Source organism: Leucoraja erinacea, chromosome 6 (assembly GCF_028641065.1).
Source record: "Leucoraja erinacea ecotype New England chromosome 6, Leri_hhj_1, whole genome shotgun sequence".
In the NCBI taxonomy this organism is placed as follows: domain Eukaryota; kingdom Metazoa; phylum Chordata; class Chondrichthyes; order Rajiformes; family Rajidae; genus Leucoraja; species Leucoraja erinaceus.
In genome coordinates, this window is record NC_073382.1 from 65500766 (window position 1) to 65759949 (window position 259184).

At 42.0% G+C, this 259184-nt stretch overlaps 2 protein-coding genes and 1 long non-coding RNA gene across 7 annotated transcripts; 2 read left to right on the forward strand and 1 right to left on the reverse strand.

Annotated features, from left to right (window-relative positions):
* The first annotated feature begins 41543 nt into the window (after positions 1-41543).
* Positions 41544-80006, forward strand: tyr (tyrosinase). Its single transcript, XM_055637261.1, has 5 exons — positions 41544-42883; positions 54618-54834; positions 60630-60777; positions 73645-73826; positions 78776-80006. The coding sequence occupies exons 1-5, from the start codon at positions 42050-42052 to the stop codon at positions 78991-78993; spliced, it is 1599 nt and encodes a 532-aa protein (XP_055493236.1). The 5' UTR covers positions 41544-42049; the 3' UTR covers positions 78994-80006.
* Positions 80007-93382: 13376 nt separating this feature from the next.
* LOC129698249 (NADPH oxidase 4) lies at positions 93383-222276 on the reverse strand. Of its 4 annotated transcripts, none has more exons than XM_055637262.1 (18): positions 222002-222271; positions 221735-221830; positions 197432-197542; positions 190419-190503; positions 180148-180245; positions 175457-175484; positions 173361-173433; positions 173164-173244; positions 168282-168480; positions 161099-161263; positions 156354-156416; positions 134703-134763; positions 132458-132539; positions 115583-115702; positions 108129-108237; positions 101170-101238; positions 96103-96203; positions 93383-94012 (listed from the first exon to the last, which is right to left on the reverse strand). In XM_055637262.1, the coding sequence occupies exons 1-18, from the start codon at positions 222056-222058 to the stop codon at positions 93892-93894; spliced, it is 1719 nt and encodes a 572-aa protein (XP_055493237.1). In that variant the 5' UTR covers positions 222059-222271; the 3' UTR covers positions 93383-93891. The 4 variants fall into 4 exon arrangements, with proteins under 4 accessions (XP_055493237.1, XP_055493238.1, XP_055493239.1 ...); XM_055637263.1 differs by having other exon boundaries at positions 197432-197538; positions 222002-222269; XM_055637264.1 differs by lacking the exon at positions 101170-101238 and having other exon boundaries at positions 222002-222276.
* LOC129698250 (uncharacterized) lies at positions 141934-165924 on the forward strand. 2 transcript variants are annotated; one of them, XR_008723653.1, is made up of 4 exons: positions 141934-142213; positions 148335-148413; positions 164601-164736; positions 165480-165924. It is a non-coding gene; the product is annotated as an uncharacterized LOC129698250 (long non-coding RNA). The 2 variants fall into 2 exon arrangements; XR_008723654.1 differs by lacking the exon at positions 148335-148413.
* Positions 222277-259184: the final 36908 nt, after the last annotated feature.

Here is a 259184-nt window from a genome sequence, read left to right on the forward strand (position 1 = left end):
TGCTGGACCCAAACCAAACAGTTACGAAACAGTTTGCTTTCCCACAGAACTCAATGTACTTCATTACCATGACTAATAATGTAATGAATCTGTTGTTATCATCAACACTCTAGTTTCAATTTCATTTAGTGCAGGTTTCAGAGTGAAGAATGTAGTACTATTCTTGTCAAAATCTAGCCAACATTAGAAGCAGCAAATTTCTTAAGTTAAACATAAGCAAGGAAAACGCAAATCACAGTTATGTTCAAAAAACAGGTCATTCAGAATCTGGAACAAAACAGTACCCAATACTTATTCCTACCCTAAATTTTACATTGAACTCTCCAACTTCAAATAATAATCTCGTCCTCTCCTTCATTCCTATGCTCCCCCACCCCCACTCTGTGCACTCTCATTTCTCCCATCATCTCACACTTCCTTCCCGTCACCCTGCTCCTTTCCCCTTCTTTGTACTCTCATCTCACATCCCCAAGTCCTCCTTATCCTTGTCATCTTTCATTCCCTCAAGCTTTATATTTCAACTCTCTCCTATACTCTTTATGTTCTTTTCACCTCTAACCTTTGTCACATACTTCATCCAGCTGCCAATGAAAACCCATTTACCTATATCCACCTATCACTTGTTAGGCTTTATACTGTCCCAGGCTTTGCCATAATCCCACCCTTTCTATTTTCTAGCTCTTTCCCCCTTATTCCAATCAGTCTGGAGAAGGGTCCTAATCTGAAACATCACATGCTCATTCCTTCCTCAGATGCTGCCTGGCCTACTGAGTTCTTGTAGCACTTTGCGTTTTGCTCAAGATGCCAGCATCTGCAGTTTGTTATGTTTCCTATTCTAAATCTATCTGATGAATACTCAAGTCTTCACATTTTATTGGCTTCTTCAACTTGCAACTGCTTCATAACTACACATTTATAGTTAAGAAGTGTAGTGTTTGCCTCAAGGAGTATCTTTGATAAATTGGAGTCCTTAATTAAGTTTTCTGCTGCCAGGTCTCATAAATGAGACAATTCAGTATTCATACTGGAGAGAATTTACAGGCCAGGTTAAAGGAAGGATCCACATACGAGCCACATAACGTGGGTGACAAGCAGCTAGGACAAGGGGATCATATTTACCTGGTTGCTGAAAGTAGATGTGACATTCTGTTTTTGTGGCAACATGTTCAGATACTCAGTTGGCAAACCAGCTGATACACAAAGGCCAGTGAGTAACCAGTCAGCGATGTTTCAAGAAGTAAATAGCACATATGAGATGTTGCAAACAACACCAAGCAAGATGGAAGAGATTATTTTCAACCTAACTCAAAGCATTGATCAATGTTCTAATGCACCCTCACTGTGGTCACCAACAGTCTGAAACTCACCATGTGATTCCCAATTCAGAAGTCCTGCACCCTGTCCTCCATCATACTGCTTAGAGAGTGTAACATCAGATCCATGGAAGGAGAATCTACCATCCTCTAGGATGTCAGTATTCCTGCTTTCTACATTTACCAATCTTTCTGTCAGCCAGTCAGACAGCACAGCTTGATGCAAACCACAACAAAGTGGCAAAGCTAGGCCTTCAATCTGGAGCCACTTGAGGTCACTCTGCAGGTTCATTGCATTCTTCCCAGTCTATGCAATTGCCTGAATTGGGAATGATGTACGAGGGACAGGCAACAAGAGAATGTGCAAGATAATTTCATTAACTGTGTCATCATTGTCTTTATTGATTGAATAGTCTTTGATCTGAATTACGCTTGGCATTGGTATTAATGTCTGCAGTAATGAGGAAAATAGCTGACTATCTGACTACCCACATATGAAGTTGATAACTTTTGGAAGGGAGAGAAGCAACAGGGCTGTGCCAACAAATTGCACTGTCAGCAATCTGAGCATCCAGTAAAAAGACTAAAATGGATGCATCAGCCAAAAGGTTACACATAGTAGAATTATATAATCATAGAACAATATATCACACAGGGGATTTTAAGTAATCTTAGCACTGCATAGTCCCTTTAAATATTGGTGAAGGTCTCTCATTGTGTCTATGGTTATATTCTGATGAGTCAGATTAGAGTCAAGAGACAAGAGTCATGAATGTTTTATTGTCATGTGTCCCAGATAGATCATTAATAATAGCCTATTGAAGTTCAGAGTTTATTTGAGGTTATAGTGTTCAATAGCCTGATGGCTGCAGGGAAGAAGCTGTTCCAGAACCTGGACATTATAGTTTTCAGGCTCCTGTACCTTCTTCCCGATGGCAGTGGTGAAATGAGTGTATAGCCAGATTGGTGTGGGTCTCTGATGATGCTAGCTTCCTTTTTGGCAGCAACTCTGATAAATCCCTTCGATGGTGGGGAGGTCCAGGCAGCGATGATGGAATGGGCAGTGTTCACAACTTTTTGCAGTCTTTTCTGCTCCTGGGCTTTCAAGTTGCTGAACCAGGCCGTGATGCAACCAGTCAATATGCTCTCTACTGTACACCTGTAGAAGTTCAAGAGAATCCTCCCTGACATACCGAATCTCCAAAATCTTCTCAGGATGTAGAGGCGTTGATGTGCTTTCTTTATAATTGCATCAGTGTGCTGGTTCCAGGAAAGATCTTCGGAAATATGCACACCCAGGAATTTGAAGTTTTTGACTCTCTCCATCATCGTCCGGTTGATATAAATGACTGCGGCCTGCGGCCAACCCCATATTGAAGCCACGGTCTCCGGTAGGGAAGCACCGATTTGGGACATACCTTGTCTGCACATCTGGCTGCCCGTAGCGGCGACGGCGTTTGGTTGTGGTCTTGACCACAGGGGAAAATGGAGGAGGATTGACTGAACTTTGTGCCTTCCACCACAGTGCCGTGTTGGGTCCCAGCATTACACGGGAGGGCTGGTCCCCCAATGCAATATTCCACCTCTCCACCAATTCCAATATTGGTGGCCAGTGGGGGGAGGCGCTTTCTGGAGCGCTTGTATGGGTTGTGGGCTGAAGGGATTGGTTTCCAGAGGGCTAGTATGGGCATTGTGGGCCGAATGGATTCTAGGGCTTGCGGCTCAGTCACTCAAGCCTGTTGTGCTGGCAGCTCACTCACTCACAGCTGGTGGGCTGGCAGTTGACACGATTATTCCTTGAAATTCCATTTCAAACAGGGTGCAAGGCCACCAAATTCAAGTGCAGTTTCATACCATTTCAACCAGGGTGCAAGGCCATTAATGACAGCGAATCATGACAATCCCTCCTCTATCTTTCAGAGACTAATCCACGCCCACACTTCTGGATTTTATAGTCCCTCCCCTTCCCACCAGAAGGAGCGTGGCCTTCATGGCGTGATTGACAGGAGAGACAATCTCAACATTTTTAAAACACTAATAACTCTTTTATTTTTCATCGATGGGAAAAATCTTCGGCACCTGATGAGCGGGCAAGATGGGCAAAAATCACAGCCATACGTGGTAGCGTTTTTTCTAAAATCAATATAAAGTGCAAACAGGAAGTGGTCAAGATTAGACTTTTAATTATATAGAAGGCAAGGCAACTTTAATTAGGCAATGCCACTTAAATTAGGCAAGGCAACTTTAATTACGCAACACAGCTTTAACATTTCCAAACCAAAGGCAACGGAGCTTTAGCATTTCCAAACCAAAGGCAACACAGCTTTAGCATTTCCAAACAAAAGCCAACACAGCTTTAGCATTTCCAAACTATATTTTCAAACCACATTAAGGACACTGACAGGTCAGTAAAACCACTCAGTTGAGTTGACATGTGTTCAGTGTTATTCACAGCTCAGACTGAGAGACATGACCCTCTCGCTCACCCATCTTGCTGAGACTGACTGAGGCATTCAACGCTTCCGGGTTTTAAGGTCCCTCCAGAAGGGGCGTGGCATGGCATTCAGGAGAGAGAATCTCACATTTTTTTATACACTAATAACCCTTTTATTTTTCATCGATGGGAAAAATCCTCTGGTCCTGCGCAGCAGAGGGGGACTGAGTAAGATGGCCAAAATTCACAGCCGTAAGTGGCAGCAGATTTTCTAAAATCAATATACAGAACAATAGAAAGTGGTCAAGATCAGACTTTTAGTAATATAGATTATGTGTAATTTCTTTTAATTGTACTGCTGCTGGCAAGTTCATTTCACTGCACTTTACTGTACACGTGACGAATAAATCTGACTTGACTTGACTTGATTGTGGGTCCTCATCTTTCCTCTTCCAAAGTCCACAATCAGTTCATTGGTTTTATTGATATTGAGAGCCAGGTTGCTGTGCTGGCACCATTTGGTCAAAAGGTGGATCTCACTTCTGCACTCTGACTCATCACCATCTGCATTTCGTCCAACAACGGTGATGTCGGCGGCAAACTTGAAGATGAAGTTTGCCCTGTGTCTGGCTACACAGTCATGAGTATAGAGTGAGTACAGCAGGGGGCTGAGCATGCAGCCTTAAGATACTCCCGTACTGATTGTAAATGAGGAAGAAGTATTTCTGCCAATTCCTACAGACTGTGGTCTGTGGATGAGAAAGTCGAGGATCCGATTGCAGCGGGATATGCAGAGACCCAGTTCCGAAAGCTTTTTTAAAAATTAAAAATATTTATTAAAATATTAAAATAATATATACAGTTCGGAAAAAAACAAAACAAAACAGAACTCACCTACATAATACACGACAAACAATAAACTATTATACAACTATCTTACGCTCCTTGTGAAGGATGCAGTCAACCCCTCGCGGTGCCCAACGGTCTTAGAAATCCCCCAGGGCACCTGTGGACAGTGCATAGTTCCTCTCTAACCCCACCTGAGCATGGACGTAACCCCGGAAAAGGGGCAGGCAGCCGGCTCGGGCAGAGCCCTCTTCCGCCTGGCATCGTGACTCACGGATGCAACCCAACCAGGACATCCTCAGCCCTACCCTCTCCCCTACGCACAGGGTGTCTGAAGATGAGGATGGTGGGTGACAAGTGCAGCCTGAAGGCAAGGAGTAACCCCTTTAGATAATGGAACAGTTGGTGCTGGTTTACACCAAAGATAGACACAAAATGTAGGAGGAACTCAGTGAATCAGGCAACATTTTGGGAAAATGAAGTGTCTCGACCCAAAACGTCACCTATTCCTTTTTTCCAGAGAGATGTCGCCTGACCTGCTGAGTTACTGCAGCATTTTGTGTCTATCTTCTACACTAATTTCCATGACTGATGAAGCCCACTATGCCAACATTTTTCTCACCAATCTATCCACCTGCAACGCCACATTCATAGAGCTATATAATAGGCACGGAAATCGCTGTCAAAACATGGGGGGGGGCACAATTTCTTTGCAGCCGCATGCGCACTTACACACATGCACGCGCGCGCATGCGCACACCGCGAGGCTTCGGTTGTTGGCCCTGTGGACGGTAACATGGAAGCTGACCTGGTTGGTGACCGACTCCGAACTCCAGCAACGGCAACTTCGTCCGCCCCGAATTGTGGGGCTTGAATCAGTCCATTCACGGGGTCTGTCATCGGCTGGTGGGGGCTTCAACATCAGGAGCCTCGATCACCTCGATGCAGCAGTTTTATTTTAAGCTGCGCCGGCGCTGACAGGCCCCACGAACGGGCCGATTCAGCCCTTAGAAAGCGTTTGATAAAGTCCGGATTACAAAACATAGGGGAGATTGTCCCCCATCTCTCAAAGATGTACCCCCCCCCCCCCCCCCCCCCCCCCCCCATCCCCCCCCCTCAGGATATCCACCCATGCGTTCATGTAATCCTAGATCCCTCTGCTCCACAACATAGCCCAGAGCTATACTGTTCGTGGTGAAATGCCTGCATTAGTTTGACTTCCTAAATGCAGTACCTCCTATCTGAATTAACTCCATTTGCCATTCCTTGGTCCACCTGCCCATCTGATCGAGCCTCTGCTGTAATTTTTCATAACCATTTTCAATGTCTACAATACTACCTATTTTAGCATCATCAAACTTACTAATTATGCCTTGTACTTTCTCATTCAAATTATTGATAAAGATGACAACGTGTCCAACACAGATCCCTGAGGTGCACCATTAATCGCATGCCTCCAGTCTGGAAAAAACACTTTCCAACCCCACCCTCTGCTTCCTACCCTCTCCCCTAAGCACAGCTAATCAAGTATCCAATTAGCTTGCCCTCTCTGGATCCCATGCTTTTTAACCTTCCAAAGCAGCCTTCTACGCAGAATCTTATTATAACCATATAACAATTACAGCACGGAAACAGGCCATCTCGGCCCTACAAGTCCGTGCCGAACAACTTTTTTTCCCCTAAGTCCCACCTGCCTGCACTCATACCATAACCCTCCATTCCCTTCTCATCCATATGCCTATCCAATTTATTTTTAAATAATACCAATGAACCTGCCTCCACCACTTCCACTGGAAGCAGGTTCATTGGTATGGCCTAGATGGTTTGATTAGGGATGCTAACGATCCCTAATCAGCCCTGTCTTTCCAAATGCATGTGTATCTTACACCTCAGAATCCTTCTTAAAATAAAGTTACAATGAAGAAGCACGAAGAAACTGCCAGACAATTAGTATTAATGTTATGAACCCATTCTCTAACACTATCAAGTCTTATCGGTTGCTTGAACAAATTTGTCTTATTGCCGTCGACATAATGAGCTACATTATATAGTCGAAAATAAAGTAGTAATGATGCAATTCAGGTGATTGAAAAATGATCATTTCTGCTTCTAATCTTTGCAATTGCTTCCTTAATAATCTCCTCAATTTACAGTGAGAGGTTATCTTCCTGTCTGGCATTAAATCTCACACAACCCTGGCTAATTAGATTATTTTGCAACATTCTCGCTGACCCCATTGCTTGGGAGAAACAACCTTCAGCATCTCGCCAGAAACATTGTTCTGAAATGGTACAGACTGACAATTTTTTTGTCTGTATCAATATGAAACACCAAATGCAAAGAAACAAAGATTGCTGAAAAGGAATGTATTTGGCAAGTTCTCCAACTCGCATAACAAAAGAAGCTGTTAAATGAAACAAAAATAAATTATCTTCATTTAATTTAAAGTTAGACAACCTCACCAAAAAAGAGAGAAAGAAGTCTGGAGAACACATCTTCATTTCAAAAATTGATTACTGTACGAAGACGTATAAACATTGAGTCGTTCAGCTTCGTATATAAGTTCTTTATTAGCAGAACACATCGTGTAAATACACATAACTGTTGTAGGTTCAAGATGAATCTGAAGAATAGCCGAACCAGCACAACCAGATGACATAGTAGAAACCCGAACTGGATTACGGATTGGGTGTACAACAGTAAAACCAGACATGGATTAAATCAGTGAATAGTGATTTATCTTCATCCTCTTCTTAAGCATTAGCCCACAAACTAAATAAAAGTATATAAAACTAAAGCTTACAAACATCACAATATAAGGAAGTCAACATTATCTAAAACAACAGCTAAGCAGTGGAGGATATGAAATGAGCAAGGTGAATATAAGGGGCCTGTCCCACCAGCATGCGATTGCATGTGTCTAGCGCGACCAAACGGAAGCAGAGTTCGCGCTGAGTTTGCGGTATGTACGCGCTAAGTACGCGGTAAGTACGCGCAAAGTTCGCGCGTGGCGTAATTTACGTCAAACTCACCAATCAGCTGGGCAGGAGGCGGGCCGACTGAATTTGGACGTCGCATGGCATCGGGCGGTGACGTCTTCGCGCAACGGCATGCCGGGCGGTGGCGTCATCGCGCAACGCCACACGCTAGGCGTTCGCCATCAAGACGCTGCGTACGACGTCAAGACACCGCATACGGCGTCGAGACATTGCGTACACCTATCGAGATGTTGCGTACGGCTTCAATGTGGCTGCGTGCCGACAGGCCATTGACGCGCAGGATTTTCGGACAGTGCAAGATTTTTGGTGCCCTGTGCGATGTCGGGACCAGCCCCGCCCAACTCCATACCCCTCCGCAGATCGAAGTGGGACTGGCCCCGCGAGGCCGTACGCCTCAAGCGACCCTGTTTGGTCGTGCAAGATGCATGCAATCGCATGCTGGCGGGACAGGCCCTTAAACAAACAAAGAAGACGTTAATCAATTAAAGTCCATGATAAGCGTCTAAGCACAGTCTTTGTACTTGGGGTTGGGCTTACAAACCCGTCCTACATGTGTACGGTCGGGCCCTCTGCCGTACTCTTTGCAGGTGACAGCACTGTAGGTGATGATTCAATCCGCACTGGTTTCGTAAAAGCCTTTTCCACAGGGGACTGCACAGGTGACATTACAGGTGAGTTTATAGGTGATTTCACCATCAGCACCAGCGGCTCCTTCGCTGGTGTAATGACCAACTCGCGGTCTTTCGACACCTGTCCCCCATTAAACCAATGGTACCTCCATCAGTCCATAACACGCCATCTGGGACATCCGTGTAACCATACAAATACTGCTGCGATGGCACCGGCTCATTCATATGTGACATGTAGAATATGTTTTCTATTCAGCCTGTAGATTCCTCCTTCTGATTGGACTAAATCGGACCGCGGCTCATGGCAGGTTCCTTTTACTACGCCCATGCGATCATACCCCTTCTGGGTCTGCAGGCGGACTGTCTGACCCTCCGACAGTGGCTAAAGTGGACGACTTGACTGGTCATAATACACCTTCTGAATCCATCATTTGTTTTGCAGCTGAGCCTGAACTGTTTGAGGCTCGTAAACGTGAAGCTGAAGTAGTTGCCTTGCAATGGGAAGAATGATGCGAGTCTGTCTGGACATCAGGCATTGCTCTGGTGAACCCAGCATGAAACGTTGCGAAGATTAAGGAGCTCAAGAAATACATTGAACCCACCCCTTTTGGATCTCTCCATGACCTGCTTCGCACTACGGACAAACCTCTTGGCCAACCCGTTCGACTGCGGATATTCCGGGCTGCTGGTGATGTGTTTAAAATCCCAGCACTTAGCAAAGTCTTTGAAACATTGACTTGCAAATTGTCCAGCATTATCCGACATGAGGGTGTGAGGAGCCCCATGGACCGAGAAATGTCTTGCAAGTTTCTGAATTACCGCTGCTGACAAAATTATGTGAAACAAATCGATTTCAAATCACCCGGAATAAGAATCCACCAGGAATAGATATTGATTACCGCGCCAATTGAAAATGTCAGTAGCCACTATAGCAGGACAGAAAAACATACTTTTCGCTAGCTAACTGTTGCCTCCACGACAGGGGTGTCCTCTATGTATAGCGTTGAAGTACTTCTGCTGTAGCGTAGCCGGGATCACTGCTTTGTGGCCTTTCATAATGACCCTGCTCTTGATTACCAGTTCATCTCTGAGGGGAAAATATAGCTGCACTGACAGTGGTAGTATATGCTGCTTGTCTGGCCATCATGTTAAATGATGGATGCAAGTGTCTGTAAAGTGTCGTCCTCAGCCGTGCATGCCACTAACATGTCCAAACAAGATGAACGAATATAGTCGACCATCATCACATCAAAAGTATCCTCGGCTGCATGCCTGCCATCAGTTTTCCTGGGCGCACGGGACTGGGTGTCAGCCAGGTACATGTCCTTGCCACGCTTATAAATTAGGGTAATATCATATTTTGGAGACGTAGCATCATTATTTGCAGCCTCACTGGGGCAGCATGTATAGGTTTATTCAAAATAAACCAGTGACTGGTGATCTGTCTCAACGGTGCCAGCCTTGCCGAAAATATAGTCATTACATTTTTTTCACGTGAAAACCACCACCAACAACTCTTTCTCGATTTGTACATATCATGTCTCTGTATCTGTCATAGTCCTTGAGGCATAACAATAGGCTGGTGTCCCTGCAGGCACAGTGCGCCGAGGCCCTACTGGGATGCATCGCAGGTCAGCATAGCTGCTTGATTGACATCGAATTATGCCAGAGTGGGAGGGCATGATATTTGCTGTCTGAGAGTTTCGAAAGCTCATTGCTGCTGCTCGTCCAAGCGGTGTCCTTGTGAGTAAGTGGTCGCAGTGGAGCTGAGAGTTTGCTAAATTTCGGAATTAACTTGCCAAGATAGTTTACCATACCCAGAAACCTCTGAAGGCTGGTAACATCAGTCGGCATTGACATTTCACTGATGGCTGCCATCTTTGCAGAATCAGCTTTGAGGCCGTCACTGGTGAAAACATGTCCCACATAGTTCACCTTGTTGACATGAAACTTGTACTTGTGGGGGTTGACTTTCAAATGTACATCCCTGGCACGATCGAGCACCTTCCTTAAATTGTCATGTGCTCCTGCATGTCCTTCCTCGCCACAATAATGTCATTGATGATAATCGCACAGGGGTATCTGTAAAAGATCTGCTCCATAGGGCGTTGAAACACTTAATTGGCCGAATTAATACCAAACAACATCCGCAGAAATCTGTAACGTCTGAAAGATGTGCTGAAAGAAGTGAGCAGAGATGATTTATTGTCCAGGGGGATTTGCCAAAATGAACTCTTGGCAAATCTTGGCAAATCTGATATGATATGATATGCCATTTAAATTGTCACTATATATGTACAGTGAAACTGAAAGCTGCTCGTACTCAGTGCCATACATCACAATTTAGCACAAAAAAAAAGAAACACATAAAAACCTTGTTGACAGAAGGGAGAAGGGGGGGGTTGGGGGGGGGATGGGGGGGGGCACGAGGTGCACAAATTTCTGCGGCGCTACATACATATATACATATATACATATATACAGATGGAAGTCCGGGTGTTGGGCAGTGAAGTCAGTGCATGTGTGAATTTGAATTAATAGTAGTTATAATTCTCGGAAAGCAACTATATCTAGGACCGAGAACATTGTTGCCTTGCCCATGTGTGTGGTCACCTCCTCCACAGTGTGCATCGGGTGATGAGGTTTCTTGAGTGCTGTGCTTAAGTTAACACATATACGTATCTCCTGCTTGTTCTTCTTGGTGGCAGCTACCATTGAGGACACCCAGTCAGTGGGCTCCATAACAGGTGTAATAACCCCCAGAGCTTCCATCCTATTGAGCTCTGCCTTAACTGGGTCTCGCATGGCAACCGGGATGCGATGAGCAGGGTGGGCCACGGATCACACATCTGGTTCAATAATCATTGAGTACGTGGCAGGCAGCTTGCCAAGTTCATTGCTGAAAAGATCATTGTAATCCGCAAGGATATGCTGTGTAGAATCGGAAACCGGCGCAAGCTGATGCACGGCCTTGCCAAAGGAAACCAGTGCCATGTCTATACAGACATCTATACCAAGGAGAGGCACGACTGTGCCTTTAACTATGAAAATTTGTCATTTATACAATTGTGCCGCTAGGTGGCACTGCAGCTCCACCACGTCAAAAGGAAGCACTTCGCTACCTCCATGTGCTAGAAGAATTGCGTTACTTGTTTTTAATTTCTCTGCCTTCCGAAGTCTCGAAAATTCAACTTGAGACATCACATTGCACCTCGCACCTGTGTCTATCTTTGCAACAACAGCCACATTGTTTATCTTTTACATGACCATGGGATCTCGGTGTTTATCAAGTTGTTCTCGGATAGAATATGTTTTGAGACAAACTCCATCCACTGAAGGCATATTCTCAGGAATGTTTACAGTAGCACCATCAAATAAGTCGTGTGGAAGCTCAGAGTGTCGCAAGTGCACAACTTATTTTGTCTCATTCTTGCTGGAATGCGATCTGCAGCATCTCCAGAAAGGGTTTCTACATTTGCAACTATGACAAATCTGCCTAAAAGCCAGTCATTTCTCCCGTTTGGCAATATGAGAGTTTCCACGATTACTACAATCGTTAATAAATCTTATGCCAGACCTACCAGGCTGGGTTTGTGTCGCTTCATTCTGTCGACATCAAGACTTCAGAATCGGTACAATACTCAAAGTCTATTGGACAATACTCATAGTTTACTGGATAACAGTGTTCTGTAATTCGGAGACCTGAACTATCTGCAGAAGGCATCCCAAGATGATGCCCAAAGAAGGGTCTGCAAAAACCTGCAAATTCACTTGAAAAACAATTGAACTAAAATCAGTGCCCTCTCCCTGGCCAACATCCCCAGATCTGAGGTCCTCCTCACACTCTGTTAGCTGCATTGGATTGGCTATGTTGTCCAATGCCTTATGCCAGACTCCAAAAATAGATGCTCTCTTCTGAGTTTTATTGTAAAAAAAAGATTACCAGAGGCCTGAAGGGAAAAAAAATCAAAGATGTGCTCAAAGAAATGCAACATTCTCACGGACTCTTGAACATTTCTAGCCCATGACCATTAAAGAAGGAGCATTCGGATCATGTTGAGAACCTTAAGCTATGCCTTGGGAGACAAAGAAGCTCTCCAGAAACAATGGACCACCACATGACGTGGACATCATCCGCCCTATCAGACACTACCTGCCCTATCTCACGAGGTGTCTGCAGTTCCCACATCGGCCTCATCAGCCACTTCAGAACACACAAAACCAGAGCGGAAACACTGAATGGCAATTCCATGGAACTGCCTAAGAAGAGGTTGCATATACCTTCCATGACTCATGTTCAAAATGAGCCATTGACCTGAAAATCATTTCATGGACACAGATAGTTTTTCTCATCAGGCGATCTAGGCTTCAGTAGCTTACAGGCTCCTTGGTATTGCAACAATATCAGAAGAATAGGAAATGCATTATAATTATTTACAGACCAACATTAATTGCCATATTTGTCAAACTTTCTTAATAACCCTTTTGAACTAATGCCATTGTGAAGTCTGTTAAGGTATGTATTTTGTTCTGCACTGTATTCATGTTTAATAGTGCCAGCAATCCATTTCAAGTGAAGGAATGACATGTGCACAAAATCACTACACATTCTTACACATTGACCATAGCACTGCCAGAGGAAACTGCTCTCACATGTTTCTGGTTTGTTCTAATTTCACAAACATTTCTATTTCATGACTCTCCAATGCCATAATTCATAAGGTACAATGACAGTGCTGTTCCAACAGTGTTTCAAGTGGCATTGACAGAATGGTGAACATAGCTCCATTTCCAGTGAGAACCTCAGTAATAACCTTACCCTCCGTAATAACCCTAGTGCGTATGGGAGAGAACACAATCCCTCCTCTGCATTAGCCAGTGTTTAAACGACTCCCTGAATCTGTTTCAAGTTTGCTTTAATTTCGTGATTCGCCAGTTTCTTACTGTAACAGACCGTGAAACCACCACTTCCTCCATTTCATTAAGCTGTCAAACAGTGACCCCAATAAGACTCTTGATATCAATTTTGTTTGTTTTAATGGAATATAATGTTGCACTGCAAACCTCTCCATTCTGTCTGCTGTCACTTATGTAGATTATTTATTATGTCGAACATGCTTCCAAGCAACTGTGGCTTTTTCATTTAACACGATCATCCCTGTTAAGTGCTCTTTAGGAAAATGTGATGCATTACATTTCAGTTTCAAAATGCCAGGTAAAAACAATCGAGGTAATTTCAAAATGTTGTGATGGAAATTCACCATAATTGCTTGCACAAGAAAATCATTAGGCTTTCATGAATGAGAAGGTAACATTCTTGCAATGTTTCCATGTATGGTGCTTGAATGAAAAAAATAATTGGCACAGAAAAGCAAAAGGATTTTTTATTTTGAAGGCATCAGGATTGATATTGCTATCGCAGAAACATAAATCAAATGTAATAGAAGCATTAATAATCCGCTTGCTCCTTGATATCTCTCTACCATTCTCTCTATCATTCAATAAAGTCATGGCTGACCTTCTGCCTCAGCTCAACCCTATCCCTCTAATATTCAAAACACATTCCATCTCCGCCTCAAATATACTCAGTGAGTGAGCCAGACTCACTTCATGGTTAGTGAATTTCAGAGATTCTTCATCTTCCAGATGAGGAGGTTTCATCTCATCTCAGTCCTGAGTGGTTAACACCTGATTTTGAGACTGTGCCCTGGTGTCTAGACACCTCGGTTCAATAACATTAAAAATCCACCCTCGCCCTATATCTTTTACTCATATATTCCAAGGAAAATATGTCATAGCCCCACCCTGCTAAGCCCCATTAAAATGTTGTATATTTCAGTGAAATCACCGCTGATTCTGCAAAATTCTGGAGAAACTGGGCCTCTTCTGCATACTGTGTCCTCAGTGGACAACTCCACCCCACCCTCCACACCCACCCAATGCAGGAATCAATCTGATGAACCTTCCTTGCAATTCACCTATCGCAAGTACATCTTTCCTCTGCAGAAGGAACAAACCTGTGCACAACATTCCACCTGTAGTCCTCCCAGGGACCTAGAAACATAGAAACATAGAAACATAGAAAATAGGTGGAGGAGGAGGCCATTCAGCCCTTCGAGTCAGCACCGCCATTCATTGCGATCATGGCTGATCGTCCCCATTCAAGAACCCGTGCCTGCCTTCTCCCCATATCCCTTGATTCCACAAGCACCTAGAGCTCTATCTCTCTCTTAAATCCATCCAGCGATTTGGCCTCCACTGCCCTCTGTGGCAGGGAATTCCACAAATTCACAACTCTCTGGGTGAAAAAGTTTTTTCTCACCTCAGTCTTAAATGGCTTCCCCTTTATTCTAAGACTGTGGCCCCTGGTTCTGGACTCGCCCAACATTGGGAACATTTTTCCTGCATGTAGCTTGTCCAGTCCTTTTATAATTTTATATGTTTCTATAAGAGTACCCCTCATCTTTCTAAACTCCAGTGAATACAAGCCCAGTCTTTTCAATCGTTCTTCATATGACAGTCCCGCCATCCCGGGGATCAATCTTGTGAACCTGCGCTGCACTGCCTCAATCACAAGGATGCCCTTCCTCAAATTAGGAGACCAAAACTGTATGCAATACTCCAGATGTGGCCTTACCAGAGCCCTATACAACTGCACAAGACTTCTTTACTCCTATACTGAAATCCTCTTGTTACGAATGCCAACATTCCATTAACTTTCTTCACTGCCTACTGTACCTGCACGCCAACTTTCACTGACCGGTGTACAAGGACACCCAGGTCTCGCTGCACCTCCCCCTTGCCTAACCTAACCCCATTGAGATAATAATCTGCCCCCTTGTTTTTGCCACCAAAGCGGATAACATCACATTTATCTATATTATACTGCATCTGCCACGCATCTGCCCTCTCACTCAACCTGTCCAGGTCACCCTACAACCTCCTAACATCCTCTTCACAGTTCACACTGCCACCCAGCTGTGTGTCATCTGCAAACTTGCTAGTGTTGCTCCTAATTCCCTCTTCCAAATCATTAATATATGGTAAACAGTTGCGGCCCCAACACCGAGCCTTGTGGCACTCCACTCGCCACTGCCTGCCATTCTGAAAAGGATCCATTCATTCCTACTCTTTGCTTCCTGTTTGCCAACCAATTTTCTATCCACGTCAACACCCTACCCCCAATACCATGTGCTCTAATTTTAGTCACCAGTCTCCCGTGCGGGACCTTATCAAAGGCTTTCTGAAAGTCTAGATACACTACATCCACTGGCTCCCCTTCATCCATTTTACTTGTCACATCCTCAAAAAATTCCAGAAGATTAGTCAAGCATGATTTTCCTTTCATAAATCCATGCTGACTTGGACTAATCCTTTTACTGCTATCCAAATGTCCCATTATTACCTCTTTAACAATTGACTCCAGCATCTTTCCCACCACCGAAGTCAGGCTAACTGGTCTGTAATTCCCCGTTTTCTCTCTCGCTCCTTTCTTGAAAAGTGGGATAACATAAGCTACCCTCCAATCCACAGGAACTGTTCCTGAATCTATTGAACATTGGAAAATGATCACCAATGCGTCCACTATTTCTAGAGCCACCTCCCTAAGGACCCTGGGATGCAGTCCATCAGGCCCTGGGGATTTATCATCCTTCATTCCCATTAGCCTACCCAATACTATTTCTCGCCTAATGAAAATTTCTTTCAGTTCCTCAACCCCCTTAGATCCTCTGTCCTCCAGTACTTTTGGGAGATTGTTTGTGTCTTCCTTAGTGAAGACAGATTCAAAGTAACTGTTCAACTCTTCTGCCATTTCCTAGTTACCCATAATAATTTCACCTGTGTCTGCCTTCAAGGGACCCACATTGGCCGCTACTCTTTTTCCCTTAACATATCTAAAGAAGCTTTTACTGTCCTTCTTTATATTCCTGGCCAGCTTCCCTTTGTACTTCATCTTTTCAGCCCGTATTGACCGTTTTGTTTCCTTCTGTTGTCCTATGAAAGTTTCCCAATCCTCTGGCATCTGGCTACTCGTTGCTGTGTTATACATCTTTTCTTTTAGTTTTATTCCATCCCTAACTTCTCTTGTCAGTCTCAGTTGCCTCCTACTCCCCTTAGAATCGTTCTTCCTTTTTGGAATTAAATGATCTTGTGTCTTCCCGATTGTGGCCAGAAATTCCTGCCATTGCTGTTCCACCGTCATTCCTGCTAGTATCCCTTTCCAGTGTACCTTAGCCAGTTCCTCTCTCATGCCTTCATAATCCCCTTTGTTCAACTGCATCACTGCCACTTCCAATTTAACCTTCTCCTTCTCAAATTGCAGATTATAACTAATCATATTATGATCACTACCTCCAAGCGGTTCCTTTACCTCGAGTTCTCTTATCAAATTTGGTTCATTGGACAACACTAAATCCAAAATAGCCTTTTCTCTCATCTGCTCCATTACAAGCTGCTCTCAGAATCCATATCGGAGGCATTCTACAAACTCTCTTTCTAGGGTTCCTGAACCAACCTGATTTTACCAGTCTACCTGCATTTTGAAATCCACCATCACCACAGTGGCATTAACTTTGTTACATGCAAGTTTTAACTCCTGCTGCAACTTACACCCTACATCAGGGCTACTATTTGTGGGTCTGCAGATAACACCAATTAGTGTCTTCATGACTTTGCAATTCCTCAACTCAATCTACAGTGACTCTACCTCATCAGTCCCTATGTCTTCCCTCGCAAGGGAATGAATTTCTTTCCTCACCAGAACAGCAACCCCCCCCCCCCCCCCCCCCCCCCCCCCCCCCCCCCCCCCCCCCCCCCCCCCCCCCCCCCCCCCCCTCCTCTGCCCGCCTGCCTGTCCTTTCTATAGGATGTATAACCCTGAATATTAAGTTCCCAGATCCGATCCTCCTGCAGCCACGTCTCGGTAATCCCCACAATTTCGTATCTACCAACCTCGATCTGAGCCTCAAGCTCATCTACTTTACTTCTTATACTTTGCGCATTCAAATACAGTACTTTTAATTCCTTACGCATCTCACCATTCACATCAATCCCAACTACACTTGGCCATGCTCTCCTATCCCTTTGTAAGCTTTCTGTCCCGTTAATTCTGGGGTCATTAACTGGCAAGTTCTCACATTCAAATCCTATTGTAATAAAGGCCAACATGCCATTTGCCATCCTAAAACTACCTGGTGTACCGTGTATGCAGATACATGAACGAACATGAACGTTTAATGATTTATGTACAGGGATAATAAGGTATCTTTCCTAAAAACCAATAACTTGCATTTTCTAATAATTTAATCTGAAAAATGTCTCTGATTATGAATGGTAGGCAAACTAATTTGGTGTGAGGTCTAATGAATTGAGGATTCATTAATGGACAGATAAAGGAAGAGTGCTCATTTTTTTATTGTCCAGAGGAGGTAGCATTTGATGGCTCTGAGCCTGTTCCTGCTGGAATTTCGAAGGATGAGGGAGGGATCTCATTGAGACCTACTGAATGAAAGGCCTGGATGTAGTGGATGTGGAGAGGATGTTTCCAATAGTGGAAGAGTCCAGGGCCAGAGGCCACCACCTCAGAATAAAAGGACAGACAATTAGAATGGAGATGAGGAGGGATTTCTTGAGGGTGCTGAATCTGTAAAATTAATTGCCACAGACAGCAGTGGCAGCAAAATCATTTCTAAACTAGAGATTGATTGGTTCTTGATTAGTAAGATCATCAAAGATTATAGGGAGAAGGCAGGAGAATGGGGTTGAGAGGGAAAAATAGATCAGCCATAATTGAATGGCAGAGCAGGCTTGATGGTCCGAATGGCCTATTTATGCTCCTATGTCTTATGATCTTGTTTATTAATTTCCCTATGGCTTATAGAGAGCCCATTTGGCCCATTGAATCTACGCCATCTCTCAGAGCAACCCTATAATCCCACTTCCCCACATGTTTTCACTTCAACCTATACCTACACCAATGATAATTTACAGTATCTAATTAACCTAGTAGCCAGCATATCTATGGGATACCTAGTCTATGGGATACGGGAATAAAAGGCTGGAGCCTTCATGAGAAACCAAGCAGAAACATTTGATTATGGGTTCGTCAGATAGTGTTCAACATGAGCATTCTGCGAGGCCTCAATGGCCCCAAAGACACAATGGATCCTGTGAGGTGGTTTCCCAAGCAGATGGTCAGAGCCATTTGGCAGAATGTCTCATTGTCAGAGCTCAGCAACACAGTCCTTTCCATGTTCTCCACAGACGCTGCCTGACCCACTGCCTTACTACAGCATTTTGTGTCCTTTTATGCAAACCAGAATCTGCAGTTTTTACATTTTGGCTGCTCCTCTGCAAAATCTCCTCAGGGTATGCCTACTTTGCAAAAGTAATCCTCTGAGGATGAGGGGTGATCTTATAGAAGTGTACAAAATCATGAGAGGAATAGAATGGGTAAATGCAGTCTTTTGCCCAGAGTAGGGGAATCAAGAACCTGAGGACATAGGTTTAAGGTGAGGGGGTAAAGAATTAATAGGAACCTGAAGGGTAACTTTTTTACACAAAGAGTGGTGGATGTATGGAACTAGTTGTTGGAAGAGGTAGTTCAAAGTTCAAAGTTCAAAGTAAACTTTATTGTCAATTAAATTATGCAACAGTAGTTAGAGGATTGAAATTACGTTTCCCCATACTCCAAATGTGCAAGCAATATTAAAAACACAGACAGACAACATACCAATAAAAATAGACAATAGACATTACATTATTTAAAATATTAAAATATTCATAGTGTGCCAAAATGTAGCAAAAACTTTGAGGTATTTTAAAAAAAGGTGCAACAGTGAAAGGTGCAATATAGAAAAAGTGCAAGTTTCGTACTGGAGACATTGAGCCAAAGTTATTTTCACAGTTTGTTTGTCTTTGTTTGGGTACTGTTCATGGAATTTTCTTAAGTGTATTGAGTAGTCTGATGGCCTGAGGGAAAAGGACTAGTTGAGGCAGGGACTATCATTTGAAACATTTAGTGTTAGAAGGAACTGCAGATGGTGGCTTAAACCAAAGATAGACACAAAAAGCTGGCGTAACTCAATGGGACAAGTAGCATCTATGGAGAGGAGGAACATTTCAGGATGAGATCAGACAACATTTAGACAGGTACATGGATAGGACATGAACAATGCTTAGAGGGATATCGTCAAACGTAGGCAGTTGGACTAGTGCAGCGAGCACATATTGGTCGTTGTGGGCAAGTTGGGCTGAAGGGCCTGTTTTTATGCTGTATGACTCCATGACTATGATTCTCTCCAATGGGAGTTCTCTGAGACCCTCTCTCACTGGTGGTACACTGTGAAATCGACAGAAGGATGGAGGGTTGGGTGTTTATGCGTGCTATTTTCGTGATATTTATTTTAATTTATCTTTTAATATTTTATCTTGTATATATCGTTAGCTTTTAGAAATGTTTGAATGGTGCACTGACTGGCTGACATTTTTTAATTTCGTTGTACATGGTTCATGTTACAATGACAATAAAGAAACTATTCTATTCTATTCTATTCACTGCTTCCTCCCTGTGATTGCTGCAACTCTTCATGCTCTCCACATATGCTGCCTGACATCATGAGTTACTCCAGCACTTCGTGGCTTCATCATCAGAACTCACCAGCAAGTAACAAAAACTCACTTAACCGGCAGACCATCAGAGTCTCATTCTCACCTCATTCTGGCCTTGAGATCCAGTGGCTGCAATGCGGATGGGACAATCAACTACCTCCGTAGACTGTGAATTTATCAAGAAGATCTGGAAAGCGATGCAAGGGTCCTTGTCAAGGTCAATCCTAAGAAGCCATGCAACAGAAGACTCTCTGATCCACGGTCTATTCCCAGGGTTGTGTACAGAATCAAGCAACAACTGCTGCTGGAACTCAGTGAAACATGCACTTTGATTTCTCTTTCATTGTAAGAAGAAGTCTGTAAAGGGCCTGTCCCACCAGCATGCGCCTGCATGCATCTAGCGCGACCAAACGTGGTGGCTTGAGGCATACGGCCTCGCAGGGCAGGTCCCACTTCCAACCGCAGAGCCGTCTGGAGTTGTGCGGGGCTGGTCCTGACATCATACTCACCAATCAGCTGGGCAGGAGGCGGGTCGACTGAATTTGGACGTCGCACAGCGTCGGGCGGTTACGTCATCATGCAACGGCACGCCGGGCGGTGATGTCATCGCGCAGCGCCACGCGCTAGGCGTACGCCGTCAAGACGCTGGGTACAGCATCGAGATGCTGCGTACACCCGTCGAGATGCTGCGTACGCCTGTCGAGATGCTGTGTACGGCCTCAATGCGGCTGCGGGCCGACAGGCCGTTGTTGCGCGGAATATTTGGGCAGTGTCAGTTTTTCGGAGCCCTGCGCGATGTCGGGACCAGCCCCGCACAACTCCATACAGCTCCGGCGATTGAAGTGGGACCGGCCCCGCGAGGCCGTATGACTCAAGCGACCACGTTAGGTCGCACTAGACGCAAGCAGTCGCATGCTGGTGGGACAGGTCCTTCAGACAATGCAGCCAATTGGCACTTTCATGGGAATACACATTGTGGTACGCGTCACAGCTCAGTGTTGCCAACACACAGTCTTCGTGGGCAAGGACTTCAATCTAAGGTCCTACTGCAACCAAACAACGAGCGATGTTCTGTGGAACAGCCACTTAAATACACATGTATATTGAAGAAAGAGGCAACATGAGTGGGTTTGATGGATTGTAAGTATTGGTTTGATAGCAGAATGAATGTTTTGATTTGATGACAATATGCATGTAAAACAAGACATGTACTGATTTATTGTACCTCCTATATATTGTATCTCCTGTATACTTCAATTAATAAAGTTTGTTTTGAAATAACAAAATGTAGTCACAGGGAAAGTATGCAAACTCCACACCAGAAGACAGTATTGAGCTTAGGTCATTGCTGTGAGACGTTTCTACTACTTGTAGCGTCACTGTGTTAACCTTGCGATGTAAATTATCCTTAATAGTAAATATTTGAATGCAGGAACAGAACAAGAAATATGGATATAACTTACATGACCATCACCTTATATCTGACGGATATTATTCTTTGAGAATAATTCCACTGGACTATTTTCTCTCCAAGGTTGCAAGATTAATTTAAATTCTATCATCTCAAGTACACCTTAATTTGCAGAGAGGCTCTGTACTCCTCTACATACATTCCCATGACAACCACACATTAATTTTTGGCTGCCCACATTACAATCCTCCTCTACAGATTATCGTTTTGATTCCACATTTGCAGGTTAGGAAGCTTTTTATTGGAATATTAATCTAACAGCTGCAGCTGGTATAGTAACACTTTTCTTTAAAAGTCATTCATTTATGGGATCACTGGCAAAGGCAACAATTACTGCCCATTTCAGGGAATTATATTCTTGTACCGCTTGTTCTCTTGACTCAACAACACTCTCCAGTGCACTACCATTTACTGTGTGAGTGTTTAAGAAGGAACTACAGATGCTGGAAAATCGAAGGTACACAAAAATGCTGGAGAAACTCAGCGGGTGCAGCAGCATCTATGGAGTGAAGGAGATAGGCAACGTTGCCTTGCCTATCTCCTTCACTCCATAGATGCTGCTGCACCCGCTGAGTTTCTCCAGCATTTTTGTGTATTTACTGGGTGAGCGGTTCTGGTTTAACTTACCAAAATGCAACATCTCACTTTAGTTAAGTTTAGAGATACCGTGCAGAAACAGGCCCTGACCAACGATCCCTGCACATTAACACACACCTACACACACTCGGGCCAATTTACACATACCAAGTATACAAACCCAAGCCAATTAACCTACAAATCTGGAGTGTGGGAGAAAACCAAAGATCTCGGAGAAAACCCACATGGTCACGGGGAGAACGTACTGTACAAACTCCGTACCGACAGCACCCATAATCTGGCGCTGCAAGCACTGTAAGGCAGCAACTCTACCGCTGCGCCACCATGCCCAACTTATCCAAGTTAAATTTCACCTGTCATTCCTTGGCATATGTTTCCAGTTCATGTACATCCAGTTGTATTCTTAAATAACTTCTGTACTGTCCACTCCACCACCAATTTGGTGTCATACACAAAATGTATTGATCATCAAAATGTTAGACATTGTATTGCCACTGCTGCTCCCTTTGCCTTGACAGTAAATCTAAGAATCTGCTAAGGGCCTCTCATGTTGTAGCTTCAAATATCTCTCTATCTTCCTTTCTTCCACCCACAAGTCTATCCTGTCCATTCTATCCACTGTCCACTCCTGCTGACTGAAAACTTACTGAATCTTTCCCTTACTGGATCTTTCCTGGACATAGGTTTAAAGTGAGGGGGTAAAGATTTAATAGTAACCTGAGGAGCAGCTTTTTTAGAGAAATGGTGGGGGGTGTATGGAACAAGGTGGCAGATAAGGTAGATGAGGTAGGTACTATAGGGTAGGTTTAGAGGGAAATGGGCCAAAGGCAGGCAGGCTGAACTGATGTAAATGGGGCATGTTGGTTGGAGTGGGCAAGTGGGGCCTAAGGGCCTGTTTCCACACTGTATGACTGTATGACATTACTGGACGCTGGGTCAGAATCCTGAATTAATGAATGAATGAATAAATGATTGAATGAATGAAAACTTTATTGTTGCATGTGACAGTGAAATTCTTTGCTTGCATACCTTGCCAAGGTATGCAATACTCGCCCATGAAGGGCACTAACAAGGTTACAAATCCCCCCCTCCTCTGCGCCAGTTTCTCCTTTGCTCTTCTTGGTGCCCCGTCACCAGGAACACAGTGGGACCTCCCTCACCACATGCAGCGGAGTGGCCACGAAAGCCACCCAGCACCACCTTGTCCAGTGCAGGTGGGGAACAGTAATAACCGCTACCGCTGGCGCTGATTCCCACATTCAGAGATTGAGAGCAGAATGGGAGGTGTGGGGTGTTGGGGTGGTGGTGTAGCAGGGTGAGGAAACCCTGTACTGCTCTGAATTATACTTTAGGGTGAAAGGACAACGACCTTAAATGCTATCTCCATTTCTCCTTCCAAAGGCACTAACCTGCTGAGGGTACAAAGTTTTTTTAACAGCTAAAAATGTATTTATGTTAGTGCAAGCTAAATATAATAAAGGCTGTTTGTTACATTGTTTAATAAAGTTAAGTGTCAATCTAATTAACTGCTTGTCAATGGCATTGACTTGTCAATGTCAAAGGCTTGTCACTTTCAATGGCTTCCACAGTGTAACTAGCAGCATGTGTTCTTAAATAGAAAATTCACTAGTACTGAAATCCATTATAAAGAGGTCTATAATAACAAGGGCTTACTGTATATCTTCTGCACCGGATGATATGGAGATTGGTTATCCCTCCAGAGGTATGGCAGCATCTGATTGGTAATTCATGGCTTCACTTGCTTTGGTTAATGGAGCATTCAATATCTACTTATGGAGTTGGCATCAGGAGTCAGCATAGCTGCAAATCACTATTTTGGAATACGTCCATCTGTATCCAATAACCTTACTTCTTCTCACTCTCTCTCTCTACCAGCATTAACATTCTATTGCTTTTGTGACTTCTAGGAGCTAGGTCATTGTAAATCTTGCATTGGCTCATGTTCCTCTGTCGAACATTTCAGTATAACTCAAACGCTCCCTCATCTCTTTCTGAATCATTGGGCTATTTTAACTGGCCCATTTAACCTTGATTTTCCTCTCTCCCAGCTGCAGGGCCAGGTACCTGATTCTTGCTGAAATCCCAAAGTATATTTGAAATCCCTTTAATAAACTGTGGTCAGATTCTGTGGTCAGGATCATGTGAACATCCCATCTGACCAACTTTCAGAGGTCCTTGCTCTAGGGATGTTAAACTCATCTCATTCACTGCAGCAAATCTGATAATACAATTGCCCTCCATTTTCTTTGACCAGGAATAGACATATAAATTAAGTATCCTCTAGCATTTCATTGCCTTTATGGTGCCTTTGATGTAAAATCTATATGCATGGATGCTGAGCACAATGATCAAGCAGCTGGGTTCTATGTTAACAACATCTCCTGGGATATCGTAACTGTACAGCATTACAATAAGATCATTGCCACAGGAAAGGGGAAGAGAAAAAAATTACAACAATTATCGAAATAATTTCAAATGTGTTATATAATGGTGAAAAAGTGTATTTGGAGTGGATTTGCTGAACCATACAAAGCAGTGTGAAAGGGAGAAGGCGCCATCTACTGACAACCTGTAAAAGATGTTACATTTAAAGTGAAAATCTTGGAGTGGATGTAACAGCATGAAAATGTGGGATTCTTTAGAAAAGCATAACTTTGAACATCATTGTGATTACTTGTAATGTACTTGTTGTTTTCTTTTTGTTTTTTTTGTCATTTATCTGAATCCTTCAGTCAATAAAAGGTTAATTTAATAAAATGTTAAATTTTATACAGTATATATTCAAAAGCAATTTAAACAAAATACCTACTATAATCCAACAACATTTTTATAGCAACTAAAAAAAGACATTTTATGATGCTTGACAGGTGTACGGGAAGAAACACAAAATGCTGGAGTAACTCGGTGGGACAGGCAGCATCTCTGGAGAGAAGGAATGGGTGACGTTTTGGGTTGAGACCCTTCTTCAGACACTGCCTGTCCCGTTGAGTTACTCCAGCTCTTTGTGTCTATCTTCGGTTTAAACCAGCATCTGCAGTTTCTTCCTTCACATTACCGTTAAACAGGAATCAACTTAGAGTAGATGACCAGAAAGTTAGACAAAGGGTTAGATTATAAGGAGCATCCTGGGAAGGAAAGAGAGGTAGAGACAGTGAGAGAGTTAAGGAGGATGATCTATCTCCTAGGAGCTGAGCAGCTGAAGGCACAACTGCCAATGGGGGAGTGATTAAAATCAGCATTAAGCAAAAAGCTAGAATTCGATCAGAAATGTAGGATATTGGAGACATTTAACATGCAAGAAATGGAACAAGTTCTGTTGTCAAGCTGGTAAATTTGTGTATGAGACCAATGAACAGGAGCAATAAATAATGAATGTATTACTGAAAAACAATTTTTTCAAAATAAATTATTACATAAAACACACAATAATGCCAGAAAGTCCCAGACCAGTGAATTCACCACTTCAGGCAGCTTATTGTTAAGTTGTTCCTGAGGAATAATACCACATCTTCCCTTCATTGTTTGTGTCAAAATTGACCAGTTTGAGTTTAATGTTATGCACCTGCAGAATTAACTCGGTTTTTTTCTCTTCATAAATGCTTTCTGCCCTGCTGAACAATTCCAACATTTTCTTTTATTTCAGATTTCCAGCAACTGCTATGTTCTGCATTTCACAGTTCCAACATAGTTAATTTGTTTTTATTTCTCAATGTATTGTTGCCATTCATCTCCATCTACTTGCATGCCCAGGGAACAGATCAGCATGATTGACAAGTATTTACTTCCTCTTCTTGGACAGCACCTATGACATTTGTCTCATTGGGATTATCTTGGTCTCTACCCTATCACAGACTTTCTCTGCCCTCCCACCCTTCCCCCTTCACTACAACTCAACATATGCTCTTTTCTCACTTGTCTAGTTCTGTGACAGGTCATTCCCTTGAAATGTTAAGGGGCCTGTCCCACTTAGGCGATTTTTTCGGCAACAGCCGGAAAATAGGCTGTCACCACATGGTCGTGGGATGACGCAGGGTGATGCCTGTGTTGTCGTGAGTTGTCTCCTCAAGTGTCGTGACTTTTTTCTTGTCGCCGCTGGATTTTGAAATGTTCAAAACCTTTCGGTGACAGTGGGCTTGACGTTGCCTGTCTTCTCCTGTCATAGGTTGTCGTAGGTTGTCACCAGGATGATGCAAGGTGACATTGGTTGTCGCCGGGTGATGACCTCGGTGAATTCCATTGGCAACAACCTACGTCATCCTGCGTCAACCGGCGACTAAATTGTCTTCAGTTGTTTTCAGTTGTCACTGACAGGGTCGTTACTTGTCGTAGCTTGTTGCGGGTGGACGTAGGTTGACTTTGGTTGTCGTAGGTTGTTGCCTGTGTGGACGTAGGTTGGCGTAGGTGTGACCGTAGGTGGACATCCTAAGTAGTGACGATTGGGTCGCCGGTTGTCAGTAGCTTGCCATAGCTTGATGTCGACTAGGTGGTAGATTGTCAGAGACATTGTCGTAGGAAGGGTCCAGTCATTGCTTTTTCGGCCACCTGCTACGACTGTGATAGTCGCCGGTAGTCGTCAAAAAAATCATCATAGTGGGACAGGTTCTTTACTCTGCAACTCTGTCCAATGAAACTGAATATCTCCAACATTTTCACCTTTATTTCAGGTATCCAGCATCTGCAGTTTTTTTTTCTTTCTGCCTTCAAGTAAAGATATTGATTGGCAACCGGTGTATTAGTAATCAAATTGACAAATCTTACAATCTACCCCATTATGGACATTAGACTTTTTCTCTGGAACTGTTACACTTCATTGCTGTAAAGCTATATTCTGCACTGGTATTTTTCTCTATACACTACTTAATGTTTGTGTGTATGACTTGGTTGTACTTATGTATAGAAGGATCTGATTTAATTGCCTGGTAGGTAAATAAAAGCATTTAACTGTACTTTTGTACACATGGCAATAACAAAATACTAATACTGCACAAATTGTAGCATTGTGTTAAAAAAGCATAAAATATTGGTGCAGATCAAAAAGCAACTAAGTTTATATGATGAATGGAAGAAAAGATTAGCTATTGTGGTTCTTGTTCAATTTGAAGCAAGAATGTGATATGTTAATATATGGTATGGATGTGAGATGATGGATTAATTTGTGATTCTGGTGACTGCTTTCACCCCCAAGAGAAGATAATCACTGTCACTTCTTACACTCACACAAGGAACAAAGACACTTATGCAGAGATTGAGAATGAAACACTCTGCATAGTATTTAAAATCAAAGAATTGTACCGAGTTTTACCATACATTGCTTTACTGATAATAAGCCATAACATGCAAGATTAATTCCCAAACTAAGCACGTATTATCGCATCATTGAGTATGCAAAGGTTGGTGATCCTTCTAGCACAGTACAACCATATCGAGTACAGAAGTCAATGATCCAATGGTCCAAATGTTCTTTATTATCACAAGCAAGGTACAGAAAAATCATTTTTTTGCATAGTTAATCATTTAATACTATACATAAGCAAAATCACAGATTATGTATAAAGTGTATAGAAATAGTTCACTGGAACCATATACAAGAGTTGCCAGGTTTTGGTGCCAATTTCAAAGTCCAGGTTGTTTTAAGTGCAGCTGGCCATAAAGGCCTGTGAAATTCAGAATGCCATGTATCAACGACTCTTTGAGAACAAAAATATAATCTTAACTGCAGGGGATGAGGATTTTCCCTTGATGGCATCTCTAATTGCTGCCAGAACCAGAAAGATCCGGTCTTGCGATAGATCTAAGCACAGGCATTGAGAGAAAAGGCAGAATTTAACCAACATACAGAGAAGAACTGAAATCTTTCCATAATCATTGCAATGTTGTCATGTGGGCAGAGATGCACTCAATTTTATGCTTTTCTTGTAAGTAAAGTCTCCCTTTTTGGATATTGATGTACTGTATCTAAACACATCATGATATCACTATACAAAAGAACACAAAGTGCCTGAGTAACGTGGCAGGTCAGGCTGCAACTGGAGAACGTAGATAGGTGACGTTTCAGGTCGAGCCTACTTCAGATTGAACATCACTATATGATGTCACTATAATTTGAATGAAAGCTCAGTCACCTGGACATTTTTAAAGGGTTTAGGAGCATTTTGTTCAATACTACCTACCTTGAATGTATCTACAACAGACTGCCTTACTTAGGAAAGACACAACATACTGGAATAACTCAGTGGATCGGGCAGCATCCATATGCCACATCACAATTCCATGTTCCACCTTCTGCTGCCCCTTCTGTAAAGGATGTTTATTTAGCATTCCATCCTCCATTCCTAGTACATGTCACTGAGGAAAAAAAAAAACATTTCCTGAGAGGACTCACGGTCCCACCATCAGTGGTAAATATCCAATGCTGACTATGAATTAAAAGCTCAAACTCTTTCGCAAATCCAGCAACCATTTCTTCTTAATATATAGTTCATCATGAGGGAGCAGATGTAGAGTTGAATCTTTCATTATGGCCATAAGCTGTAGGAGAAGTGAGTAGACAGCTTATTGTCAGTTACAAGGCTCTGACTACTTAGGTGAAATAAGCAATTACACTCAATGGCTAAAATACTTCACTAGCAAAATAAACCATATTTTGCGTGTTAGTTTACATAGGGGGCAATTAAATGAACATACTCTCTAATATTATACCTTCACTGCCATTCCGCTCCTTCAGTGGTCTCACCCCACCCTTCCCAATCGCAGGAACCTCATCCATAGCAACAGGACATTATCATTCCTCCTGATCTGGCCCTTTGTGTCTCCTGATCCTAATTGCTCCTCCTTTGATGACTGTTCTTTCAACAGTGTCAGACCTAACTGCTGACATTTTCTGCGTTGAACTCTCTCCCTCCTATTCTTCTTCTAAAAGAGGTTTCATTAAACTTCCTCACAAAACATATGGATATAGTTATGGCTCAGTGTCGCCTGTTCAAATATTTGCTTGAATCAATGAATTGTATGACTTTCAACTAATACTCATGTTGTTCTTTTCTTAGATATATTGCAACAGAATAACATAATTATTAGAATAAAAACTCCTCTTCCATACTGACCAATCTGAGGTATTTAGCCTAATTTAGAAAAATGTTGACAGGTGGAAGATGGTGATGAAGGAATGGTTAAATATTTCCATGTGTAGATGGATGTGAACTACAGGGTTACTTGCAGGTGGTGTACGTCTCTTCCCCTTTCCTTCCTCCTTCCAATTGATCGAGGGTGTGGGTTTAGGAGGTGTACTCAGTACATCCTTGGTAAATAACAGCAACTTTAGATGGTATAAACTGCAACCACAGAATGCCTGTGGTAGAGGAAACAGGCTCTACCTGTTTTACACAGCCGTGTAAAATGATGGATGGAATTACCTGTGCTTGTATTAGTCTTAGGAAGGAACTGCAGATGCTGGTTTCAACCGATGATAGACACCAAAAGCTGGAATAACTCGGCGGGTCAGACAGCATCTCTGGGGGGAAAAAATAGGTAACATTTAAGAGACCCTTTTTTAGACTCTTCCGTCTGAAGAAGGGTCTCTATCTGAAACATCACCAATTCCTTTTCTCCAGAGATGTTGACTGACCCGCTGAGATACTCCAGCTTTTTGTGTCAACTCCACTATCTTAAAGAGCCCTATCTAGCTCTCTCTTGAAAGTATCCAGAGAGCCGGCCTCCACCGCCCTCAGAGAATTCCACAGACTCACAACTCTCTGTGTGAAAAGGTGTTTCCTCATATGCGTTCTAAATGGCTTACCCCTTATTCTTAAACAGTGACCCCTTGTTCTGGGAACACATTTCCTGCCTCTAGCGTGTCCAAACCCTTAATAATCTTATATGTTTCAATAAGATCCTCTCTCATCCTTCCAAATCAAATCAAACATTCTGTGAAAATGTGCAGCCCCAATCCATGTGTAAGCAGTATCTCAAATCTCAAATTCAACTACATGACTGTTTACTAAATTCACAAATCTGATATCCAGATGTACACTTGCTTTAACCTCACAGCATGTTTATATTTGAATCTGATGGTTTAGTTTTGCAATTTGTTCACCAAGCTAATTTTCATAGCATTATTCTGGGTGAAACTGGAACACAATTTTGAACATAGTTGAACAAAGGGGGCTATGAAGGCATGAGAGAGGAGCTGGCCAAGATAGACTGGAAAGGGATACTAGCAGGAGTGACAGTAAAACAGCAATGGCAGGAATTTCTGGGCATAATCCGGAAGACGCAGGATCATTTCATTCCAAAAGGAAGAAAGATTCTAAGGGGAGTAGGAGGCAAACGTGGCTGACAAGAGAAGTTAGGGATAGAATAAAACTTAAAAAAAGATGTATAACACAGCAAAGAGTAGCTGGAAGCCAGAGGATTGGGAAACTTTCATAGGACAACAGAAGGAAACAAAACGGACAATACGGGCTGAAAAGATGAAGTACGAAGGGAAGCTGGTCAGGAATGTAAAGAAGGACAGTAAAAGCTTCTTTAGATATGTTAATGGAAAAAGTGTAGCAAAGTCAAATGTGGGTCCCTTGACGGCAGACACGGGTGAAATTATTATGGGTAACAAGGAAATGGCAGAAGAGTTGAATAGGTACTTCGGATCTGTCTTCACTAAGGAAGACACAAGCAATCTCCCAGATGTACTGGAGGACAGAGATTCTAAGGGGATAGAGGAACTGAAAGAAATTTGCATCAGCCAAGAAATAGTATTGGGAATGCTAATGGGACTGAAGGATGATAAATCCCCTGGGCCTGATGGTCTGCATCCCAGGGCCCTCAAGGAGGTGGCTCTAGAAATTGGTGATCATTTTCCAATGATCGATCGATTCAGGATCAGTTCCTGTGGATTGGTGGCTAATGAAAGGAGCGAGAGAGAAAACGGGGAATTACAGACCAGTTAGCCCGACCGGTGGTGGGAAAGATGCTGGAGTCAATTATTAAAGAGGTAATAATGGGGCATTTGGATAGCAGTGAAAGGATTAGTCCAAGTCAACGTGGATTTATGAAAGGGAAATCATGCTTGACTAATCTTCTGGAATTTTTGAGGATGTGTCAAGTAAAATTGATGAAGAGGTGCCAGTGGATGTAGTGTATCTAGACTTTCAGAAAGCCTTTGATAAGGTCCCGCACGGGAGACTGGTGACTAAAATTAGAGCACATGGTATTGGGGGTAGGGTGTTGCCATGGATAGAAAATTGGTTGGCAGACAGGAAGCAAAGAGTAGGAGTGAATGGGTCCTTTTCAAAATCGCAGGCAATGGCGAGTGGAGTGCCGCAAGGCTCGGTGTTGGGGCCGCAACTTTTTACCATATATATTAATGATTTGGAAGAGGGAATTAGGAGCAACACTAGCAAGTTTGCAGATGACCCAAAGATGGGTGGCAGTGTGAGCTGTGAAGAGGATGTTAGGAGGTTGCAGGTTGGCAGCAAAAATAAGGGGGCAGACTATTATCTCAATGGGGTTAGGTTAGGCAAGGGGGAGGTGCAGCGAGACCTGGGCATCCTTGTACACCAGTCACTGAAAGTTGGCTTACAGGTACAGCAGGCAGTGAAGAAAACTAATGGAATGTTGGCCTTCATAACAAGAGGATTTCAGTATAGGAGAAAAGAGGATCTTCTGCAGTTGTATAGGGCTCTGGTGAGACCACATCTGGAGTATTGTGTCCAGTTTTGGTCTCCGAATTTTAGTAAGGACATCCTTGTGATTGAGGCAGTGCAGCATAGGTTCACAAAATTGATCCCTGGGATGGCGGGACTGTCATATGAGGAAAGATTGAAAAGACTAGGCTTGGATTCACTGGAGTTTAGAAGGATGAGGGGATATCTTATAGAAACATATAAAATTATAAAATGACTGGACAAGCTAGATGCAGGAAAAATGTTCCCAATATTGGGCGAGTCCAGAACCAGGGGCCACAGTCTTAGAATAAAAGGGAAGCCATTTAAGACTGAGGTGAGAAAAAAAAATTCACCCAGAGAGTGGTGAGGGAATTCTCTGCCACAGAGGGCAGTGGAGGCCAAGTCACTGGATAGATTTAAGAGAAAGTTAGATAGAGCTCTAGGGGCTAGTGGAATCAAGGGATATGGGGAGAAGGCAGGCACGGGTTATTGATTGGGGACGATCAACCATGATCACAATGAATAGCGGTGCTGGCTCGAAGGGCCGAATGACCTCCTACTGCACCTATTTTCTATGTTTCTATGTTTCTACGTTTCTACGTTTCTATTTGTTCCAGCTATTATTTTCAATCATGATAGTCAAAGATGTCAAATGCATTCCAAAACCTAATTGAACCAAAAAAAGGCTAAATATCAAAGTTTGCAACAAATCCTAACTTTCATGCAGTCATGTCTAATACAGAGCCGAATCAAACTGAAGGCCTGTTAGCACTTGTTTGAGATCTACTGGTTAGCTGCAGTACATGTCATGCAGTCCACCCTTCACCTGCATATTGCATTGCAGAATTTAATTTAGTTTAGATATACAGCGTGGAAAGAGGCCCTTTCTGCCCACCGGGTCCGCACCGACCAGCGATCCCCGCACATTAACACTATCCCATTCGGGATAATTTTTTAGATTTCCCAAGCCAATTAACCTACATACATGTACGTCTTTGGAGTGTGGGAGGAAACCAAAGATCTCGGAGAAAACCCACGCAGGTCACGGGGAGAACGTACAAAATCCATACAGAAAGCATCCGTTGACAGGATCGAACCCGGGTTTCCACTCTGCATTCGCTGTAAGGCAGCAACTCTCCTGCTGCGTTACTGTGCAGGTTGTTCCATGAGTGCATTTGATTTCCGCATCCACCTCATAGATTCCAGGGGCATTCGTAATATCCTCTGATGAATGGCTGAATAGATGTTATATATGGCTGCTCATCTCAATGTCAGCCAGAGCGAGTGAATCTAGTGCAGAACATTTGATTTGAATACATTTGTTGACCTTCACTAATAGTGTAAGCTGCACATTTTAACGGAGTGTTTGATTTGAAGCCAAATTGAAGAGCAATTTATAAGCTCAACAAGGACAAAGATACTGCCCTCCTATATATCTCCTCAAAGACATTAGGAAACATAAGCAGTCACAAGGCTATCAGAGTGCCCAGGGTGAGAGCTTTGGTTTCCCTGACCCATTTGCTACAAAGGAATGTGTCTGCTTTCACAGCCTTATTTCAGTGACTCCTTGTGGCATTAATAATCTTACAAAATAAAGTCTCTGATGATCTTCACAATAGCCCTTTGTAATTTTCTGAATGTGGCAACTTTTATATCTCATCTTCCAAATTACAAGGCCCAACACATCCAATTTACAAAAAAAGATGAAGAATTCAAAATTAACATTGAATCACCGATATTCTGATGTAGGTTCAAGTATAATAATGATTGATGTTAACATAATTACTGAGATTAATAATATTTAAATTATTTGCATTTCTGATTCATGAAATGCAATCCCACAAATGCATTGCATTACTTGCATTGAATCTAATTTTAATATATGATATTATATATCAAATTGAAACCTGAAAATATTATAAATTATTAAATAATCCTTGCAGGCCTTAAAACATTCAATATCTAGTTCTCAGTAGTAATTATTAGTTCTAATATTTATCTACAAATAGAAAGCTCATTTTCTGCTCATCTATTGTAAAAGTCTAACGAAATTAAACTTAATTTTTAAACGTTGACTTTTAGATTGTCTTCCACTGTAATTTAGCCATGAATTTTCTGATGAATAATGCACCAAGTAAAAACATTAAACATTTATTTTACAGTGCAAATTAGATGATAATAATAATGTTTTGCTAAAACCAGTATAACAACTCTTTATTGATGTAAAGAGAAATGTCAGCTATAATAATATCAAATTAAAGTGTAGTAATCCATTTTTATATAATTTACATCACTGTGTTTGACAACAATATACAGGAATGATTTGCTAAAGGTTCAAAATGGCACAATTTACTTCAATCATTCAATCAAAATAATATAGATATTACAAAGCTGCAATTACCTGGCTGCTAGGCCATCATCTGTGAAGAGACAGGTTACTATTTACTGTGTAACACCAGGTTAAATTCTAGCTACTTTTTCTCCATTCTCCACATTTGTAGCCTGGCCACAAAATCACATGAGAAAATAATAGCAGCAGTAGGCCACCATTCTTCTATACGATCATTCACAATCCATCTGAACAATTACATATTTCCTGTTAACAACTGAAATCTTTTTTATTATCTGAGAGGTTGTGGCTGAAAATTATAGTCTTTGTCTATTGGATATTCTAAAGAAACTCATTTGAGGTAACATGCTTTTATTTATCTGATATGACTTTGGCACGGACTAGAAGGGCCGAGATGGCCTGTTCCCGTGCTGTAATTATGATATGGTTATATGGTTATGTGACTTGGAGTCTATTAACTCAAACTACTAAGGGAATTTTATTTCAAAGTCACGTGAGTGACTACGTGAAGAGCCCGCCAGCCCGCATGCGCGTCAATACGTCGATGCATGGCGCGGGAATCGGAGCAGTTCGAAACTGCTCTGGCAGGTAAGCCAATTTTGTTTTCAGGAACGGGCCGCTGCAGTACAGCGGGCACGGAGTAGCTGACGGCCGCAGCTGCTGCTGCCGTTGGAGCTCTGAACGGGAGCAGGCGGCCGGATTTGGAGGCTCCGTAAGGAAGCTGGCAGATTTCAATATTGCAGCTGCCGGCGCGGCCAGGTCAGCGACCGCTGCTAAGGATTAGCAGCAGCCGGGGGTTTAAAAATAGCCTCGGCCAGGACAGCGACCTGTTGAGGTATTCCAGCACTATGTGTATTTTTTTTTTAAATCTCTTTAGCTCTTCACCCTTTCTCCTTATGCCCATAATGTAATGAAGGGGAAAAAAATGTCTGGAGGAACTCATTGCATCTGTGGAAGGAAATGGACATATGACATTTCAGGCTGTGACCTGCACCCATAATACGATTCTGCTCTCCGTATTCCAATGAGAGACATTTGTTTCAAAAATCAAAATATCCCTTGAGTCTCTTGCTTTGGAATGGAATGCCTTTATATTGTCATGCAAACTAACAAAACTTTGTTCTCTGCAGTCATGACAGCAAAAAAAAAAACACAATTAACACAGTTTCACACAAACATCCATCACAGTGAATCTCCAAACACCTCCTCACTGTGATGGAAGGCAAAAGTCTTATCTCTTCCCTGTTTTTCTCCCGCGGTCATGCAGTCAAACTGCTGCATCGAGGTGATCGAGGCTCTTGATGTTAAAGCCCCCGGCGGGCGATGTTAAGTCCCGCGGCTGATTAAGCCGTGCCAGGCGATGAAAAGCCCTGCGACAGGCCAATCCAAACCCCGTGATTCGGGGCGGTTGAAGTTGCCATTGCGGGAGCTCCCGAAAATCATTCTCCTACCAGGGATCTGCGAGCTCCCGATGTTAATGTCCACAGGGCCTGCGGCCACAGCATCCAAAGCTCCGAAGTCGGGTCGCAGCCACAACGCCACCACAGCCTCCGAATTCAGCCAGCTCTGTGGTGGTAAGTCCACAGGCTCTACGACCAGAGCCATCAGATCAATTGGAGGCCGCCAGCTCCACGATGTTAGGCCCCAGCGAAAGGGAGACATGACAAGGAAAAGGTCGCGTCCCCATTCAAGGAAGAGATTTTTTTTAAAGTTTACCCCACATTTACACAACTAAAAATAAACCAAGGGAATACCCCTAACATGACAAAGAAAAAGACAAAAAGAAAAATGACAAACGGACTGCAGGCGAGCTGCAGCTGCTTAGGCAGAGCCACCACTAATCAAACATTATCAAACAGGACCAATGATGCTACTTTCTGAGGTTGTGTCAAAATGACAGAGAGCTCATTGGGCAGGCAGTGACAAGATATCGGGATGTTGTGTTGGAGTAGAGGTCAGGCCCCTTCCTGTCCTTTTGCTGGGCATCACTGATTCTTAATACTTGAACTGTAGGAAATTGAGTCAGTGTAGGCTTGAATTATTTGCCACTGATACATTACGGCATGTCACAGCAAGGCCACCTAATCAAGGACCAGCCTCACCCTGGTCACTCCTTGTTCTCCTCTCTCCAGATTCAGGGACAGTTTCTTCCCAGCTGTTACCAGGAAACTGAACCAGCCTATTACCAACTAGAGAGCAGTCCTGACCTACCATTGAAGACCAGCGGACTACCTTTAATCAGACTTTATTGGACTTTACCTTGCAGTGAACGTTATTCCCTTTATCCTGTGATTGTACACTGTAGACGGCATGATTGTAATCATGCACAGTCGTTCCACTGACTGGATAGCATGCAATAAAAAAGCTTTTCACTGCACATGACAAATAACAAACCAAACTAAACTAAACCAATTCAAGAACATTATACTCCACCAACAACCACTCAAGTTTGGTTTTGCCTGCCGAACAGCAAGGACAGAGGTTAAAATCAAAGAAATTCTGCTTTGGGTTGCAATGCAGCCAATAGTAAGATTGTTAATATTCAACTCATTATAGGGCCTGTTTCTTCTCCATCCCTCTCGGGAAGAATGTAAATTTATCAAAGGGCTTTGTGTTTGGTCTGGATAATCCTGGAAAATTAAATGCTGCCATTGTGATCAAATCCATCAGCTTCTGAAATACACAGAGGCCACAAACATGGGGTTGTGGATAGATATCAGAGATTTAGGGCTTTCCTTTGTCAACATTTTGCCCAGGCAGCTGTTGACTTCTTTCTGTCTCTACATGGCTCCCAGATCTAATTCTGAATGAAGGGATTCAAAGTAACATTAGCAAATTTGCAGATGACACAAAGCTGGGTGGCAGTGTGAACTGTGAGGAGGATGCTATGAGAATGTAGGGTGACTTGGACAGGTTGGGGGAGTGGCAGATGCATGGCAGATTAAGTTTAATGCGGATAAATGTGAGGTTATCCACTTTGGTAACAAAAACAGGAAGGCAGATTATTATCTAAATGGCGTCAAGTTGGGAAAAGGGGAAGTACAACGGGATCTGTTGGTCCTTCTTCATCAATCTATGAAAGTAAGCATGCAGGTACAGCAGGCAGTGAAGAAAGTGAATGGCATGTTAGTCTTTTTAACAAGAAGAATCGAATATAGGAGCAAAGAGGTCCTTCTGTAATTGTACAGAGCCCTAGTGAGACCACACCTGGGTATTGTGTGCAGTTTTAGTATCCTAATTTGAGGAAGGACATTCTTGCTATTGAGGGAGGGCAGCGTAGGTTTACAAGGTTAATTCCCGGGATGGCGGGACTGTCATATGCTGAGAGAATGGAGCAGCTGGGCTTGTACATGCTGGAGTTTAGAAGGATGAGAGGGTATCTCATTGAAGCATATAAGATTGTTAAGGGTTTGGACATGCTAGAGGCGGGAAACATGGTCCGATGTTGGGGGAGTCCAAAACCAGGGGCCACAGTTTAAGAATAAGGAGTAGGCCATTTAGAATGGAGACGAGGAAACAATTTTTCTCACAGAGAGTGGTGAGTCTGTGGAATTCTCTGCCTCAGAGGGTGGTGGAGGCAGATTCTCTCGATGCTTTCAAGAGAGAACTACATAGTGCTCTTAAAAATAGCAGAGTCAGGGGATATGGGGAGAAGGTAGGAATGGGGTACTGATTGGGGATGATCAGCCACGATCACATTAAATGGTGGTGCTGGCTCAAAGAGCCGAATGGCCTACTCCTGCACCTATTGTCTATTACCTATTGTCTGGAATCTCTCAAATCCTACCCCTCCACTCATCCTCTCCACGTTTACCACTGTCAATCATCTAAATGTTATCACATGTCCTGTCCTGTTATATCTTTGATGAATCATGCTATCCTCCATTTGATTTGCAGGAACACCTTGGGATTGGCCCTTTAGATTTAAAACCACCTCTGGTAATTCATATATGATTTATGACATCATTACACCAATGCCTCATTTCCTTAGCTTCTACGATCTCCTCAGTAAAAACACCTACCCCCAGAAAACAGGACTTACTTGGGCTCAGCACCCAGCTGCCATCAATTGGCAGCTTCACCTTTTCTTATTGGGTGCTGTGACTCTCAGAGCCAAGCAATAGAGCACTTTTAAACCTTCTCACTGCTGCCTTGCCCTGCCTCCTGGCTCAAAACCTACTAGCTCAGCTGCTCACATGGCACTCTCACCACATCCCTCATCCCCTCCCACCACTGTTCCTATTTGCCCCCATTATACCCTAATCTGATTCCTCACCTTAAGAAGATTCCATCACCTACAGCCCACCATCTCCGTTTATCACCTCCCAGTCTCTCCCACCACCTCCACCTTACCTCCCCTAACTCCATCTGCCATCCCTGCCTATGGCTTGTCAGATCTAACCCCATCCCTTCCCTTCACCTACCAATCATGGCCATCTCCCCTCTACTCCCTCAATTCAGATGACCAGCACATCCTGACCAGAACATCAACTGTCCATTTCCCTCCACAGATGATTATGTCCTCCAGATGTCCTACATCCTCCAGCATTACTTTTTCCATTTGCTCCAGATTCGACTGTACTAGTTCTTGACGATGCATAGCTTTTACACATGGTTGGGTCAACGCTGGAGAGGTGACTGTACTCTGCAGCTTGGGTTTAGGGTGACTAGTCCTGGAAACAAAGTGCTATAACCTTTCCTGTATCTGTGTTTTCTCCTGTTTGTTGCTGTTGGTGAAATCATATCCAAACCTTTGTCACTTTCGCAGATGGTGGAACGCTAATACTCTCCTCGCTGAACTTTCATCTTCCTTCCATATTATCTTCAACCAGTCTAAAGCTCAGCCAACATGAATTTTTGTGCGATACCAATTACTCATCATCTCCAAGTTTCCCCAGAGCCATCCTCTACCCCATATTCCTATTTGCACCCACTATCTTCTATGCACTCAGTTAATGTTGACAAAACTTAGGGTTGTCTTCACTACAATCCTTGAAACTCTCTCACGGTGGTACAGCAAGTAGAGCTCCTGCCTCGTTGTGAGGAGTTTGCATGTTCTCCTTGTGACCGCATGGGCTCCCTCCGAAAGACGTGCGGGTTTGCAGTTTAATGGCCTCTGTAAATTGTCCCGTGTGTGTAGGGACTTAGTGGATGGGAAAGTGGCGTAATAGAGAACTGGTGTGAACAGGTGATTGGTGGCCGGTGTGGACTCGGTGAACCAAAAGGCCTGTTTCCATGCCGCATGTTTGTCAATTAAATAACCCACAACTTTTCAATTCCCCATACTCCTGGTAAATAGGGCTCTTAAACATAGCGGAGTCAGGGGATATGGGGAGAAGATAGGAATGGGGTACTGATTGTGGATGATCAGCTGGCCATAACATTGAATGGCGGTGCTGGCTCGAAAAGATGAAATGGCCTACTCCTGCACCTGTTGTCTATTGTCAATTGTCTAAATCTGTTAAATGCCACGATTTGATCAAGTTACCGAACCCTTTCCTATTTCGGCATATCCATCCCAATATAAGCTTTAGATTTGCTAAATCTATTAAAGTAAATTGCACAACTTTTAAAGTAATTTTTCCATCGCCTTGACCCGCTAGCCCTTATCCCCTGGGGCAAATCCACGTGGATATCGGCTAGCGGGTCCGGGAGAAACCTACGATGGAAAAAATACTTTAAAAGTTGTGCAAAACACAAAGTGTTAGAGTAGAGCTCAGTGACAGGCGATGCTGTGGGTCTAAGGCCTTCTTCGGATGTTCATCCAGCACGTTATTGTTTTGCTCATGATTCCAATAGGTGGTTTGCACGTAAGGTCACTGGGTCATAGGGCTTGATGCATGGAGCCGGTTAATCTATCTGGAGGACATCCGTAACTTCCGGTATATGTTATTAATGCAAGAAACGCATATTTTCCTACCTGTTAAAAAACGGCAAAATGTTGAATTTTTGCGTTGAAAAAAATTGTGGAAGTCGGGGTAAATGTGAGACACATGTACCCAACTTCAGAATTCCAAAAGTGAAGCGAAATGAAGGTAAAGAGAAGCGAGAGCTGAAGGGACAACAGCAGCTAAAGTGCTTGGCGAACATTGACCGTGCAGATATCGGAATTGAAAATATTGGGAATTATCGCATTTGCTCACTGCATTTCATCAACATTAAGACATTATTTGTGTTTTTTCTTGATTCCTTGGGTATCTAAAAAGTCTCAGAAGTGATCAGAATGGCTGTAAATTTTTCTTCAGATGCGTTTTCATTTTGTATGTAAAAACCCACTTGAGAACCATGGGCGATTTAAAAAAATTACAGCCAGACTTATCACTTCTGAAACTTTTTAGATGCCAAAGGAATCAAGAAAAAACATAAATAATGCCTTAGTTGATAAAATACAGTGAGCAAACGGCCAATGTTCGCCAAGCACTCTGGCTGTTGTCCCTTCAGCTCTCTCTTCTATCTACCGTCATTTCTCCTCACTTTTGTAATTCTGAAGTAGGTTAAATGTCTCTCACCTTTATCCCGATATTCATAATTATTTACAGCGCAAAAATTGACAATTTCAGCGGATTTTAACGGACCCGCTATGCTGGAAACAATGGTAAGTGCTTACCTGCAGTTCATCGCGTGTACTCCATTTGGAGTTGCATAGCAACAGTACGGGTCATGGGTCGTGAACCCACTGCCCTGAAACCTCCCTATATCTGCAATTCCTTGAGTTTCCTACAAAGGTCTAGGCATAAGCTCCCGCGGTCTAGGCATAAGCTCAGGGGCGACCACGCCCAGACTGTGGAACAGCATCCCCCTCCTCATCAGAACTGCCCCCTCCATCGACTCCTTTAAGTCTAGACTAAAAACTTATCTGTTCTCCCAAGCCTTTCCTGACGCCCTCTGAGCGAGGACTATTTATATATATGTATGTAGCTTGCTTGTGTGTACTATTCTTATAACAAATGTAAAGCACTTTGGTCAACAAGAGTTGTTTTTTAAATGTGCTATATAAATTAATGTGACTTGACTTGACTTAAAAGGAAATTTAATTTTGGACCATTTAATCTTTTCACGTATGCATGAATTAAACCCATAAATATCCACTTCTCGCCTACTCGTCCGTCTTTGCGGGCTCCATTCCTCGTTCATGAAGTGTACAATTACCTTGACATGAATACAGGATTGTCCGTGTTAGCAACTTTATTCTAAATTGTCATCTGAGCCCCGACAAAGTAATGGAATGACATTTAAAAGGTCTAATTAATACCGCCCGTCCCGCTGAGTTACTCCAGCATTTTGTGCCTATCTTCAGTGTAAACCAGCGTCTGCAGTTCCTTCCAACACAAGAAACATTCTTGTGCGAGGCTTCGTTAAACTTCAAATGCACCCTGTGGTCCAGAGCCCGAGGATTAAAGAAACTCGTGCTCCTGCGCCATTCAAGCATTGCGCTTGTGATCCACAATTCGCTTTGTGCCTTAAATGTCAGCAACACCGTTCAGATACATCAACTCGTCCTCCTGAGTTGCACCAGGGCAAATTCTTAACATTCTCTGATGCGTTGGACTGAACACGGGATGCTCGTTTTTTTTGCATTAGATTAATGAATTTCACAGCCATCGCGGACCTTATTCTGCACAGAACCACTAACTGCAGAGGAGAATAGCCCGCTTACATTCTGTGGTACAGTATGAAGGGACGTATTTCCTACGTGTCTTGTGCTATCTCCAAGTTATTTTGAGTAGACCGTGAATGTTGTTATCTAACCATCCTTAATTCCATCTTCCTTGTGGCTTCCTTTGAAGAAAGTTTGAGTTACAAATTATTTAGCCGTAACGTGCGCCGTTGCGTTTGATGAATCGATAGAGTCTTCTCTGTGGAAATGTGAATAATTATGTATTACCGTCTAGAAGTAGTTCAACTATTATATAAGCCGTTGAACTAATCATTGTTGAGAATCACACAGATTTTGAGCGGGAAATGAAAATAAAAGGCATTGTAAACCCTCACCAGATGTGCGCTGTGGTGATGATTTGCGTAATCAGGGAAGAAAAGCTCTTTTCATTAATCCTGGACATGTGATGCGAGGTTGAGATATAAGTCGAAGTATTTGAATCCTTGCTCTGAATCGAGGCAGAATGAAACCACCCCAAAACGTGGTTCTTTGGTTTCTTTGCGTTCAGAGCCTTTGCAGACTCTCTCTTCAACAATTCCCCCGTGCGTGTACCTCTCCAGATGCACTCGCCAGCAAAGAGTGTTGCCCAGTTTGGCGTGGGGACAGTTCCCCGTGTGGGGTGAGGTCTGGAAGAGGTTCGTGTGAAGACGTGCTGCTGATCTCCGCTCCTTATGGAGCCCAGTTCCCGTTCGAGGGAGTGGATGACCGGGAGAAGTGGCCGACGGTCTTTTACAACAGGACTTGCCGATGCAACCAAAACTTCATGGGCGTCCATTGCGAGGACTGCAGGTTTGGCTTCGTCGGTGCCAATTGCGCAGAGAAACGCATGTCCATCAGGAAAAATATATTGGACCTGAGTGTCGAAGAGAAGGACCAGCTAATTGCCTATCTCAACCTCGCTAAATACACCATCAGTCAGACCTATCAGATCGCCACAGGGACTTATGCCCAGATGCGCAATGGCGCAAGTCCCATGTTCAGAGATGTGAGTGTGTATGATCTGTTTGTTTGGATGCATTACTACACGTCCAGAGACGCGCTGCTGGGTGCGACCGGCCTTTGGCCAGATATTAACTTTGCCCACGAAGGCCCAGCCTTCCTTACCTGGCACCGAGCCTTCATGTTGCTGTGGGAAAACGAACTGAGGAAGACAGTAAATAATTACAACTTCACCATCCCTTACTGGGACTGGAGAGATTCCGAATCGTGCACCATCTGCACTGACGAGTATATGGGAGGCCGCCATACCACAAACCCCGACCTTCTCAGCTTGGCTTCTATCTTTTCCGCATGGCAGGTACTACACAAATACATATTTTACCTCCACATTTATTAGTGCAGTGCAAGAGAAAGTAACTTAAACCGTGCATGTTCACAATTGCAAAATATTATTTCTATATATTGGTCTATTTTTCTTCCTTGTAGGTAATAAAGTGACCTGTGGCGTATTCGCTGATGTTTTATATCCTGCAGTATTTTATTATGTGGACAATATGTGAACTGACTCTCAGCTGCTCCAGTGTTGGTGGTGAGGGGGGTGGGGGGTTGGTGGAGGGTGGGGCTCATGAACATGAGTAACTGCAAAGTGTTCCCTGCGCTGGTTTTATGCCACTGTCCCACTTAAGAAACCTGAACGGAAACCTCTGGAGACTTTGTGCCCCGCCCAAGGTTTCCGTGCGGTTCCCGGAGGTTTTTGTCAGTCACCCTACCTCCTTCCACTACCTGCAACCTCCGGCAACCACCTGCAACCTCCGGGAACCGCACGGAAACTTTGGGTGGGGCGCAAAGTCTCCAGAGGTTTCCGTTCAGGTTTACGTGAGACAGGGACATAAGACTGAAACCCATACCATCAACATTCAGAGGCAGGTTCACTCTCTTGAGACCATTGAATATCGGAAGTATTGCTATAGTTGCGGTACTGTGTAAGCGTGGACTACAGTAACAAGTCTTGTTTTAGTACTATTACATTCAAATAGTAATAAACATGATTATATTTATAAATATATTCATATTTATTCATATTTAAATATAATATTACTCAAAACGAGACTTGTTACTGGAGACCACGCATGCACAATACCTTAACTATAGGAGATTCCTAATTTGCCTTTCCTTTCATCCACAATTGTCAGGCATTTTAAACGTATTGGAACAAATTATTTCTCTGTATAGTCTGTCTAATCTGCCTTGGTAGTGCGCCATAGGATCTGAAGACATGTACACAATATAGAGTGAAGATATCCAACTCACCAGCATGGCCCTCTACCATGTCACTGCCTTTAAATTATCAGACTGTTTATCTAAACACCATTATTGAATTTTATCCAGTGAAATATTAGAAAGTGCATAATCATTGACTGCCCAATTCGCTATAAAAATCTACTCCTTAAGCTTTGGCTCTACCCATCTCCTTCAGCCTGTAGGAGGGTCTCGACCAGAAACGTCATCTATTCCTTTTCTCCAGAGATGCTGCCTGACCCACTGAGTTACTCCAGCTTTTTGTGTCTATCCCTTGGAATTATATTTGAAGTTGACTAGTTGTTTGCATCCTTGCTGTGATATTTGATCTTTACCAAGCATCTGACCCACATATCCATGTCAGCAACAAGCGATCCTATTTTCTCCTCCTTGTTACCACATCCACCCTGTTCTTCCACTATGAAACCCTGGTTTCTAGCATTGATTGCTCCAATACACAGCAGACTGGCCTCCCATCATTTCCCTCTAAACCTCATCCATAACTGTGTTGCTTGAATTTTCACACATTTTAAGTGTGGTTTACCACATGTCCAGTTCTGTTGACATTGGCTTCTGGTTATTCAACAGCTTGAAATTTAAAATTACTTTCACATTTTAAATCTATCTAGGGCCACTCTCCTCCTTATCTCTGGAATTTCCTCCAACTGTACAAGCATCCAAGAAATCTGTTTATTATTATTACACGTTCCGAGCTATAGTGGAAAAATGTATTTGGCATGCTATCCGATAAATTGTCCATTTGAAAGTAACATCAATCCATGTGGAATATTGTGTAACAAATACAATTATATCATGCAGAATATTGTGTTATCTGGTCCTTTATTTCTGTTTGTGCGAATCCACGAATGTTATGGTTCTACACTAAGCATGAAGCTCGGGAGTTTATTTCTGGTTCTCAGACCTGTTGTCTTTTAAGACACCCCTTAAGTCCTCAGTGACATTCAAGCTTGTGCTCAGCTATTCTGGTGTGGCCAAACATAGACTGGATCAAAATGTGATTGATAATGTACATGTGAATTGCCTTCAGAAATGCCAGATAAATGCAATCCAGTGCAATTATCAGATTATTTTTTATTATTATCCATTTCATCATTGGTAACACCATCATTTATTGCTTGACTGTAGTGCCCTTGAACGAAACAATGATGAGCTGCCCCTTGGGGCTGCTACAGTCCTTCTCATGAAAGTGCTCCCATTGTTCTCTTGATTGGGGAGATCCAGGATTTAGACCAGCTGGGAAGAAACTGTCCCTGAATCTGGAGGTGTGCATTTTCACAACTCAATACCTTTTGCCGATGGGAAAGGGGAGAAGAGGGAGTGGCCAGGGTGTGACTCATCCTTGATTATGTTGTTGGCCTTGCCAAGGCAGCATGAGGTATAAATGGAGTCAATGCAAGTGAGGTTGGTTTGTGTGATGGTCTGTGCTGCATCCACAGTTCTGCAGAAACTGATGAGGACACTTTAGCTATGTGACATCAAGACCTTTGACCATTTAGGAATGTGTGCAGTCTCAACATCTTAACAGTAGCCATGACCCTTCTGCTCAGCTGACTCTAGAATCAAGTCTCTCATCTCTGCTACCATCGGGAAGAAGGTACGGAACCTGAGACACATGACCTCTAGGCTCAAGAATGGCCTATCAATTATCTAACTCGAAGAACCACACTGTACGAACCTCAGCACAATTCTCTCTCAGCACCAAACTACAATGCGTTTTGTGCAATGGTTGCACTATGTCCTTCAGCTTGCACTATTATGGTCTTTTTGCCTAGTATAACTGATAGTTTATTATATTATTGTTTATTGTATATCTATTTGCTTTGTTGTGTTAACATGCCTATAATGCAAGAATTCACTGTCAGTCCTGGTATGTGTACCAGTTCTTGACTTTGACATCATACTGTTAAGATGTCAAGACTGGATTGCTTAATTGTTATATACAAAAACCGGAACAATGACTGTCCCACGACTCCATCCCCTGAACAATGGATCTGTCTCCAACAGGTACACTGGTTAACATAATGACACGGGAAATAATACTGAGATCTCAATAGGGAAAAGCATGTGCATCTCTCTTGAACTGTTATCACTATTCATAAGCCCCTTAGCAAGTGCACTGCTCTTTCTGAAATTCAAAGGCAGGATTTATTTGGTCCTCTCAAAACTCTTCCCATAAGAGAATATATACTTTAAATAAAAGAAACTATAAGAAAAATAAAATATTCTTTCAGAAATTAGATGATGCATTCTCAACCAGGATAACAGTTGTTTGCCTATCCATTGAAATCATAAGGACTATGATGATAGATCCATTACCATGGTCTGCATGTCCATGGAGCTCACAACAGACCCCAAGGTTAACAGCATTGGTTCTGTCCATAGTCTAAACACTTGACACAATATGAACACAACCAGCTTCCAGGGTCTCAACATGAATGTCACTTATTCATTTTCTTAAGAGATGCTGCTTGACCTGTTGATTTACTCCAGTATTTTGTGTTTATCTTCGTAAATCAGTATCTGCAGTTCCTTCCGACACTTGCTTCCAAAATTGCTAGCTGACTTTTGTGGAAGGCACCGCAGTACAATGAGATGGGCTGCACTCAAACAGCAATCACCTTCCAGAGTCTGGGATATATTTGAAGTGTATCTTTTAATATATTTGGAGGGGAGAGCTTAGCTGAATGAATGGAGAATGGGGAGAGGGAACTGAATTATGGTGTGAAGGCTGGAGAATGGGGTTAGGAGGGAGATATAGATCAGGCATGATTGAATGGCGGAGTAAACTTGTTGGGCCGAATGGCCCAATTCTAATCCTATCACTTATGATCATATGATCTATGAGTACCACTGGCATAAGATTCCATAGCAAGCAGTGGCTTCACAAGATACTAAGAATGATCGATGGCTCAGTAGGCGTCTTTGATTTCACATTCCTTGTGCTGAGTTTTAGATAGTGAGAAATATCTCTCCTGCCTTTCAGAAGAAAAGTAATTATATTCTAATGTAGTGTAGTGCATGAAATCAGGATACAGTTGCATCGTAAGTGTGGTGGAAGTGATAGTCAATCTTAACTTTGATATGTAGGAAAGAACCACAGATGCCGGTTTAAATCGAAGGTGGACACAAAATGCTGGAGTAACATTTTCTTCAAACTGAAGGGTCTCGACCCGAAACGCCACCCATTCCTCCTCTTCAGAGATGCTGCCTGTCCTGCTGAATTACTCCAGCGTTTTGTGTCTACATTCACTTTGATCTGTTCTGTTCATTCGTGTATTCTTATCAAGGTGGGTGGTATGCTGGTTTATAGTGTACGTGTAATAATATACAAGATGATCAGTCTTTTGTACTTGCAGAAGGCAGTTAATACTACTGTCCCACCTCGACGTACGTGCATTTCTCCCACTATCCCCCCCTCCCCCTTTCCTCTCCCCCAGTCCTCCTAGATCTCTTCTTCTGGATTCACATTTCACTCTTCTTCACTCCATGTCTTTTTCTTTTCATTTCTGGCCTTTGTCCACCCATCTGCCAATCGAACCCCTCCCCTCACCTGTATCCACCTATCACTCGCCAGGCTTTGTCCCACCCCACCTCCAGTTTTCTACCCTCTTCTACAATCAATCCGAAGAAAGGTCCTGACCTAAATGTCGCTACCCATGTCCTGCAGATATGCTGCCCGACCCAGAGTTACGCCAGCACGTTGTACCTTTTCTGGAAATCAGCATCTGCAGTGCCTTATGTCCCAATATTATTGTCTGCACTCCTATTATAATGTAACTAAATATTGGGCAATCAAAACAACATGCTGATTTTATGAAGGAAGTATGGTCACTGTTATATTAGTGGAAACGTCACAGCCAATTTATCCCCAGCAAAGATGGACTAGAATTGCTGCAGTAAATCAGCTGGTGAGGCAGCATCTCTGGAGAAAAAGGATGGGTGACATTTCGGGTCGGGACCCTTCTTCAGACTGAAAGTAGAGGGTGGGGGGAGGGTGAAGAGCTAGAGGTGAGAAAGGTTCTGCAGCTGGTTCCTCAGCCAAGTGAGTGAAAGTGAATAGATGATTTTGGTCAATGCCGTTGATGCAGAAGTAAATAGTGGGGATGTGTTGAGAAGAGCACACAAAGGTTTTTTTTTAAAAGAGCAGGAGAGGACCTGAGGGAAAAAGTTGCAACTCTGCGTCCATAATAAATCACACACCATGAACTAACAGATGAATTGGACTCGCTTTATAATTTATATTGTGCTTTGGGTGATATTATAAAGCAGGTGGTGGCACTGCAATGCTTGATTAACCTTTGCACATTTTATCTGAATGCTGAGTGGACACAACATTTATGCTCTCATCTCATTACCTTTCTTTTAGTGTCCAGCCAGCAGAAACCATGCAGTTTTGTGAACAAGACCATATCCAAGCAATTTAATTTGATGAATGGCTGGCACTAGTTGAAAGGAACTGGCAAAGTTAGGCTTGCATTTCATACAATCATAGACAGGTACAGCACAGAAATAGGCTCACTTGATCCATGCTGATCCTGATTTCAAAATATGCTTATCCCATTTGGCTGCATTTGGCTTGTATCCCTCTGTTTCTCTATTCCTTTGATATCCAAATACCTGTACCTTCTAAATATTGTCATGTTATCTGCTACCATTTCCACAGCTCATTCCAAATATTCACCACTGTGTGGAAAAACTCATCTCAGATCTTTATTTTTTTTTCCTTTCATCTTAAACCTGTTCCCTCCAATTGACTCTCGAGCCGCAGAAATAAAATCTGCTATCTACCTGATTTATGTCGCTCATAATTTGATAAACCTCTATAAGGCCACCATTGGAATGTCTAAAGTGGGTTATGATGATCAATGATTCATTCATCGACCAGGACCCACAGCTATTGGACTTTTGTAGTACCGTATCCAGAGCAACTTATATTTCGATTGGGCAGCTTACAACCCAACGGTATGAATATTGATTTCTCTAACTTCAAGTAACCTTTGCTTTCCCTCTATCTCTGACCCTCCCCAACTAGTTTCACTGTCCTTCTGATTCATTTTACTGGTTTTATGCCTCCTTGACACCTTCCACTCAGCTAACAACGATCATTCTACATTTCCTTATCATCGCTGGCTTTGATCTGTCATTTTCACACCTTACCCTTCCATATCTCTAGACTCCCTCTTCCTTGACTCTCAGTCTGAAGAAGGGTCTCAACCTGAAATGTCACCCATTCCTTCTCTCCAGAGATGCTGCCTGTCCCGCTGAGTTACTTCAGCATTTTCTGTCTATCTTCGGTGTAAACCAGCATCTGCAGTTCCTTCCTACACTTATCCATTTTTTAAGAGTTTGACTCCTGCCACTGATCAACATAGCTATCTTCTCTCAATGTATTTGCAGACTGTTCCAGCAAAACCTGTTTGGCCCTTGAAAATAAAGGACTTCTCCCCTACTTTGCTTCTCACCCAAGAAGACTCCCAGACTGAAATCTATTGCAGTCCATCTTCCCTTTAAAAATTGAAGGCTGTCTTTAAGTTGTGCTAAGAGATCCTAGCCACTCACATCATAGGGGCCTCTGCTGATAGCATTACAGTTTGTGACAATCATGGCAGGCTGCCTGCATTGGATAGGAAAGGGTTAATCACATAAAGCCATCCCCATGTCCAGTTTCCATTTCCCTAAAACTGGTTTCAAGCTCTTTTAAGGATTAGGGGGAAGTCTTTTAGGACCAAGATGAGAAAATCATTTTTTACACAGAGAGTGGTGAATCTGTGGAATTCTCTGCCACAGAAGGTAGTTGAGGCCAGGTCATTGGCTATATTTAAGAGGGAGTTAGATGTGGCCCTTGTGGCTAAAGGGATCAGGGGGCATGGAGAGAAGGCAGGTACAGGATACTGAGTTGGATGATCAGCCATGATCATATTGAATGGCGGTGCAGGCGCGAAGGGCCGAATGGCCTACTCCTGCACCTATTTTCTATGTTTCTATGTTTTTATTAAGTGCATTTTCTGCAATCATTGAACAGTTATGACTTCCGGTGTACTTTCACGTGGCCTAGTAAATTACCAGTGTGAACTTTGACCAGTAAAATGCATTCATCCCTGCTTAGTTGTAATGAAAAACTGAATGATTTGTATTGACCATAAGTAAAGATTGAATTGAGATCAATTTAGAGTTCTACCACATTTAGGTATACCAATTTATTTAATGGTGGCTTTATAATTCCATGAATGTAGGTCAGTTCATGTTCAGAAGTCCATACATCTAAATATGAAACAAGAGAGTTGTCCAAGTTTCATTGATCTGCATGGTAAAGAGAACTGCCAACTGTCTAGGCTTTTCAGTTGTCCTTTAGAGTCATACAGCACAGAAACATGCTCTTCAGCCCACCCTGTCTATGCCAATCAAGAAACCCTATCTAAGCTTGTCCTATTTGACCTCATTTGGCCCATATCCCTCTTAACGTTTCCTATCCACGTACCAGTCCAAGTGTCTTTCAATTGCTGTTATAGCACTTGCCTCAACCACCTCTGGCAGCTCATTCCATATATCCATCACCCTCTGAGTGAAAAAATTGCCCCTCAGGTTCCTATTAAATCTTGCCCCTCTTATCTTAAACCTATGTCCTTTGTTTCTTGATTCCCCTATCCTACGTAAAAAACTGTGCATTCAGCCCATCTATTCCCCTCATAATTTTATACACCTCCATAAGATCACCCCTCAGCACTCCAAGGCATAAAGTCCTAGCCTGCCCAACCTTTCTATATAGTGTAACTCAGGCCCTCAAGTCTGAATATTGTGACATTGAAAAAAAAAATCATCATGATATCCATTTAAACAGGTAAGTATATTGGGACAGTTTGTTTTATAGGAAAGATGTGGAAGAGAAATGGAGTACATTTAAAGGTGAAATTTTAAGAGTACAGAATCTTTATATCCCTGTTTGGTTGAAAGGAAATCCTAAAAATTGTAAGGAGCCATGGTTTTCAAGGGAAATTGGACACTTGGTTCGGAAAAAGAGGGAGATCTACAATAATTATAGGCAGCATGGAGTAAATGAGGTGCTTGAGGAGTATAAAAAATGTAAAAAGAATCTTAAGAAAGAAATTAGAAAAGCTAAAAGATATGAGGTTGCTTTGGCAAGTAAGGTAAAAGTAAATCCGAAGGGTTTCTACCGCTATATTAATAGCAAAAGGATAACGAGGGATAAAATTGGTCCATTAGAGAGTCAGAGTGGACAGCTATCTCCCGAGCCAAAAGAGATGGGGGAGATATTGAACAGTTTCTTTTCTTCGGTATTCACCAAGGAGAAGGATATTGAATTATGTGAGGTAAGGGAAACAAGTAGAGTAGATATGGAAACTATGAGGATCAAAGAAGAGGAAGTACTGACACTTTTGAGAAATATAAAAGTGGATAAGTCTCCAGGTCCGGACAGGATATTCCCTAGGACATTGAGGGAAGTTAGTGTAGAAATAGCAGGGGCTATGGCAGAAATATTTCAAATGTCATTAGAAACAGGAATAGTGCCGGAGGATTGGCGTACTGCGCATGTTGTTCCATTGTTTAAAAAGGGGTCTAAGAGTAAACCTAGCAATTATAGACCTGTTAGTTTGACGTCAGTGGTGGGCAAATTAATGGAAAGAATACTTAGAGATAATATATATAAGCATCTGGATAAACAGGGTCTGATTAGGAACAGTCAACATGGATTTGTGCCTGGAAGGTCATGTTTAACTAATCTTCTTGAATTTTTTGAAGATGTTACTCGGGAAATTGATGAGGGTAAAGCAGTGGATGTTGTGTATATGGACTTCAGTAAGGCCTTTGACAAGGTTCCTCATGGAAGGTTGGTTAAGAAGGTTCAATGGTTGGGTATTACTGGTGGAGTAGCAAGATGGATTCAACAGTGGCTGAATGGGAGATGCCAGAGAGTAATGGTGGATGATTGTTTGTCAGGTTGGAGGCCAGTGACGAGTGGGGTGCCACAGGGATCTGTTTGGGTCCACTGTTGTTTGTCATGTACATCAATGATCTGGATAATGGTGTGGTAAATTGGATTAGTAAGTATGCAGATAATACTAAGATAGGTGGGGGTGTGGATAAAGACGTAGATGTTCTAAAGTCTACAGAGAGATTTATGCCAGTTGTCCAAGTTTGGGCTGAAAGATGGCAGATGGAGTTTAATGCTGATAACTGTGAGGTGCTACATCTTGGCAGGACAAATCAAAATAGGACGTACATGGTAAATGGTAGGGAAGTGAAGAATGCAGGTGAACAGAGGGATCTGGCAATAACTGTGCACAGTTCCCTGAAAGTGGAATCTCATGTAGATAGGGTGGTAAAGAAAGCTTTTGGTGTGCTGGCCTTTATAAATCAGAGCATTGAGTATAGAAGTTGGGATGTAATGTTAAAATTGTACAAGGCATTGGTGAGGCCAATTCTGGAGTATGGTGTACAATTTTGGACGCCTAATTATAGGAAGGATGTCAACAAAATAGAGAGAGTACAGAGGAGATTTACTAGAATGTTGCCTGGGTTTCAGCAACTAAGTTACAGAAAAGGTTGAACAAGTTAGGGCTTTATTCTTTGGAGCGCAGAAGGTTAAGGGGGGACTTGATAGAGGTTTTTGAAATGATGAGAGGGATAGACAGAGTTGACGTGGAAAAGCTTTTCCCACTGAGAGTAGGGAAGATTCAAACAAGGGGACATGACATGAGAATTAAGGGACTGAAGTTTAGGGGTAACATGAGGGGGAGCTTCTTTACTCAGAGAGTGGTAGCTGTGTGGAATGAGCTTCCAGTGAAGATGGTGGAGGCAGGTTCGTTTTTATCATTTAAAAATAAATTGGATAGTTATATGGATGGGAAGGAGGGTTATGGTCTGAGCGCAGGCAGGTGGGACTAGGGGAGAATACGTGTTCGGCACGGACTAGAAGGGTCGAGATGGCCTGTTTTTGTGCTGTAATTGTTATATGGTTATGTGGTGATATGGTTTTCAGATGTAACATTTTGAAGAATATAGTAGAAGCCATAACATATTTGCAGTGGTTTTTTGAACCTTAGGAGGTGAGCACAGGAGTGGATATATTTAAATGATTTGAATGTTACAGTTTCATCTAGATTTCCAGATTTCTCATATCAAAAATATCTGAAGCTGTTTGTAATCTTGAGGTTGAAACTAATTATCTAGGTTGCATGAGTTAAAATAACATCATGGAAAAAGTCAGGAAACAATAACTCTTTCTGAAGCTTAAATATTGTTCTAAACTTGGAATTTCAGGTCCAAAATGTTACAATCAAATGGAAAATCCAATTTTGAAGGACCAACAATTAAAATCACTCAAAATAGTAGTTTATGTCGTTTTGGTTGCTTTTATAATGAGGCAGAAGACAAGTATACAAAAAAAATACTGCTAACTAAGAAAACAGAGTAAAAATAATTCAGAATAATTTATGTGTAAAGGTTTGCCTTTATGATTTTTGTAGGTTAGTGGACAATTCTATAAAATTGTTTGCTAGTTCGAGATCCTCCTTTGTCAGGCCCTTGAATCAGGAGGATCAAATCCCCACATCTATCAATGCCACATTGAACTTCTGTGGCAAACGCATGGGTCACTGCTATTGACCACAATTTGCTAAATGCCTTCATGAGTGAAAATGCTTTGGAAACTAACACTGAAAATTGATAACCTTGCTGTCAGTCATAAATAGGTTATGGTGTTAAGAAGGCACACTCACATGTTCTAGCTAGTCATAGAAAAAAAGCAATTCTTTCAGGTACTATTTGATGATTTATAAATAATATCCTGGAAATATGACATTCCTGAAACTCAATCATTGTCATTCATTGCACCCCTGAATCTATCAAATACGTAATTCTCTTGAGATCTTTTAATTTTATGTGTAAATATAGAATTATTGTTCTGGCTAATCTTTCTGGATCATTTCTGGTGTCAATTCCTCACTTATCCTTTGCTCGATTCCTCAATTCCTCTCTCATCATTGGTAACAAATGACTACCACGGTTTTCACCTGGGACTTCTACATAGCACTCTGGAATCTTGCTCTCAGTAAGGCCACATTGTAGATCACAAGCACAAAACCCCATGAGCAGAAATGCAATGGATAATGGATGCCATGGAAATTGTTCATCTATGGTGCATATATGCATACTGTAAAAAATAGATGATTTCTTGATGTTTCACTAAAAATATACATTAGCTATGTAGCTTGTTCCTTGCTCTTATTAGCAAGTATCTGAAAAATCCTCTATCCATGTCCTCCAGAGATGCTGCTGAGTTACTCCAACAATTTGCATTCTTATTTTTGTAAACCAGCATCTGCATTCCCTTGTATCTAAGTATCCATTAGAGTCAAGTATCAAGTATTTTCCTTTAGAAGAAGAAGAAAGCTATAGGTCTTACAAGCACTTGATCAAAGCCAAAAGCAAGGAGTTGGCAGTTTTGTCAATCGCATAAAAAAATTCCAGAAACTATAGACATAGAAGGATTGAGGGAGTATGTAAGCCACGTTCCCCTTACAACATTTTAAACTGGACTCCTCTAATCTCTAGGAAGTCCAATATTTATTTTGCAAGATGTCTGTATGTGACAGGGGACATAGTCAATGGCATTTGCATCATGTTGTGTTAAGCGCATGTAAATTCTCCAATGTTATTGCAAATGTATAGCATTGACATTAACAAAAGTAAAAGGTATATGTTCTTTTTCATGATATTACATTTTTAAGAAAAGCTGTATTATTTTGACGCAGGTGATTTGCACCAGAGCACAGGATTACAACCGCCGTAGAGTTCTGTGCGATGGCTCTCCTGAAGGACCCCTTCAGCGAAATCCAGGGAACCAGGATCGCCAGAGAACTCCAAGGATTCCGAGCTCATTAGAAGTGGAATTTTGCTTAAGTCTCACCGAATACGAAACTCCACCCTTTGATAAGTTCTCCAATTACAGCTTCCGGAATACATTGGAAGGTTTTTAATTTATGTTTTATCGTATTATAGATTCTGTGTGATTTGGAAAGTATTTTGTGACATAGATTGTCAAAATGACATTTACATGCTTGATATAGTTATTTGGTCAGCACCTTTGTTGAAGTGAATCTACCATCTATGCGCCAAAAAATCAGGAATAAAAACATATGGAAGAGCAGGATATTGTTTTCAAACCAGAAGACTTGGATAGATTTTATACAAGGCCAAGGCAGCTGCTATTTTCCCAAGGAACATGCTCTTTAAATTGCAGCTAATGTGTAGCAAAGACTCCCTGGTCAATTCTTCTCTTCCCACCCAAAGCACCCCCCCCCCCCCCCTGGTACTTTCCCTTGTATTCGCAGGAAATGCTACACTTGTCGCTTTACCTCCCCCCTTGACTCCATCCAAAGGACCCAAGCAGTTTTTCCAGGTGCGGCAGAGGTTCACCTGTACCTCCTCCAACCTTATCTATTGCATCCGCTGCTCTAGCTGCTCTACATTGGTGAGACCAAGCGTAGGCTTGGCGATCGCTTCACCCAACACCTCCGCTCAGTTCGCAATAACCAACCAGATCTCCCGGTGACTCAGCACTTCAACTCCCCCTCCCATTCCAAATCCGACCTTTCTGTCCTGGGCCTCCTCCATGGCCAGAGTGAGTCCCACCGTAAATTGGAGGAGCAGCACCTCATATTTCACTTGGGAAGTTTACACCCCGGCGGTATGTACATTGACCTCCAATTTCAGGTAGTCCTTGCTTTCTCCCTCTTTCCCCTCCCCTTCCCAGCCCTCCCACAGCCCACTGTCCGCATCTTCCTTTCTTCTTCCTGTCCTCCCTTCCCCTCTTCAGTCTGAAGAAGGGTTTCGACCCAAAAAGTCACACATTCCTTCGCTCCATAGACGCTGCCTTACCCGCTGAGTTTCTCCAGCATTTTTGTCTACCTTTAATTACTTTAATAGTCAGTTTGTTTTTTGGTGCAATTTAATAGGGAAGCAAAAAGGTTTCAGTTGCATTTGTATGCATTTTTATTGCCCTTCCATAATTGGCTTGATGACTAACTGGTGCATTTAGTAGATAGTACACATTGTAGCGACTCTGCTTCAGTGATGGAGGGAATTAAGGGTTGTTCATTGGGTGACAAATTAAGTCACTGGATTGTGCCAAAAAATGTTGGCATTGCCAACAACAAGTGGATAGTTCCCCAGCACACTCCCACCTTAGGTTTTGTTGGTAATTAAAAACCTTTGAGGGGGTCAAGAAGTGGATCACTTGCCACAGGATACACAATCTCTATTCTGTTGTTGTAGTCATGTTTTTTATATGTGTGTTTTGGTTGAGGTTTTGTTCACTTAATGGCCCTGGTCATTGTTTAGAATTGGAATGTTGTTGGAGCCACATCCTTTTCTGTTTAAAAGCCCCCCTACGTCTCAAGACTAGAGTGTTAATCTGATTCTATTTTGCTCCTTGGCATCAATGCAGCCCTGTGTTGGTTCTTCAGCAGCTTGGCTTCTCTCTTTCAGTTTTTTTCCTGACAGTCTCAGGTCGGAGTTCAGGTTGTTAATGATGGAGTTCAGGTTGTTAATGAGTGAAGGGCCAGTCCCACGAGCATGCGACTCCATGCGGTAAGCGCGTCCTAACGTGGTCGCTTGAGCCGTACGGCCTCACGGGGCCGGTCCCACTTCGATCGCCGGAACTGTATGGAGTTGCGCGGAGCTGGTCCCGACATCCAAAAAACTGACCATATTAAAAAATTCCGGGCGGCAACGGCCTGCCAGCCCGCAGCCGCCTCAACACCGTACTCACCGCCTCGACGGACGTGCACAGCGTCTCGACGCATTACGCAGCGTCTCGACGCATTATGCAGCGTCTCAACGCCATACGCAGCGTCTTGACGCCGTACGTCACGCGCAAACTTCCCGCGGACTTCGCTCGAACTTCACGTCACTCACTCGACCTCCGCGCGGCCCCCGCTTCCGGTTTGGTCATGCTCACCGCATGCAGGCGCATGTTGGTGGGACCGGCCCTGTACAGGGATCACTCGACCTCTGCGCAGCCCCCGCTACCGGTTTGGTCGCGCTTGCCGCATGCAGGTCGCATGCTCGTGTGACAGGCCCTTGAGAGGCGAGCTGGATGGGTTTGTGGAGCAATTGCTACTGAGAAAGCTCTCCGGGCTATATTTCACAAGGAAGATCAGGCATTTCCACCGACACCCACATTGTATCGTAATACAATTTATCCACTTTTATCCCAACATCACGCCAAAGTTTTAGCTTTGTCCAGCAGATTTATTTACAGGGTTGACAATTCCAAACTATTAAACAGGGTACAGTTTCAGCTGTCATGGTGCAAGAAATGCAAGAATACAATTAAAGATGTACCTTTGAAGCCATGAGTTTCATTGTTGCTTGGCATTGACTTAATCAGAGAACTGCAGATAGACACAAAAAGCTGGAGTAACTCAGCGGGACAGGCAACATCTCTGGAGAGAAGGTATGGGTGACGTTTCGGGTCGAGACCCTTCTTCAGAATTGTAGATACAAGTTAATACACAAAAGAACACAAAGTGCTGGAGTAAATCAGCAGATCGGACAGCATCTCTGGAGAACATAGATAGGTGACGCTTTGGGTTTCATCATTGAGAAGCATTGCCTGACTTTACTCGTGAAGCCTAAAGAGATTACTGGAGAATCAAATTCGAACTAGGCAGATGCTTTTGAAGGGTCATCACTCAACCATGAAGCTTAGAGTTATGATAGGAGACAGGGTAATTGTTATAAACGACACTGCTCCTGGAAGAGTTATAAATTCTGCTCCAGAAGATTTATCAAAATAAATTGCTCTCATTTGATGCTTTTGTACAATCTCAAATGCAAATTGCACAGAGGTAGGTTTGCAGTCAGTTAATGCGGTCAACCATATCACTCTTATGTGGAGTCAGACAGACATCTGAGTCTTCAGAGTGTGAAGAAGGTTTCTGTCCCCAATCGTCACCCATCCTTTTTCTCCAGAGATGCTGCCTGAACCACAGAGTTACTCCAGCATCTTGTGTCTATCTTTGGTATAAACCAGCATCTGCAATGATAGACAGACAGACAGACAGACAGACAGACAGACAGACAGACAGACAGACAGACAGACAGACAGACATACATACATACATACATACATACATACATACATACATACGTACATACATACATACATACATACATACATACATACATACATACGTACGTACATACATACGTACATTAATACATACACACATAGATACATAGATAAAGTAGTGAACAGGCTCTTTGGCCCATCAAGTCCCCACTGACCATCAACCACCTATTTACACATCCCATTAATTTCTCTGCACATTGCCATCAACTCCCCCCAGATTCGACCACTCTCCTCCACACCGAAAAACAAAGTAAATCAGGAATTCCCACATTGAACATACCATTTACATATCATTGACCCACTAGTTTTCATGAACCAAATGGCCCTATCTCTGTGGGTGGCGGTATCTGTCTGAAATAAGGAGATATTCAAGCTTCTATTGGTAACTGCTGCTCTTGTGTTAGGAGGTCTAAAACACACGAAGAAGCCAACATGGTTTCAAGGTCAGTTTTTGTCACATGTACAGTGAAATTTGAGTTACCATACAGCCACATTAAGTGATAAGCAACAAGACACACAGCCACATAAAAGTTAACATAAACATCCATCACAGTGGATTCCACATTCCTCACTGTGACGGAAGGCAATAAACTTCAAACTTCTTCCTCTTGTTCTCCCGCGGTCGGGGCAGTCAAACGATCTGCAGTCGGGGTGATTAATGCTCCCTCAGCCGACGATCGAAGCCCCTGCCGGAGTGATCGAAACTCCCACGTCGGGGTGGTCGAAACTTTCTCCCTGGCATGGAGCTCCCGAATCGGCCTCTTCTTTCTTTGCCCGGCAAAGGGATCGCAAGCTCCGCGATGTTAAAGTCCCGCAGTCTCCTGCGGCTTGGAGTGCCGGGTCGGTCTCCAGGAAAGGCCGCCAACTCCACGATGTTAGGCCGCAGTGGCGACGGAGATACGGTACCGAAAAAATTGCATCTCCGTTGAGGTAAGAAATTGAAAAAAGGTTTTCCCCAGCCCCCCCACCTCCTGCAGTCTAGGGAACTTTGTGAGACATAGAAATAAAATAGTAAAAAGTAAGATAGGGTAGCAGGGAACTATTTGCAACTCCCAGCAAGGCCTAAACCTTTTAAAAGTTGCAAACTGTTCCTTCCAACTCCAGCTAGTCTTTATATGACCATTGGTTCGGCTTCCCAACATATAATATGACTGTGCAAAATGTATTCTGCGAGTCAGTGTTCCACAATCGACACTGAACGCTGAATTACACATGTAACATGTGCACAGTTCCCTGAAAGTGGAATCTCATGTAGATAGGGTGGTAAAGAAAGCTTTTGGTGTGCTGGCCTTTATAAATCAGAGCATTGAGTATAGAAGTTGGGATGTAATGTTAAAATTGTACAAGGCATTGGTGAGACCAAATCTGGAGTATGGTGTACAATTTTGGTCGCCTAATTATAGGAAGGATGTCAACAAAATAGAGAGAGTACAGAGGAGATTTACTAGAATGTTGCCTGGGTTTCAGCAACTAAGTTACAGAGAAAGGTTGAACAAGTTAGGGCTTTATTCTTTGGAGCGCAGAAGGTTAAGGGGGACTTGATAGAGGTTTTTAAAATGATGAGAGGGATAGACAGAGTTGACGTGGAAAAGCTTTTCCCACTGAGAGTAGGGAAGATTCAAACAAGGGGACATGACTTGAGAATTAAGGGACTGAAGTTTAGGGGTAACATGAGGGGGAACTTCTTTACTCAGAGAGTGGTAGCTGTGTGGAATGAGCTTCCAGTGAAGGTGGTGGAGGCAGGTTCGTTTTTATCATTTAAAAATAAATTGGATAGTTATATGGATGGGAAGGGAATGGAGGGTTATGGTCTGAGCGCAGGCAGGTGGGACTAGGGGAGAATACGTGTTCGGCACGGACTGGAAGGGTTGAGATGGCCTGTTTCCGTGCAGTAATTGTTGTATGGTTATATGGTTAAACCATCTTCATTGGTTTGGAATGTATTTGCAGGAAAAGCAGGCCTGAAAATGCAAACAGTGAGTCCTTAAGTTAAGGAAATGCTGAAACCTCCACCGTCACCAAATGAGGCTGCACAGGAACAGACACTTTGACCCACAACATCTGTGCCGAACATAATGACAAGGCCAACTCTTATCTGCCTGTACATAATCCCTATCCCGCAATTCCTTGCATATCCAAGATATTATGTCTCAGGCAATCGATGAACACAAACAAGCTGCCTCAGGTGTTGTTGTCCTTCTTATTCATCTCTTGCAATCTTGGAGCATGAACAAAATCACTAAAGGATTCCACTCAGTATGTAACGATGTAAGTGGAGGCAGCTATCAGGAAGAATGAAGGAAGATGCAAGAAAAAGATAAATCACATAAAATAGATCTGGCCTTGTTGTCAACAGAAAGAAATAATGCATTTGATAAAATCTATCAGAGCATAATGCTTCTCTGCAACGTTACTATTTCTTCACAAAATGCGGTGATAATTTATTTTCTTCACAAAGAGTGATGTCTATTTTTTTCCTTTCTCAGTTGGCTTCAGGATGAAAGAATGTTTCCTAACCCACTTATTATCCGCTCTGGCATTTATTCGCTATTACTTTGCTGAAGTGATTAATGTTAATTGGTATAATCGGCTTAGTTATTAATTCAAACCAATGTGACTTCTTGAACAGGTTTTGCCAATCCAGATGACGGTATAGCTAATGTATCACAGAGCAGCTTGCATAATGCCTTACACATGTACATGAATGGGTCAATGTCTCAAGTCGGTGGTTCTGCAAATGACCCCGTCTTTCTACTTCATCATGCTTTTGTTGACAGGTGAGTGTATTCAAGAGGTTTCTCCCATTTTTCCCGTTTTCTCCCATTTCTTCATTTATTGCATTTAAAATATGGATTGATTTAACCTTTGGTTGTTCTCTTTCCCATTGTTCCAACTATCAGTCCGCCTAACTGCACCCTCACAATCTCCACTTTTAATCTTTTTACCTCCCATATACTTCCTGGCCATTCTCCAGGTACCACACCAGAGGTTTAGGACACAAAGTCAGGGTTGCTTGTCAGCTGGTTATGGAATTACTATGTGTAACTGGTTCATAAGTGATGTGGTAGGATCAGAATTAGCCCATTCGGCCCGTCACACCTACTCCGCCATTCAATCATGGTAGAACTGGCAAAATATTGAGATGCACCACTGTTTGAACTGTTTGATTCTACTACCAGATAGTCCCACAGTACATATTACACACAGCCGATCAAATATCAATTGAAAATCATCAAGAGCTGATAGTATCGTTGATGAAGTTTTAAAACTTGACAGAATAAGGGGTGAGCCATTTAGAACTGAGACAAGGAAACACTTTTTCACACAGAGAGTTTTGAATCTGTGGAATTCTCTGCCTCAGAGGGCGGTGGAGGCCGGTTCTCTAGAGACTTTCAAGAGAGAGCTAGATAGGGCTCTTAAAAATAGTGGAGTCAGGGGATATGGGGAGAAGGCAGGAATGGGGTATTGATTGGGGATGATCAGCCATGATCACATTGAATGGCGGTGCTGGCTCGAAGGGCTGAATGGCTTACTCCTGCACCTATTGTCTATTGTCTGAGACAAACTCACAGTCTCATTTCCCTTTGCAATGAAGAGGAATATGAAGCAGGAGATCTCAGGGAGTCTGTAATCATGACCATCTCCCTGAAAGGAATGAAATCTGTGTGCAGTAATGGCAGAACAGTCTACCACAGCAATAGACATCATCAGGGCCCTTCTCTACAACCTTCTCAAAGTGGCTATGTAGCTAATCCCTAAATTGTAGTCTGGATCCCATGAACCTACAGATATGGCAGACATGATAAAGTCATGGTCAGAGTGTCATACAGCCTGGCTTAACCCGCCCATGCCGACCAAGATACCCCATCTGCACTTGTCCCCCATCCCCTTGTTTGGCCCATGTTCCTCTAAACATTTCCTATCCATGTAGCTGTCCAAATATCTTTTAAATATTGTTGTATTTAAATATTGTTGTCTGCTTCAACTACCTCCAAATTCCCTCCACCCTCTGTGTGAAAAAAAGTTGCTCCTCAGGAAAAAAAGTTGCTCCTCAGGTTAAGGAAGTAGCCCCAGAAATAGTGGATGCATTAGTGATAATTTTTCAAAACGCTTTAGATTCTGGAGTAGTTCCTGAGGATTGGAGGGTAGCTAATGTAACCCCACTTTCTAAAAAGGGAGGGAGAGAGAAAACGGGGAATTGTAGACCAGTTAGTCTAACGTCAGTAGTGGGGAAACTGCTAGTATCAGTTATTAAGGATGGGATAGCAGCACATTTGGAAAGTGGTGAAATCATTGGACAAAGTCAGCATGGATTTATGAAAGGTAAATCATGTCTGACGAATCTTATAGAATTTTTCGAGGATGTAACTAGTAGAGTGGATAAGGGAGAACTAGTGGATGTGTTATATCTGGACTTTCAGAAGGCTTTCGACAAGGTTCCACATAAGAGATTAGTATACAAACTTAAAGCACACGGTATTGGGGGTTCAGTATTGATGTGGATAGAGAACTGGCTGGCAGACAGGAAGCAAAGAGTAGGAGTAACCGGGTCCTTTTCACAATGGCAGGCAGTGACTAGTGGGGTACCACAAGGCTCAGTGCTGGGACCCCAGCTATTTACGATATATATTAATGATTTGGACGAGGGAATTGAATGCAACATCTCCAAATTTGAGGATGACACGAAGCTGGGGGGCAGTGTTAGCTGTGTGGAGGATGCTAGAAATGCTGCAAGGTGACTTGGATAGGCTGGATGAGTGGGCAAATGCATGGCAGATGCAGTTTAATGTGGATAAATGTGAGGTTATCCACTTTGGTGGCAAAAACAGGCAATTAGTGGCCGATTAGGAAAAGGGGAGATGCAACGAGACCTGGGTGTCATGGTACACCAGTCATTAAAAGTAGGCATGCAGGTGCGGCAGGCAGTGAAGAAGGCGAATGGTATGTTAGCATTCATAGCAAAAGGATTTGAGTATAGGAGCAGGGAGGTTCTACTGCAGTTGTACAGGGTCCTGATGAGACCACACTTGGAGTATTGCGTACAGTTTTGGTCTCCTAATCTAAGGAAGGACATTCTTGCCATAGAGGGAGTACAGAGAAGGTTCACCAGACTGATTCCTGGGATGTCAGGACTTTCATATGAAGAAAGACTGGATAGACTCGGTTTGTACTCGCTAGAATTTAGAAGATTGAGGGGGGATCTTATAGAAACTTACAAAATTCTTAAGGGGTTGGACAGGCTAGATGCAGGAAGATTGTTCCCGATGTTGGGGAAGTCCAGAACAAGGGGTCACAGTTTAAGGATAAGGGGAAATCTTTTAGGACCGAGATGAGGAAAACATTTTTCACACAGAGAGTTGTGAATCTCTGGAATTCTCATGCCACAGAAGGTAGTTGAGGCCAGTTCATTGGCTATATTTAAGAGGGAGTTAGATGTGGCCCTTGTGGCTAAAGGGATCAGGTGGTATGGAGAGAAGGCAGGTACAGGATACTGAGTTGGATGATCAGCCATGATCATATTGAATGGCGGTGCAGGCTCGAAGGGCCAAATGGCCTACTCCTGCACCTATTTTCTATGTTTCAATGTTTCTATTAAATATTTTCCTACTCAGCTTAAACCTATGTCCTCTGGTTCCTGATTCCTTTCCTCTGGGTAAAAGACTGTGCCTTCACTCTCTATTCTCCTCATGATCTGATACACATCTATAAGATCACCACTCAGCCTCCTGCACTCCGATGAATAAAGTACTAGCTTGCCCAAAGTCTCCCTATAGCTCAGGCCTTCAAGTCCTGGCAACATTCCTGTAAATTTTCTCTGCACTTTTTCCAGCTTAACAACATCCTTCCTGTAGCAGGGTGACTGAAATTGAACATAATACTCACAAACTGTAATATAACATTTCAACATCTATACTCTACCCAGGCTGATGAAGGTTAATGTATCCAAAGTTTTCTTGACCTCCTTCTTTGCCAATGACACCACTTTCAGGGAACTGTGTACTGCACTCTTAGATCCCTTGGATCGACAACACTCCCGAGGCCCCAATAAAGTTTAGGGAGCATAGACACGATACATAGTGTTACTTGACTTCAGAAAAGTATATAATACTCAATCTGTCAAGATTTGGCTGCTTTCACATGTTTGGCTCCATCATGTATCTGCTATGCTATATGATGGCATGCATGCCCCAATCTTAACCAATGGTGCACCAAAATATAAACTGCTGAAGGATTTCAATGATACAGGCAGCATCTGAGGAGGGAAATGGACAGTTTACATTTAGGGTCAGGATCCTGCATCTGAACTGGATAAATTCTTCCAGCAGTGGTGAAATAGAAAATTGTTCAACTTATTTTTGGCTCCACTTCAGAACCCAAGGTCACTCCAACCTCGCTGATCACAAATGCTGCTTGTAATGCATATGTTTGAAGGCAGTGCTCCAAATCATGTCAACGTGTTCAGTGTAGCATAACAGACAATATGAGAGAATGTATTACTAAATAACTGCAGGACAAAGATCCTCCACTAATCTTCTCTCCCTGCACTACACCGCAACAATGAAAGTCCACAACAAGACTCAATAAAATGTAGCAACTGCCCATAAGTTGGGAACCGTTGCTCTGCAAAGGCAGACATCAATGATGAAATTCAAGTTGGGCTGAAGGGCCTGTTTCCATGCTGTGCGACCCTACAACTATCTACAGTGTGCCGTCATGGCCTCTGTCTGCCCAAAGAAAAGATTGAAGATCAGGCCCTCAAACCCAGTAATAAAACTGGCCTACCAGGCCGCAGTAATCTCAGTCTCCAATGTGCTCCTGAGATACGGATTACTATAACAGACTCTTCAGTGGGCTGGAGGTTCAGTACTATCACTGGAGAATTAAGTGAATCAATTCTATTAAGCCATTTAAGACTGAGGTGAGAAAAAACGTTTTCACCCAGAGAGTTGTGAATTTGTGGAAATCCCTGCCACAGAGCGCAGTGGAGGCCAAATCACTGGATGGATTTAAGAGAGCGTTAGATAGAGCTCTAGGGGCTGGTGGAATCAAGGGATATGGGGAGAAGGCAGGCACGGGTTATTGATTGGGGACGATCAGCCATGAATGGCGGTGCTGGCTCGAAGGGCCGAATGGCCTCCTCATGCACCTATTTTCAAAGTTTTTATGTAATACGAGTTTCCTTTCACAGGCCAGCACCTCCAGCATTGAGGCCCTAGGTACAGTCAGCCGCTCCAATGAGCAGGCCACTACATTTGCATGCGTGCCTGATGTCAGACTCCCGAAACATCCGTTCTGTTCTGAGTTCTATCACAGAGAAAGGCAGCAGGACAAAGAAACGTTTTGAGGATGTTATTAAAATCTGCTTAAAATAGATGCATCATTTAATTAATGATCAATTAATTAATTAATTAATTAAGCAGCTCCATAGATGCTGCTGCACCCGCTGAGTTTCTCCAGCATTTTTGTGTACCATCATTAACATGGGAATCCTTGGCCATTGACTGCTCAAAAAGAAGGAAAGGCATTTGGGGATGGCACTAAGATCCTTGAGTCTCTTTGTCCAGAATACCTGGAATATTGTTTTTCGTAGAGAGAGATGTAGTTGATACAAGAGTTACTGCTTCCCTTAAACAGAGAGGGACATTTCTTAATGGTGGAAAGGTCAGGAACCAGAAGACGTTGAATGAAGATGATTGGTAAAAGCAACAAAAGTGATAGGAGGAAAAATGTTCTTAAACTGTGGGGTTAAAACTCAGCCAAGAATAGAAGAGGCTGATGCAATAACGGTGTTCATTGGGAAGTTTAGTTTAGTTTATTATTATCACATATTTTTGTTGCATGTTATCCAGTCATTGGGAAGACCAAACATGATTACAATCAAGCCGTCCACAGTGTACAGATCAGATAAAGGGTATATTATTTAGGGCAAAATAAAATCCAATAAAGGCCGATTAAAGATAGTTCTAAGATCAGCATAGTTAGTGTATGATATGCTGCTGTTGAAATAAAGATTTAAAAGAGTGGTGGTATTATGCGGAGCCCGTTGGCTATTAAAGTTAGAAGGATTGCTTTTGCTTTTGCATGGACCCAATAGCTTCTCTCTGGGCTCTAACCTTTCTGCAATACTGTGATTATTATTTTTTTAAATGTTGTGAATAAATTGGCTGGAGAGTTTGTACTTCAGAAGAACTTCACCGTCAAGGTTGCATGTTGGATGCTATGAGATTGTGATGAGATCCTCGACACCCGTCGCAAAAAGCCATAGGCGAAGAAAAGTCTGAGATAACAGATAACAGATCCTGCCCTTGAGTTTGAGTGCATTTAACATTGTTGTCAAGAGGCATTGGATCTGCAGCTCACATTGAATCCTTACGAGTGAAGTTCGTTGTATAATGTGTGCCCTCCAGCTTTGCCAGGACACTTTCAGATTGCAGATTGATCCACAATTTAAATTCTTATGTAATTCAACACCACAACCCTCAGCCTTACCTTGAGCCCCAAGCACCACACATACCCACTGAAGGATGTTGTATCATTGTAAAGTATTTTTCAGGTTTGTATTTCCTTCATAGAAACATAGAAACATAGAAAATAGGTGCAGGAGGTGGCCATTCGGCCCTTCTAGCCAGCACCGCCATTCATTGTGATCATGGCTGATCGTCCCCTATCAATAACCCGTGCCTGCCTTCTCCCCATATCCCTTGACTCCACTAGCCCCTAGAACTCTGTCTAACTCTCTCTTAAATCCATCCAGTGATTTGGCCTCCACTGCCCTCTCTGGCAGGGAATTCCATAAATTCACAACTCTCTGGGTGAAAACGTTTTTTCTCACCTCAGTCTTAAATGACCTCCCCTTTATTCTAAGACTGTGGCCCCTGGTTCTGGATTCGCCCAACATTGGAAACATTTTTCCTGCATCTGGCTTGTCCAGTCCTTTTATAATTTTATATGTTTCTATAAGATCCCCCCTTATCCTACTAAACTCCAGTGAATACAAGCCTAGTGTTTTCAATCTTTCCTCATATGACAGTCCCGCCATCCCAGGGATCAATCTTGTGAACCTACGCTGCACTGCCTCAATCACAAGGATGTCCTTTCTCAAATTAGGAGAGCAAAATTGTACACAATACTCCAGATGTGGTCTCACCAGAGCCCTATACAACTGCAGAAGAATTCGTAAGATATACCTGCTGAATAACATTAACATTTCTTTAAATATCATTTTGCACTGATGAAGTACTTTCTAAGATCAATGTCGATCAGATTATAAAAACCTTGGAAAGATGTGACCAACCTATTGTATAAATAAGGATTTCCATAGCCCACTGGGGAGGTATCTATTCATCTCAGTCTTAAGTATCTGACGGGTTATTGTGAGGACATGTCTCCTAGTTCAAGATTATCCACTTACTGTTCTCTCAGTGTCTAAACTCTGTTAGTCACTCACCAAACAAAAGATAGTGAACGTTAGATTGCTACTCTTGTCTGCTTCTTGCTGATTGTTCAGTCATTTATTCCATTTTGTTTTTATTACAATGCTTCATGTTTCACAAGTTGCTTCAAAAAGATAGTACCATCAGTTACCATCAGTTTAGTCTGAGGGAAATTAAAGCCTTGTTGAACTAGGAGCTACAGACCATCATACGGTTTTGTTTCTGAGTTTAAATTGTAAAGAAGAGCTCATTTTTGCAGAGGTAAAACTCTAGAAATTAACTGGCTTTCTGCATTACTGCCAAGTTGCAAATATTGGGAGGTAACGTGGAAAGCATAGATATTGTAGCATTTCTATTAGACTTGTAGGCAGCATTCTCAGATAGGAAGATAGCATTCTCTTGAGTAAACTCTGTTGAATGAAAGTGTAAATCAAACATAAAACTGCAGATGTTGGATAAAAATATCAAAACATAATTGTTAGAAAAACAGCTAGTTCAGCGGCATCTGTGGAAAGACAAATACTCAATGTTTTGGGTATGTGTTTGACTGACTAAGGGCACAAAATAGTCATGAATGGTAGAACAAGCATAGGAGGTTAAATGCTTCTGTTTCCGCATGCCTCCATTCATATGAAGCAGTTTTAAGCTTGCATGATTACTGATGATAGGTGAGGTTGTTGTAGTGGGGGTGGGATACAAATGGGCTTCACAGTGCACAAGTCACTCAAATCCAACAGACAGGTGCAGTAAGATATTGGGTGACACAGTGATGCAGGCAGTCGAGCTGCTGCTTTACAGCGCCAGAGGCCCGGATTCGATCCTGACCATGGCTGCTGTCTGTATGGAGTTTGTACATTCTTCCTGTGACCACATAGGTTTTCTCCAGGTGCTCCAGTTTCCTCCACACTCCAAAGACATTGGCTTTGGTAAAATTGTAAATTGTCCCCAGTGTGTAGGATAGTATTAGTGTATGGGGTGATTGCTGGTTGGGGTGGACTCGTTGGGCTGATGGGCCTGTTTCCCACTGTATCTTTAATGTCTCAAGTAAATTATAATCAGGGAGACAAATGTTATCTCAACCTTTATTAACTGATGAAGGCCATCTTTACCACCATATCTACCTGTGCTGTCACTTTCAAGGAACTATGTATCTGCCCTCCTAGATCCATTTACTCTAAAACCTCCTCAGAATCCTGCCATTAACTGTGAAGGTCCTGCCCTGGTTAGACTTTCCAAAATGCAACACTTCACATTTATTTGCATTAAACGTTTTTAAACATTCTTCTGCCCACTTGGCCAACTGATCAAGATTCTGCTGTCACCTTTGATACCTATCTTCGCTATTTACAATATCACCCACTTTAGTATCATTTGCATGTAACTTCTCATCCAAATCATTGATATAGATGACAACAGCAATGGGCCCAGCATCAAACCCTGAGGCACCCCTTTAGTCACAGGCTTCCAATCCGAAAAACAACTTTCCAACATCACCCTCTGCTTCCTTCCATGAAACCAATTTTCTACCCCCAGTCAGTAAACCACAGTCCATGGTCTGAGTTTGGCATCAAGGAGCTTGGATAAAATTGAAGACTGAGAACAGCAACAGAAAGAGCTAGCGATTGGAATCATATTTCTCACAAAGGAAAATGGCTGTGCTTGTCGGAGGTCAATCATGCTTCAAGTGTTGCTCCCACACACCCACTGCCCTAGCAAACTCCTTCCCAATGAATACATACATCCTCATTGCTTCATTATTGCTGGATCTAAATTCTGGAACACACTAACCAATACCATTGTGGAAGTACCTTCACCAAAAGGACTGGAGCAGTTCAAAAGGGTGGATCGCCTCATTGTCATGCAGGACATCACTGCACGAGTGCCCTGAGCAGGGTGGTAGATCCAACTATCTCCAGCTGCTTCAGCAATGATCCCTTACATCATTTTGGTCTCCTAATCTGAGGAAAGACATTCTTGCCATAGAGGGAGTACAGAGAAGGTTCGCCAGACTGATTCCTGGGATGGCAGGACTTTCATATGAAAAAAGACTGGATAGACTCGGCTTGTACTCGCTAGAATTTAGAAGATTGAGGGGGGATCTTATAGAAACTTACAAAATTCTTAAAGGGTTGGACAGGCTAGATGCAGGAAGATTGTTCCCGATGTTGGGGAAGTCCAGAACTAGGGGTCACAGTTTAAGGATAAGAGGGAAGTCTTTTAGGACTGAGATGAGAAAAACATTTTTTACACAGAGAGTGGTGAATCTCTGGAATTCTCTGCCACAGAAGGTAGTTGAGGCCAGTTCATTGGCTATATTTAAGAGGGAGTTAGATTTGGCCCTTGTGGCTAAAGGGATCAGTGGGTATGGAGAGAAGGCAGGGATGGGATACTGAGTTGGATGATCAGCCATGATCATATTGAATGGCGGTGCAGGCTCAAAGGGCCGAATGGCCTACTCCTGCACCTATCTTCTATGTCTATCATGTCTTCAGAGATTGAGAAGTTCATTGATGATTTCACAATGTTCAATTCTGTTCATAATTTCTCAGCATCTTATCCAAGGTAAGGAATGAAATGTTTTGGGTGACAGATCACTCAAGGTAACTGCTTTGTCCTGAGTGCTGGTGGCTACACTCATTCAGCCAATGAGATTGATGGACTATCCACAACACGTCTTAACATTCCCATCGCTGAATATCCACCATAAACATCCTGGGTTTACCAGCAACTCAATTGAACCAGCCCCATACATTCTGTGACATCAAAAAGTCAAATGCTGTGTTTCCTGTGTTGAGTGACCCATCTCCCTCAACCAAAGCTACAAGTCAGGATCTAAACTTCAGCATCAATCTCATGGACTGGATGAGTGGAGCGACCAGCACTTGGGATTAGTTTCACACCATCAGGACAAAGCAGTTACCTTGATTGATCTGTCCCCCAAAACATTTCACTCCTTCCCCCTCTGTGGCACAAAGACTACTCATTTACACAATATACTGCAGTTATTCATGTGTTGCTCTCACACACCCACTGCCCTTGGGAACTCCTTCCCAATGAATGAACATATCACAATTTCTTCATTATTGCTGGATCTAATTTATGGAACATTGTAACCAACACCACTGTGGAAGGAAAACACATAGAAACATAGAAAATAGGTGCAGGGGTAGGCCATTCGGCCCTTCGTGCCAGCACCGTCATTCAAAATGATCATGGCTGATCATCCAAAATCAGTACCCCGTTTCTGTTTTCTCCCCATTCCCTTTATTCTGTTAGCACTAAGAGCTAAATCTAACTGTCTCTTTAAAATCTCCAGTGAATTGGCCTCCACTGCCTTCTGTGGCAGAGAATTCCACAGATTCACACCTATGGGTGAAAAGGTTTTCCTTATCTCAGTCCTAAATGGCCTACCCCTTATTCGTAAACTGTGACCCCTGGTTCTGAACTCCCCCAACATGGGGAACCTTTTTCCTGCATCTAGCCTGTCCAATCCCTTAGGAATTATATATGTTTCTATAAGATTCCCTCTCATCCTTCTAAATTCCATTGAATACAAGCCCAGTCGACCCATTCTTTTCTCATATGTCAGTTCGCCATCCTAGGAATTAACCTGGTGAATTTATGGTGCACTCCCTCAATAGCAAGAATGTCCTTCCTCAAATTAGGAGACCAAACTGCACATGATTCTCCAGGTGTGGTCTAAACAGGGCCCTGTACAACTACAGTAGGACCTCCTTGCTCCTAAACAAATCTTCTCGCAATGAAGGCCAACATGCCATTAGCTTTCTTCACTGCCTGCTGTATCTGCTTGCTTACTTTCTGTGACTGATGTACAAGCACACCCAGGTCTCGTTTCACCTCCCCTTTTCCTAATCTGACACCATTCAGATAATAATCTGCCTTCCTGTTCTTGCCACCAAAGTGGATAACCTCACATTTATACACATTATACGGCATCTGCCATGCATCTGTCCACTCACCGAACCTATCCAAGTCACACTGCAGCCTCATAGCATCCTCCTCGCAGCTCAGACTGCCACCCAGCTTTATGTCATTCGCAAACATGGAGATGTTACATTTAATTCCCTCATCTAAATTGTTAATATATATTGTAAATAACTGGGGTCCCAGCACCGAGCCTTGCGGCACCCCACTAGTCACTGCCTCCATTCTGAAAAGGACCCGTTAATTCCAACTCTTTGCTTCCTGTCTGCCAACCAGTTCTCTATTCATGTCAATAACCTACCCCCAATACATGTGCTTTAATTTTGCACACTAATTTATTGTGTGGGAACGTGTCAAAGGCTTTTTGAAAGTCCAGATACACCACATCCACTGGCTCTCCCTTATCCATTCTACTTGTTACATCCTCAAAAAATTCCAGAAGGTTAGTCAAGCATGATTTCCCCTTCATAAATTCACGCTGACTTTGACCGATCCTGTCACTGCTTTCCAAATACACTGCCATAAGATCATTAATATTCGACTTAAATATCTTCCCCACTACCATTAACCCCACGGGTCCTAAAATTCCCCGTTTTTTCTCCCCTTTCTTAAAAAGTGAAGTTACATTGGCTACCCTCCAGCCCACAGGAACTGATCCAGATTAGAGAGAACATTGGAAAATGATCCCCAATGCATCCACAATGTTTAGGGCCTGGAGCAGTTCAAAGGGGGGCTTGGTGGACAGGAACATCGGGAGATCGCAGGTCCCTGGTGGGAGTCCGCTTTTCGGAGATCCCGCAACGGCAACTTCTCCCGCCGGAATCGCGGGGTTTAAAGGACTCGGAGCGGGGCCTAACATCGCCCCGCGTGGCTTAAACGCCGTTGCAGTTGGAATGCAAAGGGAAGAGATAAGATTTTTGCCTTCCATCACAGTGAGGAGGTGTTGGAGATTCACTGTGATGGATGTTTGTGTATATTGTGTTCAGTGTGGGTCTTGGATTTTTTTGTAATGTTAAGACTGTAGAAATGCAATTTCGTTGAAACCAAGCTGTTTGAATGATAATAAAAGGCATTCTATTCTTCTTCTATTCTATTCTGAGCTAAACTGCAGTTAATGGGAATCAATGGTAAACCGTCCACTGGTTGGAATCATCCTTAACACAAAGGGAGATGTTTCTGGCAGTTGGAGGTCAATCTCGTCAGCCATAAAGTCATAGGGCCCTTCAGCCCTACTTCCCACACCGCCAACATGTCCGATCTACACTAGTCCCACCTGCCTGCGCTTAGCCCATATACCTCCAAAATACATCAAGAACTGGATAACATCCAGTCCTGGGCTGACAGGTTGCAACTTCAATACGCGCCACACCAGTGTCAGTCAATGACGATATCCAGCAAGAGAAAATCCAGCAATCGCCCCTGATATTCAATGGCATCACCATCACTGAATCCCCCACTACCACTATCTTGAAGATTTACCATTGACCAGTATTTGAAGTGAAGAAGCCACATTCACAATGCAGCTGCAAGAGCAGCGAAAGGCTAAGAATCTTGCCGTGAGTAATTCCCTTGCTAACTCCTCAAAGTCCACCCACCATCTACAAGGCTCAAGTCAGGAATGTGATGAAAAACTTCACTTACCTGGATGTGTGCAGATTTAACAACATTTAAGAAGCTCAGTACTGCACAACACCTAGTAGCCTGCTTGATAGGCACCCCATCCACAACCATATACTCACTCCACCATCAATGCACAGTAGCGGCAATATGTACTCCCTATTGGTACATATTGCACCAATGCATTGCACCATTGCATCCAAATCTTAACACTTCCAACAATGCAGCTTAGCTATAGGACACATTTTCTATTCTCAACCGAAGATAGACGCAAAATGCTGGAGTAACTCAGCGGGATAGGCAGCATCTCTGGAGAGAAGGAATGGGTGATGTTTCAGGTCGAGACCCTTCTTCAGATTCGAAACATCGCTCATTCCTTCTCTTCAGAGATGCTGCCTGTCCCGCTAAGTTACTCCAGCATTTTGTGTCTATCTTCGGTTTAAACCAGCATCTGCAGTTCCTTCTTACACTCTATTCTCAACCACAGGCTTTGAACCAATTGTCATATGTCATAGCTGCATATTACATAGCTGCACCTTACATAGCTGCATATTACATAGCTGAGGTAAGAAGGGGTGAATGTGATTGTAAGCCATTTAATCCTCAGATGTCAGAATCCTAACAGTTGTATTTTTTTGCCAACTGCAGCATCTATGAACAATGGCTACGGAATCACGAGCCTCTTCAGACGAGTTTCCCAGAGGCTAATTCACCCATTGGCCACAACCGTGATGACTACATGGTGCCTTTCATTCCACTCTACAGAAATGTTGAATTCTTTGTTTCATCGAGAAACCTTGGATATGATTATGATTATATGATTATATCAGGTAAAATACATTGCTCCTCAAATGGTGTTTTGCATCATTTAAACAATACTTTATGTGAAGGCAAATATATGAAGTCACATTGCAAAGTGTGAGGTGTTAACATTGGAAGGAAAAATGAAATTGCAGGACATTATTTAAAGCAAATTACATATTGTTGCTCTGTAAGATAAGACGGCACAGTGGTAGAGTAGTTGTCTCACAGCACCAGAGACCCAGGTTCGATCCCGACCACGGGTGCTGTCTTAACGTCTTTACAGAGTTTGTACATTCTCCATGTAACTGCATGGGTTTTCTCCAGGTGCTCCAATTCCTCCCACATTCCAAAGATGTGCATGTTTGTAGGTTAATTGGCTTCTGTAAATTGTCCCTTATGTGTCGGATAGTGCTAGTATATGGGGTGATCTCTGGTCAGTGCTGGGCTGCAAGGGCCTGTTTCCAGTCCTGACCTTGTTCATCTGGGGAGTTGGCTCAAGGAGCCTCAGGGCTTAGTTCAGCCTCTGAGATTTTTTTGGATGCAGCAAATTCTCACAGAGCAACAAGATAAGGGACTGCAGCATCGGAAATGTCCTCGTTCTTCAGGGAACGGGGATTCCCCTCCGCCACCATAGATGAGGCTCGCACCAGGGTCTCATCCATACCCCGCAACACTGCTCTCTCTCCCCATTCCCGCACTCACAACAAGGGCAGAGTCCCCCTGGTCCTCACCTTTCACCCCATCAGCCGGCAAATACAACACGTAATCCTCCGCCATTTCCGCCACCTCCAACGTGACCCCACCACTCGCCACATCTTCCCATCTCCCCCCATGTCTGCCTTCCGCAAAGACCGCTCCCTCTGCAACTCCCTTGTCAATTCTTCCCTTCCCTCCCGTACCACCGCCTCCCCGGGCACTTTTCGTTGCAACCGCAAGAAATGAAACACCTGTCCCTTCACCTCACCCCTCGACTCCAATCAAGGTCCTAAGCAGTCGTTCCAGGTGCGACAAAGGTTCACATGTATCTCCTCCAACCTTATCTACTGCATCCGCTGCTCTAGATGTCAGCTGATTTACATCGGGGAGACTAAGCGGCGGTTGGGCGATCGTTTTGCCGAACACCTCCGCTCAGTCCGCAATAACCTACCTGAACTCCCGGTGGCTCAGCACTTCAACTCCCCCTCCCATTCCCAATCCGACCTCTCTGTCCTGGGTCTCCTCCATTGCCAGAGTGAGCAACACCAGAAATTGGAGGAACAGCACCTCATATTCCGCCTGGACAGCTTGCATCCTGATGGCATGAATGTTGAATTCTCCCAATTTTGCTAGCCCTTGCTGTCCTCCCCTTCCTTAACTCTCGAGCTGTCTCCTCCCATCCCCCCGCCCTCGGGCTCCTCCTCCTCCCCTTTTTCCTTCCTTCTCCCCTCCCACCCCCCATCAGTCTGAAGAAGGGTTTCGGCACGAAACGTTGCCTATTTCCTTCGCTCCATAGATGCTGCTGCACCCGCTGAGTTTCTCCAGCAATTTTGTGTACCTTCGATCTTCCAGCATCTGCAGTTCCTTCTTGAACAAGATAAGGGACCAGATGTTTTACATTAAGTATTAATCACAACAAAAATATTGACCAGAAAAGCAGGAAATATGCCTCCATGCATCCCGGTAAATAAGACTGCGGTTCTCTGAGATAAAAGAGATGACTCAGTTGCTCAGTTTAACATCTCAACTGAATAACACCCAGCCAAGAATTCCCTCAGCATTGTGTTGATGTAATGCTGTCAGAAGTTACAGTGGGATATTGATCAACTGCAGAAATGGGCAGATAAATGACAGATGATTTAATCCAAACAAATGTAAAGTGTTGCACTTTGGGAGGTTGAATGTAGAGTCCAGTTAATGGCAGGACCCTTAACAGCATAGATGTGCAGAGGGATCTTGGAGACCAAGTTCATAGGTCACTGAAGGTGGCAGGACAAGTAGATAGAGTAGTAAAGAAGGAGTATGGTAAGCTTGCCTTCTTTGCTAAGGGCATTGAATGTAAGAGTCACAATGCAGCTGTAGGACTTTGGTTTGGCCACATTTGGAATATTGTGTACAGTTCTGGTCACCCTGTACAAGGAAAGGTGTGGAGGCTATTGAGAGGGTGCAGAGGAGATTTACCATAATGCTACCTGAATAAGAGGTGAATAAAACCCAGGCAGTCACAGGGAGAACGTGCAAACTCCATACAGACAGCACCGGTAGTCAGGATCTAACCCGGGTCTCTGGCATTATAAGGCAGCAACTCTACCATTGCGCCACTGTGCCCTTTTCACTTAAAAGTGAATTTAATCCAAGTTCTCCGAATAAGTCATTAATGATAATCCTGCCCACCCGTGCGCAAAATACAACATGGATGGGTGAATAACAACAGAAACGAGTTGGTCAGTCTTGCCAATGGGTGTGGCTCCAGATGTAAATCGACAAGAGCACTACAAAACTTTGGAAAAGTTTAACATTAACTAGTCATGTTTTTCATGGGGAGCTCACTACACAGGAAGAGTTTCAAGAGCAAAGCTAGATAGAATTGTAATTTTGCTACAAATTCTACAAGCATCAAGATAAGGGACCAGATGTTTTGCATTAAGTATTAATCACAACAGAAATATTGACCAGAAAAGCAGGAAATATGCCTCCATCCATCCCGGTAAATAAGACTGCGCGTTCTCTGAGATAAAAGAGATGACTCAGTTGCTCAGTTTAACATCTCAACTGAATAACACCCAGCCGAGAATTCCCTCAGCATTGTGTTGATGTAATGCTGTCAGAAGTTACAGTGGGATATTGATCAACTGCAGAAATGGGCAGATAAATGACAGATGATTTAATCCAAACAAATGTAAAGTGTTGCACTTTGGGAGGTTGAATGTAGAGTCCAGTTAATGTCAGGACCCTTAACAGCATAGATGTGCAGAGGGATCTTGGAGACCAAGTTCATAGGTCACTGAAGGTGGCAGGACAAGTAGATAGAATAGTAAAGAAGGAGTATGGTAAGCTTGCCTTCTTTGCTAAGGGCATTGAATGTAAGAGTCACAATGCAGCTGTAGGACTTTGGTTTGGCCACATTTGGAATATTGTGTACAGTTCTGGTCACCCTGTTACAGCAAAGGTGTGGAGGCTATTGAGAGGGTGCAGAGGAGATTTACCATAATGCTGCCTGAATAAGAGGCGAATAAAACCCAGGCAGTCACAGGGAGAACGTGCAAACTCCATACAGACAGCACCGGTAATCAGGATCTAACCCGGGTCTCTGGCATTATAAGGCAGCAACTCTACCATTGCGCCACTGTGCCCTTTTCACTTAAAAGTGAATTTAAGCCAAGTTCTCCGAATAAGTCATTAATGATAATCCTGCCCACCCGTGCACAAAATACAACATGGAGGGTGAATAACAACAGAAAGGAGTTGGTCAGTCTTGCCAATGGGTGTGGCTCCAGATGTAAATCGACAAGAGCACTCCAAAACTTTGGAAAAGTTTAACATTAACTAGTCATGTTTTTCATGGGAGCTCACTACACAGGAAGAGTTTCAAGAGCAAAGCTAGATAGAATTGTAATTTTGCTACCTACCTACAATATCAATTCACTTGATTTTTTTACATTTCTGGGAAGAAGAGGGCAGAAGGTCCTGAAAGAATAAAACATTGTGTAATACTTCTTGACACATTTCTAAACCAAGCTTAATACATATACTTAATAAAGTAATATACATTAAAGCTGATTTGCACACAAAGCCATCTGAAAGTTTGCATTAACCTGCATTCATCTCAAAACTGAGCCTCATAAATCAGAGATGTGCTATTAACATAGGTGGGCTCAATAGAAACCTATACCTTTCATTAGTGCTTCAGTTTCTAAACAAAGAATATATGCTCTTGCATCATTTAAGTTTACATATGTATATACATATTTAAACCTATATATTACTGCATCAAGTGAATCTGCTTTGACTGAAATATATCTCCTTGCTTTATCAATTAAGTTAGCATTGTCACTGTCGCATAGCTGTGCTGAACATTATGTCCTCTGGCAGAAACTAGTTTCACTTGAGTGGAACAGTCATGTTTGTTCATTCTTTTTAAGTAGCCATATTGACCTAAAATGCAACACCAAAAGATATGTCTTACATATTTCTTTGAGTCAGATGTTCTGCATTTATTCAGTAATGCAGACAATTTCTTGTCCCCTCTCAGCTTCAAGGCATGCAACTCTGAGCAACTTGGTTGAGGAAAGTGGCCATACATTCTTCTCAATGTAGCGCATGATCTGCTTGCATAGAATAGGTGCTGCAGTCATAAATTGTTAACAAGGCTCACAAACCGATTGACCTCTCATGAGATATGTTCTTTTGTCACACTGAAATTAGCCCACAACCAAATTCTATCTCCTTCAATCTACATGTTTCCTTGCATCTTGGTCAGTGTGGTTACGCTATAGTTCTCAAGTAAATAGTTTTTAAAAAAAGTTCAAAAAACTTTTTGAACTATAATCGTTTGGCAATGCTTGATATGTGATTCACAATTAAAGGAAGAGGAAGTAAATGCTTGATTATCACATTGTAATTTCAGTTTTCTAAAGTTATTTATGTAGCTCAGTGTGTCAGCCAATTTGTTCAAGATTTAACTCTATTCTCAATCCATACCAGATGCAATTCTTGCCCTCCTTCCTCATATACACCAGAACCCATAAACTAACACAAGACTATTTAAAAAAAAAAGATTTTTGATAAAATGCTTTAAGAGCAAAATCATAAGTTCATAAATATGTTCTGAGTGTTCAGCAGATTGATATATCTATCTCTTGCCTTGAGTAATAAATCAGTATATGTTCCTAAGTTTTGAAGTCAATGGAAATATGAGACTTTATCTTTTTATCTTTATCTTTTATCTACTTTATATTTTTCTATTTATTAATTTTATTTTAAACCTTGTATATTTCAGTACCACCCTCAGTTATAGAAATTATGTCCTCCTACTTTCAAGAAGCCAGGCAAATCTGGCCTTGGCTGTTAAGTGCTGGAGTGATTGGATGTTTGATGACTACACTGTCAAACTGCATCATTGTTCAGAATTGTAAGAAGAAGGAGATGGCCACTGGTGAAGAGAGGCAGCCTCTGCTTGACGAGATCCAGGGTAAAACCTATCAAACATCCATATAAATTGTCTGTTCAATACATAAATAATGGTGCTAATAAAATTGCAAACGATTTGTGAAATGACTATCACACTCTACCTGATGCCATCAAATTGTTTCATTATCATCCACTAATTCTATCAAAGTTAAATTCTAGATACCGACTATACCTAACATTGAGAAACCACAAGGAGTTACTCACTAGTGTATCTCTTACTATTGGCTTTTTTCTCTCTCTATGTTTAACTTCAGAGCAGCACTCTAATGCCGTAGGAACTGCAGATGCTTGTTTGAACCGACGATGAACACTAAATATTGGAGTTACTCAGCGGGACAGGCAGCATCTCTGGACTTTAAGTCTGAAGAACGGTCTCGACCAGAAACGTCACCCATTCATTCTCTCCAGAGATTCTGCCTATCCCGCTGAGTTACTCCAGCATTTTGTGTCTATCCTCAGAACTCTATTGTGTTTATTATTCACTGCAAAGAAATAAAAGTGCCATGTTTTAGGTGCCATATATTTTTAGCTTAGTAAAAAGATAACATTGTATTCTGCATTGAAAACCTAGTATCCGTGTTAGTTTTATGAATTTAAATTGTTTTTGAAAATGCAGATATGGGGAAGAAATGTTGTAACAGTGACTGTTCCTTACTTTGGCTTATATGAAATGTACCAAGTAAAGCCTTTGACACTGGGGCATACTATAATTCAATATCATTTTGGAAAAATACTTTTATTAAATTATTTTATATTCTGTCAGAATGGTTGAAAAATTGATATTTCAATTTTTAGTTCCTATTTGCAACTACGTACTTCATGGCTTGTGCCCACAATTTTCCCCGAAAATATCTCTCCTGGAAAATTTAATTGATTTTCTCAAGGTATTCAAATTCTATCTGCTTCAGGGAAGAAAGCATTTACTGATTAGGCATCGTTATTTTTAACTTTTTGTTTAAATGAATTTCATATAACTGAATTTTTCCCTCACAAAATAAAATGCCTTTACAGAATAATTGCAAAATTAGCAAGCATCTAATGTATCACCTATATAAGTTAATCTAAACAAAGTTTCAATAGCATCTAATTGTCTTTACGGTTTACTGAGATTACAAGCCATTTAAATGTTTTATTTAGAGATAATGCATGCAAATAGACCTAAGTCCTCACCAACTGATCACCCGTTCACTCCTGATCACTCCTCAGAAATGCTAGCAAATTGTCCTCAATCCACTTAGTTTTGTAAGGAGAACTCAATTAAGTAAAAGAGGTGAACACGCTTGGGCAATAAGATGAGGCCACATCAAAATCTGACCCACTTAACAAGTCAAATACAAAGCAACCAAACTATTCGTTTTAAATCTCACCTTTATAAGGAATTATGGTGGCAGAAGGAGGGGAAGGGGAGCAAATTACATTTTTACCAATGTTCAACTTTTCTGAAAACTAGTTGTAGAATAATATATTAATGAATTGGTGAGACAGTACAGTGGAGCAGCTATGTTATAGTACTTTATTTGTTATGTGTACCAAAGTACAGTGAAATTCATTTTTGTGCACAGTTCAGCACAAGTATCACTGTCCATAAGCACTTAGCTGGTGGAGCTGCAGCCTCACCTGGGGCATGGGTACCATGCTGACATCAGGTGCTCACTGTGTGGAGTTTGCATGTTCTTCCCATATCCGAAATACAGGCAGCATGTTTGGATAATTGGCCACTGTAAGCTGCCCCTGATGTGTAGGTGAGTGGAAGTATTTTGAAATAATTTAGAACAAAAACAGACCCTTCAACCCACAATATCTGACCATGATGCCAAGACCATCTCTTATCAACCCACGCATAACCCATATCCTTCCATATACATATGCCTATCCATAAACCTCTTAAGTGCCACTGTCGTATCTGCCTCAACCACCAGTCCAGGCAGCACTTTCCAGGCACTCATCACCCTCTGTTTAAAAAAGTTTTCTCACACATCTCCATTAAACTCAGTCGCCCTCACTTCGAATCTATGCATTCTGGTATTTGATATTTCCATCCTGGAAAAAAGGTTGTGAATGTCTACCCTATCTCATAAAATCATATGCTTCTATCAGCTACTTCTGCGTATGTCGGGACAGGAAAAATTGGATTAAAATATACGATTATTGTAAACAGGTTGTTGATGATCATCAAAATTTTCAGGGGAAGAAGGGCCTGTTTCATGCTACATCTTTTAATAACTATAAATGTACAAGGGATAATTTAAATAATTTTTTCATAATGGGTGAATGGCAGCAAAAATTAATATGGTTGCAGTTATAGTCAGTATGGATCAATGACATTCGCCAGCTCTGAACAGCCATATTTTTTTGGCGATTTGGCAGATATATATATATAACTTTTAGAGAAACAAGGAACTGCAGATGGTGGTTTACAAAAGAAGACAAGGAGTGCTGGAGTAATTCAGTGGGTCAGGCAGAATTGCAGGAGAACATGGATAAATGACGTTTCACGTCATGACCCTTCGGACGGATTGTGGCAGGGTGGGGGGGGGGGGGTGAAGCGGGAAGGGGAGGGGCAGGACAAAGCCGGGCAGGAAAGAGGCCAACATAAGGAGGGATATTTGATTGGCAGATGTGTAGGAAAGAACTGCAGATGCAGGTTTAAATTGAAGATAGACACAAAATGCTGGAATAACTCAGCGGGACAGGCAGCATCTCTGGAGAGAAGAAATGGATGATGTTTTGATAGGCAGATGTTTGGTCAAAGGCCAGGAATGAAAAGACAAAGGATATGAATCAAAACGATTGAAGTGTTGGGAATTATGAAGCCAAAGGAAGGAATGTAGGTGGAAGGGGAGGGGAGAAGTAGGTGCGATTCACTGGGTTGTAAGCTATCAAAGCAGAATATAAGCTGTTATCTTCCTCCATTTTGTGTGTGACCACACTCTGGTAATGCGGGAGGCCCAGGACAGAAAGGTCAGTATGGGAATGGGAAATGGATAGCAATTGAGAGATCCAGTAGCCTTGGCAGACTGAGCATGTGTATGGCAAAACGGTTGGATTTTTGGATCTATTCAATTGCACATTCACTCCATAACCAAAGTTGATAATCCAAGTTTGCATTAAAAAACACTAAGTGTTAATAGTATCAGAATAATTTTGCAAAAATAGATAAATGACTGGATAAAGACGTTCCATATCAGAATGAAAATTTGCTTAGCTATTTCTGTGTTAAACACTCTTTAATCACTAAGCTTTGAAGCACATAATTAAATATTTTGATATTTATTGAACTGTTGGCTATATCATATGGCAGTAAGACAGTGTAGTCAAAAGTAGTTTAATACAATAATTAACCTTTAAAGCTTTTTACTACATATTAATGTATTATCTACTAGTCCAGCTGCCTCAACTAATTATCTCTTACTTTTTTTATTTAGGCAATCATTATTTATTTTATTGCATAAAACATATTAAATGGAATAAAGAGAAACTATTACAAACGTTATTGTAATGATAAAGAAGCAGGAGTTCTCAGACACATCCTAGTATCCCAAACATTTTGCTCTCTGTAAAATTGGCACCTTTACATAGATGTAAAAATATTAAAAGGTAACACCAAGGACTCAAAGTATCGGAGTAACTCATCAGGTCAGGTCGTATCCCAGGAGAGGTGATGTTTTGGATCAAGACCCTTCTTGAGACCGATTGTGGGGGAGGGGGGGGGGGGAGAAGAAAGTTGTAAAAGGGGTGAGGCAGGACAAGGTGTGGCAGGTCAAGGGGATTTTTTGACAGCAGATGGTTGAAACATAAGCCAGAGATAAGGACAATTGGTGAGACAGGTTTGAAGAGTAGTGGATAGAGAAGTCAGGGGAAGGAAAGTAGCATGGGGGGGGTAAATAAATAGGTGGGAGTCCAGGTGAGGCCCAGGAGAGGGAGGGGTGGGATTGTGGGGGAGAAAAGAGGAGAGGGGTTACTTAGCTGTTACCTAAAATTTATAGAATTCATACTATTGTGTTATGCTACTCAAGTGGAATATGAAGTGCTGTTCTTCTTCCTGTTTGCGTATGGCCTCACTCTGGCAATGGAGGAGGCCCAGGGTAGAGATGTCAATGTGGGAATTGGAAGGGGAATTAAAATGGTTAGCAACCGGGAGATGCAGTGGACCATAGCGACTGAACATGTGTTCAACAAAACGGTCGCCAAGTCTATGCCTGGCAAAACACAGTGCTGCAGGAACTCAATACATCCAGCACATCTGTGGAGGGATAAAGGACAGTCAGCGTTTTGGGTTTTTACTTGTGGAAGGGTCTTGATCCAAAATATCAACTGCCCATTTCGCTCAGATGCTGCATGGCCCACTGTTCCCCCAGCAATTTGTTATTTGCAGCACGGAACCTGAAGTCACGTGAGAGACGAATTTTTATTAGGAAGATTATCCAACACATTCCATTCATAGTGATCCATAAATTAAAGTGTAATGGAAAAATAACATTTCTCAACATTTTTATCAGTTAAATAACATTAACTGAACATACCCATGCATTCTACTCTTAACAGATCAAGTATCTTACAGTTTTGAATAAAGTTATGAAATGTTCTGTTCAAAAATAGTGAATCATTGTGATATAAACATTCATGTTTTGAAATTCTTCAAAAGAGCCAGTCAAGTTTTGGCTACAATCTAAATGTATTCAAGAACTCTATAATGTTTATATTTCAGTTCTGTGACAGCATATTTAAATGATATATTCTTTGATAACTATTAAATATATTGTTTTTAATGGGATTCCTGAGGAAATGTGAGAGAAGATATTATCAAGCAATAAACTAATATTGTATAAATCAACAGTTGTAGTTTTATTTTTGAATTGAACTGATCAGAATTTTCAATTTTATTTAGATTGTTTGCATTCTAACAATCTTTGGTTAAACCAGTATTTTTCCCCTCAGTTTTCACCATTTTAATCATCAGAGATTCTTATCCATTTGAAAACGATGCTCTTTTTAAATTTGCATGAACCTTAACATAGCCCTGTCAAAATTCTGAAATGATATAATAATAATAAACTTTATTACGGACTCGAGGTCCAGACAAAAAAAGCACAATAACGCCTTTAATTTACATAAACATTTAACACGATTAAACATGTTAAGGCACCTCACAGGCCTGTCTCCTTCGCTCCATAGATGCTGCTGCACCCGCTAAGTTTCTCCAGCGTTTGTGTACCCTCACATAAATGTTATATGTCTGACATTAAGACAAGGAAACAATAGGCTTCACAAAAGAGGTAGACTTTAAAGAAAATGCTCAAAAGTTCAGAATATAGAAGGATAAGAAAAAAATAAGAAACACCTCCTGATTCAATAGCTAGATGCGGTCTTTAATAGTTATATTGTGTTATTGGAGGTTTGAGCTTGGTCCAACTTCTTTTCAACTTGCTGATGGTCGATCCTATTTTCTGTTTCCACACAACGTCAATCCAAAGCAGAAGTACACTTTATGTTTCCAATACAATGTTGCGGGGATTCCAGTGGGTGGCAATATTTCATGGTAATTCTTGAGTACAGAAGTTTTATAACATTTAAATGCTCTGAGCTGGAAACAAAAATTGCTGCACTGTCGTGTGTCAATTTGCGAACAAAGACCAGGAAAATTGTATTTTAATAACAGTAATAAACAAATTTATAAAATTATGCACTATATTATTTGGATAGCTTTTACATATGAACATATTCAGAGCTGAGATTTGAGGTTAAGCATCTTCAGATAAAATGATAAGGTGAATATGAAAGCTGTAATCCATCCCTCTGCACATTTCTTCCTGAGAATTTCCAAACATGATCCTAGTGATCGCTCCAAATATGTTCAAAATTACAACAGGTTAGGAACATAAACAAGGTGACAAATCTCCAAGGTACATTTTCAAACTGATTTACCATTCAAATCGTGAATACATTTTGCAGTACTGTTCAATTTTTGATCAAATCAGCTCCATAAAATGACTCAAAGGTTTCTCGTTCAGCTTTAAAATTCACGGTCAGCTGAAGAGAAGCTGTAACAAAAGCAACAGGAGGTCACTGTGCCCTTCAAAATCCTAAGATACAGCTGTACCTATATAATGCTGAAAATGTTCATTTACTTCTGGAATGTATCAATCTGCAGATACAGAGAATGACCATGTCAACTGTCTTCAATCCTAGTCATGTTATTTGCCCATTCATGCCTGCAGGGGGAAATCATGCTTGACTAAACTTCTGGAATTTTTTGAGGATGTAACTAGGAAAATCGACAAGGGAGAGCCAGTGGATGTTGTGTACCTGGACTTTCAGAAAGCATTTGATAAGGTCCGACATAGGAGATTAGTGGTCAAAATTAGGGCACATGGTATTGGGGGTAGGGTGCTGACATGGATAGAAAATTGGTTGGCAGAAAGGAAACAAAGAGTAGGGATTAGATAGGCACCAAGGCAAATTCCTTGTATGTTGTATTGTATTGTATTGTATTCAATTTATTGTCATTGTCTCAATTTGAGACAACGAAATGAATTTTCCTTACAGGCAGTATCATTAAAAAAAATCACAAAGAAATTATAAAAATAAATAATAAATAAATAATAAAACATATTAAAAATAAAATTGAAATTGAATTAAAATTTTTTAAAAAAGCACAAATACAGAAGTCCACGACACAACATAACATAAATGGCACCCAGGTGAGGACGGCACCATAGTCCAGCCAGCCTCCCCTCCGTGTCCATCCGTGGACGGGGCCTTCCAAGCACCCGCAGTCACCGCCCCGGGTGGCCCGATGTTCAGGCCCTCACGCCGGGCTGGTGGAACGCCGACGCCGAACCCCGACGGTGAGCAGCCTCCTCCTCAGCGACCCGGACCTCCTGATCAGCCGCCTCCCGCTGCCGGAGTCTGCAGCTCCCGAGTCCGCAGGTCGAGCCGGGCAGAGTCACAGGACCCCGCGTTGATTAGTCAGCGCCGCCCGCGTTGGGAGCTCTGCAAACCGCAGCTCCGTGATGTTGGTGCAACAGGTCCAGCACTCCGGGCTCCAAACGGCGACCCCCGGTAAGGCATCACCAGCCCCGCGATGTTCCAGCGCTGTCCCGCCGCTGCTGGAGCTCCGGTCGATCCCGGCAGGAAAGGCCGCGCGCCAATCCAGGTAGGTAGGCCGCTGTGGGGGGGGGGGGGGGGGGGGAGGCGGGGGGGGGGGGGCGAGAACGCGACTCGAATAATAGTCGCGTCCTCACCAGGAAGCGGCTGAAGGACGGTATCCCCCGCACCGTGCCCTCTTCCCCCACATAAAAACACCAAAAAAACACAAAAAAACACTTTTACATAACTAAATAAACAAAAAAATAAAAAGATACCGGGCTGTAGGTGGAGGCTGCTGGCACCAGCGCCACCGGAAGTACAATATGTGAATACTTGGCCAATAAACGTACTTACTTACTTAACGGGTCCCTTTCAGAATGACAGGCAGTGACTAGTGGGGTACCGCAAGGCTCGGTGCTGGGACCGCAGCTATCTACAATATACATCAATGATTTAGATGAAGGGATTCAAAGTAACATTAGCAAATTTGCAGATGACACAAAGCTGGGTGGCAGTGTGAAATGTGAGGAGGATGCTATGAGAATGCAGGGTGACTTGTCAGGTTGGGTGAGTGGGCAGATGCATGGCAGATGCAGTTTAATGTGGGTAAATGTGAGGTTATCCACTTTGGTAGCAAAAGCAGGAAGGCAGATTATTATCTCAATGGTGTCAAGTTGGGAAAAGGGGAAGTAGAATTGGATCTGGGGGGTCCTTGTTCAGCAGTCAATGGAAGTAAGCATGCAGGTACAGCAGGCAGTGAAGAAAGCGAATGGCATGTTGGCCTTCATAACAAGAGGAGTTGAGTATAGGAGCAAAGATATCCTTCTGCAGTTGTATAAGGCCCTAGTGAGACCACACCTGGAATATTGTGTGCAGTTTTGGTTCCCTAATTTGAGGAAGGACAATCTTGCTATTGAGGGAGTGCAGCGTAGGTTTACAAGGTTAATTCCCGGGATGGCGGGACTGTCATATGCTGAGAGAATGGAGCAGCTGGGCTTGTATACTCTGGAGTTTAGAAGGGTTATTAAGGGTTTGGGCACTCTCGAGGTAGCAAACAGGTTCCTGATGTTGGGGGAGTCCAGAACCAGGGGCCAAAGTTTAAGAATAAGGGGTAAACCATTTAGAACGGTGTCGAGCAAAACATTTCTTCACACAGACAGTTGTGAGTCTGTGGAGTTCTCTGCCTCAGAGGGCGAGTGGAGGCCTCTGGATACTTTCAAGAGAGAGCTAGATAGAGCTCTTAAAGATAGCAGAGTTAGGGGACATGGGGAGAAGGCAGGAACGGGGTACTGATTGGGGATGATCAGCCGAGATCACATTGAATGGTGATGCTAGCTCGAAGTGCCGAATGGCCTACTCCTGCACCGATTGTCTATTGTCTATTCCATTCACCAGTTTACACTTTCCTGTGCAGAACAGTACAGAATTGGACAATTATAATTTTAATTGTTGAGATATTATAACCTTAAGGGGTGTGATTATCAGCTCCTCATCATTTACTGTCACTTCTCTAATATTATTACTCAAGAAGGGAGCAAAGTGCATCTGCAACAAGACAGCAGTTCTTTGTGAAGAACAGGAATTCTTTACAAGATTTTTCAAGTATTTTTTTGGCTGTGACAACTTAAATAAATGTAGTTCACTGCTGCCTGACTTGCTGAATTCCTCCAGCACTTTGCTCTTTGCATAATTATTATGTCTGTCCTGAACATTTTGTATTTATTTCACACTGAACATGGCATTTAAGTCATAACTATGACTCCAACATACAAGAAGATTAAGAGTAGTTAGCTAAAAGTTTGGTCAAAGAGGTTTCAAAGGAACATTTTAAAATCTAAAAGGTCAGATAACTGGAGATGTTCAGAAAAAAAACAGAATTCAAGGATTCGGGATTTTACAGCCAAAATACGGCACCAGTGGTAAAATGATTAAATTGCATTTGAGTTTGACGATTGTATTTATGTATAGTATAATATAATCCGATTGGAAACCATGTAAAACAAAGCTTTTCACTGTAACGTTGCATGTGAAAATAATAAACTATTAAAATTGAGGTGGTATAAATTCTTAAAGTATTGCAGAGTAGAATAAGATACTGAAGACAGGGAAGCACAAGGTCATGGAGACATCTAAAAACAATAACAAGATATGCAAAGAAGAGTAGCATAACCTGGAGTAACAAATATCAGTGAATAGTTTACTTGACATAGGTTAGGACATTTTGAAGATAAATTATCGAGGATAGAAATTGGAATTGTAGATTCTAGAAGTAACAGACCCATATGTTAGATTTTCAGCAACAGATGGGCTGAAGAAAGGGTATAGGTGGGCAATGGTATTAGTGAGTGATGACAAGGAAAGTTATGTAATCAGTTGCAAGGTATGTAACTCACATGTGGAACCTGTATTTTTGAGACGCTAAACTCTAATGGGCCCGTCCCACTTAAGCGAGATTTCAGCGGAATGCTGGCGACTCAAGTTTCCGATAGACGCCTGAAAAACCGGGAACTGGAACGGCGACTGTCAGAGTGGAACACACATAAACACATCACAAAGGCAGGGGCCAGGGCAAGCAGGGGGAAATTCACACGGTGCAAAGCCAAGATGATACAGACACACACTGCGATAAACAGGAAGGCTGGCACTGTAATTAAGATGGCTTGCACAGGATAAGGCAAGTCCTTTAAAAGAGGGAAGGAGAGAGGGGGAGGGGCGGGAAGAGGGGTGGGGAAGAAGGAGTGGAGACAACTTTTAATAAGCCAGAGATACACAGCTGTGAAGTTCAGCGGACATTTAACATTATAGGTCGGTTCTCCTTGGTTCTGAAAACTCCTGCTTACATTTTTTTCCCCAATGAACCAATGAAAATGACCGATCAGCAAAGGCGAATAACTAAAACTATTTACGGCTATCTCGACTACCTACAACTACATAGCGACCCCAGTACAACTGCACATACGACTACAGGATTATCGATTATCTCCATGGCAACCAATTTTTGGTTGCAGAAAAAGTTTCAACATGTTCAAAAATTTGCGGCGACCATACTGAGGCCGCGACTAGTTCCCAGAATGCGGGAACTCATTGCGACCATGAAGGAGACTCACCAGAGACCACCAGCGAACATGTGGCGACCATGTGGTGAGCGCAGAGTCTCCTGCATTCGCCTAAAAAGTCGCCTAAGTGGGACAGGCCCATGAGGATGCTGAAATCATGAGCAAAAAAATGTGCTGGAAGAAAGGTGGTTCAGGCATTGTTTAGAAGGTATAGACTCAATGAAATGCCCTCCTATTTGGTAAATAATAATCAGTCTTTGGATTGTACACATGGAGGCAGGAGAGAGAATTGAGCATAGAGAGAAGAAACAAAAGGTGGAAGGAAAGCAGCGGGTTAGGCAGCATCTATGGAGGGAATGGACGGACACATTTCCAATCAGGATGCTTATTCAGACTGATTATAGGAAGGGTAGGAAGAAGGAAATGGGAGGTAGGGGTATAGCAAATCCCGGCAAGTGACTGAATAGGGATCTCGACCTGAAACATCACCCATTTCTTCTCTTCACTGATGCTGTCTGTCCAACTGGGTTACTCCAGCATTTGTGTCTATCTTCGGTGTAAACCAGCATCCGTTTTGCCGAACACTTATGCTCTGACCACCAAGGCCTGCTGGAACTTGCAGTTGCTAGCCATTTTAACTTTCCTTCCAATTGCAACATTCTCCAGCATTGACCTCGTCCATTGCATGAGTGAATCCATATGCACATGGAAATTTGAAGAAAAGCACCTCATATTTTGCTTGAGGAGTCTACAGCCCAATGGTATGAACATTAAATTCTCCAATTTGTATTAATACCACCCCCCCCCCCCGACTTGCTTTGCCCCCTGCAGTGTGCACACACTTTTTCCCACCACTCCTATCACCCTGTCCCTTACCTCTCTTACTTACACCTTACACTCATATCCCACCCCACCCACCTCCCGTTTTCTTTTATCCAACCTCTTCCTAGCACTCCAGCCACCCCACACCACCCTCTTCGCCCCCGTCTCTCCCCTTCCACCCATATCTCACCCACTGGCTTTATATTTTACTCATCATCTTCCTTCCCTATCTGACACTTTGATTCCTTTTCATCATTAGCTTTTGTCACCTAGTCCACTCAACTGCCATAGTCCCCCTTCACCTATACCCACCTTGCACTTGCTGGATTTGCCCATCCCCGCCTGTCTTTTCCAGCTATTACTCCCCAGCATCCTCAGTCTGTAGAAGAAACCAGACCTGAACCATTGTTTGTACATTTCCCTCAACAGATGTTGCCTGACATTGAGTTTCTCCAACACTTTCTTTACTGTATTCTTAATAGTGCTGAGGGGCAACATTCACGTGAGAAACAGAGGGGCAAGGATAGATCCTTGGAGGATATCAGATGTAGAAGTGAAGAGTGAGAAAAGAAGCTATTGATGAAATTTCCTTTGGCTATGGCCAGACAAGTATAAATGATATCAGATGTATATTATGCCAAAAATAGGTGTGAAGAATGACAAAATTGGAAGTGGATGATATAATTAAGATAACAAGGGCTCCAGATGGGTTAAGATGGACAGAAAATAAGGTTTCCTTCCATAATTGTCACTTAGATTGCCATTTTGACCTAGTTAAGAGTTGTTCAGAACATGAGCAGGGCAAGAACATGATTAGACCTAATTGCCCTCAAAGAATAGTATTGACAGTAGATTTGAACCAAAATATAAACAGTATGTATAAAATAAAATTAATCTGTAAAATTATAACACTGAAGCATATAAATATTTCACTACAGTCCAAATAAGACCTCAAGTTGAAATTTGAGAAAGAATCTTGACTTCACATCACTGCAATTCTATACTGTGATTTTCAGGGGTATACCAACAACAAAGTATGATTCTCTGTTTGGTCACTCACTCAGTAGAGCAACATTTTTTGCAAGGTACACAAAATTGCTGGAGAAACTCAGCGGATGCAGCAGCATCTATGGGGCGAAGGAAATAGGTAACGTTTCGGGCCGAAACCCCTTTTCAGACTGACATTTTTCGGAATATACCTTTTGTTTCTCCTCTAATTTTTGTTTATTATAAAGTCTAATTCATTTGTTTTCATGTATATTTGCGAAATATTAGGAGGTCAGTAAAGTAGAGGCACAACAAACTCTGATTTACAAATAATTTCAGATACTAGTTATGTAAAAATAGATTATAACTGATATTATTATAGCTTATGGCAATATGACACCCTGCCTCCATTTTGGCTAATGTTTTTTGTCTGAGGTGAGAGCTGGCCAAACACCTACCACAAACCTATGATTTACCACTTAATTTCACTTTTTGGTATTGGTTTCTTGTTATACCTGACCGCTGCAAGAAATTGCAACCAAATAACAATTTATAATCTCCCAGAATTCTGATGTGCAGATAGAGGTTTCATGGAGAAATACTTATTGTATTGCAGTGCATGCCTTCAACCACTGGGGATAACATTAGTTTTAATGTGACTTTGTGTACAATGACAGAGTTGCAAACAACTTGCATCCAATAAATGTACTAATCAGCCTTTCTAATGAAAACCATTGAATGGAAATCATGAGGCGAGTTAGCAGTTAAAGAACTAGTTAGAGTAGTAAGGGTGTCAGGGGTTATGGGGAGAAGGCAGGAGAATGGAGTTGAGAGGAAAAGATAGATCAGCAAAGCATAGAATAGACCAGCATAGAATGACAAAGTAGAATGAAAGGGCAAACTAGCCTAATTCTGCTCCGAGAACTTATGAACTGTATATTACAGACCACACATATTCTTTAGTATGTACACGGTAGACTTTCTTCTGCAAATTTACTGCTGAAACAAACAAAAACTGAAAGTAGGAATTGACAATTGCCCAGTTTTGATTCCATAATGCAGATGGATGAGTAAGATAAGTGGCTCAATTCTCTAGTAATGAGATGAGATATCTCTAGTTGTGATGAATGTTCACTGTTCAGGCCCAAAATGCTTTTTGCTAACATCAGCATTTTAGCAAAGCAGAAGAAATTGTGTAAAGTTCAAGATGTTTATTGTTAATTAGAGTTGTAACTGCAGTCCAGCCTCCCCGCTCCCATCGAGTTCATCTACACTTCACATTGTCTCGGGAAAGCAGCCAAAGTAATCAAGGACCACTCACACTCTGGTCTTTCTTTCTTTTCCCCTCTCCTATCGGGCAGAAGATACAAAAGCTTGAAAGCACGTCCCACTATATTCAAGAAGAGCTTCTTCCACATTGTTATCACAGGAGTGATTGGGTTAACATAAAAGGTGCATTTGATGGCTCTGGGCCTATTCTCACTGGCATTTAAAAGGATGAAGGGATATCTCATAGAAACCTGCCAAATAATGAAAGGCCTAGATAGAATGATGCAGAGATGGTGCTTCCAATAGTGGGAGAGTATAGGACCAGAGAGGAGTGAATCTGTGGAATGTATTGCCACAGATGGCAGTGGAGGCTGTCATTGGGTATTTTTAAAGCAGAGATTGATAGGTTCTTGATTAGTAAGGGTGTCAAAGGTTACAGAGAGAAGGCAGGAAAATGAGGTTGAGGGAAAAATAGATCAGCCATGATCGACAGGCGGAGTAGACTCGATGGGTCGAATGGCCTATTTCTTCTCCTATGTCTTATGATCTGATGATACTCTTGAATGGACCTCTATTATGCCAAGGATACATTTCTGATCTTAAAATCTACCTTATATCAGCCATTGCACTTTGTTTCTTATATGCACTTTCTCTGTAGCTGTGACTATATTCTGCACTCTATTTATTTTCGCTTTTGCACCCCATGATGTATTCCTTTATGGTATGATTTCCTGGATAGTGCACATATTTTGCACTGTATCTCACATGAAAATAAGAAATCAGTGCCAAGATCAATTTCACATTGCCTACCTGGGGGTACAAGTACATCAAAGTGCAGCATGAATAGAAAATTTGGAACATGTTCACCTATTTCAAATGTTTCTGTTGATACAAACATCTTTCTATTACAGACCATACATGTTATATTAAAAAAATAGAGGAACAAACGGTTTCTACAACATCTTTCACTGGTTCAGTCTTTAAAACTTATTTAATAAAAAAAATCCCCAACTCAACGCATCCTCTTCTACATGAAACTAAATCAATAGCCTCTGTGGTTATTCTGCATGAAGAATGAATTTATTGAGAAATGGTTCAATACCTGAAGACAACCTGGTCAAAATGAGAATGTATTATTCTGATCAAGTTTATGTGGATTGTTTGTTGGAAACACAAAAAATATTCTAACAACATACAATGAATATGCTTTAATATGCAGAGCTTGGAGTGGAAAGGAGACATGTTTGTTAGATTCTGTGGCAGCAGCAACAAGTACATTATGTAGGTACAGGAAACTAATAGATGTTCTGAAACTTCACACTGTTCTCAATTCTTTAACTTCTGACAGCAGAGCTTTAAACTTTCTCCCGCTGAGTTGTTTGACGCTGCATAATTGCTCTGTACATGTACACTGTAAGAAATATATTTAGTAAAACTGCAATAAAATTCGCAACTCTCATTATGAAAATAAGATATCCAGCTATACCCAAAGATTACAAAAAAAAGTAATAGTTGATCATGAACCAACTTTAATAACTCAATACACAGGTTTCTATTTGCACCATACCAATTGCTGAATGAATATGCATTCAATACGATTCACTCTTTGGTGTCTAGAGATTGTCTAAGGCCAATCCGGCTGACCACCATATCAACAAAGATAATTGCACTTCAAGTTTTTATGGCTTTTCCTTTGTTTTTCTCAAGAGAATGATTCCTTGTTGTACTCAAATTTTGTTCCATGCGAACTAGTTTTGTTGCTGAGTTTGTGAAGCTCTTTGGAGAGTTTGCTGGGTCCACAGCAAAACACACCAACACACTTTCTGTCAAAAAGAGAGAAAAACAGAAGTATTATATTGAATATTCTTCTCAGACAATGAAAAAAAGGATTAATTATTGAATATTATGGGAAGATGCTTCATCTGGGCCACTTTACATCATCCATTATTTCACGTCAAGAAATCATCCTTCAGCTAAGATGGTCAGGAGATTCCTGAACATTATTTTACCATTTAACTTTAAACCCAGTATTATGCAGGGAGAGAAAAGCTTTCCACAGTTCACTGTTTATTGCAAATTGCACGGAGATGAACAGTTCTCACCAGTTTGACAGGAAGTGTAAAATCTATCCCCTCACAAGCATGGTTTAGCCCTAGTTGGTGGAACATAGCTTTACCTTGACATTGCAATAAATCAAAGTGAGTACATTCAGACATACAACATCCCATATGTGTGTCTTTAAGGATTTTGTCTCCAGGAAAGTTATTCATCATCAACACCAAGGTCCAAAGGAAGAAATAACAATGACAAGTACTACTTTTAGTTCCTCAATGATTTTATATGATGCAAGATGAAATCATAGAAACATAGAAACATAGAAATTAGGTGCAGGAGTAGGCCATTCGGCCCTTCGAGCCTGCACCGCCATTCAATATGATCATGGCTGATCATCCAACTCAGTATCCCGTACCTGCCTTCTCTCCATACCCTCTGATCCCCTTGGCCACAAGGGCCACATCTAACTCCCTCTTAAATATAGCCAATGAACTGGCCTCAACTACCCTCTGTGGCAGAGAGTTCCAGAGATTCACCACTCTCTGTGTGAAAAAAGTTCTCCTCATCTCGGTTTTAAAGGATTTCCCCCTTATCCTTAAGCTGTGACCCCTTGTCCTGGACTTCCCCAACATCGGGAACAATCTTCCTGACAATCTTTTATGTCTTGGTAATTATTTTCATTGAGGTGCATTTTTGATAACTTCAGAAAGGTTCTCTTCCTCTCTTTCTTTGAAGTAATGAAATGACAACTACCCTGAAGTGGCTGAACCAGGCATTGAGCTGTAACATATCATTATGATCAATAAAATCAAAACTGGGCATACCATTCACCATTGAATAGTTCAAAATTTTCTATCACCATCTTTGGCACCTATCCCCACTGGTAGATGAAAGCTATCAAGAACATTGCTCCGATGGGAAACAGTCAGGAGGATGTGACCCAAAGAATCTTCAAAGACGACCAGATTCCACAAAGTCAATAGTCTGCTGAACACCTCTTTGAAGATGGACAATAGATGGTAAGGTCATGGGAATATTCTAGGTGTGTGTCTTCAATGTCTTTCACTGGGAGGGGAACCAAGAAATTCCCTCCTTCATGGTGTATGGCTAGAGGATGAGGAACCAAGACCAACATTTTGCATAAGGAAGGCAATGAGAACAGATGGATATCAGTTGTACTGGGGAGTTTGGTTCAGTGTGGGAGGCTGGTTGGAATTTCAGAGAAGGTATGCCCAAAGATACATTTTTTTAATTGCCAAGCACTATTATTAAAAAATATATTGTTCCAGGAAAACCCAAATGTTTGGTATCCCTCTCCCACTGGGCAATACATTCTAAGTTTCCCCACAATGTGCTACAAGATGCAAAATTACCCAGAGATAATTGGATTTAATTGCAGGGGGGGGAATCTACTTGAAGTTGCATGATACTGAAATAATCCAGCGTAATCCATCCGAATTTCTAGGCAATAGATTCTTATTTGTCATGGACCAGAAGTGACAAATGATTCTGAGACGCAAGTCAACCATGATCCAAATGAATGGTTTGACAACCCCAAGGTGTTAAACACCTTGAGGATTAAATATGTTGGGAATCACAAATATATAGGAATCACAAAGCTGAATGTGAAATGCTAATGTTCTAGGAACAATGTATATAATTATTGCCCAATCTAGCATTTTAATAAAACCATGCAATGATAGCCAGCCACCGAGCAGAACACATTTGGCAGGGCTCGATAGTGTTCCACGAGGAGTTACTACTAACAAGCAGTCCCATACACTCTGCAATAATGCCTCTGAGGACAAACATGACACAATACAGAAAAGTGACATTCAGACACTCAATGTTTACTCACTGCCTATTGCACTTGGCTATTTCACCAAACAGAAGTTTCAAGCGAGGCTTTCCAATAATAAGCCTGGAGTTCAACATTTGGTATTTTTCTCCATTTAAGTTCTATGGAAGATGATAAAATATGAAGTACAAAAATTAAAATAAATAACAAAAAAGTGATGCAGACGTTCAAAAATAAACAAACATCATTGATACTTCAAAAGCATGTTACTATCCTACCTTTCCATTACCACATTGAGTTTCATGCCATGATTGAACATTAATTAAATATTTTGTCACACCTTTTCTGCAGAACCACATTCAGCATTAGGTTACACTGAAATAACCCCTCTACACAGCGGCCCCACTCAATACCCTCCACTTTCTGTTGGTGTTTCATTTATATTACTGGACACAGATAAACACTGGGATAATGCACCACTCAATATGCTCAGTACCTGAGCACTTCAAAGTAACTGTATTCTGTTCATGTTTAGCTACTCCAGCTCCTTGGAGAAACACATAGTATTTACACTAAAACAAAGATCAGAGAAAGATTGACCCCAATAGGCATGAGAGTTCCATCTGTTGCGCTTCTCATGGATTCTATCAATAGCTTCAAATCATCATGCATGGCCCATGCAGTATAATGTGGATAAATGTGAGGTTATCCATTTTGGTGGCAAAAACAGGAAAGCAGACTATTATCTAAATGGTGGCCGATTAGGAAAAGGGGAGATGCAGCGAGACCTGGGTGTCATGGTGCACCAGTCAGTGAAGGTAGGCATGCAGGTGCAGCAGGCAGTAAAGAAAGCGAATGGTATGTTGGCTTTCATAGCAAAAGGATTTGAGTATAGGAGCAGGGAGGTTCTACTGCAGTTGTACAGGGTCTTGGTGAGACCACACCTGGAGTATTGCGTACAGGTTTGGTCTCCAAATCTGAGGAAGGACATTATTGCCATAGAGGGAGTGCAGAGAAGGTTCACCAGACTGATTCCTGGGATGTCAGGACTGTCATATGAAGAAAGACTGGATAGACTTGGTTTATACTCTCTAGAATTTAGGAGATTGAGAGGGGATCTTATAGAAACTTACAAAATTCTTAAGGGGTTGACAGGCTAGATGCAGGAAGATTGTTCCCGATGTTGGGGAAGTCCAGGACAAGGGGTCACAGCTTAAGGATAAGGGGGAAATCCTTTAAAACCGAGATGAGAAGAACATTTTTCACATAGAGAGTGGTGAATCTCTGGAACTCTCTGCCACAGAGGGTAGTTGAGGCCAGTTCATTGGCTATATTTAAGAGGGAGTTAGATGTGTCCCTTGTGGCTAAGGGGATCCGAGGGTATGGAGAGAAGGCAGGTATGGGATACTGAGTTGGATGATCAGCCATGATCATATTGAATGGCGGTGCAGGCTCGAAGGGCCGAATGGCCTACTCCTGCACCTAATTTCTATGTTTCTATGTTTCTATGCCTGCCTTCCCACAACAGCTCCACATATAGGGGACTTAACCAGTCAGATCACCACATCCTGTTTTGATCTAAACAGCAATTTGTCTTCAGCTGTCCTACCACTAAAAGCATACCCCTGGGACGGCCTTACAGCCTTAAACAAAAGTCGTTGCTGAACCTGTGGGCAGAATCTAGTCTCCCATCAAAACAGATACTGTCATTTAAAAACCAACAAATAATTAAGTCAACATGAAACAACTAAAAATATGTAAAACAAATTAAAACATTACAAAATAAAAAATATAACACTAGATTAAAATAATGTTGTATCTTCCTAATCTCTGGCAAGAAATCCCAATTAAAATAAATGAGATTCCCCCTATTGCAATGCTGGAGAATCATAACAAGAGAATGCCAGCATCTGTTTCTCTGTCGGTGTTCTATAAATGCTTGCGCACGTTCAAGACTTAGAAACTGAGTGGAATTTGAATGGCTGAATACCAGCAGGTCTCTTTAGAACTGCTGCTTCTAGTCAACAAGATTCATGCCAATAAATATTATGCCAAATTGAGAATGGGGGGGATGAGAGCAAGGCAACTAAAGATCTGACAAATTCACATCACCAAGGACAACTATAAAATGTATTATTAGATACAGAGCAATAGTGTTGTAGAATGTTGTAATTCTCAGTCCACCATGTTTACATATTTAGTTGTGCTGCTATAAGTAAGAATTTAATTGTTCAGTCTGGGACATATGACAAAAAAACTCTCTTGATTCTGATGACAGCACAGGTTTGTTGACCAACCAAGTTAAATGTTTTGAGAAAACATGGATAACTCTGGACTTCTAGAAATCCTTGAACAAGATATTATTAGAAAAAAAAAGAACAAACAGAATAGGATGTAGCATGACATGGGGTGATAATTGTTTGGGAAATAGAATGAAAATGCCTAGGTGGCTCAAATTGGCAATGTTTCACAAATAATGTTCCCTGCAGGATTTGATCACGCCCTGGTTTTCACATAGATAGTGACTTAAATCCAGGAATAGATGTTTTGCATATTCAAGATTACAGATGATACAGATGCAACCAATGATTGTATTTAATGGATATGTATAAAACTGATTAAATTAATCTTACACCTGAGTGGCATGGTGGCACAGCGGTAGAGTTACTGCTGTACAACATCAGAGACCCGGGTTCAATCCCGACTATGGGAGTTTGTACGTTTCCCCATGACCTCATGTGTTTTCTCCGGGAGCTCAGGTTTCCTCCCACACTCCAAAAACGTACAGGTTTGTTGGTCAATTGGCTTTTGTAAAATAATGTACTGTGTAGGATAGTGCTAGTACAGGGATCACTGGTTGTCACGGTCTCAGTGGGCCGAAGGGCCTGTTTCCGCACTGTATCTCTGAACTAAACTAAACCTAGAAGCATAAAATAAAATTCTGGAGGAACTCAGTAGGACAGGCATCTCCTGTGGAGGAAAATGGACAGTTGTTTGTCGGGAGTTATTTGTTGCTCAAGATACCAGCATCTGCACACTCTTGTATCTACACCTACATGAGTCTTGCAAACACTATTTAACTAAGCGAGACAAAGCGCTGAAGCAATTCAGCAGGTCAAGCAGCATCTCTGGAGAACATGGGCAGGTGTTGATTCGGGTCACGACCCTTTTACAGACTCATTGGAGTTGGGGAAGAAAGCTGGGAGAGGTGAGGGTTGAGACAAAGTCTGACAAGTGATAGGTGGATACAGATGAGGGGGAATTAATTGGCAGATGGTTCAACAAAGTCCAGAGGTGAAAAGACAGAAATGCAGCATACGTAGCTATGGATAGAAGAGTAGTGAAATGCAAAGCCAGAGGGGGGATATAGTTGGAAGGGAGAAAAGGGTGCACATCTAGGTGGAGCACATTGAAGAGAGTGGGAAACAAAAAGGAAGGGAAAAGGGGAAGGGGGCAGTTGTTTACCTTACTTTGGAGAATTCCTGTGTTCACAGCATTGGGTTGTAAACTAAGCTAAGTTGAATACAAGGTGTTCTTCCTTCAGTTTGCATGTGACCTCACTCTGGCAATGGAGGAGGCCCATTTTTTTTAATCATAAGGAAACTAAGCTTATGTAAGTGAAATACCAGTTCAGGCAAATGTGTTCACAACAAAGAATGACATCTCTCCAAACAGTTCCTTCCCAAGCTTTTAAAATAAGTAAGTGAGAACATGACAGATGTTTATATTGTTTTATTCCTTTAAAGTTCTCTTGATTTGCAGATCGGAAAAAAAGTTCTGTCACTGCAATATTTAGGAAAGACAACAGAGGAAAATTAGAAATTAACATCTGTTGTCATAAGTAACTAGAATTGCCAATTGAGGGTCGAGTGATGGCATGCCTTCAAAATGTTCAGCTGATCAGAAAGAGAATGAGCATGTATTTGCATGTATTTGCAATATTTAACTTAAGATCCACATAAAAACTTTTTGAAGCTTGTTGGTAAATCTCAATAGGATGCCATTAAGCAGCAAAAACAAAATGTGGCTATAGTAATCAGGCATTCAAATTCCTGGAAAATAAACAGTGGTGGACTGAGAAGATTTGCACTGCGGCCACAAATACGTTTTGAACTATAAAACTCCAGTGCTTGGGAATAGTAATTGAAAAAAACACAAACATAAATTTAACAACCAGACAAAAATTGTGAAAGTTGGATTTCAGTATAAACATCTACAGTTCATTCAGTTTATGCCCGGAAAGTAGAAGACTTCGGGTCATATGACAATAAACACTCTTGACTTTGATTCATTTGCCATTTATTAATAATAACCCTAATATGCTCAGAGTGAATATGAGAGCCAGAATAATGTGTAGGAGCTTTCTTCACAACAAATCTGAGAACATCGAGAGAACTGAACAGCTCTTTGTAATTATTTCATATTGGGAAGGAAACTCCTATGGAAATGTGTATGCATTACTCTCTAATTATCGTCAAGAGTGTTTTATTGTCATATGTCCCAGATAGAACAATACAATTCTTACATGCAGCAGCACAACAGAATATGTAAACATGGTACACTGTAAAGAATATAATAGCCAAGAGAAAAAAAAGATCAATATGTGCAAATATACACATACTCACAAGTACACACATATATATATATACACACAAACACAGAGAAAAAAAACAAAATAAATGTGCAATAATAATAATAGTCTATATAGTTCAGAGCTTATTCGAGGTTGTTGTGTTTAATAGCCAAATGGCTGTTGGGAAGAAATTGTTCCTGAACCAGTATAATTGTTTTAATCAAAAGATTGGTATTTAACATTGACCTTTTCTTGGCACCTAATTGGAGTAATTAATTCTCATTAACGATAATGAACATAACAAAACATAGATAATTAAATAGAACTAATTTCATTATGATTAAAAAAATTATAAATTTCATTAAAATGAAGGGTGAAGAATTTGAATTGATTACCAAGAGAACGGAAATTGTTGAGAAACAATATAAAGGTTTCAAAGGTTTTAAATGTTTTTATTATCAGTCACGAGTACCAATTAAGGTACAGTGATATTCATTTTTACAATGGGGTTAATTAGAATAGTATAGGCATGCAGAAGCTAACAACTAAATTACCTGCAACCCATCTGTTTGACTGAGATACAGCTGAACGTTCAAGTAGTCTGGGCGGTTCTCCTGCCATAGCTAGGAATTGAAAAATGGCCCAGTCAAAATCAACTAACCATTAATGGAGGTCCTAGGAATTTCCCTTACATTTAAGCATGTTTAATTGAATAACCTGGAAAAGCATAATGCTCCTTAACGATACATCGAGATTGCGAAAATGGTCAAAGATCCCAGCACAGACACAAAAAGCTACAATAATTCCAGTGGGTCAGGTAGCATCTCTGGAGAAAAGGAATGCATGACTTTTTGGGTCAAGTCACCCATTCCTTTTCTCTGGGGATGCTGCCTGACACACTAAGTTACTTCAGCTTGTTGTGTCTATCTTCAGTTTAAACCAGCATCTGCAGTTCCTTTCCACACAATGATCCAAGCAGCTGTGCTGCCTGAAGCTGGTAATACAACCCAGATCCCCCAAAAGTCCCTTTAAAAACTGTTGGTGAGTCTTCAATTACCAACAGAGAGTTTCACACAGAGAGTTGTGAGTCTGTGGAATTCTCTGCTTCAGAGGGCGGTGGAGGCCGGTTCTCTGGATACTTTCAAGAGAGAGCTAGATAGGGCTCTTAAAGATAGTGGAGTCAGGGGATATGGGGAGAAGGCAGGAACGGGGGGTACTGATTGGGGATGATCAGCCATGATCATTTTGAATGGGGGTGCTGGTTCAAAGGGTCGAATGGCTTACTCCTGCACCTATTGTCTAACAGTGCGCTTTGGGACAATGATAGATTCTGATCTCCCACTACTCATCTGGTGGGAGGTGTAGGAATAGGAATAGGAATATCAAGCCCCCAAACATCAGTCGGTCTATAAAATGAACTTAAACCCCATCTATCCCATAGTCAATGCACAAATACAGCATTTTTTATTCCTTTCACCGTATCAAAATCTAAGAAGCCATTAGACGGTATTATAATTGAGGTTATTTTTTACTAAGCTGTTTGGTCACTTGTGCTCCACCAACCCAGGTTTGCATTCCTTAAAGCTGGGGCTTGCCTTGATATTTAAAGTTATCATTGAATTCAAAATATCTGTGGACATTTAGATGGTGCCCAAATGTTTTACTAAAGGACATCAAAATAAATACTTATACCAAATATATTCTGCTTTGTCTATGCCTCTGCCATAAACTGGTCTCAGTCTCCTTAAAGCCAATTTCCCTGCCACTGTCTGAGATTGATGATCATCACATCAAGCTAAATGTATATAATGGGATCAGAAGAAAGGGGCAATGAGCAAAATCTTGTCTATTCGCCATGATTACATTGAAGAAGATTTCTTCTCAGTTGTATTTGTTGCCAGATCAGATGGAGTAAAGTGATCATATGTCATGCATTCCGGTTTATTTATTTATCATATTTCCCTTAAGACATAGATGAGGACATAGCAGCCCATTGAGCTATGCCAGCTCTCAGAGCATTTCTTTCAGTCCTATTCTCACACTTATTTTCCCCTTGAGCTATTCTCTTTCCAATTCTCCTACAACCGGAGTAGTTTACAGTAGCTAGTTAGCCTACTAACCAATACATCTTTGGGATGTGGAAAGAAACTGGAGGCCATCAGAGAAACCCATGTAACCATAGGGAGAATATATAAACTCTACACACATCGCACGAGAGGTTAGGTTTGAACCCAGGGTGCTGAAGCTGTGAAACAGCAACACCACTTATGCCACTCATAAATGGGGCAATGAAAAAAATGTTAAAATGTCTGTTAATTGAATGAACAAAGGGGTGTAAACAGAACCATGAAATTCTGATTATTTTTAAATATTTCTATTAAAATAATCCAATCAATAGTGCAGCAAATATCTATATTACTAATTTTACTTCGGAGTCACGTGAGTGATTCCGTGAAGAACCCAGCAGGTACTGCGCATGCGGCATTATCGCACAGCTGTGCAACGCGGCCAGCGGGAGTCGGGCTAGCTCCCGCATCCAAGGACGTGAGGTAAGTACTTACCTTAATCGGGCCTTGTGGTTTTTGCTCCAGGGGGAGCAAAGTAGAGAGGCATGGTGAGCGGCCCCCGTTTCGACTCCAGCGTGGAGCCGACAGTGGACGGGGAAAAAGCGCTACCCGGACCGCTAACGCTGCGGACCGCTGCAGGGAGCTGCGCTATACCGGTCCGCTGAACAGCTGTTTGGTAACAGCGGCGGACCGGCGGGAAGTTTAAAAAACCCGACCAGCAGCCCTGCAGACTCCTGACCAGGAGAATCACCGCCCGGGAACCGCCACAACGCCGCCTGGAAAACGGCAGGCAGCCTCTACATGCAGGTAAGAGAAAAATCTTCCCAATCTACAGGTTCTACAGGAGCCAACTTCCTCCAAAACTGGAACAGGTTGGAGAAGGCAAAATAAGTATGTCTGTCTCCCCAAGCCAGAGGAGGTCATGGAGTTCACCTCCAGGAGAAAAGGGGCACTGGCTGAATGCCAAGGGAGCTGACTCCTACCCCAGTGCTATTGCACTAACCATCTCCCTTGTCAAGGGATTGATGCAACAGCGGAGTTTGAGCTATGCCTCCTCCAATTTAGCACACCCTTTTGCTCCCTCTTTTGAGGCTAGCTAAGGAGGCCAGGGCTGGGCTGGCTTAAACGCTGGGCAGGCGGACGAGAACAGCAGTATGCCAGGGGAGCAGGATCAGGAAGAGCTACTGGGTGTCGTGGGCCACTACATGGCTCCTCCACGCGACCATCTTCCCAACAAAAGTCCTGCAGGAGCAGGCCTTTCCAGAGGCAAATCCGCAGGCAGCTGGGTCAGCAGACTCGCAGACAAGCAGCGAATTCTACAGAAGGGTCAAGATGTTACCGCCTTTGCTCGCCTTTTCCACGGATTATACTCTCCCACGATGAGACTATCCCATTGCACTACCAGGGTGCTGACGCCTAAGATGTTCCCAAATTTGGGATACTCGACTGAACAATGGTGCATATAGACTTGCCCGCAACCCCAAATATATGGGGCTATGCAAACCGCTGCTGCGGGAAGAGAGGCAGATAAACCTGTGCGCCTCATGAAGGCAGGCCATGGAACGAGCAGGACATCGCATCCAACACCCAGCTGGCAGCACCCCTCGGCATCCACCAGTGAATCAAACAAGGACTGGTGAAAGCCTGGCGACCGCTTCACTTTACCCCCAAAGTTCTTTTTAGACGGGGCCCAGAGCGGAGCCGTGGGAAGATGCGCCGCCCCACCGACAGCACCAGCATACCAGCAAACTACGCCTTCATGAAAAAACAACAAACATGGAGGTAGGTAGTCTGGTTCCTCCCGTTTACACTAAACAAGGGTGTTCTACTAACTGCGTGGGGGGGCATTTACACTTGTGGATAAGCATGGGATGCTGTCACAAATAACTAAAATATACTCAACAGTCTTAGAGGATAAAAACGAATTCAAATTGGGCATATTACCGCCAGTTCAGCAATGCGCCCAAAGGGCATTTTCTCCCTCTAAGAAAAGAGAAGGTCAAGCTGAACTAGAAAGGCTCATTACTAAACGGATCATGGGAGTAAACATGAGCCATTGGAATTTGTATCGAATATATTCACCAAAACTACAAAAGATGGTGAATGTAGCATCATCATTGATCTAATATCACTAAATAAATCTGTTGAGTATATACACTTTAAGATGGAGATGGGTTCTTGTCACTGCCAGACATCTGATCTCCCTAGGATACCTATGGGGAGCATTGATATGGAAGATGCTAACTATCTTATACCCATACACTAGGATCATTATAGATACCTAAAAAAATTTTACCTGGATAATGGATATCCCGGTTAGGGCAACCATGGGAGCATATAGCATTCCCTATGGTCTAACCTCAGCCCTAAACTATTAAATGGCCATGAAAATATTAAGAAAACTAGCATAATCATGGCATATATTGGATGATATCCTCATATTAGGGGAAACAAAGGAATTAGCTGTGGCAGCAGTTCTAGCTACGAAACAGCTCCCTAAAGCTGAGGTTTATCCCACGCCCAGATAAACCAGAATTGAAGCGTTAACTACCAAGGATTATCTGGGCTTCAATAATAATTCCGTCCATATGACGTTACTTTGCCAAGGTACTTGGGTCACTATAATCAAATCATGAATGTACCCACTGAAGCTATATCACAATTAAGGTGGTGGGCAGACATATATTTGGCATAGTTTTCAGCCCTATTATCATCACCAATCCCAACCTGGTTATTAAAAACCGATGCCAGTACTTTAGGCTGGGGAGCAACTAAACTCCATATCCAGCACAGGTAACAGATGGACCAATTCACAAACATCGTTACTACACATACCGGGCATCAACTACTTGGGATTGGTGATCGCCTATTGGGCTAAAAAGCATATGCATTTCAAATGCAGCACGTACATATGTGGTTACGGATTGATAATACTATGGTGGTGGCTTATATCAACCATATGGGGAGCATAATAATCATTATTGTGCAACAAATTGGTCAAACAAATCTGGCAATGGTGTGTCAAAAGACATTTTAACTATCAGCTGCCTATGTCCTAGGAAGCTAGAACACAGTGGGAGACACCATGTCACGGGGTAAAATCCATGATTACATTGATGTCAAACCCAAAATATCTGCTAAATTTATAAAGCAGTTTGAAAGCCAGATATCAATTTGGTTGCACAAGACGGAATCACCAGTAACCCATGTATGTGACTTAGGAACCAGATTAGAGGCAGCAGCGATAGATGCCTATACGCTGGAAGGGGGAATTTCTGCTTTGCCTTCCTCCCTTCTGCCTCATCAGACGGGCACTTCGCAATACAGAGGGATCTGTCTCCGAGATATTGAACGTGCCCGACCGGCCTACACAGCCATGGTTCCCAGTTCATCACGACACGGTGGGCGAGTCACCTATGGATTTCCCTAGTGGACCATGGTTGCTGACTCAACCCAGTATCAGGCACAAGCCACCCATGCCAGGGAAACATCAAACTCCTGGGTGCAGGGTTTGAATAGACCTTACCAGGGACTGGGATTATCAAAGGAACCATTACCACCATGTCGGCATCCCTGCGAACAGTCACTAAAAGCTAACATGGGTAAAATACTGCCACGACGCAGGGACAACGAACTATTCAACCACTGACGTATTGGAGTTCCTGGAACATCTACACCATGACTAAAAGGTGAGTTACAGTGCCGTAAATACAGCATGGAGCGCCTTATCTGCTTATCTAAAACAGCATGTCAGCAGAGCATGGGATCCCATCCACTGAAGGTATGAAGGGCAACTATAATATAAGCCCCAAACACCCAGGTATATACCCATGTATGGGATATTGGTGTGACATTGACATGTCTCAGAGATGGCACCAGCCAGATCCCTCAGCTTGCTTAATCTATGTTTTAAAAAACGCTCATGCTTATGGCTCTCGTACACGCTCACAGAGTCCAGTCACTCCATAAACCAGACTGGATAACATGGTGATTACCCCAGACGCATCACGTTCATATTTAGGTCTGGTAAAATCTAACTCGCAGGTATATGGGACTAGGCGAGATTATGAGTTCAGCACGAACTAGTAGGGTCGAGATCGCCTGTGTTTTCCGTGCTGTAGTCGTTATATGGCTATATGGACCAGGAACGCCCAATTCACTGGTGGGATTCCGGGCCTACCCACCAGAGTCCAGGTTGAGTGTGGTGACCCATCTACTACTATATATAGACACAACCCACAATCTTAGAGGGAGAGGAAAGCCTATGGGTCAACCACAGTAACCCAAGACGGGGTACGAGCCAAACCACTCCAAGGTGGCTCAAACATGTACCGAAAGCTGCCGGAATAGATAATAATACATTTAATCCCATTCCACTAGGGCAGCATTGGTATCAGCGGCTGAACGAATGGACATCCCGGTTGACCACATTTTCAATACAGCAGAATGGTCAAGGGAACGGCGTTCAGAACATTTTGTTTTTATTATAAACCGTTGATAAACCTGATTTAATTGCAGGAGAATATTACAAACTGCAATATTAATTTAAGCTCAGAGGAGCTCTTTTATGTTGTTATTGTTAACAAATACCTTTCTGTTTCTTTTGAAAGCAGATCAACTGGTTGATTACGATAACACTTCCTCCCTCATAAACTTCGGCAGTGAGTGAAATAAAAACTGTTACACGGTTTGAAATCACAGACCTTTGAAGTCTTCACGGAATCACTCACGTGACTCCGAAGTAAAATAGTTAGATTAAACGAGTACTTACCAGTATGAAGTTTGATCTGTATTTTATGAGGAGTTACGGTGAGGGATTAAGTGCCCGCCGCTCCCACCCTCATTATACAGATCAAGCTAATAAACTGATGTCTCGTGATCTTTACTATCTTACTTCAAATATTGTGTCTATTCTGTGATTCCACACCGCTGCTTCGAAGTATGCCGCATGCGCAGTACCTGCTGGGTTCTTCACTTAATCCCTCACCGTAACTCCTCATAAAATACAGATCAAACTTCATACTGGTAAGTACTCGTTTAATCTAACTATCAATGTGGCCAAATACAAAAACTAGTTTTATATAATATAAATTGGAAAGATAGTTCTGATCGGTCTTGCCTTTTTTGATTCATTAGTTTAAATTTTGTTCTGGTTTTACGCATTTTGTTAAATCTAATTATAAAACATGCCTATTTTCTAAATATTTCCAGTTCTCCTGATGTTATCAACCTGAAATGTTATCTCCATTTTCCTCTCTATTGATGCTGCTTGACTTGCTGAATTGTCCCTTCATTTTTTAATTTTATTTTAGATTTGAGTACCTGCGTTTGCTCTCCAAAATGTACAATCTGGCATAATTTGTGAAAACAGCAATGGATTTGAGCCTTTTGGCAGTTTTACCCATGTACTTTACAAACATACATATTTGTTTACTATTTATTCTTACCTTGTTATGTAAGATGCACAACAGATCCGCAAACCAGAGGAAGGACTGAATTTCCTTGCACACCCAAATTAAGTAAAGCCGCCTGAGCTTATATTGCTTCCAATCAATTCTGGAAAATGGAACAAAATTGGTAAAAGTCGAACCATCAATGAGATTTTAAATAGTTTCATACATCCAAGAGATCTGGAATGTCCAAATTGCAGTTCGAGATCTCAATGCATGAGCAAACTGTCTTATATTTCATTGAATCTTATAAACATAGCATATGCACATTCAGCCTAATATATTTTTCCTGATCCTTTGATGGAGCTATTCAATTATTTGCACACACTCAGTCTTATTCCTTGACCATTCTTTGTATTTCCTTGTCATGTGTGCATTGAATTCCCTTTTGAAAATTACCACTGAATTAGTTAACAACATTTCATTCTACATTAAAAAAATGTTGAACAGAAAAATTAGATTAATGCCCTTTGCCAATTATGTTAAAATTACAATTAGTATTCATAGACCATTGACCAAATAAAAGTATTTTGAATGTCATGGGTGCAGGAGCTTAGATAGGTTGTATGGTTTTTCAGTGGAAGAACAGCAAGATTTTTTAATTTAAGCAAATTGAACCTTGCACAAATGAGCAGAGATTACATAGGTGCTGATATGACACAAGATGTGATTCCATTATTGTGCATAAAGGGACTCGCTGCATGAAACAAAGCTGAAACCAGCTTATTAGTCAACAATCAAGCATCACAAAATAATACGTTGTTTATATATTTATTTCCTTGCGTACATGTTATTGCAGGAATCTGCAAGAATACATGCTTATTCATAACTTTTCATAACAAGGTCAAGGTATGATATACTGTATTTGGAGGCAGCTACCCTGTAGCAGCTGGGTACTTGTTCCGAGCTGCCTTTCGATGCAATTCAATGTCAACTTTGTGGCTTCAGAATTCTCTGAAATTCTTACCTTTAGAGTCTAACAATTTAGTTAACTCCTTCCTAAAAGTCCACAAGGAGTCTTATGCTATTGTTTTCTTCCCTTCTCACATTGTTTATATATATCATACATCCATTATTCTCTTTCAGGGATACACAAGGAACCAGTCCCTAGTTTTTTGTTGGTGACACATGGCAACCAAAATGAGAGCAAATGTGCAAACTAATTGGTTCAATTTTTTTCCTCTCACATGTAAGTGACACTTATTTTGGTAAATTGCAAAAATTTCATGACCTGACTAATTAACTGCACAAAGGAGGCCTAAATGGACGATAATGCAATATATCCTGCACCACTTGCTGATACCCTGTATTTTTAGGTCAATTTTTTAAAAAGGGTTCCTTAAATTACCCATGATAAAGTTACTTTTTCTTAAAGGTAGACAAAAATGCTGGAGGAACTCAGCGAGTGCGGCAGCAACTATGGAGCGAAGGAAATAGGTTTTGGGGCCGAAACCCTTCTTCAGGAAGGGTTCTACTTGTTCTTAAAAGTCATAGATTAGATGTATATATTTTTAGAAATAAATCCAGTTCTACAATGATTATAAATGAATGTTAAATATATTTTGGGTGTGATATTCCTTGACCTCAATGAGCCTTCTAAATATATAGGTTGATGTTTGCTTTAAGTGCTCAACTGCCAATTCAAGGAGCAACAATTGCTATATTATAAATTATATTTTAATATTGAACAAGCCAAGTCTTTTTGCAATTCAATCATAACAGCAAAGTTCCAATAAAATTGCATACTATTACATAAACTGATTCTAGCTTTCAAACTGCATGGTACACACAGATTGTTTTCTTAAAGATGGACACAACATACTGGAGCAACAGCAGGTCAGGCAGCATCTCTGGAGAAAAGGAATAGGTGACATTTCGGGTTGAGAGTCTCACTGAGTTATTCCAGCTTTTTGTGTCTATTTTCAGTGTAAACCAGCATCTGCTCTTCCTTCCTACACAGCTTGTTTTCCTATACTGACTGGATGATTATTAACAAGATTATTCAATTAAAGTTTGATTGATAATCCATATAAAATTAACAAAACATCATTCATATTAAATTATTAGTTACTTTGTTAAAATAACAAGTAATCATAAGACCAGAAAAAAACACTGAAAGATCAAGAGAAGTACAGGTGCACAACCTTTTATCCGAAATTCCAAATAACGATAAGCTCCGAATAGCGGACATTTTTTCGGTCCTTGGTCCTTGAAGACATTCACCAAGGGCGGCCCGCAGAGGTGACAGCAGAACCTCCTGTCGGTCCTCGAAGAAAGGGGAATCCGCTCCAACTCCAGAGGAACACGTAGCGGCAGAAGCTGATGGTGTGCAAGGTACGTCTTGTTCTTGGGGTGTCGGGTGAGGGGGCGCCGTTCGGGCTGTGGGCGAACTGCCACTTGTCACCGTAGCGGCCCATCGAGGAGCGGATTCCTCTGGAGTTGGAGGGGGAGGGGGGTATTGTGCTATGTGCTGCTATCCCAGGGACAGGGAGACACAGCAGCTTTTGAGAATGTTGGGCAATTACTTCCAAAGTTCTGCCCACACAGTCAGTACACCTCTCCTACACTTGTCTCCCACACTAAGATCATCTCGCAGAGAATGATCCCAGCCTAACCCTCCCTATTCTCTCCTATTCTGCAAGAAAAACTACATTGAAGACTCAAACTCGCGATCCAGTAACTGCCAGGATCGAGGCGCAAACTCGCGACCTTGCGGATATGAGCCGAGCACACTACCACTGAGCCAGCCGTTAAAATCTACGCTAAAAATCTTCCATTCCGAAAGCCGAAAAATTCCGAATTACGAAAAGTGTCTGGTCCCAAGGCTTTCGGATAAAAGGTTGTGCACCTGTAATTCATACTCTAGATCTTTCAGTATTTTTTCTAGTCTCATGATTACTCTTGTTATTTTAACAGATTAACTTGAATGATTTTTTATTAATTTTATATTATCAATCAGACTTTCATTGAATAAGCTTGTTAGTAATCATCTTGCCAATATAATAGTAATTTATACTTAGTCACTTGCAATAAATACAGATATAGAATAATGGCTGTGGGATGAAATCCCAAAATTAGATCTATTAACACGGCTATTCTTTTTGTTCATTTAACACAATGGTCGACTATTAATTTTACTTTGTGCTATATTAGATTGAATAATTGAAGCTGAAATGTTAATGGATGCTATCCAAGATGATATCCAGAAATGTCAATTCAACTTAATTTGAAATCATTTGAGTTTTCAAAAGAGCTTTAATTAGGTTGCCACGAGTTAACAGGTGGAAGAAAGGGCAGATGCACCTATCTGCCTCGGTTATGAATATTTGCGTGTCATCTTGTGGTAAAGGATGAAGATCTGATAGCTACTATGATACATAGATACATATCTTTATTTCAGCCTCAAGACAGGCTAATCAGCTTGGTATATATGTGTGTGTGACTTGCATGCAATTAAATAGTTCTAATTATCCACATCATTTCATGCTTTTTTTCCCTGGCTTTATCTGTTGATCTTAAATGATTGCATAGTTTCTGCCTCGATAATTAATTTTTGAAGTGAGTTTCATGCCATCACATGTTTACAGTTTACATTGGCCTCTTTTCTAAAATATTTTTACTTCATTTTGTTCTGTCGACCCTTTGTTCCAGATCACCTACCATGAGACAAACTTAAAGCACATGGTATTGGGGGTTCAGTATTGATGTGGATAGAGAACTGGCTGGCAGGCAGGAAGCAAAGAGTAGGAGTAAACGGGTCTTTTTCAGAATGGCAGGCAGTGACTAGTGGGATACCGCAAGGCTCAGTACTGGGACCCCAGCTATTTACAATATATATTAATGATCTGGATGAGGGAATTGAATGCAACATCTCCAAGTTTGCGGATGACACATAGCTGGGGGGCAGTGTCAGCTGTGAGGAGGATGCGAGGAGGCTGCAAGGTGACTTGGATAGGCTGGGTGAGTGGGCAAATGCATGGCAGATGCAGTATAATGTGGATAAATGTGAGGTTATCCACTTTGGTGGTAAAAACAGGAAAGTAGACTATTATCTGAATGGTGGTCGATTAGGAAAAGGGGAGATGCAACGAGACCTGGGTGTCATGTTACACCAGTCATTGAAAGTAGGAATGCAGGTGAAGCAGGCAGTGAAGAAAGCAAATGGTATGTTAGTATTCATAGCAAAAGGATTTGAGTATAAGAGCAGGGAGGTTGTACTGCAGTTGTACAGGGTCTTGGTGAGACCACACCTGGAGTATTGCATACAGTTTTGGTCTCCTAATCTGAGGAAAGACGTTCTTTCCATAGAGGGAGTACAGAGAAGGTTCACCAGACTGATTCCTGGGATGGCAGGACTTTCATATGAAGAATGACTGGATAGACTTGGCTTGTACACGCTAGAATTTAGAAGATTGATGGTGGATCTTATAGAAACTTACAAATTTCTTAAGGGGTTGGAAAAGCTAGATGTAGGAAGATTGTTCCCAATGTTGGGAAAGTCCAGGACAAGGGGGTCACAGCTTAAAGATAAGGGGGAAATCCTTTAAGACCGAGATGAGAAAATCATTTTTTACACAGAGAGTGGTGAATCTGTGGAATTCTCTGCCACAGAAGGTAGTTGAGGCCAGTTCATTGGCTATATTTAAGAGGGAGTTAGATGTGGCCCTTGTGGCTAAAGGAATCAGGGGGTATGGCGAGAAGGCAGGGATGGGATACTGAGTTGGTTGATCAGCCATGATCATATCGAATGGCGGTGCAGGCTCGAAGGGCCGAATGGCCTACTCCTGCACCTATTTTCTGTTTCTATGTTTCCATGATACATCATAATTTTGAACACTTCCATTTATTATCCATGATTTGCATTGAACAAAGTAAAAACTCAAGTTCACATATCTTCCTTGGTATTTTTATCTCAAAAATGTGCTTCAGTGAATCTGCATTGTGCCATCTGAACCTACCGCAGAGCCCATAACTGCAGAATTCCCATTAATGGTTTTCTTGTGGACTCTTACACGTTGATTTTATATTTAATATTTCCTGTGATAAATTGCAATGGCATAATTGCCTTTCTGCCCCATATTCAAAACTCAAATCTCAATTTATTTTTCATTATAACGGCTACAGGTGATAGCCCAGCTTTTTTCTTAATACAGTTTATTGTATCAGACAGATAGATAACTTTACCATCCTATTAAACAAAAGTGGAAATATCAAAGCCATGTTTCCAAATAACTGCATTTCTTGGATTCTTAATTATACTTTTTAACCAACCCATTTGCTTCACTGTTATTAGAATGTTACAGTATTTATCATATCAAAGTAACCTGTACACATCTCTTTATTAATGAAAACATATGGAAACCATGCTTTTAAAGCATCATTACCCTCTAATTGTTTTGCTATTTTTTCATTTATTATCTTTAATTGCAGGGTATTAGGGGTGAACAAAGGACTTGTTCTTCAGTCTGATGCTAGCTGGTGAGCAAAATCTATCCATTTATGATGTCTTTAATAACATCTGGGAGAAATTCTTGATAAAAGAGAGTGATGTATTAAACTTGCACCCTACCTTGACAACCCTAGAACATACTCAAGTAAACTATTTTTTATTGCTTTATTTTTGGACCATATCTGTATGAAATCATAGAATGGAATGTGATCATTCAGCCCTTCTTATCTCATTGTCCAATGAATTTCACATTCTTCATGGCTTTGTAAAATATTCATCTTTCAAGTACACACAATTCTCTTTACATAAAGGACCACTGGATGTGCAATCCACCTTATAGTAATCATTGTGGGAAAAAAGTGTCCCCATTTCTGTAGCTGAAATATTTTTGCCAATATTTTACATTGTGTCCACTAATAGCTAACATTCTAGCCACCAGAAACTATGGGCTTGCAGGTCCTTTTCTCTCGTCTCAATATTATGCCATACATTGAACATTTTGAATAAGGGAATTATTGGACTAGACATCTGTACTGTTCTAGCAAAGAATTTGGCAGGGTTCAGCAGAGTTATTTTGCATAAGGCATCTTACACCTTGCCTAAAGTTCCATCTCACAGACCTCATTATGTTCAGAAACACTGGGATATCAGGACAGAAGCAGCAGGAGATTTTGAAGTTTAGTGAACAAGCTTGCCTGTTGGTTGACAATTGACTGGTGCGGGTATGAAGAATAGTATGCTGCATCATTGATAATATTACTCCATGCACCTCAAAGGCCTAATGCCATTTTTTGTCCCATACCAAGTTTATCAATCGAATTTGATTATAAGTTTTGGACCAAAATTTAATATAATATTTATTTGACTGTGTCTGGCCCTACATTTTTAACACAGTAACCCAAACTAGAAAACAAACTATATAAATGCAGTGCCAAAATCTCGGGTTTACACTGAAAAACAAGTCAAATACATTTCACATGGAGGAATGAACTATAGATGCTGCTTTATACTGAAGATAGACACAAAATGCTGGGGTAACTCAGCAGGTCAGGCAGCATCTCTGGAGAAAAGGAATAGGTGATGTTACACGTTGAAACCATTCTTCAGACTGAAAGATGGAGATGAGAAAATACCAGAACAAAACATGGTAAGCAACAGATGCCCTCAAGAAGGGTGGAGTCCATAATGGCCTATTGCTGGCTGGGGAATATGTGCTAACGACAGGGACACAAGGATGCGGACAGTGGAACTAGTGGGACGTACAGGGTGGGGGTGGGGGAGGGAGAAGGGAAGGAAAGTGTGCAGGAGTTACTTGAAATTGGAGAAATCAATGTACATACCGCTGGATTGGTATCGGCCCAAGCAAAATATGAGGTGACGTTCGTCCAATTTGCATGTGGCTTCACTCTGACTGTGGAGGAGACCCAGGTCAGAAAGCTCAGTATGGAAATGGGAAGGGAAGTGAAAATGTTTGGCAACCAGGGAGGGGGGGATTGCATGTCACCTGGTCCTGTTTCTAATTACTGACATTCAACATGAAACTGTTGCAGATCATTGTATTTGATATCTGCATCTGGGGAACGCAAAAGTGACTACATTTTTCAATGGTAAATAAAAATGCTGGAGAAACTCAACGGGTGAGGCAGCATCTATGGAGCTTTTCAATGGCAGCTTTTGCAGTTGTAATTTTAGAATATAAGACAATATTTTCACTACTTAAAAGTTAATTAAAAAATATATGATAGAAAATTATGCCCAAATCAAGAATTAACAGAAGAATCCTAGACCTCAATATACTTATAAGCCACAGTGTAGAAGACTAAAATCAAATCCAATAAATATTACCAGTGCTTTGAACATGAATATTTGCTCTTGAGACACATTTAAATAATGTCAATACTTCATTGCTATTTCTTCACTAGCACTAGGTTAGTACAATAAAGTCCTTTATTACTCATGAATACATGAACAAAACGGTCAGACAGAAAGAAAATGCACGTACAATAGTGTATTTAGTACTGAAGCAAAAGGGGTCACTCCAATACCACCGGCCACACAAAGGCTAACCTCATAGTTGAAGACTTCCTCTGATGGACTCCCAAACGGACCATCAATATATAACCTGTTAAAACAAAACCAAGTCAATTTTTCTCCATGAACAATAACAGATATAAATATACCAGGGTGCTTGCTGAAAAGCATGTTGACTTTTATTCCAAATAAACTATATCAGGATGAGTGTACCCCAAAGTGAAATTAATTACAAATATGTATGAATTGTGGCCTATTACACTTCATGGTTCTTCCCAATAGAATTTAAAGAGGTGTTTCATTGATTTTGCCTGATCAACGGATGTCTTACATTCATAAACAGGTTTGTTACTAAATTAACATGAACCCATTTACAACTGCAGAATGCATCAGAAAAAGTTTAGCTTTTCCGCATTTCGTCCAGGACAATAGGTCAATGGCATTTAATTTATTGTAAAGCAAGGAATCATCCCTTGCCTGATGAAAGGCACACATTTTTCTTCTATTCCAGGTTAATAATGCATAAAACTGTAAAGCATTTGGATTTAAAATAAAACAACCCAGGTCTTGACATTACATTACATAATGCAATGTTTAAGAACTTTAATATGAACCCATCAATGACAAGGAGCACATTCAGTGCTTTTAGTTCCAGGTCTTTGGAGCTTACCATGTGCACAAGCAGTGAAATTAAACAGCACGTGACACTCATTACTCAAGCAATATTGTTCTGTCAGGCAAGGCCCAAGAAGAGTGTTGATTTGTACATTGAAGCCCTGATTCTGCTGCCTGATGGTTTTCTCAATAATCATTCTGAGCCAAACCTACAATCAACTTTCCATACCCTGTCATTCCCGTGAAACCCCTGGTTGTTCCACTTGCAAATCCCACCACAAGAGAGTACTGTTCTGAGCTCTACAATAAACGGAGGGGGGAAATAAAAACTTTTTCTGTGCATTTAGCCATACAAAGAGCAGTACCGTGGGAAATTAATTAAAGGGGAGTAGAGGGTATGAGAGAAGGAATATGTTACAAGTGTAAGAGAAAATAAAAAGAGGGCAATGAGTTTGCTGGGATTGTTCTATTGGAAGCTAGCAGAGACCCAATGGGCCTAATGGGCTTCCGTGTCATTATAGGCATTTTGCTGCTGGGGAATCCACAGCAGTCAGTTTCCATAATAAACCAGGAAAATAATGACACATAGATTATTGTAAATAAAACAGGAAAATTGCAAGAGCACCTAGTTTAATTTCCAAAATGCACTACATCATGATGGCGCAGTACAGATTAATTTACACTCAAAGAGAAATTATTTATCTTCAGTCAATCATTATGAAGCCTATTGTGGAAATAAATCATGTAATAATTCCATTTTTGTCAAACTGGTATCCATATAACAACACCATGATTTTTGCTATGTATTGCTACTTTGAAATAGAGGCCTGGGTAACCATCTCAAAAATAACCTTCATGCCATAGAGGTTAGCACTTGTATTGATAAATACTAATTATTCACAATTCCTGCAGAAGCCACATAATTATTTCTCCAATGGAATTTTACTCAGTTTCTCATCATGATATATTAAATATGACAAAAATGACAAACCTTTACAGAAAAACAAAATCTATTCAAAGAATACATTCTATTTTTGAAACAGCCCCTCCCCCAAGGAAAGAAAGGGGCAAGATTGTTTGATGCAAAGAATCCCACCACCAAAACCACTCCTGCTTTCTGCATAATGCTCTGCTACATGATATACAATGGAATACAAATGGAATATCACACTTGCAATGCCAATAGTCCCTCACAACTGCTTTGTTCCCAAGCAAGCATCGCTGAAACACAATCCTAACTCCAATCAAATAGAGTTGGGTCCTGCAATTAGAGAGAATGGTGCATGAAGAAACACCGGCAACATTAGTCACACTTCAGAACCCCAGCCTACAGCACACCACCTATAATGGAACTTCTACAGTTTGGAGAAAAGATGTTCTTTTCAATTCACAAGTTGCCAGAGCGGACAGCAATCCATTGAACAAAGCATCAAATTAGAACCTAGCAGCACAGTGGCACAGTGGTACAGTTGCTGCCGTACAGCGCCAGAGATCCGGGTTCGATCCTGACTATGGGTCAGTATGGAGTTTGTACGTTCTCCCCAGACCTGTGTGGGTTTTCTCCGGAATGTCCGTTTTTCTCGCACACTCCAAAGACGTACAGGTTTGTAGGTTAATTGGTTTGGTATAAATGTAAATTGGCCCTAGTGTGTGTAGGATAGTGTGAGTGTGCGGGTACGGCTGGTCGGCGCGGACTCAGTAGGCCGAAGGGCCTGTTTCCGCGCTGTGTCTCTAAACTAATCTAAATCTCTAAATTAAACTTGTAATTACAACTCTCTGCAACCATGTTGCTGGAGGGCATTTAGAAATATATTTGAAACAAAGCAGATATTTAGTTTTGTGAAACAAACCAACTGCCTTCATCAAAGAAGTTCTTAGATTTTTTTCATTTATCAGATTGTTTGGTGACAGTCTCATAAGAATGAGCTATAGCTCCCATTACCGGATACCTGCAATCATCGAAGGACAAAAATCATTCTGGGAACAATTGAACAGGATCTACTAATTCCTTTTCCCACAGGGCCTTGAGGACATTTTATTCGGAATGCAGCTTAACTAATATGTGGTCAAGGGCATCTATTTGCACAAACAATTCAACAAGAGGGCAGGTAATGGTTAGCTTAGTTTATTGTCAAGTGTACTAAGGTACAATGAAAAGTTTTTGTTGCATGCTAACTGGTCAGTGGAAAGACCATACATGATTACAATCAATCCATCTACAGTGTACTGCTACATGGTAAAGGGAACGATGTTTATTGCAAGATAAAATCTAGTAAAGTCTGATTAAAGATAGTCCAACGGTCTCCAGTGAGGTAGATAGTAGCTCAGGACTGTCTAGTGGTTGATAGGGTGGTTCAGTTACCTGATAAATGGTGGGAAGAAACTGTCCCTGAATCTAGAGGTGTGCAGTACGACCCTTCTGTACCTTTTGCCTGATGGGAGGGGGGAGGAGAGGGAATGACCAGGGTGAGACATCCTTGAGTATGCTGATGGCCCTGCCGAGGCAGCGAGAAGTGTAAATGAATTCAATGGAAGGGAATACATCACCCTTGAATGGAACATTCCAGAGCAACTTTGAGGATAGGATGACTCTCAGAATATGATGACACTTGGTATTTGCATCCATGGGTCTTGAGTCAATCATATATAAAGGTAGGCATCGGGATAAGGGTACATATATCTTCTGCCCCCTTCTCTGGGAATTTGTAAATCACATGTGGACACAATTCATTTTGGATCTCCAGGTGAAAGGAAAGGCAACTTAGATGAATACCACAGAAGTAGAATTTGCACCTATCTATTGGTTTTTGAAAGGCTGGACTTGTGCTCAGACTTGGTTTGATAGTGTCAAGCTAAGCTACAGGTTCATTTTGAAAACATGCTTTGGCAAGAGTAGTCAAACTTATGGCTGTGTTTAACAAATATGATATCCAAATGTCTTCACATAGATAATACCACTGAGCACATTCAGATCATTAACAAGATAAAACATGGAGGACCCAGGAGTAATTCTATAAACTTGCTAGATTGCTGTAAATATAATCACCTGTGATCAGATTTCAAATAGAAATCTATTGCATATAAAGTCAATAGAATATTAGCGGCTAGAGTAATAAGATTATTCCAAATTACAAAACAAGCACACTTCGAATTTGGGGATAAGCCACATAAACTGCTTGCGAGGCAACTGAAGCAACGAGAAAAGGAAAAAACTATTACAAAAATTAAATCGGACAATGGTGAGTTGCTAACATTGCCTAAGGATATTAATAAGAGGTTTGCCCAATTTTATCATAATTTATACACATCCAAAATAAAGACAGATGTAAGTAAAATTACAAATTTTTTAGATAATTGCAAGCTCCCAAAATTGGATAGTTTAGAACAAGAGCAATTAGGAGCACGGATTACTAGTGAAGAAATAAAACAAATAATAAACTCATTGAAAAATGGGAAGACCCCAGGACCAGATGGCTTTAGTAATGAATTTTATAAAAGATTTCAGGAGTCTATTGTACCAAGATTATTTAATTTATACACGCAGGCTTATACTGAAAATAAACTACCAGAAACCCTAGCAGAAGCAACAATAACGCTTATACCAAAAAAAGATAAAGATTTAGATGAGCCTGGTTCTTATAGAGCTATATCACTTCTAAATACGGATCAGAAAATTTTAGCAAAGATTCTAGCTAGAAGGCTAAATAATTATATTAACAATTTAATAAATACGGATCAAACGGGATTTATACCCAAAAGACAATCATTTAATAATTTGAGAAGGCTTTTTAATATAATGTACTCTCATAAGAAGGACAATGAAGATATCTCAGTGGTCACGTTGGATGCAGAGAAGGCATTTGATCAAGTAGAATGGCAGTATTTATACAAGGTACTCCAAAAATTTAAGATGGGAGAGAATTTTATCAGATGGATTAAACTACTTTATGATAGACCTACGGCAAGAATATTAACTAACAATACGCTATCTCCAAAATTTTACTTATCAAGGGGTAATAGGCAAGGGTGTGCCTTATCACCATTGCTATTTGCCCTTATGATAGAACCGCTGGCCGAAAGGATTAGAAATCACCCGAATATTCACGGATATAACAGCAAGGACTCAAAGAATAAAATTTCATTATACGCTGATGATATCCTTTAATATATTACTAATACACAAACGAGTATACCCACCTTATTAACACTAATTGAGGAATTCGGCTCTTTTTCAGGATACAGAATAAATTGGAATAAAAGCGAAATTATGTCTTTAAAACCACAGGATTCGAGACACTTACTAAAATTCCCCTTCAAAATTGCAACAGAAAAATTCAAGTACCTGGGTATTCAAATTACGAGAAGACACAAATCATTATTTAGTGCCAATTTTATACCACTATTAAATAAACTGAATGATACGATTAAATTTTGGAAAACGCTTCCACTCTCATTGATAGGTAGAATTAACGCTATAAAAATGACTTTCTTACCACAATTAATATATTTGTTTCAAGCAATCCCAATATATATTCCAAAATGTTTTTTCAAAAAATTAGATTCCACTATCACTAATTTTATATGGGACTACAGAACACAGAGAATTCAACGAAAGCATTTGTGCAAATCTAAAGAAGTGGGGGGTTTATCATTACCTAACTTTATATATTACTACTGGGCAGTGCATATTAAGAACATAATATACTGGCTAGATAGTTCCACTCAGCAGTTGGAGTGGATAAGAATGGAGAAAGAGGAGTGCTATCCGTACGATATAGGAACGATCCTGCTCTCACCGATAAAATTGAATAGTATAATATATAAGAAGAACCCAATTATTCACAATATAATAAGAATTTGGAAACAAATAAAAGCATCTTTGAAATTAAATAATTTATCAGTACTAACCCCACTATTGAACAACCCCGCATTCAAACCTTCTCTCATCGACAACACATATCAACAATGGGATAGACTGGGGATTAGGAAAGTAGGGGACATGTATGAAGTGGGCAAACTGTTATCATTTCAACAATTAAAATTAAAATTTAAATTGAAGGATAATCAATATTTTAAATATATACAGGTATGTGACTTTATGAAGAAACATACACATAGATTTCAAACTATATTTTTAGATCCTTTAGAAGAAGCAATGAATATCAAGGCTGATTCACAAAAATTAATATCATACTTTTATAATAATATATTAAATAGAGAATCACCCTCAACAGAAGCATTAAGGGAAGATTGGGAACAAGAGCTAATGACAAAGATCTCTAAGGATAGATGGGAAAAATATTTGATGAATACACATAACTGTTCTATTAATGCAAGACATAATTTAATTCAATTCAAATTATTACATAGACTATATTATTCAAAAACGAGGTTGAATAAATTTTATCCAAACGTCTCTCCCAGATGCGATAAATGTTTGTTTCAAAACGCTAATATAACACACTCATTTGTTGGATGTACAAAGTTGAATAAATTTTGGAGTGATATATTTGATATATTTACAAAGATTTTCAAGTCAAGAATAGAACCCAAAACGGAATGGATTATATTTGGAATAATAGGAGAATATACCAATTTAAATAAAGATCAAAATGTTTTTTTTAATTATGGGTTAATAATTGGAAAGAAATTGATACTTAAATTTTGGAAAAATACAACCACACCAACTGTTAAAATGTGGATTAGGAATATGATGGACATAGCACGCCTTGAAGAAATGAGACTCCGACTAATAGATAAATATGACCAATTCTTAAAGAGTTGGTCTCCTTTCATCGACTTTTTGGAATCATGTGATGCAGCGGTGCCGTAAGGATTGCTGATTTCAGTTCATGACGCGGATAGAGCTACATCTCCGAATACAGATTTGAAAAATTCTCTTTTAAGGGGCCTTCTCTTCTATTTCTACTTTCCTCTTTCTCTCTTCCTTTTTTTATTTTTTATATACACACTTCACGTTTTTCTACTCTCTACCATCTATTTTTCCACTTTTTCCCCTTTCTATTGCTTTCTTTTTCTTGTTCTGCTTACTTCTTTCTTATAACATAAAACTAGAGGTTGTACATAGAATGGATTACGGTATTACATAGTTGGCACCTAAAATTAGGTGCCACTGTACTGTTTTGTGATGTATTAACTTCTAATAAAATAAACAAAAAAAAACAAACAAAAAAAAAAAAAAAAAGAAATCTATTGCATATCACCCACAAATGTTCCAGAATGAATAGATTTTTTTTTGGCCAAATGCCTTTCCATATACCTTCATAAATACCTCCTTGAATTAAATCATACATAAAGCAAGTGTCCCACTTTGTCACACTTTGTCACACTTGAAAATGTATATTCCTTCTCCACGCTCTCAAGTTATCCTTGATATACAAATTATTAAAACAATAATTGCCCTTCATATGGGTCACATTGACCAAACAGGTCATCGAGTTATACAAGATACAAAATACATTCATTTGTCACATGTACCAATTGATACAGAGAAATGTGTGGTCGCCATACAGCCATATGAATAATAAAGAGCACAGACAACAAGTCTTTAACACAGACATCCCCACACAGCGGGATCAAAGTTTCCCACTGTGAGGGAAGGCTCCAAAATTCAGTCATTCCCCTCTGTTGTCCTACCATGGTCGGGGGGCTCCCGAACCCCCCCACTGTCGCCACTACGGGCGGCCCGATGTTCAGGCCCGCTCGCTGGGGTGATGGAAGTCTGACATCGGGACTGGAGGACATCCTCAGTGGCTTGGACATCCTACCTGAGTCCGCTGCTCCCGAAGTCTACAGGCCGCGCTGGGCGGAGATTCAACGCTAGCAGTCCTCGGCAAAGGGCCCCAGGACTCCACGATGTTGAAGTCAGCGTCACCCGCGCTGGAAGCTCTACGAACCACAGTTCAGATGTTGAAGCAGCAGGCCCAACACTCCGGAGCTGCAACAGCGATCCAGGTAAGCAATCGCCCGTTCCGCAATGTATCCAGCGCTGCCCCGCCGCTGCTGGAGCTCTGGTCCAGGTCCCGGCAGGAAAGGCCGCTCCAATCCAGGTGATAGGCTGCGAGGAGGGAGGCGAGGACGCAACTCGGAGAATAGTCACGTCCTCACCAGGAAGTGACTGGGAAACGGTTTCCATCTTACTCTACCCCCCTCCCCCACATAGAAAAGCGAAATAAATCTCCAAAACAAACTTTTAAAACTGAATAAAAATAAAAAAGACAGAAAAACAGACTGCAGGCAGGGGCTGCCATCAATGTGGCACCCCTAGTGGCCGCATGAAGTCATAGAACACAGAAGCAGGCCCATGGACCCAACTTAGCCATGTCGACTACAATGCCCCATCTACGCTAGTCCCACCTGCATCCGTTTGGCCCATACCCCTCAAAACCCTGTACTATCCATGTTCCTGTCAAATGTCTTTTAAATGTTGTTAAATTACCTGCCTCAACTACACCTTAAACTTATGTCCTCTGGTTCTTGATTCCCCTACTCTGGGTAAAAGACTCTCTACATTCATCCTATCTATTCCTCTCGTGATTGTATACATTTTTATAAGATCACGTCTCAGCCTCCTACATTCCAAGATCACTCCTTAACCTTTCCCTATAGCTCAGGCTGTCGGGTCCTGGCAACAGTCTTGTAAATTTTCTCTGCACTCTTTCCAGCATAGATGGGTGTTTTCTTCAGACTTTGGTATAAGCCAACATCTGCAGTTATTTGTTTCTATCTTTCCAATTTTACCACTTCTCTGAATCCATACTGGTTAGAATCCCGCCTAAAATCCCTGAAAGACAGTTTCCATAAGAGTTATTTTTTAAATGCCTTATCAGCAAGGATGGGAGTGTATCTCAGACTACCCAGTGTTTGTATGGCTATGAGAGAAAAAATCTGCAGTGTAAATTTATTCGTGATCAGTTCCATATAGACATACTGCAGTACCAACTGAGCATTTAATGGAACTAAATTTCAACAAATGGAACTAAATTTCAAAAACAAAGTCAATGAGATTTAATTTCATTAGTTGCTGCCGCACTCGCTGGGTTTCATAGGGGAGTACAACTTGCAGCTGTTTGTACCTGTACACAATTTGCCCAAGTGACTTTAAGGATGGATCCAATTTGCCACGAAGGTTGTAAAATTATATTTTGTAATTTTCCATCCTTCACATGAATTTTGTTATATTCACGCTTCACTAAGATACTTGCTTATTCAGGATCCAAATAAAATCTGTGGGTAAAAACTTGAAGAATGCCCAAACATGAAAAAGCCTACCAGACTTCTGTGCATTCAATTATCGTTCAATCAGCTATTAGGAGTCATAACTTTAGTAACCTGGACCTGCGGGTTTCCTGTACTCAGTCTCTGCCCCTCTATTCTCCTCTATCACACCTTTAAATCTACTTTTTTTTCACAGGGCTATTGGCTATCTGGTATTTCTTCAATATATGTGGCCTGATTCCAAATGTTATTTAATGTGATTGTGTGGTGTGGGCTGTGTTAAGTATGGTCGATAAGATTAACCCAAAATAGACAAAATTACAAAAGAGTAACAGCTCAGTTCATGATTTATATCTCGTATCTCATCAATATTAACCACAATACAGTTTTAAAATCAAATACTAAAACTGCTTTTTCAACATTTGTGTAGCTGTATGTAAACTTAATATTATTTATTTTGAGGATGGCAGAGTGTTTTTATTAATCACCCTAACATTCCACAGTAATTCAATCATGTAGTGTTGAGCTTTTATGTGCTACAAAATGGAATTTTGTTTTTAATCTCTTTGCTAAACACAACCAGGATCACATTTTGTGTGTACAGCACTTTTGGAAGCCACACTGTATATGCAACATCATCAATCAGCTTGTAACAAGAATCTGATGCAATGCTGGAGAATGATTCCAGCCTCAGCAGATTTTAACCAGAGCTGAAAACATTGATCAATTTTACATTGCTCCCCAGTGTAGTGTTAATCCAGCTTTGCTCATAGAACAATTCCTCAGTCCAAAATACTTCTAGTTTCTAGTTGTAAATAATACCTGTGAATTATGCATTACACAGCTCCCCCTGAAACAAGTTATGCATAATTCAATAATACATTTCATTATAAAACATAAAGACATAACAAATCTGCATTGAGGATGAATATTAATGAGTCAGGAATTTTTTTATTCTGTGAATGGTAGTGGTGGTTTGAGGCTAGATCAAGGGCAGCATGGTAGCGCAACGGTAGAGTTACTGCCTTCCAGCGCCAGAGACCCAGGTTCAATCCTGACTATGGGTGCTTGCCTGTATGGAATTTGTATGTTCTCCCCGTGACCTGCTTGGATTTTCTCCGGTATATCCGGTTTCCTCCCATACTCCAAAGACATACGAGTTTGTAGGTTAATTGGCTTGGTATAATTGTAATTTGTCCCAAGTGTGTGTAGGATCGTGTGGGTGTGCAGGTACCGCTGGCCGGCGCGGACTTGGAGGGCCGAAGGGCCCGTTTCCGTGCTGTATCTCTAAACTAATGAAGCCATGAGAGAGCAGATTGGAAGATCAGTTCAACAACCATCCCCATAGTTACATGGATGTGGGTGCGGGATGTTGCAGGTGATAAGAATATCTTCCTCTCTTAAAATAATTTAGTCGAACAGATACCCGTGGCACATAACAGGGTGTTGATTAGGACTCTGTTGCAATTATTCTTCCACACTCGCTTCTCGCCAGAGAACTGTGTTTTCCCACCTTTACATTCAAAACGGTTGTCTCCCTCTGGGATACAGACCAGACTCTTTCAAAATCAGAAGCAAGCTTCACCTTGACCTCATAAATGGCTACCAGGGTTGGGAGTATGCATAATGTCTGTAACATGGTAGCTTTGACATCATCCCTCACCAGAAGCATTTTGAACAGTTCACATCCCCCGCTGAAAACACGTAATCTGGAGTAGATGAAAACCCCGCTGAAATCCTCGAACTTGACAGTGAAGAGCTTTAGTCACAAATCCACCATCGCAAAATCCACGTTGGGAAGTGGATATACAAGAGGATTTCAGAGATGTTATAATCATGATCATCTTCAAGAAAAATAAAATCCAACCGTGTAAACTACAGAGGAGATACGCTGCTGTCTGTCACAGGGAAAGTCATTCAATACCTATTCCCAATGCCCAAAGAAATGCTACCTACAATGTGGATTCCTTCCACCAAGAGGCACAGTAGACATGATCTTCACCATGTGACAACATCTCAACAGGGTACAGCAGGAACCAACTATGGCCCTATTCATTTAAATCTTTAATTTTGACAACTGAGGGACTGAAGAGCCTTCTAAAATTTGTCTGGACACAGAAATTCATCACCATTTAAATTTTGCTTCACGACCGTGTGCGCCATAATTTCATTAAAGGGTCCTCAACAAAACCAATCTCAGTGCAAATTGGTGTCGTTCAAGACTGCACCATTGCTATATCTTTTTTTAACAATTATTTTTGTCACAATGCTATGTCTCACTAATGTTCCCACTGAGGTGGTACTAACCTACAAGACTAATGGAAATCTGTTCAACATACATCACCTCCACTCCAGCAGCAAGATCATTCCACCTCAGTAGTGATGCACTCACACAGCACCTGCAATCATGCATGGTGAAAGGCCACATTTCGTCACTGCCGATTTGTTCACTGAAGCACGACAGGATGGGGCATACATTCAAAACAAGATACTCTATTAACTCGATCCCTCTGTACAGCATTGTAAATCCACAATAAAGACTCATGTTAAGATCCTAGAAAATATGGATCACTTTATATCTCAGGTGAAAGCCTGCAAAGCCTGGCATTGAAGATAGGATCAGGTGACAAAGCCTGGCATTGAAGATAAAATTTCCCATCACCTTGAGTGCACCAGCACAGATTTTAGACACTTTAATAAATGGGGGCTTGAAAATCCAAACCTCGAAATCAGGACAAAACAATCCCCACCCTCCTATATGAATTTGAAGCTTGGATTACTAATATCAGGCACATCTAGGCATCTCTGTAAAATCCTTCCAATCAACTGAAAGGAAAACTGAAGCACAGTTAGCATCCTCTCGCAAACCTACGGTACCATTAAGGCCCACAATACATGTGGTCAGCCCCTTTGGTACGGACACATCACCCACATGACCTGACATTGGACTCCCAAGATTGAACTCAGGCATGGGAAAAGATTACCAGTAGGAAATAATGGAAGGATGTTCATAAATCGCCTTAAAAATCACAATGATCCCACTGACCATTCATCACCAATGACCATTTAAAATGGAGTTTTTCAGACGGCACTGACAAGCTTGAGTCCATATGTTGGATGCACATGTAACATCAGTGTAAATAGCAGAAAGAGCACATCACCTCTGCATACCTATCGCATGAGGCACTTCTATTTCATCTGTAGTCATCATTTATTGTCTTTCTGCTGACTGGCTAGCATGCAACAAAAGCTTTTCACTGTACCTCGGTACACGTGACAATAAACTAAACTAACTAGTCTGCTTGTCCGACATTGGTGACATTAGTCACGTGGCAGCCACAGAACTAAACTGGAAACAAATCATCCTCGATTCAAAAACCACCTGAGAACACAAATTTGTGCGGAGTGCCATCCTAAGCAATTTTAATCTGCTATTACATTCTTACACTTCCCATCTCCCCAGTAGTGCAATAGTGCGACTTTTAATACCTATTTCTTCAGACAGTAAATTAATCGTTGTGATTGTTATTTGAGATTTCACAAATTGCACTTCCATGATTATTTCCCTGTTCCCAGTTCTCACTGATACATCACTTAATTCACTCAGCCCTATTTAACATTCAGAGAGCACAGGCTGAGGTGATAATTGTTCAGGAAGCCAAGCCTCAGGGCAAAAAGACTAGCGGGACAGACTGCTGACAGGAAAATACTACATATTTTCCTTTCTCTGCTTGGATTTGAACTGTGAACACTTCTATTGAGTCCTTGATCACATGTCATGAAGTACAAAGAGGGTAGCTGTCAGCTCATATCAAGTTACCACAAGTAGAAAAAGTGGAGAGGAATGTGGTACATGGAATTAGCAAGATCCTTCTCGCATCACTCATTCCTGCATTAATAAATAAACTGCACATTTTAAGAAGCAATAACTGAAGCTAATACTGCTCAAGATGTGGCTCATCGTTTAAAGTGTCTCATTTCCATTTCCTTCAAGCTTTTTCTTGGATTATCTTCTCCATGAGATCCACTTACTCAGTCTCTAAAGTTCTTTTAAGTCTGTTGATGTTGTTAATTGCTTCTTCTCCTTGGAACTTTAATCACTGCAATATCCTCCCATCATCACTTTTATTTTTTTTAAGAATCCTTGTCACTATCCTTGCAAAACTGCTGTTCCATTCCAAGCCAATTTATGCCCTTGTAAATTTGTGTGATATTTTGAGAACTCCATATTTGCTTCCTTCTGCTCTCCAATGCAGCATGAACATAGATATTATAGTAAAATGCGAGAGCTTGACTGATGATAACAGAAACATACAAATGCTCCTTGACCCCTTAAACTATCTGCAACTTGTTGACATGATTGGTTATTCCTCCCTCCCACTGTCCAGCTGGGTGGGACAGAATTAATCTAGCTCCAGTCACTCTAATACCTCGAAGATTTTCCTTGGGCATCTGGTTATTTCTCATCCACATGATGTACCTTGACACATATTGGTGACAACTATCTCAAAGGTGTCAACATCTCTCCTGCTCTGTCCCCCATCTCCAAACTGACAGATTGCTTTTACAGTGGTGGATTAAAAATACTTTCACCAACATTGGGAAGCAAATTTTATCCTGGAACCATTATTTCTGTCCTTGTCCCTAAGAATTGACTATGATGAATTGAGCAGTTTGAAATCTTTGGGGTCATATTAGCCTAATAACCCCCTTTCACTAAGATTGTTTTCACTCCAGTTAACATATCCTGCTTCACTATCATGCACTGAAAACATTGTTCATGCTTTTGTTGTCACAAGGTTTGACTGTCTCAATTGACAAACTTGGTTTTACCAGTTCTACACTTTGATGCTTGAGACCATCCAGAGTTCGATTGGAGAGACAAAGAACTGCAGATGCTAGAATCATGTGTAGAACACAAACTGTTGGAATAACTCAGGGGGTCAGGCAACATCTCTGGAGGACATGGATAGGTGATGTTTCGGGTCAGGATCTTTCTTCAGCATTCTGACTCCTACCTCACACCTTGTGCCATTTACCTATTACTTTTGTGCTTGCTGGTCTATGCTTGCTTCCAGTGAAACAAAGTTTTAACGTTTCCCGTTGTATTCAGATTACTTCATGCCTTATCTTTACACATCCACCTATCCAAAACTCATCAAAATACTGCACTTCTGGCTTGTTCAGTATCCTAGCTTCAATTATTCTACGATTGAAGTCTTGCCATGAAACTGCCAGGGCCTTAAAGCAACAGAATTCCCTTTATTTTTTTCCATCACCTGCAGTTGATGTGGTGTATCTGAACTTTCAAAAAGCCTTTGACAAGGTCCCACATGAGAGATTAGTGTGCAAAATTAAAGCACATGGTATTGGGGGTAGGGTATTGACATGGATAGAGAACTGGTTGGCAGACAGGAATCAAAGAGTAGGAATTAATGGATCCCTTTCAGAATGGCAGGCAGCGACTAGTGGGGTGCCGCAAAGCTCGGTGCTGGGACCCCAGTTATTTACAATATATATTAACGAGTTAGACAAGGGAATTAAATGTAACATCTCCAAGTTTGCAGATGACACAAAGCTGGGTGGCAGTGTGAGCTGTGAGGAGGATGCTATGAGGCTCCAGGGTGACTTAGGTTGGGTGAGTGGGCAGATGCATGGCACATGCAGTATAATGTGGATAAAATGTGAGGTTATCCACTTTGGTGGCAAGACCTGGAAAGCAGATTATTATCGGATTGGTATCAGATTAGGAAAAGGGGAGGTGCATTGAGACCTATGTGTCCTTATACATCAGTCACTGAAAGTAAGCATGCATGTACAGCAGGCAGTGAAGAAAGCCTTCATGTTGGCCTTCATTGCGAGAGGATTTGAGTTTAAGAACAAGGAAGTTCTACTACCGTTGTGCAGGGCCCTGGTGAGACTGGACCTGGAGTATGATGTGCAGTTTTGGTCTCCTAATTTGAAGAATTAGGATCAGGTTAATTCCCGGGATAGCGAGACTGGCATAAGATGAAAGAATGGGTCGACTGGGCAGGTATTCACTGGAATTTAGAAGGATGAGAGGGTATCTCATATAGAAACATATAAAATTCTTAAAGGCTTGGACAGGTTCGATGCTGGAATTTTTTTTCCTGACGTTGGGGGAATCCAGAACCAGGGGTCACAGTAGGCCATTTAGGACTGAGATGAAAAAAAACGTTTTCACCCAGAGAGTTGTGATTCTGTGGAATTCTGTGCCCAGCAGTGGAGGCCAATTCACTGGATGTTTTCAAGAGAGAGTTAGATTTAGCTCTTAGGGCTAATGGAATCAAGGGATTTGGGGAAAAAAAGCAGGAACGGGGTACTGATTTTGGATGATCAGCCATGATCATATTGAATGGCAGTCCTGACCCGTAACTTTTCTATGTTAAAGATACAATATTTTTGCATGCAAAATAAGTTTATTACAGTAGATTTAGACATGAGTGAGTAGAACCTTTTCCAGATTGTTACAGACAAATAATGGACATAAATGGGCAGGATTTTGTGAAAATTTGAAGATGATCTGTTGTATACCTTATCATCTATTTAACACATGAACCAGTGGTACTATTGTGCTCTGAATTGATGGCAGAAACATCTGCCAGTTTGGAGTTAAGTATATTAAAAATAGTCCATGATGACATTATTTTGACCATGATACAGTTTCCTGAAATGTATACTGTCAGTGAACCACCTATCCATATACAATAGAGAGCCTCTTTTTCTGTGACTTCAATCATTTTCTGTTTTTGTTCCAGACTCTTAGTTCTATAATATTTTGTCTTATTTGAAGTGAGCCCTAAGGGATGTTTGGATGTGCACTTTATGAAATGCATGTAATGGACAGAAAATGATGGAAAAGTCAGTCAGCATCTGTAAAAACAATTTAATATATTGCACACATTCCTTCATCTGATATTAGGAAAGGTCAAAGCTAGAATTCTATCTTGTCTTTTCCTTTTATTCATGCTGAGTGACCCGTTGAATACGGCCAAAATATTCAGGAGTATATGCCAGTATTTTTTATTTTTAAAACCATGCTCAGCAAGTTGAAGAAATATCTGCATTTCTGAAACTAGCATTAAGAAGCCATACAGCACAGAAATGCTCTGTCCATGCTGACCACCAAGCACCCACTTATTTACAGTACTACCGTGTACTGTACTGTAATTTACAGTAATTAAATGTGCCACCATTTGGTCCATACCGTTCTAAACTTTGGAAATTTCAGTGCTCGTCAATACTTCTTAAATGTTGTGGGAATTCTACCACCTCCACCCTTTCAGATGGTGCATTCCTTTCCGTGTTCTCATACTTAAATATAATTAAGCCATTTAAAAGCCCATTACATCATAACCAAGTCACATCTAATTCATCTAGTATATACTTGGACTTTCAGCAGGGTTTGTTGGGCATTACTCTGGAAGAAGGACCTTTGCTTTAGCACTTCACAGCTTGGGGAGACACAGAAACATCCAAAAACGTTATTCTATAATTGCTGACATCTATGAATTCACACCCACTTTCAGCTTCAATAGAGCCTGGAAAAGTTAACACACAAAATGCAGGAGTAACTCAGCAGCATATCTGGAGTAACTCAGCACCTCTGGAGAGAAGGCAGCATATTTGGAGAAAAGGAGTAGGTGACGTTCAGGTCAAGACCCTTCTTCTTCAGATCTGAAGAAGGGTCTCAACCCAAAACGTCACCTATTCCTTTTCTCCAGAGGTGCTGAGTTACTCCAACAATGTGTGTCTATCTTCAGGGGAAATGTTAGATTGTTTAACCATTTCTTCTCAAGGTCAAAGAATAAATGAAAGATGAATTCTTGCCTGTATAGATTTGGCTCCAAGATTATGAGAGATCAACTATTGTTATTAAAACAATATTATAATAGCATTATAATATTAAAAGTGGTTAGAAATGAGATTGTCATTTGCGTTGGAAATAATGGTAACATTTACTCAGACTTACTTTGGATAATTTCTCTGCTGCAGTATGGGCAGGATTTCTGCATCCATGTTTGTTTCAGACAGTAGCAGCTCCCTAAATCTTTCTGCAAGAACAAAGGTTTAAAACAAATCCAAAGTATTTCATTACAACTGTTATGTTATTGTTGCTAAGCACCGAACCAACTTATTGCAATATAGTGCAGTGGTTACAGTCTTCAGTCCATACTAGCCAGTTTGTAAAGTCCATCATGATTTAACATTTTCCTTTGTGGTTTTTGTAAATTTAGGTAATTTTTATTTTCTATCCTGAATTTGTATATCTATTACAAAAATGAACAAAGCTGCATTAGGAATCAATCAACATCAATGACGGGACTCAGTTGGTAAAACAGCATCAGTGGAAAATAATTCAGTTCAATGGCCCTTCATCAGAACTGAAAAACTGAGTAAATATATTTTTTGCAATTTGAAACCTACTTTATTTTTCACTTTTCAATTAATTTAACTTCAATGGCCCTTAATATTGATACTTGCAACTAACTTGGATGCTGCTTAATCTGTTTCGAATTTCTCCAATTTTTGTTTATTGTTTTTTTGATTTTCAGTACCTGCAATTTCTTGCTCCAGTCTATATTACTAAAAGACTGATATTGACCACTTCCTGGTGTTCTGTATATTTATTTTAGAAAAAACTCTGCCACTTATGGCTGTGATTTTTGGCCATCTTACTCAGAGTCCCCCTCCGCATCGCAGGACAAGAAGATTTTTCTCATAGATGAAAAATAAGAGTTATTAGTGTTAAAAAAAATGTTGAGATTCTCTCTCCTGAAGGCCACGCCCCTTCCGGAGGGTCTATAAAACCCGGAAGTGTTGAGTGCCTCAGTCAGTCTCTGCAAGATGGGGGGAAGCGAGAGGGTCACGTCTTTCAGTCTAGCTGTGAATAACAGCTAACTCATGTCTACTAAACTGTGAGTAATTTTACAGACCTGTCAGTACCCTTAATGTGGTTTGAAAATATAGTTTGGAAATGCTAAAGCTGTGTTGCCTTTGGTTTGGAAATACTAAAGCTGTGTTGCCTTTGGTTTGGAAATGTTAAAGCTGTGTTGCCTAATTAAAATTGCCCTGCCTAATTAAAGTTGCCTTGCGTAATTAAAGTTGCCTTGCCAAATTAAAGTTTCCTTGCCTTCTATATAATTAAAAGTCTAATCTTGACCACTTCCTGTTTGCACTTTATATTAATTTTAGAAAAAAAGCTACCACGTACGGCTGTGATTTTTGGCCATCTTACTCAGAGTCCACCTCCGCTCATCAGATATTGAGGATTTTTCCCATTAATGAAAAATAAGAGTTATTAGTGTTTAAAAAATGTTGAGATTCTCTCTCCTGTCTATCACACCATGAAGGCCATGCCCCTTCTGGTGGGGGGGGACTATCAAACCCAGAAGTGTGGACGTGGCTCAGTCTCTGCAAGATGGAGGAGGGAGAGGTCACGACTTGCTGTCTTTAGTGGCCTTGATCCCTGCTTAAAATGGTATGAAACTGCACTTGAATTTGGTGGCCTTGCCCCCTGTTTGAAGTGGTAAGAAGCTGCACTTGAATTTGGTGGCCTTGCACCCTGCTTGAAATGGAATTTCAAAGAATAGCCGTGAGTCAACTGCCAGCCCACCAGCTGTGAGTGAGTGAGCTGTCAGCACAACAGGCTTGAGTGACTGAGCCACCAGCCCAAGAATCCATTTGGACCACAATGTCCATACTAGCCCTCTGGAAATCAGCCCATTCAGCCCACATACCAGCCCATTCAGCCCACATACTAGTGCTCCAGAAAGCCCCTCCCCCCCTCTGGCCACCAATATTGGAATTGGTGGAGAGGTGGAATATTGCATGGGGGAACCAGCCCTCCTGTGTGATGCTTGGGACCCAACGGGTCCCAATTAGTCTAGTAATATATAGTAGTGGATGCACAAAGTCCAAACCAGGTCTTGGGTAGTAGTCAGAGAGCAGAAAATTAAACCATGCCAAAACTGTTTTTACATAGAAGTTTCTCTTCAGCCTGGAATAGTTTTAATTTCTTGAAGTTCATCAATACTTACAACAGAGAAGCTGTAAATCACAAATGAGCTTAAGGGAAAAGGAAATCATTTAGCAACCCTTTAACTACTAAGGTTACAGGAAAGATTAGGGGGGTGGATCCAATTTTATAACTTGGTTAGTGTAGGACTCAGGAAACATTATAGCTAGTGAATTCAATTGTAAAGTTTTGGACTTACCTGTCCAATCTCCCAGAACACGGAGGTGGATGCCAAACGTTCTTCGGTTTTCTGCAGGACTCTAGGAAATAAAACGTATAAATATTTGTGCCATGAAATATCCAGCATTGTTTTACTCTATTACCTGTAAACAATTTAGGATTTCTGCATTCACATTCCCTAAATTAATTTTGAAAAACCATCATTGGGAAATTTCAGGTGTCAGCAAAAAGATTTCTAAAACTAATGCTAAACGCATCAGGCTGTGGGGAAAAAAAACAATCCAGCATTGTCTCCCACTCTTCTATATGTGGGGACAGCAGCTGAGAAGAGGGTCTCAGAACCCAAGATCTGCTCTTTGGCCGGGCATCAAAATTGCACTTGGACATGAAAATATCCATTTACGTCAGTAACTTTCAGCTTCAGGAAAAGAGATGAGAAACTGGAGAAGAAAGAACCATCATTCACTACAAATGAAAAATGCATTTTGAGGCAAATTGGGAAACTAAATAATTCTGCCATTGATGAACTAATATGGGTATTTGCCTTTATTCACATATCAAATTTCACTACAGCCTTCATGATTCAGCGGTAGTAAACAGATTTCATCATTAGAAACCAATTTTATTCAGCTCCAGTACCTTACTCATCTTACTCACCATTCTCCTCTACTCCAAGACACCAAGTTTTGTTCCGTGTGAAATACGAGAAAAGTTATGAAGGTTTAAACAATCGTGACATCAGCATGTCAGTTACCATGAAGATAACACCCCTTCCGGCACCCACTGGAGAATAAAATCCCGGAGGCGGGTCTGAGTAAACAAGCCGTGCTAATTAAGTCTGAAAGAGTGGAGTCGGGGAAGGCGCTGTGTGGAGTTGGGAGGTGCTGTGTGGTGCTGCGGCCAGTGGCCGCTGAATGGAGTTCACCCCCCCACATCCCCCCTTCCTTCCTCCTCACATACCCCCCTTTCCCCTTCCCTCCTTCCACCCCATCCCCCCACAAACCCACACCCTCCTTTACCCCCACCCCTGGTCTATCTATATCAAATTGATAACCACAATATCTGGCATAGAGTCATACAGAACGGAAACCGTCCCTCCAGCCCAACTTGTTCATGCCGATCAAGATGCCCGATCTAATCTAGTCCCATTTGCCTGTATGGACCCATATCCCTGTGAACCTTTCTATTCCATGTACCAGTACAAGTTTATTTTAATGCTGTGATAGTATCGTTTAGTTTAGAGATACAGTGCAAAACCAGGCCCTTCGAACGCACTGAGTCCACACCGACCCATAATCCCCCCCACACTAACGCTGTCCTAAACACATATAACCATATAACAATTACAGCACGGAAACAGGCCATCTCGGCCCTATAAGTCCGTGCCGAACATCTCTTTTCCCTTAGTCCCACCTGCCTACACTCATACCATAACCCTCCATTCCCATCTCATCCATATGCCTATCCAATTTATTTTTACATGATACCAACGAACCTGCCTCCACCACTTCCACTGGTAGCTCATTCCCCACCACTACCACTCTCTGAGTAAAGAAGTTCCCCGTCATATTACCCCTAAACTTCTGTCCCTTAATTCTCAAGTCATGTCCTCTTGTTTGAATCTTCCCTATTCTCAAAGGGAAAAGCTGATCCACATCAACTCTGTCTATTCCTCTCATCATTTTAAAGACCTCTATCAAGTCTTTGTTCACACACTGGGGACAATTTATAATTTTACCAAGCAACTTAGCCTACAAACATGTACTTCTTTGGAGTGTCGGAAGAAATCCGAGCACTCTGAGAAAACCCACGCAGGTCACGGGGAGAACATACAAATTACTTACGGACAGTACCCGTAGTCAGGATCAAACCTGGGTCGCTGGCACTGAGAGGCAGCAACTCTACCGCTGGGTCACTGTGCCACCTGCCTCAGCTATCTTCTCTGGCAGGTTATTCCATATACCCACCACCCTCTGTCTGTGAGAAAAAGTTATCCTTCGGGTTCATTTTAAATCTTGCCCCTCTCACCTTAAACATATGTCCTCTTGCTTTTGATTCCCAACCCTGGGTAAAAACTCAACCCCCTGCCCTCCAAGGCATCATGTTGATCCTTCTGCTACCCGTTTGCACCACCCACTAGTAGTGCTAATGCTTTCTGACTCCTCATGAACATCCAGTTCATGCCCGTTGCCTTATCGTATATTGCTGCAGTGAAATGAGAAACATGGAACTTTTGCCTCAATTTCCCATCCTTTCACCCATGTGCAATCCATCTTTCACAATCTGAAATGCTTTCTTCAATCAAGCCATTGAGACTGTTACAAAAATGTACGTCAGACTCCCTCCTTCCAAGAATTTCTTCTAATTCAGCCACCATTGAAACTGCTTCGATTGTTCACAATTAGCTTTGCAAGATCATACACAGCAAAGATCATTCTCAGTCTTGTGCTCATCACATGAACTGCAGAAATATCCATAGAAACTGCTCCTATCCATTTGCAATGCGCATATACAAAGATCATCATTTTTACAATAATGGATATGTCATTTTAATCAAAATGTTTGTGGTTAGTTGTGATCAATCCTCCCAGCCACGGGACATCACTGCAAGAATTACTCAGGGCAGTGACCTTGGCATGATCATCAACAGTTGGTTGTCAATGATTTACCTCCCATTATAAGATCTGAATTAGGAATATTCACTGATAACAGCATTTTGTCTAATTCCAATTGCAACTTCTCGGCAAATGAAAGTCCATGTTTGCAAGGGTAGAAACAGAGAAACATAGAAAATAGGTGCAGGAGTAGGCCAGACGGACCTTCGAGCCAGCATCACCATTCAATATGATCATGGCAGATCATCCAAAATCAGTACCCCGTTCCTGCATTCTCCCCATATCCCTTGATTCCGTTAGACCGAGGAGCTATATCTAACTCTTGTAAGGCTTGCAATGAATATCGGAGCAATATTCCAACCACTTAGCCTAAACTATCAGTGACATTACCATCACCAGGTACCCCATCATCAATATCATGGAAGTCACCACTCACCAGAAAACCAACAGAACCATGTACGTAAATATTATGGCAACAAGTGCAGGACTGGGGCTGCATGTCCGGAAACGAGTGCCTCTCCTCCGACACTTAAAAAAAAAATTCTACCATCTACTCAGTGGGACGAGGGAGTACTCTATTATTTCAGTAGCTTTCTTTAATAAACTGCAGGGGCAGCAGTTTTACACCGAGGATCAGTGATTAACTATGATTATTTTATTCTGTTTACCTTTCACAGATTGGTGCTATAAATCAGAGCAAGGAGTTCACCAAGTACAATTAATCAAGTAAGGTTAGTTCATAGAAGGGGTAGATAGAATTTTATCCATGAGTTTTACAATCCTTTTGAGTCCAGATTGCCTTATATAAATATTTTCTGAACATTCTCGGTTTTGAAGCTTCTAAAATATTCTTGCAAAAATCAGGAGCTACAATTTTCTTTATGCAGTCATCATTCTTTACAAACCTATCAGATTTTACACATTATGTTCTTCGTTAAGTGATAGGCAAAACAGCTTAGAATATTACGTATAAATATTAATATTTATCAGACTAACTAGGTACAGATCTTGGTGGGGCACAGAGGAATGGCAAGAGGGCAAAGAAGGGGGCAGTTATATGGTGGAAGAAGAGAGAGGGACTGGAGTTATGTAGATGCCTAAGATCGGAGAATCCAGTGTTTATGCTATTGTATTGTAAGCTACCCAAGTGGAATATGAAGTGTCTACGCTAGGCCTTCAAGGTCGGCAGAGGAGCGGTAGGTAAAGGAGTTCTTGATTGGTTGAGAAGGTAATTGTTTGGGAAATTTTCAGGTTTTATTTCAGAGGAGCGGGTGATTTAAAAACCAGTTGGGCCAGCCTGCAACACATACCTTCAAGGTCGGCAGAGGAGAGGCAGTTGAAGGAGTGAGTGCGGGGATTGGCTGAAGAATTTAATTAAAAAATCGGTAAGTTAGCGAATTATTACATTTATCAGCTAATGTAATCAAGGTTTGCTCTAGGGGAGCGGCCTTGTCAAGGGAAGTGCCTTGTGAGAAAAGTGCAAGTCTTTAGCTCAAGAGTCTTCAGCGAGGTGGCTGAGGGAGGACACTACTGGAGATGTGGGATTCAGGGACACTGCTAGTGCCTCTGGCTGCAACAACTGTGGAAAATGTGGCCAGGCTCAGCTCCTGAAGGACTGTGTTGGGGCACTAGAGAGGCAACTGTCAGAGATAGTAGAGTCAATGGATATGGGGAGAAGGCAGGAACAGGGTACTGATTGTGGATGATCAGCCAGGATCAAAGTGAATGGCGGTGCTGGCTCGAAGGGCCGAATGGCCTATACCTGCACTTATTGTCTATGGTCACATCGAGAACACCGGATACAGTAGATGAGGTTACACAAGGTGCATGTGAACCTCTGTCACACCTGGAAGGACTGCTGTGATCCTTGGATGTAGGATAATTAGGAGGTATACCCCCAAGCATAGAATCGTCCACCATTTTGACATACACCTACATTAAGCCTGCCAAGGTCTGCTGGATCACTTGGTTGCTGTCCATTTGAATTCCTCTTCCCATTCCCATACTATCCCTTCTGTCCTGTTCTGCCCATTGCTCCATGCAAACTGGAGGAGCAACACTTCATATTCCACTTACCTCCCAATTGTATCAACATTGAATCCTCCAACTACATAACCAACTTTCCTTTCTTTTCCCATATAACCCCTCCCTCATCCCGTGTCCACATGAACTTGCACCTATTTCTCCTCGTCCAATTTTTTCCTCTAACTTCAATATTCGCAGATCATCAATACTTTTGTCTCACAACTTGTCTTTTCATCTCTGGCCATTTGGCCAACCCTCTGCCTATCTAGCAACCCTCCTCACCTGTGTCAGCCTATTACTTGCAAAGCTTATCCTGCCTCTCCTCTCTTTTAGCTTTCTTTCTCCACCCCACCTCCAAAGTTCGGTCTGAAGAAGGATCCTGTCCTGATGCGTCACCTATCCATGTTCTCCTGAGATGCTGCCTGATCCATTGAGCTACTCCCACACATTGTGTCAAGCAGTTTCCTCAACTTTGTTTTCACTACTGGCATTCCGCTCCACCCCATCTCCACTCAAACAAACGCAATGATACTTCAGCCTCCTCTACTGTCAGACTCGTGGGCTGGTCCAGCCACAAAGTGAAAAGTCACTCAGAACTAGTACAAGTGTTCAGACATTTATATTTAAACACAGGTACATGGAAGCCTCTTCCTTGGTGAGAAGCATCAGATGACAGCCACCAATTCCATTGAGATTACATTGAGAAATTACATTGAGATCTTGAAAAAGGTAACAGTCTTGAAATAGAGGAGATGCAAGGAACTGTAGATGCTGGAATCTTGAGCAAAAAAAACACGCAAAGTGCTGAAGTAACTCATCGGGTCAGCAACATCTCTGGAGAATATTTTGAATCCGAATGTTGACTATCCTTAGCACAGCTGCTAGAACTGCTGCCTCACAGCATCAGGGATCAGAGTTTGATACTGACCTCAGATGCTCTCTGTTCAAGAAGGGACTGTAGATGCTGGAAAATCGAAGGCAGACAAAAGTGCTGAAGAAACTCAGCGGGTGCGGCAGCATCTACAGAGTGAAGGAATTAGGCAACGTTTCGGGCCGAAACCCGTCTGAAGAAGGGTTTCAATCTGAAGAAGGGTTTCAGTCTCAAGAAGGGTTTCGGCCCGAAACGTTGCCTATTTCCTTCGCTCCATAGATGCTGCCGCACCCGATGAGTTTCTCCAGCACTTTTGTCTACCTTTGGGTGCTTTCTGTGTGGAGTTTGCATGTACTCCCTGTGATTGCATGGTTTTCTTCCGGGTGCTCGGGTTTCTTCCTACATCCCAAAGATGAGCAGGTTTGCAGGTTATATGGTCTCTGTAAATTGCCGGCAGTGTAGGATAGTAGAGAATTGGTATAGGAACGGGTTGTCAATGATTTGGTGGGCTGAACGCCCTCTTTTCATGGTGTTTCTCTAAACTAAACATCTTGTTCAGAAGAAGAGTTTCGACCCAAAAAAATTGCTTAACCATGGTCTCCTGAGGTGCTGCCTGACCCATTGAGCTACTCCTGCATTTTGTGATTCAAATACAATTTGAATCCAGCCTTACTTTACCAACACTTTCAAGTCTATTTTAAGACTTAAAACCGACTAGGAAGTGTTGGTAAAGTAAGACTGGATTCAAATTGTATTTCTTTGTTCTTGTTCAACAGATCTAGCAACTGTTAAACTCTCACATGGCTTATAATTTATGAAAATGGCTGTGATATTCTCAACACTGAAAATGTGTGTTTCATGCACTGTGTAATAAATTGAACAGATGAAACCATCTGCAAACATTTAAAAGAAAATTAATTCACAGAAGAAAGATTCTGGGACAAAGACCAGAGACTCTCAAGAGGCTGCACACGCTGAGGAAATCTGAAAATATATGCATTCCCTTAGATGTGCTTGCTACTCATTGAAAAACCATGGTAGATACATCAATTCTTTTCTGCTAAAGTCATTTCACAGCTTGAGTTTGTTATAATAATTTGGGACTCGTGTTGATTCTACCAGTTGACAAATAACTCAAATGATTTATTACCCAAAAGCACCACAATATTGAATTTAACAGTTTCCCAGACTAGGAAATAGAGCGATTTCATTATTTGATTTTACATTGTGCTAAATGGATAAATTTGTTCTCATTACTGTACCTAAAGTAATTTGTTCCATGCAAAATATTTCAAAAGATGTCTTAAAATAGTCTGTTAATCAATGATTAACATACCCCTCCAAAGCTAATTTCATTCTTAACCATAATGAAAAAAAATCTTTTACTCCAAGAAATAGCTAAAGAATAAGTTCCTCTGAGTTGACAGCAAAGAAATAAAACAAAATAATATATATCTACTGAATTACTTTAATTTTAAAAAACCCAGCAAAAATATAGATTTTTACAATAATTGATGGCCTGGTCGTGGAGTGAAGCTGGCCAGAATGCGTGGAGAGGCTTTCAAGCACAAATAAACCTAGTTGATATAATTAGAGAATATCAGAAGACGACAGGATGTGATAAAGATCTGGGAAAGTTCTCTTGATTGGAAACAATGTCACCTGGTAGATGTACATGCCATTTGTCATTGTGAAAGAAGCTCCCTAGAGGGTGGTAAGCAAAATGTTGCAGAGACTAGGGAGAATCTGTATTTTTAAATACAAATAAACAGACATGCATTCTAACTGAAACTCCATGTGGTTTACATGTGATTCTGATTGTTATGAGATTGCATAATCATATGGAAACATGATATTCTCATAAATTTTTGGTAAGACCTCACATCAAAACATAAACATCTGATTCTCCCTTCCTTTCAAACTTACAGAAATGTAGTAATCAAGAAACCTGATCAGTGGAACAGATGTACTTCAGATGCCTTATCTTATTCAAGCAAAGACCTTAACAAGAAAAGAAAGGTAAAATACTGCACTTTCTATAAATCTGAAATATAAACAGTCGCTGCTGGAAATACTCTGCAGGCCATGCAATATCTTTGGAGAGATGAAAAGTGTTAACATTACCAGTCAACGATAGTACATTAGAACCTGATAAACTGAAGAGGAAACAAGTTTTAAGATGCAGGATAAGGCAAGAGTGGAGAAATGAGGGGGAAAACACAATGTCTGTGATAAGTGAAGCGCAAGAAAGAATACACAACAAAAGATTTGAAAGAATAATTCTTCAAAGCTATGAGAGGAACGTGGAATGAATGTTAGATATGTGAAATCTAAAATCCAAAGGCACTGTAGATGCAGATTATTTTAAATTGTTGAAGTCAGAGTTGAGATTTGAATCGTCTGATTTACTGCACACAACCAGGTCAAAATTTGAAAACCATGTATCATTTTCCTTCCACTTCACAATTATACGCCACTTTGTGTTGGTCTATCACATAAAATCCCAATAAAATACATTTACGTTTGTGGCTGTAACGTGACAAAATGTTGAAAAGTTCAAGGGGTATGAATACTTTTGCAAGCCACTGTATGTCTCTCTTGGGGGCTCTGAAGATTATTACAATATTTATTTTCCAAGCAACCACAGGAGATAATCACATCTCTATCAATATGGGCCTGTCCCACTTAGGCGACTTAGGCAACTTACGGAGTGGAGACACTTTTAAAGAAGCCAGAGATACACGGCTGTGAAGCTCGGCAGACATTTAACATTACCGGTCGGTTATCCTTGGTTCTGAAAACTATTGCTTACCTTTTTTTTCCCAATGAGCCAATGAAATTCACCGGTCAGCACCGGTTACAACCTACGAGAACCTCCGAGAACCTTTGACCTCCTGGCAACACATTAGGACTTCCTGGCGACCCACCTACGGCTCGAGAATTCACGCTATTCTCAATGGAAGCTTCATTCTAGTTGTCGCTAATTTTTCAACATGTTGAAAAATTCACGGCAAGCATAATGAGGCCGTGACTAGTTCCTAGAATGCGGGAACTCCTCACGGCCGTGAAGGAGACTCCCCGGCAACTACCCACGAACATGTGGCGATCATGTGGCGACTGCATAGTCCCCTGCAGTCGCCTAAGTGGGACAGGTGCATCACATAGCACAAATCATGATGGGGAATAGATATGGAGAATGCACAGAATTTTTTATCCAGGCTAGGGGAGTCAAAAACAATACATATGTTTAAGGTGAGAGGGGAAAGATTTATTACAAACCTGAGGAAAACCTTTTACACTCAAAGGGTGGTTATTATTTGGAGCAAGCTGGCAGAGGCGGTTGTGTGACATATACTGTCTGTCTTTTTTTTATTTTTTGTCTAGTTAAATGTAGTGTTTGGTGTTTTTTAATAGTGTTTTTAAATGTGTACATGTGGGGGGGGGGGGGGAGGGGGAAACTGTTTAAATCTCTTCCCTGTCCGGGAGACCCGACCTTTTCCCTGTCGGGTCTCTGTTGTCGTTGGGGCCTAGCACCGTGGAGCAGCCTCCAACCTGAACGACCCGGGGGCTCGGGAGGCTGCGGAGCTGTGGACTACTCACCATCGTGGGGCTGGCCGGCCTCGGAGCGTGGGGAGCGGTGGTGACTCGCTGCTGCAACGCGACTCCTGGGGCTCGGAGGCTCCAGCAACGCAGCCGCAGGTCCGGTGAACTGGGACATCGGGAGCTCGCGGGTCCGGGGGGAGAGACCGCTTCCCGGAGCTCCCGCAACGCGACTTCTCCAGCCCGTGTCGCGGGGTTGGAACAACCCGGACCGGGACCGTACATCGCCCGGCACGACTTCATGGCCGTGGGACTCACCATCGCCCGTGGGGGTTCCAACCTTGTACTTTCAGACCGGGAGCGGGGCAGTAAATCGCCCCGCGCGGCCTAAAATGGCCGTGGGACTTATCATCACCCGCCTGGGGGCTTGGACATCGGGAGAGAAATTGAGAACAGGGGAGAGAAAAGACTTTGCCTTCCATCACAGTGGTTTCACTGTGATGGATGTTTGTGTGAATTTAATTGTGTGTATGTCTGTAGGACATTGTCTTTGTTTGTATGGCTGTGGAAACAACATTTCGTTTGAGTCTCACTGGGGCTCAAATGACAATAAATTTGTATTGTATTGTATTGTATCATAGCATTTAAAAGACACCGGACAGGTACATGCTTAGGAAAGGTTTAGAGGAATATGGGCCAAACACAAATGGGACTAGGTTGAGTGGGGCATCATGGTTGGCTTGGACAACGTGGCCTGTTTTCATGCTGTATTACTCTCTGATTAGTGCTGGGACCCTAGCTATTTGTGATGAAAGTGAATGACAATGTGGGAGGCAAGACCAGTAGATTTGTGGATGACATGAAGATTGACAGTTTTTGATAGTGTGGAAGATAATCATAGATAATCAGAGGTAACGTGTTGGTTAAATGTGTGAAAAATGGCAGAGTTTAATTCAGACAATATGATGCATTGAGATTGATAATGAGATGAGGACCTACAAGGTGAGTGGTAGAATCTGAGGGAGAACTGAGGAACAATGGGTCCTTGGAGTAGAATTTCATAGATCCTAAAAGGAGACAATATAGCGGGGCAAAGTGCTTAGTGAGTCATATAAGATATTGGCTTCATTAGTCAAGTCATTGAAAACAGAACGAGGGAGATTATGCTTCAACGTGATAAACCTTGGTCAGACCACAGCTGGAGTATTGTGCAGTTCTGGTCAGCTAGGTACAAGAAGAATGTTATAATGCTGTAGATGGTGCAGAGTTGATTCACCAGAATATTGCCTGATATGGAGCTGTTCTGTTATGAGGAGAGACTCCTAACATGCATCACCTCACATTTGTCTGATTTAAACTTCTGCTGCCATTATTTAGGCCACTTCACCAACAGATCAATCTAGGTCTGTTCACCTTGGAGCAGAGAAGATTAAGACCTTAACTTGTTCAGGACTTTAATCAGGACAATTCGGGATCTTAATTTGTGAGCCAGTCCCATATTTCTCTATAACTACTATTTAAAAAATTGAGTTATGGTTACTGGTCCAAAAGTGCTCACCCTATGCAGTCACTTGTCTTATTTTAGTTTAGTGATAGAGTGCGGAAACAGGCCCTTCAGCCCACCGAGTCCGTGCCGACCAGCGATACCCACACATTAACACTACCCTACACACACTAGGGATAATTTTTACATTTATTCCAAGCCAATTAATCTACAAACCTGAACGTCTTTGGAGTGTGGGATAAAACTGAAGATTTCAGAGAAAACCCACGTAGGTCACGGGGAGAACGTACAAACTCCGCATTCAAGCACCCGTAGTCAGGGTCGAACCTGGGTCTCACAGCAACTATACTGCTACACCATCGTGCCACCCAAATTCATTTCCTAAGAGGTCCAGTGTTGCACTCTCCAGTAGGGCCTACGGTATATTGATTAAGGAACGTTTCTAGGATACATTTAACAAATATCACCTTTACATTGTGGGAGACCCAGTAAATTCTGAAATCTCCCACCAATACTACCCTATTATTTTTACAGCTACTTGCAATCTCACTGCACATTGCTCCCATAAATCCAGCTGACTCGTGGGATTTCTTTGTAGATTATGTGGAGAAGGCTGCAGCAGCGTAACCCACAGGAGAAAAGAAATCCCCGAGAAAAACGTACAGATTTCTTCCTAAAGGGCCTGTCCCACTACGGCGACCTAATTGGCAAGTTTAGAAAAGTTTAGGAGAGTTTGAAAAAGTGTCATATTGAAGATCTCCTTCGACTACGTAGAAGACCTCCTTCGACCTCCTTCGACTATGTTGAAGACTATCTACGACTACCATTGATTACCTTCGACTACCCTCGATTACCTTCGAATAACATGCCAACCTACAACGACCTACTTCAACTAAACCTACGAGTTAAAAATATATTGATTTTTTTCCATGGCGACCTTTTTTTTCCTCACGGGCATTTTTCAGCATGTTGAAAAATATGTCGCGACCTACCTGAGGCCTCGAGTATGCAGGGACTACTCTCAAGCATGAAGGAGAGTTACCTCCTAGGACCTTGTGTCGACCATGCTGCGAGTATGAGTCAAGGACAAACTCTTCTAAACTCGCCAATTGGGACAATCCCTTAACTACTGGATTTCCACATTTCACTGCATATGTGCCTACTCTAGATGTTCCTAAAAGAATTTAGAAGCACTGCCAGATCACTGTAATTCCCATTGTAAGTTTCATATGTTTTCTAATGTTTTGGATACATCTTGTTAAAATGCACAATCTCCTTGTAGAACCATGTGAAAAAGCAGTGGAATGGAACTGGCCAGATTGCTCTTCAAAGAGTCAGTATGCAGCCGATGTACTTAATGACCTACTTATGTGCTGAATTCGTTCATTGATTCTATGATATAAAGTATTTATATCAGTATTCAAGCTGTATATTAATTTCCCTTTTTGATTCTGTATAAAACAAATATTCATGAAAAAGACTGTTGTGCAATTTATAACAGAATCACGAGTGATACCAAAAGGAATAATAATGCATGAAAATGGGTCTTTGTACTGAATGCTTTTGAGATGTAACTTTGTGGCCTCATTCCCATCACAGACCTCTGTGTATATTTTTCTCCAACCATTTTGCTGCCTCTTAAAGTTGCTTAAAACCCATTATATGATGATTGTTTCCAGTTCTATGTTTCTTTTCTTAAGTGCTGCCTGACCCAAGGATAAATAGTTGTCTTTTTTATTTCAGATTTACAGTATCCTCAGCATTTTGCTTTTTTCCTACACCAAATTGCTTGGTGAAGCATGACCTTTTAAGTGGTGACAATACTGCATATCAAAGGTTTTACTGACAAAAATGATTGATTTTATTACAGAACTGCAGGCTTTCAAGTCTGTGACTTTATACAGAAGAGCATCAACTAAACCATTCAATTATTTTTTTTAAACTGAAAATTATTTTAAAAGCCCTGAAAATTAATAAGAATGAAAATGAAAAACTAGATTCCAAAACATACTGCCAATTCCATTGAAGGGAATGAATAGCTGATAAAACTCAAAAGAAAAATATTTATGACCTAGAGTTTACTGTCAAACAATGGAGAGAATGGTGTACCAACTAATCTATGCATGATTGTTGCTGCAACTCATATTTTACAGTGAAATACAGAATTACCCAAGTTGCTGTTTGGGTTTTGATTTTATGTTAACAGCATCTCACTTTCTGATTTATCACTGAAATGCATTGAATCAAATAACGCTTGACTAGCAGATGTTATTCATATTAATACATCAACAAACTCCAAATTCTTTTCCTTCAGTGTTGCACAGTAAAACGATCAATGTTGCAGTAAGCCTGGTCATTTTAATGGGAGTACAGGAAACAAGGGCCCAGTAAATTTCAAGTTATCATGGGAAACAGAACCAGGTGAGTTTCAAGGCAGGGTGGAAAACAAAACCAGCTGAGTTCAATAGGAGCACAGGAAGAGGGGCCACAGTGAGGCAAAAGGGAGTGCAGGAACCGGAGCCCTGGTACGTGAAATGGAGTACAGGAACCTGGGATAATGTCAGGGTAATGAGAGCAAGAGAAGCAGGGACTTGGGTGGTTTAAAGGAAACAAGGGTCCCATAGCCGCAGTGAATCAAACTGGGTTGCAGGAGCCAGAGCCCCAGTGAGTTGGAAGGAAGCAGAGCAAACATCACCTGGTGGGCCAGACGCTGTGCCATCGGGATTTTAGAATAGTTGGATTATTGGAGTTTTACGGTAATAAATAGTGGCTATTTCATGTGCCTAGAATACCACAACTGATTTCACATCTACATGCTATCTTAGGATGCATTGCCAAATCTGGTAAAATGAAAACTCTACTTGAATTCTCAGGTAACGATGCCTTTGATTCAAGCTGCTACAAACCAATGTGAATAAGTGCTGAAATATAGGATAACAACTGCATATTTTTTTGTGGCTTCATTATTACGTAAACATGCTCATGCTACACAGCTGACACCATATATGCCCACATTGTCAATGGCAGAAACCATTCAGATGGTAACGGATCTTGCATGTGCTGAGGTTGTACCATCTTCTAGTTTCTTATCTACAGAGTTTGTACGTTCGTCCCGTGACATGCGTGGGTTTTCTCCGAGATCTGCGGTTTCCTCCCACACTCCAAAGATGTACAGGTTTGTAGGTTAATTGTTTTGGTACAATAATTGTGAATTGTATATAATTGTAATTTGTCCCTAGTGTGTGTAGGATAATGTGCGGGGATTGTTGGTCAGAGTGGACTCTGTGGGCCGAAGGGCCAGTTTCCATGCTGTATCTCAAAACTAAACTAAGTAACAGGCTAGATTCCACAAGAAGACAAAAACAATTAATTAGTTGACAATGTCCATTTTGTTAGTGCTCACTGAACATTTGCTAATGGCTAGAGAGATTTCATGCCTACCAGCAATCATTATGAGTGCGCACAATCTGAGAATTTCAGGCTCAAACAAGTGCAAGCACTCTTAAATATTGATTGACACGACCCTGCACAGCAACTAAACACTCATTCTGAAATATTGTCAGGCATTGTTGTCCATTATAACACAAATTCAGCAGTGCAGCCATCAAAGTTGGACCAATTTCCAATGACATCTCCAGTCAGACTTTACATTGTCTACAATATTCTGTTACCATGGCAACTTGTGCAATTCCTATTAAACACGCCTTTCAATGGCTCAGTTTTTCTTTGTGTCTCCTCTACAGGCAGGCAAGGGTTGGGATGATATTGAAGGATCTTCGCTGCAAACCTTTGGTAGGATGCATGATGTGGATATCCCATTCCCTGGTGAGAGGCACTGTTAGGCACCTTTTAGAGGAGTTTGCCAATAGATAGCACTAAGCTGGCTAAGCAACTAATGGCAAACTAGATAGTAAAATGCCATATTTCTGAATGTGTTTTACACATTGTCCCTCGTCTGTACAAACATGGATTAAAGTTGAAGCTGAAATATCACATTTTTTCTTTTTTGTTTTTAAATACAAGGAATTCTGAAATAACTATTCTGAGGGAAACGTACTTGATACATACAAAAGATGTTTAACACGTCTGGGCTTTCACAGTGAATAGCTGTAGGCTCTGCCACTATTCACTGGTACTTGATCAATCTGCATGGGACATACCAAGTTAAGATGCCAGGAGACAATTCATGCTGATTTTGGGCAACAAGCCGGGTGCAATAAGATTTGACCCAATATAGTCAGAAAACTACCGTTCTGAACTGACAACATTGCTGAAGCAATCTTATAGAGTCATAGAGTGATACAGTGTGGAAACAGGCTCTTCAAACCAACCTGCGCACACCAGCCAACATGTACCAGCTACACTTGTCCCACTTGCCTGTGTTTGGTTCATGTCCCTCCAAACCTCTCTTATCCATGTACCTGTCTAACTGCTTCTTCAATGTTGGGATAGTCCTTGCCTCAATTACCTCATCTGGCAGCTTGTTCCATACATCCACCACCCTTTGTGTGAAAAAGTTACCCCTCAAATTCTTATTGAATCTTTTCCCCTTCACCTTAATCCTATGTCCCCTGGTCCTTGATTCACCTACCCTGGGTAAGAGACTGTGCACCTACCCAATCTATTCCTCTCATGATCTTCTACACCTCTATAAGATTACCCCTCATCCCCCTGCATTCTAAGGAATTGAGACCCAGCCTATTCAACCTCTGCCTATAGATCAGACCCTCTAGTCCTGGCAACAGAGGGAAGTAGTGAGCAAGTTACATCTACAGACCAAATGATAACAGGATACTCAAACTGCCTTTGATCTTTCAATTAATTTTCTGTCACTCAAAGGTCAACCATTTCAAAATTCTTGTGAATTACTGCAATCCCCCCTCTAACACCCTATCCCATCAAATTAAGAGAACCTATTTCAACTCGTATCTCAAAGCCGCAAAGCAGATGCTGGAGCTCACAATGAGAACATGGAGCTGAACAGTTGGAAAGTATCAATTATCAATGTGAAGAAACCTAATCGGCCAGAGGAAATTGGACCATATGGAATGTAGTGTACATATAAAGATCTTCATACCTTACCCAAATTCAAAACATTCCATTAATGTTTCAATGCAGCATGGCTGATTTAGCCCATTAACACGAGTCAAATTAAATAAATAATGCTGGAAAAATCTACTAGCTCAGGCGCATCTAAAGGCAGAAATAATTAGCATGTCAATTTGATAAGTTTGTTTTTCACTCAACAGATGCTCCTTAATCTGTTAAGTATTTCCAAAATTTTCTGACCTAATTTCAGATTTCGTGCTTCAACTGTATTTTGCTTTTGTCAGATCATATTACCGGTCTTTATTTGGAGATGGATCTACTGCAATTTACATTGTAGAAGAAGCCAGTGAATTAATCAACCTCTTTTGTACTGTAACTGCAGTGGGCTCAAGACCAAGTATTATGATTTGACTAAATCTGTTGGGCTATCACTGGAGAACTCCAAATTGAGTTTAATTTAAGGCAGTGCTTTCTTCCTCAGACTGTATCTTCTATTTCAAAGATTTATTATTTTCTTGAGCTTGCAGCTTCATGAGCTACATTCTCTGACAAAGTGTTCTCTGCTCAAAAAAATCCTCTACATATAATTTTCTCCCAAACTCTCAGTATTGATTTGGAATTGATGAACATTGCTGACCCCTAAAAAGATGGAACTATTTAGCCCTATTCACTCTATCATTTACTTTACTACCAAACAAATGGTTGCTTGAATCTCCTCTTGAACTTTTCCATTCCAGTGGAAATCTCATCAGCATTTCAAATTTTAAAATCCATGGTCTCACTCAATTAAATTGAAATAATGGGGTCTGGTGGTTTGCTCAAGCTCCACTTAGTTTACAACAACATAAGTTGCATTGTCGTTGTGCTATCAATATAAAGCGTTCTGTGCCTCTTCCTCAAAAATATTCAAACATTCTGTATCCATGGTCTTTTGAAGAAGAGAATTCCAAAATTTTGTGGCCATTGAGAGCAGAAGATTTTGGCTCCGTTCTGTATTTAATGGAGTTCCCCTTCCTTTTCAACAATTAACCCCTTATCTGTAACTGATGTATATCCTGCTGTATCATTTGTCAGTCTTCTTCACTCCCGCAATGCCAGCAATTTTTGTATAGTCCGCAAACTTACTAATCAACCCATCTATATTTTCAATCAAGTAATAGATATACCTATTCCATTGATCTTGGCCAAACATCGCAGGTCAGAAACCTCCAATAGAATGACAACCTTCCACCACTACCCTCTCTGGCCATTTCTGAATCCTAACTACCAAGTCATCATTATTAATGTTTAATGTTGTATGTGTCTTCCTAAAGGGCCTGTCCCACTTTCCCGAGTTATTCACAAATTTTCCTGAGTTATTCACGAATTTTCCCGAGTTTTCAAACTCGCAGAATGTTCGTAACAAGTCCTTAGGAGGCCATAGGAGTCCGTGGATGAATCGTAGCGGCTCGTTATGCCAGCCGTAGGTACTCGGGGTAAGTCGGGACGTTTTTTTCGGTCTGATGGAAAATGTCCACGAGTAAAAAAAATAGCCCTGAGTACCAACAGCTGGCATAACGAGCCACTATGATATATCCCACGGATCCTACGGCCTCCTACGAGCATTCTGCGAGTTTGAAAACCCGGGGGAATTTGTGAATAACTCAGGAAAATTTGTGAATAACTCGAGAAAGTGGGAAAGGCTCTTAACTGTCACTATGTCATGTTGTCAACAGTGTTGGCAGAGCACCATGGTAAATTTCTTGTATGTGAATACTTGGCGAATAAACTTATTCATTCATTCATAGAAACATAGAACTTAGGTGCAGGAGTAGGCCATTCGGCCCTTCGAGCCTGCACGGCCATTCAATATGATCATGGCTGATCATCCAACTCAGTATCCCATACCTGCCTTCGCTCCATACCCCCTGATCCCCTTAGCCACAAGGGCCACATCTAACTCCCTCTTAAATATAGCCAATGAACTGGCCTCAACTACCCTCTGTGGCAGAGAATTCCAGAGATTCACCACTCTGTGTGTGAAAAATGTTTTTCTCATCTCGGTCCTAAAAGACTTCCCCCTTATCCTTAAACTGTGACCCCTTGTTCTGGACTTCCCCAACATCGGGAACAATCTTCCTGCATCTAGCCTGTCCAACCCCTTAAGAATTTTGTAAGTTTCTATAAGATCCCTCCTCAATCTTCTAAATTCTAGCGAGTACAAGCCAAGTCTATCCAGTCTTTCTTCATATGAAAGTCCTGACATCCCAGGAATCAGTCTGGTAAACCTTCTCTGTACTCCCTCTATGGCAAGAATGTCTTTCCTCAGATTAGTAGACCAAAACTGTGCGCAATACTCCAGGTGTGGTCTCACCATGACCCTGTACAACTGCAGTAGAACCTCCCTGCTGCTATTCTCAAATCTCATACGTCTTAATCTTCTGGATCAGCCTACCATGAAGGACCTTACTAAAGTCCATGTAGACAAGGTCCATAAACCTAGCTTTATCAGTCACCTTTGTCAACTCCTGAGAAAATACATAACCTGCCTTTGACAAAACCATGCTGATTGTTTCTAATTGGCCCATTCTCTTCCTTATTTACTGTAGATCCTATCCCTAAGAACCTTCTCCAAATTGATCTGAGGATCACCAGCCCATAAATTCTTAGATTATCCCTTTTTCCTTTTATAACCCAATGAGTTACTCCTGTACTGTGTTTTTATTGTAAAGTACATTGGTCAGTTGCAGTTCATCTTAACCAAATATAAATACGCTAAAACGAATGTGCTCAAAATGGTAAACTCCATGTTTAAATATGTTTTGTAAAACTACAGATCTCACTCTGTACCTAAACAGGTAACAAAATAAAATAGCAAAATCTCATATAAATTGAATGTCTACATCCACTGAAGCAAAACATGTGTTGTTTGCATCTCCTGTATAATATTTCAGTGGAGGTGGGAGACAAAGGTGACATAAATGTTTAGCTACGATATTAAAGGTGAAACTGGTAATTATGGAACTAACATGCAAATTGCCACATTTATATGCTCACAATTAAACAAACATGGGATGCTAACAGGACGTGGCTTATTAATTCACTTGTTTTCGCTTCTAAGTGAGTGTTTATACTCTCTAGAATTTAGGAGATTGAGAGGGGATCTTACATAGAAACATAGAAACATAGAAATTAGGTGCAGGAGTAGGCCATTCGGCCCTTCGAGCCTGCACCACCATTCAATATGATCATGGCTGATCATCCAACTCAGTATCCCGTACCTGCCTTCTCTTCATACCCTCTGATCCCCTTGGCCACAAGGGCCACATCTAACTCAATCTTATAGAAACTTACAAAATTCTTAAGGGGTTGGACAGGCTAGATGCAGGAAGATTGTTCCCGATGTTGGGGAAGTCCAGGACAAGGGGTCACAGCTTAAGGATAAGGGGGAAATCCTTTAGAACCGAGATGAGGAGAACTTTTTTTCACACAGAGAGTGGTGAATCTCTGGAACTCTCTGCCACAGAGGGTAGTTGAGGCCAGTTCATTGGCTATATTTAAGAGGGAGTTAGATGTGGCCCTTGTGGCCAAGGGGATCAGAGGGTATGGAGAGAAGGCAGGTACGGGATACTGAGTTGGATGATCAGCCATGATCATATTGAATGGCGGTGCAGGCTCGAAGGGCCGAATGGCCTACTCCTGCACCTAATTTCTATGTTTCTATGTTTCCAAGTGTTTATGCTAGTTCTTGATTTTCTTGATTTTGTTGCAAACCACTTTGGGCTGGAACACTTGAATATGCTAATTTGCGACTTACTTAGATATGCCACAAACTTTTCTGCATGTTGTTAAATTTTTTTATCCCAGACATCTGCATATGATTATAATGGGCACATATAAGGGGCGCCACAGTAGCACAGCGGTAGAGTTGCTGCCTTCAAGCACTTACAGCGCCAGAGACCCAGGTTTGATCCTGACTACAGGTGCTGGATGCATGGGTCTATCTAGGGCTTCTTCCCCGCAGCCCACGGTGGCACAGCGGTAGAGTTGCTGCCTTACAGTGCTTCCAGCGCCTGAGACCCGGGTTCGAGTGGTGAATCTCTGGAACTCTCTGCCACAGAGGGTAGTTGAGGCCAGTTCATTGGCTATATTTAAGAGGGAGTTAGATGTGGCCCTTGTGGCTAAGGGGATCAGGGGGTATGGAGAGAAGGCAGGTACGGGATACTGAGTTGGATGATCAGCCATGATCATATTGAATGGCGGTGCAGGCTCGAAGGGCCGAATGGCCTACTCCTGCACCTAATTTCTATGTTTCTATGATTCTATGATCCTGCCTACAGGTGCTGTCTGTAAAGAGTTTGTACGTTCCCTCCGTGAGCGTATAGGTTTTTCCCAAGATCTTCAATTTCCTCCCACACTCCCAAGACGTACAGGTATGTAGGTTAAAATTAGCTTGGTGTATGTGTAAATTGGTCCTAGTGTGTAGGATAGTGTTAATGTGCGGGATCGCTGGTCGGTGTGGACTTGGTGGGCCGAAGGGGCCTGTTTCCGCCACTGTATCTCTAACCAAACTAAACTATAAAAACCCAGACTTGACCACATGGTGCAATGGTGGTCTCAGGTCTTTCTCAGAGGCACAGTCTTCTTTAAACCTGCGACATAGGAACACAGCTAGCAGGGATGTCTCAGTCTCTCCCTCTCCCTCTAATGATGCTGGGTAATGACCTGTCAGCCATGACCTGTCAGCCAATGATAGGCATCAAATGGCACCCAAGGAAAGCGGCGCTGTCACATTATATTTAGTATATCTGATCAATCAGATCAGATATACTATACATAAATATATGTCATGATTGCACGCAAAACAAAGCTTGTCATTGTACCTTTTCATTGTACACGTGACAATATAATCCTACAACTAATCAACCATTTCATACAGTATTACCCAAGAAAGAGCTTCAATTCTATATATCCTGGATCAAAAACATGAAAATAATACTTCCAATCACCACAAATAAAATAAATCTTGGGTTTCTAATACTTTGGATCATCTGAGAACTTCACAGTCAATAAAGTACTTTGAAGTGGACATATTACCGTTGATATGACAGTCATGTCAAGAAAAGCAAGCTCCCACAAACAGTAACAATATAGCCACTGGATAATCTGCTGATTTGCAAAATTGCTTGATGGAAAATATATGCATTATGCTACCGACCATAACTTGTCTGTTTTTTTTTTAAGAAGTAGTTCCATAGAATCGTTTAGATCGATAGTTCAGCATTTCATTCAATTTAGAAGTGATCGCTTAATTACTGCTTTGTATTTTCAGCATAGGATTATATGCTCAAATTTCTGCAGTGGAATTTAAACCTATGGCCTTCTAACTCAGATGTAGAGTATTACCAGCTTGTTGACATCAGTTAGGCATTTAATATAAAAATAAAGAATGGTAGTAAAACTCAACCAGTCAGGCCACATTTGTGAATGATTGAGAGTTAACATACCAGGTAAATGATTCTTTATCAGAACTATATGCTCAAAAAGGCATGTCTTGCCTTTGTCCAACCATCTGCCTATCAAATACCCTCTCACCTGTATCCACCTACTACCTGCTAGGCTTTGTGTGGTCCCACCTCTCTTCCAGCTTACTTCCTCCTCAACACCCCCCCCCCCCCCCCCCCACAAGAGTCTGAAGAAGGGTCCCAACCCCAAAACACCACCCATCCATGTGCTTCAGAAATGCTGCCTGACCCTCTGAATTACTCAAACACTGTGTGTCTTTCTTTTGTAAACCAACATCAGCAGTTCCATGTTTCTTCAGCCAGACACTCCAAAAATATTTTAATTTTGCAACACCATTAATCCACTTAAAGCATTCTTGGAACTGATGTCAATTTAAGGAAGAAAATGTTAATTTCAATTAGAATTGTGTTCAAACTGCTGTCAAATTCTTTCCAGCAAGATATTGTAAATTACTGTAAACTGATTTGGTCAATCTGAATAACGTACATTTTTAACATTTCAAAGGCAAGGTATTTTCTTCAAAGCCACACTTTGAAAAGCAGCAGGAATGCTTGAACTTACCGTTGTGAGTGTGAACGGATGGCTCTCAAATACTGACACACTTGGACAATGCAGAACAATGTACTAAATAAAATTGGAAGAGAAAAAGGAATTAGTTAATCCTTAACTCTTAATACAATTATCTCAGAAAAATACATCAAGCCCAGTTTTGACACTTTCTATTGACTTCGCTGCAACATAATTAATCCCTTTTAGAAAAGAAAAGCAAAATTAACTGCTACATTTCTTATTGAAAAGTTACAATCCATCACAGATTACATCTCACTGATTCTGGATTCAATTGATCTCTCCATTCATAATCGTATTTATTTTTTGTAGAGTAACCTGGGTGATGTGATGCTCTGCTTATAACAGTATTTTTTTAATCACTTCAAGCCTTTGCATTGATTGTCCTTGGCTTAGAAATCGGAGAATCAATATTTCAGATGGGATAGTGATCTGATATTTTAATCTGTTGCAAATTGTGAATCAAGGATCCTTGTGAGTTAATCGCTTCTGATTATGTCTTTAAATCAGTTTTATATTCTATGACAATCCATCATTCTCATATTCACTAAATAAATGTCTCCCTGTCTGTGCTGACCCCCAAATTATCTAAGGATTACACAAACGCTCATTAAGGTCACGCAAGTATACATTGACAACATTGACCCAACTTTGTCATTGCATCAGCTCATCTCTTGCTGAAACCCTCATCAATGCCTTTCTTACCTCTTTACATGAGCATTCCGTTGCATTCCTGGCTGGCATGTCCTCTCTTTTGCTCTATCACCCCAATGTCATCCAGACATGCATAAGTGTAATCCCTTGGGCTTTCTTTGGCTGCCAGGTTGGCAACTCCGAATTTAAAACTTTTACACTTGTTTCCAAATTACTTCCTGATATCATCCATCCCTGTCTCTGCAAATTAATCCAACCTTACAGTCTGATAAGATCTCTGCAGCTCTTCAGATTTGGCTTTTTGACCATTCTTCATGTGATCGGGCACCAGTACTTTCATAATTGCTTCTCCTTTTCATTTAACCTGCATTTTTGAACAAAATTTTGGCTATTGTCCCAACATTACCCTTGTGACCGGATTACATTTTAATAACACAATTATGAACTCCCTTGAAGGGTTTAGCTGTATTAAAGGTACTTTTAAATATGTTACTGTTTCTTTCTTTATCATTCAAGATATATATTTCTCTCTCCTCCATGATGCTCATATATTTTTGTTACTTAAGGCTGTCCAATTCTCATATTCTTTTTCCCATTTCCTCATGAAATCATTTTTTATTTTATTGCGTTCTTATATATCTTAATATCACTTAGATCCAGCACACCTTCCACCCTTGCCTTTATTTGCGAAACAAATTACTACCTAGAAAATTGGCAATGCTATGTGCCAGAATTCTGTATTTGTCATTTCAACTTCTTCTCCCCTTGTGAGAGAATGGTCTGTCCTCACATATCTCATGTTATCACAAAACCTAGGTTTAGTCCTTCGGTTTTGATCCTTCCCAATATTTTTCCAATCCTTGCTTCCTTCCGCAAGGTCTAATGATTAGAAGAAAAATTTCAGCCGAGTTTTAGGAATCTCATGCAGCTATTAATAAGAGGCCAGAAAAGGAACTGCTCTGATTCATGTAAATGCCCTCAATAGGAAAGTTTCATGTAACCTGAGGTCACTTCAGACTTTGTTAAATAGTTTCTGAAAAATCCTTCTGCTGTGCATATGTTAAGTGAAAACGTTTGTCACTGACTGCAATCAACAGGTTCTCACAGAATTAAAAGAAGAAATATGTTCCTCTACACCATGATTTGAAAGCTAATTACTGATCTTGATTTCCTATGCCTTACAAATAATGCATTTTATAAATACAGCCAATGGTACAGGCATGTGTAGAAATTATATTCCATTCCACATCTTTATATTACTTTATGCAAGTACTTTTTTTCTCTTAAAATATCAGCAATCTCAGTCAAACATGCATTTCTATAAATTTGATCTCCAACCTCCCTGTGCATAATATACATGTGAATGGAGGCCATCAGGAACATGCAGTAATCTCAAGTGGCAAGCAATGCAAGTATCTGTTGCACTTTTCAAAAGTTATTTTCCACAGGGAATACAAACTACATGGGGCATTCATGATAAAGTTGGCTTTTGGCTGGAGAGATGAAGTAAACTTTGAGGTAAATTTAATGGCACCTTTTCTTGTGGAGTTCAAGGCTTCCATTAACTTGCATGTAGGTTTTCATAGTGTTAACTCCCAACTCATCACTTGCTGCTGATGTCCTTAGAACTCCCATTTCACATTCAGCCAGTATAACTCCCTGCCCGATGATAACCACCCCCCCCCCCCCCCCCCCCCCCAAATCTAATCTCAAAACATGTGTTGAGCTAGCTCTCTTCCATACTTGCATTCCAAACCACTCCAGCACAAACCACCTATGCTCCAGATTTCTGATGTCTCCAACACTCCAGACCTGAACTACCAGGCCAGATCCTCTCCTGCCCATTTTTTTTCCACCACATTCTATCTGACGTCCTCTGACAGACCTGGCTGTCTCATTGGTCTGTAATTCAAAATTAGACTGTTTCCAACCCGTTACTACACACCATGAAACCTACCACACTGTCCTCTCTGCCCTTCTAAAGGATGTAATTACAATAGCCGGTCCCAGCATCCTCGCCATCTTCAACAGTTCTCTGGCCACTGGCACTGTTCCTACCTGCTTCAAGCATGCGGTGGTCCAGCCCCTCCTGGAAAAACCTCGACCCCACCTAGCCAAGCAACTACAGACCCATTCCTAAACTGCCTTTCCTTTCAAAAGCCTTGAAAAGGTAATTTCAACATGCCTTACCTTCACCAAAATACTATCTTGGAAACTTTCCAATCAGGTTTCAGCCTTGCCTGCCTTGTTGAATGTACATAATGACCTACTGCTCACCATTGACTCCGGCGACTGTGCAATCCGGCTCCTTCTCGACCTCAGCGCAGCATTTGATACTGTCGACCACACCATCCTAATTGACCGGTACGGGGTTGGTATTGATGGCACTGCCCTGAGCTGGTTCATCTCCTACCTCAAAGGAAGGAGTTTCTCTACTAACATAGGCAACTCTTTCTTCTCCCCAGCTGTGGTGTTCCACAAGGTTCCATCCTTGGCCCCATTCTCTTCTCCCTGTATAGCTCCCCTTAGGCCAAGTCATTCAAAGGCACAGCATTTCCTTCCATTGCTACGCAGATGATACACAAATCTATCTCCCCCTGAAGCCCAAAAAACAATCAAATCTGCTTAACCTTATCGCTGCCTCGAGGATATAAAGTGTTGGATGGCCCAGAACTTCCTCCAACTAAACGAAAGTCTGAGGTCATCCTTCTCAGCCCCTCGGACTCAATTAAAATAATAGCAGGCAGCCTTGGAAGCCTTACCCCATTACTCAAACCTCACGTCAAAAACCTTGGCGTGATATTTGACAGCATTGAAATTTGACAAGACAAGTCAATGCCGTGGTAAAAGCTCGCTTCTTGCAGCTTTGGACAATAGCTAAAATAAAACAATTCCTCCAGCTTGATGACCTCGATACGATCATCCATACATTTATCTCCTCCCACCTCAACTACTGCAACTCCATTTACATTGACATCAGCCAATCTTCCCTGTCCCGCCTGCTGGTCCAAAACGCCGCAGCGAGACTCCCGACAGGCACCCGAAAAAGGGACCACATCACCCCGATTCTGGCCTCTCTCCACTGGCTCCCTGTGCAGTTCCGAATAGATTTCAAGATCCTTCTTTATGTTTACAAAGCCCTTAACGGGCTTGCCCCCACCTACATCAAAAGACTGCTTACACACCACACCACCCCCAGGTCCCGCAGATCGGCCGACTTGGGGTTACTGAACATCCCGCGGTCTAGGCATAAGCTCGGGCGACCGCGCCTTTGCGGTTGCAGCTCCTAGACTGTGGAACAGCATCCTTCTTCCCATCAGAACTGCCCCCTCCATCGACTCCTTTAAATCGAGACTTAAAACTCATCTCTACTCCCAAGACTTTCTTGAATTCTTCTGAGCGAGGGCTATATGTATGTAGTGATGTTTGTATTTAATCTATGAACCACTGTTGTATAACCGTTAGTACCTCCACCAATGTAAAGCACTTTGGCCAACGAGAGCTGTTTTTTAAATGTGCTATAGAAATAAAAGTGACGACTTGACTTGACTGTTATTTATGGCATCACAGAATTAACAGGGTTTTTCTTTGCACAGTGTCTAAGATCTGCTTTGTTGCACACAATTATTTGCTTGATGTGTATAGTTAAATTTGAGTGCCAATTTTCTGTAAGACTCCATGCAAGGTACCTCCTACTCAACCTTGTTTTAACACACCCCTTCCAGCTCTGTAGAATTTCTAATCCATGCGGTCAGGTCTTTAAAATAATTCTGCAGTGAATATTTTAGCGATTAAATGAGCATTTAGTTTCCTTCCTGTGGGAATTTATTTGAACGTGGTGTTAATTTAAACCTCATGGCTCGTCACTAACAATATATCTTTCGATTATTTAAAAAATAGCATGATGTTGATTAAATTCTTAAGGGAGAAAAGTTGATACTCAAAGTGGCCTCCGGAACAATTAAATTGGATGCAATGTTTTCTTGCAGATAACCTTTTATAGTGACCACACCAACCCTATTTTCTCACAAGACTGTATAATAATAGCTATATTTGTAATTTGGTAATTAGTGATTTGAACTTACCTGACCTGGCCTTGCTCTGAAGTTGTCTTTTACCATCCGTATCTCTATCACATCGGAAGGATGAGAATTCACCGTGACAATGGTAACTGGTTTGTTGCTCCGAATATATCGATACAGCCTTTCTGCACAATAGAGACAGAGAGGGCCAGACACCCAAAGCCACGTCTTAAAAGTAAAGGAAAGATTTGGATTAGAAATGATAACATCCTATCCTAAATAGATTTTGTTTAATTACATTGAACAATTAAACCAGATGTGGAGATTAGTTCTCCCAATCATTTCAGTGTTATTTTCAACTACTAATATGGACAGCAAAATCTACATCCCAACAGCATAATTTCACACAAACATCAATGACCTCTGGACAAAATCTAGCAATTTTGAAGATTATACATAATTTAAGTGAAATGTCAAACCACAATAAGTTGTTATTAAAAGAATTGCTTTTTGGCAAAAAAATAAAGATGTCTTCTTGGATGACAAGTCACAATAATAAATATGCATACTTATTTTATTTTTTAGGGCTTTATCAATATTGTTAACAATGTTAGATTTATGCTTTGCTTATTCTAAGCCAATTTTAGCAAGACTTTGAGATGATCTCTATTGAAGCTGTAACATTGAGCATTAATGCATTTGATTCAAAGTTTACAATACTGTTGTGGGCTCAGATAAATTGGTTGAATTTTATTATGGAGAGTAAAGCACAGTGAAAGAAAAATAAAACATATTCTCTACGGATGCAAAAGTTACTGTGGAAATTTTGAATGGCACATTACATAGAAACATAGAAAATAGGTGCAGGGGTAGGCCATTCAGCCCTTTGAGCCAACACCGCCATTCAATATGATCATGGCTAATCAAACAGTACCCCGTTCCTGCTTTCTCCCCATATCCCTTGATTCCTTTAGCCCCAGGAGTTATATCTAACCTTCTCTTGAAACCATCCAGTGAATTGGCCTCACCTGTGGCAGAGAATTCCATAGATTCACAAATCTCTGGGTGAAAAAGTTAATCCTCATCTCAGTCATAAATTGCCTACCTCTTATTCTTACACTATGATCCCTGGCTCTCTGGACACTCCCAACATCGGGACAATTTTTTCTGCATCTAGCCAGTCAAATCCCTTAAGATTTTTATGTTTCTATAAGATACATTACATAACGTGTGGAATAGCTGCCTCACAGATGCAGTACCCATTTTCAACCCTGACCTTCAGTGTTGCCTATATGGATTTTTCCCTACAACCAGAGTTTCCAGTTTACTTCAGTTCCTTCCCACAACCAAATGACTTGCAGGTTTGTTGCATAATTGCAAATTGCTCTCCTCTTCCACACACCCCTCCCTTCCCCCACCCCATGTGAAGATGAGTGGTGGAATATCAGGGAAGTTGATGGCAATAAGTGGAGAATAGGTCACTGGGAGAATTTGTGACAAATGGGATTGTTCACGTCAGCTGACCAAATGGGCTGAAATATCATGCGGAAATACAAATAGATGGAGATTGATACGTCTTAATAGACAACACTCAACTTGTCGTACAAATTCAATATGGCAATCAGTAAAGCCAATAGTATTTTAAAACTCATTTATAAAACACATTCAAATAGGAGACTTATTAAAGAAGTTCCTTTGAAAACTATATCTGGTAAGAGCAGAAACATAGAAACATAGAAAATAGGTGCAGGAGTAGGCCATTCAATATGATCATGGCTGATCATCCAACTCAGTATCCTGTACCTGCCTTCTCTCCAAACCCCCTGATCCCTTTAGCCACAAGGGCCACATCTAACTCCCTCTTAAATATAGCCAATTCTCTGCCTCAACTACCTTCTGTGGCAGAGAATTCCAGAGATTTACCACTCGCTGAGTGAAAAATGTTTTTCTCATCTCAGTCCTAAAAGATTTCCCCCTTATCCTTAAACTGTGACCCCTTGTTCTGGACTTCCCCAACATCGGGAACAATCACACAAGAATGATTTATACATCGAGCCAATATTAACCCACTGAATGCATCAGCAGATGACAATGTTGTTTGTAGGTATCACAGCATTTCTTGCAGGACAAATGCATTGTGGCTGAAGCAGATGTGTTCTTTTGTTCAAGAAGTAAATATCTATAATATGAGAAATCCAGGTTCCAAATGTTTCATTATCTGTCTGAGATGTCTTGCTAAAAGAGATGTAGGACAGGAAGATTTCCGATAGATGCAAAGGGTCAGATAACCCTGCATCGCACCTTCTCCTCAATCTCCACCTGTAATAATTGTTCTCTCTCATCAGTCTTGTGTGTTTTGATGTCATGAATAACAATACTATGAGTGTATGGTTACCATATCGAGTGATTCTTGCATATTTTTTAATTTACGCCGAAATCTTATTATCAATGTCTGTAAAAATGGCCTGTAGTGAGGATAGCCTCATAAAAATACGTAGCTCTTTCATTGTTCATCCTGAACAATTCATCTGCAATGGGAATTGCTCCCCTGGTACTAAGAGATTTGATTTCCTGTTGAATGCTTTTCCCCTTCTCCTTCTTCTCTTCCAGCTTTTTATGTCCTCCACTCACTCTCACAGATGTTTTGGGGTTTTTTTAAACACTGGTTAATGAATACACGTATGAGATCAACAATTAGTGGCAGAAGTCTTGGTCAAGAAAAAAGTCAGCATCCAAGCAATGTTGCGTAGATATTTACGACTTGAAATAAAGTACAGAAAGCTCAATTTGCTTGGAGAGTGTCAGCTATAATCTATAGAAAAGAATCAACCTATGTTTCAGGGCAGAAGATGGGTGAATGGGAAATATCTGACCTTCTGACCTCCAAGGGTCCCAACCAATTCAAAACCTCATTGTGTTGTTGGGAGTTCAGTATCTCTGAGGATAGCCAACCATGAATGGTCTCCGCTACCAGCAATCCAGAGAGTATCAAAATCCAGCAAAAGTTTCAGTTTGTGAGAACCCAGTAACAAACAAAATATCTGGTTCATACTAGGGCTCAAGTCAAGTTGGAAGAAGAGGGTCATATGGAATTTCCTTTGGCCGAGGTTTAATGCTGGGAATTTTTAAACTACGGTTACTGCAAATTTACAGACTATATATATAAGAATATTACAATCTGACACTTGGTGTGTTAAATATCTATGTTATAAGGTATATAGGGCACTGATTACAATCATTATAACTTTCACATTTCATGATGTGTGAAATGTTTTAAGTTTCATGTGCGATGCTCCGGTATTCCCTGTGAAACGTCTTCTCATTTTGCACTGTACAACTGTTGCTTTGCAAGATGACAATAAAGGTTGATTTGATTTGATTTGATTTGTATTACAAACTGTGAGAATTATCATGTGTGGTTAATGATATAATAACAGAAGTGTCAAAAGCAATGTTGGGAAAAGTGTGCTGACAATTATTGGAACAGTTATTGTATGTAATTACAAGTTGCAAACAAGGACAATGAATGTTAGAATCATTCAGAATGATATTCTGTTCTCAACAGGAAAGAATTCAATAATCAAAAACATAAGATTCTGCAAGCTATAGTCTTATGACTGAAATTGAAAGTAATCAGCATTTCAAGTTCAAGAAAAAGAGAATGAGACACAAGAGATTACAGATGCTGGAATATATGTCAGGTAACACTCATCCTCTGTGCTTCTTTTCCAGTCCTACTGGTGTACCCATGTTCTCTCTCCCTTTGTTCCCCTCTACATTCCACCCCTCCATGCCAGCTATATTCATTAACCTCTTACGCTTGGTTCCATCTGGAATCTCTGGTATTCTCTACCACAGAAGGTAGTTGAGGCCAGTTCATTGGCTATATTTAAGAGGGAGTTAGATGTGGCCCTTGTGGCTAAAGGGGTCAGGGGGTATGGAGAGAAGGCAGGTACAGGATACTGAATTGGATGATCAGCCATGATCATATTGAATGGTGGTGCAGGCTCGAAGGACCGAATGGCCTACTCCTGCACCGATTTTCTATGTTTCTATCTGCCATTTACACACACTTAAATACCTTGGTCTACCTGTTTTATCCCCTCTCCAATCTGATTACATCTGTCCATATGCCTCCCTTATCCTGTTCTATACCACCTTCCAGCCTGTCTCTATCTACAACCTTCCCACCACAATCTGGTTTACATTTTTTCCCTGATCGTTATCACTTATCATCCATCAACCTCTGCCTCAAATCTCTCCCTCCCTGTCCCCCATCTGGTTCAATCTGCCCATCATTCCATACTTTATCTAGTTTCACACATCACCTACCAATTCCACTCATCCCTCTACCTCATCTCTATCCTGGTTGTTTCATCTCTGCACTTTCTGTCCCGATGCAGGGTTTCAACCTAAAATGTCAAACATCTTTTTGTCTCCACAGGAAAAGAAGACCTTTGCTTCAAGAAATATGGCAAAGTATGATCAAGAAAGAATTGGTAATCAATATATCATTTTCTGTTATGTTATGTGTGCATGATCCTAGTATACACAAAATTTGCATGCTCTTAAACATCACCATTTTACATTAACACTCATTTGTACTATTTAATAAATGTAAATGGAGGGCAGCCATTTATAATTGGGATGCATATGAATTTCTTCTCGAAAAGGATGAATGCCTGGAATCTATGTTTGTGAAAACTTGATAACTGGAGGCAATTAAAGAAGTTCTTACATAGGGCACCAGAAATAGTCCTTGTAACATATAATAGTTTCTAGCCAGATGGGATATGCACACATCTCTTCCAAATGAATTAGAAGGAAATACTGTGTAGTGCTTTTACTTCATAAATGAAGCAGAAACTATGTCAACATTCAAGATTAGAGTGAAGAGCGAACAAACATCCAGACATATGATTATAACTGGTACACAAATATGCCGGAGAAACTCAGCGGGTGCAGCAACATCTATGGAGCGAAGGAAATAGGTGACGTTTCGGGCCGAAACCCTTCTTCAGACTGATGGGGGGTGGGGGGGAGAAGGAAGGAAAAAGGGAGGAGGAGGAGCCCGAGGGCGGGGGGATGGGAGGAGACAGCTCGAGGGTTAAGGAAGGGGAGGAGACAGCAAGGGCTAGCAAAACTGGGAGAATTCAACGTTCATGCCATCCGGACGCAAGCAACCCAGGCGGAATATGAGGTGCTGTTGTTCCTCCAATTTCCGGTGTTGCTCACTCTGGCAATGGAGGAGACCCAGGACAGAGAGGTCGGATTGGGAATGGGAGGGGGAGTTGAAGTGCTGAACCACCGGGAGTTCAGGTAGGTTATTGCGGACTGAGCGGAGGTGTTTGGCGAAACGATCGCCCAACCTCCGCTTAGTCTCCCCGATGTAAATCAGCTGACATCTAGAGCAGCGGATGCAGTAGATGAGGTTGGAGGAGATACAGGTGAACCTTTGTCGCACCTGGAATGACTGCTTGGGTCCTTGAATGGAGTCGAGGGGGGAGGGGAAGGGACAGGTGTTGCATTTCTTGCGGTTGCAACGGAAAGTGCCCGTGGAGGGGGTGGTACGGGAGGGAAGGGAAGAATTGACAAGGGAGTTGCGGAGGGAGCGGTCTTTGCGGAAGGCAGACATAGGAGGAGATGGGAAGATGTGGCGAGTGGTGGGGTCACGTTGGAGGTGGCGGAAATGGCGGAGGATTATTTGTTGTATTTGCCGGCTGGTGTGGTGAAAGGTGAGGACTAGGGGGACTCTGCCCATGTTGCGAGTGCGGGGATGGGGAGAGAGAGCAGTGTTGCGGGGTATGGATGAGACCCTGGTGCGAGCCTCATCTATGGTGGCGGAGGGGAATCCCCATTCCCTGAAGAACGAGGACATTTCCGATGCCCTGGTGTGGAACGTCTCATCCTGGGAGCAGATGCGGCGTAGGCGGAGGAATTGGGAGTAGGGAATGGAGTCTTTACATGGCGCAGGGTAGGAAGACGTGTAGTCCAGATAGCCATGTGAGTCAGTTGGTTTGTAGTGTATGTTGGTCAGAAGTCTGCCCCTGCAATGGAGATGGTGAGGTCAAGGAATGGTAGGGAAGTGTCGGAAATGGTCCAGGTGTATTGGAGTGCCGGATGGAAGTTGGTGGTGAAGTGGATGAAGTCAGTCAGTTGTGTGTAGGTGCAGGAGGTGGCCCCAAAGCAGTCGTCAATGTAACGGAGGTAGAGGTCGGGGATGGGGCCCTGGTACGTATTGAACAAGGATTGTTCAACGTACCCGGCAAAGAGGCAGGCGTAGCTGGGATCCATGCATGTGCCCATAGCTACGCCTTGTGCATGGAGGAAATGGGTGGAGTCAAACGTAAAGTTGTTGAGGGTGAGGACCAACCTAGGCGGAGGAGGGTGTCAGTGGCTGGATATAGGTTGCTCCTCTGGTCGAGGAAGAACCGGAGGGCTTTGATGCCATCCTGGTGGGGGAAGGAGGTGTAGAGTGACTGGACATCCATGGTGAAGATGAGGGGGTGAGGGTCTAAAGTGGAATGCGCGGAGGCGGCGGAGAGTGTCTGAGGTGTCTAGAACATAGGTGGGAAGGGATTTGACCAAGGGGGATAGTATGGAGTCAAGGTATGTGGAGATGAGTTTGGTGGGGCACAAACAAGCAGAGATTTGTTTATGATATTTTGATATGTTTACCCCTTTGCAAGGGGTAAACATAAATATGGATGGCTTGGAATGAAAAGCTGTTCCAAGCTCCACATTTTATACACCTACATGATGACTTAATCCCTTAAATGCTTGTTTTTATTTTAAATATCTTCGGTGACCAGGTCTTTTTACAGAGGTGGAGCAAGTTTGTAGCACAATGAGTTGGAAAGTGTAAGAAAGCTATTCGATTTATTTACTGAGAAACTTTTAAATTGTTAATGACCAGGGCGGTCACAACAAACCCAAATGAATTTTCATTCTATCAAACACTGTTACCTAATTTTGTTAAAGCCACAAGACAAGCAGACCAGCTCATCATTTTATTTTCCACAAATTTGAGTCATTCCATTGATTTGGTTTTGTCAATTTTTGTCTGAGTTGGATTAAAATAACCCCAGTGGAATGTGAGGTAATAGCGATTTATACTATAAAGTTAGAGAGGATATTCCAGCATGAAATGAATAGGCTTCATGGCCTTTTCATTGTTGTACATTCCTTGTAACAAGGCAAAGCTAGGTTACAGATGTGCCAATCTGAACATCCAAAGCTTACATACCATTTGTAAATTGGGCTCAAATGTTGGGGCTGCAGTGCAGATCCTCCTGAAGTTGGTTTGCAATCCAGGCTCCAGCTCCGGCTCAACTTCACTTTCTGGTAGATACTCAGATACAGGGAAATCATCAATTATTGTTTTATTTGGATTAATGCAGCCAGGGATGTGTTCATTCAAATTAGTCTGATATTTCATCATTCCTCTGGAAGAATAGAAAACAAAAATCATTTTTTTCCATACATGTGTTGCACTTCTCATTTTACCCAAATCTTTCAAAATAGTTTTGTTTTCATGTTTCACAACAGCCGGGTCCCTTATTTTATCAACATCTTCTCAGTTTAACCATCATTACTTTTGGAAACAATATTGAATCCTTCAGAACTGTCAGTTTTATTTTATTCTCCCATAACATTTGATCACACAAAACATATTTGTTTCCCAAACAACACAAATCTATGTAACTGGTGTTACAAAATGCAGTCAACATGTTTATTTAATTAATTCTTTTGTTAAGAGATATGTCATGGAATCAGGACCTTCGACACACAAGTCCACACCAACCATTTTAGGTTATCAAAGTCTCTACACACTAGGGGCAATTTTATAGTCCAATTAACCCACATCTTTGGAATATGGGAGAAAACGGAAGCACCCGGAGGAAACCCATGTGCAAACTCTACACAGGCAGGATCTGAGGTCAAGATTGAACCAAGATCTATGGAACTCTGAGGCAGCAGCTCTACTAGCTGCACCATTGCGTCGTCCATATTGGGTTGGGAAAAATGCCCGTGTTAAATGTCTGTATTAAGTCTGCTGTGCATCATTTATAGTAAATACATGTTATCTCCATGTTTTCATACTTGGGCCATAATTATGCAAGGTAAAAGTATTTCTAAACAGTAATATTATTATTAACAGATACCAGCTATTCTTATTTCTCCTTACAATAATTTCTCAATAGTGCAACCAAATACATTGTAAAATATGTCCGTCTCTACAGTGAATGAACACTGCATCCAATTCATCAATGCATCCAAGAAAATTACTACTTTTATAAAACTTATTATTCCAGATGTTTTTAATCAGAGATGTGTGAGAATACAAATTCCCAGCACGACATTCCTTTTTTTACATTAATATACAACAGTGTTGTAGGTTCTTCTAAACAAACTCCACAGTGTGTCTGAAGAGGAAACAAGGTGATTGAATATTTTAAAAACCATGTCATATTCACTTAGGAAGAGTATATTATAATCCCCAAATGGCTTTCTTGCCTCCCACAATTTACATATTCAAAGAATATCTCTGCAGATGATTCTGGTTTCAAAACTTATTAAATGGTGTAATTTTCAATTCAGAAATGCGAGGACTATTTTTCTAAGGTTCATTCCTCACCCCCAGTACTTATAGTATAAATTTAGTGCTTCTTGGTCATAAACCTGAAATCATCCAAAACATTGTTAGTAAACAATGTCATAAAGGACAATCGGGTGGAATGGTGTCTGTTATTGTTGATAATCCTCTATATCCGGGTATATTATTGTATAAGTTGTAGAAACAAAGAACTGCAGTTACTGGTAATACACAAAGGCCACAGTGCTGGAGTAACTCAGGCAGCAATGTCTGGAGAACATGGATAGGTGATGTTTCGGGTTGAAACCCTACTTCAGATGCTCAGTCCGGAACTGAGCCTGGTATCCAGGTGAATTAATGGGCCTGGCATACTGGCAGCCATGTGAGAGACGAGGATCGCCGGAGTCAATGGTGACGGTCCGCAGGACGGAGTGAAGATTAGTATCGGCGGTGGCAGGCGTGGCTTGGAAGCAGCCGAGGAAGCTGCATGCACAGGCAGTGGTGGCAGAAGGTGGACGGGAAATGGCATGAGCTAGGTGCGACATGGATGGCTGGCGGTGCAAGCGGCAGGGGAACCGACAAGAACCAGGAGCAGCGCAGGCTGCCTGTGCTGCAAGCAGCAAGAGCCAGGAACGGAGCAGGGTGCCGTCGGTAGGTCTGTCCCCTATAACAAAATCCATTATAAAGAGGTCAGTTTAACTGAGGGTTCACTTTATTTGCATCCCACATCACACCAAATCTTGTTCCCATCCCTGCTGGTCTGCTGATCTACTCTGATGCTTAGATACAGTAAATGAAAGTTTAGTGTTTAAATTCTTATCCTTGTTTTCACATCGCTGTTTCATAATATGACTAATCTCCTCCAGCCCACTTCACTTCAGCTTCAGAGATCCTAAATCCAGTCTCTTGGGAATTTCTGTATGTATTTACTGCACTACTTGTAACATTAATCTCAACTGAAAAGTCATACATTTGGTATTCCTTCCGTAAACCTTTTTAGATACAGTACCAAACACAATATGTCTGAAAGGAGGATCTTGCAAGTTTACCTGCACTGGGAGCACCTTTCCACACCCAGATTCACTACTTACACCTTTTTTTCCCCCCTCTGCCTTATAATAGTCATGCATTTCAGTGTTAATGTTTCAGGTAATACCATTAAGGGACGAAGTTCCAGAGGGAAGACATTTTATTTCGAAACAATCGAGGACGAGAAGGAGCGATTCCAACAGATTTGAAATTCTTCTGAACACAACCAAAGTGAACAGGGTAGCACTGTCCCATGCATGAACAATGCAAGGAATTTAACATTTCTTCTATTTATAACACTTTGACAGATCACATTGCAAGTGTGGAAACAGTTTGTCTGACAAGTATTTCCCTTCTAAGTGACTTGAATTCTCTCTTGTACAACATATTGACAACAAGTCAAATTGTTTTAGTGTTCAACAGAACAAAGGATCAGAACAAGTTCGGCAGTTTGGGAATAACAATTCAGTATTCACCTCTTCGCTGCAAATTTGGGATTACATTGCAAATGTGAAAATTCCAAAGTTGCAAGCCAACTCTGCCAATGCCCTCCCATCTGCATTCCAACGTTGGACCCTGCATGGATCCAACAAGGGAACACAAAGCTGTTGAATTTCTCAGCACTTATACTGGTGAACCTGGTCCAGTGCCAAGATAGACTTTTTCAGAGAAACGCTAGAACATTCATTTGAGTGGAAGCTGGAAATATGTAAAATAGTAAGAATAAAGCAATTTACTTGCCTGTAATGTATTAATACATTTAGTGCTATTTGAACTGAAAATGACTAAACAAAATAATTCTAGCCTGTTCATTCAACTCCCCAATGCCCTCTAGAGGCATTACATCTAAATGGATAAAAAACAGAAATATGAAAATATTCATCAGGTCACCACCAGGCATCTATGAAAAGACAAAATTGAATTAATTGTTCATGTCAATGACCATTCACAGATGCTACCAGATCTGTCCTTCAGTTTCTGTTTTAATATCAAATTTCAAATATCTGCAAATCTTTGATTTTCACATTCTGTTGAACCCTTAACGACAGGTTGTCATGCAAAGGACAAAAGAAGTATGTCTATGGCTGCAACTGCAAAGAATACACCATTCATTTGCCATTGTCCTCAACTACTAAGTCGTCGATATAGCTAAGACTGGAAATGCATGATTAGGATAACTGTAGCTGAGAACCAGCATTTTTGAAAGAACACATTGTAAGTCTACATTAACTCATGTATTACATATTACATCAGTTGATGCATTTTTAAGTAAAGAACATTTAGCATTCCCAGCATCAGCTGAATATGCAAACACAAGAAGGCCTTTGGATTTTATTCATGGATCTTACAGTTAGCAAAATGGCACAGTAGAGACTTTGGGCTAGAAGTTCATTCATACAACTCTGAAAATAGAATTGCATTATTGAAAATCAGTTCACCTGCAGTGAAGCAATTGTGTCTGGGGGAAAATACATCCTATCATTTCTTGGTAGGATTTTCAATCACTCTTGTATTTTTGTCCCTCAGCATTAAACTCTCCTGAATGTCACTAATGGTAATTCAACATTACAAAGGTAATCTCCAGTAAGTTTGTCAACCCCACTGGTCTGAAAAACAGCTCATATATACTGTACATCCAGACCAATAAAACCTTGTATTCCTTGAAACTCTATTTTAAAGGAGTGAACATCAAACTGGATCTGGTAACACTGAGGACTGTGACCTTTCATAAACTCAAAATTAATCGCACATATGCACTTAGACAGCTATGCCTATGGAGGTAAACTCCCTAGCCTCAAGATTGTTGCAGGCTGCAGCTGCAAATTTCTGGCTCATCATACAGTTTGAGCTCAGTGCTGTATTACAGATGTCACCAAAACGACTTCCTCAAGAAGAGAACACATTCTTCCTTCTGCCCTGGGGAGCAATACAACAAGCACAAGGTGTTTGCCTACATTTGCAGACATCCTCAGATTTCAAAGAATATGCTTCTGTAATATTATACTTCAATAAAATCTACCAGGCGATCTCCTGTCAGGTATGTCTGGTTGTATCCCTGGAGGGACTCAATTTCTAAAAATCATGCCACTTCCAGTCACTGTTCTTCACCAACCCGTCAAAGCCCATCCAACTCTTTGGAAGAATTTCTCACTCTCCTCCAGTCATTAGTGCAACAAGTGATTTGCCACCAACATTCCTTTGTGGATGGAAGAGTTTTGCTTTTTTGATGCTATGTTCTTAAGAGCTGGCCACAGAGATCACATCTGCTGTCAAGCTTGTAACTCACCATTGGAGAATACTGCACTGAATAAACGAGGAACCTGATTATATCGTTGAAATTCTTGCTGTTTATGCATCTTTCTCAAATCAATAACAAAGACACAGAGCAATTAATAGCTTTACAATCTTAAATATTCATGTTTCTTAATGATGCCGAATTTATTAAGCTACAGCATAGGTTTGCTGAAAATATTATTGAAAAAATTTACTTCAAGTCACTTACCCAGTCACATGAAGCAGAAGTAAAATGTAGAAGACTATGAAGAGGTTGTGTGTATACCAAAATATGTCATAGTTTGAATACCTGTAAGTCATTAAAAACATTACACAGTAAAAGTACTCAACCCACGAAAAAAACATTTTAATATTCATCCATTCTTATGCAATAATTCACTTAACATTGCTAGAGTTTGTTCTTACCTTAGAGAGTATGATGAAGATGTGCACATTAAGAAAAGCACCAACACCATGAAGAAGCCCGTTATTCCTGGAACTAAATGACAAGTCTTTTATCAACATTAATATCTCAAATTATCTCATTTTACAACCATGTAATGAAATAATGGTCAATATTGCAAGGCGGATTGAATGCAAATATAGGAAATATATTTCAACAACTGTACAGGCATTGATTAAACCAGGCTTTATGTGATGCTAACATCTTTGTTCTCCTTATTTAAGTAATAATATTTGCTCATGAGATGGTGCAAGAAGATTCACTGGACTAATTCTTACTGGTTATCTTTAATTATCAATCAAATTAATTAATTATCATTAATTCGATTAGGCCTATACTTTTCTGAGCTGAATAATGAGAAGTGATCTTATTGAAAAATACAAGATGCATATAATACAGGATTATAAATCTTTACAATTCTCTTTCCCAGAGAGCTATGGCTGCTGAACCATTATGTTTATTCAAGCTTCAGGTACACAGAGAAATCCACAGACTGTGCGGAAGAGTGGAGATGAGGTCAATAATCAGATCTTGTGGAATGGAGCCAGCTTGAGGACCATGAAGCCTACTCCAACTTGAATTTTGTGTTCTTATGATATTGCCAAATCAGAAGTCTACCATATGACCTGTCCCACTTACACGACTTTTTCGGCAACTGCCAGCACTTGTCATAGGTCGTTGCAGGTTGCTGAAAATTCTCAACATGTTGAAAATCCAGTGGCGACCACAACAAGATACGACTCTTTGGGCGACTACTCACGACCATACAGGCTTCACCCCGCGACATGTCGCTGGGGTGTCGCCTGTGTGGTCGTGAATAGTCTCCTCAGTTGCCCAAGAGTCGTGGCATCTTGCTGGTCGCCGCTGGATTTTCAACATGTTGAAAAATTTCGGTGACCTGCAACGACCTATGACAGGTGACGGCAGTTGCTGACAAAGTCACGCAAGTGGGACAGGCCCATTAGGATCTTTCCTGTCCTTGGAGAGAGAAACATGTTTAATATTTCAAGTCAATGAGCCTTCTCCATTTTCAGAGTAATTTCAGAGTCCTGAAGATAAGACATCAACATGAAATGTTAACTTTGTTGCACTCTCCAAGATATATGAAGTGGTTCCAGTATTTCTGTTTATATTTCAGAGTACCACCATTTGTATTTCTTTGCTTTTCACTTTTGTCTGCAAGAATGGGAAACAAACACAAACCACCTCAAACAGAAAATATACAGAGATCATTCAAAATGCCAAATAAATAAATCAACCTCCTCAACCTATCACTTTTGCTTGATCTTAAAAGGCTAAAACCTTGAAAACATTTTTATCACTGTGAAACAAATAAGCATTGAAAGTAGCTAGCATTCCAGTCATAACTATTGGCGACCAGTGTCCGTGTCTGTGTCTGTGGGCCTTGCAACACGTGATCCTCTCAGAGCTACAGCATCAGAAAAATACTTTAATTAACTGATCTTGCAGTATCTTAAGCACAAGCCCTTGAGGGGCAGAAAGTGCAAATTGTCAAATCCTAACACTATCAAAATATCTTGAAGGCTTTGATAATATTTTTTTTAAAAGGCAACAACCTGAAAACAAAGCCAATTGATATAGTTGCCACTTTATATAACACTACCCAATGGACTGCATTATAGTACTCTAGGTTCTCCTGTCTGAACACTTACAGGTATATACCTCACTGTACTTTAAAAAGCACGTTTGCTCAGTTGTGTGCTTCTGTGTTAGGAAATTAGTGCAAACCCGTGCCCTCTGCTGGCACTCCAGCAACAAAGAGTCATCTGCAGTTCAGTTTGGAGACACTGCTTGGGAGTTCTTGTGTGCGATTATCAGCACTGCAATTTGGGCCTCAAATCTAGAGTTTGGCTGGCACAATAAGTATATGGCATAGCTGCGGCATGGTGGCACCTGCTTCATGTGTTGACAGATCCTGTAATCTTTCCAATAATCTCCTCAGCAGAGGGTAGGGCAAAAATTCACACCAGGCTCCTGGTACAAGCTGCGGGGTTGGTAATACATATCTCTATGAATAATTTTACAATAGAATACGCACGTGTTGTGAAGAGAATCTTTCTGGGATCCTGGAAAAATAAAGAGTTGTATTAATAAATGTTAACTTGAATCTTGCTACTGTTTTTTTTCTTTCCGACCCTTTCTGATAGAACTTATAGGTATTAAAGGATCCACACAAGCTAAAAATAAACAGTAACACATCATAGTTTTGCCAGAAAACAGATGAAAATTAAATTACTTGAAATGAAATAGAGTGTAGACGATGATTGTAAATATACCACGTGGAATGACTTGTAATGTGTTGTTGCAAAGCTATTGGTATTAGATTGCGTGTTGCTCATCTTCAATAAAGGAAGCTTTAGTGGTACCACTATCCTTAATGCCTTAGGCCACTGACATTGAAAATGATATGCAAACATGACATTTTAGGCAGCTGCTTTGAGGAGACTTGTTTCATTCCATGGGTGAGAAAATCAGTTGGATTTATTTCCTTCAGATTTTTCTGGCCTACACTGTGAGATATAATTGTAGAGCTGAATACAAATTAAAATTATTGGAAATACTCGACAGGTTAAGAGAATCCACAGCGACACAAGCGCTTACATGACAGGACAATGAACTTTCAATAGCATTTGGCCTGATACATAAGTTATATAACTTGTTTCTCTGTCCAGACCTAATTCCAGACCTGTCCAGTAAGTTCTGTTTCATTTCTGATTTGCAGCATCTGCTGTTTTTTTTGTTTGGATTGCTGCTAAATTTTCTTTTGGTAATTTTCTTCCTGACAGGAAATTATCCCGGCAACAATAAATTAAAGAGGCACTTCACTGGGGAAAGAAAATGATGCATAAAATAGTCTGCTGATTACTAGTATCACTGAGTTTTATTTCACTACTTAAAGGTCAATATCTTGTTGGATTATTTGTCTGAATCTAATCTTGTAAAGAGCCTGAACAGGCAACTTATTTATGGCGGTACCTTGGTTTCTGAGTTTGGAATTCCTGTACTAAAACTCTGATCTTCATTGAAAAAGAAACGTAAACATAAAAATAAATCTCAATTTTTATAAATAAAACAGAGAAAATGTAATCGTTATACTCCTGAAATTGTGAAAGAGGAGAGTTGGGACACATCAAAGGGCGTACAGTGATATGATGCATATTCTCAGTTTAATATTAGTGTTCAGAAAGGAAGTCAAGTTTATACAATCTTTCTCATCCACAAGAAAATGTTGAGACATGAATAAAATAAAATAGAGAAATAAAATTAATGTCCCCTCAACCCCTTGTGGAATCTTACAGCAACACAGCACCACAATGAAAAGTGAGGCTGCAAAGTGAAAGGCAGAAAAAGTAAGGGCGGAAAACAAGGTAACTCGAATGAAAATAAATACCTGAATGTCCCTAATTGTCAACTCAATTTCCAATGAGAGATGAGGAGAAAAAAAAATCATTTTTAGTGAAACTGGCAGCGATTCAGTTCTGTTTTTCTGAGGGATACATTTCCTGAGAGATTTGGGAGATTCTGGGGTCCAATTAATGTGTTCAGCTTTAGGAAACATTTTCATGACCATTTTACTTTGTAGGTACTTTAAAGTCTTCATATAAGAAAATATTCAGGGGTTGTATGTTATGGGGATTTTTCTGCTCATCCATGCTATTCATGCTGCAAGTGCAGGATTTATGTGAGAAAATCGCAAAGGAAATGTGTGTAAATGTGCTATATCTATGTGGTTATTGTGTAAATGTGATATATCTATGTGGCAGGATGAAGGGTGTTGTGCTGGTGACAATGATGCTGAAAACAAATCAGAAAAAATATTGTCCTGGGACAAACATACTATGAGAGGTTCAAGTCTGACAATGAATTTGTACATCAGCCATGTGTAAGACTATGCCTGTAAGTGCAACAACTTGCATTCGTCATTTCTTCAAAACTTATTAATTCAATCCCTACAAGCCCAGTAAATACATTCACAAAGATGTCTTAAATAAAGTTATATCTGAGAGAGAATTGGGCACCGTTTCAAAATCCAATTCCCAAATCATCAGCTGAGGCCTTGGTGATCAGTGTAACACAGCTGCTCTAAATATAAACATATGGAGTTGTCAACTAAATCCCCAAAACACTGTTAAAATCCCATGTAATAAAAAGTTTAACTTTTCCACACATCGCAGAACATTGTTTTTTCCCCAAAAAATATCTAAGCAGACATAAAACAGATGGTATTGTTACAGTTTCATTCTTAAATGAGTCTGTTAATAGTACAGCCGATCAGAATTACTGTAACACAAACTGAAAGGAGCATCTGTCATTATCATTAGACAATAGTTTAACTTTTAAAAACATATAGGACCAAAAGCAGTTCTGTTAGCCTGTTCTGCCATTCAAGTAGATCATGAAGCTACACTTCCCTGCATGTTCAGCATAACCCTTGACTTCTCTACTGACCAAAATATTATCTTGGGACCTGAAATATGGCCAATGATTTAGCCTCTGCAGTTCATTAGGATATAAGATTTTATTTTAAATCACAAACACTGAGAGATAAATTTCCTCCTCATCTCATCCTAAATTAATTAACCCTTGCAGATCCCTTACAAGTCTACAGACTTGTTATTCTGTCGTAATAAAACATGTATTTGTTCTGTTTTTGGTAAATATGACAATTAAACACTCTTAACTCTTCTGAAACAATGCCCTTTAGTTCGAGATTATTTACAAAAAACTCACAGAATCTACTTTGTCATAATCTTACATATTTCAATAAGATTACCTCCATTTATTTCTTGGCCCCCAAGGGAATAGGCACCAATCTGTCTCATTAGACAACCACTTTATCCCAGAAATCAACCACACTGCCTCCACTACAAGTATAGACTTCCCTTAAATGTGAAGAGTGTACACTGACAGCTGTTGCAAGACATTGCACTATTACACTCCATCCCCTTTGCAATTGAGGCAAACATTATTTTTGCTTTCCCAATTGCTTGTTATACCTCCATGCTAACTTTCTGTGATTCATGAATGAAGATACGCAGAACATCAGTATTGCAGTATCCCATAGTGTCTCTGCTTTAAAAACAAAATTCTGCTTTTTTTTGTTTTCAGCCAATGTAGATAATCTCACATCTCTCCTGCTATATCCAAGTGACAATTCTTGCCTACCCAACTTAAGCTCTGTCCTTTCGAACATGCTCTGTGATCTCCTCACAACGTGCTCTTTATGTCATCAGCAAATTTGGCTATAATGTATATTCAATCAAAGAAGGGTCTCGACCCGAAATGTCACCCATTCCTTCTCTCCAGAGATGCTGCCTGTCCCACGGAATTTAAGAGAGAGTTAGATTTAGCTTTTAGGGCTAAAGGAAACAAGGGATATGGGGAAAAAGCAAGAACGGGGTACTGATTTTAGATGATCAGCCATGATCACATTGAAAGGCAGTGCTGGCTCGAAGGGCCAAATGGCCTACTTTTCTATGTTTCTATGAGTTACTCCAGCTTTTTGTGTCTATCTTCAATCCTTCCATCTAGGTTGTTGCTAAAGATTGTGGATCCTTCACTGATCTAAATAGCATCCCACTAGTTTGACAACTTGAGCACGATTCAATGAGCCCAACTCCTAGTCTTGATAGTTCACTAATCCTTCATCCATATTAAATTTGGATATTAATACAAGATCAAACAAAACAATAATAGGACATTCTCTCAAACATACTTTTTGAAATCAAAATATCTTCTTTACTGAGAATTAAGAAAATTAATTTGAATTTTGCAGAAAATTAAAGATAAATCAACAAGCAAAACCTACTCCCTAACTGGAAATTCTAGTACCTACTTTTGTCAGGATGACCTGTGGGTATAGTATTCCTTGGGACAACAGCTAAAATCCTTCCCAGTCACTGCACCGAGGGACAGGACATTACAATAATACCTTCATCCTCTGTGTAAGTCTAAAAGGTTACAAGATTTTGGTCTCCAAAATATTCTAATGTTTTTCGTCAAGATCCATCAATCCCTTTGAAATTTCTATACTTCATCAGCACCATCCAAATTGTCCTTCAAGATATCAGACACCCATACCTAATATGGAGCCCCTGCTCAGGAAAATGGAGTGGAATATTATAGGATGCAGTCTGATGGGCCTGTCCCACTTATGCGACTTTTTCGGCGACTGCCGGTACCAGTCACAGGTTGTTGCAAGTCGCCGAAAATTTTCAACATGTTGAAAATCCAGCGGTGACCAGAAAGATGCTACAACTCTTTGGGCGACTGTGGAGACTACTCACAACTATACAGGCGACACCCCGGCAACATGTCGTGGGATGAAGCCTGTATGGTCATGAGTAGTCACCCAAATTTGCAGCGACCTGCAACGACCTATGACTGGTGCCAGCAGTCGACGAAAAAGTCGCTTACGTGGGGCAGGCCCATAACTCACTGCTAATCCTATTAAAGGAGCAACCATGATTATGTTTCTTCAATTATTGTCTTTCTAATTGGAATAATTTCAACACACAAAGCGTAGTAACAAAATATTCCAAATGCAGCTATTTGCACCGTCAGCTAAATATATCTCCAACAACAAGGGAAATGAATTAATCAGAGACCGTAATGTTCATCCAAATGTTCATCACTTTTTGACTACATCAACACAATAGTTGGCTCTAAAGTGATCCTTCAGCATAGAAAAATATAATGAGCACACACATGAACACACATGATACGGACCTCATCCCGGTAACGAGCAACATTGAGGGCTGGAAATTCTTCACTGTAATGCAGGGAGAAGTTTAGGGCATTGACCATATGAGCTGCAACATGGACTCCTGAAATCAGAACAAACGGTTTTATTACATCAGAATTGCTCACATATAAAATAAATAGTTTGTTATAACATCAAAAATACAATACCATATTTTACCATATGCAAACTCAAAACCAAAGCATCAAATTGTTCTTAAAGATTTTGTAGATTAACAAAATAACAAGAATGAATTCTATCATTTTCATCCCCAGAAATCCAATGGAAAAGGTTTGTCAAATGTTAAGCATTTGTGGTGCTGCATAACATTGTAATGTAACAGACAGTGAGGAAATGGGGATAATTTCTAGATATGTAAGATAGATTTGACATAAATTATCCACAAATTGTCCCTTCCTGATATTCATCTCGCACCTACAGCTCCAAGCAACTATTGCATGTGATAACAGCCACACACTGGGCCAGGGGTGGGGAACCTTTCCATGTTGGAATGCCGCATTAAGTTAGCTGTAATCAAATAAGGCTGCACCCAAGAAACCTCAATTAGATATACTTCAAAATGTACTAACTTCAAGAAAATGAAAAAATGTTGTTAATTCTAAAGTTAACTAACCTTTTAATGATTTTGTTGTGACTGCAGGCACATCCTGGTCGGTTGTAAGACCAGCCTAACACAAGGCAGATACACCTGGCAACACAACCAGGTGCTGAGGTGTTTGGCCGCTGAACTCGAGTGCAAGAGAGTTACCACCAATGCCATGCCTATCAATGCCCAGATAACATTCCCACAAATACCATCCTTCATCCGGGAAGGAGAGAAACGGAGGACTAACCCCTCGCCCCTCAGCTCATGCCCACTGAACGCAGCCAGGGACTGGGAAATGCGTGTTGAACTTGGCCAGAGGCTTTCGTTCCCAGTTGAAATCGCAGTTACCGACCTGCGAACAACCTCGTTCTCTGGTCTACTGCCAGTCAGTGTGTTTTCATCATTGAGCTGACGGTCCCATGGGAGGAGGCTGTGGACGAGGCTTATGAAAGGAAAAAGCTTTGATATTCAAACCTTGCAGCAGAGGCAGAGGAGAGAGGTTGGAGGGTAAGGGTGTGTCCAGTGGAGGTGGGGTGCAGGGGCTTTGTAGCCAGTTCCACCGCAAGGCTCCTGAGGGAAGTAGGAGTCAGAGGGCAGGCACAAAGAAGGGCAAGAAACAAACTTGTCAATGCCGCCAAACGGAGCAGTCACTGGCTGTGGCTGAAGAGGAAAGATGCTGTCTGGGCTGCCACGTGACCATCTAGAGGCTAACAATAAGACACACACCCAGGTCTGATCAACCTGTGGTGGGCCTGCCTCGACTGAGGGTGTCTTGTGATAAAAGGCCGAAACACCCAGTGACGTTGAGGTACACAACTCAAGATGTGTCTGATTGTTAGCAAATTCACCTAGTGGTCATCCCCAAGAATGTCAATTGTAGTGAAATCTTTGGGATTGTAACACCCAGTCCTACTCATCAATCAATGTGGGAAATTATTTGAATATTTGGTTGCAACATGGAGGTATGCAGTTTCAGCTGATCTTCCAGATGGGTATCGGTCATTTGTGACCTTAAGGGCATCTTGATTTGGGTTAGGTAGGAGAATGTAGATTCGCAGCAATAAGTGGTTGAAAAGCAAGAAGCATTTTTCGTGCATGTTGCCGAAGACATGGGTATTCTACTGCAATTTTCCATATTTCAATCGGATCTTTCAGCATCAAATAAGGACTTTCAAATAAGGCTATCAAAAGGTGATAATACTGAAGACTGGACGGCCAGCAGACTCTCTCCGACATTTTCCTTCTCGTCAACCAGCCTCAGTCAGTGGTAGCGGCAGTCAGGCAGAGACGTCCAGGTACATTCTAGAGTCCCATTAGAACTAAATCATGAGCATAACAGGTGTTTAAAATAGACCTCATGACTTACTAATGTTTTAATTGTGGCCGTCAGTCGGGGAGGATTATTTAGTTGAATCTTCTTTTGCTCTTTGGTATTTTAAATATGTTCATTTTAAGATAAAAATAAAAATAATAAGACAAACAAAAACATATTATTAAATGGAACAGGAGATAAAACTTAGCACAAGCATAATTCAGTTTAAAAAGATGTACAAAAACACTTGTTTAAAAGGATATTGGGATGAGGATAGGTGATTGTGAGTGGGATATTTGTTATACTGATTGTATTGGGAAGGGTGATTATAGAGTGATGGGTTGTATATATGACTAAGATACTGTATAGTATATGAGGCTTTTTTCTTTTCTTTTTCTTTTTGTTCCACAAAATTTGGATTCATTCAAAAGGCCGCACTTATTGGCCTAAAAGGTCGCATACGGCCTTAAGACCGCAGGTTCCTCACATTTGAACACACTTGGTCACCCTCTGCAGCCAAAGAGGTTGCCAGTTATAATGCCTCATTGTGCCACTGGACATTGACTTCTGCAATCAAGAGAGTGGGATTGCTCCAGTGCAACGACTTACCTATTCCCCAACAAATTATCTTTCATCCACAAGTTTTGTACAGCTCTTAAATTCAACTGTACATTTATATCTCTTTTCTTTCCACAATCCTCAAGACCTGATACGGGAAGGATGAAGCTGCTCGTATAAACTGCAACTGGGCATTGTATCTCTGAACACGCACGTGGGCAGCTGGTGGGCCAGTGGTCATCCTTCTTTGAGCTCAGGGCAGCAAGAAGTTTTGTAGCAGCCCTAGTATCTGAGCAGCTCTGCTCACACTGGTAATGGAAGAGACTCGAGAAAGTGTCCAAAACTTTACCTGCCCTAATGTTAACTAACTGGCCAGCAGATTGCAGTCACAAATAAAGACAGTGAAAACTTATTCTTGATACATGGAACACATGCACTCTTAGTTTTTCAGTTTAGAGATACAGTGTGGAAACAGGCCCTTCAGCATACCAAGTCCACGCCAACTAGTGATCGCCTGTTCACTAGCTCTATCCTACACACAAAAGGGCCTGTCCCACCAGCATGCGATTGCAAGCGTCTAGCGCGACCAAACATTGTCGCTTGAGGCGTACGGCCGCGCGGGGCCGGTCCCACTTCGAACCGCGGAGGCGTATGGAGTTTGCGGGGCTGGTCCCGACATCATGCTCACCAATCAGCTGGGCAGGAGGCGGGCCGACTAAATTTGGACGTCGCACGGCATCGGGCGGTGATGCACGGCGTCGGTACGACGTCAAGATGCTGCGTATGACGTCAAGACGCTGCGTACGCTCTCAATGCGCCTGCAGGCCAACAGGCTGTTGGCGCGCGGAATTTTCGGACAGTGCAGGATTTTCAGAACCCCGCGCGATGTCGGGACCAGCCCCACACAACTCCATATGCCTCCGCGGTTCGAAGTGGGACCAGCCCCGCCCGGCCATACGCCTCAAGCGACCACGTTTGGTCGAGCTAGACGCATGCAATCGCATGCTGGTGGGACAGGCCCTTAAGGACAATTTACAGAAGACAATTAATCTATAAACCTGCATGTCTTTGGAGTGTGGGAGGAAACTGAGCACCCAGAGAAAGCCCACGCGGTCACAGGGAGAACGCACAAACTCAGTACAGACAGTACCCGTAGTCAGGGTCAAACCTGGGTCTTTGGTGCTGTAAGGCAGCAAGGCTACCGCTGTGCTACTGTGCCGTTCTGGATGGAGTAGGTACAATGCCTGGATTGATCCTCATACCAGGGAACAAACATGCTACAGGATCAATGTTGCTGCTCTAAGATGGATTCGCTACCTGCACTAAGGTCCTCTACCAGCTTCCTGATCTTCCCACTGGTATCACCAAATGTTTCATGAAGGTTGATGCTTAATGCTGCTTTAAAGTATTAAGGATCATATGCTGAGAAATCCATGGAATGAGGAAATCTGTTAATACAAGCATGGGGAATTCAAGGATTCATGGCTATTGGCAAAGGCTTTTTGTATCCAGGGTGTACAGAGTCGTAGATGGCAATTCCAGCAACAGTTCAACATAATTGCTGATCTCGCTGAGATCACAATGATGTCGGCTGCCTTCATTGCTGTTCAAAAAGTTACAGTTTGTTAAGAAACACTACTTGTAATGTATATATGATTAACAAATGAACTGAGTTATGAATCTCTAACCTTAAGTTTGCTTGATTAATGTTGCTCCATTGTTTGTTTTATACAAATTGAATCTTATTCTGTGCCACCCTTGTGATTTTAAAACATCGATGCTTTTGCAGTTTAATTGCCTATTAAACTCACTGCTGGTCCTGAACAGTGAAGCACTTTTTTAATGATGTGATAAATGTTAATGAAGTTCTCTGGCACAAAAGGGGTAACTTATGCCATTCAAACTCACTCTATAAGTAGAAGATTCTAAAATTGGAAATTTTAAAATAGAATTATGTTTTTGCTTTGTAATTCTTTTTCTCATTCTGAACATGGCCTTTTATTTCTGTACCTAATTTGATTTAAATTCATTATTTCCCATTGTTCAGGTGTTTCTTTTTCAAATGTTAAATCTGATTGGTTAAGGAAATACACAACTAGTCCCATACCATCCTAATATCAGCTCCACTTTAACAAGTTAAAACACAAGAACTATGACTAAAAGAATATGTCATGCGCCAGATCCTACAATATCTCGTAGGGAGGTCAGTATATGAAATTCAGAAAGATATCGATTACTACAGATTGTGTGTTGTTCTTCACTTTCTCTGAACCACCAGGGGCACCGCACGATTGGCAGCCCCGCCAACAGTCTGTTTTCGTCTTTTTTAAATATTTTTAGTGTGTTTTAAAAGTTTGTGTAAATGTTTTCTGGTTTGTTTTATATATGGGGGGTAGGAGGAACCTTTTTCAGTCTCTTACCTTGCCAGAGATGCAATTGTTTTTCGGGCCATATCTCCGGTCGCTCTGTAGCCTAATATCATGGAGCTGGAGACCTCCTCGGACTGACTTTGAGCCCCACCGCGGGCGTGGACTTAACATCGGAGCCGATCCCTTGCCTGGGATCGCTAGAACCGCAGCCTGCGGACTTAACCAGCATGTGCTCACAGTCTCGGGAGAGGTTAGTCGGGAGCTCCAACAACGCAGAGGTTCGACCAGACCCGACCCGGGCTCCGATCGCTGGCGCGGGGGAGCTGACATCCCGCCCCCCCCCCCCCCCCCCCCCCCCCCCGATGCAGGAGCTGATCACCCCGATGCGGAGGGCCCAAACAACGCCGGCTAAGGGCATCAAGATGGTCCTCTTAACAGAGGGCTTGAGGCCCCCGACAGCGGGAGAGCAAAGAAGGGAAGAGATTGAACTTTTGTTTGACTTCCATCACAGTGAGGAATGTGGAGGAGTCACTGTGGTGGATGTTTATGTTAAAATGTATTTTGTGTGTTCCGTTGCTTTTTATTTGTATGACTGACTTGGATAATGAAATTCCCCGCCCCGTATGTTGCAAAACATACTTGGCAAATAAAGTATTATTGTGATTGTGATTGTGATTGCGTTATATGATAAAGTCAACAAACAAAACAATATATTTTAAATTATGCATTCTCTTCAATATTCTTCTTTGACCTTCTTCTCCAAAAGACATCAAGTGGGAAACAATTTTTTGTTTCACAGGGAGTAACTGTCTTTTGATAATTTATTTATGATGCCCCTACTGCATATATGAGCCTGTAACGAAAGTGCCACCCTCCCAAACTCGGTGTCAAATTATCCCGGACAATTACGCCTGGACTTCTATCAACATGGTGGCCAAACCTTAATCAGCTACCTAGATTCACGTTTTTTTCCTCAAAATTAACATTGAGAGCCCTTATAATGTTTTGGCTGAGGCTATATCTTCACACACCAAAAAGCTACGCTGATTGACACATCATGGCAGAGCAAGGAATTAAACTCCACCATCTGTCTACCAAATGCTCCTCTTAAAACCTGAACTAATGGTCTCATTAAACAGAACTGTGAAACAGATCCCTCAGTTATTAAATATAATTAGTTTCATATAACAGTGAGCATTTTTGCTTCACACTACAGCCTGACAAGTGCAAGGACAGGAAAAGTCCATGTTGAAGCTGGTAAGTTTTTGAAAATCACAAGAGCACAAGGCACAAGGGTTCAATGTTATGGCTGCCATCTTTAAATATTTATGTTTGACGTTTTGCTTTCAGAAATTTGTGCCTAAACATTTATTCCCAGTAGATGCACTATATATCTACGTCAACACATAATTTATTGTGTATTTGCATTTTGTCTATGTGATTCATTCCATGTAAGTCAATGGACCATCTTTGGGGGCAACTAATCTATACATTCAGCACTTCACATCATGGACAGATTTCTAAGATACTTCAAGACAAATATTTATTTTGGGCAAATAAACTTAATTTGTCCCAATGCTATTGAATAAAATAAAATATTCTCAATTAAATTTGCCAAGATTTTAGGCCTCGTTCACATTTATCACCAGCTATTGTTTGAAGTGAAATACTCGCAGAACAGAACAAATGCAATTTTGAGTAAGGATGAGAGGGTATCTAATTGAAACACATAGGATTGTTAAGGGTTTGGGCATGCTAGAGGCAGGAAACATGTTCCCGATGTTGGGGGAGTCCAGAACTAGGGGCCACAGTTTAAGAATAAGGAGTAAGCCATTTAGAACAGAGACGAGGAAACACTTTTTCTCACAGAGAGTGGTGAGTCCGTGGAATTCCCTGCCTCAGAGGACGGTGGAGGCCGGTTCTCTGGATGCTTTCAAGAGAGAGCTAGATAGGGCTCTTAAAAATAACGGAGTCAGGGGATATGGGGAGAAGGCAGAACCGGGTTACTGATTGGGGATGATCAGCCATAATTATATTGAATGGCGGTGCTGGCTCGAGGGGCCGAATGGCCTACTCCTGCACATATTGTCTATTGTCTATCAGTTGCCTGCCGTTGCTCTTTTTTCAGCTTTCTACCCACTCTATTCCATCAGTCTGAAGAATAATCCCGACCCAAAATGTGTCTTTCCGTTCTCTTTATCGATGCTGCCTGACCTGGTAAGTTCCTCCAGCACGTTGTTGTCAACTATATAAGGAGATGCATGTAGACTGCTGAACCAGTAGAATCCATAATTTAACAGCGAGATTTCTAAGAATACGTCCAACATTTAACCTCTCTGTTAGGATACTAACGGCATCTCATATTCAGTGTTCCTACTGCATATATGAACGTGGAATGAAAGTGATCCTATGCAGATTTGATTTCCCCATTTTAATTACTATGTATGATAATGTAATCTGTGAGAGAAATGTGTTTCAGTTGCATATTGATTAAAGCCCAAATTAAATTGTCACATTGCAAAAATCTTAAATGCCACAACATCAGTGCTCAACTATCATGAGCTAGTGCCTCCACCCTGCTCTACCTATTTGTTTCTGGCAAGCTCAACCAATCCCTGGATCTTTGGCCTCAGTTCAGCTGCAGCCCAGGATCACCAGCTTCTATTTAACCGTATCTGGGCTCACAGTTTACCCATCAAATCACAAACTGCTTTACTACCAAACTTGCAAACAGTTCCCTATACTGGAGCAATAAATTGTTGTGCACCAAGGGATGTGTTTTAACAAACAAAACAAGAGTTGCCAAGGAAAAACATTCCACACACTTAATTTAATTGCACGATTCAATTATTTAAAAATAGTACAAAAATTGCTTATGTGGTTTACTCCACGAGAAAACAAATAGGCTAACTGTCTTTGACAAAGTATCGCAATTAATGAAAGTAAATTTTACTTTTCCACAACTTTTTTCTGTCTCGCCACAAATATTTTCAAGTTCAAATTGTTACAATCCCAAACAGTACAAAATCTATTTGCAACCTTCGCAAAGCCATCAGTGATGCCAAGAGGGAATTTTGCCAAGCTATAGTCTCAGCATAACCACATGGACACCCATTGATTGCAGCAAGGCTTGCATGCTATAACAGGCTGCAAAGTAAAGTTGGGCAGTATTAGATGCCTCCTCAATGAGCTCAATGCATTCTGTGCTCATTTTGAACATAAGGTCAGTAGAATAACTTCATCCACACCCAGTGTTAAATAAAGCAAAGCAAGCTAGTGTGCCTTACTGACTACCGTCCAGCGGTCCTGATATCCACCATTATGAAGTGCTCAAGAGCCTGGTCCATTCCATTAACTCTAACCTCCAAGACTGCCTGATGTGCTGTAGATTGTCTACAGTCTCCCTGGCCTTACACTCATCCCAGAAACATCTGAATAATATGCTCACCTTAGCCAAACTTCTATTTATTAACCATAACCCTGCCTTCAACACCATAATCCCATTCAATCCCAAATTCCTGGACCTATGAGTCCCCTCTTCAACTGGATCCTTGACTTTCTAATCCATAGAGACCACAATCAGTGAGGATATGTGACAAAACATCCACCAAGACAATTCTCAACACAATTGCCCCGCAAGGATACATTTTCAGCCACTTAATATATTCCATATACTCTCATGACTGCCTGGCCAAATTTTCCTCTAACTCCATTTACAATTTTGCAGATGATACCGCCATAGTGGCTAGATTCTGAATAATGACGAGGCAGAGTACAAGAAGGAGATAAGAGACCTTAATAACATGGTATCAAGATAACAACCTCTCCCTCAATGTTGGCAAGATGAATGAGCTAGTTATTGGCGTCACTAAATGAGGTGGTGTTCGGGTCCCAGTAAACAGCAATGGTGCTCAAATGAGATAGTCAAGAGCTTAACATTCCTAGGCATAAATATAATCAACAATTTGGCCTGGACCAACCACATTGATGATGTAGCTAAAAAAGACAACCTATGCCGCCACTTTCTCAGAAGAATAAATAAGTATGGCATGTCTCCAATGAGTCTTACTAACTTCAGATGAACCGCAGAAAGTATCCTATCAACACAGCTTGCTTTGGCGATAGCTCTGCCCAAGACCACAGGAATTTACAAAGAGTTATGGAAATAGCCGGGTCCATCACACAAACCAACGTTCCCCTCCCCTCATCTATTCCATCTACACATCATACTGCCTTGGGAAAGTAGCTAACATTATCAAGGACCCTGGACATTCTCCATTCTTCTCTCTCCCATCAGATAACAGATACCAAAGCGTTAAAGCAGGTATCACCAGATTTAAGCACAGAATTTTCCCCACTACTAATAGATTATTGAATGGTCATTTTATAGGCTAAGGCATAATCCCGACTCCTAACCTACCTCACTGTCTCTTGGTATACGTGACAACAGTGAACCAACATCAATACTTGCTATGAAATGCACTTGGGTTTAAACATCCCTTAAAGTGTACAGATCCTCTCCAGCCTATGAACTCCAGTCTAATGTGCGGCATGTACAGGCAAATGAACGTTTAGGAGACCAGCGGTAAGGGTTTTCCTGCTTCTGCTGGGCTGCAGGCATCGTCTGCGTGTGTAACTCTGTTCGTGGCCACATTTCCAACTTGCAAACTATTCAGGTTATGAACAGTTCGCAGGAACAGAACTCTGCCATAACCTGGGGACAACTGGTAAGCTATTTAAAACAATGATGTTCAACTTACACACTATTTTTGTAAATTTTGTAAAGCTCACAATATACATGCAACCCATTTAATGTGTCAATTGCTTGAAATCCAGTTTCAAAATTCTACATTCTCCTACCCTCCAGTGATGCATAAATGTATTTAATCTCAGAAAAAGTTGATGATTCTTTATAGAAACGCATGCTGTTTTCAAAACATTTGTTCATATCTTATTCCAGAAAACAGTGGCATAATTACTGAAATATCAATTGACTTTGAAGGCACATGTTCCTCAACCACAATTGGAAAATTAAGTGGAATTACATACACAAAACAATATGAACTCAAACTAGACAAAAACAGAAAATGCTGGAGATACTTAGCGAGTCAGGTCACATCTGTGGCATGACGTTTCAGGTCAGAGATGCTTCATTCTGAAACATTGATTCCGTTTCTCTTTCTACAGAAGCTCAACCTGACTGTTGAGTTTTTTCCAGCATCTTCTGTTTATGTTTGAGATTTCCAGCATCTGCAGTTTTATTTTATTTCCATTGAACTCTGACAAAGTTTATTTCTGGAGATGAGCCCCATAAATAGGTATATCTTCTGAAACAATAACTGCCTGAGTTCTACAAGTTAACGCAGTACATTACATTTGTACTTTTCCTTTGGGAAAACAGAGATTTCTTACCTGAAAATAGACATATAGTAAAACCACATGTTATATGAAAAGTTTTACTCTTATCCAGCAATCTTCGTGCTTTTCTGTTCATTATCTATGAAGAAGAATTTTATAAATTATTGTAAATATTTGAAAATGTTTCAGGTGATAAATTTAGGTCAGAAGGATCTTTACCATAATTCTAACTGATTTTACAATTCAGTCTGATAATAGGAGAAGTTGGAATAAATATATAGACAATATATACCCCACTAAATCAGAAAATCAAGAGGCTTTAATTTTAAAACAGTATGGGATACTTAGGCATTCCAATATCTATCTTATTCTTTGAGCTTCACTTGGCGGGGAGAATTTTAAACCAATGAAAAATAGGCTTCAGAAAAAACAAAGAGTAAATATTCACGAATTAATAGCATAAACGGACCAACTTCAGAATTTAACCCAAGCATTTGAATAACCATGGGAGGGGGGGTGGTGTTAATTAAAACCTGTTAATAACTTATTTGGAACAATATTAACAGGAATTTTGGAAGTTAGTTCAGCATCCAGAGCATCCTAGAACTTTTCAGTGAAAGCCTGTTGTGACCACAACAAAATTGCTTGGGGACTGAAAAATTGACAAGCAAACCTGACACTAATTATTGCAGCTTCACAAATGCCTCATTGGAAGATTCTGAAATGCTTTTGGAATTATTTTTATATTTCTAATCAATTTGTAGGAAATGTTTTTGCAGTATTTTTGGGATTGCTGCTGTTCAGCTTCAAATCTTTGAAGATGAAAATTCCCGACATTGACATTTCAGCATTGCACCTCTCCTGAGCCATGTAAACCTGGTTGCTGCTAATGCAGCAATATTTGGTGACCCATGGCTGATTCAAGTGCCGCATACAAAAGATAGTACGGGTAAGGGTTTTGAAAGAATCAGTGAGGGCGGATTGTTAAATGATAAAGGGGATTGTGGCTGATTATTTATCATAAAAAATATGCTGCTGTTCTATTATTCCTACCAAATGAATAACCCCAGGTTTTCCCACGGAATATTCCATTACCACCTTGCTTCTGCCTCAAAGTCCCAATGATCAAGTGCTGTAAGCAATGTCAGTGAAAGAGAAAGAATTCTGTAATCAGTGATTCCTCCATCTCCCCATCTCACGTGCCCATGTATTTCAACGTGCCATACATCTCCAGGGTCACCTCCTCTGCAGCTTGTGGAAGGGTTAAGAATATTTTTCAATAAAGCTTGTATTACACAACTGGGAATGTAAGGAAATGCACAGGAAGATGAGCATAGCTGCAAGGTAAGCATGTGTGAGGAATAATGTTGTACTACAATTAAGAGGACTGACTGATTAGGTATCAGGATGTAGGTGACACTGTGCCAATCTTCCTTGATCTCAAGAAGCCATCAAACTGCTTTAGTTATTAAACGCATAAGTTGGGGAACCACACTTCTAATTATTTGGCCAATCAGCTTTATTCTAGGTCACCCTGTCCATATACCTCCATCAAAACAAAAAGTTTATCTCAATCTATCCTTACTAAAGGGGAGGTCATTTAAGACTGAGGTGAGAAAAAATGCTTTCACCCAGAGAGTTGTGAATTTATGGAATTCCCTGCCACAGAGGGCAGTGGAGGCCAAGTCACTGGATGGATTTAAGAGAGAGTTAGATAGAGCTCTAGCGGCTAGTGGAGTCAAGGGATATGGGGTGAAGGCAGGCACGGGTTATTGATAGGGGACGATCAGCCATGATCACAATGAATGGCGGGGCTGGCTCGAAGGGCCAAATGGCCTCCTCCTGCACCTATTTTCTGTTTCTACGTTTCTACTTTTTAGTGCCTTCCTTCACAGTGGAAAGTGTTGATTCTGCTGTGGGGGGACGTTCATGTTAAATTCAATAGTGTTTGTGTCTTTTATTTTTATTTTATATGGATGTATGGTAATCTGATTTCTTCTCTGTAAAGCACTTTGGCTTTAATGTGATTTGATTTAAAAGTGCTATATAAATAAAAATGACTTACTTACTTACTTTATCTTTCATGATTTTAAATACCTTTGTCAGATTTTCTCCAAATCCCATCAGTTCCAAGGGGAAATAACTGCCAGATTCTCCAATCTGTTCCTCGTCCCTCATCTCTTGAACAATTTCAGTAAGTCTTTTCTATATGTTCTTCAAAGTCTTCATATCTTTGCTCATGCATTATGCATAAAACTGGATACATAGAAATTCATCATGACGTTCAAGGGAAATAGGCTCAATGCAGGAAATGGACTAGCTTAGATGGGCATCTTGGATGGCATAGAGAAGCTGGGCCAAAGCGCCTATTCCCATGCGGTATGAATCTATGACTTCCGAGCTTTTGTACTCTATTAATAAAACCTAAGACCAACATATACTTTTTCAACCACTTTCTCAATCTGACCTTTTAAGAAACTGGGTAACATATCGCCATATCTTTCTGTTCTTGTACCCCTTTAAAAATTGTCCTCTCAGATTTATATTGCCATATGTTCTTATTCTTCCTTCTTCCTGCACATGGACAGTGACTGAAGGGTGCAGCTTCAGCGGTGAGGACTACACAAAGCTGGTCAGGGGATGCTGAGGAATGACTCCGCAACTGCCTGGACACAAGGACTCAACAACAAACCTGAACAAATATGCCACGGTTATTAGACACTTCATAAGGAAATGTGTGGAGGAGGGTGTTCCCACCAAAACCATCTTGGCATTCCATAACCAGAAGCCTTGGATGAACCAGAGGGGTCCGCAATCTACTGAGGATCAGATCTCGGGTATTTAAGTCTTGCAATTCATGTGCATATAGGAAGTCCAAGTGCAATCTCAGTTATGCCATTGGAAAGACAAAGGGACACAGTCGCTCTAAACTGGAGGATGAGATTAATGTTCACCAGTTATGGCAGGGTTTGCATGCCATCACTGAAAGGTATGTCGAAGCCAAGTGGCAACTCAAGCAACAATGAGACATCGCTCCTCGGTAAGCTCAACACGTCCTGTGCTCACTTCAAAAGGGAGAACACCAATGTGCCTTCTTGGGCCTCCATAGCTCCTGAATGCATTGTAATCTCAGTGATCAAAGCCAACATCAGAAGATTGTTTGTGAGGGTAAATCCATGGAAAACATTTGGCCCTGATGGTGTACCTGAGCACATTCTTAAATCTGCGTGGACCATCTGGCTGGGGTTCTTGCCGACATTTTCCACCTCTGATTACTAAGATCCAAGGTCGCCACCTGCTTTAAAAGGCCATGAATAATACCGGTGACCAAAAATAGTAAGATGCATCAATGTCTACTGACGTCCATGGTGATGAAGTGCTTTGCAAGGTGGGTTATTATCCATATCAACTCCTACTTAGCAAGAACCTGAACACACTACAATTTTCCTACCAGAAAAATAGATCAACAGGGGATGCGATCTTGCTGGCTCCCCACTCTGCACTGGGCCACTTCTTCTTCAAACGGGTCTTGTCCCGAAACATTACCCACTTCTTCTCTCCAGAGATGCTGCCTGTCCTGCTGAGTTATTCCAGCATTTTATGTCTGTCCAAGGAGCTGATTGTTGACTTCAGAAGTAAAAAGCTGAGGATCCATATCTTCATGTCTTCATTAACAGCTTGGAGTTGGAGAGTCAACAACGTCATTCGTGGACGATCTGAAGATCTGTCCTGAGTCCAGCACATTGATGTAATCATTAAAAATTGCCCATCAAGGCTCTACTTCCTTCGAAGATTAAGGAGATTTAGTATGTCAACAATTCTCTCTTAAACCTTTACAGATGATGACAAATTCTCTCTTGAACTTCTACACATGTATGGTGGAGAACATATTTTGACTGGTTTGGAAACTTGAATGCCCAGGTACAAAGGAGATTACAGAGAATGGTAGACATCGTCCAGTCCATCACAGGTACTGCCCTCCCCACCATCGAAGGAATCAGTAGACACTGCCTCAAAAAAGCAGTCAATATCATCAAAGACCCACATCACCTTGGCCACGCTCTCATTTCAATCCTACTATTGGGAAGAAGTTACAGGAACCTGAAAACCATAACCACCAGGTTCAAGTATAGCTTCTTCCCAATAACTGTTTTGGTCTTGAACTCTACACAGCTCTAACCTCAACTATGAACTGTCTTTCATGGAAATAAGAATTTGCATGAGTATTGTGGTTATTAATTTATTGTATTTTTGTTTATTACATATTATCTGGGTGTAGTGGGTTTACAGGCCTGTAATGCTGCTGCAAGTCAAAATTTCATAATGTAGTTGTTGGTACATGTGACAATTAAACACTCTTGATTCTTGAACGTGTGATGTTTCACATTTTCCAGCATGATATGTCTGATGCCTGCTAACCACATAGCCCCCGTCAGCTTGTCTGTATTGCTTTGAATTCTATTCCAATCCGCCTCAAAATTCACCACATCTCCAAGTTTTATGTCATCTTGCAAAGTAATTTTGTATTGTGGATCTTTAAATGAATCTCACAAACACAGTCATCTCACTGCTTAGCAGGAGACCCAGAAATGATGCATTAATATTTTAACTGAGTAAAGTTATTTAAAATTGGCTGGCAGCCTTCCCTCACTCACCAGTACATGGGTAAATCAATTTAGAATACTGCCAGCCTAATCTTTAAGTTTGAGGATGCTGAGCTATTTATTCTTGTCGCAGCTAACCAAGAGGGAAACATAAGCAGCACTAACCCCTGGTCTGGCATACCTCAAATAATTCTTCTGGAATGTATCTTTACTCTATCCCTGCTGACAACAGAGTTTGAAGTGAACAGGACCAGTTTATGTAAAATTCACATGCATCACCATTTTATTCACTCTTAATATTTTTTTTATTCTATTTCAGAACAATTCAAATCATGACAAGGATTATCAGTGGTTAATGCTTAATGAGAAAAAAAGCAGTGAGCAGATGGACTAGTGTTTGGCATGTTAATGTCTGCTGCTGGTTTGACTATGGGCCCCACTACTAGCTAGACCAGCTGCCTTTAGAACAAAGAATTGGCATTTCTTATTTATCAAGGATTTATCTTCCGGCTCAACACAGATCTTTCAGTCAGCCAACCTTTTGCACTTGTTATCTTTAACTGCAATTGCAACAAACTGACTCATGTCCTCCACAAAAGCTAAGAAAAATATTCAACATAAAGAAATAAACATTTTATCAGTGTGTATCCTAATTTTTTTTAATGAGTTGCTAAGACAACATAGCAGTCTGCATTAATTTTGAATCCTATTTACAGTATATCTCCTTTATTAAATAGCTAAAATTCTTCACTATTATTGCATGATTACTCATTCCACAAATTTTACCTTCCTGTTGATGGCCTCAATAAGAACTGATATATTACGCTCCAAATTACATTTTATATGGTGCAACCAGGAACAAAGGAGGTCAACATATTCAACAATCAAAATCAAATAGCTTAAATGACCACATGGATATTTCAATAACATGTCCCTTGTGTGATGTGGACAAAGCAGGTTTGATCTCAAAATTCTGACTGAATTCCTAACTCATACTGTTTAATCACTCAATTTGCTATGCAATGGAGAGAAGGTTATCTCATTTCCTAAATGCGGGTAAACTTGCCAAGCTGGAACAAACTAAAAGTTATTCCCAAAGAAGAATTTAATTTCTTTCATTTGTGGGAGAGTAGGAGACCATAAGAGATGCCTCAGAGCTCAATCCTGCCACACTCCTTGTGGGGGTAGGACAACATATTTTCCACTATTTCCTGTCAACTTCCCATTCATTCCCAATTTAATGGAAGTATTTGAAATAAAAAATAGCCCACATCTGATTTCTGTCTCAGTTTTAATAATGAAACCATTAAGATTTGCAATTTAAAATACTGCCATCTATATTTATTCATCAAACAAAGATTACTAAAAAAAAATGTAAGTTAATGCAAATATCTTCATTCGATGCTCACTATTATTAAATATCAGCATTGGTCGCTAAACTAATTAAGTTGCAGGCTTAATATTCTGATCACAATTTAAAAATACATGACAAATATTGCAACTTTCTGCATCACAAGAGCCAATTAATCAGATCGTTAAGACATAAAATAATGATCTAATTATCCCCTAGAGCCTGCCTAGCTAATCAATGGTATCTTGGCTGATTCAACATTATATTCATGTATTTTTCCTAGATGTCCATCAATGTCCTAGGTTAAAAATATATATATTATTCTTAGTTTTATAATTAACAATTAATGTGGCATCAATTGCCACTTGAATGATCTTTCTAAATTTCCGCCAACTTGTGTAGAATGGTTTCCTAATTCCACCTGTGAAAGAATTGGTTAATTCTGAAACCATGCCCTCAGGTCATAGACTTCCCAACCAGAAGAACTGGTTTCCCGGCATCTTCCCTATCAATTCTCCTCAAAATTTTGAAATCTTCGTTCAAGTCGCCCTTAACTTTTTACCTTTAAGGGAACAAAATTCAAATTTCTGTAATCTGTCCTCATAACATAATCTTTAGGAATCTAAATATCACCCCAGTACATCTGTGCTGCACTTCCTCCAAAGCCAATTTATCCTTCCTAAATTATTGTGTTGTATTTAGCATTGGCTGTTAGCTTTAACCATAGCTATAAGTATGCTTTAAGTATGCTATAGCTTTAGCATTCAGACTATAGCTTTAAGTATGTTACCAGTTAAATACAGTGTCTTGTGACTGACCTGCTCTTTAACCTGTAGCAATTATCTATAGAGGCTTACCTAACCAGTCAGTAGAGGCTCTTAGAATAAATAATCATGTTGAGGTGTAGTTTCTGAGTTGTTCAGCTCCGCAAACCCAAGATTACACAAAGATCCCAGACACTGCAAATGTCAAAACTACTCACTGCACTACCTCAGGTGTGCTCTACTTTGTACCACTAGTTTAGGCCAGCTGGTGCACAGGAAATTGTTTGGAAAACTCTAAGCATGACTCCTATTCTTTGTAAGTCATATAAAAAAATCTGATTCACTCACCTTCTGTGACCCTCGCAGAAATGCCAGTAAAGTGCGACACATGGGCAACAGGACAAGGCTGCAGTTCAAATTCAGGACCGAAGCAGAAGCTCTACTAATGCATAATCCTAGCTGAACAAATAAGATAGTGATCAGGAAAATAAAAGAACAAGACAAAATACATTGGTAGAACAAGCAACTTTAAAAGTTGACCTAGAATTCCCATTTGTTGTAAATGTATAAATACCATTATCTATTTTAACACCTGCATTTTCCTAAATAAGTTCAAGTAACACAAAGGAATAGAATATGCATATTCTGGGTACTTTGACATATAAAACAACTGACCTGCATTAAACAATCAATTAAAAACACTTTAAAATACTGTAAAATGCATTAAAAAAAATCTAGCAAATATTCTCTGCAGATGCTTGCAGCCATTCCCTCCATTAAAATGAATGAGAAGGAGTCATTTTATCATCTCCAATCAAACACACAATCATTGTGTGAATTCTCCAACTCAACTGGTGGAGATTCTCCACAACTTTCCACCCCCACCCTGAACTCTAAGAGGAGTTCAGCATTGGAATGCCGTCATCCGGCAGTGGTAAATTACAATAGATAACTTCAAGGTTTACTTTTATGTTTTCATTCTTATCTTTGGAGAATGTCAGCAAATTCTGACAGTTGCTGATGTCTCCGTACAGAATTGAGGACAATTCTGTAGAAAGTCATTCTGTTAAAAATGCTGAATGAATCACATCATGCTGATTAAAATGTGGTAAATATCTCTGCATCAAAAATGCACAGTACCTGCAGAGAAGTGATTGGCATTGCTTATATATTTCATATTATAAATCAGTTAGACAATGTCACTTTGAAAACCAGGCATGACTGAATAAACCAATTATAGACAATTTCTTTGCTCTTAGAGATATCGATAATTGAATCCCTCCTCAATAACTCTACAACCATCAATTTTCCATGACCTGGTCCTCATGAAACCAACAGAAGATAATTACTCAGGACTATGGCTCTTTCCATAAATTCTCTTTCCATTTGTTGGAAACAGTTATTTGGTGTCCCAATGCATCTGTCTCTCACTTTATGCTTCTGAAGTCCCAGAGCTATTGGCATCACTATTCTAATAACATTCCCAATCAATACATAATTTCTCAATTCCATTGTCTCAATATTTACCCCTTGACATCCCACATATTGGGTCTAATCTGATTAACCCTTTACTATCTCATGATATTGCAATGTGATCTTGGTTGACATGTCATGTTATGTCATGTCCCTTAATACTATCAGGTTTAAAATGAACAATAAACAACATTTGTTGACATTTATGAAGGAGAATTCCAACTTTCTCCAATCCTCTGAATGTAAAATATTTTTTAAATTTCAACCCTAAAGGCATATTTCTAGTTTTTAGACTGTGGCCCGAGTCCAACATTATGCAACTCTTCGAGATTATCAGTTCTCCTTATCATCTCAAATAACATCAATAAAATCACTCCTTAATATTTTGAAAACCATGGAACATAATCTGTCCTCAAATATTAACCTTTAGAATCAGGTATCTTTCTGATAAATATGCACTTGATCTAGGAGGTATGGCATCCAGAACTATTTACACCCAGATGCGGGGTAATCATAGTTTTTTGGAGCTTCAGCTGTATTCTTGTCTCTCCAGGTTAAAAAAATAAAAGTTTTAAACCCCTGCTTTTTCACTTACAAAGTGTTCATTTTTCATTTGAGAAAAATCTTTATCATGAAATGGCAACTTACCCATTTAATTCAACTATAAATATTACTTAATAATGTTATCTGCACTGCTTGCAATGCCTCCTATTCTGGCAGACAGACAATTGGCATATTTTTATTCATAGAATATGGACCAAACTAACCAATGCCAGCATTTATTGCCACCCCTGGCTAACGTTTAAGACAGTTTTGGTAACCCAAACCACTGCTCTCAATGCATTAAATGATTTTCACAAAAGGTCACAAGAATTAGCAAAGGTTTTCAAACTCAATTGTGTAATGTAGAGGGGACAGCCTTCCCTTATACCTACTGCACTGCCCTTCATGAAGTTTAAACAGTTCTCTTTAAGGAGTATCAACTTGTAAATGGTAAAATCTGCAGCCATCTTATACCATTGAAGTGAATGAATGCATAAGGTGACAGTTGGGTGGCAAGAAGCGACTGCTCTATGTTAGATTGGTGAGTTTCTGGAACGTACAGCAGCACTCAGACTAATGGGCAGTATTTCACCACATTCGTGTAGATATTAGAGAAAGGCTGTGGAGAACTAGGAAGTAAGGAATAGTGCTTACTCTTGTTGAATGGAAGTGACATGGTCATCTTCAGTCTTTTGCCAACTTCCTAATATTATTGTTGTTACAGTTAGTATTAAAAATCGATTCCATAGCATCAATCCTAAAGCTCTCCAATTGAACAAATGTAACAACAGTTGGCATAATACCACCATTTAAAATTTGATTTATTCCACTATTATTTTACTCCCTGCTCAACCCCCAAATCCTGCAGCTATCACAACCATTTCAACTCAATGAAAATCCCTCATCATCATCATAAACCAGCTTTGATTCTTTAATCTGAAAATGAACCATGTCCTTTATTGGGTTAGAACATAATACCCCCATTTATTTCCTATCTCTGCAACAAAAATGATCTGTTTCTCCACTCTAACACAACCAGAATGGCAACTGCTCTGCCTGGCCGTTGCCATGAGACAACACCAGGTTCAGCTTTTGTATTCAAAGTAAATTGGCTTCATGGTGATCCATTCCTTAGATTGGTAATCCAATTTAAACATCAGGAAACATGGCAACGCACCACAGCAGGAGTGTTTTCAAAATAAAACTAATATCAAATCATATATGGAGCTATGAGAGTAGATAATCAAACAAAGGTCAGAAACAGGTTTTCAAGATGTGGACGATCAGAGAGGTAAAGGAGGGAAATTGTAAGGCTTATAATTTCAGCAACAAATGAAATATCTATCATAGGCCGTTCTAGGATGTTCAAGTGGTCATAATGTTAAGAAGTGCAAATAACACAGATGATTGTATGTGTGAACGAGATTAGATATGATGATGACTTGGAGGGATTTGAAATCAAATCTCAATGATTTGCAAAATAAAGAAATCTAACAAGTGTAAGATGGTGGGCACAGAGATGGTGGACAGATTGGACTATGCAAGATCCCAAATCCTATAAGAAGCAGAGTTTGGATGAGCTCAAGTTTCATAATGAGGACATAGAACCACTGCTAGGATGACATTCGAGTCATCAAATCCAGATGGGCCAGAGTTTAAACAAAATGAGCTAAGGTAAGGAAAAAATCAGGAAACATTATGGAGGCAGAAATAGCCGCCACATGTGGATATATGGTCCATAGATCATTCCGTGGTTAAATATCACACTGAGATTGACAATAGTCTGTTTTAATCTCAAACAATTGATGGGGAAGGAATGGGAAACGAGTTTATGGTGGAGACAAAAGACAAAGACTTTGATTTTAACAATATCAAATTGGAAAAAAATTCTGGTTACAATCAAGTGCTCCAATGGATGCAAGTATAAAATACTATTCTGAACAAATAATAGTTGGCAACCATTGTGTACTCAGAAATGATATGTAGCCACTTGAAAATAATGGCAATGAGTAGAATAGGATTAGAGGGGATGGGATTATTGTTTATTAAAAGTAAAACAAAATCTTGTTATATTTCAAGACCAATGGAACCAAGGAGCGAATCACAATCAATCACAATCACAATAATACTTTATTAATCCAATTTTCATTTGTACATTGTTGATGAAGATGCACATATCATTCCTAAAACTGTCAACAGATACCAGCAGAAATAAAAGTTTCAGATATGAAGGCAATCTGACTCCAACATTGCTTTCAATAGGTCACAGTTATACAGTAGAGGTGCTTATGGGAAACATAAAGGTGTTGCTACAGGTGACAGAGACAAGCCTAAATTCTGATTTTGTCAGCATTTGGCACAGAATTATATGTTGCTTCAGGCAGAATGTTGCAGCTGCAAGAAAGCCAGTATTCTTGCTAAGGCATGTCAAAGAACCCTGAAAGATAAAATTGTTTGTTTCTGCAGAAAGGCAAAGAACAATAACAAGTGAAGAATTTGCTTTAAATTCACTATTATCGGGAAAGCAAGGTTATTGCTACCTAAGAGGAGGAGCACCAGTTAGCAAGGAGGTTGATACTGGCACATTGGTCAGCATCATCACACAACTGTTTTACTATGAGCTGTAGTCCAAATCCAGATGATAGCATTATTTATAACAGAGAACATTGAACAATACAGCACAGGAACAGGCCCTTTGGCCCATGAAGTTTGTGCCAACGATGATGCCAATTCAAACTACACATCAGCATGCATGCAGTCCATATGCCCTCTAGTATTTGTCCACCTTGGGAAAAAATACATTATCTACCCTGCCTATTCCCCTCATAATTGTATACACTTCTATCAGTATGCCCTTCAGCCTCTGACACTCCAAAGAAAACAATCCAAGTTTATCCAACTTCTCCTTAAAATTAATTTCCCTAATCCAGGCAACATCCTTCTATACTCTCTCCAAAACCTCCACATCCTTCCTGTAATGCAGCATTCAGGACGGCTCACAATACTTCAAATGTGGCCTAACCAAAGTTTTATACAGACTACGACATGACTTCCAAACTTTTATATTCAACATCTTGACCAATAAAGTAGGCGTGCCATACACCCTCTTTCTTCTTCTTATTCTTCTTTTTCTTCTTCTTGCGTATGGCGTGCACAGCCTAAAGTTGTAGGACAACTTGTTCTATTTGATCTTACTTGATTGTGCATGCCAGGTTGATTGCATTCGTCGAAACAGGGCGGACCACGTGAAGGTTGCAATCTCCCACCCCACCATACACCCTCTTTATCATTTCTCTCTTGCGTTGCAAATTTCAAGGAGCTATGGAATTGCATCTCAAAATCCCTCTGTACATCAATGATCCTTAAGGTTCCTGCCGTTTACTGCATACAGTTCTGAAATGTGACTTTGCCATATGTGGAAGTTAGATTCACAAACGTGGGCATGAGGCCAGATCTTTTCAAAGTTAGATCTGACAGATACCTAATGTCAACTTGAATTAACTAAAGAGTCTGTTACACTTAACCATCATTTCCTCCCTCGGTCATTCTCAGCTCACTGTGGTGTTTCTTTCCACTCAGGAATTGTGCAAGTAAAGAAAGAGATATGTGTTATTGGGTTGTATTCCCGTCTAAGTTACAAACAGCCAGACTCATGAACACACTGAAATAATTTAGAACGGCATAGTTTATATATTAAATCACGCAAACATGAGGTGTTTCAGAAATCTAAAGAATACTTGGGCATAAGAATGGAAAAAGATGGCTTGCAGGCAAAAGGCTGATGCCGTCAAGAGCACTTCAATGCTCTAGGATCTCCCAGATACCAGAACCATTTTGACTGTACTGATTTATTATAATAGATTTGTGACAAAGTTGGCATTGGTATGTATCAATGGAATGAGTGATTAATTTATACACTGTGATATGCTCATACACTGTGATGTGTTCATAAGGTCAAAATAGTAAGTGCAGTATCTCCTTACAAATATTGTAGCAGAGATCTCTCATGTGCTAATGAATGAGGAAACCAGGTCATTATTATTTGCAACTTGCACCCTCACTTCTTTTTGAGTGCTCTAGTCAAAATGGATAAATGTCCTTAATTATTGGGGTTAGAAACGTGATTAGTATCTGCACTGCTTATAGATGTACGACCATAACTGATCAGAAACTGGAATCCAATAGAAGGAGATGTTCAAAATTCAGATCTGGATCAGTCTGGTAAACCTGTGTACCATAAAAACGTAAATCAGGTCAAATTCATCCTTGTTGGAGAACGTTTCTTCACAGACTCAATGCGGAATAAGTCACAATCTTTCCATAATGTCTTAAAGGTTTTGGTCAAATAAGTTTAATTTGTAAAATAATGAAATTACAATACTTAACAAAAATTCTTGATGTGCCATAAGCTGGAAAATACCTATAATTTTGATGTATTGTTATTTAATTATTTTATAAATTTAACATGACCAAAACCTTTAAGAGCAGTTAAAATAGCAGTTAATTACTTCAGATATTAGAGAAAGCTATGCACCTTAAGGAAAAGGTACAACTTAATATTTAGATACATATGCATACAATTAAAATATCGTTGCATTGGAAATATACCTATTCATAATTATCCAATGCTTTGATATCAAAATTATGGGTATTTTCCAGCTTATAGCTGTTCAATAATTTTTGCTATCAAAGCATTGGATAATAACTATGAATAGGTATCATTCTGATGCAATGATATTCTAGTTGTCTGCATACATATCTAAATATTAAGTTGTGACTTTTCCTTAACAAGTGAGGTGCACAGCTCTCTCTAATGTCTGAAGTAATTAACTGATGCCTTCTACAGGCTAAACTTGGCAGCCATTGTATACATATGTGTGATTTGTAGCCCCTGGGAAACATCACACAGCTTAACCAGTAATGAATGGCAAACATAGACACAAAATGCTTGGGTAACTCAGCAGGACAGGCAGCATCTCTGGCGAGAAGGAATGAGCGATGTTTCAGGTCAAGCCCCTTGTTCAGACTGAAGGTCAGGGGAGAGGGAAACAAGAGATATGGAAAGGTAGATATGGAAATGCATTTCGTTGTCTCTGTACTGTACACTGACAATGACAATTAAAATTGAATCTGAATCTGAATCTGAATCTGAAAGGTACAAATAGCATGTAAGGTGTGAATAGGACAGATCAAAGCAGATGGATCAAGAAATTGTACAATGGTTCATTGGTGGCTATGGGGAAGGTGACAACAAGGCATACAAACAATAAAATTAATCAGGACATTGAAACATAGGAGAAATAAGGTGTGGGGGGGGGTCAGAGTGAGAGGGAAAGCAAGTGTTACTTGATTTCTTAGAGAAATCAAGTAACACTTGCTGGGTTGTAAGCTGCCCAAGCGAAATTTGAGGTGCTGGTCCTCCAATTTGTGTTTGGCCTGAATCTTGAAAGTGGTGGAGGCTCAGGACACAAGTCAGTATGGGAATGGGAGGGGGAGCTGAAGTGTTTATCAACTGAGAGATTGCGTAGGCCCAGGCGAACTGAGTTAAGGTGTTCAGCAAAACAAATACCCAGTCAATGCGTGGTAGCGTGAATATGTAGGAGTCCACGCGTATAGTGGTTGAGGTTGGAGAAGGTGCATGTGAACTTCTGCCTCACCTGAGACATCTATTGGGGTCCTTGGACAGAGTTGAGGGAGGAGATATAGGGACAGATTTTGCATCCCCTGTGGTTGTAGGTGCAACTACCTCGGGAGGGAGTGGTTTGGGTGGGAAGGGATGAATTAACCAGGAAGTTGCGGAGGGAACGGTCTCTGTGGAAAGCAGTGGAGATGGGAAGATGTGGCTAGTGGTGTGCTATTAGACTGGAGAGACTTGAGTCTTGAAAGGGCTTGAGAGGTGAAAGAAGTATTAAACAGACAGTGGTTCACTGAAAATCATCAGGCCAACGGATCCTTTTTCTTAAGAGGGTTTGTGACAACAGATTATAAAAGAGGCAGTACCTGGAAGAAAGGAAACGTTAATAATATTATGTAAATAGAGACTAAAAATGAAGACAGTCAGCACCTCCATGGAGAAGGCCCAAGGAAACAGAACATGAATATGCTTAGTAAAATGAGCTTGAGGAAACCTTGTGAGAAGTGTAGATATGTTAGAAATGAAAGAAGGGTGATACGGAAGACGTTTAGCCTAGTGGACTAGGAGCAGAGGAAACTATTCAGATGTTTCAATTTTAATGACAATATCCATAAAGTACTGGTGCATGATGTTAAAGGTGCAAGTGGAAGAAATAAGGGAGAAGCATTTAAGGTGATGGTTTGTAATACATCAAAAATGTCAGGTATTAGCATTGGCATCCCCAATCATCCAGGAATTGTAAATATACCTGACTGTTGGCAGAGGACCGTGTAGTGCCATATGTGGTTCGGTTAGATCTGATGCTGAATGACTAAATCTATTATCACCACATTCATTTAGGTCTGACTCCCTTGGACCTACAGGGCTAAAGTTGGTGAGGGTTAATAGTTTAACAGTGCTTAGCATACTTAAACAGAAGGTGACAGCTTGGTTCAGCAGACAAGTAGGTACTGCAAAGTTCATAGAGATGTAGTCATAGTCATTCGGCATGGAAGCAGGCCTTCGAGCGGCCATTTACACTGATTTTACACCATACCAAATAATTCTCCCCGCATTCCCATCAGTTCCTTCTACATTCTACCACTCACCCATACATTGAAAGCAATTTCCAGAGGCCATTTAACAGAGTAACCCACACATCCTTGGATTATGGGGAGAAACCAGGCAGCCCAAGGGAACCCAAATGGTCACGGGGAAAATATGTCTCTCCACAAAAAAAGCAACAGAGCTCAGGATTAAGACACAAAAAGCTGAGGTAATTCAGCGAGACAGGCAGCCTCTGGAAAGAAGGAATGGTGTCTGTCTTCGGTTTAAGCCAGCATCTGCAGTTCCTTCCTGTAGAGCTCAGGATTAAACCTGGCTCACTGGAGTTGTAAGGCAGCAATTCCGCTATCTGTGCCAATGAATGGTGGGGCTAAACAGCTGAAATAAACACAGAAAATGTTGGAGATACTCCGCCAGTCATGCCGCATCCACGGAAAAATAAGCATATTCATGTAGCTGCGCCTGCTAGCGCACGCAGATATCGAACCCGGCGTTCGGAAGCCACGGTCACGTGACTCGGGAGGGGCTGCTTGTATCGCACGGTTTTTCACTTGCGCGTGTTAGTTCAGCGCTGACAACCATTGTGGGCAGACGTGCCAGTAGAACCTGTATACTGGATATCGAACTTTTGAATAAAGATCTGTTGAAAACTCCAGTAGTCGTTTCTCAGACCACTAAATTCATGACTTTTCATCAGAATATTAATGGAGTTTCCACCAAGAACGCAAAAAGCCCTACAAGGGAAATCATAGAAATAACTACATGATCACTTCTCAGATAAAATTCTATCACATGTTGAACAGAAACTAGACATACTGTAGTATAGGTAATAAAGACGTAAAAAAGGAGGCAAAATGGTACCCCATAGTGTGATATACCTATGCTGAATCCTGCGCTATGGTAAAAAATGAGACAAAACTGTAATTTCAACCTCTAAATCGTCTACCACTGCAATTCTTCACTATGATCCATTATTGCTCATTTCTATGAAAATTGCAAAAATCATCATGCTATCTAAAACCAAAGATGTAATTTTGTAATTTCGTAAATAGTAACAGATTTCCTATTTTATGAACAATGCATCAAACATTTTTAGAAATGGTCTAATCATGTCTGCAATTGTGGTTGCCATGGATTTAAATAAACAAACCTATTTGACAAACGTTGCCAACTTTTTTGTAAAAAAGACATCCAAAATTGGTCACATTCTTCAATTATAAAACCACATGAATACAGCCAAGAAGATATTAACCAGCTAAGCAAGACAAAGAATTCCCTATGCATTGCCCAGTCTTGACTTTATTATAACAGCAATGAGTTAGTGAGACTTCCAAAAGACTTGCCCAGATGTTTTACATATTTAATAGCCAGGCCAAGTAATCTACCCTTGGTGCACATTCATTCATTTTTATTCCCTTTGTGCAAATGAAGCAGAACAATGCTGTAATTCTGATTCATAGTCGCAATTGTATTTGCCGGTTTCCAATGGAGTTTACCATGTATACTGAAACCTGAGACTAATCCTCTTGCAGTAAATCCTAGTTCTTCCAGTGGATCAACTTTTCTACCAGGAACCAATACACTATATATTTTTTGTCACTATAGTTGCAAGAAACTAATACAAACTCACAGTAAGTATGATGATTTAGTGCATAACACATCAACTTGGTTAACTTGGCATGCTCCAATCTCACAGGAATGGAACAACTCTTTACCTTCAACAGGAATATAATGAATGAGTACAATCTAAATAATATGTTATGGTAAAACATAGTAAACTGACTACATGGGGTTATGTTAATGCACAAGAATAATAGGGGAGAGTTAGGCACAATATGAAGGGCTCAAATATTGAAACATTCCATTATAATGTGCCGGAACAGGATGACTTATAAGCACAAATGCTATGTTTGTTGGTGCAATATTGATAATAGTGAAAGAATTGGACCCTTCTGTCACTTGCTTTGACTGTTTGGAAATTCTAGTGTTCAGGTTGAAGATAAGTAGTAACAGTGTCAGGTGGGCTGAGGTGGGATTGTTTGCTGATTTGAACCCCGGAATGGCTTTGATTGTAGTTGGTATATGGGGTGCGGTTTTAATTGTGGCTGGAGTGAGTGGGGTGGAGGGGGTGGTTGGATCAGGCTGAGTGATCATAAGCTATGTGCAAAGTGGATGGTGGGCCAGTTTGCATTGAGATGTGTAGGAAGGGACTGCAGATGCTGGTTTACACTGAAGATAAACTCATAATGCAAGAGTAACTTTGCACAGATTGTGATCTGTTGATGAGGAAGTCGAGGATCCAGTTGCAGAGAGACCCAGTTCCATGAGCTTCTAGCATTACATTAAGATCTGGTTAAATTTAAGACAGCACAAATCATGTACAAAGCAAGAAATAATTTACTTCTAAGAAATATACAAAAACTGTTTATGGAAAGACAGGGTGGGTATAATTTGAGAGGGGAACTTAATTAAAAAAAACTCAATGTCAGAACAACTCTTAAAAGTATGTGCATAGCAATCTGTGATGTGAATTTGTGGAATGGTCTGGAACAGGAGATAAAACTTAGCACAAGCATAATTCAGTTAAAAAAAGATGTACAAAAACACTTGTTTCAAAGGATATTGGGATGAGGATAGGTGATTGTGAGTGGGATATTTGTTATACTGATTGTATTGGGAAGGGTGATTATAGAGTGATGGGTTGTATATATGACTAAGATACTGTATAGTATATGAGGGTTTTTTCTTTTCTTTTTATTTTTTTATTTTTTGTATGGCTTTGTAAATATTTGATTAGTGTTTAAATGTAAATAATTTGGTGTACATATAGCTGCTGGTGTACATATGGTGTACATATAGCTGCTAAATTTGTATAAGATAATTATAAGCAGTTGAATAAGGGGTGGGAATTAATAAGCTTTAGCTTCTTCCTGCTCCTTTTCGGACACATACGATTTCATTTATTTATAGATATTGTTTATGACACTTTATAAATATTCTTGTATTGTTTTTTGTATGCTGTTTCACACTTGCTTTTTATTCTTTTATTCTGTTCGAAATAAATAATAAAAATAAAAATAAAAAATAAGGTTTAATTGTTGTCATGACATGAAATCATCGGTTTTGGGAATCAAACCACACTCAATGTTGTCTGTTTTGTTAATGTCCCATTAAGGACAAAGCTGGTATAGTACGCAGCCTAAATAATTACAGGCCCATAGCTTTAGCCAGCATATTGTCAGAAGTCTTAGAAGGAGTTCTGCTGGATAGAGTAAATGAGTTTGTTAACTCCATAACCAGTTTGGTTCTAAAGCTAAACATGGCACTGACGTGCATATATGCCCTAAAGGAAATTGTAAACAAATATAGAAGCAAAAACTCTTCAATACCTATGTGCTCTATTGATGTTTCCAAAGCCTTTGATCGTGTTAATCACAGAAAACTGTTTGTTAAAATGAGTCAACGAGGGGTGCCTAAATACATTGTGAGAATTCTGGCTTACTGGGATGCCCACCAGACTATGCAAATAAAATGGGGCAATAGGGTCCCAGCCCCATTTGGGGTTAGCAATGGTGTCAGACAAGGGGGGGATTTTATCCCCAGTCCTTTTTAATCTTTATATTGATGATCTGTCCAAACAATTGAAAGCCTGTAATACTGGATGCATTATTGGTAATATTTTAGTGAATCATATTATGTATGCAGATGATCTTGTGGTCTTTAGTCCATCTAGCGCTGGTCTCCAGCAGCTCCTTATTATATGTTATGTGTATGGTGTGGAACATGATATTAAATATAATGCTTGTAAGAGTGTTGTTATGATCTGTAGAACCAAAGAGGATAAATGTCTAAAATTTCCTGATTTTAAATTGTCTGACAATAATCTTAATGTCTGGGATAAGGTAAAATATCTTGGGCATTTTATTACAGAACAAATGACAGATGATGAGGATATTTATAGGCAACGACGTATGCTGTATGTACAGGCGAATATTCTCTTGCGTAAGTTTAGGGCGTATACAGATGTGGTGAAGATGTTGCTGTTTAGAACATATTGCACACCACTATACTGCGCACCTGTGATCAAACTATGGAAAGAGAAGTTTGCAGAGACTAAAGGTGTCCTATAATGATGCCATAAGAACACTGCTAAGGAAACCTAGATGGTGTAGTGCTGGTAACATGTTTGTGGCTGCAGGAGTCAGTACTTTAGAAGCTATCCTAAGAAATCATATGTATAAATTCATTTGCAGGATAAATTACTCTAAAAATGTAGTTATTGTGGCCTTGTCAAACATAAGGTTTAGCACTACACGTTACGATACCCAGTTGTGGAAACGTTGTCTCGTTGTAGGACATTGATCATTCTTTTTTTATTCTGGATTTTAATTCATGTATTGTGTTTTGTTTTTGTTAATATATAATTTAAGATGCTTTATAAGTGATATACTAAGATTTTATATATATTTCATGATGTTTTTATATGTAATGTTGTCCCTTGTCTGGAGCTTGAATCCAAAATAAAGTTTATTATTATTATTAATATTATTATTATTATTATTATTATTATTATTATTAAGTTTATTATTGATATTATTATTAAGTTTATTATTGATATCAGAACGGATTAATATCAGCCAAATATCATTAAGTGTGACAGTGTTTATTGCAGCTGCCACTGTGTCACTTACCTACCCATATTGGGTTATGTTGAGCTGAAAGAAACATTATGATGGAAGCCAATCCCTAGGTCATGATGTTTTAGATTTCATCTCCAATCAAAAAGCCCTCTTATCGTACTCCATGGAACTATCTTTCAGGATGGGCATGCTATCTGTTCCCAGGAGACATGCCAGTCACTAAGCATTTTTGTCTGCCAGTCATTAAGCTTTTTTTCAGAACTTGTAAATGCTTTCTTTTACTTTAACCAATTTTGACAAATTTCTCAGGGCAAAGGAATCCACAAAAGACAGAACGAAGTGAGGATCCACAGTGTAACAGCGAGTGCATTGTAAATAGAAACTAAAAGGAGGAAAAGCATTTCTACAGCTCATTAACTCTTCCCCTCTGACCTGGGGCCCCTGACTACTGCCCTCTGTAATTTTCCACACTAACAGCACGTGATATTCATCACTCCCAACTACCGAAATGGCCTATTCAGCAGCTAGCCAAACAACAAGTTCACTTCCATATATTGCATTCTCAAATCCTATACAACCCCTACCTCGGTAACCCACAGTTCTCTGCACAACTTCTAGAAAAAGAAATTGAGAACAACAAAGATAGCCTAGGTTAGGAGATCCAGTTTGTGGTTCTGTTGAAAGCATTTATTTCCTTATAGTCAGAAGATGAAAAGCTCAGGTTCAAGCTTGATTTCAGAGAGGAATATCAAACTCAGGCTCTGTCTGCAATGTAGTATTGAGGGGTGCTGCTTTGTCAGCTCTCTCATATTGACACAAAATATCTCATGGCGCTACTTTTGAAGAGCTGCAGTATTATCACATGTTTTGATGAATGCTTAGCTTTGAAAGGCATCACTAAAATAAACATATTTTCTATTGTATGTAAATTGGCTTTAAAAGTGGCTTGTGGAAAATTTGGAAACATCAAGATTATTGTGTCTAATTTGCTGAGAATACAAAGGCAGCTTTCTATTAGCATTCAGATTTTTTTTTGTGATGGGTGAAACAACACGACAAAGAGTGAAGAAATGGGCTACTGCCTAACAATTATTTCCCAGAGGTGTAAAAAGGACCCACGATTAGGTCACATGTGGAGTCCTGTGCATCGTTCCAGTTTCACATACCTCAAGTTTAAAGGATTTTGGAACACTAGAGAGAGTTTAAATTATGTTCTTGAAGAATGTTCCCCAGAATGAGAGGATGCTACTCACAGATATGTTTGGACCGGCCAGTACTTTTTTTTCTGGAAAAGGTAAGATCTGAAAGAGGACTGTAAAATTAAGAAGTAGTTTGCTGAAGTGAACATGGAGAAACTATTTCCAAAGATAGACACAAAATGATGTAGTAACTCAGTGGGACAGGTAGCATCTCTTCAGAGAAGGAATGGGCGACGTTTCGGTTTGAGACCCTTCTTCTGACTCTTCGAACAGTTCTTCAAATTGTTCTTCAGAATGTGTCCATTTGGATATGCCCAGTGACAGGAACTAAATAAGGCACTAATATAACAAATTAAGTATTTTTGGTGATATTTTGATTATGGGGTGCTTGTGTAGAGAATAAACATCAGCAGAATTCATTTGGGTCAAATGGCCCAATCCTCGCAATACGAGCTACACAGTTCTGCACTACTATGGAGGAGGTTAAAGACAAGAGATATCAAAGTGAGAGAGGGATGACATTTTTAAATTACATGTGGCATGCAGATATGTTCAACAAAGTAGTCATCCAATCTCCATTTGTTTTTTCCAGTGTAGGGGAGACTACATTGTGAGCACCAAATACATTTCATTAAATTGCCACTTCACCTGGTACAATGTTTTGGATTGTACGATAGTGGGAAAGGAGTAGCTGAACAGCCATCTCCTGTGGTTGCAAGGGTACAATGACCTTGTGGAGAAGGAAATGGTGAACCGGAGGGTAACAAAGGTTACTTCTTCACAGTTTCCTAACAGCTGTTATCAGGCCACTGAATCATCCTCTCACAACCAGAGAGCAGTGCTGAACTACTATCTACCTCTTAATAATAATAATAATAATACATTTTATTTATGGGCGCCTTTCAAGAGTCTCAAGGACACCTTACAAAAATTTAGCAGGTAGAGGAAAAACATGCAAGGGGAATGAAATAAATAGTAGAGACACGACTAGTACACAAAGTAAATACAGAATTCAATACAAAACACAGTATGAGGCAATTAATGCACAGATGAAAAGGGACGGCACGTGGGGCTAAGGATAGGCAGAGGTGAAGAGATGGGTCTTGAGGCAGAACTGGAAGATGGTGAGGGACACGGAATTGCCGATCAGTTGGGGGAGGGAGTTCCAGAGCCTGGGAGCTGCCCTGGAGAAGGCTCTCTCCCCAAAACTGTGGAGGTTGGACTTGTGGATGGAGAGGAGACCAGCTGATGTGGATCTGAGGGACCGTGAGGGTTGGTAGGGGGAGAGGAGGTCAGTGAGACATGGGGGGGCCAGATGGTGGAGGGCTTTGTAGGTGAGGATCAGGATTTTGTAGGTGATCCGGTGGGAGATGGGAAAGCCAGTGAAGTTGTTTGAGGACTGGAGTGATGTGATGCCAGGATTTGGTATGGGTGATGAGTCGGGCGGCTGCGTTCTGGACCAGTTGGAGTCGGTTGATGTAGGTGGAGCTGATGCCAAAGAGAAGTGAGTTGCAATAGTCCAGTCGGGAGGAGATGAAGGCATGGATGAGTCTTTCAGCAGCGGGCTGTGTGAGAGAGGGTCTGAGTTTGGCGATGTTGCGGAGATGAAAGAAGGAGGTTTTAATGACATGGCGGATGTGAGGCTCAAGGGAGAGGGTGGAATCAAAGATCATGCCAAGGTTGCGGGCCTGGGGAGATGGGGAGACAGTGGTGCCGTCGATGGTGAGAGTGGGGTTATTGATTTTGTTGAGTGTGGCTTTGGAGCCTATGAGGAGGAATTCTGTCTTATCGCTGTTGAGTTTGAGGAAATTATGTTGCATCCAGGTTTTTATAGCTGACAAACAGGAGTTGATATGGGAGAGGGGGGGTTGTGGGGGGATTTGGTGCCGAGGTAGATCTGGGTGTCATCAGCGTAACAGTCATCAACAGTGGAAGTCCAGATTGAAGTGGCGGAGTATCTGACCAAGGGGGAGGATGTAGATGATGAAGAGGAGGGGGCCGAGTACGGAGCCTTGGGGAACGCCTTGAGTGACTGTGGCTGTAGCAGAGGTGTGGTTGTGGAGAGAGATGAAGTGGGATCTGTTGGAAAGGTAGGAACGGAGCCAGCTGAGTGCAGAGCCTTCAATGCCGAGGTCTTTGAGTCTGGTGAGCAGGATGTTATGGTTCACTGTATCGAAGGCTGCGCTCAGGTCGAGGAGGATGAGGATGTTGAGGGAACCAGTGTCAGCAGAGGTGAGGAGATCATTGAGGACTTTGAGGAGAGCAGTTTCTGTGCTTTGGAGGGGGCGAAAGCCAGATTTGAGGGGTTCAAGTAGGTTATACGCAAGGAGGTGGGAATGAAGCTGCGACGCAACGATACGCTCCAGGGTTTTTGAAAGAAAGGGGAGATTTGAGATTGGGCGGTAGTTAATGAGAAAGGAGGGATCAAGACCAGGTTTCTTTAAGATTGGTGTAACAGCAGCAGTTTTGAAAGCGGAGGGGACAATTCCTTGGGACAATGAGGAGTTGAAGAGATTAGTGAGGTAGGGGCAGAGAACGGGGAGGCAGGACTTCAACAGGGGAGTGGGGAGAGGGTCGAGGGAGCAGGTAGTGGGTTTGGAAGAGCTGATGAGTTTGGAGATTTCAATAGGGGTGACCAGGTCAAACTGGGAGAGGAAGCAGTGTGGAGGAGGGGTAAGGAGGTCAGTGGAGATGTTGAAAGGAGGGGCCTTGGTAGGTGATGGAGTAGATGCTGGGGAGTCAGGTACAGGGGATAAAGATTGATAGATGGTGCTGATTTTATCAGCGAAAAAGTGGAGGAATGAGTTGCAGAGATCCGGAGTAGAGGTAGGGAAAGTGTTGGCTTGAGGCTTGAGGAGGTTGCCCACTGTGGAGAAGAGGGTTCTGTGGTTTAGGCAGGGATCGGTGAATATGGAGGAGAGGTAGGCAGATTTTGCAGCTATGAGAGCATCTTTGTAGTCAGTGAGGTGGAGTTTGTAAGCTTCAAGGTGGACTGTGAGAGATGATTTCTTTGTAAGTCGTTCGAGTTGGCGACCAGTCTGTTTCAGTTTACGAAGTGCAGGTGTGTACCAGGGTGAAGGTGTGTTGAAAGTTACGGTTCTTGTTTTGAGGGGGGCCAGAGTGTTGAGGGAGGTAGACAAGGTGGAGTTGAGATGGTTTGTGAGATCATCTTACACACTAACATCTCTAGATTGAAGTCTCAAATTGAACACACAATTCCAGGCTGGTACTCTAATGCAACCTGGGAGAGTGTAGTACTAACCAGGTGTCAACTTTCAGAAATAAGTTAAACTGTGGACCCTTCTCCTCTCACATAAGGATAAGAAAAAATCAATGCCCTATTTTTGAAGAGGAACAAAAGATTAATCCTCAGTGTCATGGGCAATATTTATCATTTGACCAACATCACTTAAGCATTATCACACTGCAGTTTACGACAGGCTGAGTAGCACAAATTTGTTGCGCATGTCAAAGTGCTTTGCAGCTCTATTTACATTTCAAAGGTACAATTGGCTGTGAAATTCTTTGATTTCCCTGAAAGGGTTGAGAATGTTTCCGCATAAAAACAAGTTTCTCCAGTCCATTCTTCCTATATGTAAATTCAACTTTTTCTTTAGATCCTTTTGCCACTTATTCATTAGCTTCTTATGTTATATCATTGCAATACCAAGCTAACTGCCCATGGAGTACTACTTCTTAATTTACTAATCCTGGTTTGATTCCCTTTGGCCAGCAATTTGCAATAGAATAAATGGCACGTGTTTGTGCATTCAGAAGTCCCACATTTAGACTGCAGCAGACATAAATCGAAAGTATTGGAGATAGACACAAAATGCTGGAATACCTCAGCGGGTCAGAGAGCATGTCTGGAGAAAAGGAATAGGTGACGTTTCGGGTCGAGACCCTTCTTCAGAAAGTATTGGAGGTCAGTTATGGTTCCATTTACCATCTTGGTCTGCCACAGACATACCAAGCACACGAGGGAACAGCCCAGATTCACCTGAACTAAGTGCACATCATAACTGGCCTCTCAACACAACTCCCCCCCCCCCCCCCCCCATCATTAAAGAGGTAAATGAAACCTAATCTTTATGTTTCCTTGACTGGAGGATGTGGGTTTAAGTTGAGGCGGGAACAATTGAATTGGAATCCGAGGGGTAACGTTTTCACACAGAGGGTGGTAGATGAATGGAACAAGCTGCCGGAGGACATAGTTGAGGCAGGTAATAATTGCAAGCGTTTGAGAAACATTTGGACTGGTACATGGATAGGACCGGTTTAGAGGGATATGGACCAAATGCAGGCAGGTGGGAATAGTGTAGCTGGGACATGTTGATTGATGTGGACAAGTTGAGCAGAAGGGCGTTTCTACATTGTATTACTATGACTATGACCTCACAATGCAATGGCTCCAGGTCTTTGGGAGTTGCTCTTCCTTGAAAAGATGAGTACATCTTTCATTTCACTGCACATCTCGTATGTGTATGTGACAAATAAACTTGACTTGACTTGACTTGACTTGATCAAGTTGTGGAACATCTGAGAATATTTCAGGCTAATGTCTCATGTGTTGTGCAGGGTCAAATAACTCTTCCTTCCAATGTCATTATTGGGGCGGGAGATTACAACCTTCATGTGGTCCACCCGTTTCGACTAATGCAATCAACCCGACGTACACAAACAAATAGATCAAATAGAACAAGTTGACCTACAACTTTAGGCTGTGCATGCCATACGCAAGAAGAATGTCGTTATTTTCAATATGTATCACATATTGTTACAGAGACAGAGTTACAGAGAAAGGTTGAACAAGTTAGGGCTTTATTCTTTGGAGCGCAGAAGGTTAAGGGGGGACTTTATAGAGGTTTTTAAAATGATGAGAGGGATAGACAGAGTTGACGTGGAAAAGCTTTTCCCACTGAGAGTAGGGAAGATTCAAACAAGGGGACATGACTTGAGAATTAAGGGACTGAAGTTTAGGGGTAACATGAGAGGGAACTTCTTTACTCAGAGAGTGGTAGCTGTGTGGAATGAGCTTCCAGTGAAGGTGGTGGAGGCAGGTTCGTTTTTATCATTTAAAAATACATTGGATAGTTATATGGATGGGAAGGAAATGGAGGGTTATGGTCTGAGGGCAGGTATATGGGACATGGGGAGATTATGTGTTCGGCACGGACTAGAAGGGTCGAGATGGCCTGTTTCCGTGCTGTAATTGTTATATGGTTATTATATTATATGGTTATAACTTCCCTTCTCCAAACTCTTTGATCCTGCTGTCTGGTATCCTGACGGCTACAGCTCCAAACGTGCTCAGTTTTGGAATCTCTGATAATAGGCTTCCTGTCCAACTCATTATTTGACTGTTCTACAATGCCAAGACAGTGTAAATATCTGTTTGTTGTTGCAATCATTGCCGAAGAACTTTCTTCTGTATTCTATGTTCTTTCTACCCCAATGTACAATCACATTTCTTCCTTCCTCACTAACTTCCTCTGTCCCACTTGCTGAAAGGAACTCTTTAAGGGCCCGTCCCACTTGGCGATTTTTTCACCGACTGTCGGCATCATATCAGTGTCGACAATAGATTTTGAACATTTTAAAATCCAGCGGCGACAAAAAAAATGTTGTGACACTTGAAAAAAAAACCACCCGCGTGTCATACGGCATCATGGTGCGTCAGCACCGCATCACGCCGCAAATTTTTCGGTGGCCTGATACGTCAGTCAATTATGCCGGGAGTCGTCGAAAAAATCGCCATGGAACAGGCCCTTTACGCTTGTATATATTAATGTTGCTTGCAGCTCAAAGTAGGCAACCTTTAGGTGAGGCAAACATAGTTATTTTAATGTGACACTGATCAATATATACTGCATTAAGTAGCAGAAAATTATCTTTCCTTTCTTCAATTTCATCTGTTTAAGTAGTCCTGATCATATGTCTGTTCCAACATAAAATTAAAACTTGATTTGAAACTCACCTGACTGCAGTCAATACAAAGTTGATGTATGCTACAAATATCTTCCAAACCCCCCCCACTTGGCCACTACATGGTGTTACTATTAAGCAAATTATCCTGATCTAGATAACATACTGAGCAATCTGATCCCGAATATCTAATCAGAATATGCACCTGACGGGTAACAGATGGAAATTGTCAAGATTCGTTAGCTTAAGTTCAGATAAGTGTTGTCGTCAGTTCAGCATTCCAGATTTTTAATAGGTTATGCCCTCAGATAAATAACATGCTTCAAGATTATCTTGAAAATCGTACATCCTCCTACAAAATTTGACCTAACCCCAACTATAAATTCCTATCCTAATGCGCTTTGGCAATGTAAACTAGTCTGTCTAATGGCATGGCCTGGGGGTGGGAGAGATTAGAGAGATTGCACAATCTAGCAATGTTTTCCATAACGCTTAAAAAAACCTTGAATTGGGAAAATGGGAATTGCATTTTGGCAAAAAGAGTTAAGTGTGTCCATTGTATTGACATTTTAAATCATCCAAACCTTTCATTGAAGCTTATTTGTAAAGGATTCTGTCACTTCCCAAATGCCTAGGCCTGCAATTAATATCTTCCATCCTGAGCTGTGATTTGAATTGTGTCAGAGCAAGGTATCGGGCCTAAATTTCTCAGAATTCATCAGTTCAGATTTCCTCATCTTTGCAATTTATTAGAAGAGGAGAAACATGATAATCATACATAGCCTTTAAAAAACTAGTTATGCTTATGCCAGAGAACAAGAAACAGTGAAAACAAAATGATTTATATTCTGGGAAAGGGGGCAGCGCACTTATTTGTTTCAGTCTTCAATTTATATTGTTGTTGACACTTACAAAGTATATTCTAGACACAAAACCTCAGAGAGACATCCCCAACACCAGAAGAAATCCCTAATTTATTTAATCATGTGCATTAATAGCAGTGAAGATGGAAAACTATAATTAATCCAAGGAGAACATTTCACAACAACTTGTAAACCTTTTATGAATTGTGTAGTAATAGTTGGAGATCGTGTATTGAATCTTCCCATGCAAGGACTTTTTATTAATCAATTGCAAAGGGGCGGCACAGTGACACAGCGGTGAAGTTGCTGCCTTACACCTTGGTTCGATCCTGACGACAGGTGCTCTCTGTATGGAGTTTGTACGTTCTCTCCATGACCACGTGGGTTCTCTTCATATACTTTGGTTTCCTTCCACATTCCAAAGACGTACAGGCTCGTAGGTTAATTGGCTTGGGTGAAATTGTGAATTGTCCCTAGTGTGTAGGATAGTGCTGGTGTACAGGGATCACTGGTCGGCACGGATTCGGTGGGTCGAATGGCCTATTCCTGCGCTATTTCTCTGAACAAAGCAAAAAAAACCAAAACCACAGATCCCTGGTAAGTTGCTAAACCATTATCACAGCACATTGCATTTAGGTTCTGTCATTCTAAGTCATCCTCACACTATTAGACTGAGTAGAAGCTTACCTCACCATTCCCACTTTAACAAACGGCATTTTAGCTCTGATGACTACAGGCATAAATACTGCCCTTATGCCTCTTTCCTCAGTGTGACTGATGTAGCCTTTTTACAGGATCATGGGCATCATCAATTATGAAATTAAATCTTGCTTCAAATCTGATCTCAACTGATCTTAAAAAATTCACATAGTTTCCATTGAAAACAATTATTTTTGATATTACTCATCACATTTAATACTCTGTCAATGAAAAGGGGGTAAGCAAATAATTGGAGGTAAAAAGCTGACCCAGTAATGTGTACTATTTGACACATTTTGTTTTTCCAAAGAATAACGTTCTTTACAGATTAAATATGCTCAAAGAAAAGTTTGCTTACATGGGCTAGTTGTAAATATTAGTTTCAATGAATAAAAAATAACAACACGTAAAAAATATTTGGCCTCATTTTAACCATAAAGCTTGAAACATTAACTTTTTACCACTGACACGTTCTGATCTGCTAAGTTTTACAAACATTTTTTATTTCTTTTCATTATTGATCTAAAAAATCTGCACAATTACATAAAGTAAAAATTGGCAAAGAGCACAAGACTGAAGGATATTCAAAAATCACAAACTGAAAAGCAAATCACATGATTCATTTGGATGGCAGAAAATACTCCATTTTCTTCTCCAAGGCAGAAATGGACTCTTCCTATGTCCACTTTCCAATAAGGTAACTTCTATTTAATTGTCGTCTTTTAAATTCTATTTAATTCTATTTAATTGTCGTCTTTTAACTCCTTTTAAATGCCTTTGCTCATTAGCCTTTCATAAATTTGCCAGTCTATCTTAATCAAATGGGCCAGTGCCCATGTTTTTGAGAGAGCTTTTCAGATTTCCATTTCTCCACACATGCGGAACTGTTCCAAGACTTCATCTCTTAATAACCTGGCTCAAATTTTAAAGTTGTGGAAATGAATTACAGATACAGGTTTAAACTGAAGATAGACACAAAATGCTGGAGTAACTCAGTGGGACAGGCAGCTTCTCTGGATAGAAGGAATGGGTGACATTTCGGGTCGAGACTTCTATCCAGAGATGCTGCCTATCCAATTTTAAAGTTATGGCCCTTTGTTGTGAATTTTTCACAAATCTCAGTTAAAAATAACCAAAATATATACCAGTTATTTTGCTTTGGCCCTGGAATTGAAATGTTACTGGTGTTAAATAGATCAAACATATCAAAATAAAAATCAATGCAATTCAGAACATAAACTGGAATTAATTTCAAATAATGGAAAATAGAATAGCAAATGTACTTTTATATATCCTCTTAACCCTTAAAACGTTTTTTTTTCCTGATATCTTTGTTACAACGTACATCTGTTTATAACTACTACAATTTTGTAATTCCAAATATGAAACCACCAAATGTAATCCACAAGGACTATTGTGTTCTACGGCATCTTATTTATGCGACAGAGAAAAAAATCTCCCAGTTTTAAAAATAGCCAGCTTCCATCCCCAAACTCATCAGAACAAAATCCATTGCCAGTTGTCTAGAATCACTCAAGGCAGGAGAAACTGGAGAATACAAAAGCCCGGTCGTTAGTTGTAAGGTTCGGGAATAAAGCTGAATGGGGTTTTGCTCCTCACTGGACACATTCCACTATCATTGCGTGTTTGCTATTGGTGCATTTAAGGATATAATGCTTCTGGATTACAAGGGGTTAAAATCGGCAAGTGCAGTCGCACTTGATGATCTCAGAGAACCCAGAATATTTTGCACATGCATGGATTGTTTTTTTTCCCCCCACTTGGTCATAAATTTATAAGTCATCCCTTCCATTCCCTACCAAGGACAGATAACGTGCAAACGGATTTCGAAAGCATGGGTTAAATTGAATCGGGGTAGACAACGGTTTATTTCGTTCGCCTGGCTGCATTCGGCTCCACAGTTGGCTGCACCAACATGAATGAAACCAAACTTGGATAAAGAGTAACCACGAAGTGGCACGATACCTTTACATGTCACAAAACCTTCTCTTGTTTTACTTCCCACGTTCGCTCACGCACTGCACGTACCCAGAGGAGGATCACGATTTCAATCACATTCCTTCACAGTGTAAATTATACAGATAAACGTTCTCCCTTCAATCGCCCTATTTTAATGTCGTGACTGCCTGGCTCCTTTGTAACCCCCCGAGTGAACTTTAGCCCTGGGCGTCAGGTAATCATTTAGATCAAACCATTCCCATAGACATCCAGCGATCGATCAACCACCCGCCCCCACCGCGCTGTGCTTCAAACATAACCAAGAGTTTACTTTCCATACAAACTACAATGGGTGATATTTCAACGCTATCCTCCATCCCACTCCCCCACCCCCCAAACCCCATTCTTTCCTTCCTCGGTGACACTGCAAATCCAAGACCAAATTTTAGAACACAATATCAGTTGTATGAAAGAGTGCGAACGGCAAGTAGAAGTATATCCATCTACTCTCATCCTTTCTCGAGTTTGCCACCAATAACTCGTCCAATGAACAGGGAGCAGTTCGCTACACTCATCTGTCAGTTTCATTGCGCTCAGTCCCTCGCCGGGGCTCTTCGCAAACCTGTCCACGAATGAACGGAAGGAGAAAGGGCTTCTTTTGTTCTACTTACCCCAAGCATACGATGCAAGTAGTAATACTGTGCCCCGCGGTAATAAAGCGTAAACGTTTTCCAAAAGAGCAGCACGTTGATCGACAGCCATAAAAGCTGGAAAACGAAAGGGTGGGGGTTATGAGCAAAATCCCCTTGTAAATACAATGCTGACTTTGATTTCAGTCGAACCCACTCGTCTACTTAAAATTTGAAGAAAAAAAACGCTGTGAAAATGAGTTGCAAGTGCAACAACAAAGAGAACTTTTATGAACTCATCAGTCCTACCAAAAGCAGATGTTTTCCAGCCTCGTTAGAGAACCAGCTTTTGCAGGACAAAGCCATGGTGCCGGAGTGTGCGGGTTCCGTGGTGACCCTCGACGTTTGTGTTCACTGTTCCCCGGCATTAAATACCTTCCCAGACTCCGAGCCGCAATGGCGCTCTTCCGCCCCTCGATTCCCTTTGATCTCCCAGTCTCCCAGAGTTTGTGTTGTTGCTTCATTTCCTCCACATCCTCACCAATTGGCCAGAATAAAATTAAAACATCTCCTTGGATAAAAAAGGAAGCGTCGATTGTAGGAAGGAGCTGAAAAGACAATAGGGAAAGGTTATTTAAGGGATAAAACAATTCATGTTACAAAAAGGTGAAAAACGCACCAAAACTAAGCATAGTATTGGATCTGGTTGAATTAAAATGTAAAATGAATTAGAATGTAAATGAATGACCAAAACATAATAATGTACCAAGAGCCAGAATTTGGGGACAAACAAGGGAACAAAATAGCAGCTGCACAAAAGCAAATGTGAATTCAAAAAGCAATATAAGGATCAAACTTTCCATGTATGAATTCGCCATCGTGACTTTGATCCCAACCAACCTATAAGCAAGCAAAGGGCAAGTGCTAGGCACAATTCAGAGCAACTGGAGAGAAATATTTCATAAAATCATGTGATAGGAGCAGAATTAGACCATTCGGCCCATCAAGTCTACTCCACCATTCAATCATGCCTAATCTATCTCTCCTCCTAACCCCATTCGCCTGCCTTTTCCCCCATAACCTCTGACACCTGTACTAATCAAGAATATATCCATCTCTGCCTTAAATATATCCACTGACTTGACCTCCACAGTCTTCTGTGACAAAGAATTCCACAGATTTACCACTCTCTGACTAAATAAATTCCTCCTCATTTCCTTCCTAAAAGAACTTCCTTTAATTCTGAGGCTATGACCTCTTGTCCTAGACTCTTCCACGAGTGGAAACATCCTCTCCACATCCACTCTATCCAAGCTTTTCATTATTCTGTACGTTTCAATGAAGTTCCCCCTCATTCTTCTAAACTCCAGCGAGTACAGGCACAGTGCCGTCAAACGCTCATCATATGTTAACCTACCCATTCCTGGGATCTTTGATCCCCAGATGAACTAGAAGATGGCCCCGGAGATGAGCGGCATCCACAGCTCTGTAATTTATTATTGTCTTTTTGGATAGTTTTATTTTGGCATTCAGTCTGCAACACACTTATTGTTATCAAAAGCACACTGGATAGCCACCAAGTGGTCTCTGGAGTGGAAGGCAACCTCATCTCCATTACACAGCTACATCTCTTCACCAGATAAAAGCTGTCCAGGGTCTGACCTCCCCAGAGGAGCGTGGGCGAAGCTCAACAGACTTTGTACTGGAGTTGGGCATTTCAATGCCAGCATGTGGAGATGGGGAACTCCGCCAGAGCCCAGCCTGTGAATGCATAGCAGAACAACAGTCAGCCAACCATGTCATCTCTGGGTGCCCGCTCTACCACCCACCAAATGGAGCTCAGGGCTTGGCAGACATTGACACAGAGACAACAGCCTGGCTGCTCAACACCCATCTTGAGATCTAACTATTCCTTTGGTTTATGTTTCAGTCGCAAGGAGAAGAAGACTTATTGTTGAAGTCTTTGACAGCTGTGACATACTTATTTAGGTTGGCTGCAGAGTCCATGAATATGTAATAGTCCACCGATTCAAAACAGACATAGAATCCTGAAGAAGGATCCCGACCCGAAATGTCACCTATCCATGTTCTCCAAGGATGCTTCCTGACCCACTCAGTTACTCCGGCATTTTGTGTCTTTCCTTGGTAACCCAGCATCTGCAGTTCCTTGTTTACGTACAGAATCGCATCCGCTTCCTCAGATTGTATGACTTTCTGTATCAGATCCGAACACTTCTGTTTCTGCTGGTAAGCAGCGAGTAGAAGCCCAGCCAGGTGGTCAGGTTTTCCAATATGTGGATGAGGGACAGGGCAGTTGCATTGTTGGCAGCCTCTGCCTACAGTTTGTATGTTTTTCTGTATTTTTTAAACTTTTAGTCAGTTTTAAAAGTTTGATTTGGAGATTTCTTTAGCTTTTCTATGTGGGGGAGGGGGGTAGAGTAAGAGGGAAACCATTTCCCAGTCACTTCCTGATGAGGACGTGAGTATTCTCCGAGTCGCGTCCTCGCCCCCCCCCCACCCCTCCTTCCTCCCTCTTTGCAGCCTACTACCTGGATTGGAGCGACCTTTCCTGCCGGGGACCTGGACTGGCAGCGGCGGGGCAGCGCTGGATACATCGCGGAGTGGGCGATTGCTTACCTGGATCGGCGTTGAAATTCCGGAGTGTTGGGCCTGTTGCTTTAACAACGGAACTGTGATTCGTAGAGCTTCCAGCACGGGCGGCGCTGACTTCAACATCGTGGAGTCCTGGGGCCCTTTGCCGAGGGCGGCCAGCATTGAATGGCCTGTGGACTTCGGGAGCTGAGGACTCCGGTAGGAGGTGGCCGATTCGGATGTCCAAGCCGTTGAGGATGTCCTCCAGTCCCGGCGTCGGATTTCCATCACCCCAGCGAGCGGGCTTGAACATCGGGCCGCCCGTAGCGGCGACAGCGTAGGGTTCGGAAGCCCCCCGAACACAGGAGGTCAACAGAGGAGGATGACTGAGTTTTGGAGCCTTCCCTCACAGTGGGAAACTTTGATCCCCACACATGTGTTAAAGACTATTATGTTTTGTGCTCTTTATTATTCGTATGGCTGTATGGCGCCCACACATTTCACTGTACCAATTGGTACCTGTGACAATAAATGTATCTTGTATTTTGTATCTGTAAGTGTCTTTGATGGTTGTGTAGCAGTGGTCAATGGTGTTTTGGCCTCAGGTGGGACAGAAGACATGTAGGTAGTATTTTGGTAGCATACTCTTGAGGCTGGCCTAGTTGACATCCCTAACTATGATGAAAAGGCCTTCCAGAACTTTGTATATACTGTAGTTCATCCAGTGCAATCTTCACCTTCTATAGGGTGCTCCTTAAAATTTTGATAACCTCTTTCAGGTTTCTCTCAACCTTCTACATTCCAAGCAAAACAAATTATTATTCTACCTATCATACCAGTGATACATATCACCCAGAGCTCTCATTATTTCACTTCTGCAAAAGTTCCGCATTGGATGTAGGCCGAACTGCAAGCAAATGCTTTCAGTTTAATTTTGCCAAATCCTGTCCCATTATATCAAAATTGCCCCCCCCCCCCCCACCTCCCACACACACACAATTCAAGATTTTAACTTCCAGGCCATTTGAATCCTTTTCATTACTACTTTGAACTTGCAAAGTTATGTTCAATATCTCCAAAATGTTCTTCCTGACTGACATATCAATCAAATAGATAGAAAAGTATTTAAGAAAAGGCAGCTGAAGAGGTAACAAATATTATTCTACTCCATTAATATTGCAGCAGTATTCAGTGTATCAGAGTAAAACAGTGAACAAATGCATATCTATGGCTGGTCAGCAATATTTGTTGGACATCACTTTTATAAGAAAGGGCTGTTATAACCATCCGGACATTGTTGCATGATGCTGCCACAAATAAAACCAGAGCTTTAAGTGGTTAAAGAAAATGGAGCGCTTCCTAACTCTACAAGCACCAACTTTTCTATCCTGCTCCTCCTCGAGAATGCAGAACAGATACCTGATATAAACTGCATGTCACAATGCAGACTAAAACTGTATAATGGATTTGTTCAAAAATCTCATTCTATGATAAACACTTAGTTCACTGATATAAGATTCAAACTTTTGAACTGTTTCCAAAAGACCATGTTATCACTGTAATTAAATCAGACTATATAAACCAAGGAATCCGAGGAATCGTCTTCCTGTCAGTTTTCAATATCATAGAATTTATAGTTGGGTGAAAGGTCTTTCAGCACCTTTGATTAATGCAGTAATTTATGTTTCATATGAACCCCTTTTCACATATTAATCTGCCCATTTCAGCACATTCTGTTAACCTTATGTTATTAACTATGATCCCCCCAATTACTTCTTGTGATAGCGTGCTCTACATTCTACCTGCTCGATGAATCAAGAAATATCTTCTGAATAGCATGTTGGATTTATGGAAGATTATTTTATTTTTCTGGTTCCATATTTTGGTCCTCCAAAATCACGAGTCAAGAGAGTTTTATTGTCATGTGTCCCAGATAGGACAATAGAATTCTTACTTGCTGCAGCACAACAGAATATGTAAACATAATACAAAACGGAAGATAAAAGTTCAGTGTGTCTATAGATAGACTGTTATTGTTCAGAGCTTCTTCTTGCCTACCCTATCAAACCCACTCATAATTTTAATGCTCAATATTAAATCATCTTTCAACCTTTCATGTACTGGACAGACATCATCTCTCTGTCCGATATTATGTTGCTAATTTGTGATAATTCTTTAGTGGTTCTATATCTTTTCATTAAAGTGGAAAACAGAAACTATGCACAATGCAGAGTGACAACAAAACTGATGGTATAGTGGACATTGAGGAATGATATCTAAGTTTTCAAAAGGGTTTAGATTGGTTGGTAAGATGAGGTAAGGAATGGCAAATGGAGTGTATCATTCCAGGGCAGGATTTACACAGTAAACAACAGAGCCCTGGAGAACAGCAAGATCTGGGTGAACTGGTGTATGGTTCCTTAAAGGTGGCAAGTCAGGTGGACAGTATGGTGAAGGCATTTGTCACAGTTGGCTTCACTGGTACAAAAGTTGGCACAGCATAATGTAGCGGTACATGTTGTTGATAAGACCACAAGGAGCATTATGTGCAGTTCTGGATGCCCAGAATAAGAAAGATGTGCCAAGTTTGGGGTGGTACAGTGGTGCAAGGGGTAGCACAGAGACCTGGGTTCGATCCTGACTATGGGTGCTGTCTGTACGGAGTTTGTACGTTCTTCGGGACCTTTGGTTTCCTTCCACAATCCAAAACCGTAGAGGATTGTAGGTTAATAGGCTTCTGTAATTGTAAACATTGTCCCTAGTGTGTAGATTAGAGCTAGTATATGGGTGATCGCTGGTCAGTGTGGACTCAGTGGGCCGATGGGCCTGTTTCCATGATGCAAGTCTAAAGTCTAACATCTAAAGTTGGCAAGAGTGCAGAAGAGATTTGTTGGATGTTACCTGGATGCTGTAGAATAGTGGGATCTAGGAGTACAAGCACATTATTCCCTGAAAGTGATAATGGGAGTAAATGGGGTGGCAAAGTAGGGTTTTGGCATGACCAGCTTCATCAGTCAGGGAACTGAATATATAGAAGGTGGTACATTATGTTATAGTTTTACTAGATATTGGTGAGGCTGCATTTGGAGTATATTGTTCAGTTTTGGTCACCCTGCTGCAGGAAAGATGCCATTAGCTGGAAGGACTGCAGCGAAGATTTAAGAAAATGTTGCCAGGGGAGATTGGCAGACTAGAGCTTTATTCCTTAGAGCGCAGGAAGCCATAACATAATGGGGAGAATATAGAGGTGAATATACAGAGCCTTTTAACCTGGGAAAGAAAAATCAAGAACTAGAGGCCATAGGTTTAAGAAGTAGTTGAGGAAGGTTCACTATCAAGATCTAGAAGACATTTGGACAGGTACATGGATAGAAAAAGTTTAGAGTGATATGAGCCAAATGCCGACAAATACAACTAGCTTAGATCAGGCATCTTTGTCAACATGGACAAGTTGTTTTCACGTTGTAATTCTATGGCCTGCAAATTTACAGTCATAATCACTAATTAGCCCAATTTCAGTTTTGTGCTCCTAACATTTAAAAACGAACTGTTGCATTGCTGTGGCCTTCTGACTCCTCAACCACAGAATTAATACATTTTGAAAATAACAACTTTAGACATATGTAAACTTGTTAGGAATGTGGATTTACATGATTCTTTGTACTCTCGGCCGTGAGGTTATTTGGCTTACAAAAACAAAAGCTTGAGCGTACATAATGTGGGGGAGAATTAATACTGGCCTTACCTCAATTTAGAACTTTAACTTATGGACCATAAGTTATCCACCTATCCATAAGTATGTCCAGGATGCTTTCTGTGTTTTTTCTAAGAATTAAAATATGTGTTTAATTTCTCTGCTGCTTCTTTATTTGCAAACATCGTTTTCCTTGGATCAGTCTTTAAAGGATTGGGATAAGGCCAATATTAAGTTCCGTTAATCTTTTCCTTTCTACATATATTTTGAAGCTCTTACAATATATTTTTATATTCCTTGCATAAATTGCTGTATTCTACTTTCCCTTTCCTTATCAATGTATTCGTCCCCTTTCTTGAAATTTGAAATTTCAGGGAGGATATTATGGCAGGGGGAGGGGGGCTCATGAGAGAGGAGTGTGTGGGGCGATTTTGGAGTGGATGGTGGGGAATATGGCAACATTAACAGCGTCTTATGAGCGATGGGACTCAGTGGCATCAGTGGTCTGGAGTTTCCTAATGCTAAGAGTTGGTGAGTCAGTGAATAATGGGGAGGAAAGGACTGAAATTAATTATAACTTAGTAAGCGTAAGACAGTATATAACAGGGAGAGAAGGATATTGTTGAAGACTATAAAGGAAAGCATTGAACATGAAGGAGACAAAGGTACATATTTCAACTAGCGATTCTTGAGGAGAGAAATTGAGAGGAACATGTTACTGAGTTGCTAACAGATGGTTTTGGCCAAGAATTAAGATATTTAATGAAAACTAAGCTCGTCAGCAAAAATGTACAGGCAAGTTTACTATTGAATAATGTGAATAGGCACAAATAAGGAAGCAATTAAAGTTAGACCAGTTGGTTTTAGTCTTACAAATGATGATCTAAGTAAAGTTTGTACTTGCAATAAGCTGCAGGTTTATTATTATCTATTTTGTACAACTACACTACATCAATTTTACTGCTATTTACTTTAATTGCAAAGGGAAATGAAAGGGGAAATTACATCTTTTAAATGTTGGCATCAAGGAGTCCATGTTACTGACCTTCCCAATCTGAGAATAAAGTGGAGAGAGAATCTTCTGAGAAGAAAGTATAACTTTGAACCTTTTGGGACACTTCATATTTGGTTGTTGCATGGATTGATCCTCCATACAATGAAGCAAAATAGCTGGGAATGCCCTTAGTTTATCTGTCCGTGCTTATTCCTGCCATTAATTAATTTAGGGTTCCTTAAGATATTCTGAGGACTTGCAATTGTGATAGAGAGATAATGTAAACGAGAAATATTTCCAGTGCCCCGTTTCAAAAATGTTTCCTTAATTATGGCTTAATAACGGCAAAAAAACGAATACTTAAATTCTGGAAAAATGCACCCACACCAACGCTTAAAATGTGGATCTCAAATATGTCGGAAATGTTACATTTTGAAGATATGAGATTCGTCCTATCAGGCAAATCAGCCCAATTCTTAAAGATTTTGTCTCCCTTTATCGACTTATTACAAGCATATGGTGCAACGCAAACTTAGAAATTAACTGTTTCAGTACCGGGTGAGGGGTGGGTAAAGATACGAAGTAGGTATATCCCTTTCAACTCTTTTTTTCTCTTTTTTTTCCTTTATTTTCTTTTTCTTCTTATTTCACCTCACCTTTTTGTTTTCTGCTTCGGGGTATACAGCCCCATGGGATCTTTATTTTCTATTTCCTCTCGACCTAGCAATATCACTACTTTATATAATTCTTTCTCTATATTTCTGGCTTTTCTTACTCCTTTTCTTTACTATTAAATTTAAAATAAGAAGTTGTACACAAAATGTAATATGTTATTCATGTCTTATATTATTGTACACTACTTCTGATTAAAATATATATATTTTTAAAATAAATAAATACATATTTCCAGTACCAGTAAGGTCAGTAATCAGGAACAGAAGCAGGTGGTTGAATCAATATAAGAGTAAAACCTACATTGCTTTGTTGTCCTAATCCACTTGTGGCAAATGCATTTGTCTATGATGCACTTATAGATGTGACACAAGGTCCTTTTGAAATCAATTGCATATTTTGGAACGATACAAACAGATTCAATAATAACTTTCAAAAGAAAATTGAATGAAAACTTAACAGGGCTGTGAGGAAAGAGCAAGGATACTGAACGAAATATTTAGCTGTTTCAAATAGCCAATGCAGCTACAAATGGTCCAGGGAGAGAACAGGGGATGAGAATTGCTATGGAGTCATAGTGTCATTCAGCGCAGAAATGGGTCTTTTGGTCGATTTCATGTTGACCAAAATGCCCATCTAAGCTAGTCCCACTTGCCCATGTTTAACACATATCCATCCAAACCTTACCTATCCATGTATCAATTCAAATGTCTTTTAAATGTTATTGTACCTGCCTCAACCATTTCCTCTGGCAGCCATTCCATATATGCATTACCCTCTGCAATTCATAGAAAAATAACATTGAACAAATGTAAGGAGCCAAATGGATGATTTCTATGCTACAACCTTTTAGTTATTCATGCTTTTTTTATTTGTTGCAAGATACATTTAAAAAAAAAGTATTGTTATTTTTTTACTTTTATCAATAGTACTTAAATATCACATAATTTTCCTGTGTATGCCTTAATAACATACAAGTACATTAGTGCACAAAGCAGGTTTTCAGTCCCTAAGTGGCCTACTATGTTCATTATTAGGTTTTCTCCATATGGATTACATTTTAGCAAAAATAGCCAGTCATTGTTGAAATGTTTAACACAAACCGCAATTAGTTGTGCTGCCCACAATATGACCATTAGAAAAAACAGACCATGCTGCAGTTTTTAAACCAGTACGTAATCAAAGGCCAAATGCCTATTGCATGTGCATTTGCTCTCCCGAAGAAGTTTGTACCAGCTGTAGGAAAATCCTCTGTTGTCACAATACAGAAATGAACAATCCTTAAAAATAACAAACTGGCCAAATGCCAAACTAAAACAAGTCCTGTCTTGCAAATCCTATTTAAACACTTTCTGTCTATTTCCCTCTATGTCAATAGAATTATAATCTTCCATTCTGGATTGATCTCTGATGGGATTTAAATTCTGTTTTCTTGTCATTTAATATTTTTAGCAACTATCTTACATACTATCAGATTTGAAAGTCAGGTTTAATTCATTTTTCAGTTGCAGATATCAGCTGAAGTACAACTCCACAGACGAGCGAATGTTGGCAAGTCAACATTGGAGAGATATGTAACCCTAGCCTAAAGATTCCAACATATAATTTTTACTTTCAGTAATGTATACAGTGGTTAATAATCGAATTAGTGAATCATAACTACACTACCAATGTACTGAATATAATTACTGAATAAAAACATTGAGTTTATTAACATATAGGGTGTTACATAACAAAGCAACATAGAAAATTAGAAATTATTGCGGAGCATTCCGGAAGATGATTGATGAATACATTTGTTAGCCATTACTGGTTAGCTACTTCATCTGAAGTGTTCTTATTTCAAATGAATAGCTTGGTGTTTTTTTTAATTATTCCCTGGGTTTAATAAATAATTGCTTTACTCGTAGAACAAGTTCCAACACATTTCAAAATTATTTTATCATGCTGGTTTTCTCCTCTTGCTCGAGTGATTTGAGCAGGAATTATTAATAAATGAGCCATGACAGGCTATTCAACTGGGGTAGTGGAAGGGACACAGAGCTGGGGAATAAAATTCATCCAAATCCTGTCCTCATTGGATATTTTCTTACAAGCATCTCTTGCAAGGTTTGCTCAATAGTTACGAAAGCTATTCAAGGCAGTTGATTGAAAATGCATGTTTTTTAACAGACAATTCTTAGATATCTTAATTATAATACTCAAAACATTTTGCTTGTCTTTGAGACTAAAACCAAGGACTCCAAAATAAACTGTTGGCTATTAATTTATTTGTTTTCTGACTGCGTTCAAATATTCAAAGGCATTCAAAACACATATCAGGAAAAACAATTATTTTGACCCTCAGCCACAAGGTAAATGAATGAAAGGTTAGTTTAATGGGCATGCTTTAAGGATGTTAAAAGATGAGCCATGACAGGGTTATGGAGTGAATTTCACAGCCTTTAACAAGGCAGCTGAAAACACATCTGCCAACGGTGAAGCAATTAAAAGCATGGATGTTCCAGAGACTGAGAGGATATATTTCTCAACGGTTCAGATGATACCATAGAGAGACTTGAACAGAAGGATGAGATTTTTATGTATAAATATCATATAACCAAGAATTAGGGAAGGCAAGTAGCACAAGTAGGACGAGTAAATGTAAAATGAAACAAATTAATAATAATCAAGTCAAGTCAAAATTCAAGTGAGTTTATTGTCATGTGTCCCTGACAGGACAATGAAATTCTTGCTTTGCTTCAGCACAACAGAACATAGTAGGCATTGTCTACACAACAGATTAGTGCATCCATATACCATTATATATGTAAATATACACATGAATAAGTAAACTGATGAAGTGCAAATCACAGATAATGGGCTATTAATGTTCAGAGTTTTGTCCAAGCCAAGTTTAATAGCCTGATGGCTGTGGGGAAATAGCTATTCCTGAACCTGGTCGTCGTAGTCTTCAGGCTCCTGTACCTTCTACCTGAAGGTAGCAGGGAGATGAGTGTGTGGCCAGGATGGTGTGGGTCCTTGATGATATTGCCACCGACTGCGATAGATCCCCTCGATGGAAGTGAGGTCAGAGTCGCTGATGGACTGGGCAGTGTTTACTACTTTTTGTAGTCTTTTCCTCTCCAGGGCACTCAAGTCACGATGCAACCGGTCAGCATGCTCTCTACTGTGCACCTGTAGTAGTTAGAGAGAGTCCTCCTTGACAAAACGACTCTCCGTAATCTTCTCAGGAAGTAGAGGCGCTGATGTACTTTCTTGATAATTGCATCAGTGTTCTCGAACCAGTAGGATTTGCAAACTAATGCTATGCAGGACTGTCATTGTGTGTTTAACTTTCTATCTGATGGCTAATACAATTTTGAAATCTAAATTTCCTTGACAATTTAAGTCAATTATGGAATTATAAAGGAACGTGCAGAAAATGAAAGTCTGTAAATACTGAACACAAAATGAATTACTACAGTTTCGTAAGTGATTAGTTTCAGAGCATCTTTAACATCTGTCAATATTTTCTTACCGTACTCTTGACAGAGTTTTTACCACATTGTAAACTAGGAGGAAATGCAAGCTTTTGTTAATATTATTTAACTTTCTGATTTTGAATGTTTTTCTAAATTACCCAGGTATCCAATTACTATTCCATGTTCCCCCATAATAGAATATGAACACTATTCCATCATAATGACTTTCTTCTCATATCCTAAGCCACAAGACCACAGAAATACAACCTTATTTAGATTTTGCAGCTGTTGCCTTAATTCGCTTTTAAAGATGTCATTATGAGGATGTGATGTTATCAAAATAAAAACGTGCCCAATAAGCTAAAGTAACTTGCCTCTCTCATTAAGATTAAAAGACAAAGGGTTACAAAAGACACAAATACATTTTATATGTAGGAAACAGCGACGGTGGATGAGGAGGCTGGAGTCAGTTTTTTAAAAGATGCTTAGCAGCTGCAAAAATATCCTTGGCAGACAACTCATTCAAAATATGTGCTCTTAAATGACAGTGCAAATTGGACAGCTGTCTTCCAGCTCCAGCAATCTGGGTTAAATACTGATCGCTGGTCCTATCTGTGTGGAATTTGGATTTTCTTTTTATGACTATGTGGCTTTCTCCCAAGTGTTCGAATAAGATCGATCATAAGTGATAGGAGCAGAATTAGGCCATTCGACCCATCAAGTCTACTCCGCCATTCAATCAATGGTTGGCCTATCTCTCCCTCCTAACCCCAGGGCGCTCAAGTTGCCGAACCAAGCCACGATGCAACCGGTCAGCATGCTCTCTACTGTGCACCAACGTCGCAGCGGCCTCTGCAGTCCGTCTATCTTTTTTTATTTTCTTGTCTCGTTTGAGGATAGTTATAGTGGGTTTTTTAAACTGGGTATGTGTGGGGGTGCGGGGGGTGGGCGGTGGGGAAGCCTTTAAAATCTTTTCCCTGTACGGAGGACCCGACCTTTTCCCTGTTGGGTCTCCGTTGTCATTGGGGCCTAGCACAGTGGAGCGGCCTCCAACCGGAACGATCTGGGGCTCCAGTCGCGGAGCCTGCGGACTACTCACCATCGTGGAGCTGGCCGAGTTTGGAACGGGAGGAGCTGTGGTGGCTCGCTGCTGCGGCCCAACCCCGGAGATTCGGAGGCTCCAGTCGCCAGCCCGGTGGACGGTGACATCGGGAGCTCACGGGTCCCTGGTGGGAGACCGCTTTTCGGAACTTCCGCAATGGCAACTTCTCCCGCCCGAGTTGCAGGGTTGAAAAATGACCTGTAGCGCGGCCTTTGCATCGCCCGATTTATTAACCATCGCCCGCCTGGGGCTTCGACTTTGACATCGGGAGGAGAATGGGGAGAGCAGGGGAGAGATAAGACTTTGCCTTCCATCACAGTGAGGAGGAGATTCGCTGTGATGGATGTTTGTGTAAATTATGTTGTGTCTTGGTTCTTTTTCGTGTTTGTATGACTGCAGAAATTTGGTTTCATTTTATCTCAATGAGGTTCAAATGACAACAAATAAATGGTATCATTGTATCATTATCCTGCCTTCTCTCCATCACCTTTTACACCCATGCTAGTCAATAATTGATGGAATTGCTCAGAAACCCAGAATTGACACATTGGGCCAAGTGATCTTTATGAATACCAGATATTATCTGTTTTACAGTTTAATCTTGACTGATCGTGTCATTCATCAAGGGGTTTTACAGAGAAGCTACAGCTTCAGTTGCCCATTTTTGAGGAAGCAAATAGCAGGATAGACAAAGAAGAGTCAGTGGATGTTGTTTACATGGATTGTCAGAAGGCCTTTAATAAGGTGCCGTCCATGAGATTGCTAAAGAAGGTGAGAGCCCATGGCATTAAGGGGAAATACTAGCATGGAAAGATGGTTGGCTGAAGGATAAAGGCAAAGAATGGGAATAAAGGGGCTTTTACTGGTTGGCTGCCAGTGACTAGTGGTGTTTCACAAACTTATGAACCATGCTAACTGCATTCTCATCAAAATAACTAATATCAATGGCAAACAACCTCAAAAGTAACACCAATCCCTGTCCCCAGTTTCATCTTCCCATCTCCACCCCTTTCTGCTTTCTGCAGAGACCGTTCCCTCCGAAACTCCCTGGTTAACTCGTCTTTTCCCACCCAACCCACCTCCTCCCCAGTTACTTTCCCCTGCAACCACAGGAGATGCAACACCTGTCCCTTTACCTCCCCACTCGAATCCATCCAAGGACCCAATCAGTCTTTCCAGGTGAGGCAGAGGTTCACTTGTACTTCCTCCAACCTCATCTACTGTATCCGCTGTTCCAGGTGTCAACTTCTCTACATCGGCGGACCAAGTGCAGGCTCGATGATCGTTTCGCTGAACACCTCTGCTAGGTCTGTCTTAACCTACCTGATCACCCGGTGGCTCAGCATTTCAACGCCCCCTCCCATTCCCAATCTGACCTTTTTGTCCTGGGACGCCTCCATTTTCAGAATGAGGCCCAGTGCACATTGGACAGCTGTCTTCCAGCTCCAGCAATCCGGGTTCAATTCTGATCGCTGGTCCTATCTGTGAGGAGTTTGGATTTTCTTTTTATGACCATGTGGGTTTCTACTAAATGTTCGAATAAGATCAATCATAAGATCATGTGATAGGAGCAGAATTAGGCCATTCGGCCCATTGTTTACGCCATTCAATCATGGCTAACCTATATCTCCTAACCTCATTATCCTGCCTTCTCTCCATAACCTTTTACACCCATACTAATCAATAATTGATGGAATTGCTCTGAAAACCAGCAATGACACATTGGGCCAAGTGATCTTTTTCAACACCAGATTTTATCCTTTTAAAGTTCAACCTTGACTGATGGTGTCAATCGTCAAGGAGTATTACAGAGAAGCTACAGCTTCAGTTGCCCATTTTTGAGGAAGCAAATAGTAGGATAGACAAAGAAGAGTCAGTGGATGTTGTTTACCTGGATTGTCAGAAGGCCTTTGATCAGGTGCCATCCATGACACTGCTGAAGAAGGTGAGAAGATGGTTGGCTGAAGGGTAAAGGCAAAGAATGGGAATAAAGGGGCTTTTGCTGGTTGGCTGCCAGTGACTAGTGCTGTTACTGCTCTTCACGTTGTAAATCAATGATTTGGATCAGGGAATTGAAGGCTTTGTGGCCAAGTTTGCAGAAGATACAAAGGTAGGTGGAGGGGCAGGTAGCGTAAAGAAAGCAGGGACTCTGCAGAAGGGCAGGTTAGATGAGTGGGCAAAAAATTGGCAGATGGAATACAGGGTAGCAAAGTGTGAAGTCATGCATTTTGATACAGGTGCACAACCTTTTATCCGGAGTTCCAGAAACCGAAAAGCTCCGAAAACCGGCCATTTTTTCCAGATGTCGTCTGCGCACCAAAGCTCGCGTTTGGCGCCAAACTTGACCCAAAACGAAGGTGGCTGAAGACCGGTGTAAATCATTGCTTAAATGTTAGTCAGTTAGTTTGGAGGGCTTTTATGTGAAGGGTAAAGGCAAAGAATGGGAAGCGGTAAAGGGGCCGTTTTACTGGTTGGCTGCCAGTGACTAGTGCTGTTACTGCTCTTCACGTTGTAAATCAATGATTTGGATCAGGGAATTGAAGGCTTTGTGGCCAAGTTTGCAGAAGATACAAAGGTAGGTGGAGGGGCAGGTAGCGTAAAGAAAGCAGGGACTCTGCAGAAGGGCAGGTTAGATGAGTGGGCAAAAAGCTGGGCCGTCCGGCCGCGAATTGGCAGATGGAATACAGGGTAGCAAAGTGTGAAGTCATGCATTTTGATAGTAGGAATCAAGGCATGGACTATTTTTTTAAATGGGGAGAGGATTGAGAAATCAGGGGTGCAATAGGATTTGGGAGTGCTGGTGCAGGTTCGCAAAAAAGTTAATTTGCAAGTTGAATTGGTAGTAAATAATGCAAATGCAATATTAGTATTTATATAAACAAGACAAGAACATAAAAAGCAGGGATGTAATGCTAAGACTTTAAGACTGATCAGACTGCATTTGGAGTATTGTGAAGTTTCCCTGTGTCTGAGGAAGGATGTGCTGCCACTGGAGAGGGTCCAATGGAGTATGCAAGTGCTACATTTTAGCTTCACCAGATTTGCAACTCAATTTTAGGCGGACATGATGCTGCCCATGAGCACACAAATCAGCACTCCTTGAATCAGGGTTTCTCCCTAGCTTGATGGAAGTGGTAGAGTGACATATATATAAGACTTAGTTACAAGAGAGGAAAATAATTCTGGTGTTGCTGTTAGACGACAATTTCTCTATGACCCCAAATTTTGAGCTGTACGATTTGTGTGGTGTCTTATACTATTTGTGGACAGACACATTTGCTTCAGATAGTTAGGATGAAGTAACAATCCATAAGATTGACTTTCTGACCACTGATCTAAGATGCAATTGGTTGGCTTTTGGTGATAGTAATTCCCTCACTCAGATTGCATATTGTGCTTTTGCTACTCTCAATGCCTTCTGGTACTGATAAGCATTGAAGACAACAAATTCAGGGGGCATGTCTCTACGTAGTAATCACCAGATTTCCATCCATATCTTTGACCTGATGCAATGAAATTTCATTGAGCTGGTAATTGATAGATGGATCAAGTAAGAAGGGGTTGATGGCAGATGGAGAAGAAACGAGTGGAAATAGTAACCAAAGGTTGGAGGTGATAACTGGAATGGATAAAAGGGTGCTAATCGTGGAATTTCATAAAGGAAGGTGGGGAGTGAAATGTAAAACCGAGTGGTGGGTAGATGGAAATGTGGGATGGAGAAGAAGGCAAATGGGGGATCTGGAATAGAGACACTGGGTAATGAGCAGCTAGAATAGGTGTAGGAGGGGAAAGGAACTTGGTGATCTGGGGGGGGGGGGGGGGGGGGGGGGGGGGGGGGGGGGGATAGGTTGCATGCATGATGGGCTGTATCGATCAGACGGAAAGTGGGGGGAGGTTTACTGAGATTGGAGAATTCAATGTTAATGGCATTGTGTTGAAGGCTACCCAAGCAGAATATGAGAGTTTAGAAGAATGAAGGGGGACCTCATTGAAACATACAGAATAATGAAAGGCTTGGATGGAGTGGATGTAAAGAGGATATTTCCACTAGTAAAAGTGTCTAGGACTACAGGTCATAGAATTAAAGGATGTTCTTCTTGGAAAGTGATGAAGAGAAATATATTTAGGCAGAGGGTGGTGAATCTGTGAAATTCTTTGCCACAAAAGGCTGTGGAGGCCATGTCAGTGGATATTTTTTAAGGCAGAGATAGATAGATTCTTGATTAGTACAGGTGTCAGAGGTTATGGGGAGAAGGTAGGAGAATGGGGTTAGGAGGGAGAGCTAGATTAGCCATGATTGAATGACGGAGTAGACTTGATGGGCTGAATAGCCTAATTCTACTCCTATCACATGACCTTATGACCTTATGAGATGCTGTTCTTCTCATTTCCATGTGGCCTCTCTCTGGCAGTGTACTGTAGCAGGCTGAGGACAGATGTGGTGTAAATGAAAATGGAAGGGGAACTGAAGTGGCTTGTAATCAGGAGCTGCAGTTGACTAGTGACTAGTGTTTGCCGAAGCAATTGCAGTCTGCACTTGGCCTCACAGACGTAGGTGGCCATAACAACAGCACCAAATGCAATGGGCATGATTGGAAAAGGTGCATGTAACCTCTGTCCACATCTTATATGTGCTCTTTCTTCAGGAAAATCTTATTGTTATTTGTGGTTGGTTTAAACAGTTAAAGAAGCATTGCAAAGTGGATGAGATAGTCCATCACGGCTCAGTCACATACTTCCACTCAGTCCATCTCCATGCTGCATTACACCCGGAAGGCTCAATGTATAGTCAAACATGCCCATCACCCTAGGCATTTCCCTTTATCTCTTCTACTTTCCGAGAGAAGGTGCAAGAGCTTGAAAGCTTGGTCTGCTAGTATACATCTGCTAGTATAGTATGTGTGTTTACCATTTATTCTGTGAACAAAGAATTTCATAGTATGTGACAATAAAGTAATCTGAATCTCAATCAAAATGATAGGGGCAAGAGTTAATTCCGATGATTAAGTGCTCTGAAAAAATTCCCTATCTATTTGACAAAAATTATTAAAGATGGCAGCTACTCTTTGAAACATGTCTTTAATGTTGATGAGACACGTCTTTATAAAATTGCATGCCACAAAAAAACATTCATTATAAAGAGAAAATGACTGCCCCGGGGTTTAAACCACTGAAGGAATGCTTAACCCTCTGCATGGTGGAAACACGCCAAGAGATTTCAAATTTAAACCCTTAATGATGTACCACTCAGAAACACCAATGGCTTTGAAGGTCCATTCTGCGGAACATCTGCATGTTATTTGGTGATCAAATAAGAAAGCCTGGACATACTTTTTAGAGAATGATTTTCTTTATGTGTCATTCCTGACAAAAAAAAATCGAAACTGCATGATATTGCTTATTTTAAATAATGCTCCAGAACATGCCATAAACCTTAATAACATCAGAAGATGTCAATAATGATTTCCTGCTAACCAGCATTGCTTTGTTGCTGTGGCCCATAGATCTATGGACAATACCAATGTTCAAAGCTTAATGTTTATGTTATAACTCAAGGAAACAGACGGTGAAGGTAAATCAACTGTCAAGAAATTCTGGTAACATGATAATATCCAAGGTTTTGAAAATATTGCTGATTGATGGAATGAAATTACGTCAGCATTACAAATGGTGTGTGGTAAAAAAATGGCTCAATTGTAACAATGACTTCAAAGGATTTCATTGTGTTCTTCCAGAAGTTCAATGTAAATTTATTAACTTTTTAAAGGAAGCTGGCATTGTGGAGGTGGGGGAAGTTGTTGTGGTCACATTTTTGGAGTTACACAGAGAAAATCTGTCAAATGAGAATCTAATGTAACTAGATATACCATAAGCATAAGAAGAAAGACAAACTAATGAATCAGCAGCCATTCCAATGTCAGCACAAAATGATGTCCAGCATTTCTTCAAACTATTTGAGAAGCAACAGGAGACTTCACTGAGAATGGTCCACACTGAGTTCCACTGTGAAAAGGGTAAATAATTATGATATTAAATGTTTAAAAGAACTTTATTAACAAAATGAATTACAAACTGTCAAAAGCCTATGCATACTGTTTTAAAGGTAACTAGACTAAGTGGGACCCGTGGGACCAGTCACACGGGAGGCCTGGTCCCCCAACGCAACCCATTCCACAACGCAATATTCCACCACCCAACCGTTCCCCACAACATGATATTCCGCCACTCACCCAAAGCCCCTAACTGTGCAGGTGCGGCTCATTTCCCCTCTTCCACCAGCACTCCCTCCCCCTCCTCTTCATGAGTGGGATGGGAAAGAAGGGGGGTGCGGCAAGGGGGATGTGGGGTGGGAGGGGAGAGGGCAGTTGTGTGTAGGCGGGGGAGCGTAGGGGGGTGGAGGGGGAGAGGGTTGTGTGGGGTGCGTGGGGGAGGGGGTGGGGAGCGGGGGGGGGGGGGTGGGGGAGAGGCTGTGTGGGGTGGGTGAGTGTGGGAGAGGAGGAGGGGGAAGGGAGGGTGTGTGGCGATGGGGGGGTGAGGGGGGGTGTGGGGTGTAGTTGGTGAGAGGGTTGTGGGAGGGGGGAGTGGGATGTGGATGAGGAGGTGTGTGTGAGCAGGCTGGGGGAAGGGAGGATGTGGGAGGGGGGGAGGGTGTGTGGGGGAGTGGTGTGTGGGCGGGGTGTATGTGGGGGAGGGGTGTGTGGAGGGGAGGGAGGAGGGGAGTGGTGGGAGGGCTGTGTGTGTGGGAGGGGTGGCTGTGAGGGGGGGAGGGGTGGATGTGGGGGGGGGGGCGAGCATTATGGAGCTGGAGAGGGGGGGGGGGGGGGAGGGGGGGCAGCGAGCGTTGTGGAGCCGGAGAGGGGGGGGGGGTGGTGTGGGGGGGGGGGGGGGTCGTGGGGGCAGGGGGGATGTGTGGGGGGGGAGCTTGGAGCAAAGGCAGGGCAGAGGGTGTATCATGGGGGAAGGGGGCAGGAGCCAAAGAGGGGGACCGGAGGGTAAGCGGCTGTAGCTGACAGTGCGCTGAGGACTCACAGTGGGCGCTGGTCGCTGGACGTTCGCGTCCGCCGGGATCAGAGTCTCTGTTTTCCATCTGGCGTCATCTCTGACTCCGCGCCAGGTTGGGTTGGGCCAGGCCGCTTCCGGTCCCTCCGAATATTGTGTCTGGTTGGAGACCAGGCCATCCAGAGCCGGCCATCCAGAGCCTCCCTGAGCTCCAATAGATTCTCCGTTTTCCGTTTGGTGACATCTCTGAAAATTGTGTCTGGTTGGAGACCTCCGCCGGCCATCCAGAGCGTCCCTCTGCTGCAGTAAAGACGTGATGACGCAGGAAGGGGCGGACCGTGACAGGAGAAACGCGGCGTTGATTGGCAGGAGAGGATATTGATCTGTACATGTGTGATTTTTAAACCTCGCCAACTTTTACATTAGACCCCCGATCAGAACGAAACATGGTGCACTCGCAACACAGGAGAACGGCCAGTAAGTTGGCGAAAAATCCTAGATCTATCTCGTACCATTTTTGCGCAAATAGAAAGACCGCGCAAACTGGATGATAACAAGATCAGAGATAGATAGATAGATAGATAGATAGATAGATAGATAGATAGATAGATAGATAGATAGATAGATAGATAGATAGATAGAAAGAAAAGAGGCAGGAATAGAGGCTGTAAGAAGCTCGATGACTGCCCTTAACCTAAAACATTAACCATGGATACTGGAAATTGCAGATGCAAATCAAAAAAGACAAAGTGCTGGAGTAATTCAGCAGATCACCATCTCTGGAGGAAATGGATGGGGGAATGTTTTCCATTGGGACCCTTTAGGTAACTATAACCCCCCCCCCCCCCCCCCCCCCCCCCCCCCCCCCCCCCAACTCTCTTCCCATGCCCCACCTGGACACACACCTATTTCTCCCCTCCCCCTCGTTTGTATCACACTTTCTATCTTTTCATCTCTGGCTTTTGTCCACCATTAACCTATCCAAATGCCCCCTCACCTGTATCAAACTATTACCTACCAGGCTTTGTTCTGTCCCTCCCTTCCACCAATTTTCTTTCTCCCTCCACCCCACATTCAATCTGAAGGGTCCTGACCCAAAGCGTCACCTATCCACGTTCTCGAGATGCTGCCTGACTCGCTGAGTTACTCCAGCACTTTGTGTCTTTTTTAAAACATTACCTCTCTTCCTACATAGAAACTGCTTGACATGCATGTTCTGTTTTTACTTAAGATTTCTGACATCAGCAGTTTTCTTTTTTTTCAGTTATGTGACTCTCTCAATACAACCTAAAGGCCCAATTTGGAGCTATATCTATCAAGATTCAGCCAGCTCAGTCGACCACGAGTGAAACATTGAAACGTTTCAATACGATGGAGCAGCGGTAGAGTTGCTGCCTTACAGCAATTACTGTGCAGAGATCCGGGTTCGATCCTGGCTACGGGTGCTCGTCTGTACGTAGTTTCTACATTCTCCCCGTGACCTGCATGGGTTTACTCCGAGATCTTTTGTTTCCACCCACACTCCAGAGACAGTTTGTAGGTTAATTGACTTGGTACAAATGTAAAAATTTGTCCCTCGTATAGGATAGTGTTAATGTGTGGGATTGGTGGGCCGAAGATATTAGCTGTCTTTTTAAGGCACAGCTTACTGTAGATTCTTTCAATGGTAGGGAGGTTAATACACCTGAAGAATCAGGCAATGTCCATCACTTTCTACAGTCTCATTCATTCTTCACCACCGAACCAGGCCGTGATGCAATATGCTTGTGTAGAATCTCTATATATGTGTCAGTGACATGCCTAATTGGGATTGGTGGGATTCCGCTCTGTATCTCCAAACTAATCTAAAAGAAAACTTGTGCCGTTGCTATCTTCAGCATTGGAACAGTATTGATTCATCTCCTGATCAAAGTTGGTCAGTGGTAACCTTCAATTACGTTCTTATCAAATCTGACATGATGCAGGAAGGTCTGACACATTCAAGAGTCAAGAGTGTTTAATTGTAAAATGTACTGGGACAAACAATGAAAATCTTACCTGCTGCAAGTTTGGAGATACATTAACTACAACAATAAAGATATAATAAACAAAAATACAATAAATGATCATTTGGATATCCAGAACACAATAATGTATGCCAAAGTACATAGTGAAACCTTTATAGAAAGTCCATAATAGTTCAATGCTGTGATAGGGTTGGGGTTAAGGGTGTACAGTGTGGTCCAAGATTTTCCGTGGGTTGATGGGAGGAAGCAGATCATGAACCTAAAGGTTACAGTTCTCATCATCTGTACCTTTTTCCTGATTGTAGCAGCAAGATGAGTGTCCACAGTGGTGTGGGGCCTTGATGATATTAGCTGTCTTTTTAAGGCACAGCTTACTGTAGATTCTTTCAATGGTAGGGAGGTTAATACACCTGAAGAATCAGGCAATGTCCATCGCTTTCTACAGTCTCATTCATTCTTCACCACCGAACCAGGCCGTGATGCAATATGCTTGTGTAGAATCTCTATATATGTGTCAGTGACATGCCTAATCTCCTGAAGCATCTGAGGAGGTAGTGGTGTTTTATTATACTTTCTTCATGATAGCATAAATGTGCTGGCCCAGGACATATTATCAGAAATGTGCATGCCCAGGGCTAATGGATCCCATGTGATTTAATTTTCTGGACTACCATACCATGTGGGACTTTGCCAAAATCCTTGCTAAACTCCATGTATGCAGTTTATATTGATGTGGCAAATAAGATATTATCATGTGTAAATCAAGGCCTATCTCAAACAAGAATGATTCAAACCTCTTCTTGACATTCAATGGAGAAACTTGCTTTTCTGATATTTGATAAACAGTATACCATCTGTTCTACTAGTCAATGAAAACTGTGCAGTTAATAAATGTTTATTTAGATCATAATATACATTCTGAAGTGTATGTGGAGATAATTTAAATAGAATGTTTAAATCTGCTCTTTGCATTATTTATTCAGTTGAATGGTATAGATTTGAAGTGAATTCTATACTGTACTGAAATTATTTTGAATTCTGTTTTTTGTTTATTGGTATAATATTGCCAAAGCCATTCATTAATATCTATTGCCCCCTAAAGGAAAGTTTGTATAATAATGAAAAGCACTTTGTTAAATCAATCCAGTTGACTTTTAAAGCCTTAAATCTAAATGGAATTCCACTGTTATTAATTTTTCATGATCCCCTTTAATGAAATGACAAAAAATATGTGAAAAAAAACATTCTGGATTGAACTATATGGCCAAATTGTCACATAATGACATTTAGGTTGATAGGATTGAACAGAGATTATTAGTCTTGCAAAAAGCTGTACATCCATTATAGTTTCCTTCAAAAGTTACTGGTATTTAAAAGATGGGGAGACTGCTGTAATCTAGAGCAAAAGACAAACTGCTGGGAGAACTGTAATAAACAACACAAAGTGCTGTAGTAACTCAGCAAGTCTGGCAACATCTCTGGAGAACATGGATTGGCAATGTTTTCAGTCGGGAACCTTCTTCAGAAGGATCGGGAGTCTGAAGAAAGGTCCCAACTCGTACAGAATTGTATACTATACTCCATATATAGCATATACAGATACTTGTTTCTCCATGGTGCAGGAACTCTGTGGATTAGGCAGCATCTGAGGAGCAGGAGAATGGTTGACATTTTGGGTTGAGATGAACAAAATAGTAGAAGGGTACATGCCAGAATAAAGTAACGAGCGGGAGGGTGAGGCAGGGGCAGCCATGTGATAGATGGAATCTTGTGAAAAGGGGGTTGATGAGCAGGGAGCCCAGGAGGTAGAGACAGGGGCTGGAAAATGTTATGTGGCCGCACAAGAGGCTGCATTAGTTGGAATCTAGCAAGTAAAGGCGAGGAGCAGAACCAGGAAGGAATGATGGACCCAGAGATGTTTATTCCCCCAGATTGCTTCATTGTCTAGGTGGTACACATCTGGAGGATTTGTTGTTTTATTCATCTCTCTCTCTCTATCCCTCTCTCTCTCTCTCTCTCTCTGTATAATATATAACCATATAACAATAACAGCACGGAAACAGGCCATCTCGGCCCTACAAGTCCGTGCCGAACACATTTTTTTTCCCCTTAGTCCCACCTGCCTGCACTCATACCATAACCCTCCATTCCCTTCTCATCCATATGCCTATCCAATTTATTTTTAAATGATACCAATGAACCTGCCTCCACCACTTCCACTGGGAGCTCATTCCACACCGCTACCACTCTCTGCGTAAAGAAGTTCCCCCTCATATTACCCCTAAACTTCTGTCCCTTAATTCTGAAGTCATGTCCTCTTGTTTGAATCTTCCCTATTCTCAAAGGGAAAAGCTTGTCCACATCAACTCTGTCTATCCCTCTCATCATTTTAAAGACCTCTATCAGGTCCCCCCTTAACCTTCTGCACTCCAGAGAATAAAGACCCAACTTATTCAACCTATTTCTGTAACTTACTTGTTGAAACCCAGGCAACATTCTAGTAAATCTCCTCTGTACTCTCTCTATTTTGTTGACATCCTTCCTATAATTGGGCGACCAAAATTGTACACCATACTCCAGATTTGGTCTCAACATTACATCCCAGCTTCTATACTCAATGCTCTGATTTATAAAGGCTAGCATACCAAAGCTTTCTTTACCACCCTATCTATATGAGATTCCACCTTCAAGGAACTATGCACGGTTATACCCAGATCCCTCTGTTCAACTGTATTCTTCAATTCCCTACCATTCTTACCATGTGAAATCCCTACCATTATACCATGTCATTCCCTACCACTTACCTCTGTGCTGACTCTTCTACCCCTTTGGTGTAATGACTCCCTCTTCAGGTACCATTTTCTCACTTACTGGTGTGGCTTTCCTTTCTTCTCCTTTCTGCCTTCACTGTGAGCACTGGAGCTTCCTCCTCTTCGTTTCTCCTCTTGGCCTACCTCTATGTCTCACTCGTCTCTCTGGCATGGCATTCATGGGGAGTCAACTTCTTCGGTTCCTCAATTCTATTCAAATTACGATTCTTTGTACTTCTGAATTCGCCTTTTTTTTCTCTTCTACATGCTATTGGGCACCACGTCAGGTCATTCTAAGCTCTCACTTCCTTATGACTCATGTTCTTTCTCAGCCTTCTTCCTTAGTGGTCATTCCTGTCTTTCTGTCAGGGCCCCTTCGTCTTCTTTCCTCTTCTTTCCTGCAACTCTCTCTTATTCTTCCGCCTCTCCCCGTTTCCTCTCTTTCTTAACTATTCTTCTTTCTTCGCTCTTTTTCAAAGCCCTTTTCTTCACTCTTATTCCATCCACCTGCCCCAGATCTCTCTTCTTTTCTGTATTTCCTCTTTTCCTTTCTTCTCTTCCATCTCTGGAAAAATATTCTCGTCTTACCGCTAGTCTAGTCTCCTTTCTATGTCGCTCCTCTTCAGTTTCGTATATATTCTCTATAAGATCACAACTTCGCTCCCTTCCTGAGCTCTGAGGAAAAGCCCGCCGCCCTTCCGTCAGTTCTCAGAATTCTTTCCTCCAGTGTGGCTCTCATCGTACCTTGTGAATCTCTCCCACACCTTTTCCACGCTTCGAAGTGAATCTTCACATTCTTTACAGTCATGGACCCAGACTTCAATATAACTACTCATAACGTCTCTCGTCCCTTCTTCCCTTCTTCTCGCTTCTTCTCTTCCAAATAACTCTTAAGTCTTCTTAATTGATGTCCAGGTCTTCTGTTTCAATCTTCCAAATCCTTGCCTCATCTTTCAAAGGTTCCATTTAGCTCTGTTGTAATCTTAGATAACCTGTGATTGAATGGGTTTCTAGAACTAGGGGGTTCTCTAAGGTCTTCTGTTCCTGAGGTTGAGAGGGAGGGGGTGGATATGTGCGTCACAGTTCGGCTGTGGCGGTTCAGTAACAGTGTAAGAGTACAAGAATTATGCATCATTGGAAGATTTGGATATTTACCAAACTTGTCATGCCAACGTTGTTATCCAATGTTGTTATTGAGTTCCAGTTACATTGCTGTCGGGCTCGCCTTTCTTTCAATCTCTCTCTCTCGGTGGCTGCATGCCCAGTGTGGGCTTTGGTGAGGGACCGCAGGTAGCGATGAGTGATCAATACGGCTCCTAGGAGAATGTGTCTGATCTGCTCAGCTCGATATACCAGCCCGCATTATATGATTGGACACAATGCCCTGGGAGCAGACATCCGATTGGACAGGAGGAGACCGTTTGTTGATTGACGGAATGTTTAAGGTTAGTTGGTCGTGATTTGACGATTTTTTTCTCCACTTCTTAGAGACAGCGGTCTGATTGCGCCCCGTCCACACATAATCACGGCATCACAAAACATCAAAATAGGCAAAACAATAAAATCGGAATTACTTGATTAAATTGGAATTCAATCTCACGCTTGATCTGCAGCAAAGTTACTAGTACCAACTCTAGTATCTTTGATCTGCAGTTTCCTGTCCTATTAGGAACTAGGGAACTCTACCTCTGTGCTCGTGCCGAACACAGGGTTTTGAACATGTGCAGTTCCTATATACACATGATGCTTCGCTCAGTTGGCTCTTTGTTTTCTTTTATATACCTAAGATATGTAATGTGTAACCTATGTCATGGCCCTTTCAAGAATCGTTCTCCCTGAAGACCACTGCAAACAATCCACTTCGGTGATGAAGCTGAGTCGGTGATTGATCAAACGGCTCGCTAGAGGTGGTCTGTTTTCTTGGCGATAATACGAATTAATATGCTTGGACACCAACTACATTGGACAGAAGATGTTGGCAGGAGGATACCGATTATACAATTGAAGTGAAGTTTAAGGTAGTTGGTCGGGGATTGGACGCAAGATAGGTAGATGAAAACAAGAGTTTGATTGGCCTCCAAATACTCAGGTGGGACACGGGAGAGGGCAATAAATCTGAGGAGATGGTGCGTGAGAGAATATCGGCGCGGTGAGGGGGGGCAGGCAGAGGGGACTAGTATCCACTTAGTGCTTTCGAGTTGCCTATGAATGGGAGGAGGCGTCCACCGGTGAGACCTCTTGTCGGCTCTTCTCGCATCCCGACAGATGCCCGCTTTTTATTTTTTAAATTTCTTTGAATAATTTTGGGCCCAAGCCGGGTTGATGGGGTGTGGGGATCCGGGTGGGGTGGGTTTGGGTGGGGTGCCGGGGTGGGGGCCTGGGTTCGGACAAAACTTTCGGGCCTTTGTTACCTGGTGGGGAAAATACATCATATCTACATGGGGGGGGGACATGGGTCAAATGAACTTGTGGGGGGTTCCATGCCAGCCTGGGGGCTGGAGGGGGGGGTGGGGGGGGGGGGGGGTGGGGGGGGAGGGAGGGGGGGGGGGAGGAGGGGAGGGGGGGAGGGGGGATGGGGGGGGGGGGGGGGGGGTGGGGGGGGTTGGTGGGGTAGGGGGGGGTGGGGGGGGGGAGTGGGGTGGGGAGGGAAGAGGGGGGGAGAGGGAGGGGGGGAGGGGGGGGGGGAAGAGGAGGAGGGGAGGGCGGGCCTGGTCGGGGTGGGAGAGGGGGCTAGACCGGGGGGGGGAGGGGGGTGGTGGGGGGTGGAGGGGGGTGGGCTTCAATCCAGGTCCCGGGGGGGGGTTTCTTTGGGGGGGGGGGGGGGGGGGGGGGGGGGGGGGGGGGGGGGGGGGGGGGGGGGGGGGGGGGGGGGGGGGGGGGGGGGGAGGCTAAGGGAGAGGGCGGAGGAGGGAGGCGAGAGGGAGGGGAGGGTGATGTCACTCGTAGTGCGAGGAAGAAGGGTACGCAAACCCATTGTGACGTCATCAGCGAAAGAGTCATTTTTATTTCAAAGTTTTGTCAGATTTTTCAACATTTTCAGTAATAACTCGAGAAATAAAACCTGAAATTTTCAGAGTAGACGATTTTGGACCACGGGAAAAATCTCTACCGAATATGTAAAAATGTTACCGTTACTGCATTGTTTTTTCACGAAGATATGATTACACACAAACACATAAATACACATCCAAGATCAGAGTTTTATAAGTATAGAGATAGATAGACAATAGGTGCAGGAGTAGGCCATTCGGGCCTTCAAGTTCGCACCACCATTCAATATGATCATGGCTGATCATCCAACTCAGTATCCTGTACCTGCCTTCTCGCCATATTCCCTGACTCCGCTATCTTTAAGAACACTATCTAACTCTCTCTTGAAAGCATCCAGAGAATTGGCCACCACTGCCTTCTGAGGCAGAAAATCCACAGATTTACAACCCTCTGTGTGAAAAAGATTTTCCTCATCTCCGTTCTAAATGGTTTACCCCTTATTCTTAACATTGTTAACATTAATTCTTATTATTATTCTTGTTCTTATTATTATTAACATTAATACTGATGCGAGGATCACTTTTCTTCCAAGGATGCCCTTCCCTATTCCTATTTGGTGTCATCATCTCAACAAAACCCCCCAAAAAACTATCTTCTGCTTCTTTCCAGTCCTTGAAATTTCTGTTAACTATCCATTCCTCCCCTTCTTCCCCTCTTAACAAGCATGTGTGCACATTTACAATTCAATCCACGTTCATCTTTCTTACAACTTCTGATTTTTATATCCAATGATGAACTTTATTTCAGACTAGACAAGGGACATTAAATAATAAACATTGTAAAACTCCCCGCAACTTCACACACAACACACAAGGCTTTCCAGGCGAGTGCCCTCGAACTTGAAGGTCGAAGACGCTCTACTTAAATCGTGGATTAGGTCGCCCAAGTGGGACAGCCCCTTAACTTGAAATTAGAGCAATTAATGTTCATACCGCTGGGGTGTAAGATGCCTAAGTGAAATATGAGGTGCTGTTCCTCGAATCAGCGTTGGGCTTCACTCTGACAGTGGAGGACAAAGATCCTAGAGGAGCAAGATAGACCACTCCTTCGAAATCCAATGGACTGGCGTGTAGTACGTGACGGAACGTCACGGCCGCCATTTTTTAATGCGACACGCGACTTCCGGTATGCCACCCGCTGAGATCCAAAGCAAAGATTATAGAGCTCCGCTATAATCTTTGATCCAAAGCAAAGATCCTCGAGTATCTTGTAGCGGGAACAGGCCCCCTCCTTGCGTAGTTTCCCTTTCATTGTATTGGGCAGTTTCCCTTGTTGGCTTTAACACCCCTGCACAAAATTAAATTTCTAACGTATACATATTTTATATGTTTATATGAATGGTTCTGTGTGGTGAGAGCCTAGTTAGAGGAAATTAATTTGTATTCTCTATCGCCGGATCAAAGCACTTTGATTTAAATAATCCTATTAATTTATTTGTCTTGTAAGATGATATCTCCTAATAACACATAAAGGCCTTTCTATATATATATTCTAACACACATATATATATATAATACACAACATATATACACACATACATATATATACCCTAGTTATACACATACATATGTTTACACATACAGGTGTGACGCATACATAGAGGGAGACATGTATATGCCTACACAAACACATAGACCATATATATACACATATGAGTATATACATGCATATACAAGTGTGTATACATGTGTGTGTGTGATACACATACATTTATGTTATGTAGCGGATTCATTTTCCAGAGATCATAGAGGGACGAGAGGAGTTTCCTGTGGATTTGTGTGGCGGATAGCTAGAGCTATACACATGTTTGTGATAGAAAGTGAGGTAGAGGTAGAGAAAACGTGGGATTACAGACCAGGATGAGGGAAGTGTATGTGGGTGGCGTGTAAGATATGGAGAACGTCAAATGATTACAGATGTATAATGGCGGGTGTGGATAGCAGTAAAGTGATTAGTCCAAGTCAACATGGATTTATGGATTTGTACAATGGATTTAAGCTCTGTGTGCCATGGATATCAATGATTCATTCCTGTGGTCTAGATAGGAAGTTTATGTGTAACGTAGTGGTGACAGGGAGTAGAAAACTGGATGATATATCACTTAAAGGCATTTGTTTACGTCAGTTAATGTGGAGAGACCTGTGTATGATGAAGATGCTTTTTGCCTCAACTATGATTGGGGACCTTAAATGTAGAGCTTATTACAAATCTTCTTACAATTGACCATTGGTGTAGATGCGGATGTCTCTCTCTATCGAGGATCTATCTCTGTTCTGGTTCCCAAGGCATAGCCTCAGCTGCCAGCAGAGAGGAGAGGGGAGAGGGGAGGGAATGGAGAGCAGGGAGGGAGAGATGGGAGGGAAGAAGGAGGGGAGAGAGGGGATAGGAGAGGGAGAGAGGGGGAGAGTTTGGAGGGGGAGGAGAGGAGAGTCGAGGGGAGAGGGAGCAAAGAGGGGGAGGGGATCGAGAGGGAGAGGAGAGGAGAAAGGGAGGAGAAGGAGAGAGGGGGGGAGGGGAGAGGGAGGAAGAGGGGAGGTGGGGGAGGAGAGGGAGGGTGGGGGGGGGGGGAGAGGGGGAGGAGGGGGGAGAGGGAGAGGGAGGGGGGGGGAGAGGGAGAGAGGGGGGGCGGAGGGGGAGGAGGGGGAGGAGAGGAGAGGAGGGAGAGCGCGAGGAGGGAGAGGGAAGGAGGAGGGAGGGGAGAGGAGAGGGAAGGAGGGGGGAGGGGAGGGGGGGAAGAGGGGGGGGAGAGGGTGAGGCGGAGGAGGGGGAGGAGGGGGAGGAAGAGAGGGGAGGGGGAGGATGTAGGGATAGAGGAGGGAGGGGAGGGATAGGGGAGGAGGAGGAGAGGGAGGAGAAGGGGGGAGGGGGAGAGGAAGGAGAAGGAGGAGAGGGGAGGGGAGGAGGGGATAGCGAAGAGAACGAGGGGGGGGGGAGAGGGCGAAGAGAGGGGACGGGAGGGGGATCTATAGGGGGGAGAGGGAGAGGGAGGTAGGGGACCGGGGGAGAGGGGTGGGGGGGAGGAGGGAGAAGAGGGGAGAGGGGGGGGAGGGGAGGAAGGCGGGAGGAGATGAAGGGGAGGGGGGAGAGGGGAGGGAGGGGGGGAGGGGAGAGGGAAGGGGAGTGGGAGGGAGAGGGAAGGGGGGAGGAGGGGAGAGGAGGAGGGGGAGACGCAGAGGAGGGGCTGGGGAGGGAGAGGGGGGGGCGAGGAGAGGAAGAGGGAAGCGGAGATGGGAGGGAAGGGGAGTGGAGGAGGGGGAGGAGGAAGGGGAGGAGGACGGGGGGGTGGGAGAAGGGTGAGGGAAGGGTGGAGGGGGAGAAGGGGGGGGGGCAGAAGGGAGGTAGGGAGACGGGGGGAGGGAGGGGTAGCAAGGAGGGGGAGGGATGGGGAGAGGCGGGGAGAGGAGGGGGCCTCGGAGGAGGGGGAGGGAGGGAGGAGGTTGGGGGAGGGGGCGAGGAGGAGAGGAGAGGGAGAAGAGGGGGAGGAGAGGGTGGGTGGGGGAGGGGAGGAGGCTTGAGGGGGAAAGGGCTAGGGAGGCGGGAGCCGGAGAGGGGGGGGGAGGGAGGGGAAGACACGAGGGGGGATGGGGAGGGGGCCAGGAGGGGGGGGGAGGAGGGGGCGGGAGAGGGGGGATAGGGGGGAAGGGTGTGGGGAGGAGAGGAGGGGGCGCGCAGGATCGGGGAGAGGGCGGGTGGGCCGGAGGGAGGGGGGGGTTGAGGGGTGGGGGAGAGGGAGAGGGGACGGGGGAGGAGGGGCGATGGGGGAGGAGGGCTAGGGGGAGGGAGAGGAGGAGCGGGCGTGGGGGTGGGGGACTAACTCTGTGGGGGGAGGGCGTTGGGGAGGAGGGGCGGGGAGAAGGAGGAGGGGAGATGCCCGGCGGGGGGAGAGTATAGAGTGGGTGGGGGGGGGGGATGAGCGGAGGGGGGGGTGAGAGCCGGTGAGGGGGGGAATCCGTGTGGACGTAGAGTGCGAGGGGGTGTGGCGCGAAGTGCGGGGCAGAGGGATCAGGGGGGTAGGAAAGGGGGAGGAGGCGGAAGGGAGGGGGGGGAGGGGGGAGGGGGAGAGGGCTTGAAGAGGAGGAGGGGGGTGAAGGGATCCTAGAGGAAGGGGGAGTCCCAGGGGAGGGAGGGGAGAGAGGGAGAAGTGAGGAGAGGAGGGGAGGGAGCATAGCGGGAGGGTTGGCGCAGAGGGAGCCGGAGAGGGAAAAAGAGGGGAGGAGGGAAAAGGAGGAGGAGGGGAGGGGAGGGCGAGATTCTAGAGGGAGGAGCGGGGAAAAGGGAGAGGGGGAGGGAGGTCAGAGGGGGAGAGGGAATGAAAAGAGGGATGTGGTGAGGGAGGAAGATAGGGGACGCGGAGGAGGAAGCCCTCTGGGGGAGAAGAGAGGGTGGGGGTGGTGGGCGAGGTAGGGAGAGAGAGGGAGGGGGAGGAAGGAGAGGGGAGAAAGAGAGAGGGGATGGGGGAGGAGAGGGGCCAGGAGATCTAGAGGGGGGGATAGGATGAGAGGGAGGGAGAGGGAGGAATGGAGGGGGGGAGGGGACCGGGGGGAGGGAGCAGGGAGGGGGGGGAGAGGGGACGTGGAGGCGAAAGAGAGGAGGAGGGGAGGCCGAGAGGAGGTGAGAGAGGACCGGGCAAGGGTGAGAGGAATATGGAGGGGAGGGAAGAGCATAAGAAGGATGGGGGGAAAAGAGAGGAAGGGGGGAGGGGGGCGAAAGGGAAGGGAGGAAGAGAGAGGGGGGTAGAGAGGGAGGGGGGGGGGATAGAAAGGGAGAGAGGAGGGAGAGGAGAGGGAGAAAGGGGGAGAGGGGAAGAGGGGAGGGGGAGAAGGAGCAGAGGCGAGAGAGAGGGGTGAGAGACGGAGGGAGGCAAGGGAGAGAGGGAGGAGAAGCTTTTGAAAGGGAGAGATGGAAGAGAGAGGGGGGGGGGGAGGATGGGGAGAGTGGAACAGAGAAAGGGATGGAAAGAGGAATCCGAGCAGATTGAGACGGAGAAGAGAGGAGAAGGACTGTTTGGGAAGAGGGGAGCGTGAAGGGGAGGGGCAGCCGGCGGGAGGGGGGGGCGGAGGAGGAGGGGAGATCAGTAGGAGCGGAGAGGAGAGGGAGGGGAAGAGGGGAGGGGAAGGGAGGAACGGGGAGGGGTTGAGGGGAGGGGGAGAAGGGAAGGAGTGGGGGAGCGGTGAGGTGAGGGCGAGAGAAGGTAGGAGAGGGGGTACGGTTGTGGTAAGGGGAGGGCAGATGGGTAGGATACGATAGGGGATTTGGAGCGAGGGGGAGAGGAGAAGGAGCGGGGGGAGGGGGAATGGGCGGGGAATGAGGAGAGAGGGGAGAGGACCTGAAGGAGAGGAGGGAGGGGGGGGGGGAGAGGGAGAGGAGGGCGAGAGAGGCGGAGCAGGGGGGGGGGAGGGGGAGTGGAGGGGGAGGGGGAGGTGTGAGGAGGGCCCGAGGAGAGGGGCGGAGATAGGGGCGAGGGGGTGGGGGATGGGAGGGAGTGATGGGAGGAGGAGAGGAGGGAGAGGGGGAGAGAGGGGAGGAGGGGGACGGGAGAGGGGAGGTGGGAGGAGAGGATGAGCAGGGAGGTGGAGAAGGAGAGGAGTGGATGAGGGGAGGGGGGGACGGGAGATGAGGGAGAGGAGAGGGAGGCGAGGGTGAGGGGTGGAGAGAGGCGTGGGAGAGGAAGCAAGAGAGAGGGATGGGGAGGGAAAGCTGGGAGAGGAGGGAGAAGGAGGAGGGAGAGGAGAGGAGAAGGGGGGGCAGGAGGGCTGTAGGGAGGGGAGGAGAAGGGTTGGAGAGGGAGGGGGAGGAGAGGGAAAGGAGGTGGAGAAGAGGGAAGGAGGGGAGGGAGGAGGGGGAAGGAGGGGAAGGGGAGAGGGAGGGGAGAGAGGGGGACCAGGGAGGGAAGGGGGAGGGGGAAGTGGGAGAGGAGGAGGGAAAAACGGAGGAGAAAGAGGAGAGGGACACAGGGAGGGGAGAGGGGAGGGAGGGACAGGAAGTAGGGGAGAAGGACACGAGAAGGGGAGAAATGGAGGGGGAGAAGTAGAGTGGATTCTTGGCAGGATGACGACGGGAGAGGAGAGGAGGGAGGGGGGAGAGGAGGAGGGTTGGATGAGGGGGAGGGCGCAGAGAGGACCGGGAGGAGAGGGAGTGTAGGGTAAAAGAAGTGGGGGGAGAGGACGAGGGGAGGAGGCGGGGAATAGAGGGGGGCAGGGGAGGGCAAGGATGGGGAGGAAGAGAGGAGAATAGACGGTGAGGAGATGGGGAGGGAGGGGGAGGGGGGGGGCTGGGCAGGAGAGGGGGGGTGAGGAGGGAGAGAAAAGGAGAGGGAGAGGGGAAGGGACAGGGACGGTGTGAGGGGAGAGGGAGATAGAGGGGAGGATGCGCGTGGGGAGAAGGAGAGGAGAGCCAGGGGGAGGACACGAGGAGGGGGATAGGAGGAGGACTTGTGTGGGGGGGCAGGAGTGAGGGCAGCGAGAGAGAGGGGGAAGAGAGGGGAGTTCAGCAGGAGAGGAGAGGGAGTAGAGGGGGAGCAGAAGGGGGAATCCCTGGAAGGGAGAGGGGAAGGGGAGGAGAGGGAGAGAGGAGGAGGAAGGAGGGAGAGGACTAGACGAGGGGAGACGAAGGGAGGACTGAGGGAAGGGAGGGGGAATGGATAAAGGGAGAAGGGCAGGGATCATATCGAGGGAGCGGTGAGAGGAGGGGAGCTGAAGGGAGGAGGGGGGCCAGGAGAGGAAGAGGGGAGGAGGAGGGGGAGGGGAAGAGGGAGGAGAGGGGGGAGAGGAGGGGAGGAGATGGAGGGAAAAGGGGGAGCGAGAAACTAGGAGAGGGCGGGCAGGGAGAGGGGGAGAGAGCTGGTGAGGGAGAGAGGGGGAGAGAGGAGGGGAGGAGAGGAGGGGAGGAGGGAGGGACGGGAGAAGGGGAGGGGAGAGGGTACGCGGAGAAGAGGGGTAGGGAGGGGGAGAGAGGGGGGGAGAGGGGAGGAGAGGGGAGGATAAATGGGGGGGAGAGGGAGAGAGTAGGAGGGAGGGGGAGAGAGGAGGAGGGAGGGGGGAGAGGGTAGTGGGGAGGGTCAGGAAGTAAATGAAAGGAGAGGGATTTGAAGGTGGAGTGGGGGAGGGAGAGGGCTGGGAGAGAAGAAGGAGAGGGGGGGATGAGAAAGGGGAGGCGAGGAAAAAAAGAGGGGAGGAGGATAAGATCTGGATGCGGAGAATGGGGAGAAGCGACTAGTGGAGGAGAGAGGAGGGAGAGGAAGAGGATATGAGTGGAGTTGAGAGGAGGGAGAAGGTGGGATCATTCGAGGAGTTCGGAGAGGAGATGCACGGCAAGAATCACAAGGAGAGGAAAAATGAGGGGAGGAGAGGAAGAAGGACCCGAGGGAGAGCGAGAATATTATGGGAGTAGGAGACGAGGAGGAGAGGAGAGGAGATGGAGAGGAGAGAAGGGAGATGGAGTAGACGAGGTCTTTGGTAGAGAGAGGGAGGAGAGGGTTGAGGTGGTGTGTGTGAGGGAGGAGTGGAGAGGTGTGGGAGGAGGTAGAGAGGAGAAGGGGGGGAGGAGAGGGAGGATAGAGTAGGAGGTGGGAAGGGGAGGGGGGCGAGTGAGAGGAGAGGTTGTGGTGAGGGGGAGGAGGTGTGGGGGGAGAGGGAGAGAGGGAGGAGAGAGGATTATGTGGAGAGGAGTACGCAGAGGGGGGGGGGGAGAGGGAGAGGAGAGGGGTGGGGAGGGGATTATGAGAGGGGTGGCGGGAGGTCCAGACAAGTGGTGGCCCCGAGGGAGTGGCGCAGGACACGGTCGAGATGTTGAGGAACGAGCGATGCCGGAGGGAGGAGAGGGGGCGGGGCGAGGGGAGGAACAGGAGCAGGAGGGAGAGGGGAGGAGGAGGAAGGAGAGAGGGAGGCGGAGAGAGGAGGGGAGCGGAAGGGAGAGGGGAGTTACAGGGAATTGCGAGGAGAGACGGGAGGGGGGGGGAGGGAGAGGGAGAGGGGAGACGGGAGGAGTTGGAGCGAAAGGGAAGCGGAGAGGTAGCGGGATGGGAGAGACGAAGGCGATGCGGAGGTGAGAGGAGGGGGTGGAGGAGAGGAGGTTGAGAGAGGAAGGGGGACTTGAAGATGCGAGTCCCGAGAGTGCGTGGAGGGGGAGCACGCGGGAGAGGGGAGGTTGAGGAGAGGAGAGCAAGTGGAGAAGGGAGAGGCCCGGGGAGGGGGAAGCACAGAGGAGAGGAGAGGAAGGAGGGCGGAGAGGAGAGGGAGATGAGAGGATCCTCGGGAGAGGAGAAGGGGAGGGAGCCTTGCGAGAGCAGGCGAGGGAGCGAGGTGAGGAGGGAGTGGCCGGAGAGAGGGGCAGCTCCAGAATGACCAGGGAGGGGTTCAGGACTGAGGAGAGGAGCCCAGTATCCTCAATGGAGGTAGTGGGGGGATGAGGAGAGGGAGGGAGTGGTGAGGAGAGAGGGAGGGTGGGGAGAGGGGTTCGAGGGGGGGATGAGCTAGAGGAGAGGAGAGGGGAGCAGGAGAGGAGCCACAGGGCCGGGGAGGTAGGAGATGCGGGCGGGGGGGATGAGGAGGAGGGAGGCGAGGAGGGAGGAGGAGAGGAGAGGAGGAGAGGAGGGAGGGAGCCACCGAGGGGGGAGGGAGGAGAGGAGAGGAGAGGGGGGAGGAGAGAGGGAGAAGGGGGGAGTCCTGTGGGGAGGACGAGGAGAGGAAGCGGGGTGGGGGGAGAGGGGAGAGATGGGATGGAGGCGGAGAGGGGAGTGCGAGGGAGAGGGAGAGGAGAGAGGGAGGGGGAGGAGGCGGGAGCGACGAGGGAGGGAGGTGGAGGAGGGGTTGCGGGCGAGGAGGAGGGGTTGAGGGCTCGCGGAAGAGAGAGAGGATGAGGAGAGAGAGGAGAGTAGGGGGAGGGGTGAGAGGAGCCGGTGGGGAAAGGAGCGGAGTGATAGCGGAGAGGGGGCGGGGATGGGGAGGGGGGTGGGGGGAGGAGCCGGCGGGCAGAGCGGTGAGGCGAGGGAGACGGAGGAGGGAGCGGGAGGAGAGGGCAGAGGAGGTCTGCAGAAGGAGAGGGCAGAGGTGGAGGAGGGGAGAGGGGAGGGAGAGAGGAGGGAGGAGTTCGAGAGGGAGGCGGGAGTGCAGAGGCGGGGGGGTGAGGAATGGTGGAGGGGCCGGGGAGAGCAGCGAGGGGGAACGAAATGGTCCAGGGGAGGGCAAGCGGAAGCCGAGAGGGAGACGCGGGGAGGAGCCCCGAGTGAGGGGGCGAGGGGGGGAGGGATGACGGAAGGCTTCGCAGGGCGCGAGGAGGACACGCAGGGGGGGCATCCCTGAGGGACTCGGAGAGGGGAGGCGGGGGGCGGAGAGCGGGCGAGGGGGACGAGATGAGGCCACCAAGGAAGGAGAGGAGGAGGAGCGAGGGGGGAGCGAGGGGGGGAGATCGAGGAGGGGAAGGAGAGGGGGGTGGGAGCGGGGAGGAAGGAGAGGCGGGGAGAGGAGGGGAGGGAGGAGAGCCGGGAGGGGGAGCAGCGGGGGAGCCGAGGGGGAGGGGGGAGGGGGCGAAGGAGGAGAGGAGGGGGGAGGGAGGGAGGGAGGAAGGGGGGGGCTGAGAGGAGGGAGAAGGGGGGGGGAGCAGAGGGAGAAGGGGGGGGAGAGGGGAGAAAGGGGGGGGAGAGGGAGAGGGAGGGGGTGGGGAAGGGGGGGCCATGGGGAGAGCGGGGGCGAGAGGGAGGGGGGGGGAGAGGGAGAAGGCGGGGGGGAGGAGATGCGGGAGCAGAGGGGGGGGAGGACGGAGGGGCGAAGGGGGGGGGAAGAGAGGAGAAGGTGGGGGGGAGGGACGAGGGCGGAGAAGGCGGGGGGGTGAGGCGGAGGGACTGGGAGAGAGGGAGAGGTGGAGGAGAAGGGGCGGGGGAGGGAGAAGAGGGGGGGGGAGAGGGGGGGGGGGGAGGGAGAGGGGAGAGGGAGGAGGGGGGCGGGGGAGGGAGCAGGGGGGGGGAAGACAGGGGGGGGAGGCGAGGGAGGGGGGGAGGGAGGGGGAGAGGGGGGGAGGGAGGGGAGAGGGGAGGGTGAGCAGGGAAGGGGGGGGCGGAGAGGGATCAGGGGGGAGAGAGTGGAAAGAGAGAGGGAGAAGGGGAGGGGGAGAA

Bases quoted from the DNA above. Each gene is read 5' to 3' on its own strand.
- tyr (XM_055637261.1), top strand. From the start codon at position 42,050: ATGAAACCACCCCAAAACGTGGTTCTTTGGTTTCTTTGCGTTCAGAGC. The intron at 42,884-54,617 runs GTACTACACAAA...ATTTTGACGCAG, and splicing joins CTATCTTTTCCGCATGGCAG to GTGATTTGCACCAGAGCACA. The intron at 73,827-78,775 runs GTAAAATACATT...TGTATATTTCAG, and splicing joins TGATTATATGATTATATCAG to TACCACCCTCAGTTATAGAA.
- LOC129698249 (XM_055637262.1), bottom strand. From the start codon at position 222,058: ATGGCTTTGTCCTGCAAAAGCTGGTTCTCTAACGAGGCTGGAAAACAT. The intron at 190,504-197,431 runs GTGAGTGAATCA...TCTTCTTCATAG, and splicing joins TTCTGCGAGGGTCACAGAAG to ATAATGAACAGAAAAGCACG. The intron at 175,485-180,147 runs GTCCGTATCATG...TTATTTTTCCAG, and splicing joins TTGCTCGTTACCGGGATGAG to GATCCCAGAAAGATTCTCTT.